The sequence below is a fragment of the Hoplias malabaricus genome, chromosome Y, assembly GCF_029633855.1.
Source record: "Hoplias malabaricus isolate fHopMal1 chromosome Y, fHopMal1.hap1, whole genome shotgun sequence".
Lineage (NCBI taxonomy): Eukaryota > Metazoa > Chordata > Actinopteri > Characiformes > Erythrinidae > Hoplias > Hoplias malabaricus.
This window is the reverse complement of record NC_089820.1, coordinates 72,069,017-72,332,631: the sequence shown is the minus strand read 5'-3', so window position 1 is coordinate 72,332,631 and position 263,615 is coordinate 72,069,017. Positions and strand designations below refer to the sequence as shown.

General features: G+C 41.7%; 5 protein-coding genes across 9 annotated transcripts; 1 reads left to right on the top strand and 4 right to left on the bottom strand.

Annotated features, from left to right (window-relative positions):
* Positions 1-65,870: 65,870 nt before the first annotated feature.
* LOC136677592 (uncharacterized) lies at positions 65,871-70,753 on the bottom strand. The gene is made up of 2 exons (XM_066655154.1): positions 70,261-70,753; positions 65,871-70,176 (listed from the first exon to the last, which is right to left on the bottom strand). Exons 1-2 carry the CDS (start codon positions 70,601-70,603, stop codon positions 69,764-69,766), a joined length of 756 nt encoding a protein of 251 aa, XP_066511251.1. The 5' UTR covers positions 70,604-70,753; the 3' UTR covers positions 65,871-69,763.
* Positions 70,754-92,768: 22,015 nt separating this feature from the next.
* On the top strand, positions 92,769-111,117 carry LOC136679499 (very-long-chain enoyl-CoA reductase-like). The gene is made up of 12 exons (XM_066658060.1): positions 92,769-92,936; positions 102,795-102,846; positions 103,009-103,053; positions 104,393-104,496; positions 105,351-105,466; positions 105,661-105,766; positions 107,245-107,317; positions 107,809-107,852; positions 108,525-108,582; positions 109,160-109,248; positions 110,848-110,893; positions 110,990-111,117. Exons 1-12 carry the CDS (start codon positions 92,769-92,771, stop codon positions 111,115-111,117), a joined length of 1,029 nt encoding a protein of 342 aa, XP_066514157.1.
* A 461-nt stretch (positions 111,118-111,578) lies between these two features.
* Positions 111,579-187,923, bottom strand: LOC136678521 (retinal-specific phospholipid-transporting ATPase ABCA4-like). The gene is made up of 34 exons (XM_066656568.1): positions 187,890-187,923; positions 161,144-161,236; positions 158,773-158,994; positions 158,096-158,273; positions 157,882-158,013; positions 157,407-157,546; positions 155,095-155,232; positions 154,005-154,186; positions 153,056-153,155; positions 152,755-152,960; positions 151,293-151,347; positions 134,616-134,788; positions 133,330-133,454; positions 133,150-133,248; positions 130,598-130,787; positions 130,228-130,322; positions 130,111-130,143; positions 129,876-129,981; positions 129,443-129,517; positions 128,203-128,372; positions 127,770-127,947; positions 126,932-127,047; positions 120,726-120,873; positions 120,113-120,236; positions 119,377-119,506; positions 119,163-119,280; positions 118,433-118,495; positions 116,249-116,355; positions 115,964-116,105; positions 114,918-115,052; positions 114,709-114,812; positions 114,240-114,332; positions 113,635-113,884; positions 111,579-112,993 (listed from the first exon to the last, which is right to left on the bottom strand). The coding sequence occupies exons 1-34, from the start codon at positions 187,921-187,923 to the stop codon at positions 112,865-112,867; spliced, it is 4,383 nt and encodes a 1,460-aa protein (XP_066512665.1). The 3' UTR covers positions 111,579-112,864.
* Positions 187,924-190,581: 2,658 nt separating this feature from the next.
* Positions 190,582-210,221, bottom strand: LOC136678520 (retinal-specific phospholipid-transporting ATPase ABCA4-like). Its single transcript, XM_066656567.1, has 16 exons — positions 210,156-210,221; positions 209,288-209,381; positions 209,067-209,208; positions 208,623-208,762; positions 208,202-208,329; positions 207,886-208,083; positions 203,914-204,003; positions 198,614-198,854; positions 198,213-198,352; positions 197,345-197,461; positions 194,673-194,870; positions 193,293-193,498; positions 192,023-192,199; positions 191,578-191,800; positions 191,155-191,376; positions 190,582-190,806 (listed from the first exon to the last, which is right to left on the bottom strand). Exons 1-16 carry the CDS (start codon positions 210,219-210,221, stop codon positions 190,582-190,584), a joined length of 2,607 nt encoding a protein of 868 aa, XP_066512664.1.
* A 2,550-nt stretch (positions 210,222-212,771) lies between these two features.
* On the bottom strand, positions 212,772-263,155 carry LOC136677768 (rho GTPase-activating protein 29-like). 5 transcript variants are annotated; one of them, XM_066655388.1, is made up of 24 exons: positions 263,035-263,155; positions 262,471-262,522; positions 261,746-261,996; positions 252,727-252,861; positions 245,685-245,781; positions 244,801-244,867; positions 244,228-244,288; positions 243,565-243,702; positions 243,207-243,271; positions 242,435-242,545; positions 241,710-241,790; positions 241,282-241,449; positions 231,779-231,916; positions 230,626-230,816; positions 229,434-229,591; positions 227,833-227,973; positions 225,308-225,406; positions 224,691-224,854; positions 224,290-224,478; positions 221,823-221,960; positions 220,764-220,996; positions 218,086-218,380; positions 217,818-217,929; positions 212,772-217,500 (listed from the first exon to the last, which is right to left on the bottom strand). In XM_066655388.1, exons 3-24 carry the CDS (start codon positions 261,945-261,947, stop codon positions 216,383-216,385), a joined length of 4,101 nt encoding a protein of 1,366 aa, XP_066511485.1. In that variant the 5' UTR covers positions 261,948-261,996; positions 262,471-262,522; positions 263,035-263,155; the 3' UTR covers positions 212,772-216,382. The 5 variants fall into 5 exon arrangements, with proteins under 5 accessions (XP_066511485.1, XP_066511483.1, XP_066511484.1 ...); XM_066655386.1 differs by having other exon boundaries at positions 212,773-217,500; positions 217,818-217,932; XM_066655387.1 differs by lacking the exon at positions 262,471-262,522 and having other exon boundaries at positions 212,773-217,500; positions 217,818-217,932.
* Between the last annotated feature and the right edge of the window lie 460 nt (positions 263,156-263,615).

Genomic DNA, 263,615 nt, shown 5'->3' with positions numbered 1-263,615 from the left:
CTAAATTTACAGCCGCCATTGTTTTGCTGTTTTCAAAGACAGTGATTCCTGTTATGGCACTCTTCCACTGCACGGATCCTTACCACTGGCCAAATCTGCTACCTAGTCCCTGGAACCAGGTATGTTTTCAGTCCCAGCTAGCTTGGGGTTCCAACCGAGTAGGTACTAAATGGTGATATATAAACTGTGCAGAGCACTGATTGGCCAGAGCCATGTCAATCACCACAAAATGCATAGCCCATTCAAATCCAGGACAAACCGCCGCTTGTAAAAGCTCTTAAGTTACTGCAGCTTTCACATTTATTATATTGGACTCACAACGGCAGCTCGTAATATTATCTCAAGGTGTTTTGTACATGCTCCTTGGATGGTGGATGAAGGTTTCCAATGAAAGCCAAAGTGGCAACAAGTAATACCGATCTGTGAGAACTGGGGCATGGAGCCATGATCAGTCCAAAAACAAAAACAACATGTGAATACATGAAGAGTAAACAGCACCTAACTTTAACACAGCTGCTGTTTTGGTTTTCAAAGACAGCAATTGCTGTAAGAGGTGGATTTTTCGCAGTCACCTTCTTGATTCCATGGAACAGCACTGTCAGTGGAAAAGCGACAAGCTTTCAGCATGCCGAGTCGAGGCGTATAGAGCTGAACAGATGCGGAGGAAAAGCACCATTAGAGACAGGGTTTTGCGATGTCACTGGTTCCATTTTGCGGGTCTCAAAATACTTGATAAATGCATAAATGTTAATCCACAAATTAAAAACAAATCACAAATATGTTTCACTATTCACAAATAAATACATCGCAATCTGTGTCTCACAGTCTGCAATATGTACAAATACAGTTAAATTCATAAATATATGTGTTTGGGTTTATATATCAATATATCATGAAATATCATAATTTTATGCGAAAATAAAAACATTTGTTTTAATTTACATTGTATATATTTGTAAAGTCATAGTCTCAAATTTTTCGAAACTCGAATTTCGAGTCTCGAATGTTTGTTCATTTCTTCTTGGGGGTTTTTGGATTTTGAGACTTTCCTCTCGCGTTTCGTTCGATCCACACACAGCCTCATCCACAAATCTATGGAATTTTATCGTAAAATAACGTACAACTTATAACTTGCAAACAAAATATCCAGCTCTGACCTTTGTGCTCCATGACTTTTGTACGTGAGCTCTGAGTTCTGCATGCTCTCTGAGTAAAAGTGATGACTAATGAGAAATGCATTTTCTGTTCAGGAGCCGTAGGGTATCTGCCACTCCCTGAGGCTGAGGGAGAGTAGCATATGTTTTTCGGAAAAAATAATCACCAGTTTTTTTAACAATCCAATCTCAAAAATATGATGTCTGTGACATCATTTTGAAGTTGGCCATTTTGGATCCAACTTTTGTTTTTTCAATGGGAAGAGGGTCATGTGACACATCAAACGTATTGAGAATTTCACAAGAAAAACAATGGTTTTAACGTAATTTTATTCTTTCATGAGTTATTTACAAATTTATCTTTGTTTACAGCCATTGACATGTCGCAGAGGTTAACACGTGAGGAGCGGAGAGAAATTGTGTTGATGTCTGGTGAACACAGTAACCGGGTCATTGCAGCAGATTACAATGCAAGACACCCGATGAGACCACCCGTCTCCCATGCTACAGTTAGCAAACTGCTTGCCAAGTTTCATGAACCTGTCACTAAGGAAGAAACATCAATGGTTGTCCTAGCTTCATTCAGCAAGAGCCCACAGCGTAGCACTCGCCGCATGTCACTGGGGAGTGGCATCAGTCAAACATCCCTTAAAATGGTAGGTTGGCAGTGTTAAGAAGAGCAGAGAACTTGAGGAAAAATAAGGAACATGCAAGGGCAGCATTCTTTAGGAATCCATTTAATTAATTTAATTAAAGTTTTGGTCCATAAGTCTTCTGAATGTGGAGGTAACATTTTCTTTAGTGTAGTAGCATGGAGACTTGCTGCTTATTTGAAAGCAAACTAATTTATTGATACATCAGTACAAAAGGCAGGGGTTTCTGGTTTTGTAGGATGTTTGGAATATAGCAGCATTATCTGGCATCAGATTCAGACAGCTAAGGAAGAGGGTAGGAATTTACATGTTATTTTCCTAGATTTAGCAAATGCATTTGGCTTAGTGCCACATAAATTTATGTGGAAAGCTTTTGAATTCTTCCAGGTGCCAGATAATGTTACTAGGCTTGTTAAAGCATACTTTGAGGATATTCAGTTTTGCTTTATTACAGGGGAATTTGTTACATCATTGCAGCAATTAGAAATAGGTATAATGGCTGGATGTATGAGTTCACCATTAGCATTTACAATGTCAATGGAGGTAGTAATTAGGGCCTCTAAGTGTGTTGTAGGCAGGGAAAGGTTGCATGACAGTACTCATCTCCACCCAATTAGCGCGTCATATAATCCATTACATGGATGACATGACGAGACTAACGACTACTGTGCCTTGCACATGGCAGTTGCTAGAGAAGTTAAATCTAAAAATCTAAGTCTGGCTAGGCTGAACGGTAAACCAATCAAGTCTAGAAGTATGTCAATTGTGAAAGGAAATGTTGTGCAAGAAAATGTTCTGATAGAAGGAGAAATTATCCCTACAGTACTGGAGAGACCAGTGAAGAGTTTAGGTAGATGGTATAGTGCAGCACTGAACAATACACAACAAGTGGTGGGACTAAAAGCTGAACTGGCAAAAGCTATCAATAGCATTGATAGATCATGTTTGCCAGGGAAGTTGAAATTGTGGTGTCTGCAATTTGGCTTACTGCCTCATATTAGGTGGCCATTGACGGTTTATGATGTTTCAATCACAGAAGTAGAGAGGATGGAAAGGGTTTTTAACAAGGCCATAAGGAAGTGGCTAGGGGTTGGCTGAAGCATATTCTATCAGCTTGTAAAGTTAGTTTGTCACAGGGTCAGTATACATGGAGGCATAATCAGATGCTAAGGGTTTTAGCATGTTTCTTGGCCAGCAAATGGTTAGAGCTTAATGCATTATTGAGTAGCTGTAGTAATAAAATTGTTAGCTTTGTCTCTGAGGGGGAATGTTTTTGAGGAAGTGTGCAGGCTACAAATATTGGTAGATGGGGTGAGGCACGAGATTGGAAATTGTTGGTGGATGCAAGAAAAAAGCTGCAGGTCCCAGAGTGCATTGTGTTAGCTACACTGAGGCCAGACATGGTGCTAGACTCTGAAAGTAAACGGATAGTTTATTTCATATAATTCCATAGGAAGATGCAGGAGATAAAGCATTAGAAAGGAAAAAGCTGAAGTATGTAGACTTGGTGGCTGAGGTGAGAGAACGTAGGTGGCAGGCACATGTATGACCGGTGGAGATCAGTATTAGAGGATTTGTAGTCAAATCAGCCAAATCCCTGCTTGTGCTGATGGATGCCAAAATTGGAATGGAAAAGCAAATTATCTTTATTTTATAGGATACCATTGTTGAAGATGTACTCTGAGGGAAAAAGCAGACGTTTACGGTTACAAGCTATTAAACAGGCAGACCGGACTGATGAAATCAGCCAAAATTCTCACCTCTGCAGTGCACATTTCATATCAGGCAATGTTTTTCGTCACTATTTATCACACACAAATGCAAAATCAATGATGTACTTAATAACAAAAAAATTGTGAAAGCAGCAACCACAAAGCTGGCATAATTCTCAGCTATTTCATAATGGTAAATACCATAGGCAGTATTTCGGTCTGTAAAGAGCAAAAAGCATCCGTCAAATATTGGTATTCAATATCCTGGACATACCATCGAGAGATTTTATGCCTATTTCTTTTGTATACACACTGGGTTTTTCCACAATCTATATGAAGATATCCGGCCTCTCTAATTTTGGCCATTTAGTTGGTTCCTTGACCCACTTACCCGACAGTGAGTATGGGTCAAGAAACCTCACACCATTACATTACACCAGTGTAGGACAGCCTCTCTTTTACTCATAAGCTAATAAAATAACCAGAGAAAGCATCCAGATTAGTCATATTCCCATTGGCCTACACTTGACACCACTATGCTCACTGTGACTTTCTGCCACTAATTAAGCTCCACCCACAAACCACATCATTTCCATTTACATACAAAAAAAAGGTCTATTGTAAAGTTGGACAATTTCATGCAGAACTCCTAAGTAGTACATTAAGGATCACTGGGAAATAACACTAAGTACTGACACCTCAACATGTGTTCATTAATCATTAAAATGAATAATGTGTTAATACCAGTACTTCTATATTAATTAAGAGTATTTGTGCCCCCTATTGTAAAGTTGTGATATTTCATGCAGAGTAAATATGTAATTCATCAAGGATCATTTGGAAAAAAATATAATTACTTAGGCCTCAGTATATGCTCTGAATAGTTACTGTTGCAGTTTTGATAAACATTACATGCTCTTCCATCACAGAAAATGTTAGCAGACTTTCTGATTAATGCAATTAAAAAATAAACAATCATATTGAAGACCAATAAAAATACACATATCATATCTATTCTCTAAAGAAAATTACTGTAACATTTACAGTAAATTACTGGCAATTTTAGTTGTTTTTGGTTTTGTTTCTTGGTCGCGGCTTGGTTACTTTCTCCCACCATTAGTGGGAGTGTACACATATTATAGAAAATGTTATCACCCTCAATTGTTCCATAAACAACCCCACCCCCCACCCCCCTCCCCGCCAAACATCAAGGTTAAACCGATGATACACAATACAGAGTTCACAGTAACCTAAAACATATTCTAAGAGAATCAGAGTAAATTGTAGAATTTATATGAAATTAATCACTTTCTAACAAATGTAAATTATTTTACTGTAATTTAACAGAATAAAAAAAATAAAAAATGCTACAGGTGTGAAAATTAAAATTATATTAAAATAATATACTGAAAATATACTGGCCAGCCCTGTTTGCAAATAGCACAAACATTTCCTAAAAAGAAAGCCACTCAGATTCCAACAGTTTCCTGAGCAGAGTGCAGACATATAGTTTAATTCTTGATTGGTTATTTTTCCCATGTTTATGTACCAACATTTGTTCCTCTTCCTGAGTTTATTCTTCTAGAGAAGAAAACTAATTTTTAGCATCTCTGAAAAAGTATACAATACAATGGGTGTGGTGAGAGAAATAATTTCAGTTTACTGTTTATTCTCATACTAAATTTAACCCTGCTATTTCATTATAGAGTCTTTTATTCAGAGATTATTCAATCTAATTTTGACTCATCCAATATTTCTGCATAGTTTACTAGATAATTACTATTATATGTGCATACACAGTAGAAAAACAAACCAAAAACAAACAATAGAAAAAGGGAATATGTGACTGAAATTCTGGCGGGAATACAAATCTTGAACATAGGCCTAGCCTCCCCATGTTAGGCCTGAACTGATTTTATACTTTAATTCAACTGGAAATATGGTATACTGAGCAATTGTGCACAAAAAAAAAATGTATATGAGACTGACATTCTGGGGGGAATTTGAGGTCCTTAATCACTTTGGGCCAGCACAAATACATATCCTAATGCTGGGAGTATAGTTTTATGGCAGTGGTTCTCAAACTTGTCTATCATTCCCATCTCAGACAAAGGGGAATTTCCATGCCCTCTATGTGTGTCACCTATCTATGTGAATTCATCTATGTGTACCCTGGATTATTTTTCATGGAAAAAATTACTACACAACCAATAGATTTAATGCTGGATGTAATGTTTTATGAGGTGATTTATTCCATCAAATGTCATTAGACCTGATTTAGGGGGTCTAATCCACTAAATGAATCCATATTAACAAAATAATTAAATTTGGTCGCACTAGGACCTAGGGGACCTGCTGCTGTTTGATGCTGTTGGCTCTCAATCTGTATTGCTTTCTGTTAGTGTTGCCCACCATCCATAAAAAAATATGGAATCTTCCCGTATTTGGACTCTTAAAGATGCGTTCCATTTGGAATCGATGGAAACACACAGCTCTATCTATTCTCCCTCAACTCATCACAGATGAATTACACAAAAATCACACTAGATAATTGATTTTCATATAGATTAACAATAACATTAACACGCATTGGGTGTAAGACAAATATGAGTCTTAAGCAATTAATTCTATGACCTTTTGACTGGACATTCGATAATGTAACGAGGACGAGACTGTCTTTTAGATTCATAGACCAATATGAATCTTTCACTTCAGATATTATTGTAATTAAGGAACAAATTAAAATAATACAGTGTTGGCAAAATACATGGACAGATTCTGCTTTGCCATTGTTCAAAAAAGCTACTGACAGACACTGACAGTCCTGATGGCAATTGGCTTCATAACTGTCTGAAAACAAAATGTTTTATCTGATTGACTACAGTTGAGAAGGATTAACAAGTGTTAAACAACACAATAAAATACATTAATTGAATGTTTGCTACAATCTTAATTAACCAAATTGAAAAGCCACTGATGCACTAGCTGAAATAGCATTATGCAAGCTAAAGAGAAAAGCTGATTATTGATGAAGGTAAAGTAAGCCTGCTGAAAAAGCCAGTTAAAATGTTCATGCATTAAACACTGCAGTGTTTAGGGCAGACTGAATTGATATTTAATTGATCTTTAATGACGTTATGACTGTATATTTTACAGATCTTTGTACATAATGAGTTCATAGTTATTACAACTCAGTTTTGTTTTTCTACCAATTAGGTACATTAGGTAGGTAAAGGTTTTTTTTTTTTTTTTTTTGTAAATACAGCAGCTCCTTGCTTTGCTTACTTTATACCTCGTCAAAAAAAAAAAATGTCGCTATGAAGCAAATATCCTAGACCAGACCCCTCTGGTTAAAGCTTAGCCCCCCAATCATCCATTTCATCTCAAATTCTCTGCTTTAGTCTTGTTTTGTGGTAACTATTGTATCGTATTTAAAAATCACAGTTCTCCTTTTATTCAACAAAAAAAATTACCTAAAAATGAAGTAGTGTGAAAATAGTGATTGAAAAATGTATTGGCCTCTGCATTTGCTACAAGCGTCATCAGGGAATGCATGCATGTGATGGATTTGTTCCATTCTTGGGGATAATATTTTATGCAAAACTACTGTGGTGGAAAATCATGACAGAAAATAAGACAGCTCTTGAGTCGGCATCAACTGAGGCAGCAATTTATTAACATGAGAGAGTAACATGCGCGCAACGCTGTTTAAACCTCTCTGCTGACCATTTTTGATCAGCGTCTTTTTATACCTGGAAAACCCTTTGAAGTTCACCATCTGTTCGCTCTTTTACATTTCAATCATCTTTCACTGTATCCTTTTCCCAAAACTCTGAGTTTCCCACCATTTGTTTTCCACTATCTCCTGTATTTCTAACACCTTTCCAGACATGGCCTGTGCCTCCCCCTCTACCTGCGTGGCCATTGCTGATTAAAAATATCTCTATTGATTATGAATCATTTCTATAAACAAATTTTCATCACACTACATGTGACTTTTGTTTTGACTATTTAAAGATGAGATAACGATGTTAGTGATCATGAATATAGCACATTAAGACTTCCTTTTTAAGCTCATTTTTTTAATCAAAGGAAAATTGTGAATTTTAATACGACACAAAAGTTACAATAAAATGACAAAAGAGCAGATAAGGTTTGGATTTGCAATTATACATTACACAAAAACATGAAAACATATTTGTACACTTAATAAAAATTTTAATAAAAAGAAACGTTTTAAATAAAAATGATTTCAATAAAAAAAAAAAAAAAAAAAAAAAAAAAAAAAGCTTTAAAGCTTTTGGTTCCTTCCTGAACCAGCAGGATCCGTGTCCCTTTACCCTAGTTTACACAACGTCTCTTGAACCCAGAAACTGCTCTGTCATCCCTGAATTAATCAGTTTGTGCTCCATAGAGTAGGTCCTCCCACACAGGAGTAGAATCTAATACATACAGACCACTAGGTGTCAATGATATATCTTCACATCATAAACCAGCTCTTACATTGACGCCTATTGGCCTGGATTTGTCAGATTCTGTACAATCCCTGTTTTAAACATGATTGCCCAATATCAGGGGCCTGTTTTATGGAGCATAAATTGGTTCTTTCAAAGATGATTGATTCTTCATCTTATGAATGTTAAACATTATAGAAAAGAAAGTAATTTTTTAAAGAAGGAGTGGATTTATTACACAATGCTTAGATCTTCCATTTACACACTTTCCACAGTCCACACACACCTCCCACTGTCCTCCACACTGACTGTATTCTCGTTGTCCCCTATCTCAGCTTTATTGTCCCTTCACTGTCCACTCTCTCAGCTCCACTTTCCACTCTCTCAGCTCCAATATCCACTCGAGTCACGCTGTATTTCTACAGTTACACATTGTAGTCATGTCATCAAAGGTCAGGACCCCCACAGAGCAGGTATGATTTGGGTGGTGGATCTTAAACAAACTACAACCCCACATTAAAATACCCACATCTCACTCCACAGCAGTACAGCAAGACTAAAGTTTTAACACCTACAACTATTACTACTACTACTACTACTATTATTATTATTCATTCATTCATTATCTGTAACCGCTTATCCAAATCAGGGTCCCGGTGGGTCCATGGAGTGCTCCCTGGAGGGGGCGCCAGTCCTTCTATTATTATTATTATTATTATTATTATTATTATTATTATTATTATTATTACTTAAAATAATGTATATTTTCAGTAAGTTTGGTGTTTGTATAAAATTATAAATAATTGCAATAAACACAAAAACATAAATACAGTAAAAGTATTTTGTTTTAAAAAGTAGTAGCTGTGTTGTGAGCAATTGTGAAGAACAATGTGTGTTTCCAGATGTTCTCCTTGATTGTATGGATTTTTAAATAAATGGCACACTTGATTTAATATAATGAAGTATTTATTAAAGGCTAAGCACCACTTAATGGACCTCCATGAATATTTCACATTATTTTAGGTACTGACATATATAAGTATGAATTAAAATGAAAATAGCTGCTTAATTTGCTTTAAAACTGACAAATTTATTAAATTGACGGAAAAACCAGAGCTTGCTACGGAAATTCTTGAACGCAACCGTGACGTCACAAGTGGACAACAGTTGAACGGCGCGGTAAAACACCGTTATGACTGACTGTTATGACAGTATCTAGCTAGCTAAATAATCAACATTATTCATGACAATAGCCTAGCAATAAGTTAAACTCAAATTTAGAGGTACCGTTATTCTTGTAAATGTGATTCGTGACTCGAATTCATTCGACAATATAAACCTCTAATGCAACTACATAGCCTAGTATAATCTGAGCCACCAAGTTTAGCAAGTCAAGCTAACATTAACTAACACTAACTAAACGGGCAAAGTAAGTGTACTTACTCTGTTTACCTCCATGTTACAGAGGCTCTTGAACACCTTTCGTTGGTTTCCTTACATGCCCATATTGTTGGAAAAGCACCAGTCAAATGAGCTACAGATAACGGAGTGAGCGGAGGGTCCTTTCCAAAGTGCCAGTTTAAAGTTGACAAATTTAGTCCATTTTCTGGATATTTTGGGATCTTTGGGCCATTTGTGCGCAGATGTCCCACTGTACATTGATTTATTTCACCCAAAAACAACACACCTTTTCGTCATTTTGCATTAAATTAAGTGCAACTTCTAGAGTTGTTGTACATCATCTACGTCACATGCAAGATGCCTATTAGAGTTTCCGAACACAGTTTGGGTGGGGGGGAGACCAACGGTCTTTTAAACCTTATTCCTTGAATTAGTAAGAAATAACATTTTTCTGACTATCAATAAGCATAAGTTAGGAACTCAGATTCCACTGTATTTATTTGTTTGACACTTTCATATAGCTGGTGCTTATCCTTTTAACCACTAAAACTAGGATTTTATGATATCCTCAAATAATACTGGACTATCAGGAGGAGAGATGTGGATATACACACACACACACATTCCTCTGTAGAAGGCTGAAAGCTGCTGGACGGTTAGATGTGATTGGTTGTGAGTTTGAACAAACTGTGGTCATCTCTGAAAGATGATGATCATGGGTCAGTTTAAAGATGATGTAAATGTATAAACAAGCCTCGGGTTCTGATCCAGATCCACCACATCCACCATCTGCTACAGTGACTCCAAACACACTCAGACAGTCAAGTGGATGGAGCTGAATGTTAATGAGGAGCTGCAGCAGTGGGAGAGAGAATACTTATCTCAAATTCTCAGCTGTAGCGGAGTCAGTAATAATGAATTATTATTTAATTATTAATTAATTAATTCATTCATTATCTGTAACCGCTTATCCAATTCAGGGTCGCGGTGGGTCCAGAGCCTACCTGGAATCATTGGGCGCAAGACGGGAATACACCCTGGTGGGGGCGCCAGTCCTTCACAGGGCAACAGACACACACATCCACTCACACACTCACATCTACGGACACATTTGAGTCACCAATCCACCTGCAATGTGTGTTTTTGGACTGTGGGAGGAAACTGGAGCACCCGGAGGAAACCCACGCGGACACGGGGAGAACACACCAACTCCTCACAGACAGTCACCCGGAGCGGGAATCGAACCCACAGCCTCCAAGCTCCGTGTTTGTAAGTAATATGTAATTACTTTACCGGTCCAATATTAGCTTGGACAAGTAGGTCATCATGCTGGATGACTTTACATATGATATAGCAGGATTAAATATTATTAATGAATTATTATGCTCATTGAACCGCTGTAGGTTCTTGGCTCCAAAATTGAATCTGAACTAAAAGTAATAATTCCGTACAAGAAAAGTGCACACACAAACAAATAACCAATGATTGGTTTTATCACACAACTGGTTTATTAAATGTAATATCAAATAATGTGTATTGATTATACATTCATATAATGAAATATATTACAACGACACATGAGGGAACAGGGAGATTAATATGAGGGAATTTCTCTATGATAATTACCCTAAATTCTAGAAAAGCTATAGTTTATCCCAGAAAAGCATTCAGCACCAATCTCCTGAACATTGAAAGAAATGAAACCATGTGACCTTACGTATCCATGGAACATCATAGACACAGGCCTTGGAGCATTGCAGCAGCGGTCGTTAGAGAGATAATATGAGGCTCTATTATGAGACCTTCATTTTGACAGGTCATTTGGACCAATGAGAGTGTGCCCCGCCCCTTTTGGGTATGGCCCCGCCCTCTCGACCAATTAGAAGCATCCATTTGACCGGAATTCCCACCCTCCCCTTAACCAATCATAAACGTGAATTTTAGTCGGAAGTCCCACCCCTTCCCCTTAACCAATAATAAACTTTCATTGATCACACGCACGCACACATCCATATATAGATAACAAACGTCTGTCACGTAATCAGAAACACACCCACAAACAGATAACAACAGTTCATACAATTACTTGCAAACACACACACACGCACACCCACAAACAGACACATGCAGATAACATTAACACCCCCCAACCACCACCCCCTTGCTACACGCACACCCACAAACACAAGTATATGTATTCAATAGATACCATACCTATTAAAAGATTTGTATAATTTTGTTTTAAATCTTATATTTTAATTTACTGTATATTTTTCATTGATATGAAGTAAGAATCTAAAGGGTTTACGATCTGTGAATGTGTTCAGGGGAGGTTAGATTTCAAGACTCTGGTTAAAACAGATATCACAAGCTGTTCTAAACATTAATTTTGAATGATTTACCCAAATACATTATTTTATATATAATTATCTGACTCCAACTTAAAATGATTGATGAAAAATTGTTTTGAAATAAAAGCATTCATTTTTTTCCCCCTTCAAAAAACGTTTATACACAAGCTAGCATATGACCCCTGCCCAGGTTTACAACCGGTCCCCTCTCCCAACCACCCCCTTGCTACACCCACAAACAGACACAAACAGATAACATTAACACCCCTAAGCACTACTGTCACGACCTTTTTTTGAGGGGTGGGGTGGGGGGGTACGAATGTGTTAGGGAGGTTAAAACAGATATCACAAGCTGTTCTAAACATGAAAATTGAATGATTTACCCAAATACATTATTTTATATATTTAATTATCTGACTCCAACTTCAATTAGTGTTTTAGTGATAAAAAACTTTTTTGAAAATAAAAGCATTCATTGGTTTTTTTATATCTTCAAAAAACTTTTATACACAGTGAGCATAGGACCCCTCCCAACCACCCCTTGTTACACACATCTGTTTTTTTATGATAAATGACTCAGAATTTTTAGATGGGTAAAGCGCTTAGCGCTGAGGTGTCAGAATATATTAGTTGCTCGTGATCAGAAGATTTGTTTTAATAGAGAAGAACAGACACGATGGCTAATTATTTTACATACTCCAAGAAAGTTACCTGCAACGTCTTTTAACCGAACATATTCACTGCTCTGAGTCAGACAAGGTTAAAGTGTGCCGATTAAAAAATGGGCTCTATTTTGGATATGAGTTTGATGAAGAGAAAGACAGCGTATCATTTTTCAAAAGCTCAACAGAGTTCCAAAGATGCCACAGAAAAATTTAGCCTTCATCACAATGATTGGAATGGGGTCCAGAATCATTGCGATGAGATGAATGCCAAAATTATGTACGGTAATTTGTATACTTTTCAACAATTCAAGATCCTCATAAAACCTTGGAATTCAACAAGGGATGTGACATTGCACACATTTGCTCTCCAAACGGTGAGAAATGTTAAAGGTAAGTTCATTGTGTGCTTGTATATGTTATACAGTCGTAAAAGAAATGCTCCTAATACAGGATTTTCAGGCAGAGATTCATGCGTGAAATACAATGGGATGACTGGAAATAATTATATAAAGAATGTTTTGAAAACATTGAACAATTGTTTAAGAAATCGGAACAGAATAAAAGTTTGGACTGACCAAGTAAAATAAGTTTTTAATAAAAAATTGATGAATTTGTTTCATTAACCACAACAGGTTTCATTTTGATAGCACTGTGGTGATTATGATTGTATGCATGGACCATATCCTGTACCACATCCATGTATTTTCTCATGTTAACAGCTGTGAAATATTTCCATATTTTATTCCTAAGTGTCTTGTTAAAACGTTCACAGACGGAAGCTTTCTGTCCTGTCACCGTTATACCTGTTCATTAATAAGTTTTTATTAAAAAATATCTTTTCCTTGGTCAGTTTGCAGTGTTTTAGGAACTCTCCCATCCGGAGAATAAGGATAGACTCAAAAGCATTCCTTACCTCAGCTCCTGATTTGTTTCGTAATACACGTACCCAAGCATATGTTGATAAAATTATCTATACAAGTTAATATAAATTTCATATTCTTTCATAAAGTTCAGGTCCAAATGACCTGTCAAAATGAAGTTACATATAGTGCCTCATATTATCTCTCTCTGTAGTTCCTCTTCCCCCATTTGGCCAGAGACATCTTAGATATGGCGACCACTCCGTCGGAGTTGGTGGCGTTCTGAAGGTCTTTGTGGGGATTCTCCGTCATCGCTGATCTGCCTCCTGGTGAGAGACACGTCCATGCAGGTCTCTCCTGGGCCTTTACTCAGAAGATCATTCTGAGGGAGCATGTGGCCTTCTTCGTCGCTCATCCAGAAGTTCTTGTCACCACTTTGAGGGTCAGAGGTCTGAGGTCTCTTTCATGCTATGGGGTGCTCATGTGAGTCAAATATTATCATGTGCTTATAATACTTTAATTCCTGTTGGGTAAAAGTATATAAGCACATTAATATTGTTAGATTTGGCAACAATAACAGAAAGGAGGGATGTTAGTGGATGCTGAAACCTGCTTAAAAAGATACATTTTTAATTGATTTTTAAATGTTTGTAGTGAGTCTGAAGCACGGATGTGTGAAGGGAGAGGATTCCAGAGAGTGGGAGCAGCTATGGCAAATGCCCTGTCCCCCGAGGTACGGTGCTTACCTTTGGTGATGGGAGTGAGGAGATTGGAGTCCGATGATCAAAGGCGACGAGATGGACAGTGATGCTGCAGGAGGTCAAAAATATATAGGGGGGGGACAGGTCGTTGACAGGTTTTATATGTTATCAGAAGGATGTTATAGTGGATTCGTTGTTGTATGGGAAGCCAGTGGAGCTTTTGAAGGACCGCGGTGATGTGTTTTTTGTAGGTGGGTGAAGGGAAGACCATAGAGGAGGCTATTGCATTAATCAAGTCTGGAAGAGATGAAGGCATGGATTAGGGTTTCTGCAGCAGAGGTAGATACGATGGGGCAAAGGTGGGCAATATTGCTGAGATGGAAGAAGGCTGTTTTGGTGAGTTGTCTAATGTGAGGTTGGAATGAAAGGGTGGGGTTAAAAATAAAACCGAGGTATCTGATCTGAGGGGAGGGGGTGACACTGTGTACATTAATGGAGAGTGAGAAGTGCTGGGTAGAGGGAAGGAGGGATTTGGGACCAGTTATGATTGTTTCAGATTTATTACAGTTGAGTTTGAGGAAGTTATTGGTAATCCATTATTTTATTGCAATGAGAGAGTTGTTGAGGATAAAGACTGTGGCGGGGTGATGGTTTTATTGGATAAATAAAGTTGTATGTCATCGGCGTATCTGTTAAACTGAAGTCCATGATGGCGAATGATATGTCCAAGGGGTAACATGTGCAGTATGAAAAGGAGGGGAACAAGCACTGAGCCTTGAGGGACTCCATAGGTTACTCCATTGGTGTGAGATGTACAGTTGTTTATGGAGTTGTATTGAAATCTATTGGAGAGGTAGGATGTGAACCACGAAAGAGCTGAACCAATGTGCATCTGTAAATCGTGGAGGAGCATGGAATGATCTATTGTGTCAAAGGCTGAGCTGAGATCCAGGAGGAGGAGGATGGAAAGGTTACCAAAGTCTGTGGCTAGCAGGTCATTTGTTACTTTCATGAGGGCTGTTTCTGTACTGTGGTTGCTGAGAAATCCAGATTAAAAGGTCTCATAAAGCTGGTTAGAGTGGAGATGTTGTTTCAATTGTAGAGATACTGACCATTCCAGGATTTTAAAAATGAACGGAAGGTTGAAGATGGGGCAAATATTGCCGGGGTTGTTATGGTCTAGTCCAGGTTTTTTGAGTATTGGTGTGATTGTGGCTAGTTTGAAGGCAGGGGGGACAGTACCAGACGTAAATGATGAGTTTATGATGTCCAAAGTAAGTGGAGTGAGGCAGGAGAGACATGATTTAACTAATGACGATGGGATAGGATCCAAGGGGCAGGTGGAGAGTTTGATTTTGGAAAAATGTTTATTGAGGTCAGCGGCTGAGATGTGTGATAGGGAGGCAAGAGAATTAAGAGGGAAACCAGTAGAAAAAGATGGTTGATCAGCGTTGGCAGTAGGTATAGAGGAAAGCTATAGATGAATATTGTCTATTTTAAGTTTTAAAAGTTCATGAAGTTATTGCATTTGTCTGTAGTGAATGATTGTGTTACCATATCTAGGTTGAGTAGTTTTTTAACAGTAGAGAAGAGGGTGTGAGGGTTAGAGGAGCCAGAATGAATAATGCCAGAGTAAAAAGATGTGCGGGCTGAGGTAAGTGCAGAAAGGGTGGTGGGACAGAGAGACTTAAGTTTGCGATAAGTTATGGTACGGATTTGATTATGGTGGGGGCTAGGGATGTTAATATGAAAGGTGGCCTGGTGGTCTGAGATAGCAAGGTCCATGTGTGAGAGGGTGTCAATGTGGATGCCAGTGGAGCAGACTATGTCCAAGATGTGTCCTCGAGAATGAGTAGGAAAGTTGACTTACTGGGTGAAATTGAAACTAGTTAAAATGTCCAAGAGTCAGCACAATATTTATCAATAATAGAGTCCATGTGGATATTGAAATCGCCAGTGAGTAATATGAATATCGACGTAAGACACGAGGGGGGGGGGGGGGTCCTCTCTGCATTGATGTGGGGCTGAGCTGGAGATCAACGGTCAATTATAGTTCAGTCTTGATTAAAAAACCTCTGTTTCCAGATGAGATTAATAAATGATTACTCCTTCTGACACTACACAGCTTAAACATACAGCTACACACCCCAGCACCCTACAATAAAATAGATGTGTGTGTGTGTGCGTGTGTGCGCGTGTGCATATGAGAGACTATTTCTGGTCAGATGGCGTACTCTCCCCTGCTCTTATGAAAAAAAGAAGGGTGTGTATGTTAAAGTAAAGCTTCCTGTCTCTCTGATTTAACATTCTGCTGTGCTGTGTCCCAGTCCATAGAGGTTCTGAACCTCAGAACTCAAGAGTGTAGTGTATGTTGGGTATACACCGTGATATATATAAATATATATAATATATATATTTATATATTGTGTTTATAGCATTGATCTTATTCAAACTCTTATGATTACTGATATTTGACTAACGATAGTGATTAAAGTTTATAATTGGCTTAAGCAATTAAAACGTTAATAATTAGTTTGAGAATGAATGATAGTCAAGCTAAGTGAGATCTTCAGGATTTTCAGACCTTTAATGAACAGACTCTACACACTGTGATTTCAAATAATGAAGGTATTTATTAACAAAAGGAAGAAGGATATTTACTTAACATAGCATAATCTTGAAATCTCACGGCATCAACGCAGGGGAAGCCGATTCGACTTTAAAGATAAGCTAGGCACTAAGGCTTGTGACTAATGTGTTGCTAACTGAGGTTTAATTAACATATAAAATTTATCAAGAGACTTAATTAGGCATCAGCTTCTGGAGAATGAATGAATCTTAGCTTGCTTACTCGTTTGCCGTTTTACAGAGCCGTTGAGTCCCGCTGTTTAACCTCCGTGCTCTAGGGGTTGTTTCTCGTCCTTCCCGAGTTGTGGAATGTAGGCCCGCTTGTGAAGGAGATTCCCTCCAGGTTGAGTAAGGCACTCTCGGCCTTAGGCGGGGCGATGTCGCTCGGGAGTACCCTTTTTCGGAGAATTGCAGGCTTGGCTGGTCTCTCCCCGGAGTGGGGTGGCTTCTTCAGAGTGTTTAGCTCGTCAGTCGATTCTCCAGAGACTGTGCCCTCAGAAGTCGGTTTATAAAGCTAATATATCCGCTTTCAACTAATCTAAAGAGGTGATATCTTATTCTGGCCACGAATAAGTTTCACCTGCTTTGATCACTCGTGAGATTAAACTTAGATTGAGCAATAAAACATAAACACGATTAAAAGAAAAGAAGGTATTCAAATCACTCGACATATTCGTAGATTTCTTTCACACTAGCTAACTCAAGACATCTCCTAGGAGCTTAGTGAGGTTCTTCAAGAGTCTTTGTTTGTCGGCGTGAGGAGGAGAAAACGTCTCACTTGGAGAGGTTGGAGCTTAAAGAAATAAAACAAAGAGAACGCGTAAAAGCGTTCAGAAGTAAGAGAGCAAGAGAGCAAGAGAAGAGTAAAATTGAAGAGTAAAAAAATGAAGAGAGAGAAAATGAGTCGGCACCCTCTTTTCAAAGGTAGCGCGGTCACGCCTTATTGGGAGGTGTCCTTCCTTTGATTGGATCCGGGGTCCGAGGCTCACGTGACTGGCTTCATGAGACAGGAAAGGGGGAAGGCAGGATCAGAGATTCAAAAAGTTATAAGATAGAAAATTTGCGTGTACCGAAATTTCCTATATATGTTAGTGACATATCACAATGAGTGTCCTGGATTATTAATATCAAACACCTACATAAAGTTTTATTTGGGGTGCGCCGTGCTTACGTCCAATTTACAATATTATGTTAGAAGATATTAATTCGTTTTCTTAGTTAGAGACAGAAGTTTTCTTTCATGATTGAAAACAGTAATACACATCACTTCATTGATTGGTACACGTTTGTCTGAGGACACAAAGAGTGACATTCATACATATCGCGTACACATATTTATCAGAATTTGATTAATTTTCGTTATTGTTTAGGCGACCTCGGGCGAGGCGTAGTTTCGCCAATGTCCACTTGGGGGAATCCATGTGGACTGTTGATCCATGTTGTTCATCCTTTGCGGATGAGTTTCCAGGAGTTCAGTGCAAGGTCAATTTTTTGGGGCCACCTGTTAGTTGGTCAGGAGATAACGTTCCGACATTTAGGCGCCACGGCCATAAACTGGGATTATAACTCCCCACTTTGTTTGTTCTTCTTTTTCTTAAAAGCATCATAAAAATGGGCTTGTTATCTGGCCGTAACCAGGCGTCCTTTGATGTAGACTTTAGGTGAGTTTGTGTGTGTGTTTTAAAACGGATCTGCGCACACACATACAATCCTGTGGAATGTTGGATTCTGTTGCAAACGAAAATCCTTGTTAGAGTGGAGAGTTCCTCACTCAGAATTTTTCATTTCTCGATCCATACTCCACTACAAGAGGGACTTCCAGTACGTGATGAAGACATAGAGTCAGATTAAAGCGATGAGATCAAAGCTCAGACAGTCCAGCCGGAGGATGACGCTGTCCAATAACATTCGGGTGCCTTTCCATTACAATCCATTAACCACTCCGAGGAGCGTCTGTCAAATCAAACCAAAATTTATTTGTATAGCATTTTTACAACGGATGCTGTCACAAAGAAGCTTCTCTGAATTCCAGTAATGACAGATGTTTTAACATAAAATGTAAAACCCCAGGGTGAGCAAGCCAGGGGCGACAGTGACAAGGGAAGAAACCTTGGGAGGAACCAAGGCTCATAAAGGTGGACCTATCCTCCTCTGGTCAATATACCTACATATTATTAACAAAATTCAAAGGACACTACACATTACATGGTCTGCTGTTACGCTTATTTGTACTGATACAATCCTAGTATATATATTGTAAGCAATGATGATGACCATATTATTAGATCTATTATTAATAATAGTAGTGGAATAATATTTAGGAGTCCATGAAAACTTCAATGTAGGGTGTAAGGATCTTAGATATAAATTAAGTTATGTAATAACATAATTTTTGGAGTAGGACCACGCCCGAACCCCTCCTCCTCTCAGCCCTATATATACCCTGCAAATTCACGTCATTTCTGCGTCAGACAAACTCGCCTCATTTAGTCCAGGAGTCCATTTAGTCAACTGTTCTATGCTCTGATGTCTTACCCGCTCCGGATCTGTGCTCTGTTCTCCTGCTTCTCCTCCCGCTGCATTCGGCCTCCCGAGTGACCCCCCGCATCTGCCTCCGATGCTGGCGCAAGGCTTCGAGCCTCCCCTTATCTTCATCTCCGGCTACGCTACTACGGGACTGCCTTGTGTCTTGGGGAATGCGAATCTACCGTCGTCACGACTGCTGCTCCACAGCTACGAGCTCTACAGCGCCTTGAGACTCCCATTTCCTCTTCTCCGGCAGAACAGCCTCGGCGTTCCAGCAATGTGCTCCGAAACAATGGCGTCCACTTCACTCACTCAGACAAAAAGAGAGAAACCCGTCTGCCGGTCTAAGGATCCCCTGTGCAGCAATGCGATGACATCACAACCTTCTATCTCCGACTCAACGCCCCCTGCTGGAGTATTCTTCGTCTTCCCGTTACCCTTTCTGGTTGTTTCTAAGCTGGAGACATTAGCCTCAATGTCTTATAGTCTTTGCTGTCTCACAGGTCGGTGCCTTAGAGGGCTGTTTTGATAATAATATAATTATCTGAGCTGAATTGGATAATGGCTTAGAATCTGCAATATTTATGCACATCTCCAGGGCAGTAGTTTACCTACACTGCTTGCCAAGTTGGTCCTATCTGAAATGTTGGAAGAAAAAAAAAAAAAGCAGGCAGCATGTTTAAGCCTCCATTCCAAATCGGCTCCTCTTTCCATCTGAACACTGCCTTGATTGACAGCATTGCATCCATTTAGACACAGCCCTCCAAGTTCGTTTTGTTCTCTCTTGTCCTCTCTATGCATCATCCCACCCCTCCCTTTATCATCCCACCCCTCCATTTCTCTTCCTCTACATCTGTCTCTACGCATCATCCCACCCCTCCCTTTATCATCCCACCCCTCCATTTCTCTTCCTCTACATCTGTCTCTACGCATCATCCCACCCCTCCCTTTCTCTTCCTCTACATCTATCTCTATGCATCATCCCACCCCTCCCCCTTTTTCTTCCTCTACATCTGTCTCTACGCATCATCCCACCCCTCCCTTTATCATCCCAACCCTCCCCTTTTTCTTCCTCTACATCTGTCTCTACGCATCATCCCTCATTGCTGATTCATTTTCTTTCCACTCTCTACCCATGCTGCTGCTCTATGCCCCATACTTTCCAGCTTGCACCACCTCTACAGGTTGCTGTTGCGGGCCTGCCTCCTGCCTGGAGCTCTGGGCATTCTATGCAGTTTCCTTGCTGCACAGCTTCCTCACCCTAGATTCGCTCCCATCCGATCGTCTCATTCTCCCAGCCTCTACATCAGCAGCTTGCATATGTCATGGACGCTCCTCCCAACCTCTTCAATTTGTGGCCGCGCCATACCCTGCCTCTAACATTACAATTCTCCTTTTTCTATTTAGGTGCTGCTGCAGACCCTCATCCTGACTCCTCTGCTGATGTGCTTCTCCCACCCCACAGCTTCCAGTTTATACTCTCTTTTCAGATGCTGCTGTGGACTATCGTACCGGACCCTCCTCTGTGCTGCCTTGCTGCTCACACTCTACAGCTTCTAACTCCTGCTCTGTTTTCAGGTGCTTCGGTGGACCTTCATCTCCCACTTCTTGCTGCTACACTACTCCGAGTCTCTGACATTCCAGCTCATCATCTTCCCGGGTGCCGTTACAGGCCATGTCCTAATCCTCTCCTTTGCGGCTGTCCCACACCCCACCTCTTCCTTTACAGCATACCCTCTCTCCTTATGTGGACCTTCATCCTAATCCCCTTCCCCTCGTAGTTTTGCTGCATCCTGCCTTTCTTTACAGCCCTCCTCTCTCATGCCACAGACCTTCGTCCCAACCCCATAGCTTTGTGGACGCACCGCCCACCTCCAACTTCTACGATTGCACTCTCTCCTCAGAAACTGCTGTGGATGCTCATCCCTATGCCTTCCCCTCACAAACAAACTGCGCCCTGCGTCCACTGTACGGCTTGTACCCTTTCCTGCTGGATCTTACCTTCTGCTTCTGCTGGCAGTTAAGCTTCTCCTAGCGACTGCACCCCACACTGCCTCTTATGGTACTGTTCGTACTAATTCTTCCAGCAGCTGCGGACTTTCAACCTGACCTCTCCTCTTCGCGATCATGGCGCTCTGAGCCCCTAAGTTCCAGCTTATGCTCCCTTCTCAGGCGTGGCCTATGCAGCACTCAGGCCCTTGACGCCACCTCAAATTCAATTCACCCTCTCACATGCAGCCTTGTCGCTCTCAGCTTCTAACTTTCCAGCTGGTGCCAGCGAGGACCTTGCTCTTTCATCTCTCGCTAGCAACAGCACCTCACCCTGCCTCCTATGGTACTGTTCACACTGATTCCTCCAGGTGCTGTCGACCTGTCCTCCTATCTTCACAACCACGCTGCTATCTAGCCCCTAAGTTCCAGCTTATGCTCTCTCCCCAGGTTACGTTGGACCAGCACTCAGGCACTTGACGCCACCTCTGGCACGTGTTTTTTCAACACCCCCTAGGCATCTTCATTATCTTGTAGTTGACTTTCTACCTTGTCACCTTGCTTGAGCTCTTCAGAAGACTTTTGGATTTTTCTTTTTCAGAGGTTTCTCCCGTGTGACAAAATGCCTTCTCTCTATCTCGCCTTTCCTGCGGTGCTGACCTTTTTGGGCTTCTTAACTGGCCTCATCTGTCATCCCTCTAGATCACCATTCCATTCTCAATTCCCTCTATGCCATTGGAAAGGCACCACCAGGGCACACCTGCCAACGAGGAATATCTCGCTTTATTAACGCTGCCCCTCTGTAGTACTTGACTTCAAGGCTGCTACTAATCCACTTTCCACCTATTGTTGCCAGCTTCAGACCCCTCACTATTACCCAATCACCATCAATTACACTGAAGTGGAAATTGGACTTAGCAACACTCTGTCCAGTGCATCCAGCCTGATGCACTATCATGGTGGCCCCAGATAAATGTCACTATTATTGTTACACCGTAGCTTAATGACATTTAGCTGGTGATACGTTAAAATTCTATTATTAGTTGATCAATTTGATTTCTGCCAATGCAATGATCTTGTCCATCTTAAGACCAACTCTGACTCTATATCACTTTTCGCAATCATCACGCCTTTACCGCTGCGGCATCTGAATACTCGAATTACCAGTCACGCTAGAATTTCCGTTATCATAATCAATAAAGGACATTCAACTTACTCATGCTATTTCTCTACTGTCTCACATGACACTCAGTCATGCACCAGTTTATTAAAGGTAGTTCATTCAAAGACTCACTAACCCCTTCATTCACCTAAACACAATCAGGACACCAATCAAACCCTTGACCGGAGTACCTGAACCTATCCATTCTGTAGCACTTAAGACCAGCATTCCTGTAAATTTTTGGGGGTCTGGCTTCATACGCATTATTAAGCCGCCCTGAACTCTTCCCCAAAAGACTTCTGAGTTCGCCTCCCCTTTTCAGCCTCTACGGGCATGGTCCGTATTAGCAAAATGGTAGGTTTGAAATAGGCCTGTAATTAGATAATACTCTAGCATCAAGATTTGGTTTCTTGATCAGAGTTTTAATAACTGCTAGTTTAAAAGCTTTGGGTACATAATTTTTTGTCTAATATTTTTGACATTATTATTTAAAAAGTCCATAAAAAGACTTGCTGGAATTTGTGTTTCAGTACCTGCATGATTTTTTGCAATTCTGGACATCATACTCGTTGTATTGTTTTTTTCCTTTGGATCTGAATTGTACCATTTCTCCTATAACATTTTGGACTGTTTTAGAGATCACACATTCCCTGTCTTAAACACCTCTGATAAGAACAGCTGTTAACTTTACGACAGTGCACCAGGAACTCAGATGATGTTTACGATAGTTCCTGGCACTTCCAGATCCTGTTTAGGTAAAGGATCAATCCTTGTGTGAAGTTGTAAAATGGGTATAAAGATGTGTGCCTCTTACAAACCATTAGATCAGTCTGAGATTCAGCCTGTGACCAGATCATTCTGAGATCAGTCAGATCAACCAGAATGCTCCATAAACAGCATTATATCCAGACTGGTCTCCTCTCTTCACTTTGAAACCACCAGAAGTTTATAACACACTAAACTGTACTCTAGGATTATATTCATTATTCTCAATCAGCGGGGCCAGATATGCTGATTTACTACGTTTCAACACAGAAGCTTTCCTTCACACTTTGTGTCAGTGCACAGACACTTGGCCAGTGTTAATCGCTGCAGTCTCTCTGTCCCTCACTTGGTGTTAGGACATGTCTGCATGCCCTTAGCCCACAGCTGATCATAGCCTCCTGTTTCTGTTTCTGCAGTGTGTGGGAAGTTGATGAATAACTCAGGTCCTGACATTTTAAAGACATCCAGGACCAGGTTTGCAGCATGGACAACGGACCTTCAGGCCTCAGCTCAGAACAATAAGGTACCACTGTCACAGTTAGGTTTTGGAATGAGAAGAAATCAGCTCAGTTATTGAAGATTTAAAATGACAGATGCTCCTTTAATCATGTTTTGTTTCGGGTTTGGAACATGGACAGTTACTCCAACAACAGGGTCTTATGCAAGTTCCACTCTAAACACTCTAAACCGAAATTTCACGCAGGTTTCCACAGTTCCACACACCAGAGGAAATTCATCACCCCTGAGAATACACTTCCTTTGTTCCAGTAGCTTTCATTTCAGAAGAAATCTTGTCTGAGCCAGCGTCCAGAAATGTCTGGTGAGTTGAGTTTAGAGTCTAGTCCTTCTGTGGCTAGGAGAGTGTGTTTAGTTGAATTTATGAGAGTGTGTTTAGTTGAGTTTGAGTGTGGTGTTGTTGGTCTGGATTTGATTAGCTGAGTTTAGGAGATTGTGTTTTGTTATTCTGAGTTGTTTAGTTGAGTTTAGGAGAGTGTGTTTAGTTGAGTTTAGGAGAGTGTGTTTTGTTAGTCTGAGTATATTTAGATGAGTTTAGGAGAGGTGGGTGATATAATATCGTGCACAATAATACTGGTGTTGTACAATGATTTTTAACATGATAAGACTTTTGTCATATTGCGATATTGTGACGTAACTGCAAGTTTCTGACGCAGACGCTTTTAAAATGACCATATACCTTATACTGAGTGTAAAGGTATGAAAGAGAGAAGAAGCAGACGACAACTACTAAGTAGGTGGTGCCTGTTTTGCACATACACTGAAGCTTGTGCCTGGACTTTGTAGCTGTTTGGCTGTGGAGCTGTTCCCATCACCATGGCCAGCCTGTCGTAGCCACATGGAGTTTGCATTCTCACTGTTTGGCCTTTTTGGAGTGTTTGCAGTGTTTGCTGACTTATCATAATGTACTTTTCTTGTCCTTCTGGCCTTCACCAAGGCAGCAGGTACTTGACTTTCCACCTTTGGACATAACATGCTCTTGACAACAGGGATCATGGTGCGCATGCGCCTGGAAAGGAGCCGCTGTGCTGGTGATGGTAAACCATCTCTTGGCAAGTTGGGTGTATTGAGCAAGGCAACATATATCTCAGTCCCACCACGAGCACATATCTCCAGCAGATGCTTTGCCAAACGGACAGAGGCCATTTAACTGTGGGTACAAAGGGCTGCTTGTGATATGTTTGAAATCCCATTCATTTGCAAAGTCAGACCCCATGGGCAGAAAAGTGTCGTTTAAGCTTTGCAGTTACCATAGTGCTAGTAAGGTTTGGTAAGTGATCAATTTCAAACCATCCCAAGAATGAGTCCACTAAAACCAGGTGTTCCTTTCCCCACCACTCAAAGATATCAGCTGTTGTGACATTCCAGTGGAGATCCGGAGTCTCATGGAGATGCAGGCATTCCCTCATCTGGTGTGGCTTAAAAATATCTGGACTGCTGTAAATATAGTCATGAAATTTGTGGCATGCAAACACAAGAGCCAGGAGCTCTTTTTAAATCTATACATAACATGATTCAGTGTCAGTTATTGCCCTGGATGCAAATGCTACGGGCCTGCCATTTTGCAGGCAGACAGCACCCAAGCCATTTTGTGATGCATCTGTTGATAACACAACTGCTTGCTGGACATTGAAGTACTAAAGAAGGGGTGGATTTGTCAAAAGTTCTTTGAGCTTATCAAATGCAACTGTGTGACAATCATGCCATGCCCACTCAGAGTCTTTATGGAGCAGCTGTCACAGCAGACCTGTCACAGTACTGTAGTTTGGAATAAATTTGGAAAGATAGTTTGTCATGCCCAGGAAATGCTGGAGGTCCTGGACATCCTGCGGTGGTGGCATAAGGCGCACAGCCTCTGTTTTCGCTGGGTCAGGTTTGATGCCTTTGTCTGTAAGAAAGTGGCCTATGAGACCTCAGAAACCCTGAAATGACATTTGTCAGGGTTAAGCTTAAGACCAACAGCCCTTATCTTGTCCAGTACTTGGTGGAGGCGCTGGTCATGTTCATATAGGGTGCGGCCCCAGATGAGGAGGCCATCAACCACTATTTCACATGGAAAGCCAGCAAGTAGTTGTTCCATGCATCTGTGGAATACTTCACTGCCTGTAGAAATCCCATAAGACATGGGTAGACATGCATAGCTTCCAATAGGAGACATGAATGTAGTGAGTTTTGGCGATTCTCTGTCTAGAGGAATTTGCCAAAATCCACATTTGGCATCCAAGATGGTAAAGATTTTGGAATCAGGCATGTAAGAGATTACTTGTTCCACTGTTCTCATCGGGTAACGAGGTCGAAGGAGAGATTTATTGAGATGAACTGGGTCGATGCACAACCGTATTGATCCACCTTTTTTTCTGACAGCCACCATGGCAGAAACCTATTCAGTAGCCTCCTCCACAGGGGCAATGACACCCAGCTGTGTCATGTGCTCCAATTCTTTGATAACTTTGTCTTTCATAGCAACCGGAATTCATCTTGGAGAACAGATGTTTGGGTGGATCGACTCATCCAAACGCATGTGGTGAACAACAGGAAGTTTGCCTAAGGTGCTGCAGTCAAATACATCCTTGTACTCCGAGAGCTCCGGAACTTGCTGCTATATGGCATGGACATCAGGCCCAAGGTGGATAAAACCAAGCTTGAGACTGTCAGTGAGTCCCAGAAGTGTTTGCTCCACCACATGAAACTGAAGCTTCCCACATGTAAAGACTATATTCACACTCCCAACTGTTTTGATGACCTGACCTCCATAAGCCATGAGGTTGACTTTGCTAGAGTAGTCAGTTTGGGCTGTTGGGTCAATGTGGTGCAGGAGTGTGAGTGGTAACACATTACACTTTGCTCCAGGATTTATTTTTACTCTGACAAGATGTGGATGGCAGTTAGATTTGTGAAGATTTCTCCACGTTCTGCAGTTATGTCAACACATTCACAATAGAGCACATCAGTGGGTTTCTGGGATTCCTCCAATTCAAGTTCATTTATCCTGTATGTGTAACCCCTCTGTGTGAGGGTGCAAACAGTGCTGCCCTGGTCTGACCATGTTGTTTAGTTGACTTGCAGCATCTGGAAAAAAAATATTTCCACAAGAATTGCAGTGCTTGTTGAAAGCCGGGCATTCGTATCTGTCCAGTGAATGATGTCCACTACAGTTGAAGCATTGTGAGTACTGTAGTGAAAATACCTCAACTTCTCTGCACAGTGTTTTATTGTGCTTCTTAGACTGCTCATGCAACTTACTGAGACTAACAGCTGATTCTAATGTAAGTTGTTGTTTGCGGAGCAACCGAGCACGGAGGGTATCATCATTAATTCCACATACCAGCCGATCTCTGATGAGCTCATTTGTCAGAGCTCCAAAGTCACAGCACCCTGCAAGCAGTCTTAAAGTGGACAGATATGTTTGAATCAATTCACCTGGCTTCTGGTTGCACGTATCGATTGTGTGCCTGTCCATAATGATATTCCTGGCTGGTAGATATACCTCATCAAATTTGTTTATCAACACGTCCGGGTCCTCCTTGTCCTCATCCAACAGCGTATAGGCTCGAACTTTCTTCGAGCAAGCCGACAAGCCCACTTTGCAATACACAATCCATTCGCATTTGAACCGCAGCCAGTTTTCAGCAACGTGTTCATCAAAGACCAATGGGTCAATGCACCTCAACCCAAGTGCCATGATCCTCAAGCTTCTGACACCATGTAGAGGTATGAAAGAGGAAGAAACAGACGACAACTAGTGACAGGCAATGTTTTCTTTACTTGGCTCGATGCACATTGTACTACAGCCTTGGGTGTGTGTTTTTCCTGCAAAACCTCCCGACCTCCTACAAAAGCTCGCAAACAGCAACCCAGACTGCTATTGACATATCCTATATTGAGTATGCCGAGGATGCGCAGGTTTTCATCTGAGTACATTTTAAAAAAGTGCACAAATGTCCTCTTCAGCTCTGTTTTTCTCTCTCGCTCGCACACCCACCTACGCACGTGTGTGCATGCACACTTGCACACACAAACACCACACTGTCCTGCCATTGGTCGTGTATGCAACTGGAGCAGTTCTCAGCAAAGGACAAAAATGAAACTGGTGGTAAAGCTTTAATTCCAAAAAAGAGCGCTGTTAAAACCATGCCTTGTTTGAGACATGCTGCTCCTCAGTCAGTTGAGAGGCAGATAGTCCACGGCTCCCAAACAGATAATGCACTTTTCATTTGTCATCACTTTTATTTGGCTAATAAGCAGCCAGCTATCCATCATTTAGTGCTGCAGCCAATGGAGTCACAGTCCCACCTACAGGGGTTTGTTGGTTTTGTGGCTATGCTGAGAGAAACAAGTCAGTGCTTAAAAAAAATTAAATAAATAAAAAGTGTCTCAAAGAAACTACATTTAATTTTCCCTCAACACATCTGTTTGATACGGAGCCCCTAAAGGGACTTGGAAAAAAAAAAGGCTATTGATTTTGCGTTCCCTCGCAAACACAATTGCGTTCCCTCGCAAATACTTTGTGGGCTCCGTATGGTAAAGTAGTGTGCTTGCTGTTGATTGTGTGCTTGCTGTGTTTGTCAGGTGAACTATGGAGCAGCTCGCTGAATTTTACTTTGACCTTGGACTGAAATAAAAAGACATTGCATCTCTTCTCAGCGGTAAAGATGGATATGTTATTGGGGAGCGCCAACTGAAACGTTTGTTACGGTCTATGGGATTTCCTAGAAGGAAGGATCACTCTAATATACATAGAGTTATTACCTCCATGACAACTCCATGGGTACCATGCTCTGCAAGCACAGCCAACCAGAGAATACAAAGCTGGTGGGGCTTCTTAACCCTCTGAGGTCGGCTATGCCGCCGGCGGGATAAAATTGAAATTCCACATAAACACGTATATAACTCTGCGAGATTTTATCCTAGAAAAAAAATACAACATACCTCGGAAACCTTGAAGGGTCTACTTTCCAACTATACATAGGATGAAACGATATATATATTTATATTCTTGTGAGAGAAGCGTAAACAACAACCGGCACATTTTTGAGGCACAAGCTTTTTTGTTCCGCCCATAGACGCGTTCTGCCATTCATATGTTAAGGTAATAATGCATGCAGTTTTGGATAGCTCTCTTTGCTGACCTCAAGGAAAGGGGGCGCTTTGATGGAGAATTTATGGACAAAAGCCTTCTTCAGTTCTCCTGCATGGGCCTCATACAGGTGAGTTGATGAATTAGCTATTTGATGGGTGTTGATTTGATAAGTGCTAAGATGGTGTTTGATTAAAGAGGCTGAACAGTTTATACAGACTAAACCATATCCTAATCTGTTAAACATAGTATAAATTCATTCATTCATTCCTTCATTCATTATCTGTAACCACTTATCCAGTTCGGTTCCAGTGGGTCCGGAGCCTACCCAGAATCACTGGGCGCAAGGCAGGAATACACCCTGGAGGGGGCGCCAGTCCTTTACAGGGGTTGTTAAGCTGGTTATTTTTTATTATTATTATTTATTTTAGCGAGGCTATAAATAAACAACAAAATATGTCTAATTGTTTGTGGACACTCCTTTTAATGAATACATTCAGCTACTTTAACTTGCACCAATTGCTGACAAAGATGTGCAAATGTACACAACTTGTCTAGTCCCTGTACAGAAGTACTGGCAATAGAATAAGACTCTCAGGAGCAGATAAATACAAACCTGTTGTCACCATAAATAATGCCATATGGGAACTAGAAGTGTATAAAGCCCCCAGCATTAAGTTCTGGAAATGTGTTTTCTGGAATGATGGTGTTCCACCCAATACTTTTGGGATGAGTTGGGGAGTTGTGGATGAGGCAGGGTGAGATCCTTATCTCACTGCATTGCTTCATATCATTGTTCCAGTAGACAACCTTCTCTCCTTCTCTGTTCAGTAGACAGTTTCTTCAACAAAAGCAGGGAGGCAGAGTCTTTCAGAAGTAAAAATGGGGACAATATATATATATATATATATATATATATATATATATATATATATATATATATATATATATATATATATATATATATATATTATAAAGCTGAATAATAAATATACAGGATATGGAGTGACTGGAAGGACAGTCCACATTCTATATTAACCCAGACCTGTTACCCACTGAAAACAATTATAACAGACACCCAAACTGTTAAGCACCTGAAACCCTAGAGAAGAATGGGAAAATTTTTATTTCACAACTACAGAACTTGGTCTTCTCATTTCCCAAGCATACAGCGTTTTGGGATAAAAAAACAAAATGATGCAGCACAGTGGTAAATATACCAAATTTTCTGTAACCCTAAGCTGGCATCAAATTCAAATTTGATTTGCAAAGCATCCCCACATTTCTGGAAATGGTGTTTGTCATTACCGTATATTTAAGTTATATTTAAATTTAATAAATGTGCAAGGATGGCGCCACGTCGTGGAGGTTGTGTGTTTGAGTCCCGCTCCGGGTGACAGTCTGAGTGTGGTGTGTTCTCTCTGTGTCTGCGTGGGTTTCCTCCGGGTGCTCCGGTTTCCTCTCACGCTCCAGAAACACACAATGTTAGGTGGATTGGTGACTCAAAAGTGTCCATAAGTGTGAGAGTGTGTGTGTGTGTCACCCTGTGAAAGACTGGCACCACTTCCAGGGTGTGTTCCTTCCTTGCACACAGTGATTTCGGGTGAAAACCCTGAAGTGGATAAGGAGTTACAGACAATGAATGCATGAATGAATAGGCAAAGTTGGCACTGAAGATGTTTGTACGTTATGTTTATTGGTAAAAGAATATGTGTCTAATAATTGTAGGGATTGTAATACTGAAATTAATTTTGGTGTTTTCTGGTACATCTTTTAAAACCTTTTTTCTAGGATGAGCTGGATGACACTGCAGACGTGTGGGATTCACACACCATCAGACCATCAAAGAATGACAGTGTTCTTAGTGGCCGGCCAAACACAATGTATGGACTGCCAGAACTGTATGGAACCAGAGACTTTCTTCATTCAGCTGAAGACGAGGACATTCATACATGCAAAACTGAATGTACATTTCGCCAGTCAGTGCCATGTGACCCAGATGTATATGACCTTTGTAGCGGCTTGACCTTATTCGAACTCGTTATGATTAATAGTGATTTGACTAATGATAATTATTATTATTATTGTTATGATTGACTTAAATGACAAAAACATTAACATGTAATTGGAGAATGAATACTGTCATTGCTACGTGAGTTCTGCAGGATTTTCAGACTCTTAATGAACAAACTCCACACACTGTTATTTCAAATAAGGGAAATATTTTATTAAGAGGAAAGATAATATTTAATAAACATAGCACAATCATAAAAATCTCACGGGATCAACGCAGGTGAAACCATCTCTATTTTAATAATTGGCTAGGCTGTATGACTTGTGACTAATGTGTTGCTAAATGAGATTTAATTAATGTATAAATTTATCAAGAGACTTAATTAGGCATCAGCTTCTGAAAATGAGTAATTTACGCTTGCTTACTCTTGTCAGTGTTATAACCAAGCCGATGGGTCCAGCAGATTCAATCTCCGTTCTCCGGGTCTTGGCTTCCTGTCCTCCCCGTGTCACTGAAGGTAGGCTTGTTAGGGAGGGGATTCCTTCCAGGAGGAGTCAGCCACTCTTGGCCTTAAACGGTGTGACGTCAGTAGGGGGATTCCCTTCACAGAGAACGGCTGGATTGTCCCCGGAGTGAGGGGGGACGTCGAAGAGTAGCTCGCTGTTTCCTCAAATCCTCAGAAGCGACGCCCTCAGAAGTCAGAGTATAACGCTAACATATCAGCTATCAGCTAATCTCAGAGGTGGTATCTTATTCTGGCCAAAATAAGTTTCACCTGCTTTGATCAGTCGTAAAATTAAAACTTGATTGGGCGACAAACATGAACACAAATAAACAAAGAAAAGATTACTGAAAATTTCTCGACGTTACTCTGTAGTTGCTGTATCGCACTGCTAACTGGCACAAGGCGTCCCTTGGAAATTGCGTGAGGTCCTTTATAAAGTTCGTTGAAGAGTCTTGTCGGCATAAAGAATAAGAAGAGCGTCGCACGAAGAGAAGATTGAAGAGAGAGCGACGTGAAGAGCGTAAGAGAATGTGAAGCGAAAAAGAGCGAAGTGAAAAGAGAGTGAGCTTAGAGCTGGGCAACCCCTTTTCAGATGTGGCTCGGTTACGCCCATTTGGGAGGTCTCCTTTCTTTGATTGGATCCTGGGTCTGAGGCTCACGTGACTTGTTTCACATTTCAGAGAGAGAAGAGAGTCACGTATACTGGACAACATAGAAAACTGAATAAAGTAAAAAATACTTATACATACTTGTGGTATAGCACAATGAGTGTCCTGGATTATTTTTATCAAATATCCATGTATGTATATATCTTGAGTACATTACGATTACATCCCATTACAATATTATGCTAGATGTTAGAAACTAATTCGTTTTCCTAATCAGAGACAGAAATTTTCCTTCATGATTGAAACAGTAATACACATCACCTCGTGAGTTTGTAGACATTCACCTGAGAATAACAGAGAGTAACATTCATACATATTGCATAAACATGTTTATAAACACCCGATGTTTCCGTTATGGATTTAGAGAGCGGCACGTGATTTCGCAAATGTCCACTTGGGGGCACTGTTAGTCCATGCTATTTGTCTGGTTTGAACCAGGGTTGGGAGAGTTCACTATAGGTCAGTCCTGGGCCCATCTGTTGATTTTTTGCAGGAGATAACCAGTGCAGATGGTGCCGAGGGCCATAAAACAGGGGTTCTTTTTAATCCGGGTCTCTAACACCTTGTTTGATCTCATTCGGCTTAAAAGTGTCATAAACTGGTTCTGGTTTTCTCTACATTCCTGGAGAAGACGGGGGTCACTGGAAAGTGCCCTGCTTAGCCTTTGTTGATGTGCGTGAGTTTGTGTGTGTGGGGGGGGTCTTTCAGCACACACACATTCTGTGGAATGTGGGGTTCTGTTCCAAAAAAATCCTTATTCAGAGTGGAGTCTTTTCATTCAGAACTTTTCATTTCTTTATTTGATCCACACTCCACTACACCTTTGTAATATAATTATGGCTGAATCCCAGTTGACACTCCCAAGAGATCCATATCAAGCTATTGATTTGTACATATTTTTGAGAGATGTTATAAAATCATCTCTGTAGTCTTTTTGTAGTGGTGACACATGATCATAATAGCAACATTTTATTCTGTTCATTTCTTTAAAGTAAGATTAGTGTGTTAAATACAAAAGCATGTCTGATAGTCCTCAGTGAAATAATATGATAGAAAATGTTTCTCTTTTTGTTTGTTGTTAAATGACATTCGAAATTGTTATACAGTCTGTACGCACATTCTTTTCACATACTTACATTCGAATGGGACATGTTGCCTTTTTGGCCCAAACTGCAGGATCAAAAAAAGAAAAATCCTCAGAATAAAAATATGTGCCTTATTTTTTTTTACTAATGTTGATGTCCTGTAAATTCTGTAAGAGACACACTCTAAGGACAAAATATTGGGAACTCTTAGTAAATTCAGTTGTTTCATTCAGTCCTATGCTACAGGTGTATAAAATCAAAAACCTAGTCATGCAGCCCACATTTACAAACATTTGTAAAACAAGTTATTCTCACTGAAATTGAGCATTGTACTGATGTAATAGGATGCCACCATAGCAACAAGTCATTGGTGTAAGTGGAAGCATTTAGAAACCACAGCAATTCAGATCACTAGATTAAAATCACTGTTCATTTATCAGCTCCACTGACCACACAGGAGCACTTTATAGTTCTACAGTTACAGTCTGTAGTCCACTTTGCATAATTTGTTTGCTCCTTTCAACACTGTTCAATTGTCAGGACCTACATAGAACCGGTATTATATGGGAGGTGGATCATTCTCAATACAACGTGCTCCTCTATTGTCAGTGGAGCTGAGAAAATAGATAGAGAGTGTAGAAACAAGGAGATGGTCAAGATGTTGTGGCTGGTTAGTGTATGCACTCATTTGTAGTAAACAAACAGAAAAATATTTGAGTTATAATTCCATTTATTTAAATGGGAACATGGCTTTAAAAGATTCCATCCAACAACAAATATCAAAACTTGAATATTTTGTAGCTTAAATATATATATTATGTCCATTTATTATGTCCATTTATATATATATATAGGTACTTTAAAAATGGACATAATGTACATTGTAAATTGTTACAGGCTTTATTATAATTAAAGCCAGTTTATTTTTAGGTTAATTAATACACAACCTGACACAAATCTGTATATTTGCACTTTTAACAATGCACTGAAAAAACAAAACAAAACACTTTCTTAGTAAGTAAAACCATAAATTATAAAATAATAAATCTAATAACAAAACACCTTTCTCATTTTGCGATTGCTGTAGGCTTATTTAGCTTGTTTTAAGTTTGCATGTTTATTATTTTTATGATAACTTAAAACAATTTAAAAATGAATAATATTAGGTATTTGTTGTAGATTTAAAATGGTTTCACATACCAAGATATTACTTTTGAGGCAAAGTAAACATACATACATACATCTTCTTTTCCGCTTTTCCATTTCAGGGTCGCGGTGGCAACAGGACGAGCAAAGAAGCCCAGACGTCTCTGTCCCTTGCAACATCCACCAATTCCTCCTGGGGGATCCCAAGGCATTCCCAGGCCAGCTGGGAGATATAATCCCTCCAGCGTGTCCTGGGTCTACTCCGGGGCCTCTTTCCAGTTGGACGTGCCTGGTATACCTCCAGTGGGAGGCGTCCAGGAGGCATCCTGATCAGATGCCCAAACCACCTCAACTGACTTCTCTCAATGCGAAGGAGCAGCGACTCTACTCGGAGCTCCTCCCTAGTCACTGAGCTCCTCACCCAATCACGGAGAGTACGCCCAGCGACCCGTCGGAGAAAGCTCATTTCGGCCGCTTGTATCCGCGATCTTGTTTTTTCGGTCATTACCCAGAGCTCATGACCATAGGTGAGAGTGGGGACGTACACTGACCGGTAAATTGAGAGCTTTGCTTTATGGCTCAGCTCTCTTCACCACAACGGTGCGGTACAGTGATCGTATTACTGCAGACGCTGCACTTATCCTACGGTCAATCTCGCAAGGTAAACAAATCTTGTAAATATGCAACATTAGGAACAATTATAATTATAATAACATTTATAAGTCTGCATGTGCAAGTTTACGCCAGATGTCCAGCAGATGGCTTTTATATGTCTTGTGGACAGTGTTAATTCCAGCAATGGATCTTAACTGAATAAAACTATTCAGTTCATTTAAATGATTGGTACCACTTTAAAATAAGAATACATGTATTCAATATGTATACAGGTAAACTTATTAATGACTTTTAATGCATTAACAACATTTAATAATCATTAATAAACAGATTTTAAATGATGGATAAACCTTTATAAGTGTATTATTATTCTAAAGTGGCACCAACCTATTAATCATTTTATAGTATGTCCATGGAAAAAAAATCACCAGACAAGATGTTATCAAATTCTGTGCGAAATTCTGGATAGGAGCTATATGTTGAAGGAACTTCGAGTACAGCTCCACAAGTATGAGCTACAGGCCTTCGGCTCAAACCAGATACAGCATTGAAACTTACATCTATCTTCTCTGTGCAAATTACAGACGAACCAGTGCAAAAGCGTAAGAACATCTCTAGTTTACGCTGATCAACATTTCTAATGTAGCGCTGCAAGTAACTGAATGTTGTTTGCTCCTTTTGAGATAGAAACACAGAGGATATTTGTAACATTTCACAAACTTTTTTGCTTGGCCTTTTGCATGCATACAGATGCATCACACTCTCTTTGTCTGACAGATTCAGCTGTGCACTGGTAAGACTATGAGAGAAACAGTCCTTTATAAATTTTGGCTCTTGAAGAATGGCTTTATGTGCCATTGTTTCAATGGCAATGCGTGTGTTTTCTTTGCAAGGAAGGCTGTGTGACCCCATCCTTGAGAAAAGGTCAAGCAAGTCTTCCTTGTCATCATCTCCAATTCTGCCTTTAAGTGCCTTTTCAACAACTGATAGCTCACTAGCAGACAAATAGTTGAAGAAAGAAGGCATAAGGACATCTTCATCCACTGCATCAATTCCAAGTATGCAAGCTAAAATGAAAGCCTTTGATAGTCTCACTGGAATTATACCATGATCAATGTAACCCTTTGCCCAGATTCTTCCAAGTGCTTGCCACTGTGCTTCAGAGAAATCAAGCCTCAACCTTGGCATTCGCTCTTCTTCACCCTCACACTGTTCCAGGAATTCTGTCCAGAAAGCAGTGTAAACCTCCCTTGAAACTCCATTGTCATCCAGGGCCAGATCATTTTTGAACTCCATCTTTAGACCAACTTTCATTATTTTGCTGTCCATGAATATGTCTAAAAGGTCATCCACAACTTTAACCCGACGTATTACAGCATACCGTTTCTCAACCACTGATTCTGCAGGTGCAAAAGACTCCTCTTGTGTGCAAGAAATTTCTATGGTTTGCTCTATAGAAAGATAAGGAAAATCATAAATACAACTGTAGTGAGACAGCATTACTAATGCCCAAATTATGTATGTAATTATTCCTACACATACAAGGCACTAATTCTCACCCTGATTCTTCTGGCCAATGCTTTCAACTTTTATTATTATAAATAAATAAATGCATAACTATATAAATTAATGCACAAATAATATCTTGAATCTATTTCTAGATATCTATTTCTTGAATCTGTTTTTGGCTGTTTCTGTACCCGTTTGGAAGCTGTTTTGATCGCTCTGGTTTTCCTGTTTACTTATTTCTATATTTATATCTGTTTTTATAACCTACTAACCTTCCATAGATCTATCTTTTAGATTGTCTCCGCAGGAATATTCATTACAGAGGCACTAAAACTGCCACCGGACCCTCAAGTAACGTTCTTGGTGTAAGTTACTAAAATCCACTAAAAGCAGTAAGTACCTGCAATTCCATGGCTACTACTGGCTGTTTTGCCTGCTCAGAGTGTGGCATGTTTAGTTTAACCCCCTTTTCCACCTCTAGCGATAAAGATAGTGGTTGTATTTGCACTAAGTGTCAGCTAGTTAGCTCTCTGGTGGATAAAGTGGACCAGTTAGAAGTGCGCATCCGGAGCTTATTATTGTTGAGGGATAAACAGCGAGATTTAGTGTTAGCAACTCCGGGTGCCTTAGGGAGAGTTAGCACCCCCACGACTCCGGCGTTAGAGCCCTCACAGCGGGGTGAATGGGTGACGTCTCGGCGTCATAGCCGCAAAGCTAAGGCTGATGCTAACGTTGAGGCCAAAGCTAGCCCACCGGGACACCACGCTCCTCCGATTCGCGTGTCAAACAGGTTTGCCCTGCTCAGCGAAGCACCCGCTGAGGAGCTTGTTAAGAGTGCTCTGGTTATAGGAGACTCTATTGTTCGACACGTGAAATTAGCTACTCCTTTAGGGGCGCCGGCAGTAACAGTTAGCTGTTTATCGGGAGCCAGAGCGCCGGATATTAGTGGCAACCTTAGACTGTTAGCTAATAGGAGATATTCGAGGGTAGTCATTCATGTAGGGGCCAATGATATTCGTCTGCGGCAGTCTGAGGTAACTAAGGGTAATATTACAGAGGTGATTAAACTGGCCCAGACGATGTCCGATGCCGTAATCTGCTCTGGCCCCATACCAATGCGGCGTGGCGACGAAGCTTACAGCAGACTTTGGGCGTTAAACTGCTGGATGTCCAAGTGGTGTTCCGAAAATCAAGTGGGCTTTATAGACAATTGGTTACGTTTTGAGGGCAAGCCTGGTCTTATAGGTAGGGATGGTATCCACCCCACGCGGGAGGGTGCTGCCTTACTTTCTTGCAGCATAGCACATAGTCTCTTAGTTAGTCAGCAGAGTAGTGTAGATAGCTGCTGACAATCCAGAGCCGGGACCAGGCCGCAGACAGACAGGCTAAACTGACTGTCTGCGAACTGTCTTGAGGCGTCACCCAGGTTCAACTGTATTGAGACTGTGTCTTTCCCCCGAACTAAATGTAAAAGTAGAAAAACAAAATCAGCCTGTTTCAGCAACCTAATCAATATTAAATCATACACAACACCTAGCAGCAACACCTCAGAACTAAAATTTGGGTTACTCAACATAAGATCACTAAACTCAAAAGCACTCATCGTAAATGATATTATAAGTGATCATAAATTCAATGTTTTTTGTCTCACGGAAACGTGGGTTAGACCAAATGAATATTTAGCACTAAATGAAGCCACCCCCCTAGGCTATAATTATGCACATAGCCCAAGAATATCAGGCAAAGGAGGTGGAGTATGTGTAATTTACCAAAATACCCTAGAAATTAGTCTTAAACAATGTGACACCTTCTCTTCTTTTGAGGTTCTCTCCACTATTATTACAAATCCAATGCAACAAAATGCAACAAAATGCAACATTTACAGACCACCAGGGCCTTACTTAGAATTTCTGAAAGAATTCAGCGATTTTGCTACAAACCTAGCGGTGTGCAATCATAAAGTTATAATTGTAGGAGATTTCAATATCCATTTTGAGAAGGAAAGTGACCCACTAAAAAAGGCATTTACCTCAATCTTAGACTCTATTGGTATTACTCAAAATCTAACAAGGCCTACACACTACTGCAGCCACACTTTAGACTTAGTTCTGACACTAGGTCTTAACATTGACAAAATTAATATCCTACCGCAATCCTCAGCAATCTCCGATCATTACTTAATTTCATATGAGCTACGTTTTAGCCATAATATATGTAAGAACCCTCGCTATTCTACAAGGCGTATAATAAAACCATCTACCGCCCTACAATTTATAGAAAACCTACCAGAACTATCGACCCCAGTTCCAACTCCATCAGATCCAATGGACCTAGATGTACTAACTGATTACCTAGAAAATACCTGTCGATCTACTTTAGAAAAAGTAGCACCACTTAAACATAAAAGTATAAGACAGAAAAAGCTCGCACCATGGTATAATGATAAGACCCATACTTTAAAACAAACATTACGAAAACTAGAGCGGAAATGGCGATCAACCAAGCTTGAAGTGTTCTATTCTGCCTGGAAGGACAGCCTTATAGAGTATAGAAATGCCCTCACTAAAGCTCGCTCAGCATATCTGGCCTCGCTGATCTCCCATAATAAAAATAATCCGAGAGCACTGTTTAGTGTGTTTTCTAGAATTACAAAAAATCAAGCAGGTTCTGAACAACTAATTCCAGCAACTCTCACCAGTAAAGATTTTATGGACTTTTTTAATAATAAAATTGAGAATATTAGACAACAAACTCCACAGAAAAAGCCACAGGATCAAGTCCATCCTGGCTGCCACCCAATGTGAATGATATAAAACATAATATAACTGTAAAAGAAAGACTTGAAACCTTTTACCCACTCCCACAATTAGAACTATAGAAGATTATCACCTCCGCAAACTGTACAACTTGCACACTTGATGCAATTCCCACAAAATTGCTCAAAGAAGTACTACCAGCTATTATTGATCCTCTTTTAACTATAGTAAACTCATCGCTTAGTCTGGGCCATGTACCCAAAGCTTTTAAACTAGCAGTTATTAAACCTATGATCAAGAAACCAAATCTTGATGCTAGTACACTGTCTAATTACAGGCCTATTTCTAATTTGCCATTTCTGCCCAAGATCTTAGAAAGAGCTGTGGCCCAACAACTTAGTTCATATCTACATAAGAATCATATATATGAAAAATTCCAATCTGGATTCAGGCAACATCATAGTACAGAGACAGCTCTAGTCAAGATAACAAATGATCTTCTTCTTGCCTCTGATCAAGGCCACGTATCCCTGTTGGTGCTTCTTGACCTAAGCGCAGCCTTCGATACAATAGACCACAATATTCTCATAGAAAGGTTAGAAAACATGGTTGGAATCACAGGGACAGCCCTATTATGGTTCAAATCTTACTTAACGGAATGTTATCAATTCGTAAAAGTAAACAATCTAAATTCAAATTATTCTAAAGTAAGATTTGGAATTCCACAAGGCTCTATTTTAGGACCATTATTATTTACATTATACATGTTACCGCTAGGCACAGTTATAAGAAACCATGACATTAACTTTCACTGTTACGCAGACGAAACACAATTGTATATTTCAGCCAAGCCCGATGACAAACACAGATTAAAGAAAATAGAGGACTGTGTAAAAGACGTGAAAGGCTGGATGTTGCGTAACTTCCTCCTTCTAAACAGCAACAAAACAGAGGTCCTGCTTTTGGGTCCAAAAGTGGCAAGAAATAAATTATCAGATTTAATTTTAAATCTAGCTGACTTTGTAGTTTAACCTGGTTCAGCAGCAAAAAATCTTGGTGTCATAATTGACCCGGATTTATCATTTGATCAACACATAGGTAGTATCACTAGGACAGCTTTTTTACATCTTCGCAATATTGCTAAGATTAGAAATGCCTTATCCCTCCAGGACGCAGAAACATTAGTACATGCCTTTATTACTTCAAGGCTTGACTACTGTAACACACTACTGTTAGAGCCTTTTCTTATAAAGCCCCCAGACTCTGGAATGATCTTCCAGAAAATGTTCGGGACTCAGACACAGTCGCAATCTTCAAATCTAGGCTAAAAACACATTTGTTTAGTTTATCTTTTGGTAGCTAATGCTCCCCCATAGATAAAGGCGGCAGATCTGGGGGGTCCATGGACACAGGGAATTATAGTAAACTGAGACGCTGGTGCTGTCGTCCCGCCGCTTCTCGCGATCACTCAGGTTTGTTGACGGTGGAGCGGAGGGATGCCAGTGTTTCAGGATGCTCCCGTGTCTGTGTGTCCTCCTGGTTCTCTCCTTTTAGTTAAAGCTGTCATAGTCAGATCTGCTGGAGTCATTAGCCACACTCTGGAAATTTTCATATTTTCTACTTTACAAACACAAAACAGTTCAAAACTAATTCCATCCCTTTACATCTTTCCGAGTAAACGACTGCCCACCTGTCTGTCTGGACACTGATGGATGACTGTCGAGACCCTCCTCCACGCTTCAGACCAGCTGCCCACACTCCAGCAACCACCAAATGCTGTCCCTACACTGAAGTTCTCATGGACTACTAACTATCATCACCAGTAGATTGACCAGAGGAGGATGGGTCACCCCTTGTGAGCCTTGGTTCCTCCCAAGGTTTCTTCCTCAGCTGGGGGAGTTTTTCCTTGCCACTGTCGCCCCTGGCTTGCTCACTTGAGGGTTTACATTTGTTTTTACATTTCATGTCAAATCTTTGTCTTACTGGAATTCTGTGAAGCTGCTTTGTGACAACATCAGTTGTGAAAAGCGCTATATAAATAAATTTGATTTGATTTCTATATTTACATAAATTAACTTCAATTTGAGCTATATCTGTATTCATATTTATTTATTCATACATTTATTTCTGTATTTCCACATTCAGCATTTGTTTATTTAATTCACTTTTTCTGCATATGTGTCTTCATGTATTTCTGTCTGTATGAGGGCGGTCCTAAACTTACTCTAAAGCAGAATTGGTCAGCTTGGCATACTAGTACATGGCTCAGTGGCTCTTCTGTCCTGACAGTATTACTGACAGATTGGGAACACAACAGAGACATGCTGGTCATACAGTGACTGTATAAAACGGGGTAAAAGCTCTCTCCATGCTTTTATCTATACATTCTATCCATGCTTGGCAGAGGCATTGCTAGATTTATGAATGGGGACTAAACTTGCAGGAACACAGACAGCTGAGGGACAGCAGTAATTCTGTCTGTCTCAAACAAATCATCTTAACTATCTGTCTTTATAGTCTTAACTTCAAAAAACAAAACAAAAAAAAAACACACACATCTAAAGTGTGAATAGAGTTGTTTTGGCCTGTTTAACACAGTCACTGTGCTGCCTGGCAAAGCAGTACACATCTGTACATAGCTTTCATGTCTCTGTTGTGTCCCCAGTCTGTGATATGCGATAATACTGTCCGGACAAAAGAGCCACTGAGCCGTGTACTGCTTTGCCAGGCTGACCAATCCTGCTTTAGAATATTAAACATAGACATAGAAATACAAGAATAAATAAATGTAGAAATAAAGAAAGATTTAAATAAATGTAGACATATAGAAATAGCTCAGATTTTACATCATTGTGTACATAAAGAAATAGATTCAAGATATTTATTAAAGTATGTGATTTTTCTTATTATTGATTTACTTACTTACATACTTATTTATCATGTAATTTTGGTCCACAATACTATGGGCAGGTTATTAAGTATGCCCATTTTGGACACACAAGCAGTTTAACATTTTATGGTACACCAAGCATATAGACTTCTAAGCAAAATATTGTGTTCTCCTAGACCAACAGCGTTTTCATTTTCTAAGTGAAAATAACAAAGTCTACAATTAATTTCTTAATTATGACATTCTCTTAATATTTAATTGTGTAGTTCTATTTGTCACGATTAGCGGGTGGCAGACTGACTGAGGCGGACGCAAACGCTAAAACACAGTGATTTTATTACGGAAAGAACAAAACAAACACAGTCACGGGTGCAGAAGCGGCCGGAGCCACAGTCACGGATGCAGAAGCGGCCGCAGCCACAGTGGGGCCGTGGAAGCCGCCTTCGCTGGAGCTGGTGCGGCCGAGGAAGCCGCCTTCTCGGAAGCAGGTGCGGCCGTGGAAGCCGCCTTCTCGGAAGCAGGTGCGGCCGTGGAAGCCGCCTTTTCGGGGACAGGAGCGGCTGGAGGCACCGCTTTCACAGGGACAGGAGCGGCTGGAGGCACCGCTTTCACAGGGACAGGAGCGGCTGAGTGGTGTTGCCCTAGAAAGACATCCAGAAGGGCATAGAGGCTTGCAAGCTTCTCGTGGAGGTTAGGAGGGACTGCAGCGACGTCCTTGGGTACAGGGGGCCCTGCGGTGATGTCCACGGAGGCAGGGGGACCTGCGACGACGTCCACGGAGGAAGAGGCTTGTGCTGAGGGCGTGACAATTTATTTCCTGAAATTAACTAAGCAGAATTATATATATTTAAAATTTGCCTTTTGCACATATTTCTAATATGTTTCTGTGAAAATGAAAAAACCTTTGCATTAAACTACGTTAGATACATTTGCTCATTGCAATAGTAAATTATACTAAATTCAAATAATCAACTTATTTTGCCACTTACTACATGGAACAATCACTGGATTAGGAAAACCTTCTTTGTATTTACACTTGTAATCCATTTTACCAGATCAAGTGACAACACAGGAGCACATTATATTTACAATTACATACTGTAGTACACCTGTTTCTTAGAATATTTTCTTGTCCCCCTCTCCCCCTGTTCCTCAGCGCTCAGGACCCCCACAGAGCAGGTGTGATGTGGTGGTGGATCATTCTCAGCGTTGCAGTGACACTGACGTGGTGGTGGTGTGTTAGTGTGTGTTGTGCTGGTGCGAGTGGATCAGACACAGCAGTGATGCTGAAGGTTTTTGAACCACTCTGTGTCACTGCTGGACTGACAAACTGCAGCAATAAATGAGCTACAGTCTCTGACTTTACATCTATAGAACTACAAAGTGCTCCTGCATGGTCAGTGGAGCTAATAAAATGGACAGCGAATGTAGATACAATGTATGTGTTTCTTATGCAGTGATCATTCAGTGTATAAGTTGATGACTACAGTAATATGTGAAAAATAATTTTACAAAATAAAGCCATTAAGTCCATGCTAAGAAGGTTAATGAAGAATTTCAGCTAAAACTTTAAACCAGAATGACCCTTAATCTAAATAAAAAAGTAACATTGATATTGTATGAGTCACCTGTACATGTTGCAAATCTTCTGCATTAACAGGACCCACTGATGATGGTGGAGGGTCATTTTCTGTAGATACCACATCTTGGACTTCATTCCTCTCATCATTCTGTATAACAAACTTAATTAAACATGTGAATATGATATAAAAACTACTGGACCAACCAACCAAAAACAGTGACAGACATATCTTCATTGTTATTACCTTTGTTATATCCTTGTGGTTATACTCAAAATTCCACTCAATTGTTGATGCAAGCTCATCAACCGTTTCATAATATGGGTGTCCAACTTCTATTTCTGAATCTTCTGGTATCAAAATCAATTGTTGCATTTCATCTTGTGCTTGATTGTTGAATTCAGGCACCTCATATTCTCTAGGTGCTTCAAATACCTCTTCAGTGAGAGATCTGTGAGGTAAACGCTTTAAAGAAGACCATTCTGTGTTGTCATCACTGTCTGAAGATGTTTCATGGATCATGACTGGAGAAACTTTGTCATTTTCAGTTTACATTCTTCATAGAGCTGGAAGAGTGTGCTTTCCATAGAGACTTGATTTCTTTTAAAATCACAATCTGTAAATGTGGGGTGGCACGATGGCGCAGCAGGTAGTGTCGCAGTCACACAGCTCCAGAGGCATGGAGGTTGTGGGTTCGATTCCCGCTCCGGGTGACTGTCTTGTGAGGAGTTGGTGTGTTCTCCACGTGGGTTTCCTCCGGGTGCTCTGGTTTCCTCCCACTGTCCAAAAACACATGTTGGATTGGCAACTCAAAAGTGTCCGTAGGTATGAGTGAATGTGTGTCTGTGTTACCCTGTGAAGGACTGGCGCCCCCTCCAGGGTGTATTCCTGCCTTGCGCCCAATGATTCCAGGTAGGCTCTGGACCCACCGCTACCCTGAACTGGATAAGCGGTTACAGATAATGAATGAATGAATTGTAAATGTAAAGTCCTCTTCTGCTCCTTTAGGTGAGTGCCCATTTTGGAAAAAAAGATGTCCCGTTTTCCTGTGTGGTTGCTATATCTGGCTCGTGTTGTTCTGACCCAGTTCTTCTTGCAAAGATTTTCTGTTTCAGTCTTTCTAAAAGAGTTCCTTTGTCAGCACAAATCCGATCACCGTATGACCTAATATACTTTGCCCTTTCTTCATCTGTCATAATGAGGACAGACCTGTCAATCTACAAATACAAACATTACAGATTTGCTTTATATCAGTAGAAATGCAAGTAACACACCTGAATAGACAATCTGGATTAAAGATATACAACAGAGAACATTTATATTTTACAAAACAAAGACACTTCATTACTACAGTAAAACATTTACAGATAATCTGAATATCTCTAAAGTTCCACTTTGACTGTAAAATTCAAATATCAGACCCCAGGGTTTGGTTTAATGCCAAAATCTTTCAGATCTAACATTACCAAAAATATCAGCGATAAAAATAATTTAAATGAATAATCAATACACAGTGTTGTAAACTTGCTTCTGTCTGTTATTTAACACATGTGGGCTTATGCTGGCACCATACCTTGTGGAGTGTAATTATATTTGATTGAACAGTGACGATATATGTCTGGTTTCATTTGATGAAATCTAACACAGAATTTCTTAGGAATGTGATGACCGTACCTTGTCCCTTTTCATTTTATCCAGGTCCTCCTCTGACACTCCTCTTGACCTCAGGAAACTTTCAATGTCCTCCTCCATTTGTAGGTCATAAGATTAAAATCAAAATCATCAGCTTCAGGTTTATTCCATTCCAGTGATTGCTTTTAAGCTCTCAATCAAAGCCTATACAATTCAGACCTTTAGCTACATGCAGATGTGGCGAGGTGGTAGTGGTCAGGAGTAATATACAATAAAGTGATGTAGCACGACTACGCCACCTAAGGGACTTTCACCCCTAGGAAATAAAAAGGGGGCGTTAAGGCCCAGAGGAAAGAAAAAAAAAAGAAATAAGAAAGACACTCAGGTTCGTTCACGCCAAGAGGCCAGAGACGTATTTCCAACACTTCCAAATTTATTAACAAAAAACTTTAAAACAGTTTCATGTAACCAACAGGACTGGGAGGACTATCAGCAGTAACATAATTACTAGACAAGACCAAGTAGTAGAACAGGGCTGGGCTTACCACGGCAGAGACTGAGCTCAGAGGGAGTCCCCTATACCACCACCATATGTAATCACACCACACAGGTTACACACCCAGTGCTCTACACTGCAGGACGAATGACCGGGACTCCACAAACCAACCCTATAACCTCCTGCCGTGACCCACAGCTCCTGTCTAAACAGGAGAGAGAGAGACAGAAGAAGAGCAGAGAACACAAATGTAGAAAATAATAAAAGAAAAATCAAAATTCACTCCAAAAAACACCACTCTTCACATCAAACACACACACACACCGAGCGCTTGCTGGTAACGATGATATCAAATTCAAATAAAAAAAATACAAAAGAAATCACAGAAAACAAAAACTAAAACGAAACAATGTAGTCTTTAAAACAGAACAAACTAAAACAAAACAAAACCAAGGCAAAACAATGTAGTCTTTGAAACAAAACAAAACCCAAGACAAAGCAGCAGCACCGCAGGAACTGGACAAAAGCCAGGACCACCCAGGCTCAGGAACCTAAAAAAAACACAAACACTAAACAATACATTCGAGTAAAAAAAAAAAAAAATTTAAAAGTAAGATAACCTACCAGGAGACAGTAGCACAGCGTTCCCCACTGCGGTCAAAATCAGAGAGTACAGCAGCAGTAACGACCCAACCATGCAGCACGGTTGCTACTATCACCCACCAGATTAAAAGAAATATTAGTATCTCCCAATCTGATCATTAATAAAACAGGTCAACATACCCTCGCTATGATGCAAACACCAGAATCCAACCAGCTGACACCGGCAATCCAAGCACAAGCCAACGGTTTCCGATTGTCACGGAGCAAGCCACAAACTTCAGCAACGTTAAACACTGCCAATACAGGGATCAGACGCCGGAAGAGAAACAGGAAATGCCTTGGCAAGCAACCCACCACTGCCGATACATATAGCGCAAGGAAGGCCTGCCCCCCTCATTAATTTGAAAGTCCCACCCCAAAATCCTCAGACTGGGAAGTATAGGAGGTAAAACCAATGGCAGAACTCCATCCTGCTACACAAAAGCAAATCAAAAAGTAAATGATTGAATCATTTATATACACTGCCCCTGTGCTGATTAATAGACTAGAACATCTATGTTATAGCCCAAGTACAAGATTACATTTACAGATTCCTTACTAGACCCTACAATTAGACAATACAAGTACAGCTGTGAAATACAGTATTATCAGTATAATCTGGCAGCATTATATATAGTGCAGCAGCTTAAATGATACTGAAAAGCTAGCAGCTAACCAGTGTAGTACGAAATGTGGACAGAGTCATAATAAGTAACAGCGTTGGATGGATTTATTAATTGCTATGAAATGAGGATGAGCATTTAAAGTGCAAGCGCATGGACAAAGGTTACGTGAACAGTACAGAGATACAGACAATAAACAGTTTCTAAACAATGGGAATGAATGGAGAGTGAACACCTAAATAAATATTTAGCTATTGGTAGTGTATTGGAGTAATGTGTGTATGTGTGTAAAGGTCTGTTCTGGCAGACAATTGTATCCCGTTTTTACAATTCCCAGACTATATTCCGTTTTTACATTTCCCCAAAAAAAAAACGCATGGTGTAGGGACCGGCTCGGTAGCTCCACAACCGTGTCTGGAGTCAGCGCGCTGAGCCACGTCTCTGTAAAAATCAGTCCACACAGAGATCTCTGTGTGTTGAGCCACTGCCTTACACCCTTCATCTTGTTATTGAATGACCGTATTTTTGAGAGACTTTGCTTGGTAAAGGCTTTTCATTAAGATTCATAGCTTGAACCCTACCCCAGTGCGCTGTGAAGAATTAAATGTTCTTTTTGGACCGTTCCCAAAGTAATTAAAATTTAGAAGATCTCCAAAAGATCCAAAATACACCCTCTCTCCTGAGGGAGGCGTGCTCGTTCCGGAAGCGTTACAAAGACCAGTCGAGTGAAGTTCAAAGCAAACCAAAGTATTTATTTTAATACTGGATCCAGGAGAACTAATACATAAGAAACGCAACCTAGTGCCCTTCCACGCAGAGTTCTGACCTTCCCATCTGACTCCAAAGTTTTTATACCCCAAATGACGAATACCCTGCTGGCAAGGCGTTTCTGACTGATTAACATATATTAATATGCATGATTAGACATGTCAGTACTCAGGTTCCTCGCGTGCAGGTCTCCCATGCACCTATGACCCCAAAACACTCATCATGCCCTTCTGACTCTGTAGGTTTTATTACCCACATTCCTTTTCTGTTACCAAGATACAGAGGGGTCACTAATGGACTTAAGGTCACTGATGGACTTAAGGTCACTGAGATGCCCTAAAGTTCAACTGTCCTAACTAACACTTGGAATTTATACTACAAGCCTAAGTGCAGATCTGTTAAAGATCTAAGAAATTAGAAAGGTGTAAACACTGAGTCAGCATGTCAGTTAGTGTGCAGATTCTAAACTGTTTAAATGCAGGGTTAAAATACTGGTTAATCATCCATATGAATACAAGATTTCACACAATTATAATTGCTTAATTTTAACTAATCATTTAAGGATATTTATCCACTAACACAAAGTAATAAAATTATTTTTCACAACAATTCCCCCTTTTGACCTGTCCAACTGACAGGTCAATACATTTAGATAAATGGTAAGCAATTAATGTTAAATTGGTCTGCCTAGGTCACCCCCGGCTTGGCGAGTTACTTAGGTAGAGCGTGATGGCAGATTGTGGTGGTAGCGGGCAATTACACCACTCCTGTTAGGAGTGGACACCTCTGTCCTACCACTCACTCTCTGGACTAAGAGATTACAATGAGCCCTATATGTGTATGTGTTAAAGTGTATTCTTCATCCGTTGGTAGGGATCTGCGCTGGGGGCAAGGATAGACTTTCCTTGTCGTGCCCCTGCCTCAGGGGATTATTCTGCCCCTATGTTGGTTGAGGCTGCTTGATCAGCCTCTTCTGAGGTGTTGTTTTCCTTCAGTGAATGTTTGATGTTAGGTGTCGGTGCGGCTCTGCACTGTGTGAGGTGGTACCACTATAAGCCTTTACCCTCCAGCCGGACTGCACAACTGGTTCTCTCTGTCACCTGGTAGGGTCCTGTCCAGCGAGGTTCATACCACTTCCGCTTGATGACCTTCAGGAGGACCCAGGGTGAGACTGTCACTTCTGGATCCTTCTCCTCCGTTTCTTCTCCTTCTCTCCTTTCCTGCACCTGTATAAAGAAATCTTTACAAACAGCTTTTAGTTCTTCATATAGCTGTCAGTACTCTGCTTGAAGTACTTTCTGGGGGAACGCAAGCGCGGTGGAGGGGCCTGGAAAAGGGATGCCCCTCCCTAATTCAAAAGGAGTGAACCCTGTATTTCTGTTCACTTAACTACGGACACTAATTAAAACAATTGGAAGGGCATCAAGCCAATTCATGCCCGTGGCCAGTTTGATTTTTGCTAATTTGATTTTCAAATTTTGATTCATCCTCTCCACCTGACCTTGTGAGGCAGGATGATACACACAACCATAGCTATGGCGCAGCCCCAACGACTGCTCCACCCACTGCAGTGTTTTACTCGTAAAATGACTCCCACTATCTGAAAAAATATAAAAAATAAAAAAAAATTCCTAGGAAGCCCATGGTTCGTAATCCAACAATTAATCAGAAACTTACAGACTCATTTTACATCTTCCCTCAGAGTGGGGAGTGCCTCTACCCACCCCGAGAATCTATCTACAACGACCAGGAGATATCTATATCTCCTAATGGGGTCAATCATATCTGTGTAATCCATTTTAATCTCATGTCCATGAAAATCTGGCAATGGAAACCTTCCTGGAGCTAGTTTAAATGCTTTTGTTACATTCTGAGTGTTACAAATCTGACATTTAGTGATGTAATCAACCACTAATGCTGACATGTATGGGTGCCACCATTGTTTTTTAATTTTCCAGTGTTTTGTTGTTTTCCTATATGTGCCACTTCTAATGCTGAAATTACTGCTAGCAGTTCTGCCTTCTGCGCCGATGGGTTTTGTTTCACTTCGTCTGCAAAAACTGTCTGAAACTCATGTGTTTCCCCCTTCGCTTCCTGAACTACTGCGTATCCTGCTCTGACTTCACCTGTATCTGCCCTGTACCCACACCCATCCGTCCATAAATTCCATGACCCTGGAATGGGTGTGGCTTGTAAGTCTGGTCTTACTTTTCCTTGCCTTTCCACCTGTTCCTCGCATTCATGTGGTGGACCTTCCAACATCCCATCTGCCATATTAACTCCTTCGTGTGTGTAGGTGATGTTGGGTGCAGTCAATGCTTTGTGAATGCGTCTCTGTCTCAATGGAGTGAGTGTGAACATCTGTAAGTTTATGTACGCTACTACTCCATGTGTGGTTAGAATGCGCAATGGATATCCTGCTACCAAATGTGCTGTTTTCTGAACTAATTTAGTCAGTCCTGCTACATGTCTTGTGCACTTTGATTGTCTCCTATAATAATCTCCGATAATCACAGTCCTCACAACCATGGTGTCTAGGCAGCAATTGATGGTGCAATGTGACTAAAATTGGTGAGTTATCAGTGATGTGATATGTCTGTGTGGACTGCAAAAACATGACACCAAGCAGCTGTGTCCGGACCCAATCCGTGGCCTCATTTGCTCTTTTTACCATAGGGCCCAACTGCTTGGCCTCGTGTCTCTGATCGAGAGCTAGTGAAATTTGTGGTGCCGCCGTGTCAGACAGTTTATACCAACAATGTTATTGTGGTGTTAGTGAAACAGGAGATGCCACCCCTTCAGGACCCACACAAATCCCTGTGGTGTCAACCGACCACTGTGTACCCTCTAATTCTGTTTGAAAATATTCATAATAAGTTAAATCTCCCCCTACATCATAAAACAGAGTGACATGGAATGGGTCGGGCGGAGGAACGTAGGGTGCCATGGCTGTAATCCAAGTCGACCAGTGGTGGAACAAGGCAATGAGTCGTGGTGACGGGTCTGTCTGTCCAGTCACTAAAGCCCAGGAAATGTCTATCGACTCATCCTGTTGAGGTCTCATCAGGTACATACCGTCAGTGTACCCCACCACTGCCACAGTTTTGTGTCCGTCCAACCACATAAGTGTGATCCCATCTGGTTGGCATAAAATAGCGCTCATCAGATGTGCAGGTAATACTTTATTGATGGCTGACCATGTGGCTCCCTTGTCTACCAGAAAAAAAGATTTCGGAGGCCCCCACAGTTAATGACAGCATGGGTTCTGCCCTGGCCCTGCTGTCCTGGTGCTCCTCATGGCCCCGTCAATGTCCTCCCCACGGCTCCATGCTGTATTGGCCAGCAGGAAGATGTGATGGCTCCGGTTTTGGTGCCGCCTGTGGTTGTGGTGCCTGTTGTGGATAGCTGGTGTCAGTAGACAGTGGTGCCCTACATTGTGCTGCCCAGTGGTCCAAAGCTCCACATCTTAGACATGCCGCTGTCCGACGGCGGGCCCTGCCCCTCCTCCCACCATTACCACGCCCCCTGCCCCATGAGTAGGGCCGATATGAGAAATATGGACTTGGTCCATAATTATACGGTGGGTTTTGTGGTGGCCCTGATTGAGTAGCATATATGTGTTTTTGTTCATAAATGTTAGTGGTGATTGCATATGTGGCAGTGCAGTCATAGGCATCCTTTTTCTCTATTTCAGCTGCTTCCATGGAAGTAGTTGATCATTTAATAATATTTCTAAAATCCCCAAGTGCTACAGTCATGCCACCTATCAGACTGTCCAGCTTTCTAATCCAGGCAGCCGCTCCACTACATAAAGGCAGAAGCTGATCGACCAAAGTCTGTGCATCAGTCAGTGATAATGGTACATATTTATATGTTCCTGTACTAGTTGCCACTAATGGAAACATAGTGTCAACGTTAGTGTCAGACATATATCTGTCAGGCGGGTGTCGAGGTCCGATGCTACGTCTCAAAATGTCCGTTTTGTCTGAAGTGTGCGTGTCGCATTCTAAAGTCTGTTTTGTTAAGTCCAACTGTCTCTGTTCTTCTATTATTAGTTTTTCCATGGCACGTAATGTTTTGTTCAAATCAGAAATCCGTCTACCACCACGACGTTCATTCGCACTGTCCTCATCATCTGCTATAAGTCCCTCATCTTGGTCAGAGTCATCCATTGTGACATGGCCCTCTAAATCAGCTTTTATCCTGATTTTTTGTTTATTTTTACGTGGCATCGAGTTCTTAAATGATGTTGTTAGTGTTTGTTTATCGACAAGACGCGGATTATCCTGTTCTACATGCTTTCCCATGTCATCTATAATGTCATAACAGTCGGTGTTAATATGCATGTATGTATTTAAAATTGACTCATGTGGCTTTCGCGATTGGAATGGGTCGTCAGTATGTGCGTTTGTGTGTTTGTCACTTTGAGCTGGCTGCTCACAAGCAAAATCCCGACCTCTTGTGTCTGTCTGTACACTCACTTTGCCGGAATCAACACTGAAAACAGGGAGGATATTATCAACTGGTGGGACATTATAAACTGGTGTGACGTGACCTATGTTATATGGGGGAGGCGGAGCTGTAGGAGCTGTAGGCTCCTCCCCCTTGTGGTTCGTATAGGCGATTTCCACTTCCGGCATCTCGGCAGTGAGTGATAGAGCGTCCGAAGGTGACTGACCTGGTGTCTTCAATAGCACGAGCTGCGGAATGAGACTGAGGAACGCCATTTTAAAATTTTGAAGCTCCGCAATGTCCGTTTTGGCTATATTTAAACTTGCGTTTGCCATAGGTCTCTGAAAAAAGGCTAGCCTTACTAACCTCTGCTTCAGCCTGACATAATATTTCCTCCAACTCTCTTTTTAACTGATTAATAGCGGTGATTAAAGAAGTTTTCTCCCCCGTGTGTAATTTGGCCCATATTTCAAATCTCTGTAGCACACTTTTGTGCACAATAACCCGCTTTTCCAAATATATTTCTCCCAGTTTTAATCCCTCAGTAATAATTTCAATTTGTTGCACAAACTGTTTCCATTCCCAATTCCCCACGCCGTAAATGGTGTTTAATTCATTATGCAAGTCTCTAGTAGTAGCCATAATGTCTGTAAGAAGCTGATTAAAAAATTTGACCTTACCTGAATTGGTCTTCGTTCTAGTTCACCCTTTAATTGCAAATCAATTATCACCGCTAGGTTTCATTGCAATTCAGAGTGAACTAAAACAGTTTCCCAGCACCCACGCAAATCGCCCACGCAGCCGCCGCTGCTCTCAGCACAGTCTGCCTTAGTTTATATAAAAGAAAAAATCCAAAGTTTTACAGTCAAGTTTACAAACTCAGCCAATAAAAGCAGAACCTCCTCAACCCTGTGAAGAATTTCACAGGTTGATATAAAACATAAGTTCGTCTTCAAACACAGTATTGAATTTAAAAGCAAGTCAAGCCTAATTTACATGAAGTATGAAACCGACCCACGGACCGAAAAAGCTTGTTAGGCAGAAGCAAATACCACACCAATATACGAAATACAATTTATAGTAAATAGAAAAAGCAAGAAAAGCAGGACTAGTATCTCACAACACAGAATTAAACCAACAACTATATTTTAAAAACGAAAACAAGGTTCCAGCCACACTCAACAGGCCACAGGCCACAGTGAAATCACAAGATATATTATAGCAAGTGAAAGCAAAATTTAATGAACTAGAGAAATAGCAAGCAGGTTACAAAATATGTTATGATTAACGAAAAATTCAAACCGTGGCAGAAAATAAAATTTTTTTTTAGACTAATTACCATAGTTAAAAAATACTAACTAAACCGGAAAAATAAGATTCTTAGGACAATAAGCAGTAAACAAAATATATTTTATCCACCACCAGCCTAAATTAACAATATCAAAGAAACCATATTCAAAATTAGAGCAAGTGTTCAATTAACAACTTTCCCTTTAATTCCCATGTTTAAACCTTACAGTTTCCCCAATTTATCATATTAATTACTCAGCTTTACACCTTGCTCTCCTTTCACCTATTCTAGGTGAACCTCTAAAAACGTCTTTCTGGAGCTCATTGTCTATATTTTCTTAATGTATAGTCTCCAAGAAAGCTCATTTAATTTACTTTATATGTTTTACTTTAAAACGTCTTCCGTTCAGGCTCATTGTCATAGATAAACAAACCCCTCATTTTATTGAGGTTCATATTCTTTAAATAACTGTCCTTGAACGAAGCTCATAATTTATACCATTACAAATTTCTTTCCCTATTAATTTCTAAATCTCTCTTTATGACATTTTCCGTTCTCATTAAACACACTCTCTCACTGACACTCTTAAAACAGAGATGTCCTTTCCCCCCTTTTCTCTAAACACACTCACATAAAATTTATGGCTCTGTACAGCACATGGAGGGTTCTTCACACACACACTCAAAAGCAAGAAAAGGGGGTTGATCAGTCCCCCACTTTCTCCATTTTCTCCCCAAAAAAAAAAAATTCTTTCAGCTGACACACACACACACATACACATACACAGCAAGACACTCCTCTATCGCCCTCTAGCGAGCAAAAACATACACGACAGTCACATAACAGCCCCAAAAAATAACACAGCCTCTTAGAACATAGAACACACAAATACACAATCAGGTTGCATTAAAATACACTACAAACTGTGGCGGGAACAACTTCCGCTGTTATTATACTTTTAGGGGAAACCAATCCCACGGGCGGGCTTCCCGACCGGGCAATTAACTGGACACCTCGTCAGGTTCCAGTGGAGGACGCCACTACTCAGTTTCAAGATGGGAACCAATCATCCATCTATACCATTTTAAATTCCATTATAAAAAACCATGATGGGAACAACATCCATCGAAACCATAATAAATTCCATGATGGGCACAACTTCCATCTAAACCATTATAAATACCATAACCAAGCAACCCCAAATGTATAAACCAATAAAAAATTATAAAAACATATTTAAAATAAATTGATTTGCTCATTACCTCACTCCAGACCGCCTTCAGACCTCCGCACCACTCTGATTTAGAAATTCCAATATGCAGAATTTGAATAAAACAGGGTCTGCTCACCCACCTCAATAAATTGCGGCCGCGAGTGGAAAGGAGTCCGAAGTCGGTCTTGTTCTCACACTTCCGCACGTCCGGGGTCACCAATTGAAGAATTAAATGTTCTTTTTGGACCGTTCCCAAAGTAATTAAAATTTAGAAGATCTCCAAAAGATCCAAAATACACCCTCTCTCCTGAGGGAGGCGTGCTCGTTCCGGAAGCGTTACAAAGACCAGTCGAGTGAAGTTCAAAGCAAACCAAAGTATTTATTTTAATACTGGATCCAGGAGAACTAATACATAAGAAACGCAACCTAGTGCCCTTCCACGCAGAGTTCTGACCTTCCCATCTGACTCCAAAGTTTTTATACCCCAAATGACGAATACCCTGCTGGCAAGGCGTTTCTGACTGATTAACATATATTAATAACATGATTAGACATGTCAGTACTCAGGTTCCTCGCGTGCAGGTCTCCCATGCACCTATGACCCCAAAACACTCATCATGCCCTTCTGACTCTGTAGGTTTTATTACCCACATTCCTTTTCTGTTACCAAGATACAGAGGGGTCACTAATGGACTTAAGGTCACTGATGGACTTAAGGTCACTGAGATGCCCTAAAGTTCAACTGTCCTAACTAACACTTGGAATTTATACTACAAGCCTAAGTGCAGATCTGTTAAAGATCTAAGAAATTAGAAAGGTGTAAACACTGAGTCAGCATGTCAGTTAGTGTGCAGATTCTAAACTGTTTAAATGCAGGGTTAAAATACTGGTTAATCATTCATATGAATACAAGATTTCACACAATTATAATTGCTTAATTTTAACTAATCATTTAAGGATATTTATCCACTAACACAAAGTAATAAAATTATTTTTCACAACAGCTGTCCACACTTTTTCTTTCTTTCACGAAAAGAAAGAAGGTGTATGTCTCATACACCTGTTACTATGGTGATACGTGGAGCTACGGCGTTCTGACTAGCACTTTCAGGATGAATGTATATAAACTTGTTGTTCACAACTTCCTCTGATGTTAGGCAGTTCTCTACCCAGTAAACAAGGAACGTCCCTGGACGTTCAAAATAGGTCTAAAAGTAGTCTGTCCGTCAATGGATGCAGAAAATAATGCCCCTTTTTATTAATCAAAACAAGAAAGCCAAAGCTTAGTAAAAGAATAAATCAATTTACTAAATTAATAATATCAAATAAACTAAATTTTAATAAAAAACAATAGAATTCTAACAGAAATTGCATAAATGTCTTGAGTCCCTTGTTGGTTAATAACCTTAAATTAGTCCCCCTTCCTTAAAGGGCCCTTGAGATAGTAGTAACCAAAAACAAACTTTGCAGGCCTGAGCGTTGCCGGGGTGCTTTGTGGTCAACAAACTAAAAAAATACACTGACCGCTTCACTCATAGAGCAAACAAAAGAAACTCATAGGCAGTACCTGAAATAGATGATCAGAACCAGAGGTACTCCCTCCCTGCAAGTTAAGTCAGCCACTTATCTCGGAGGCCTCACTCTAGTTAGAACAAACAAGATTGGGCCAGGACGTGACAGTAGATTAATGTCCAAGACCTGTTTGACTTTGACAGTATATATGTCTTTATATAAAGACGTTTTTGTTTAAGTTGGTGCCAATACTGCTAAGATTATTGGCATCCCCGAACTTCGGCCACCTCCCCTGCTTGTGACAGTCAAACGAGACCGTACTCTACATGTAAGGATTACAGTGGCTGTAGATTTTCCCCTCAGAGAAAAGGAAGCTAACCGTAAGCTAACTTTTACACTGAGGGAAATATCTGTTGCGAAATGCGATTGGCAAAAAGAGAGAGCGGAATTGCACCATATACGGCAGTGGCCGGAATTAGGGGACGGTCTCGACAGAAACATTAGTCTTGTAGTGTAATTACCCCAACTTCCGGCCACTTTAATTACAATATTGGAAATCTTAGCTAACTGTAAATAAATAGAAGTTCTTTACTCACTCAAAACAATATTTTTCAGGAGTCAAATATGTGTAGATGTCAGGGAGACGCGAAGGGCGGACTGACGGAGATGGACGCACACGCTACAACACAGATACTTTATTAACGATAGAACAAAACAAACACAAACGAACTTCAGGGTAAACACGAAACGAGGAACAGATGATAGACAACATGATTAGAGATGGGAACGACACGAAATGAGAACAAGACTTGGACATAGCAAACAATACTAAACCATACAATACAAAACAATCCAATACAAAGCAAATGACCGATCACAGGAAGTGACACAACGGAACTTAAATACATGAACAAACGAGACACCCCTGACACAGATAATGAGTGTAAAGGAGGTGGAACAAAGGCAGAGACATGGACAATAACAGACAGAGAGAGCCATGTGCTGAGCACATGGCGAGGGAAAACAAACAAGATTGGGCCAGGACGTGACAGTAGATTAATGTCCAAGACCTGTTTGACTTTGACAGTATATATGTCTTTATATAAAGACGTTTTTGTTTAAGTTGGTGCCAATACTGCTAAGATTATTGGCATCCCCGAACTTCGGCCACCTCCCCTGCTTGTGACAGTCAAACGAGACCGTTGCTACCACATTCAGTGGTTTTGAGAGGTTCACAATGAGATTACGTTTGTCCTGTGTTGGTAGTCGTACTCTACATGTAAGGATTACAGTGGCTGTAGATTTTCCCCTCAGAGAAAAGGAAGCTAACCGTAAGCTAACTTTTACACTGAGGGAAATATCTGTTGCGAAATGCGATTGGCAAAAAGAGAGAGCGGAATTGCACCATATACGGCAGTGGCCGGAATTAGGGGACGGTCGGAAATAGGAGGAATACTGATAGTCCTCTGCTGCACTTCCATTCGAAGCACCAAAGTCCTCGCCACACTCATAACCAGCAGCACAGTCATTTAAGTGTCCTGCTCATAAATACGACGGTTTCCCCAGCACAGTTCAACCGTTCAGCTGTGCTGAATATATCTTAGGTAGAGCATACAGTGCCAATACCCAATTATATCTAGCCTAGCCAGCTAGCAGCCTCGGGGCAAACCTTTTGAGCAACGGGGGGAAAAAAACCCCGAAAACCCGCCTAGCGAGCGGGTAAAACGCTCCGTAATACTCGAATCTGATAATGGATATCTAGTCGACTTCCCAACAGACGGTTTTAAACACCTACTAAAAGCTCTTGAGCTAAAACCTTCACAGCAGGAGCTCTAAACCTCGTGCCACCATCCTCTCCTTCCCTCCTCCCCCCATATGGCCCAGAGGACTCCTCATCACAACTGAAATACGTAGGATGGCTTAATGACTATCAACTTTTTTTTTCTTTTTCACACAAACACTCAAATAAGTAGCTGATTCTATTACATTGTGAACCAGCACATAACTATATTACTGCTCAGGTATTTATTCTTTTATTCTTCTTCTTACAATTATTTATATAGATAGATATATTTATTTGTTTCTCTCGGGCTACAAAAAGAATGAGCAGCAGCTTAGCTGGAGGCAGTTTTATTTTTAATGGGAGTTTACTTGAAGTGTGCACTGTGTAACAGTACTATTTAGGAAAATCTAAGTATCAGATCAGAACTCAGTATTGGCAGATACTCAATATTTAAAGGCTCATTTTTCTTAGACATACAGTTTGATAATTAGATAATACAGCATGTTATTTTTGGTGATAAAAATAAACACTGGGTGCGCTAGCGAGTCAAGATGGAGTAAAGACGCATATCTCAGAGCTCCTGCAGGCTTACTAATAATTAAAAAAAAAAAAAAAAAAAAAAACACCGATTCATACAAAATACGGAGTGCACTGTCTGAAGACCTCGATGCTATTAAGGCTGATGTGGGCCAACATTTCTAGCAGTGCTACTGCAATACGAGCTGAAATCACCTCTATGAAAACTGACATTGAAGAGGTGATAGGTGGATTATCAACGTGGTCTGATGAAGTATCTACACTGCAGACTACAGTAATCGAACTCCAGAGTGAGCTAGTAAAATTATGGAACAAGTGTGAGAAGTCGATCGCTCACACTGTGCACTTGCACTCAAGAAACTGAGAGATGGCCCCCATGTTATTATTGCCAAGCTATATTATGACAGAGACTAATCCCTTTATGTAAGGTTTAAGCTAGACATGTTTTGTATGAATATTTCTTGTACAATTCATATTTTTTTAAAACATGTACATTTATGTATATCTGCAGGAACTTTAACTCCTACACTTCATTTCTTTATATTTTCTCCTTTTCACTGGTATTGTACACAGCCAATCTGTCTGGCTTGTGTTTGTTGCCACTTAAACCTAGTGGCTTGGGACCCACATCTTGTGCCATGTAAGTAACATGCAATGTTACCAAACATTGTGTTTTTTGCATTCTGATCCTTCTGTTTCCCGAGGATCTAACTACACTTAAATGAACAACAGGGCATTTGCACCTGTGACAGAAGTAAAAAAAAAAAAGTGAGTCTCTGAGTCAAGATCAAAAGTGAGTAACAAATTTATTTATTTGAGTGATAGAATGCCACTCATAGACCCTTCTATTCTCCTATGGAACAGTCTCTCAAAAAGCCTTTATACCCCTAGCCCCTCCCTAATTATATAACTATCATTCCATTGTCTCATATAGCCATGAACAAGGTTACATTATGCAGGTGCTCACTCTTTTTCTAACTATCTGTGATGCTCTGACACATTCCGCTCCCATAGCCCCCTTCCAGACCTTTTTAACTAATTTCAGTTACCTCAACTCAGTTCGGGGAGGGAGGGAACTGAAGGTCAAGATGTGCCAGCACACCGTTATCTGACACACATACACACATAAGCCTGCTGCCTTCACAGAGAGTTCAAAAAGGGAAAACAACTTCAGTCGCACAAGCATATATGGCTTTACTGATATTGACTGAAATAAACAATCACTTTAATTGAAGTTATACTATAACAGAATTTTGGGAGTTGGGCCACGCCCACGCTCCTCCCCCCAGGCCTATTTATACCCTTGAACCTCACGTAATCTCCGTGACAATCAAGTCGCTAGTCTTGCACTTCCTGCTTGCGTCACTGAGTTGCCAGCTGCTACCATGGATCTTGACCTGCTCGCTTCTGACCACGAGCTTTTCTCTCCTTCCCCTACTCGATCGCCCAACGCCACCCCTGTCATCAGCACTAAGAGACTGCGTTCGGCAGTCGTCATGCCTGCCTCACCTGCCACTTCAGCTGCTCCAAGCTCCTCCGCACGCTCTCGTCATTCCCTCTCCACACTCGCGGGTTCTGCGCGCGGACGCCGCTCCTCTCCGATTTCTCTTCCTCCTCAGCGACCTCATCGCTGCGATCATCACGTTCGGCAGCCCTCCTTCACCGTCGGACAAGTACGGCCCGATCCGGCTTCTCCCGCTTCTCCGTCCATCTCCGACTGGACCGTAGCGGGCCTCCAGAGAGTGCTCCGAGACCGCGGTATCCCCTTCGCTCCTTCAGCCAACAAGAGGACCCTTTTTTCCCTGTTTTCACCACTGCTCCAGCTCCTCCTCCTCCCAATGCTCGTGTCTTCAATCCACCCCTGGTGCAGCCTACCCTTCGTTAGCGGATTCTCCAAGGTGCGGACGTTGACCTGTCCTCTCTATTGCTTCCCTCAGCTTCCTGTACAACACCCCGCTCCATTGACGTGGGGGATGTGACCCTCTCATTGAAGACTTCAGAGCACAGAGCTTCCAAGCTCCTCACAACTTTCGAATTCGCACTCGCATTTCCCCTCTATCCCGCATTCGTATGTTATCTCCTGGATGGTCTATTGTTTGTTTTCTCCCCAGGTTTGGTGGTTCTGCCCGTCTCCTCGTTCCATGCCTCCAACCTTCTCTCTGCTGAATCAGAGCCTGATGTGGTTACGCTTTCCATCACCTGGGCATTCCCTTGTCTTCCGAGAAATCTATTGGCCCCGCTACCTCACTTGAGTTCTTAGGCATCTTTCTGGATTCAGTTTCTTTTTGTGCTTCACTCCCACACGACAAGCTGGCCCGCATTACTGAATTCCTCCCTGAATTTCTTACTCTTCAACGTGTCACCAAACGACAACTCCTCTCCCTTTTGGGGCATCTTATTTTCGCCATTAGTGTTGTCCCACAAGGTCGTTCCTTCATCTCTCATTTGCTGCACCTAGCCTCTTCTCTCTCTCAGTTAATCTCCCTGGACCAAGCCTGCGCTTCAGAGCTACAATTCTGGTTGCTCCTCCTCCGCAGATGGAATGGCATCTCTTTCTTTTACAATGATGCACTAGCTAACCCAGAGGACGTTGATTTGTTCATCGACGCAGCCCCGTCCGTGGGGTGTGGAGGTTTTTACAAGGGACACTGGTTCGCATCTTCCTGGCCTGATCAATTCACCCGTCTAACGCTAGACTGCGGTGACTCCATTGCGCTCTGTGAACTCTTTCCTGCTGCCATTGCTGCAGTTCTTTGGGGACATGAATGGACTGGCCGAGTCATTCTTCTCCATTCAGATAATGAATCAGTCGTTCATATTATTAATAAAGGATGCTCCAGTTCACTCAGTCTCATGCCATTCGTCCGCCGCCTCACTTGGCACTCAGTCGTCCATCAATTTCTATTAAAAGCAGTTTACATTCCTGGTCACATTAACCCTATTGCTGACTCTCTGTCTCGTTTCCAATTTCAGAAGTTCAAGCTATTGGCTCCACAGTCCGACCTGCATCCTACTCCGGTTCCACCATTTTCGGACCTCATCTTCCATCTTCCCACACACTCAGCAATCTGACTCTAAAATCCCAGGATTTAATCCTGAAATCTCTGGCACCAAACACCTTGTCTACCTACTGGACGGGATGGCAGTGCTTTCGACGCTTCCATCACATATACTCTATACCGTTCCCATCTTCTGATCTACACTCTTTCACAGCATTCCTCTCATTCACTAGCTCTCAATATTCTATCCGTTCATCCACATTAAAAAGCTATGCAGCCGCTATTAATTTCTTTTTCAAACTGATTTACGGCTCTCCCCATCCGTTTACTAATCATCACCAAGTCACCCTGCTCCTTAAAGGAATAAGAAGAACTGAACCTCATCATCTACCTCAATGCATGCCTATCTCTTCTCACATTCTTTACAGCTGCCTAACTACTCTGCGATCCGGTTACGTATCACCAACTACCGATGCCACCCTCGAAGCCATGTTCATTTTAGCATTTTTTGGCTTCCTCCGTTGCTCTGAATTCACAACCCCGTCTTCCGTTCACCATAATTCTCTCCACCCTTGTTTATCTGACCTACTCATACTTGATCTAAACACACTTATCTTTACTATTAAACACAGTAAAACAGACCAATTTCACAATTCTTCTCAAATATTTCCCTTTAAAGTCCCTTCCCCTATAAGCCCCTATGAACCTCTTACACGCTACCTCCAGCTTAGATTATCTCAAGGTGCCTCCCACTCCGATCCATTGTTTACAACTGAATCAGGTTCGGTCGCCACTCGCCACTGGTTTCAGTCCCACTTACGACGAATCCTTTCACGTAGTAATTTTAACCCATCACATTTTTCCACTCACTCTTTCAGGATCGGTGCTGTATCTACAGCTTACCATCAAGGCCTTTCAGATCATACTATTCAGACACTCGGCCGATGGACCTCCCAAGCACATCATTTATACATTCGCCCCCATATCTGTGATCTTTTCGAAGCTCACCAATGTATCGCTTCCCTGTAACTTTTGGTGGCCTGGTTCTACACACGCTCAAAACAGCTCTGAACTCCATCCCAAATTGCTCTGAGTTCACCCCCCTGTTCCAAACTATAGGGCATGGACCATACTAGCAAATTGAAGTTATATTATAACAGAATTTTGGGAGTTGGGCCACGCCCACGCTCCTCCCCCCAGGCCTATTTATACCCTTCAACCTCACGTAATCTCCGTGACAATTAAGTCGCTCCCACCTCCTCCCCATCTCCTCCCTCTTCAAAATTTAATCTTCTAACAGGGGGGGTCTGGTTCTACACACGCTCAAAACCGCTCTGAACTCCATCGCAAATTCCTCTGAGTTTGCCCCCCTGTTCCAAACTATAGGGCGTGGCCCATACTAGCAAGTTGATTAAGAATCATTTTAATAAACAAATTCCATCACACAAGTTAGCCTTGGAAGTATTGTTCAGCAAAGTCATGGCACTTGCATCTTATGTCTCCATTTTGGGTTTCAACACTCAAATGACCTGTCCTGTGTGTCAGATGGCCGTCTTTGCCTCCAACATGATTTCTTAATATTAAAAATTCTATAAAATAGCCATGAGTACATTATCTGTAATAAGTTATAATGTGAAAGTCCAATAAAATGTAAGAAAATATTACTGCAACTCAAGTGTCAAGTAGTGCTTCTACAGGAAACACATCTATCAGATGATGAACTTAAGAAATTGAAAAAGTCTTGGGCTGATAAAGTTACTCTTCACATTTGTTCTGGTAGGAAAATGGGCGTGGCCATATTAATACATAACTTTACAGAAACATTTGTACATAAGGACAAGGAGGGCATATTTATGTTGGTAAATGGGATAATCAATGGAATAGCAGTGTCATTTATAAATGTGTATGCTCCTAATGAAGACCTGCCGGGGTTTGTTAAGTCAGTTCTTAACATGATTACAGAATAAAGTTCTGGATGTCTGACTATGGGGTGAGATTTTAATTGCATAAGGTCAAACTTTAATAGACAACCCCTTTTTCAATCACCCATATCCAGAATGGGTAAAAATGCTCAAAAACGTATCTGCAGAAATCAGAATAGTGGATATATGGCAGTCCAAATTTCCAAAGGAGAGAAATTTCCCTTTAATCTCACTTGTGCCTGGCTACATAATTTAAGCAGTGGAGGCTTAATGCCTCCCTTCTTAGGATAAGTACTTAATTGCTCTCTTTACAACAGAGTGTAAAAATTATTTAGACACAAATAAAACACTTGAAACATCTCCTATCATGTTTTGGAACTGTGCAAAGGCCTATTTAAGAGGCCGTATTATTTCTTATAAAACAGCAAAAAAAAAAAAAAAGAGCCAAAAAGCAAGAATTAGAGGAAAGAGAGCTAGAATATAATCATAAACAGGGTAGATCACCTAACATTTTTAACACATCTAAATACAACCCGCAGATAACTCCAAGACTTACTGTCAGAAAAGATTGAGGGAAACCTACATTTTGCCAAACAACGGTATTATGAAAATGGGAATAGAGCAAGTATACTTTTAGCCTTCAGACTTAAGAAACAGCAGTCCTCAAATGTAGTTCAAAAGCTAAAACTATGATAAAGCTATTGTAAAACCAAGAGAAATAGGCAACATTTTTGCAGTGTTTAATAAAGTCTTATAACAAGATACTAATACCTGCCCTGATGAGGTTTGTCTAGCAAATTACAAAATATAAACATTCCTGAATTATCTGATACAGTAGCTAAAGAATTGGATGAGCCCATTAAGAAAGAGGAAATAAAAAGTTATTTTATCCCTTATGAATAACAAGTGTCCTGGCCCAGATGGTTTCATAAATGGATTCTATAAATATTTTGGAGATATTGTCACTCCATTTTTATTAGATGCATATCACTATGCTCTAGAGACCAAAACAATGGCGCCGTCGTGGTCTGATGCAACAATAGTGGTATTGCATAAAGAAGGTAAGAACCCTACTGATTGTGGTTCTTATAGACCATTGTCAATGCTTAATGGAGATGTACTTATTCTAACAGCTATACTTGAGAGAAAATTAAATTACATAATAACCCAAATCATACATCCAGAGGCACTATGGAAATAACTTATGCCGCTTATTGAATATTATATCCTCCAACTTTGCCCTCAATGGGCCAACAGTTGTCCGCCGTCTCCTTGCTATCAGGGTGACATTGTCAGTGTTCCGTAGGCCTGCTGCCTGGTCCACAGGCCATCTATTGTTCCAGGTCATTGTGACATCGTCAGTGTTCCGTTGGCCTGCTGCCTGGCCCACAAGCCAGCTATTGCTCCGGGTCATTGTGATGTTGTCAGTGTTTTTTCGGCCTGCTGCCTGTCCCATAGGCCAGCTATTGCTCCAGGTCATTGTGACATCGTCAGTGTTCCGTCGGCCTGCTGCCTGGCCCACAGGCCAGCTATTTCTCTGGGTCATTGTGATGTTGTCAGTGTTCCTTCAGCCTGCTGCCTGGCCCACAGGCCAGCTATTGCTCCAGGTCATTGTGATGTTGTCAGTGTTCCGTTGGCCAGCTATTGCTCCCGGTCATTGTGACATCGTCAGTGTTCGGTTGGACTGCTGCCTGGTCCACAGGCCAACTATTGTGTAGTGGAGTATCGACCCAGATCAAGAAATGAAAAATTAAGACTCTGACTCTCCACTAAGATATGGACAGGACCTGCATTCCACAGAGTGTGTGTGTGTGCTGAAAGGCTATGCACCCCCACCCACACACACACAAACTCACGCACACACCTATGTCTGACAGCAAAGGCTAAGCAGAACACTTTTCAGTGACCCCCAGGATGACAGGGAGGGGTCATCTTCAAACTTACGACACCAGATGACTACTCCCCCTTCTTCTTCTGGACAGTAAAAGTGGAACCCAAGTTTATGACCCCTTTAAGCCAAAAAGATCAATCAGAGCCTTAGAGACCAGGATTAAAGAACCCCAGCTTTCCCAGTAAACATTTAGCCGTTGATTAAACGTTGAAATAATGTACTTGACTGTCGTCTAATCAGCGTTTTTTTAAGGTTGAAAATGAAAGTTGAAAAGACGTCCAAACACAGACGTTGAAAAGACGACTAAAAAAAGTCACATTAAAGACGTCCTTTTAAAGCCGTTATTTCAACGTTGAAATCACGTACCTAAATGTCGTTCAATCAGCGTTTTATTAAGGTTGAAAACGAAAGTTGAAAAGACGTCCAAACACAGACGTTGAAAAGACGACTAAAAAAAGTCACATTAAAGACGTCCTTTTAAAGCTGTTATTTCAACGTTGAAATCACGTACCTAAATGTCGTTCAATCAGCGTTTTTTTATGGTTTAAAATGAAAGTTGAAAAGACAACTAACAAAGTCACATTAAAGATGTCCTTTTAAAGCCATTATTTCAACATTGAAATCACGTACTAAATGTCATTCAATAAACACTGAATTAAAGTTGAAAAGACATCCAAACATAAACTTTGAAAAGACGAGTAATCAATCAATCAATCAATCAAATTTTATTTATATAGCGCTTTTCACAACAAAAAGTCGTCACAAAGCAGCTTTACAGAGATCCGGGTCCAAGCCTCCTATGAGCAAGCCAGGGGCAACAGTGGCAAGGAAAAACTCCCTCAGCACACGAGGAAGAAACCTTGGAAGGAACCAAGACTCATACGGGGAACCCATCCTCCTCGGGTCGACACCGGAGACACAACAGAGAACAGAAGTAAAAGTGAAATGACCGATGAAGGGGTTATAGTAATATAAATGTAGTATATTAGTGATGATGGAGAAGCAGAAATGAAAATGGTGAGGATGATGATATTAGTGATGTATGAGTCTGATGAAGGAGGAGGTGATCAGGGATTCAGTGTGAGTTAAAATTAGGTGCAGAGTTAATCTGAAATAAAACAGCATGGCCAAGCATGATAGTGTAGATGAGACAAGGACAGGATATTGTACAGGACACAGGGGCTGGATCAGGGCAACACCTGGAGAGCAGCAGGACATCTCAAAGCATGAGAGAGAGACAGGAGAAAGAAAGCCAGACAAAGGGAACAAATATAAATACAGAGGTTAGTAGGTTCATGGTAAAGAACGGGGAAATTTGTCCTGCGAAAAAAGCTTCCACTGGTCAGGCAAGAGAACCCAGCGACAGACAGCGTGTTGGCGGTTACTACACAGCTAACTAAGAATGCTGTAGCTATGGTGATATGACAGGGTTAACACAGAACAGTGATAATATGAAAACCAGCCCGAACACCAATATAGAAGGAGTAACCTGAAGGTGAGTGATTAACCAAAAGCTTGTTTAAAAAGGTAGGTTTTTAATCTAGATTTAAAGATTGAGAGTGTGTCTGAGCCCCGAACAGTAACCGGAAGGCTATTCCAGAGTTGAGGAGCTTTGTGAGAAAAGGCTCTTCCTCCTGCTGTGTTTTTCTTAATGCGAGGAACAAAGAGTAGATGGGCATCCTGTGAACGAAGTGTACGTGACGGGCGATAAGGTATGAGAAGTTCAGTAAGATACTGCGGGCCTAAACCATTTAGAGATTTATAAGCTAAGAGGAGTATTTTATAGTCAATGCGAAATTTTACAGGTAGCCAGTGTAGGGACGAGAGAACTGGGGTGATATGTTCGAATTTTCTAGCTCTAGTGAGCACCCTGGCTGCTGCATTTTGAACTAACTGAAGCTTGTGTAACGCTTTGCACGAGCTCCCTGCCAGGAGCGCATTGCAGTAGTCTAGACGTGAAGTTATAAAAGCATGCACTAGTTTCTCTGCATCTTTTAATGATAAAATATGCCGAATTTTGGCAATATTGCGTAGGTGGAAGAAGGCGGTTTTGACTGTATTGGATATGTGGGTATCAAATGTGAGAGTCGAATCAAAGGCTACCCCTAAGTTTTTAATGATGGCATTGTGTTTTACTGTTGAATTATCAATAGCAGCATTTCTGAGTGAATGTATCTGAGTATCTTTACCTAGTAACAAGACCTCAGTTTTATCAGAATTTAACATGAGAAAGTTTTGCATCATCCAGTCTTTAATTTCAGTTAGACATTCTGTTATTTTACGTAGACAAGCAACATCATTGGGTTTGGCTGATATATACAGTTGTGTGTCATCAGCATAACAGTGGAATTGAATCCCATGCTTACGGATTAGTCGACCCAGTGGCAGCATGTAGAGTGTGAACAATACAGGGCCGAGCACTGATCCTTGTGGAACACCATATTTAACTAAAGTATGATTAGAGGATTTATTATTCAGATAAACAAATTGGTAACGATCGGATAAATAAGATCTGAACCAAGAGAGGGCAGATCCTTTTATTCCTACCAGATTTTCCAGCCTATCAAGAAGCATCACATGATCTATGGTATCAAATGCTGCACTAAGGTCAAGCAGCACCAGAATAGATATATAGCCCTTATCATGTGAAAGGAGTAAGTCATTAGTTACTCTTGTTAGAGCCGTTTCTGTGCTGTGATTTGGTCTAAATCCAGACTGAAAAATGTCATGAATGTCATTGTTTTGTAGATAAGAGCACAACTGCTGTGACACGACTTTTTCTAGAATCTTAGCAATAAAAGGGAGGTTTGAAATTGGCCTGTAGTTTGCGAGTACGAGAGGGTCAAGATTGGGTTTTTTAATAATTGGTTTGATTACCGCTAGTTTCAGAGGTTTTGGTACATATCCAATGTTGAGGGATGAGTTTATTATTGTGAGCAATGGTCTAATGACTTTAGGTAAAATTTGTTTAAATAATTGTGTTGGTACAGGATCCAGTAAGCATGTAGTTGATTTAGATGAGCTAATTAAACTAAGCAAGTCATTTTCATCGACAGAATTCAAGTAGTCTAAGTGCACCTCAGAGCTGGCGGGGGGTTCATCTACGGGAGCCGATGTGACTTTAGACTGATTTTGGATTTTGAGGTGAATGCAATCAATTTTATCATTAAAAAACATCATAAAGTCATTGCTACAGAAATCAGAGGGAACAATGGGGTTGATTTCCTTTTTGTTTCCAATTAGATTTGATACAGTGCTAAAAAGGAATCTAGGGTTGTCTTTGTTGTTTTCTATAAGGGAAGAGATGTACTGTGATTTGGCTTTAGATAAGGCATGTTTGTAGTCGGTGAGGCTGTGCTGCCATGCAATTCGGAAACATTCTAGTTTTGTGTGTCTCCATTTACGTTCATGGTTACGGGCAGCCAGTTTTAATGCACGCGTGCTGTCACTGTACCATGGAGCAAGCCTTTTCTCTCTAAATTGTTTGGTCTTGACTGGTGCAACACTATCTAGGTTTGTACACAATAAGTGTTGTAGGTTGTTTGTAATGAGCTCAAGGTCATTTGGGTGAGTTGGAGAAGAAATGGTGGTAAGGTCTGGAAGGTTGTTGATAAAATCACTAACTGTTGAGGATGTTATAGTGCGCTTTCTAATATAGCGTGGTTGTGGACAAATATCAAAGTTTAACGCTATTTCATATGTGATTAGATGGTGATCAGAGATGGTCTCATGTAGCGAGAGATTGGATAGATTCTTTATCTCAATGCCCCGTGTTAACACTAGGTCCAATGTGTGTTTGCATTGATGAGTGGGCCCAGTAACATTCTGAGTGAACCCTAGCGCATCCAAAATTGATTCAAATGCAATTTTAAGTGGATCATGGTCCTTCTCAAAGTGAATATTGAAATCACCAACAATTAAGGCCTTTTCTGATACGATAGCTACACTTGAGAGAAAATCAGCAAATTCACAAAGAAATTCTGTATAAGGGCCAGGAGGACGATAGATTGTGATGAGCATAAATGAGTGCTGCCTTTTTGATGCAGTGACTTTAAGAGTAAGTACTTCAAAGGATTTAGTATCATAACTAGATTTTTGTGTTGTGTCAATGGTAGGGTCATAGATTGTGGCTACACCACCACCACGACCAGATGTTCGTGGGCAACTGTAATAGCTGAAGCCAGGGGGAGTGGACTCATTTAGGGCAATGTATTCATTGGCTTTAGCCCATGTTTCGCAGAGACATAATGCATTGAGTTTGTTATCAGTAATAATATCACAGACAGTGAGTGCTTTGGATGTTAGAGATCGTATATTTAAAAGCCCTAATTTAATGCTGGAAGTGCTGAAATATTGCGTTCGCTGCAGTGCCTTGGTGTTAATTCTAATTAGGTTGTTAAAACTGATTTTTGGGCGTTTGTGATAACAAGCTTTGCGGGGAACAGACACAGTCTCAATGCTGAAAAATTTATTAGCGTTAATCAGAGTGGGTGATATGGACATGCTACTCATCATACTAGCAGTAGAGAGATGGTCAGGAAGAACATTAGGAATTTTAATATTACTTACCTGCTCGCTATCCATTCCACCTACCTGACTGATGTGACTGGGAATGACCAGTCAGTTCCGGCGCAGAACCACCTCAATGTTCTCAGAGAGAACTGCGGATCCTAGACGGCTCGGATGAAGCCCATCCCGACGATACAGGGCCGGACGCTCACGAAAGCACTCCCAGTTGTCGACGTAGTCCACGCCGACAGTGCCGCACCAATCCAGGAGCCAGGAGTGGAGCCCGAAGAGCCTGCTAAACGCCTCGCATCCTCGACGGTAGGTGGGCAGGGGGCCAGAGACGATGATCCTAGCATCCGTCTTCTTCCGAGCGGTATCCAGAAGCGAACGGTAGTGCTCCTTCAGGACCTCGCTGCGGCGGGCGGAGATGTCGTTTGTTCCCACGTGGAGAACGACGGTGCCGAAGTCCTCGCGCTGCCGAAGCGCCGACGGAAGCCGCCTGGCGACGTCCAGGACACGTGCGCCTGGGAGACAAGACACGGTTGCATTACTCTTTATCCCCGGCACTTTTAAATGTCTAACTATTGAGTCACCAATAATAAGAACACCGTCCTGTTTAGTCTTCGGCGCTGGAGCAGGTGAAGGCCAGGAGCTGAGCACCTCAAACCGGTTGGCAGAAGTGAAGACTGGCTGCGGTGGAGGGGGGGACGGCCTCGGCTTCCCACGCCCACGCTGGCGCTCCCATCCCGGTGCAGGCGTGTAGATGGGTACCCCCGCAAACCGCCGCGGCAGAGGAGCCGGAGAGGCGACGGCCACGTAGGAGGCGTCGCGGGCTGCCTCGAGTCTCGTCTTCTCCCGCTGGAGCTCCGTCTGCTTCTCCAAGAGACGGCGACCGAGCTGCTCGAGCTCCGCGCCGAGCTCAGAAAGGGCTCGTTCCTCGGCAGGTGCCATGAAGAGAAAAAAATAAACAATGAGAAATAATATGTACGAAAAAAAATGAAGTTAAGAAGCACGGTGGGTTAGGAATGATGAAGACAGCACACTAGGATAAGCAATGCCAAAGAATATGCAATAGAGATTGTAAATAAACGTCTAGAGGACTAAAACAACGACAAACGGCAAACAATTTCAAATCAAGCACGCGAGTAGTCAGCCGGAAGTGACGTACCTGTGACGTTCCCCGAACCGTAACAGAGTCACATTACAAATGTACTTTCAAAGTACAGTAGGTTCCATTAAGAATTTAATGGTTCAGACTGGTGTCTACATCTAATAGTTTTCATCATGTAACCCATTAGCACTTAATAAAGCTCCTAATAGTTTATCCATTATTTCTTTTAATAGTTTCTATTATGTAACACTTCTATTAGTATTTAATTGTACCTTTCAGTTCACAATCCCGGTTGGAAAAAACATTACACCCATAGGTAAAAGCAAAAAAATTTTGTAATTAGCCCAAAATATGTGACTCAAACATGGCATACATGTATAAATGTATAAAAAAAAAAAAAAAATATATATATATATATATATATATATATATATATATAATGAAAATATAAAAAAAATTCAATTACACATGTAAATGAAACAAAAATTTGCATACTAAGAAAATGAAGTACAGATTTGAACAAAGTACAAAGTATAGAGTGTACAAAAGCTTGTCACTGGGGCTGTACCTCTTTTAGGTACAATACAGTACCTTTCAGTGTTCTTTTATGTAATCATGTTTTTGTACTAGTTAATTTACTTGGAACCATAAGGGGCTAAAATGTATGATTACCATTAGCTTTATATATACCACCCCACTGACAAACCATTTTGTACCCTGTGGTGACTAAAGTGTACCAGAATTATTAACACAAATATTCATAATGGGTGGCACGGTGGCGCAGCAGTTAGTGTCGCAGTCACACAGCTCCAAGGACCTGGAAGTTGTGGGTTCGATTCCTGCTCCAATTTTGAAGTCGTGATACATACAGGTGTTTGTGAAGAAGGCCTCATCTACTGCACTATGACAGCAAACCTCAACTCAGCTTTCACCACACTCTGGCTTCCTCTGGAAACACCAGTTTCCCAGTCCTGATCTTTCAGCTGAATTATCAGATATAATGTTGTAGGTTCACCCTACAGAAAAACAGAAATAGACTTGGCATGACACACTAAGACATAATACTGACTTTCTGTTGACTGTGACTATTTTAGTTGGTGTGGCAACAGTTTACTTTATCATACTTAATGAGGGGGTCAGAGTTGTAAGTCAAGAAAAAACAAGTCAACAAGTCAATGCCTATACATCATGAAGAAAAATGCTTAAATAATGATCCCATACCTATTAACTATTAATTTATATTGGTGCCCCCCTCTGGAGTTTGGTGTTTTCTTACTGTGTCTGCATGGGTTTCCTCTGTGTGCTCCTGGTTTCCTCCCATGATCCAAACACACATTGGCAGGTGGATTGGCTACTCAAAAGTGTCCATTGTGTGAGTGCGTGAGTGAATGTGTGGGTGTGTGGTGCCCTGTGAAGGACTAGTGCCCTGTCTAGGGTGTGTTCCCACCTTGCGCAGTGTGATTCCAGGTAGTATGTAAATATTTTGTACCCACCACAACCTTGAACTGGACAAGCAGACAATGAATGAATACATGAATGAATGAAAGCACACAAGCCACATTGATGCAATAATTGTTAAATTATTATTTAGGTCAAATGTTTAAATCAAACCTGTAAGCTTTGAAGTCCTATCTCATCTCAACGTCAGTGTGGCGATGTGTATTTTAGGGAGTACAGCTGTAAATCCATTGCTGAACTGGTGAATTTTGTTCACTGTTAGAGTATGGATTCCATCAACCTCATCAGACAACTGTAAAAACAAAGCAGAACACAATAGATGAAAGCTTTATTATAATAATCCAATAAATTATATCAATAAAGACAATAGTGTAGCGCAAATAAGATAGAATAAGGAAACGATATTAGACAAATATTAATATAGTAGAATATTAATAATGGTCTTACAGTAAAATAACAAATATAAATCTAGTATTATATTATAGTACTATATTATAAATATTATAATAATATTATAGGGCGGCATGGTGGCGCAGCAGGTAGTGTCGCAGTCACACAGCTCCAGGGGCCTGGAGGTTGTGGGTTCGATGTGAGGAGTTGGTGTGTTCTCCCCGTGTCTGCGTGGATTTCCTCCGGGTGACTGTCTGTGAGGTGTGTTCTCCCCGTGTCTGTGTGGGTTTCCTCCGGGTGCTCCGGTTTCCTCCCACAGTCCAAAAACACACGTTGGCAGGTGGATTGGCGACTCAAAATTGTCCGTAGGTGTGAGTGTGTGCGTGAATGTGTGTATGTGTCTGTGTTGCCCTGTGAAGGACTGGCGCCCCCTCCAGGGTGTATTCCCGCCTTGCGCCCATTGATTCCAGGTAGGCTCTGGACCCACCGCGACCCTGAATTGGATTTGTGGTTATAGATAATGAATGAATGAATGAATGAATAATATTATACATATTATATATAATATTTTCAGAATTATAAAAGATACAATAATACTTATATGATGTTGGTTCACTTGCTACCAGCACTGGGCATTTGGTGACAATGCTGTTGATGCATCTGTTGACTTCCTTGCCTGATAAAATTACTGAAACCTTCAGATCTCTGCAACATTGAAAAGTGGCACATTTTCTAGCTTTTGCTTGAGTGAAATATGCAAGGTGTGCTGGAGGATGGACAGTATTGACTCAAAACATGTATGCTTTCATTAATAATCAGATCACAGCTTATACGTTTTAAAATATTATTACTAATTCTACAATATAATAAAATACATACTTGCATTAGTGTTCCCCACAACATTTATATTTCACAGTTAAACCTTTGGGAACATGAACATACTCCAAGTTATTTGGATACCTGAGTGGGAAAAAAATTGTCAGTCTAACAAAATATTGTATCATATGCAAATGTTTTGGTGCACCTAATAAAATTATATGCATTGATTTACTAAGTAAAAGTAATAACAGAGTACAATACATCAATATTTTACACACAACTTCAGATAAAAGTACCGTTCATCTGATGATTTTCACATATTTGGAAAAGCACAAATGTGGCCTGCGCAAATGTTATTGTATGATTTTACTTTCCAGCCCAACACTTTTGATATTTGGTTAACATTGGACGTCCATTGACGTTATCAATTGGTCCCAAAATAACTAACCTGTTTTCAACGCATTTCGGACGTCCATTGACGTTATCAATTGGTCCCGAAATAACTAACCTGTTTTCAACGCATTTCGGACGTCCATTGAAGTTGTCAATCAGTCCCAAAATAACGGACCTGTATTCAACGCATTTCGGACGTCCATTGACGTTGTCAATTGGTCCCGAAATAACAGACTCGTTTTCAATGCATTTCGGACGTCCATTGACGTTATCAATTGGTCCCGAAATAACTGACCTGTTTTCAACGCATTTCGGACGTCCATTGACGTTGTCAATTAGTCCCGAAATAACGGACTAGTTTTCAACGCATTTCGGACGTCCATTGACGTTATCAATTGGTTCCAAAATAACTGACTTGTTTTGAACGCATTTCGGACGTCCATTGACGTTATCAATTGGTCCCGAAATGACGGACTTGTTTTCAGCACATTTCGGACGTCCATTGACGTTGTCGATTGGTCCTGAAATAACAGACTTGTTTTCAATTAATTTTGGACGTCCACTGACGTTTAAAATATGTCCTTGACGGACCGACTACTTTTAGACCTTTTTTGAACGTCCAGGGACGTTCCTTGTTTACTGGGTTATTACCATCAGCTTCGACGAGTACCCTTATCTTATCCAGAATAATAAATGGTCCAGGACTGCCAATGGCATGGACCAACAGTGCCCCCGAGTGGACATTTGCGAAATCACTTTTCGCCCTCTCTCACTCTAAACATCATATCGGACGCATCCCAGCTAGCAAAATTGTATCGGCCCACACTCGAGCCGAATCACGCACGCCGGAACAAAAACACTCGGCCCGATGCCGGCACGTGGAGTCGGCATTGTCTCGGCCGTGACGTACGGCCGTAGAGTGGGCCGATAATTCTGGCCCAAGTCTGGGAAACTCTCGGCGCAGAATCGGCCGAGTGTTGTGGCTGAGGCGCGGCTCAAATGACTCGGCCCTAGTCCGGCAAGCCATAACTAAATCGCGATAACTGGACCACGGCCGAGTTTGAGCCAGAAGCACGCCATTAGTGCCAGACTCGGCCCAGATCTGGCTCATTATCGGTTGTAATAGTTCACACACACACACCCCTCCCTTCCCTCAGAAAACGGTACAATCAGGTTCATGGTGAAATAACTGCTTTATTAAATAACTTTTACACTCAGGAAAAAAGGTACATTATTGGTCACTAAAGGTACAAGTGTTTAAAAGTCCAGTTTTGTTCCTTAAAGGTACATTGCGTTCTCTTCTCCGGAGGGAGACATACATGTTTGTAGTATTTCATTATGGAAATGTCATATAACAAAAAATAACAAATAATAAAACAAATAATAAAAGTCCTGGAGATGAAACGGTGTATGAAATCAACACATTTTAAAATCTACAATTATAATATAATCATGTTTCCTAATTAAATGTACAAATATGTACAATTGAGGGTACCACCACAATGACAACATATCAGACAATGTAATATTAGTAAGTGTGCTTTTCATACAACCTTGAAACAGTGTAAACATACAGCAATTTCAATGTATACAAACAGTACATAAAATCAATAAATAGAAAATACATTTGTAATTGGCATTGAAATTTGAAATTGGCAGTGTCATGATTTCCTAAATCCAATTAACATTCAAAAACTGTTTTTCAAAAGAACAATTGGTTTTACACCCTAAGAACTGCCATTTAAATTCAGACTTTTCTTTTAAAATATACTATGCTAAGGCCATATAACAAATCGCTTAAAGTTCTCCAGTAGGTTTGGAAAAGTAAAAAAAAAAAAAAAAAAAAAAAAAAAAAGGCAGAAAGGTACTTTAAAACAGTTTGAGTTTCCTCAAATGTGTGGAAGTATACATTTGACACTTATTCATGGCACACATCAGTTTGATCAACAGTTTGCAAGCCTCTGCTGTGTTGTCACACTTTGTCAATACCTCACTGCCCTCAGGAATGATGGAAATATCAGCTGTATCCTCATCTCTGGCAGCCTGGAAAAGGGATCTTCAGGACGTGCAGTGAAGTGAAAGAACGCTCAAATGTAATCACCTCAGTTGTACTCCTTGTTGAATTCCAGCTCTATAATTAAACATATAGAGATTATGTACATGTTCTGTTCTTTTCAATATATTTTCTATAAAAATATTTAATGAAAAACTGTGAACTGCTTATGCATGCAGATTCATTAACTACAGAACTTCAAATGTAAAAGATTATCAGGTTATAGTACAAACGATTATACAAACGATTATGCTACAACCAATACTAAAGATCTCATCTAAACTTGAATTAACCTCCTATCTGCTTTTCTCCCTGCCACCTGCATTTTTCACTGCCCCACTAGTTTTCTTACTGCAGTCCATCTTTACATAATTACATTAAGAAAATTAATTAGTTCATGTTCATAGTTAATTTTGAAAAAATTAACTAACTTCACAGCTCCAAAAATAAACTACTTCACATGTAGTTTATACTACTACACGTATAGCAGTTTATAGAATAACGTACGTAACATTAACGATGTTAACTACATTTGGGCGATACCAAAATACATATGTATCCGAAAATATAAGGTTAAATTGAAATACTTACGGGATGAAGCTGCTCGCGCGCCGCGGTCACAGAAAAGAGCGCGAAACTTCATCGTCTTCTTCTTCTGTGTTTTTACAGCGGTTCGCTTCTGCCACCTTCCGTTTTCTCATTCAGAGTTCATTCATTTTAAAGCTGCCATCTTCAAAAACTTAAATAACAATTTCCTCCCTTCAGCACCGCACTGTCTCCTTATTAACCATATTTATCATAATCATTTCTGTCATTCATGTCCCAATCATTACATCAATATTCTAAAATAGTACAGAACAGAGCTTACCTATAACTGTATGGCATTTAACAAGTTAAAATAATATTTCTATTTATTTAACACTTATTACATCATTTTCCAGATAGTTACCAGTATTTTCTTTCATTTTTAAATGTGGGCCACATACAATTAATACGCAGTATTTAATAAAATGACCTGATCGGTGTAGTGTGCTAACTGCAATGGCAATCGCCTCGCAAGCCGACAGTGCCAACGTGCAACCGGACTTGGGCCATATACAGGGTGCCGCATTCATGCCGAGACGGCAGCCAGCCGACAGTGCCAACGGGCAGCCGGAACTGGGCCACATGCAGGGTGCCACATTCACGCCGAGCCTCATCTAGCCGATAGTGCCAACGTGCAGCCAGAATTGGGCCAGATGCGGTGTGCCGCATTCACGCCGAGACGGCAGCCAGCCGACAGTGCCGAGCCTGAGCCGGAATCGGCCCAGATCTACCTTGCTAGCTGGGATATGTGCCAAACATGTTTTATTTCTAAACATGTTTTATGCAATGTGTTATTAATGTTATCCTCTGTTATTCTCAGGTGATTGTCTACTAACTAACCGAGTGATGTGAATTACTGTTTCAATCACGAAGAAAAATCCCTGTCTCAATTTAGAAAGATGAATTAATTTCTGACATCTGGAATAGTTGGTAATGTACGATATATATATATATATATATATATATATATATATATATATATATATATATATATATATATATATTTGATAAAAATAATCCAGTACACTCATTATGCTATATTCAAGTATGTATGAAGTATATTTTATTCATTATTCGTATTCGCCAGAAAAAAATTGTGATCTCTCTCTCTCCTCTCTGAAACGTGAAGAAAGTCACGTGAACCTCAGACCCAGGAACCAATCAGAGAACGAGACCTCCCAAATGGGCGTGACCGCGCCACCTATGAAAAAGGGAGTCGTGTTCCTGCTTTTTTTTTCTTCTTGAACTCTCTTGTAATTCCTTGCACGCTTCACATTTTCGCTCTTCACGTTTTCTCTTGTACTTTTCTTCTCGTCTACGCTGACAAGCCGACTCTTTAAAGACTCTTAAAAGAAAAGGACCTTCATGCAACTTACAGGGGATGCCTTGTGTCAGTTAGCATTGCAATACAGAAACTAAAAGAGTAAACGTCGATTAATTTTCAGTAATCTTTTCTTTTTTTGTGTGTTCGTGTTTGCAGCCCAATCCAAGTTTAATTTTACGACTGATCAAAGCAGGTGAAACTTATTTTGGCCAGAATAAGGACCACCGTTGAAATCATAAAAAAGTATTAGCTAATTAATTCGTAAAACTTTCCCTAACTTTCCCCAACTAACCAGCCTAACTTGAGCTGTAACAAGTCAAACACTGGAAGAACAGAGCGAAAATCTGCTGGACCCATCGGCTAGGTGATCATAACGGAAAAAGAGAAAAAAGTAAGCTAAATTCCTCATCTTCAGAGCTGATATCGGACTAAATCTCTTGATAAAAGTATACCCTAATTAAATAATTTAGCAACACATCCTTCACAAGTCATATAGCCTAGCCAAGTATTAAATTCGAACTGGTTTCACCTGCGTTGATTCCATGAGATTTTAATGATTGTGCTATGTTTATCAACCTATTATCTTTCCTTTTAATAAAGTGTTTCCATTATTTGAAATAATACAGTGTGTGGAGTTTGTTCCTTAAGAGTCTGAAAATCCTGAGAACTCATTCCCTAGCGTTGACAGTATTTCAATCTTTAATAAATGATTATTTTTGCCATTTAATTCACTACTAATAATAATAATTATTATTATAAGTGATAATTACCATTAAACATAACCAACTCAAATACTGTTACTCCGCTACAATTGTTTCCGGTCATTATGACATCATCAGTGTTCCGTCGGTCTGCTGCCTGGCCCACAGGCCAGCTATTGCTCCCGGTCATTGTGACATCATAAGTGTTGCGTAGGCCTGCTGCCTTGCCCACAGGCCAGGTATTGCTCCGGGTCATTGTGACATCGTCAGTGTTACATCGACCTGCTGCCTGGCCCACAGGCCAGCTATTGCTCCGGGACATTGTGACATCGTCAGTGTTCCGTCGGTCTGCTGCCTGGCTCACAGGCCAGCTATTGCTCCCGGTCATTGTGACATCATAAGTGTTCCGTAGGCCTACTGCCTTGCCCACAGACCAGCCATTGCTCCGGGTCATTGTGACATCGTCAGTGTTACATCGGCCTGCTGCTTGGCCCACAAGCCAGCTATTGCTCCACTAAACAAATTGTGAATAAAAACTGAATACAATGATGTGGAGGTGCCAACATCTAATATTATATTCAGAATAGAACACAAATCAGAGATCAAAAGTTTAAACTGAGAGAATGTATAATTTTAAGGAAAAAATGTGTTGTTTCAAAATTTCATGGCATCAACAAATCCCCAAAAAGTTGGGACAAGGCCATTTTTTACCACTGTGTGGCATCCCCCTTCTTCTTATAACACTCAACAGAGATCTGGGGACAGAGGAGACCAGTTTCTCAAGTTTAGAAATAGGAATGCTCTCCCATTCATGTCTAATACAGGCCTCTAATTGTTCAATCGCCTTGGGTCTTCTTTGTCGCACCTTCCTCTTTATGATGCGCCAAATGTTCTCTATAGGTGAAAGATCTGGACTGCAGGCTGGCCATTTCTGTACCCAGATCCTTCCCCTACGTAGCCATGATGTTGTGATTGCTGCAGAATGTGGTCTGGCATTATCTTGTTGAAAAATGCAGGGTCTTCCCTAAAAGAGGAAGACGTCTAGATGGGAGCATATGTTGTTCTAGAACCTGAACATAGTTCTCTGCATTACTGGTGCCTTTCCAGACATGCAAGCTGCCCATGCCACAAGCACTCATGCAACCCCATACCATCAGTGATGCAGGCTTCTGAACGGAGCGTTGATAACAACTTGGGTTATCCTTGTCCTCTCTGGTCCGGATGACATGGCGTCCCAGTGTTCCATAAAGAACTTCAAATCATGACTCATCTGACCACAGAACAGTCTTCCATTTTGCCACACTCCATTTTAAAAGACCCCTGGCCCAGTGCAAACGTCTGAGCTTGTGGAGCTTGTTTAGAAATGGCTTCCTCTTTGCACTGTAGAGTTTCAGCTGGCAACGGCGGATGGCACGGTGGATTGTGTTCACTGACAATGCTTTCTGGAAATATTCCTGAGCCCATTCTGTTATTTCCTTGACAGTGGCTTTCCTGTTTGAGGTGCAGTGACGTTTAAGGGCCTGGAGAACACGAGCATCCAGTAGAGTTTTACGGCCTTGACCCTTACGCACAGCAATTGTTCCAGATTCTCTGAATCTTTTGATGATGTTATGCACGGTTGATGGTGATAACTTAAAAGTCTTTGGTATTTTACGCTGGGTAACACCATTCTGGTATTGCTGCACTATCTTTCTGCGCAACAATGGTGGAATTGGTGATCCTCTTACCATCTTGGCTTCAGAGAGACACTGACACTCTGAAAAGCTCTTTTTATACCCAATCATGTTGTCAATTGACCTAATTGGTGTTAATTGGTCTTCCAGCTGTTCGTTATATGCTCAATTTCCTTTTTCCAGCCACTTATTGCTATTTGTCCCAACTTTTTTGGAATTTGCTGACACTGTGAATTTTTGAATCAACATATTTTTCCTTTAAAATGTTACATTTACTCAGATTAAACTTTTGATCTGTGATCTATGTTCTATTACGAATAAAATATTGACATTTGCCATCTCCACATCATTGCATTCAGTGTGTGGGTGTCCTCTGTGTGCTCCGGTTTCCTCCCACAGTCCAGAAACACATGTTGATAGGTGGATTGGTGACCCACGTGTCCATAGGTGTGAGTGTGTGAGTGAATGTGTGATTGTGTGTTGCCATGTGAAGGACTGGCACCTCCTCCAGGGTGTATTCCCGCCTTGTGCCCAATGATTCCAGGTAGACTCTGGACCCACTGCGACCCTGAACTGGATAAGCAGTTACAGATAATGAATGAATTAATGAATGTTCAATAAACTGACGTTTTTTATCATAATAGTGTGTGTACATTGTACATTGTACAGTGTTTATGTTATCATTAAGCATAAAGGCCTATTAAAATACTGGGGGTGTATAAAAAAACAGACAATTAAATCGTTAATCACAATTACTTGTATGACAAATAATCGTCAGTTAAAATTTAATGATCGTGACAGCCCTAGTCCAGACACAGACACTGTCCTATAAGGACCTGGGCCAGTAACTGATAAACTAAGAGCTTTTTAATTGTTAACAGAGTGTTTTTGTTTTAATTACTCTTCTAGTCAATTCATAGACTAATCACATGTGTTTCTGCATATCACACATTAGGCTACTCAGCCAATCAGATCTGCTCATTATGATGAGCGCTATGACTCAATTGAGTGACACACAGACACCGCTGTCCTGGAGCCAGTGAAAATAGCCCAGTGAAAAAGCTTTTTTGGGACACTTTCAGGATGACAGTGTTGTGTGAGGTAAATCCAGCCAGAAATCTTTAAAATAAGGGTACGATTACGGGTTGAAATTCTCATGACGCTGAACATGGATTCCCGTCCATCAGCATTAAAAGCCAGTCAGCTTGCTGTTAACGGATAAAGTCCTGCCCTCCAGCAATAAGAATTAATCCGATTGCTGGTTATGTAAAGCAGTAAGTCAACAGCAAATACTAAAGTCAAAAGGGACTTTATTTACATATGCATTTTTTTTCAAAATCATTGTTTTATTTGTGCGGCACGGTGGCGCAGCAGGTAGTGTCGCAGCCACACAGCTCCAGGGGCCTGGAAGTTGTGGGTTCGATTCCTGCTCCGGGTGACTGTCTGTGAGGAATTGGTGTGTTCTCCCCGTGTGGGTTTCCTCCGGATGCTCCAGTTTCCTCCCACAGTCCAAAAACACACGTTGCAGGTGGATTGGCGACTCAAAAGTGAGTGTGTGAGTGAATGTGTGTCTGTGTTGCCCTGTGAAGGACTGGCGCCCCCTCCAGAGTGTATTCCCGCCTTGCGCCCAATGATTCCAGGTAGGCTCTGGACCCACTGCGACCCTGAATTGGATAAGCGGTTACAGATAATGAATGTTTTATTTGTAAATGTTATTTGAGGTGACAAAAGGACGTTTTATTTAAAGTATTTGTTATTTATAATATTTTAAAATCTTGCTGAAATATATTGAAATGTAACTGAAAGTGTAATTCTGTTTGAAGTTGTTAACTGCATAAAATGTTGCCATAACTACAAGGATACATCAATATGCAGGATATGGAACTTATCATCATGCACCTGTGTTTATCCCTAAATTCTGTGCTCCTCATGTCCTCATAAATATGTTCTCCTAAATGCTGCAGTTCATCCTAGAATTGTTAAACCTGTGGGAGGTTTGGATATGGATGGGTTTTTATGTCAGTCTCAGTTCAGTGATGATTAAAACTGCACATAAGCTTTACTCAACATGATAAAGTCAGCAGAAGCTTCTTGCTCCATTTAACTCCAGCTCACATTTTCACAGGGTGAGGATGTTTCTGAAGCATTTAACACATCACTTTAATTTACCAGCTGAAAGTTAAAGGAGTGCACAACATAAGCCACAACCCAGTCTGTATGGAGCAGAGACAAAGGTCTACACTGTCCCCTGGTGGAGTATAGAGTTCAGACAAGTCACAGAGTTTTAATGTGGGTCATTCTCAGCGCTGTAGTGACATTGACATGGTGGTGTGTTAATGTGTGTTGTGTTGGTACGAGTGGATCAGACACAGTAGCATTGCTGGAGTTTTTAAAATCCTCACTGTCACTGCTGGACTGAGAATAATCCACCAACCAAAAAGAGAACAGCTTCCTGTGGGCCGTGTCCTCTGTCTAGTGATGAAGGACTAGTGGATGAACAACACAAACTTTGCAGAGACAGCTACTGTTACTCACTTTACATCTATAAGGTGGACCAACGAGGTAGGAGTGTCTAACAGAGTGGACAGTGAATGGACACAGGGTTTAAAATAATATTATCCTTAATTTAAGCTTATGATTTAAATTTTTTCATGTATGTGTTGTGTTTGTGTGTGTATTCCTACAAAATAATAAACAACATTCTTACAGTGATGTGTCCAGGTTGCTCAGGCATTTCTACTGAACTCTTCCCTGCCCTTGGCCAGATGTTTGATGTTTGATTGATGTTTCCCTGACAGCTCCAGAGCACAGAATAGGTATTAAAGTTTTTAAAGTAACTGAAACTTGTTATGCTGTAAATTTTCTAAAGTAACTGAAACTTGTTGTGTTGTAAAGTTTCTAAAGTAACTGAAACTTGTGCTGTAAAGTTTCTAAAGTAACTGAAACTTGTTGTGCTGTAAAGTTTCTAAAGTAACTGAAACTTGTGCTGTAAAGTTTCTAAAGTAACTGAAACTTGTTGTGTTGTAAAGTTTCTAAAGTAATTGAAACTTGTTGTGCTGTAAAGTTTCTAAAGTAACTGAAACTTGTTGTGTTGTAAAGTTTCTAAAGTAACTGAAACTTGTTGTGCTGTAAAGTTTCTAAAGTAACTGAAACTTGTGCTGTAAAGTTTCTAAAGTAACTGAAACTTGTTGTGCTGTAAAGTTTCTAAAGTAACTGAAACTTGTGCTGTAAAGTTTCTAAAGTAACTGAAACTTGTTGTGTTATAAAGTTTCTAAAGTAATTGAAACTTGTGCTGTAAAGTTTCTAAAGTAACTGAAACTTGTTGTGTTGTAAAGTTTCTAAAGTAACTGAAACTTGTTGTGCTGTAAAGTTTCTAAAGTAACTGAAACTTGTGCTGTAAAGTTTCTAAAGTAACTGAAACTTGTTGTGTTGTAAAGTTTCTAAAGTAACTGAAACTTGTGCTGTGAAGTTTCTAAAGTAACTGAAACTTGTTGTGCTGTAAAGTTTCTAAAGTAACTGAAACTTGTTGTGCTGTAAAGTTTCTAAAGTAACTGAAACTTGTGCTGTAAAGTTTCTAAAGTAACTGAAACTTGTTGTGTTGTACGTTTCAAAAGTAACTGAAACTTGTTTTATTGTACGTATCAAAAGTAACTGAAACGGGGGTAGGTTTCTGTGTGGTGAATACATACAATTGTTTGACCGTGAAGCAGCCTGATTGGTGGAAGCACTGAGATAGTTTTTTATTTTATTTTATTTCTTCCTTTCTATTACACTGAATAAAAGTCTTAGAATGGAGGAATTAGTCATACATTTCTAAACATGGTTCAAAGGAACTGTTTAATGGGATTGAGAATATTGTGGACGAACCCTATAAGTGGGCAATTTCCCAATTCAAAAACGATCCTAAAATGCCCAAGAATAAGAAAAAGAAAATTGCAAATGCTCTTTATGCCATCTTTGCCTCATATAAACTAACCAGGAAAAGGTTAAAGGAAGCAGAGACACAGAGAGATGCACTTGAGATGGAAAATACAGTGATACACTCAAATTAGTGAAAACATAATGTCTATGAAAAATTACCAAGCAGGGGAGACAATTCTGAAGGAGGAAATAGTCAGACTAAAACAAGAAATCTCTAATTATAAGATGGACAATAACAGACTTGTATAATCTGTGGAAAGGTTATCAAGCGATCTACAGCAGACTAGATCAGCATGTCAGTTTATGTTAAAAAATATGTCTGCCCAATTAGCTGAAGGACTAGATAGTGAGGGAACAATAGATTCCAAAACACCATTGGATCAAATCAGAAATCAAACACATTTTCAGAACATGTATGAAACAAACCCAAATTGGAAGGAAGCTTCTCTTCCACAAAACAGCCATGATCACTACTCTAATCGTACTACAAGGTTTCCTATGTCACCACTGCTTTCTTCCACCACGGTTCCCCCCCTCGGAGAGGAAGAAAGTAGTGCTGTCACAACTACTACTGTCCGTGCTCTGAATCCCACTGTACTGGAATCATTAATCAAAAATGTGGGAAAATTTGATCCAGTAAAACACGATCCCCTAAATTTCTTAGACAAATTGGAACAGCACGCTGACATTCATAGGTTAACAGATGCAGATGCTTGTGTTGTCTTGATTATGTGTCTTCCCTCTACTCTAGGCCGAGCTCTTTCAGATAAAGTTAAAAATAAAAAGGCTAACCAGGCAGAAAGAAAACAGGCATTGTTTTAGAAGCAAGAGTCATTAACTGGGAAAAAATCACAGAGGTTACCATGCAAAAAGGGGAGCATCCTGTCGCATTCTCAGAGAGACTCATGGATGCATTCTTAACCTACAGCGATATTGTGGACATTACTACACAAGACCAGAGATTTAAATCTGCTCTGATTGCACAAAGTGATGGTTTCACCCGTGCCGCCATTGCAATGCATGTGACCTATATGTCTACCTATGATGAGATCATTACTAAAATGACTCAGTTTTACAATAGTAGTAGCGGTAATAAAAAATCCATCCCCATAGCAGCCATCAATGGTAAACTTTCCCATCAGAATACAGCTCAAAGAAATGTTTCCTGGAAGAATGAAGGTCAGATAGCTAGAACGGCTGATGAGAGACCACCACCTTATAATCCTAATGCAATCTTAGTGTGTTATTCTTGTGATAAAGAGGGACATATTGCTAGAGAATGCAAATCTACTTTGAGGCATGGATCTCCAAAGATGTTCCCAAACTCCAAGGTGCATAAATAGCTCAGGGAATTGCAAAAAGCAATGAAGACACTGAGCACAGAGAACAGTGAATTACGGGCTGCTCTAGGTGAATTGCAAGCAGCAATAGAGAAACTGAGCATAGACAACTGTGAATTACAGGCTGCTCTAGGAAGAGCAGACTGTAAATCTCTGCATGGTTCTGCATAGGAATCACAGGACTCTGTGATACCTGTAGTACTTATGCCATGAAACAGTATTGTAAGCCAATTTTAAATGTTATTGGAGGTCAGTGCAATGATTGGCTATTGAAGATATTAAACACATAAAATAAAAATGATGCATTTGTGAAATCCGTAATAACCATTCATTAGTGGTTTTGTGTTCACCATCTTTTCCGATGCAAGATGAAACAGGTCGGCCCATTTGACATTGTTGTGTATTCACACCACAATATGAATATTGGTGTTTGTTTGTGCTGCCATTTGGCACAAACCCCCCACTGACAGGTCTGACACTCAGCAGCTAAAGCTGTGTGATAAGGAGGGGAGGGACAAGGTGTGCAGGCAGCTTTCATACAAAAATATAAACATTTGTGCTTCACATCATTATTTAGTGCTACAACTAATATTAGGGAAAACATGAGTGACTCTAAAGAAGGGCTTTGAGCAGAACCACAATATTTAGAATGTGGGGATCAAACTCAAAGTGAAGACTCCCTATTCCCCCACAAAGCGGTTAGCGCTTCCTCACTTCTCTTAGAGTCTAGAACTCTCATGGTTAGGTAGGGACAGTAGTAGCACTATTTAATATGTGAAAGTCCACAGTTATTTTAATAACAGATGCCATCAAAACAGGATAGTGCTGTTGCTTTGTTTATGCATTTCAAGCTATGGAAGCTATGGTGGATAAAGAGATGCCAGCAGATACTCTACTCAGCAACCTGAAACCAACTGAAATACAGATGACGACGGAAGATGCAACACTTAAAGCATTCATCTCTCCTACTGTCTTAAATGAAATTAACTCAAATGAAAACAAAAAGTGCTATCAAAAAGGGAGAGATATTAGGATGTATATATTTTTTTTATTTCTTTTATATACTTTCCTTTCACATTCCAAATTTACAACCTTTCATTAACTGATCAAGCTGACAAAGCTGAGGTTGGTGTTTAATGTGTAATGTTGTGGTGTGTGTGTGTGTGGTTAGTTTTCACATTCCAACTTCCTCAAACACTTCATTTTGGCAGTTCCACTGAATGTGATGTTTGTTGAATGAGACTCCAAGAAATCTTGTTAATGTTTGTTTTTTTACTTGTTATTTTCTCATTCTCTTCTTCCTTGTAGAGGAACTGTTATGATAGTTTACTATTAGAGCAAGTATGTACCAGTGTGTTTTGAGGCACTTCTCCAATGATGGGTAAGACTTCTCAAGCCAGTGAGGGGCAACCTAAGGCAGGAGGGTGTCGACCACTGGGTATCACTCAGAAAATTTATGTATAGTAAGTAGTTGATGTGATGCTTCAAAAGCATCAAAGGGGGGAACTGTAAGAAATTACAGCATGGACCCAAATGTGACTGGCTTGACTTGCTGCAATCAACAATATTAATATCATAATAAATGTTCCAAACCAGTGTGTCTTCCTAGAGATAGGTTGACCATTTGGCATATTTAGTATATAAACAGGCAAAGCAGGAAGAGCCACAACAGCTCTCACTGTGGGACCAGAAGACCTAATCAATATCAAGGGAGGTTTATTACTGAGTAATCAACAACCACCACAGACAAAGTGAACTAGTCTAAACATGAAGGTGATAGAACTCAATACACATTAAGTGCCTCACAGATGACAGGGTTCCATGTGTATTGTGGTCCTTAGGAGTAGCTGAGATGGAAGGCGGTATTGTCAAACTATATAAGCTGTGTTTTTCTATTACTCAATGTTCAGTCTAGCTCCGCTGAATCCATGGTACATCTTTGTATCTTGCAACTGCTTGCTGTAATAAAGGTTTTCCATTTTTCATCAATTTTTGAGAGACGTCCCATTTTTTCCTACAGAACCAAATGTCAAACATCAGCTGACGTCTTAGGATGTAGGAGAGGGATTGGTGGACATGGTCAGAGAGGAAATTTCAGTTAAAGGGACAATCTTTCTAGCATTTATATAATCTCTCTGAGGTTACATATGTAGTTTTATACAAGAGCAATCGGCACGGGCGGTTTGTTCCTTAGGGCAATGGTGCAACGCAGCACCAAAAGGGAAAGGAAAGATTTTTTTTTTCTTTCATTCTACTTCATTAAAAACCCATGGCTCTGTATTAACCAAGCTCTGACAGACAGTTTGTCTTGTCTCATTAAGTTTTGTTTTGTACAGTCCCTCTTCTTTTTTTGAGCAGTTTTAAGATGGTGGAAGATTGCCCCACACACGTCTCATAGACTCTCATGATAAGGCTCTAAGCTGCAGAGCCTTCAGTACATTCTCAGTGGGTTCAGAGAAGGCTCGCCCCAATATACCTTCATAATTACACAAGGTGAGGTGTGTTCCCTACATTGCTCACTATGTAGTGAATTATATAGGGAATAGGGCACTGATTAATTTTGAGCACAAACCTGTACAGATGCCCGGAGACACCAGAGCCATGTACAGAGAACAGCTAATGATCTGGACAGTACGACTTCCATGAACTTCACAATACTCTTTATTCTGGAACTTCTGCACCTAAAATAAAATATCTGAAGACTGAAGAGAAAAAATATATAGAATTCTATAGTAGTGAAAATGCTGGTCTTCAAAATATCTGTGAGGGCAACTCAATTGCAATTTATTTGTTTATGACCACAGTTGATTGTTGATTAGCTATAGAGGCAAAGTAACTTTATTTAGAAGACCTTTATAATGAACTCCTGGATAAAGCTCTCCACAAATACAGTACAGTATGTAGATAAAGAGAAAGCTTTATGAATCTAGTGGTTACTGATACTATTTTTATATGAGGTGACCACAGAAATAAAACTCACAGCGAGCCATCAACAGAGTTGCCTACTTCGAGGTAAGTTTCCCCTACTCTGTCATTCTTTACTTTCCTTTGTTTTTCCACACCTCTGCTCACTCACTCAGACCTGAGGGTGAATATAGATCAGTGAGAACCCCAGCATGATTCTAGGGCGTGAATCCCGTTTCACCCCTTGCCCATACCACTTACATGTTTTCTAGAGGTGGGGGCCTCAGTTCTTGTTGGGATAGAGGGGTGGGGTGAAGTGTGAGCACTTCAAACTGAGATTCAGATTGTTCTAGGAAGCAGGACTGTTCCAAAAACCAGGACACTTTTAACAGGCTACAGTGGAAAAAACTTGTGAAATGCCTCATCATTTTTTCCCACACATGTGCTATCAGAATTGTTATGGACTTCTTCAGAGAACGAAAAAAAAGAAAGGGATTTTCAGAGCCTGCTATAAGAGTTTAAGGACTGGCATTTCAGCGCTGTGCGAGGAGTAACAGTGAGTGGGAGTATTGGCAGCAGACAGCGGAGACACACAGAACCAGACCAGAGGATCGTGTGGATGGCAACACTGACATGAGTACAGTTAGAGACGGACAATGGTTGCAGATTGAAGCTAGACCCAAATGCCGTGCTTTGTATAGTTTTGTAGGCTCATCTTCAACTCCTGGTACCACAGCCGATCCAGCAAATTCAGTTGCTAAACCTAACACTGCTGCGCAGAGACCACAGCCCAGAACCAGACTAGAATATCGATCTTACTAACATCAGCTGAAAAATGAATTTGAACCACTGCATGACCTTTGCGAGAATAACAAACACAGTGAACACAACACAGAAAGTGCCAGAAGTGTCAGCCGGACACAACACCCTAACAAACTTACAGCAGACGCCCTGATCAGATAGCTCTTTTAAAAATCAGATCTCTCACAAACAAATCACACTTAGTTAATGATTTTATTACAGCACATGGACTGGATTTTATACTTTTAACAGAGACTTGGCTAAATGAATCTTAATGGAGTTGGCTCCTCCAAACTTGCTGTCTTTTATTTTAACTGACTTTGTACTGAGATGCTGTCTTATATTTCTACTGACATTGACCATTTTGTTATTGCTGGTGACTTTAACATACATACTGACAATCTTAAGAACTGTTTTGCCAAGGAACTACATGACATATTGGACTCTTTTGGTCTTTCACAACATGTTACAGGGAGTACACATTGTCACGGTCACACACTGGATGTCATAATCTCAAAGAGTCTCAACATAAAGGTCACTGTGGAGGATGTCACATTGTCAGATCACTAAAGTCATCACTGATGTAACTACACAATGTAAACAATCTGACTCTGTTGATGATATGCTGAATAGCTTTAATTAAAAAATCGTCAGTGTTATGGATGAGACTGTGCCAGTTATAGTGAAGGCTATGTCATGCCAACAGAAAGCACCATGGAGAAACACTTCTGTTGTTCAAATCCAAAAGAGGGAACATCGCAAGGCAGAATGCAGATGACGTAAAATGAGTCTTCATATTCACAAAGAAATCTACAAAGATAGGCTACGTGAATACAACATGACAATATGCAAAACACAAAAATCGTATTTCTCTAGCATCATCAACAACATTTACAACAGCAAAATCAAGCGCTTAGTACATCCATAATCCAACAATGTGTCTGCACCCTCTCCATCACTTCATAAAGACACCTTAGTTAAAAGCCATCCATTTGTAGTCTTGACACACGACCAACCAAATTTGTGTGTCTCACACTATAGCACCAGGATAACTCCACATTGTAAACACCTCTTATGTCGGGGGTCTTTCTGAGCTCTCTAAAAACTGCAGTTGTAAAGCCTCTTCTAAAAAAGAAAAATTTAGATCTTCTGTCTTTAGGAATGAGTCAGTTAGTCTTGCCTCAGGTGAAAACTAAATATGAAGAAGCAGTGTTTAGCTACTATGCCGCTCTTAAATGGAACTAGCTGACTGAAAATATAAGAAGAGCCTGACTTTAGGCACTTTTAAATCAAGACTTAAAACATTCTTGTTTGAGCAGGCTTACAGCTCAGTTTAAAATACTCTGCACTTTTTATTCTGTAATGGCTCTTTACTTCTTTTCTTTTATTGTATTTTAAGTTGTCTGAAGCATTTTTATCATGTTTTCTTTTACTCCTTTTATTGCACTATTTTAATTGTTTTAATGGACTTTTATGATTTGTATTCTTGCTTTTAATTTAACTGTTTTCTTTTCTGTAAAGCACTTTGAATTGCTCTTGTATGAAAGGTGCTCTATAAATAAACTTGAACTTGCCTTGGCATGCCTTGCCTTTAATTCAGAACAAGCAGAAGCAGCACTAGTAGTAGCAGATGTTTCTGCAGTTAGCTGTAAATTTCCAGTTCCATCTTAAATATTGAAGCAATTACATATTAGAGCCTGAAGATACTGCAACATTTAAGGTGGATCTAAAAGGTTTGAACAAAAAATCTGCAGAATAAGAATCTGAGTTCAGCTCATGCATGGCATTTCTCATGCTGAGGAATGATTAACTTTGCTGTAGAGAAATTATTCCTACTCTGCGCTCCTACAGCTGTCTTGAATTAGCTGTATCAGAACCCCCAACCCCCCACCCCCCCTTAAGCGCTGCTCTTTTTCTGTTCTGATTACGTATCATGATCTTGAAGGGTCTTTCCGTTTTGTAGGGGAGAGTTTAACCACTACACCCTGTAAATCAGCTACAAGGGGCAAGAGGACCCTCCAAAACAAGGGGGAGGGGCGAAATTAACCCTAGGTTGGTTGAAGACATGAGAGTGGTTCTAAATCAGTGTCCTGTGTGGTTCTGGGTGGTGTTATCTGTGGTCATTAGCTGTAGTCTGCTGGTGAATGGATGAGTTTGCTCTGAGTTCAAATTTCCAGCATCAGGTCAAAACATAATGATAAATTACACTCAGATAAAATTAGAACCATATCACAGCTCTGTGTACAGGAACACATTCCTCCGCTGACTGTAGCGCTCCGAGCTATGGACACAACCCTCGCAGAACATGTCTGTTCTTCCACACAGCTTAGAACGAGGAGATATGACACCAGAAAAGCACACCAGGTGCACTGCTACCACTGATGTCCATCAGTGACACAAAACCATTGTCGTGAACACTCCATCTACAAGTGCAAGTTAAAATTCTACCATGCACATTTAAAGCCATATAGCAACAACACCCAGAAATGCAGTTGGTTTCTCTGGGCCTGAGCTCATCTGAGATGGACTGACTCAAAGTGGAAAAAGTGTCCTGTGGTCTGACGAGTCCACATTTCAAATTGTTTTTGGAAATCATGGAGTTCGTATCCTCTGGGCCAAAGAGAAAAAGGTCTGTCCGGATTGTTATCAGCGGAAAGTTCAAAAGTCAGCATCTCTAATGGTATGGGGGTGTGTTAGTGCCCATGAAGCACTAAATACGACAACAGAGAGCCCGGATTGTTGAGCAACTGAAGTTGTACATCAAGCAAGAATGGGAAATAATTGCACCTACAAATCTTCAACAATTAGTGTCCTTGGTTCCCAAACGCTTATTGGGTTGTAATTATACATTATAATATAATATGTGGTAACACTATATTTTATAGCCTATGTTTTAGTGTGTATTCTCCCTTATTTAACTTCTCTATAGGAATCAGTTACTGAGCAGTTCCTACTTGCAATTAGGACTACATTGTAAGTACAGGGAAAGTACACTTCTCTCATCTCGTCTTATGGGTCTGGAGACAACACGCCAGTCACTCAGACCCCCTTCGGAAGGGGGCTTGTGTCCTTCGGAAGGGGTCTTGTGTCAGGCCATGTCCCATCTGTTGTGGACAGCTGAGCCAACCACGCAATGGACATGACTGTAGCAGTCCAGAGAGGAACAGGAGCCAGGATCCGTGGGAAGCGTAACGAGATCATTAGAGAAATACAGCTTATACCTGGAAGTCCTTATATGGCCACAAGTCCCACCGCAGGGCTCTGAGATCAGACACATGAGTGTGGACACACAACAAGTTTCTACTTTAATAGTCTGTATTTACACTTAGTTTATGCAACGGTACGTGACTGGGTGTGTGGGGTGGGTGTGGGGTCAGGCAGGTTGAATATGTAGGCCTACATATGGCCTACATATTCAACCTGCCTGACCCCACACCCACCCCACACAGTTGGATGCAGAAATGTAAAGTGACCCATGACTGAACTGTATTCAGAGGAAACCTGAAGATGATTTAAAAACCCTCTCAGCTGGTCACTTCATCTGAGATTTAGAAGACGATAGGTGTGTGAGGTCATCATCAACATGCCATTCCCATACACACACACACACACACACACACACAGACATCCCAGCAGCAGCAGTATGGAGTGTGTGGAGCTAAGGAATTTCTTCACTATCGCTCAGTTTATTAAATCCAGATGTGCCCAGGGGTTGAAGGCCGGAGCACCCGCTAACTTTAAGAATTATGTTTTTTTTGAGGTGGAAATCCTTGACCCCAAGAGCAAGGCCCAGCTCTGCTTCCTGGACAAGGTGCGTCTTCTAACTTTTTATTTCCAAGGGGTGACTGGGTTTGGTTTGTAGGACAGTGTTTAGAATCTTCTAATCGTTTATCTATCGGCTATATTCAGATGCTCCTCATATCACTCCACAGGCATATTCTGAGTGAAATTATGTTTTCTGCAAGTTTTAGAGCAACTTCTATTAACTGTGAATGGCTTTAATGTTGTGCTGGGAAAGAAAGAAATTCTAAAATAAGTTGCAAGGTTTTATGCAGGTCAGGTTTAATCTCAACTCTGCAGAAATGTGAGCTAATAAACAATCAGTGTTTGTTAAGTTGTTCAGGAACTGTGGATATTTCACTCAGAAAATCAAACACAGCTTTTCATTTTACTAATGTGTTTGTAAATTATTTTATGAAATGTAGAAATGGTGCAGATCTGAATAGAGTGTTCAGTTATAGAGTGTGTGTGCTGTTTGTGGTTTGTGTGTGATATCAGATTCTCCTGAGAGTTTATAAACCACAGAACTGAAATCTTATCAATAATCAAATGAAGCTTAGAGAAACTGAGGGGAGTGTCTCGGGCAGAGTTACGAACAAACCCTGAACATTTCACACCTCCCTCCTCTTTACTCCTTTACTCCCATACTCTCCTGTTTCTCATGTTCCTGCCCTCTTTCTCTCTGTGCAGGGCCATCCCTAATTATTGATGAATAGGGTGACTAAGCTTTAACCAGTGATTGATGAATAGGGTGACTAAGCTTTAACCAGTTAGGTCTAGGGGTAATTGCCTCATAGCAGCAAGGTTCTTTGATGAGGTACAGATTAAGCAAAGCCACAAGGAGCTGCTTGTGTTTGGTAGATTATTTTATCTGTGAGCATGGGCCCTGCTACAGTAGGTGTCTGGTCCAAGAATCGGCATGCCACGCTTGCATGACCTGGATAGGGCCAATGAAATAGGGCAACTTCAAGCTGCTGTTCAGCAAAACCAAGTTGTGGCATTATTTGGAGTGAGCCTTAGTACCATCCCCAAATTGAAGGCCAAGATTCATATAACGGGGGATGTCAGAGACAGGCGTCCCAATAAGACGACACCCCAGAAGATCGTTTCCTCACCCTGTCCACACTTGGCAGCAATCTGGAACAGACTGCATGCAGCCAATCTCCGGTCTCATCGGGCTGCCATGACTGCCCTTCACCATCAGGCCAGTTTGCGCTGGTGTCAGCAACATGTACACTGGGACCTGAACATGTGGAGGAATATTATGTTCAGTGATGAGTTCAGATTCTGCCTACGGCAGTTGGGTCGTTTGGTGTGGAGAAGACACGGAGAACGCTATGCTGATTGCTGCATAGATAGAGTAATATCTTTTGGTGGAGACAGTGTGATGGCATGTGGTGGCTTCTCCCTCACTGGAAAAATGAGGCTTTTCATCATTGGAGGCAATCTCAATTCAGATAAATATTAAGATGAATTTCTGTAACCAGTGACAATACTATATCTCCACAGTCTGGGACCAAACTCTGTCCTCCAAGATGGCAAGGCTCGCGACTACAGAGTGGGTTCATGCCAAAGTGACCAATGCAACCACATTGGCTGACGTGAAAAATGCTGGTTGAAGAATGGGATGCAGCAGTGTGTGACCAGGCTGGTGACCAGCATGAGGACATGCCAGGCTGTTGTGGCTGTTTATGGTTGTAGTGGAAATAGTGTGCACATGTTGCAGTGGCATTAGCACTATATAGCAGAGTCAATGATAATTAATTATTATTTTATTAATAATAAATTAATTATTTAATTCATGCTGCAAAGCTACATGTTTGGGAGCCATTAACTAATATGTAGTGTCCTTACCTGTCTTAATTTTAGCTTAGACAAGTAGGTCATCTTCACATATTATACAGCAGAATTAGCTAGAATTAACTATTATTAATGAATTATGCTCATTGACCCGCCGTGGGTTCTTGACTCTGAAATGGAATCTGAACTAGAAGTTATAATTCCATACAAGAAAGGTGCACACACAAACAAATAACCAAGGATTGGTTTTATTATATTTAATATTATTGGTATATTATTGGTTTTAATTATTAACCAACTAAATACATAGTATGTGGCTACCTTGGTTCTACATAAATTTGTATAAAACAAAAATGACTTTAAACACATGTAAATTAGTTCCACCTATTTTGATTGTCAAAACGGGATTAATTTCAAACAGTTGTGCACATATGTAACTTCAAATTGTTTTAAACCAATGGGAATTAAGGTTTGTGATTGTTTTATTTAACAATCTTTCAAAATGTGTGAGAGAACAGTTTTAATCAAGTTTGAGTCTGTGTCTCTCTGCATTTTGCAGAGATTCTCCTCTTGACCCTGGGACCTTGGGTCATAAACGTCCTGGAGTGAGGTTTTTTTATGAGCCTGCTCTGGATGTTAATCTCACATTTCGATCCTGGTTAGAGATGTTTCTGAAAACTAGCAAAAGCTTGGGTATTTAAATCACATCTTCAGAAAGTCAACATTTCTTATTAGAAATTAATACACATTAATCATATCCACTACATGGTTCATCCACACACTACTGAGGTTCCTGCTGGTTAAATTAATAAATTGTTAAATTGTCAATATGTTTTATTTCTCCAATCATCCAGTCCACCAAACGAGTCAATGGTAGAATAAGTTGGTTGGCACTGGCAGAAAGGATTTGACAAATTTTTTATGGGTGCAAGCCACTCAGCTCTACTGCTCATCCCACAAATGCACTTTCCTTACAAATGTGGCACCATTTAAAATGGAAATCAACAGGTTTTCCAACGGTATAAGATTAAGATCAAGAAGCATTTTTACAGCAAAAAAATAATCTACCACGTTCCATTTGTGTAATTGGGTTAGGAGTCTTCATAAGACAGTCCTACCGAGGACACCTCAACCACAAACTAGGCTTTGGAACACATCCAGATAGCAAAGGACCTGCCAAGGTTCTGGCCGAGATCACACACAATTTCTGGCCTGGATCCATTAAACAGATCTGGCCCGGAGTCCTATGGCAGAATGGGCCAAAACAGATCTAGTTAATGGATCTGGGCCAACAATGGCCCACTGCAGGGCCAGTTCTCAGTAAAGTCATCACTTCTACGGCCCAAATGCATGTAGCTTCATTTTTTTCATCTGGATCAGCTCTGGCCCAGATCCACACACTGGCATTTAAGATCCATTTGTTCTCTGCCCCAGATCCGCTTGCCAGCATTTCAGATTTGTTTGTCCTCCAACCCATAATCTGCATTTTCTCCAGCAGTTTTACCTTTAAAAATGAATTTAACTTCATCTACTGAAGATAATTTCATTATAAATGAAAATAATGAGATATACACTGTTTATTTCACTGACAAATTAAAGAAAGCTCCTTTTTATTACACTTTAAAAGATTAAACAACTATTAACTGTTTTTCTGTATTTCAGTTCACCACAAATTCTCAGTCCCTTGTTCTTTATATTTGAGTATTTTCATCATTTTACTTTAACTTCAATTGTTAATTAGAAGGTTTGCACCAGGCATCAAGTATGTCAGAGAAAACATCACAATATGCATAGGAGATTGCCCGAAACCATATAAGTACTAAAATATTTCACAAATATATATTACAGCGACTGGAGCATCATTACAAAATTTTGTAAAACACAACACTATACACAATAATGAATGTATTATGATTAACTTCAGTGGGAATGCCATTCAGCACAGGAAAAGTTGATTTAATCAAACACTTTATTTCATTACAGCATTAAAGGTGTACAATAAAAATCTAGATAATTTGTTGGGTGGTCTTCACATAGAGTCACAATTGCAACATTGTCACCTACGTTTACATGTGCAAACATCTTCTTGGACTTTTTTTTTTTTTTTCAAATCAAATGAAAAATGTTTGCATTATAATTTTAGATCTCCCTGCAAATGCAGATATTCATGTAGTCTCACCTTTAATGATTCTCTAGGGAGAGTCTAGTACCTTTCACTACTAAACATGGCCAAGAACCTCCAACTACTGCAGGAAAAGAAATTTGACTGACATGCGAAGGGACCAATCACAAGTCTGCTCTTTTGGCATGATAGTCTGACCAGAAGAGGATATATAGGTACCCCCTCATGAAGTTTGGTTCCTTGCAAGATTTTTTTTCTTGCCACTTGCCAACTGTGTTTCTTGCCAAGGGTGTTTCTATGATGCAAACACGCCCACTGGGAAAGCCCCTTGCATGACATCAGTTGTGAGTGGGCTTGGGTGTTAAAGGGACAGTAACATTGCTGAATAAATGAAGAAAGGTCAGAGGTTTTCAGCACTTTCGTTACAGATATTGATGCCTGTAATATTATGAGGGTTAATTTAAGAAACATTACAACTTTACAAACTTGAAATAATTGATTACTGTGCAACATATGTCTTCTGCATTAAACTCAGCTGTGGTAGTGGGCACAAGTGAATGCACTAGTGGCAGTGAGCAGTGCTTAATTTGTAAATCTTGAGGTAAGGGCACATCTTGTTCCAGCAGGATCCGTCTCAAATTAAGCACTGGTGGTGAGCACACACACACAAACACATACACACACCTGTAATTATAACCATATACAGCATTTACAATCAACGTGAAATGATCATTAGGTAACATTAAATATAGAAACATTGCTAGTTTAGAATTAGTAATGTCTGCCATTTGTAAGTACTGGTGTGACGCAGTTTCAACTTTAAGTTGCCTCCGCCAATGAGAAGCCATTTTCTGACATATCTGCCAATGAAACATAAGTGGGCATTCCTTATATGGGCATTCTTGATTTACAGAAACGCATTTCCCTGCACTTGGACTCTATTGTGTGTGTGTGTGTGTGTGGAGGAAGTTTGTAGTGGGAGTGGGCTGGTTTGGTCGCCTCAGGGTTTTATTTTTCATTTTAAAACGTTTGTCTTTACCTGATTTCTGTGAAGTTGCTTGTGACAAATCAAATCAAATCAAATCAAATTTATTTATATAGCGCTTCACGACTGATGTTGTCACAAAGCGGATTCACAGAATTCCAGTAAGCCAAAGATTTGACATGAAATGTAAAAACAAATGTAAAACCAACTCAAGCTCAAGAGCAAGCCAGGGGCGACAGTGGCAAGGAAAAACTCCCCCAGCTGAGGAAGAAACCTTGGGAGGAACCAAGGCTCACAAGGGGTGACCCATCCTCCTCTGGTCAATCTACTGGTGATGATAGTTAGTAGTCCATGAGAACTTCAGTGTAGGGACAGCTTCAAGGCACTTGGTGGTTGCTGGAGCGTGGGCAGCTGGTCTAAAGCGTGGAGGAGGGTTTCGACAGTCATCCATCAGTGTCCAGACAGACAGGTGGGCAGTTGTTTACTCGGAAAGATGTAAAGGGATGGAATTAGTTTTGAACTGTTTTGTGTTTGTAAAGTAGAAAATATGAAAATTTCCAGAGTGTGGCTAATGACTCCAGCAGATCTGACTATGACAGCTTTAACTAAAAGGAGAGAACCAGGAGGACACACAGACACGGGAGCATCCTGAAACACTGGCATCCCTCCGCTCCACCGTCAACAAACCTGAGTGATTGCGAGAAGCAGCGGGACGACAGTGTTGTGATGTGTTTTTAGCCTAGATTTGAAGATTGCGACTGTGTCTGAGTCCCGAACATTTTCTGGAACATTTCTGGATCATTCCAGAGTCTGGGGGCTTTATAAGAAAAGGCTCTTCCCCCAGCTGAGGCCTTCTGAATTCTGGGAACAATTAAAAATCCAGTATTCTGTGATCTGAGTGAACGTGGAGGCTCATAATAGGAAATTGTATCTTGAAGATATTCAGGAGCAAGCCCATGTAGAGCTTTATATGTTAATAACAAAATTTTGTAGTCAATGCGGAATTTAACAGGCAGCCAATGAAGTGATGATAAAACTGGGCTGATATGTTCAAATTTTCTAGTTTTAGTGAGGACCCTAGCTGCAGCATTTTGAACTAGTTGAAGTTTTCTTAAATTGCTGCTGGTGCATCCTGACAGTAGTGTGTTACAGTAGTCAAGCCTTGAAGTAATAAAGGCATGTACTAGTGTTTCTGCGTCCTGAAGGGATAAGGCATTTCTAATCTTAGCAATATTGTGAAGATGTAAAAAAGCTGTCCTAGTGATACTACCTATGTGTTGATCAAATGATAAATCCGGGTCAATTATGACACCAAGATTTTTTGCTGCTGAAACAGGTTTAACTGGAAAGCTAGATTTAAAATTAAATCTGATAATTTATTTCTTGCCACTTTTGGACCCAAAAGCAGGACCTCTGTTTTGTTGCTGTTTAGAAGGAGGAAGTTACGCAACATCCAGCCTTTCACGTCTTTTACACAGTCCTCTATTTTCTTTAATCTGTGTTTGTCATCGGGCTTGGCTGAAATATACAATTGTGTGTCGTCTGCGTAACAGTGAAAGTTAATGTCATGGTTTCTTATAACTGTGCCTAGCGGTAACATGTATAATGTAAATAATAATGGTCCTAAAATAGAGCCTTGTGGAATTCCAAATCTTACTTTAGAATAATTTGAATTTAGATTGTTTACTTTTACGAATTGATAACGTTCCGTTAAGTAAGATTTTAACCATAATAGGGCTGTCCCTGTGATTCCAACCATGTTTTCTAACCTTTCTATGAGAATATTGTGGTCTATTGTATTGAAGGCTACGCTTAGGTCAAGAAGCACCTACAGGGATACGTGGCCTTGATCAGAGGCAAGAAGAAGATCATTTGTTATCTTGACTAGAGCTGTCTCTGTACTATGATGTTGCCTGAATCCAGATTGGAATTTTTCATATATATGATTCTTATGTAGATATGAACTAAGTTGTTGGGCCATAGCTCTTTCTAAGATCTTGGACAGAAATGGCAAATTAGAAATAGGCCTGTAATTAGACAGTGTACTAGCATCAAGATTTGGTTTCTTGATCATAGGTTTAATAACTGCTAGTTTAAAAGCTTTGGGTACATGGCCCAGACTAAGGGATGAGTTTACTATAGTTAAAAGAGGATCAATAATAGCTGGTAGTACTTCTTTGAGCAACTTTGTGGGGATTGCATCAAGTGTGCAAGTTGTACAGTTTGCGGAGGTGATAATCTTCTCTAGTTCTAATTGTGGGAGTGGGTAAAAGGTTTCAAGTCTTTCTTTTACAGTTATATCATGTTTTATATCATTCACATCGGGTGGCAGCCAGGATGGATTTGATCCTGTGGCTTGAGTTTGTTGTCTAATATTCTCAATTTTATTATTAAAAAAGTCCATAAAATCTTTACTGGTGAGAATTGCTGGAATTGGTTGTTCAGAACCTGCTTGATTTTTTGTAATTCTAGAAAACACACTAAACAGTGCTCTCGGATTATTTTTATTATGGGAGATCAGCGAGGCCAGATATGCTGAGCGAGCTTTAGTGAGGGCATTTCTATACTCTCTAAGGCTGTCCTTCCAGGCAGAATGGAACACTTCAAGCTTGGTTGATCGCCATTTCCGCTCTAGTTTTCGTAATGTTTGTTTTAAAGTACGGGTCTTATCATTATACCATGGTGCGAGCTTTTTCTGTCTTATACTTTTATGTTTAAGTGGTGCTACCTTTTCTAAAGTAGATCGACAGGTATTTTCTAGGTAATCAGTTAGTTCATCTAGGTCCATTGGGTCTGATGAAGTTGGAACTGGGGTCGATAGTTCTGGTAGGTTTTCTATAAATTGTAGGGCGGTAGATGGTTTTATTATACGCCTTGTAGAATAGCGAGGGTTCTTACATATATTATGGCTAAAACGTAGCTCATATGAAATTAAGTAATGATCGGAGATTGCTGAGGATTGCGGTAAGATATTATTAGATATTGTCAATGTTAAGACCTAGTGTCAGAACTAAGTCTAAAGTGTGGCTGCAGTAGTGTGTAGGCCCTGTTACATTTTGAGTAATACCAATAGAGTCTAAGATTGAGGTAAATGCCTTTTTTCGTGGGTCACTTTCCTTCTCAAAATGGATATTGAAATCTCCTACAATTATAACTTTATGATTGCACACCGCTAGGTTTGTAGCAAAATCGCTGAATTCTTTCAGAAATTCTAAGTAAGGCCCTGGTGGTCTGTAAATGTTGCATAATAAAAATGCGTTCTTTTTTTTTTTTGACCGGATTTGTAATAATAGTGGAGAGAACCTCAAAAGAAGAGAAGGTGTCACATTGTTTAAGACTAATTTCTAGGGTATTTTGGTAAATTACACATACTCCACCTCCTTTGCCTGATATTCTTGGGCTATGTGCATAATTATAGCCTAGGGGGGTGGCTTCATTTAGTGCTAAATATTCATTTGGTCTAACCCACGTTTCCGTGAGACAGAAAACATTGAATTTATGATCACTTATAATATCATTTACGATGAGTGCTTTTAAGTTTAGTGATCTTATGTTGAGTAACCCAAATTTTAATTCTGAGGTGTTGCTGCTAGGTGTTGTGTATGATTTAATAATGATTAGGTTGCTGAAACAGGCTGATTTTGTTTTTCTACTTTTACATTTAGTTCGGGGGAAAGACACAGTCTCAATACAGTTGAACCTGGGTGACGCCTCAAGACAGTTCGCAGACGGTCAGTTTAGCCTGTCTGTCTGCGGCCTGGTCCCGGCTCTGGATTGTCAGCAGCTATCTACACTACTCTGCTGACTAACTAAAAGACTATGTGCTATGCTGCAAGAAAGTAAAGCAGCACCCTCCCGCATGGGGTGGATACCATCCCTACCTATAAGACCAGGCTTGCCCTCAAAACGTAACCAATTGTCTATAAAGCCCACTTGATTTTCGGAACACCACTTGGACATCCAGCAGTTTAACGCCCAAAGTCTGCTGTAAGCTTTGTCGCCACGCCGCATTGGTATGGGGCCAGAGCAGATTACGGCATCAGACATCATCTGGGCCAGTTTAATCACCTCTGTAATATTACCCTTAGTTACCTCAGACTGCCGCAGATGAATATCATTGGCCCCTACATGAATGACTACCCTCGAATATCTCCTATTAGCTAACAGTCTAAGGTTGCCACTAATATCCGGCGCTCTGGCTCCCGATAAACAGCTAACTGTTACTGCCGGCGCCCCTAAAGGAGTAGCTAATTTCACGTGTTGAACAATAGAGTCTCCTATAACCAGAGCACTCTTAACAGGCTCCTCAGCGGGTGCTTCGCTGAGCAGGGCAAACCTGTTTGACACGCGAATCGGAGGAGCGTGGTGTCCCAGTGGGCTAGCTTTGGCCTCAGCGTTAGCATCAGCCTTAGCTTTCCGGCTATGACGCCGAGACGTCACCCATTCACCCCGCTGTGAGGGCTCTAACGCCGGAGTCATGGGAGTGCTAACTCTCCCTAAGGCACCCGGAGTTGCTAAAACTGAATCTTGCTGTTTATCCCTTAACAATAATAAGCTCCGGATGCGCACTTCTAACTGGTCCACTTTATCCACCAGAGAGCTAACTAGCTGACACTTAGTACAAACACAACCACTATCTTTATCGCTAGAGGTGGAAAAGGGGGTTAAACTAAAACAGTTGTAAAAACAGTTGTAAAAACAGTTGTAAAACAGACAACAGTTGTACAAAGTGCTATACAAATACATTTGATTTAATAACCTAACGGTTCACATATATTTTCCACTCACAGATGTAATATTATTGACGATTTTCCTCAATAAATAAACTCCCAATTTATGTGATTTTAATAAATTTGCCCAGAATGCTGGTCATTTACCATTTAGTTACTGAGAGTTAGTAGACTTAATATGATCTGTTCTAATGTTATGGTTGTGTGAAAAAAATTTAAGGATTGATATGATGTTTGATGTTTGTCGAGCAGGTGGAGCCCAACGCTACAATCGGAGAAATCAAGAGACAGCTGCACAAACTGTGTGAGTGAACTCTTCACCCTAGCTTCAATGGAGTAAACAAATAAACAAGGAAGTAAACAATAACTGTGATTATGTTTTCGTTCTGCTGTGTATAACAATATTAAAAAATATATTGACAATGAAGAAGATAAAGATGGTGATAATGGTGTTAAATGTTTCCAGATCCTAAGTGGTACCCATCAAGACAGGCTCTAAAATTGCACCCAGGTAAGAATACATAGGTGATGGTAACAAAATTAGCATATCATGAAACAGTTGATTTAATTTTAGTAGTTCCATTCAAAAAGTGACACTTGTATAGTATACTCATTCATTACACACAGACTGATATATTTCATATTATAATATAATGTTATAATATTTCATATTATATTATTATAACTGACAACTAATGAAAACCCCAAATTCAATATCTCAGAAAATTACAATATTACTTAAGACCAATGAAAAAAATTATATTTAGAAATGCTGGCCAACTGAAAAGTATGAGCACGTACAGCACTCAATACTTAGACTCCTTTTGCCTGAATTACTGCAGCAATGCAGCGTGGCATGGAGTCAATCAGTCTGTGGCACTGCTCAGGTGTTATGAGAGCCCAGATTGCTCTGATAATGGCCTTGAGCTCTTCTGCATTGTTCTTCTTCCACTTCACAATACCCCATAGATTTTCTATGGGATTAAGGTCAGGCAAGTTACCAGGTACTAGCAGTTTTGGCACTGTGTGCAGGTGCCAAGTCCTTTTGGAAGATGAAATCTGTATCTCAATAAAGTTGGTCAGCAGCAGGAAGCATTAAGTGCTCTAAAACTTCCTGGTAGATGGCTGTGTTGACCTTGAACCTCAGAAAACACAGTAGACCAAACCATCACTGACTGTGGACCTTGATTTCCAAAGGACTTGCAAAAAATTTACTTTCATCAGAGAACATAACTTTGGACCACTCAGAAGCAGTCCAGTCCTTTTTGTTTTTAGTCCAGGCGAGACGCTTCTGACACTGTCTCTTGTTCAAGAGTGGCATGCGGACATAAGGAATGCGACAGCTGAAACCCATGTCTTGCATACGTCTGTGTGTGGTGGTTATTGAAGCACTGACTCCAGCTGCAGTCCAGTCTTTGTGAATCTTCCCCACATTTTTGAATGGGTTTTGTTTTACAATCCTCTCCAGGGTGCGGTTATCCCTTTTGCTTTTACACTTTTTTCTACCATGTTTTCCTTCCCTTCGCCTCTCTATTAATGCGCTTGGACACAGAGCTCTCACACAGCCAGCCTCTTTAGCAATGACCTTTTGTGTCTTGCCCTACTTGTGTAAGGTGTCAATGGTCGTCTTTTGGACAACTGTCAAGTCAGCAGTCTCGCCCATGATTGTGTAGCCTACAAAACTAGACTGAGAAACTATATATATATATATATATATATATATATATATATATTCTCATATATAATTGCAGTCCAAATAAATATGCCTTTAAAAAATAGTAATTTTAGGAAATTTCTATTTGGAAGCCCTTGTGTTTACTGAACGTGTGGTGAATATTCCCGGGTTTCAGAAGGAAAGGCTCTGAACGATGAAGACATTCTGGAGGATTTACCGGTCGGAACCACAGCCACCATCTTCCTGCAGGACCTTGGCCCCCAGCTCAGCTGGACCATGGTGGGGACTTTATCTTCTTCATTTCCATTCAATACAGATCTTTATTTTTCAGTGTCAGGACCCCCACAGGACCCACTCAGGGCAGGTATGATTTGCGTGGTTGATCATCAGCAGTCCTGCTGGAGTTTTTAAACCCTGTATCCACTCACTGTCCACTCTTTTAGACACTCCTACCTTGTGGGTCCACCTTGTAGAAAGTCAGAGACAGCGGCTAATCTGTCTGTTTGTGTTGGTCGTTCTCTATTCCTTCATCAGTGGACAGAGGACTTGGTTGGTGGACTATTCTCAGTCCAGCAATGACACTGATGGGTTTAAAAACTCCAGTCTTCAGTATGATACACTCGTGCCAGCACAACACACACTAACACACCCCGCCACATCAGTGTCACTGCAGCATTAAAAATTATCCACTACCCAAATCATACCTGCTCTGTGGGGGTCCTAACCATTAACGAACAGGGGGAAAAGTGGGATAAGATGAAGAGGTGACATTGGGTAGGATCTGGGTGTTTGGGTTAAAAGTGCTATGTGTGGGGGTTAAAGGTACTGTGTGTGGGGGTTAAAGGTGTTGTGTGTGGGGGCTAAAGGTGTTGTGTGTGGGGGTTAAAGGTGTTGTGTTTGGAGGTCTTCAAGGTGCTATGTGTGGGGGTTAAAGGCTCTGTGTGTGGGGGGGGGGGGGTTAAAGGCTCTGTGTGTGGGGGGGTTAATGGTGCTTTGTGAGTGTGTTAAATGTTGTGTGTGTGGGGTTTAAGGTGCTGTGTGGGGTGTAAAAGTTGTGCTGTGTGTGGAAGTTAAAGGTGCTGTTCTGTGTGTGGGGGTTAAAGGTGCTGTGTTTGGTCCCATTCTCTCTGCAGGTGTTCTTAGTGGAGAGTATCGGTCCTCTCTTTATTTACTTGCTGTTCTTTTACCGAGTGCCGTACATTTACAGCCCAGAGTTCAGCTACAGCAGGAGCCCCCATGCCATCGTCAGGTGGGGGCACTACAGGCACCGCAGCTGTTCAAACGCAGTAAACAGTAAAAAATGAAAACAGAGTAAACACACATTATAAAGTAAAAAGTGAACATACAAAAAATCATAAACACATAGTAATTAAAGAGTAAACACACAATTAACAGTTAATTGTGCATATTTGTGTATGTTTGTGTGTGTGTGTGTGTTTGTAGATTGGCCTGTGTTTGTCACTCTCTTCATTATATAAAGCGGTTGATGGAGACGATCTTTGTCCATCGTTTCTCTCGGGGAACTCTGGCTCTGCAAAACATCGCCCTGGTCCACATGCACGCTCTCATCAATTTCAACACCCTCACCATCCTCATACTCCCCACCACCACCTCACTCTCTCCACCCTGATCACTGCCCTCACCACTCTCACCATCACCTTCACCCCACTTCACCATCACTATCATCCTCATGGCCCTCACCATTACCCATACACTCCCCACCACCACACTTACCATCACCCTCACCCCTCTCACTATCATTCTCACCAACCTCTCAATCACTCCCACCACTACAATCAAGATCACCCTCAAGACACTCACCATCACTATCACCCTCATTGCCCCATCACCGTCACTGTCTCCTTATCATGTCACCACCATCACCGTCATCTTCACTGCCCTCACATCACCTTCACTTAGTGTTGTTACAATACCAAAATTATGACTTTCGATACAATACCTACCTAAATATCTTGATACAGATACTGAAAAGATACCATCGCAAACACCTAAAATATCAGGAAAAGTAAAGTACATTCTCTACAAACTGACGGCGTATGTTTGTTAAGTGGAGGAAACCGGAGCACCCGGGGAAAACACCGAACTCCTCACAGACACCCGGATCGGGACTTAAACCCACAGCCCCAGGATCCTGGAGCTGTATGACTGCAACACTACCTGCTGCGCCACCATGGCGCCAATCAGGAGTTTAGAAAAATTAATAAATTCACCTTAAAAGGAAGCAAACGTGTCTTTTGCAGCACTTTTTGCATAATCATTCTGATCTGTGCGAACTGCAGTGCAGACTGATTGTGCTGCTCCATCTCTGGTGCAGACGAGCCGCGTCGAGGGAGCTGTGCAGAAAAGCCAGGGAGAGAGAGCCGTCTCTCCCTCTCACGGTCAGTCCCGGTGTTCTAACAAGTTGTGCTACCGACGATTCTCTTCTATATAAAGTAGCTAAGGTTTGTGCAGAAATTTGGGTGCTAGTTGGGTATTTTTATTTTTAAAAAAACTCGCTAGAGGGTCTGAAAAGTCACTAAAACTAGCAGCAAAATCATTAAGGGAGGGTGGCAAAGCGCTGCGGGTGCACACTGCCCAACTGTGGCACTCATTGGAATTACCACTCTTATTTTAAAACACTCCTTTTTAAAATACTGGTACTCATTATATGGGGTATTGTACCATTTTTTAAGTATTGAGATTTTCTAGTATCTGTATATCGTGCACTACCTTCACTACCCTTACCATGAACCTCACCACCATCACCCTCACTGCCGACACAAACCTCACTGCCCTCACAATCACCCTCACTGCCCCTTACCATCACCCTAACCAAATTAACCATCACCCTCACTATCCTCACTGCCCCCATCCTTCACATGCCCTATCACACTTAGTAATAAGGCAAAATATTCCAATATATTAAATTAAAATGTATTGTTTATTTGTAATTTGTTGAAGCACTGACAATTACCTCTTTCACTTTTCCTCAGGTTTATATTATAATACACTCCTGTTTCCTTTCAGAATTGTGTGTATTACTGGGGCTTTGCTGCGTGGTTAGCATACTACATCAACCATCCCCTCTATACCACCCCCAGTGAGTAATGACTCCACCCCTCACTAACTCTACACCAACTCCAGTGAGCAGTGAGTACTGACAAAAATCCCTCACTACGTCTACACCACCCCAAGTGAGTACTGACTGCACCCCTCACTAACTATACAGCACCCCCTGGGGTTATTGACTCCACCCCTCACTAACTCTACACCACCACCACTGAGGAAGGAACACGCCCTGGATAGAGCACCACACACTGACCCAGTCACTCCACACTCCAGTATCCAGTTTCCTCCCACAATCCACAGACATGACAGTGTCATACACTCACTCCACCTACCAGTGAGTGTATGTTTGGACTGTGGGAGGAAAGTTGAGCACCCAGAGGAAACCAGTTGTAAAAAGTGCTATACAGATACATTTGATTTTATTTATGAGTTTCAGGATTAAGAAATCCAGAGACTTTAACTCCGGATTTACAGAACTGGGTTAGTTGCTTTCATCCTGAATCCTGTTGTTGTGTTTTTCAGCTTATGGGAAACTCCAGATCTACTTTGCGCTGCTCTTATTTCTGGTTAGTTTCACACACTCTATCCTGAACCAACACATACCCCTCTAATTTAATTTATTTAATGACTCAAAAATACACAACACTGCACAGCAGCCATTACACACTTTAAATAATTGAGGATAAAAAAAACAATAAAGCCCTAAGACCTATCTCCACTATGATCCTCTTCACTAAGAACAAACTAACAGAATGGACACTAATGGATCTCACTAACCGGACACTAAGATATACACCAAGAAGACAGACAACAAGGTGGTTTTCCAGAGGATATCTTTCGTATAATACTCTCAACGTATAAGAAAATCCAGTGTTCCACTTGCTTACATATCACTGGTTATCCTTTTTAAATCAGTTTAAAAGCTCTTTCAGAGCTGCAGAATAAAGAAATGTCTTCATTCCTGATTGTGTTTTAAAACAAAATGGAATGAAATTTGTGGAGCTTCCTGGTGTATAATGAGCAAGAGTGTCTCTAAACTTATCAAAGTAAATTGTTAAATTCCCTGGGACCCTATTTTTAATGGTAATGTCAGTAAGCAGCACCTGTATTGTCTACTCTTCCAATCTAAAACATGTTGACTCTAAATGTAGACAAAAATTAAATTTTAAGACAATCCTAAGGAATTTATTTTGAGCTTGGTTTAGGGCTGATATCAGTGTGTGTGGGTGTGTTTACAGATCTGTGAGTGTGGAAACCTCTCCATTAACCTCACTCTGAACCACCTCCGCTGTAACGGTGAGACTGACTGGGTTGCCCCAACCAAAACATGAACATTTTACTGAGGACAGTCACTGTGTCCAAAAGTGTGTGGTTGCCCCTCCTTTTAACTGCTCCCTTTGTTGGCACAGTAAGTAATGGGATGCTCTGGAGCAGCTGCACATGAGCTTAATCCCAAGCAGAGGGGAGAGGATTTTAAAGCCCCCAGCACTGGGCTGTGGATAGATGGAGCTCCATCCAATTCCTCTGGGATGACTTGTGATCCAGAGGTTATATGATGCTTAATGCCATCAGACAGCAATGGTCCAGTAAAGCCTTCTAAGGAGAGTAGAGACTGCTCCTGCAGTGAAGAGAGATAAATGCCCCTGATTAATGCCTCTTAGGTCAGGACAAATATTTGAGGAGGTGTCCACACACTTTTGGCCATATATCTGTAGATGTATTATTTGAAGAGGTTAAACCTGTATCTGTTTTTCTCTGGATCATACGCTTCTTTGACTTTCTGGTGGGAGGGATATTGAGTAAATCTGGGTATTTTTGCTGGACATGGCAATCCAATTGATCATATGTTCTCTGTTTACTATGGTTTGGTCAGGGTCCAGGCCGAGGCAGATCCCGTACCCGAATAAAAACCCCTTCACCTGGCTCTTCTTCTTTGTCTCCTGCCCAAACTACACCTACGAGGTTTGTCATCTTTAAAACTCCAGTGAAAAAATCCTGGGCCAAAACCCCAACACAGAACATGCTCTGAAACATCCCATCAGCACCATATTACATAAAACACACTAAACTAACCCATGCTGGACCCAGTGCACCCAAACTTCTGCAAATCCTCAGACCTGGGACTTCAGCAAGGCCTTGGTCTCACCCACAGATTTCTCAGCTCTGCCTGGGTGTCCTTCTGACTGAGGGGGGAGTGAATTCTGTCTTTTCCCCTCAAGCGTTGCCTGGAGCTGCAGCCTGCCAGTGCCAGGAAACAGACCAGCTGCTTTAAACTTCAACATCTGTACAACCGGATGGAGCTGACCTGGGGATAAAGTGTCCACATACGCATTACACAACAAAACACAACGACAGACAATCATCACACAACGACACAAAATAATCACAAAACGACACAAAAACATACAACACCCAATCATCACACAAAGACACAAAAACACACAGACATTACACAACAATGACACACAGTCACACAAGAACCAAAAAATAAATAAATAAATTTTAATCACATGAAAGCCACATCAAGCTTGCAAGCTGCATGAGTCTGAAACTGAAACACACTGACGCTGAAGGATTTTGATCTCTTTCTTCTCAGGTCCACATCGGTTGGTCGATATATATATATACAGCACTACAACAAAGTCACCAAACATTAAGAACAAGCTCTATGCTACAGAAACAACACAGATGCTCCAACAAATACTTAAATCAAGCCTTTTGATATAAAGTGTGTTTTGATATAAATGCCCTGCTCAGATCTTCGCTAAGATGCATATGAGTCCTAAGCAATTCATTCTATGACATTTTGACTGGACATTCGATAATGTAACGAGGACGAGACTGTCTTTTAGATTGTTAGACCAATATGAATCTTTCACTTCAGATTTTATTGTAATTAAGGAACAAATTAAAATAATACATTACTGGCAAAATACATGGACAGATTCTGCTTTGCCATTGTTCAAAAAGGTTACTGACAGTCCGGATGGCATTTGGCTTAATAAATGTCTGACAACAAAAACAGATTAGCTTTGTTTTTGCATTGTAGGAAATGTCCAAGACTTATCTGAGACTGAAAAGATACTGCGAGTATTTTAATTTTCATTTCAGTTTCCTTCAGTTGGGCGGCACGGTGGCGCAGCAGGTAATGTCGCAGTCACACAGCTCCAGGGGCCTGGAGGTTGTGGGTTCGATTCCCGCTCCGGGTGACTGTCTGTGAGGAGTTGGTGTGTTCTCCCCGTGTCCGCGTGGGTTTCCTCCGGGTGCTCCGGTTTCCTCCCACAGTCCAAAAACACACGTTGGTAGGTGGATTGGCGACTCAAAAGTGTCCATAGGTGTGAATGTGTCTGTGTTGCCCTGTGAAGGACTGGCGTCCCCTCCAGGGTGTATTCCTGCCTTGCGCCCGATGATTCCAGGTAGGCTCTAGACCCCCCGCAACCCTAAATTGGATAAGCGGTTACAGATAATGGATGGATGTTTCCTTCAGTTTCTTTAGGACAGATTTTGCCATCGTACATCTGCAGCAAACCCCGGTGTGTGTAAAGCTGTGTTCTGTTTCAGGTGGGCGCCTGGCTGAGCTTCACGGTGATGACGCAGTGTGTTCCAGGTTTCGTTTTCACTCTTTACATCTGTATTACATCTGTAATGAAGGATACCTAATTCTGTGTCTAAACCCCTCTTCTCTTCTCTGGTTCCTCCACAGTGGCGCTGTTCACCTTCATAGGCTTCGTGCAGATGAGCATCTGGGCCCATGGGAAACACAAATCCTACCTGAAGGAGTTTAAGGATTATCCTGAACTCAGAAGTGCCATCGTTCCCCTGTTGCTCTAAAAGCAGAGGTTTGATCCAGATTAAGATTAAGAACATGTTTACAGTCAGGGATTAAAGGCAGTAAATCCTGAGAAATTAAACCTGACACTAGTCTTCACTGCACTGTAAACGGGATGTTGTTAACTGTGTTTGGAAATTAGATTAAAAATGTTCCAGGTGGGTAAACACTATCTGTGTTTGTTCTCTGCTCCTAGTGTACTAGTGTGCGTGTTTGTGTGTGTGAAAGATTGTATGTTGTACAGTGAATAATAAAAGCAGTTATCATTTCCAGACAGAAGCTGTTAGTAGTTCTGGTGCTGTTCATTTTTAATGATATAACACAGTATCAGTAATCAGAATCAAAACCATTCCACACTGTACCCCAAACCATTTCCAATAAAATAGGCAAAGATTGTGCTTGTGCTTGAATGATTTTAATGCTGCTGTTAGCAGTGTAGACATTATTCTCTGAGAGCTGCAGTCCAGAAGAGTAGCATCTGAAATTTCAGAGTCTGTAGAAAGGTTCAGAAAATGTGCAGCGAATGTGAAGTGGTAGAAATAGTAGAGAAACAGGCACGGCTTCAGCGGCATTCAGATCTAATCCTGAAGACTATCTCCAGAAGCACAGAGAAATCTGACCCGCTCTTTAACCCAGGATTAATAAAGTTCAGAAGCTGAGGTTCACAAAATCTCAGGACAAAACATCACAGGGTTAGACCACAATAACACCAGGGGAAGACCCTGAACATGTTGGGATATCTAGAACACAAATTCAGAATGTAATCAGCTGAGGAACCTTAGGATCCCAAATAGCAGCATCACAGGAGAAGAGCATCCCACAGTTCAGTTGAGGTTTATTAAAGGGTTAAAAGTTAATTTGGAGCACTTTTGTTGTAAAATTTTTAAACAATATAAGACAAAAAGAAAATAACCAGAGTGCAGAGACGCTCGAAACCTTGGACAAATGTGGGTCAGTCCAGGCTAAGATGCAGCGCTTCCGACCCATTGTCAGTTCTGCAGACTATATGAACCACAAGTGACCCCCGTATTAAGCACACTCACTCAGCCACAAAACACATCTGACACAGTCCTGGCTGACCGGGGCAAACTGGACTTGAGACAAAAGTGGCCCAAACTGACCTCTGGCAATATGGTCGTGATCAGTTGTGGACATGGCCCTCATGTGGTGAGCAGGAGCAGTGCATTCAGGTGCTATCAGTCCATGTGTCCAGTTTTGCATTAACAGCGGGGATATGGGCTGGACCTAGGCCAGAGCTACTGTGCTCTCGGGGAAGGACTGGACCTCAAACCACTCCTAAAAAGCTCTATATGACTGAAATGAAGATATTTATTGATAAAGCTGAAAGATCACCAGGGCATCATCCGCAGCACAATTCAGGTGCAAAACCGCAGCTCTGTGAGTGTATATGGAGGGTGGAGGCGATTAAGAGAGGAGAGTGGATGATGGAGGAGGTAGATGTCTGTGTAAAGAGCTCAGTGACTGGAATTATGTGATTATGAGCTCCACCCTGTTGTCTGCTCTGGGGTCTGATCCAGGGTCTGCTCTGTTGTCTGATCTAGGGCCTGCTTGATTGTCTGATCTAGGGTGTGCTCTGTTGTCTTATCTGAGATATTTTTTGGCATCTGCTCTGCTCTGTTGTTTGCTTCAGGATTTCTTCTGAGCCTGCTCTGGTACTGCTTCTATCTAGGGAGTCTAATATAGGGTCTGCCCTGTGACTGATCTGGGATGGCTGCTGTTGTCCTGTTGTTATCTGGTGTTTCTGGAGGTTGTGGTGAGGGGAGAAATCTTCTTCTCTCTCCGAGCTCCTGCTGCTCTAGGAAGAATCATTACATCCTCATCCTCACCTGACTGCTGCTTCGCAAAGTTCACAAACACCTGCAAAGGAAGAAGAACGAGCGTCAGTGAACACCCACACACACACATACACATACACATATAACTGGAACATAGCTGTGAGGATCTGATGGAGTTCAGCCTCATAAACATCTGTGAGGAGCTGTTGTTGGGGATTAGTTCTGGATAACACACACCATTCCTCATCCCAGAAAAACTCCATCACTCCAGAGAATACAGTTCCACACACCACTCTAACACACTTTGACCATAGGCATTTATGTGTAAACAATTATTTAAAAATACACATTTAAATGATGGTTCTTTAGTAAAGGAAATGGTTCTAATAAGAAACCTAAACACTTGAAACTTTTTCATGATTAAAGGGTTCTTTGCATTGTGAATGGTTTCTTCAGATTGATGGAGAATGCCTTTAATCATGCAAAAGTTTTCAGGGTTCTATATAGAACCATTTCTTTCAATAAAGAATCCTTGTAGAACCATCATTTTTAAGTGTGTACATCATAATGGAGTTCATAAAACTGTATGTAAAGTAAAAATGTATAGGTCTGGGTTAGAGCTCTTTACAGATTTCAGAGCTGTAGGGGAGTGTTGCTGCACTGTGGGTGAATATCTCACAGAAGTCTCATGTCTGCATAGTTATTTCCCTGTGTCTTCATTACCTGGTCCAGTGTGGTCTGAGAGACAGAGTAATCCTCAATGTTGAGTTTGTCCTTGTTGGTGGCCACCAACTGAAAGATTCGCGCAAGAGACGAGGCCGAGATCTCGTACTGAAGAGTGTTGTAGTGTTTCTCTCGCTGGACGCAGCCAGGAAAACTGCCGTCCATAAATGTCTCCGCTGGAACCAGGTCCGGAGACAAACCAGGCCGGACCGCTCGGATCTTCATCGTCACCACATAACCGTCACCAAATCTGGATAACACACACACAAACCAACTATTTTGAACTACTTTCCCATAGTGCAGTCCTTCTCTATTTCCAGACACAGCCAGAACTCCAAACTAAGCAGCATTTCAGTGCTCAAACACCAGACAAATCTCTGTCTCTTTCTGCCCCTCGTCCCCTCTTCAGTCCTTCATCGGGTGGGAGCTCATTACCTGACCAGAGAGTCAAGGCATGACTGTAACAAGCCCCCACTGCCCAGCCTCCAGGGTCTCAGCCACAGGTCTAAAAAAATTACTCACAAATATAACCTTTGTCCTTAATGGCTTCAAACATCTGGACTAAAGAGGTGAAATATAACTCCTGTGTCCTGAGACAGACTCACTTGTATTTGAGGTGCTGGATGGTGCCGAGACACTTGAAGGTTCCGTTGACCATGATGGCCAAACGCGTGCAGAGCGCCTCGCACTCCTCCATACTGCAACAACACCCGATATTATTATCACCCCTGTGACCACACGCCCACCCATGCAAAGATTTCACTGATATTATAACTGTTGCACTTACCATGCCCCCATGCTAACATATCACAAATCACAGATATTATAAACCTCCCTGCAGTGACCATGCCCCAACCCACACACCCCACCCACACAGTTTTCCCACACACCACTCACTCCCAGATATCACAAATATTATAAGCACCCCTGCAGCAATGACAGCAATGACTCTTTAAAACAGGTTTAGAGCAGAATCTCTGACACATTCAGACCACTAGGTGTCAGTGTAGCGACTGATTATTCATATATGTCCACTATAACAGTATCCTGAAGCACTTCTGTATAATCTCTGACCTGTGTGATGTCAGAACCACAGCTCGTCCATCCCTAATAATGCTCATAATAGCGTTCCAGAGGAACCGTCGGGAATGAGGGTCCATCCCTGTGGTGGGCTCATCCTGGAATGGTTAGTGCAAGTATTAGATACTAATTCTTAGCTCTACTGTATTTCAGAGGAGAGAGAAAGTGGGTACGGAGAGGATTAATGTAGTTTAGTGTCTCACCAGCAGGACAAGGGGGGGACAGCCGATCATGGCAATGGCGGTGGACAGTTTCCTCTTGTTTCCACCACTGTACGTCCCAGCACATTGTCCAGCATACTCCGATAAACCCAGCTTCTCAATACCCCACTCTGCCACCTATAAGACAGAGGAGGCATTGCAGTATCAGAGAGACCAGCTCTCACATGGCGGTGCAAAGTCCTGCTGCTTACAGAACACAGCCCTGCAGAGATACCTCTGTGAACCAGGTTCTTTTTTAGTCCGTGCTCTCTTACAATTCAGCTCGAGTAGATACTAAATCGTGATGTGTAAACACTGCAGAGCGTTGACTGGCCAATCAGCATGAAAGGCAGAGCACCAGCACAAACTTGCTACTTGTAAAATCTTTGAAGTTACGGTAGCTTTCACATTTGTTTTTATTCGACTTCCCACAGCAGTTTGTATATTACCCAGAGGGGTTTTGAAGAGGTTCAAATGGCCCTTCGGTCAGAGGCAGATAAAAATCCTCAGTGCAAAGTGCAAGAAGGAAAACTATGAGAACTGGGCATGGAGCCATCCAAAAACAACAACAATAACACGTGAATACACAATGAGTAAACAGTGCCTAAATATACCGCCAGCATTTTTGTGGTAGTCAAAGCCTGCGATTTCCATTAGAGATGGGTCATGTGACATCCCTGGCTCCATTTCACATGGAGCTCTGCTAGTGGAAATGCAACCATGTAAAAGCGAGTCAAGCCGATCTCATGCGGTGGAAAAGCACCATTAATGTTAGAGTGATATGAAGCATATACTAAATATAGTTCATTATCTGACGTATAGTGCACTACTTTAATGCAGAATCTGTGCTCTAGTGTGGAGGGAATTATATGAGTTGCAGCTCAAGCTGTGAGTAACAAAAATGTCATGTGTTAATATTTTGTGTGCTAGCTGCCAAACTCACACAGGTTAGTATGTAGTATATACTCTTTAGTATTAGTGTGTGGTACATAATTGGGATGCAGCACTAGTCTGTGGTTGAGTGTGGGGGCTGAAGATGTTGTGCTCACTCTGCAGATCTCTCTCTCTGGAACTCCTCGGAGGCGAGCGTAAAGGTACAGATGCTCTCGGCCGGTCAACAGCTCATCGATGGCGTCAAATTGAGGACAGTAGCCCATGTTCTGGTGCACGTCCAGGATGTTGGTCAGAATACTGACAAACAACAGCACACAGTCACTCAGATGTGTTAAAAATTTAAACACTCAGAGAGTAATTTTCATATGTTCACATATATCAGGATTAGTTTTAGAGCATGCATTATTATTATTATATTTTATGTTTTCCAGGCAAAGCACCTGTATCCTGCCACCGAAGCCTCGCCAGATGTCACGTCTGTGTCTCCCGTCAACATTTTAAATGTGGTTGTTTTTCCAGCACCGTTTACGCCCAGGAGCCCAAAGCACTATGGGACAATCAGACCAGACATTCAGGGCTTGAATTTAATTTTTTCATTATCATTCATAAATCACATCATTTCACAAGCACACAGGGACTGCTAAAGCAATTTCTGCTTTTTGCTTCTTACACACATACACTGGAACACTGCTGTGGAGTTCAGCCTCATAATCATCAGTAAGGGCCAGGGGCTGGTGTCAATGATTAGTTCTCGATCACACAAACCACTCCAGAGATCACAGTTCCACAATTCAGCACACAAGATGAACTTATGTCATGGGATTGTGTGACCAGTTTGAGCACTTGACCAGCGGGAAAAATGAGGGATTCCACTGATGGGTTAAATGGGTTAAAAGTATAAATTTCCCTGTACTGCTGTGCTCTCAAAATAGAAACACATATCACACACTCTGGAGCAATCTGTAAGATATTTACTGTACTTAGTCATAAAATGTGTGATCATAAATTAAGGAAACAGTCAAAGCTAAAACACTTTTTCTTTGAGAAGTGCAAAGTCCAGGTCGGAGCTCCTATGATCCCACCCTCCGGGGTCTTGCCTGTGATCCCGCCCTCCAAGGTCTTGCCTGTGATCCCACCCTCTGTCCAATCATTTTCAGTCCAAGCCCACCGCTGCTTTGTCTACATACATAGTGCAGCCATGAAAAGACCAAGACAGAATTTGTCTTAATTTTACTGAACAGAGAGGAAATATTGGCCTTGTGTTAAAAGCAAATTGTTCCTGAAAAAATATAGAAGTACAGACACCTATGTATAGATTAAAAGGAGTAAACACTGAACAACTGAAAGGTGTAAATACCATTGTTTGCATATTTTAAAGAAATTGAGGTAGATACATTTGTGTTTCTCTGTGGTGTGTGTGTGTTTTAAACAAATTAAAGAATAAAATTTGTGTTTGAAAGATCTCACATATTTGCCTTTGTAAGGTAGAATGGAGAAAGCACAGCAAATATAAGCTTTCACTATGGGTAGATGTTTTAGTGACATGATGTACACTTCGTTGTGTGTTTTAAATGGACAAAATAAGAAATAAGAATTTTTTTTCAAAACCAGTTTTGTTAATGAGAGTTATTAATTCTAGCACTAGCTTTAGCTTCACACAGCTGTTTAAGGTGGAAATGAGTATTCAATAAGAAGCTGGAGATTAGACTCTTAAACTGACCAATTTAAGGTGGACCTAAATGCTTGAATGTGAATGTTGTGAATAAGAAGTAAGGATCTGGAAGCAAAAACACCAGCCTTGTCTAGTCTAAAATGTTAATGTGGTTTAGACAGTAAATTCTTGTAAATGCAGGAAAAACAGCGGTGGCTCTTTTCATTTTTTGCCTTTCACTTAAGTAGATTAAAGTTTAGTGACATCACATTCAATTTGTTTGTGTGTTTTAAATGGATGAACTGGAATAACCGTTGCTTCAAAAATTATCAAATGGTATGGCTCTAGCTTTGGCTCTTAAGGTGGAACAGAGCTTAGTAATGCCAGTAAGACTCTTAAGTAAGGTGGAATTAAATGTTTGACTATCAAAATTGTGAATACAAAGCAAAGTTCTGCCTCCTTTACGACATTTATGGTAGTAGGGAAAATCGATAAGTAACACCAGCCTTTTTAGTCTAAATATTTAAGGTGGGTTTGGACAGTACAGACTTATAAATGCAGGGAAAGCAGCCTCTCATTCAATTATTTCCTTTTCTTGAGTAGGTAGATGTTTTAGTGAAATGATGAACACTTTTCACTGTAAATATTCTGATTATGGCACATTCTTCTTAGCTATTATGGCCCAAAATTCCTAAACTTGTGTCTTGATTATTTGTTCGGTTTTCCTCAAACTGGCAAAACTGAATGACCTTCATGTTTGGGGAGGAGGCAGACACTCGTCACTGTTCTGAAACTTTTTTATAAACTGTATTATCGTTCTGATTTTAAACTCTTGTTGTCAGTATTACAGATTGCTCCTTTAATGTATCTGAAATCACAAATTATAAGGAATTTGTACAATATTTTGATGCATAAGTACATTAAAAACTCCAGAACTTTAAAACTCTGTCTAACTATATATATAACTATATACCTCCCCAGCAGGAACCCCCACACAGATCTTGTCCACTGCCGGCCTCTTCCTGTCCACATATGTCTGTAAACACAGAGAGAGACTGCCATTCTGAGAACACACAGGGTAAAGACAGGGGCTTTGTGGAGATCAGGGAGAGAAAAGAGCAAACTGTTTCAGTTCAAAAATCAGGAAAGACATATTTACTCCACAGTTCCACCAACTATACATTACTGTGATTTCTGGGAGAGTTGTAACCCAGAGTTGCACTGTTGTCCACTCAATATGGTTACCACTGGAAACCAAGGCAGAACTGCGACTGTTTGCAGGCAGTTTTTCTAGTCTTCTTCAGTCATGAAAGGGTTAATATCACACACATCACAACAATCAGTAGAGTCTATCAAATGTATCATTATCAGTCTATTTAAGAAAGTCTTTATCAGACAACAGAACAACCAAGCTCAATTTCTAGCTCTAAATCCTTAAAATTAATTACAAATATTTTATATCATGAGCTCTGTGTGTGTGTGAGACCCTTTCCAAAATCCAGACATCTAAGTGTACATGTATGATGAGTGATGATTTTTCTGCACAGCCTCGTCCCACCTCTAGCAGCTGTTACTTTCTCAGATGCTTTGTAATATTTATTTATACTTATTAATACTCAGAATACTCCTTTCTATAGAGAAAACAAACAGAAATGACTCAAGGGTGCATCCTTAACTGGTTCCTCTGGGTGACTGAACTGTACCTTTGACAGGTCTCTGATGTACAGAATGTCATTTTTGCTGCTGCTGTAAATCCTCTGTCTCTCCTGAGCCACGTCATCATCTTCATCCTGTACAGGAGCCTGGCTGTAATCAGACAACCTGCAGAGACCAGGACACACCTTCATCATACACAAGTGCAAAGACATGGAGGGGTTCTCTTCAGAGACAAAGTCTATAGTCCAAATTTATCCTCACCAGTGATGGAAGAAGAACCTGTACTGAATAAGAATGTTGAAGATGAAGTAGAGCAGACCCTCCACTGCCATACAGACCAGGTATTTCCCCACAAAATCCCACCGGAATGGGTCCATGCTGTACTCCTCACCTTCAAACAGGAGCAAATGCAGGCAGAGATATGAAAATCATCACATCACAGGACTGACCAGCCACTAACTGACCGACATCTTACACAAACACTTTTAATCACTCTCTCTTATTTCTCACAATTTATTGTCTTTTCTTCTGGTAAAGCTATGCCTTCTCTCATAAACCAAGGCTCTTGTTTTAATAAAAGACATTTCCATTTCCACTGTTCCATTTGCCATCAAATGTGACAGAGCACTAGCACCAAACAGAGAAACCCTAACCTCGAGCAAAATGAAGTACACAGGCTTTACACTGACCTCTGATGGAGGACAGACCTTAGACAGGTCATGGTTCTTCAGTATGAACATGTATAATGTTAGCAAGAATATAAACTGCCTATTAAACATTCAAATTCACTAGAACTCACATAGTCAGGCAATCAAAATATTCAAACGACTCATTCTGAGATGCTAAAATCAAATGAAATATTGAGCTCAGGCCAATATCTGTAAATCCACCTCTAATTATTATCTTATAATTTCAGATGACTGTCTGAAATTTTTTGTCTTAGTTTAATTATAGTTTTAAATTTTTGCACTGAAGTTTTTGAAGATGATAAACTGACCAAATCTGGCATAGACATCGGTCACTGCCTGATTCATGGCCAGGTCAATGAGGCCTCGTCCCAAACAGAAATGAGGAAAAATCAGCAGAGCTTTCTTCAGACCCTCGTTAAACACCAGCAGAGACTACACCCAGGGAACAAACAAACAAACAAACAAAACAGTTTTTTTTATACATTTAGAAAATGTACCTTTGTAAAATATTTACAGCAGAATATTTTTTGCTTTGATCGGATTGTGTGTTTATCTTTATGGTTTAAGGAATGCTGTTTGATTTAATTCAGTTTAGGTACACTGTGGATAATACACTGTGGAAAATTCAGATAAAGACACTGTATGCCGCAATTCAGTTAATCGGATTCAGATTCAGACACAGATTTAGTCCATTAAATTCAGATTCAGATTCAGATTCAGACTCTAACACCACATGTGGGGACTTTACAAAAACAAGACGAACACAGATTCTATTGTTGCTGTTATAGCCAAATGCCTGGTAACAGGAGTTTGCGCTTATCTGTGTCCTCTTTCCCCGGGGGTGGTGTTTCAGTTGGAATCTGAAATGATAATATAAATGTTTACAATCTCAGAATAAGTATCAGGGAACAGTGTCTGTACCCTGTTGTTCTCGAAGAGTTCCAGGATGAAGGTGATGGCGCTGCTGTTGATGCCAATGAACAGGTTGATGCAGGACAGAGAGACGTACGCTGTGCTGGGGACACTAAATATGTAGGACATGGGGTACATCATGGGAGTTACTGACCACCTGCCACACACACACACACACACACACGTTAATACACATATCCTAGCCATGTTCTAGGATACCAGGGCACCTGGTAGAACAAGAGAATTTTTGTACAGGAGGGTGTTTTTTTGACCACAACTATGTCGTCCACTGACTAAATATCAGGTGCATCTCAACTTGGGCACATTCACCTACAACAGTGCCTTTGAAGACTCTGAGAATTTACCCAGGAAAGGAGTCCCATTCTATTGGTGTTAAAAGAAGGCATGACACCATGAAGGAATCCCTGGAAAGGCTTCTCCCTTGGAATATAGCTGAAAGGAATCAAGAGGGGAATATATCCAAGTTCCAAGAAGATATTAAGAAAAAACTTTGTGGCTTTCAAAGGATAAGTCGAGAGGAAGGGATGAAGGAGGATTAATTCTTTTTTCTTTATTTTCCCTCTACGTTTTGGGTTATAGCTCAAGCCTTACCCAGAAGTGGACTGTTAAGGTCTAACTGTAAGTGATGCTACAGAGATACAGTCTACATGGTGAACTATTAACCTTTTTCTTGTTTGAAAAAAATTAAATATGTTTTATAGTTATTAATGGCCAGTACCAATATGTAACTTCCACCACTATTTTTAGTAAGGATGGTTAACACACTATTATTTTATTTTATTTTTTATGTTTTGCTTATTTTCTCGAACTTGCTAATGAGGGGTCCCACTATGTGGCTCATTCCCCTCAGATCTGGAGGAGTAGGTGAATCCTTCTGTTTGGAAGCCCAGTATATATATATATATATATATATATATATGTTTTTTTTTTTTTTTTTTTTTTTTTTTTTTTTTAATTGTATAATAGTTGTAAGGGCGGCATATTGGCACAGCAGGTAGTGTCGCACTCACACAGCTCCAGGGGCCTGGAGGTTTTGGGTTCGATTCCCACTCCGGGTGACTATCTGTGAGGAGTTGGTGTGTGCTCCCCGTGTCTGCGTGGGTTTCCTCCGGGTGCTCCAGTTTCCTCCCACAGTCCAAAAAAATACATTGTTAGGTGGATTGGCTCAAAAGTGTCCATAGGTGTGAATGTGTGAGTGTGTGTCTGTTTTGCCCTGTGAAGGACTGGCGCCCCCTCCAGGGTGTATTCCCGCCTTGCGCCCAATGATTCCAGGTAGGCTCTTGACCCACCGTGACCCTGAATTGGATAAGCGGTTACAGATAATGAATGAATGAATAAATAATAGTTGTAGAAGTGTATCCATTTTTATTTGTCAGTGTTGCATGAGGTCTGTTGATCGACAAGTGCAGGTACAGGATTTTTTTGTTTGTTTTTTGAAGAAGAAAGATGTCTTTACAATATTATAATATTATATATTTTGCTAGTATGCGCCACGCCCTATAGTTTGGAAAGGGGAAGGCAAACTCAGAGGAATTTGGGATGGAGTTCGGAACAGTTTTGAGCGTGTGTAGAACCAGGCCCCAAAATGTATCGAGAAGCGATACATTGGTGAGCTTCGAAAAGATCACGGATATGGGTGCGTATGTATAAATTATATGCTTGAGAGGTCCATCGGCTGAGTGTCTGGATGGTATGATCTGAAAGTAATCTTGATGGTAAGCGATAGAGGCAGCACTGATCCTGAAAAAGTAAGCGGAAAAATGTGATGGATTAAAATTACTAAGTGAAAGGATTCAATGTAAATGGGATTGAAACCAGTGGCGAGTGGTAACCAAACCTGATTCAGTTGCGAATAATGGATCGAATTGGGAGGCACCTTGAGATAATCTAGGTGCTTCATATGGGCTCATAGGGGACGGGAGTTTAAAAAGAAATATTTGAGAATAATTGTGAAATTGATCTGTTTTACTGTGTTTACTTTGTGTTTAGATTGAGGATGAGTAGGTCAGATAAACAAGGGTGGAGAGAGCTATAGTGGACAGAAGACAGGGTTATGAATTCAGAGCAACGGAGAAGACCAAAAAAGCTAAAAGGAACATGGCTTTGAGAGTGGCATCGGTAGTTGGTGATATGTAACCGGATTGCAGAGTAGCTAGGGAGCTGTAAAGTATGTGAGAAGGCATGTGTTGATGTAGATGATGAGGTTTAGTCCTTCTTATTCCTTCAGGAAGCAAAGCGACTTGGTGGTGATTAGTAAACGGATGGGGAGAGCCATAAATCAGTTTAAAAAAGAGGTTGCAGCTCCTAGACTTTTAATATTGATGAACGGATAGAATATTGAGAGTTAGTGAAGGAGAGGAATGCTGTGAAAAAGTGGATATCAGAAGAAGGGAACAATATGTGTGTGTGATGGAAGCACCGAAAGCATTGCCATCCCATCCAGTAGGTAGACAAGATGTTTGGTGCCAGAGATTATATGATTAAATCCTGAGATCTTAGAGTCAGTTTGCTGCATCTGTGGGAAGATGGAAGATGAGGTCTGAAAATAGTTGAACCGGAGTAGGATGTAGGTCGGACGGTGGAGCCAATAGTTTGAACTTCTGAAACTGGAAATGAGACATAGAGTCAGCAATAGGATTAATGTGACCGGAAATGTGAACTGGTTTTAACAGAAATTGATATACAACTGAGTGCCAAGTAAAGCTGCGAATGAATGGCATGAGACTGAGTGAACTGGAATGGGAATGTGAATGACTGATTCGTTATCTGAATGGAGAAGAATGACTCAGCCAGTCCAGTCATGTCTCCAAAGAACTGCAGCAATGACAGCAAGGAAGAGTTTGCGGAGTGGAATGGAGTCACCGGAATGACTAGAAATGTGAAATGACTAGAACAAGCGAGAACTCACTCTAACTCACACTCTCGCACTCTCAGAACAGAACAGGAGAAGAACAGAAAGAAAATGTAGGAAGGGTAGTCAATTAAGGGAGAGACCCAGCTCTCTCTAGAGGTATCCAGCTCTCTGCGGGCGTCTCTCAGGCATCAGACTCTCTTATGGCTATCTCTGAAACAGTGTGGGGCCCCTCAAGCAGGGTCCAGATAGAACAAATCCAGAACTTCCAACCAGAAGTTTTGTTTTAATTTTACTTCTAGTAGAAAGACTATAATTAAAAGAATTATAGCCTATTCCAGCAAAAGCTCAATGCCATGCCCAGAGCATTGAAGGAGGCCACACGCAACCTCAGAATGACCTTCTGAGCAAAGGCTCAGGAGAGACCTGCATAGATGTGTCTCTCACCAGGAAGCAGATCAGCGATGACGGAGAATTCCCACAGAGACCTTCAGAACGCCACCACCTCCAACAGAGTAGTCGCCGTGTCTCTGGCGAGCTGCAGTGCTACGAGGCCTGTGTCTGCAGTGCTCCAGGAAGCCCGCGCTGGAAAGCACCATGCATCAGTGACATACTCCCAGCTATCTCCAGTTCATCTCCACGGATACGTGAGGTCACATGGTTTCATTTCTTTCATGACAGGAGATTGGTGCTGAACGCTTTGCTGGGATAAACTATAGCTTTTTAGAAGTTAGGGTAAATATCATAGAGAAATTCCATCATATATTAATCTCCCTGCTCCCTCATGTATCGCTGTAATCCATTTCATTTTATGAATGTATAATCAATATTCATTATTTGATATTACATTTATGATTTTGATATTACAAACCTTGGTTATTTGTTTGTGTGCACATCTTTCTTGTACGAAATTGTTATTTTAGTTCAAATTCAATTTCGGAGCCAAGAACCTACAGCAGGTTAATTATAATTCATTAATAATAATTAATTCTAGCTAATTCTGCTATATAATATGTCATGTCCAAGCTAAAATTGGACAGGTAAAGACACTACATATTTTTTAATGGCTCCCAAACACGGAGCTTAATAAAATGAATTAAATAATTAATTATTAATCAAATAATAATTATCATTGACTCCACTATGTAGTGTTTTTGCCACCGCAATGTGGGGCATAATTATTTCACTACATATATTTAATGGCGCCCAACAAGAGGCATAATTATTTCACTACATATATATAATGGCCCCCAACTAAGGGGCTCTGGACATAATCATGATCAGAAGTTATGATTCCTGTGCAGGAAAATCGCACACCAATAAGTTAAGCATAAGCCTTGTGCTTCAGTGATAAGAGTGTGTAAGCAACACTGGCCTCACAACTGCTTTATACCTTCCTCCCCTCTAATTAATTCTTAACTAGGACCTGCTCCTAAGTTAAGCCTTGAATGTGAGCGATTTCACTGTTGTTTTGATTTAATGAGTAGTGTGAACACGCTTTTCATTTGTGAAATTATTAGGCTGCTGGCATGCACCTAATTTTGAAGTAATACTGTGGGTTTATCAGCTGTGCTGTGCCACTGTTTAATCGTATGTATTAAAGTAAAGGTTAAAGTAATCACTGCACGCGAATCTCTGTGTATGTGTATGTTCTGAATTTTGATTTTGATCAGCAAATGTTGTACCTCTGAGATACGGCTTGTCAGAATATGTTCATAAATACAGGAATTGTTTGTGAGCAACACTGATTCAACCCCTGAGTAGTGAGACCGTGAATCCCAGCTCATAATTGCACACAAAATCTTGTGCCTTGAATCTGTAAAACAACGTAAATAGTGAACTCGCTCTAAAGCGGCCCAAAAAAAGAACGTCCCTGTTCTTTAAAACTGGCAATGGTGTGTGTTGCTCCTTCAGTGTCTGAACTTTAAGTGGTTCCATTTAAGCCAAACCAGTCAGACTACCTTGGGAGGAGGGGTTAAGTTAAGTAAATAAAGTGTCACCACTGACCCAGCCCTGGAAACAAATAAAACTGACTTGCACTACTGCATTTAAAGTTTCTCTGGTGCATCCTTGTGTATGACTTGTGTAAGTGCAAGTTGATTAAAAGCAGTTGTTTTTCATATGGCACACTAAATTGGCATGTAAATTGTAAGTTATTTTTGATGTACTGCTTCTGTCCTTTACTCAGTCTTCCATAAGTGGAAGTAGCCAATTACTGATTATAAAATCCATATTGGTTGAGGTGAAATAAAATAAAACTGCCTATCTAATTAAACATTAATTAGTATCTAATCTGGCGCACAACCCAGTCACAAAACATCAGTGGTAAGACTGATGTGTATTTGTAATTAGCAAACTCAACAGAAGCCACAGTATCAGAATATATAGCCATGATCCACGGCGCTGAGCCCTCTCACATGGCAAATTTGATGTCGCAGTTAATGGCCCTACATTTAATGGATGAACCTACAGGCGAGGCCTTAAGAAAGTTACCCAGCCAAATGGCTACACTAGCATTAGAAAAACTTAAACACAGTCTCCGGGACATAGAATTAGATGGAATGTAAACACAAATTATGAGCCCCAAAATGGAGAACATGAGAAATGCTCGCAAAGAGCCTAATCAGTTAATGACACTGCAAGCAAAAACAACAGCAGAACTTTTTGCTGTCAAAGATGAACTCAAATTGTCTCAGCACCTGCAGTCAGAGACAGAAAGCAAGCTAGACTTTGCTAAAGCAGAGTTAGAGGAGGTACACTCACAGCTATTTAGCAACCAACAGAGAACTACTGACATTAATAGGGAGCTGCAGAATCCAATGTCCAAAGGTATTCCTGAGTCACCTTTCCCAGCACCAACAGCACCTAAACCAGCTCCACCACTTGAGGTTAACAAAGTCCTCCCAAACTTTTCCATCTCTGTTTTTAAATAAAATAACATACTTAATCTCCTCACATGCATGTGACTCTGTGTAATTAATTCTCAACAACTTCAACAAACACCTCAATCCAACATAGTATAAAGATTAGTAAACACTCAACAACAAAGAACAAAGGTAATTAGAAAATCCACCTGCTTTGATTCCTTTGGTTTATGTGGGAAATATAACAAAGAACATGAAACTTAAGGCTGGCTATCACAAAAAAAATGGTAAACCAAAGAAGTAAATTCTCAACTAAAGGGGCATCCAAAAGAGTAAAACAGGAAGAAGGTAAGTACATTTCCTTGGATCAGAACTTATATATATATATATATATATATATATTTTTTTTTTTTTTTTAAGTTATATATATATCATCATCATCATCATCATCATAATCATCTAAAAGAGTGATTACTGACCCATATAAAGACAGCAGAGCCACCAGAGCTGGGAGATTCATGGGGGATGTGTAGCACTTTTTGTCGAAGCCAATGAAGATCCCCACCACCAGGGTTGTGCTGATGGAATAATTCAGCTGCAGAGAGGGGACAGGAGGAGCAAAAAGTAAAAAAGCAAACAATTTGAAAAAACAGTCAACACTGATACCAACACAATGCAACACCCAGCAACTCAGATGCCACAACATGTCCAGGACACAGGACATGGGACATGGGACACGGGATGTGCTGCCCCATTTAAGGTGGAACAGACAGTTCTGTTGGGAAGCTTAGGAGACCGTATATATTTGCTATAATTTTTTTTTTTATTGTTAGCTTTTTTTTCATTGTTGTTGTTATTTCAGCCAAATTTCATTTCATTAAAGAATTCAAATTTTTTGCCTCACCATTATTTCCCACTAAAGCAGACCACTGCAGTGGTCCTCAGCTGTGGGCTCCAGTCTGAGTCCCGACCTAAGAGCAACTGATTACAGATTAAAAATCAAAATATCATAACATGCCTAAATATTCCATTTATTTTTGCGCTTGTCCAATACAGCGCTCATACAACAGTTTCCATGACCACATTAACATCACTCAGCAGGTCAAAACCTGCTCAGTAAACCCACACAGCTTAACATCAAGTTAAGAGAAGTGGACAGTGGTGACCATTCTTTCTAGGACTTGAGGACTTGACCGCCTGGACCTTCAGCTCTGTGGAGATCTCCCCAGGTCACCCCAGACATCAGAGGAAAACACTGAGAATTCAGGGGACTGGAGCAAAATCTTTACTGCAATGATGATAGTGCAGGTCGCTAACCATGTCCCAGAAGAAGTTGGTGAGCCAGTAGACCAGGGGACTGACACCGCTGACAAACTGTAGGTGTTTAGCCTTGTTTACACGCTCCTGAATGAGGTAAAGGACAAAGCTTGCAGGGATGAATGACATGGCGAAGATGACACAGATCGCCACCACTGCGTCCACAGATGTGGTCAAACTGCAAAGACACGGGAGGTCAGGGGTTAAAACGGTAAATGCTACTTCAGTCTAAATGAAATTTCTACAAACTAGATTAAAAAATATTGTTTAGTTTTTAAAGCAAGGCTCCTCACTGTCTCTCACGTTTAGCAGCATGAAGGTTCTTTAACAGAGGGTGACGGGACCAGGAAATAATTCATAATTTTCTCTCTCTCTCTCTCTCATTTTCTCTCTCTCTCTCTCTCTCTCTCATCATGTTGGGGATGTAACTTACACAGTGACCTCGGACAACTGCTCCTTGGTGAGGTTAAGTGGGTGGTTGATGGTGGTAATGCCGTACTCTGCTGGATTCACATAATGAGGGAGATTTGCTCGGAGGATGGCATTATTCGCTATATTCATGAATGCCACCATCGCGTGCCAGCCTTTGTTATTATACCATACCTGAAATAAAAAAAATACAGAATAAAACCCATATTATTATTACTATTATTACACCACACCTAAAAAAGACATAAACAAATACAAAATACAAGCTTTTAATTTTACACCATACCTGAAATTTTAAATATTAATTTTATTAACAATAAATACAGTATAAAAAAATAAGCCAGCTGGAAAAGATGGGTTTTAAGGCTAGCCTTAAACATGGCTTTGGACGAACAAGCACGTAACTTGAAAGGGAGACTGTTCCACAGCTTTGGGCCAGGCCCTATCAACAACAGAACGCAGCTTTGAGAGCAGAATTTTAAATGAATGTGAATCAAGTGTGGAGAGTGCATACTGGAGAGTGTAACTGAGGGAGATCACCTAGGTAAGAGGGAGCAAGGCCATGCAAAGATTTGAACACCAGCACAATTAGCATGTACTGTACACAATACTGTACTATGAGCCAATGAAGATGTTTCAGAGTTGGACTAATATGCGCCCAGGATCTGGTATGGGTCAGAAACCTTGCAGTATTGCACTTACTGGAGTCTGTTCAACAATCGAGCTGAGAGTCCATACAATACAGCATTGCAGTAGCCAATTCTAGATGTTACAAATGCATGAACAATGGTTCAAGAAGTTCACCTTCATCCATGTCCTCACATCAGCTAAAAAATTTATCAGAACCGAGGGTGGTAGACTGAGTGATGGTTTAGTGTATATATAAATTTGCACATCATCAGCAAAACAGTGAAACTGCAATCCATGCTGCCTAATAATGTCAACAAGAGGAAACATGTACAGTATAAAAAGCAGTGGACCAAGGACTGAAACCTGAGGGACACCATATGACAGAGGGCATGAGTCAGATCTAAAACCTCCAATAGAAACAAGCTTCTGCTTGTCTGCAAGGTAAGACTGGAAGCAAGCAAGAGCAGTTTCAGTTATGCCAATCAATTTACAAAGTCGAGGTAGTAATGGACTATGGCATACTGTGTCAAAAGCTGCTGTAAGGTTTAATAAGACAAGTAAATTTCACAACCCCTTATCAGCTGATATTAAAAGATAATTCAATTTTAAAATACCTTGATATTGTACTCGCTCTCCATGTAGCGAAGGAATGGTCCGAGCTCTTTGGCAGCGAGTCGGCATCGAGGTCCCTGCAATGGGAAATAAAAACTAACTGCTCTGTCATCCCTGAAGGAATCTGTTCATGCTCCAGAGGGTGGGTCCCCAACACCAGGGCATTCAGAACTGTAATTGTCATGTCTGATTCCAATTGGAGATGGTTTTACTTGTTTTTAACTTTGCTGCTTTATAGCAAGTCAAAATATCTGCTGGGGGAATTAGACATTTTCTCTAAAGAACAAATAAATTCAACACGTCAACTTCAATACTTTCAACAAGTAAACACATCCAGAAACAGGTGATGGATGTTATAAGACTCTCACAGCAACCTCAGAGTGAGAGACATTACAGAAATATAAGAAAACATATAGAGTAAACATATAAATGTACCGCAGTGATATTCATCATCTGTCCAAGCTGAGAGAACACTCTCTGGATTTCTTTAGGGTCCACATCCAGGACAGGGAGCTGTCCCCCCACAGAGAGACCACCATACCTGAGAATCAGATATCTATAATTTTATATCTATAACATTTAAACCCCATAAAACACCATTAAACATCTTCAGAATTGAATTCTCTTCTCCATAAACCCGCGCTCTGTGAGGTTGAAGGAAGGTCCATACCTTTGTTCATTGACCCAGTACTTGCTCTTCAGGCTGGAAACAAACAAAGGGCAAGTTTGTCTCTGAGAAAGTGAACAAGTTTAAAAACAAAATCAGTGAAAGTTGGTGAGGTCAGACCTGGTCCTGATGAGACTGGGGTAAGTTTTCACCAAATAATCTGAGATGTTTCTGTGCGTGAGATCCAACAACGTGTCACCCGTCGCCTCCTTCCTCTGAGAGACACGGAAACACAACATCAGGGTTTTTAAACTACACCACCCCTACACACTGACTCTGAGTCTGTATCTGACACTGTGTCTGACTCTGATTCGGATTTTTTATTCTGAATGTCTCTGTCTCCGTTTCTGACTCTGATTCTGAAGGCCTCAAACTGGTTACTGTGCTCACTGTAAACAAAATGAATTACAAGTCAGAGCAGCCAGCAGTGAAAATGGTCACGTTTTCAAACATCTTGAAAAGTGTCCTGATAATTATGGCCAGTTCTGACCTGGCGGGGGGGCAGCCCTCCGGCTCCGATTGGACACACAGGGAGCATGATGAGTTTTTTCTCAGTGCTGCACAAACAGGAAGGGGAGGGGTTTGTCTCCGTCCACTCTGGGCTCTGTAAGATGTTCTTGACCACAGGAGAAACCTCAGGATCCTCCCAGTCTGATGTCTGGTTGCTACATGGAAAATCCCTGTACACACATGTAAATGCAAGAGTTAAACCAGGAGGAGAATACTTAGAACCTTCTCAATCACACATCCTCACCGAGTCAGGTTCTTGATATTTCCTAAATGCTCTATGAAACAGTGGAACATTGTGGTGGTTAAGGAGCCCACCCCGAACCAGACAACACATGCTGTGCTCCTGTATTTATCAATGTAGTCTTTCAAACCGGCCCCTGTGAGGTGCCAAAATACGCCACATGTGGCAGTCTAGCTGCGTCTATACAGAAACAGTACAGAATTCAGTTCTGCTGAATGTACAAACACAGCCAGTAAGCGTGTCAACAAATAGCTGTATTTTAAAATGTAGCAGCTGCATTGAGGGCAAACCCTGACCCTATACATATAAAAAGGCCTAAAACCTGATGTTGCAACAAGTCAGGTTTTTACTGTTGGAACCTGTTGGAAAGCTATACTTAAAATTATTCTACATCATGTTTATTTAAGCAATATACAAATAATACAGGCTTCTGTTGTAGTACGATGAATTGGGTTTAATTTTTCTTACAAAATCTTTTACTTTTGGGACTTTGATCTTCAGTTATTTCAAAAAGACCTTCCAGTGTACACAAGACTCTGTTTCAATCCCCGAGATGCCTAAAGGTCTGAATATGGGGTAATACAAACTTCACTCCAGGATCTATTTTTTCTACAGGGAGCAAGACAAATCAGAGACACAACCTTTATGTCCTCTGAGACTGCGTACTCAAAGACCCTTAAGACTAAATAATCAAAACTTCCTTAATTCCCATTGATATAAAAGCATTAACAAAGCAGGTTTCACATATTCACAAGATATACAATGTTGTAAAAACAATTCCAGAATTGAGAGACACAAACAGAATAATTGGACTTCCAATTTGGCAGTTCAGCACTGCAGAAATAAAGTAAGAAAAAACTACTTCAAATAAGTTTAAAGCCAGTGCCTCAATGTAATAGAAATTCCAGCCAAAGTTTTATTTCTATGTTTACATTAGCAAATTAGGAAGCTGTTAGCTTGTAACAGCCATTACCAACACTCGACACCACGCCCTGGCATTAAAGAACCCTCTGACCTCTGAGCGCTGGAAGTTGTGGAACAAGAGCTTAAGGCCCCAGCCTGCTGCCTAGGACATATATGGCCATGGTTTGCCAAAGTATGCAGATCCAGCGATGGAGAAAGCCACAGGATCCTGCAGAATGGTCACTCGAATATGGCTGTGCCTCTGACCAGTGCCAGAGGAAGAAGAGGCCATAGGCTGATTACCACTGCAACAAAAATGGCTTCTGAAAGCTCTGTGCATCTAGTAACTCCTCTACTTACCATCTCATTGCTACCCCAGGGAAAGCGTAATGCCATGTTGGTCATGTCATAACTCAGAGGTTGGTGAGTGAGAAACTCTCACTTATTAATTAGATTCATAATAAAATAATTAATAAAAATTAATTACAACTAATCCCACAATACTGTAGATGGTGAAATCACAGGAAAATTTAGAGAAAACAGAAAAACAAAGTAATGACAAATAACAAGCATAGTGAAATTGTTCCAAAGACACTTCTGGCAAGGAATCATGATTAAACGTAGAAGCGTGGATCAGCAGTCAAATGACCACATCATCTTTACACAAGGAAACTGTAACTGACATATGAAGATCACTAGATGGCGGTCTTTCATGTATCATTGAGTTCCTCTTAGATACTTGGGGATCATTTCAGACCTTCCCTTCCTTTATTCAGCATAATATTCTGAATTATGACAGATTGACTGATTCCTGATTTGGATATTTTAATTGTTGTGACACATCAAGTTATGGAGTAAAAGCTGTACATAGACTTGATTCATATTAAATATAACAACAAAAATAGATTTCAATATTATAAAATAAATAAAAAGTGTTTACTGTAGCCTATTCTAAATATTGGGCTTTAAAGACAGTTTTTTCATATTAAAAGTTATTAATATTTAATATATAATAAAAATATTCAGTCAGATAACTATAATCCTGGGTAACAGTTTACATTAAGGGTACCTTAATTAACGCTTCTTAATTATCAATAATTAATGATTAATTGTGGCTTTCCCTAACCATGTAATAAGGTTTATTACTGTCTTAGGTATCATGAAATATGTACCCTTATTGTAAATAATTTATATAAGCGTGTTTTATTGATTACAAACACGTTGGTAGGTCTATTTGCTATTTAAATGGTTTAAAGGTGCCCCACCTGCTGCAGACACACAGTAAAACACAGAGTGTCAGCAGGAGTCACAAAATCATGGCATTAGACCATGAACATTCCTAAAAAACAGATGTTTAGACTGAATGATGACAACATGAATATATTTACAGTAAGACTGAGTCCTTCATGCAGCGCGTCCCCATCCCAGGCTCCCTCAGCAGTGTCTGGACAAAGTGCTGCATCTTCGGATGCCTCGGCTGCTCGTTACTGCAAAACACACATGGCTCAGAGACAGACATCTCTCAGTGTGAGGAACTTTCCAGGCTCTGTCAGTGATGTTGTGTTTACCTAATGAAGGTGAACTGTGGTCCATACATCCAAGGGCTGAGGGGGAGACTGGGGTACTCTCCAAATGGAGGAACGATCAGTGTGAAGACCAGAGCTATCAGCACAAAACTCGCCGGCAGCACAATCTACAAACACACAGAGGGCATTAATCATGAGTGTGTCCTTCTTTGTGATTAAACACAGATACATTCATTGCTTTTCTCTGCTCACACTAGACTCAAGTCATTGCCTCTGAAAATGACACTAAGCACCAGAGATTAGCAGCAGAGATAAAGCATGTACAACTCTGCTCCTACTGTTAATCACCAGACTCAGATAGGTTTTCCCTCTTGATTTTAAAGACTTCCTCATGCGCCAAGCTCATAATTGTATTGGATGGATAATTACACACAAGAAATGGTGTTTTATACCCTCTAGTACTGACATTAATGGGCTATATCCACCCACTTTTTGTAGTCAGTGTTTATGCTTCCTCATTGTCGCCAGACTCTACTGCTGGTCACTTATTCACGCTAACACTAGAGAGCGACAGAGGGACTGGGCACCGGTGAGAGCAAGTGATTTGGCAACAGGTGATGAAAGAAAGGACAACAAATAGAGTTATTATCACACCTACAAGTAACAAACAGGGACACAATGTGTGATATGTTGCCGTTAAAGTAAACATAAGGTCAGAGATACTTTCACCTTGGGTTGTCACTCAAACACACACAGTCATACAGGGACAGACTTAGGTGGACTCAAAGGGACACGGGCGGACTAAGGGGGACTTGGGCAAACTCGGGCAGATTCAGGTGGACTTAGATTTAAATGGACTTGGTGGGACACATACAGACTCAGATGAACACAGTGGGATGCAGTGGGACTTGGAGAGACTCACTGGAACTCAGGCAGACTTGGACAGACTCAGAATGGAATAGGTGGGACTAGAGCCTCTCTTGCGGACTCAGACAAACTCAGGGACAAGAGCGGACTCAGGCAGTCTCAGTTGGACTCAGGCAGACTTAAGTGGACTCAATGGGACTCAGGCAAACTCAAATGAACTCAGTGAGACTCAGACAGACTTGGGTGGACTCAGTGGGACCCAGACAGATTCAGTGGGACTCAGACAAACTCAGGCGGACACGGGCGGACTTAATGGGACTCAGACAAACTCAGGTGGACTAGGTGGAACTCAGATGGACTCAGACAGACTTGTGTGGATTTAATGGGACTTAGGCAAACTCAGGTGGACTCACTGGGACTCGGGTGGACTTAGTGGGACTCAGACGGTCTGAGGGTCTCACCTGGGCAAGGAAGTCTTTGTGGCTACGCGTGGCATGGTGAAACCTCTTCACCATCAAAGCATGGAACTGTTTCAGCACCAAACTGAAACCCTTCACCTGCCTGGACGCTTTCCCTGCGCTGCTGTCCGACTCTTCAGGCTTCCCCAATCCATTCTCCTGCAGACCGTTCCCCTCTGTGGAAACCAAATAAGAAACTTTTCATCACATTCCCACTGTTCCGACAGAGTTCAGACTCTAGTCTCAGCTGTTGCAGCCTCTTTATGGGAGGTTAATCCTGTCAAAATTGAAAGTGAAATGAAACCAATAAAATGAAAATACAAATACCGTTTCTTTTTCCAAATGCGTAAATATCATGACAAAATTAAAAATAAAATTAAATAAGTTGAAATGAAACATATGCAATTTCATTTTTTCACTCAGTCATGTGTCAGAATGACAAAATTAAAATTAAAAAAGCTTTTTGTCGTTTCATTTTCAAAATTATGCTGGTAAGAAAAATTTGAATTTTAATTTTGACAGGATTAACCTCCCATAGCCTTTGAGCTTAGTGCACAGCCCAGAGTTTATTTTACACTGGCCACATTTACAGGCAGCCTGATTAACCAATAATATTTATAAATAAATATAACAATTGCTTAACTGGAATAGTAGTAGTCCATGTACACATCTCAATTGGAATGGTGTAGTCTGAACAAGGCCAATTCTGATTAAATTTTCTATCCAATCGAACGAGGCGGGTAGTCCTTTAAATAATCCATTATTTATTATTTATTATTATTATCCATTATGTAATTTGAGCCCAGATGCTGGAGTATTGTCTTTCTCTTTATGTAATACTTAGCTAAGTGGGGCAATTAATTGATTGGAATATCCAAAGATTCGTGATTTTGGTGACTTTTAACAACCCACACTAAAGAAGGAACAAGTCAAAAGCCTCTACAGCCAACTCACCTTCTGCCATGTCATACAAGACTGCCATGTCATACAGAAATTCTGCAGGTCTGAGTGCGTGTCCCTGTGTGATTAGTCATGACGTCTTCCTCTCAATTACAGTAAAATCCAGTAACGTGTAGACTAAGTGGTACTCTGCGCCTGCAAATCTTACTTGTAGTATGCACATAAACTGCCATTTTTATCAGATTGGTGAGTGTAGTGTACATGAAAACACATCAGTCTGTACCTATAATCTGAATGAATTCAGTCTGCAATCTTTGCATGTAAACAATGCCACTAAGGGTCAGAATCGCTTACTGAGGGAATCCTCTTAAAACAGTCAGTGTCTCTGATTGTCCTCACTTTTAGAGAGCAGGAAGCATTAGTATCCTTTTCTGGATCTGTTTCACATAACATCTACAAAAACTTAACTTGTTTCAAGCATCATTTCCTGAAAAAGCTAAAAGACCTGCATAACCTCTGGACACAGTTCAAATTAAGGAAAAATAATAAACCCCAAAACACACAGACACAGACAAAGTATCATTGCAGTGCTCTCAGAATGTTAGGAGCTGACCTGACTTAACGTGTTTGCTCTGATCAGGGATCTATGTTCTGCAGGGTATAGAGCCTGTCGTGTGTGTGGTCTTTAACCACATTGGGCCTCGTCCATGTAATGAGACCAGAATGACTTTGCTCGTAATTGACTTTTTTTCGTAAATATCCCGATTCATTAAAATGTTCGTGGTCTCAAAATATTTGTAGGTACGAATGAAATTTACACCTGCTCCTGAAAACATGTAAAGTGTGCATAATATCCAAAAGACTTTGAAAGTATCATCTGACCTGACAGAACTTTAAATAAACGTTATTAAAAATGAATGAAAATGCACAAACTACATAAATATATAATAAATGAATAAATAATCAAAAGAAATTTCACAAAACAGTCCTCTTCCTAATACAGCCTGGTATTCAGAGCAACTTCCAGTAACTAAAGGCAAGTTTGCTAAATAATTTTGTTACTCAGTCAGACAGTTTCTTAATATGGATCATTGCAATATAAAAGAGTTTAAAGTCTGTAACCTGTGTTAATAGCTGATATTGCACTGCACAATTTAACAGACAGCTTGACACAGAGAACTGTATCGTCTTTAGAGATGATACAGTGTTTAGGTTTATTAGCTAAGTGATCTCTCGATGTGGTCAGTTTACTCTCGAGATTCATTCTTTTGTATTTGTGGACCATTTTAGAACACTGTAATGTTCCTGAACCTGTGCAGGAACTGTTCATGTTTGGCTGCTTGGACACCGGAGCGTTTAAAACATGAATTCTTTAGCCCACATTCATCCAACCATCATCCCAGGAATTTTAAGCTGTTATACTTGATGCAATGTCACTGGCGCAAGGGTGTGCACGCTAGTGATGTTAGGATCGATACTGAAATATAGATACTGAAATAGCAAAACCTCAGTTACCAGATGTTTATGCTCTAAAATCTATTCTCAAATCAAAATATCGATACTTTTGATACTTCAGTCATTTGGGGTAATGTGTATCATTAAGAGGAACACAGTGGAAAGTAACTAAACTATTGAGATCTTGTCTAAATATGCGGTTGGTGGTAGCTACTTTTTCTTCCGCCTGGGTAAGTGTGTAATGCATAAGCGGAGTGACAGTCAGTCACTCAGTCTGAAGACAGACACAAAAAGCAGAGCATAAGCAGAGTCATTTTTGTGCAGAATTTCAGGTCTGTCTCTCTTCAGTCTCTGATGGAGACCTTCTGTGCTGCAGGCAGGCACTATCCAGATACAGAGGTAGAAAATATGGAGCTTTCAGCGGCGCTAAGCCCTGTTACTGTTGAAGTTGTTCAAACTAATACATTGGGTTATGAAATAAGTAACAAAGTAAATACATGTTTCAATATCTGCATGAGATCAGCTTAGAGTACTAATATGTATATCACTGAGATAATCTCATAAATAAATATATTTGTTTTAAATTTAATGTAGTTTGTGTCCATTTTGAGGAAACAAATGACACACATCGCATGTATCCAGGCAGTCACCAACTACAGGACAACTCCACCATCCTGTGACACTGATGCCTTCCCTCCCTGATGCCCTGAATGACTTCTATGCACAGTTTGGGGCACATAACAACACAATTGTGAGGAAGACCATGCCCAAGCCAGATGAACAGGTGATGTGTCTGTCTTTGGTGGATGTGAGGAAAATTCTGGCCAGACTCAACCCATAGAAAGCTGCAGGACCAGACAACATCCCAAGCAGAGTGCTCAGTAAATGTGTAGACCAGTTGACGGATGTTCTCACGGATCTACAATATCTCCCTGAGCATCTCCACTGTCCCAAGACCACCACCATCATCCCCCTGTCCACAGTGTCCTGCCTCAATGACTACCAACCGGTTGCACTCATTTCCATCATCATGAGCTACTTCGAGAGGCTAGTCTTGAGGAACATCAAAACTCAGCTGCCCCATTCATTGGACCACCTGCAATTTTTCTATCATCCTAACCACTCCACGGGTGATGCCAACACCACTACACTTCATCTCTCTCTCACTCACCTGGAGAAGAAGGATACATACATTAGAATGCTGTTCTTAGAAAGCTAAGCCTGCTGGGCCTCAACACCTTCATCTGTAACTGGATCTTGGACTTTCTGACTGCGAGACCCCAGTCAGTCCGGATTGGGAAAACCATATCCAGCACCATCACACTGAACACTGAGGTCCCCTAGGGCAGTGTTCTGTGTCCTCTGTTGTTAACTCTGCTGACTCATGACTGTCTGGCAAAACACAGTGCAAATCACATTATAAAGTTTGCAGATAATACAACCATGCTGAGCCTCATTAGCAGAGGCAACGAGTCAGCATATAGAGAGGAGGTGCAGGGACTGACAGACTGGCGTAAAGTCAACAACTTTCACCTGAATGTGAGCAAGACCAAGAAAATGGTTGCTAACTTCAGGAGAGCACAAAATAGCTACTCTCCACTCAACATGGACGGGTCATCTGTGGAGATTGTTAAGAGTACGAAGTTCCATGGTGTCCACACAGCAGAGAACCTCACCTAGACACTAAACACCAGCTCTACAGGCAAGAAAACCCAGCAGCATCTCTACTTCCACCACAAGCTGAAGGAAGCCTGTCTCCCTCCACCCATCTTCACCATCTTCTACAGAGGCACCATAGAGAGCATCCTGAGCAGCTGCATCACAGCCTGGTTTGGGAACTGCACTGTCTCTGACTGCAAAACCCTCCAGCGCAGAATGAGTACAGCTGAGAGGATAATCGGAGTCTCACTCCCCTCCATCACAGACATTTACACCACCCTCTCCCTCCACAAAGCAACCAACACTGTGGACGACCCCACCCTCCCCTCAAACTAACTGTCGTCTCTCCTGCTGTCTGGAAGGAGGTACCACAGCATGCGGTCCAACACAGCCTGACTTTGCCTCTTCCCACAAGCCATCAGACTCCTCAACTCCAAAGTCTGAACTGACAAGACTGCTCCACACACACACATTCATAAACACCAACCACTTATCCCAGTTAACATGATAAGCATTCTTGCACTTTACTACTTCCTCACACTGTGACTGTGACCCTGGACTCTTGTCACATACATATCTTGCATGTGTTGCACACTACCTCTTGTACGTTTTTTTTTTAATATTGCACATTACCTCTTGTACACTTAAAAATTGCACATTACCCCTGTACATTGTATAACTTGTATAATTTGCACTTTACTTCCTGTACTCTTACTGTTCTGTGGCTGCTACCAGGAAGACTGCTGTACAGATCTTCCACAGAACAAAATTTACACTTTTTTTCTGTATTGTGTTGCACTGTCTGTCTGTCTACACTAGTACTTGTGTTGCAATTGTGTTTTTGTCTGCACTCATGTTTTGTGTTGCACCATGGTCCCGGAGGAATGTTTTTTCTGTTCACTGTGTACTCTGCATATATAAAGACATTTGAACTTTAAATAAATTAATCTGATGTTTTTTATTCTTTATGAAGCTATGATTTGAAATACACTAATATATATATATATATATATATATTTAGATTTACCAGACACCCCTAATAGCAAGGAGGTGACAGACCACGGCTGGTCCACTGTGGGCAAAGTTGGAGGTCTGCTCATGTTTTGCACAGCATTTTCTGGGTGGGCTACCCATGAATAAACAGAATTTCAGACAAAATGCCACATATTACCACATTTGCATTCACACTTGCATTCGCAATTTTTCATTCATTAGGTTCTTTTGCTATTCTTTATAAATTAGATATAAATAATTGTAAATTATAATAATGTAAATAATTTTAATCAAGCATTATCTCTCATAGTTGTTGGTAGGGGTGTCACAATACTTTGATGACGCCAGAGAAGTGTTTAGAGCTACTGCGGAAAGTACGCTGTGCTATGGTTTTGTTAGCCTGTTGGATGATTAGCTGGATGAAGATTGGGCTGGAACTAGTGCTGCCAACCCTCTCATAAAATATGTAATCCTCCAGTATTTGGACACTAAAAGATGCAATCCGTTATGAACCAATATGGGATGCGTTTTGTTCCATATTTTTGAGGTCACAATGTTGTCAATGTAACTGCACTGCCACAAGGAGAGATGTTAAAGGTTAAACCAATACATTAAAATGCAGAATATCACTATTAATGTTATTTGATTTTATTTTTTATTTGAGCACATTATCTCTTACTGTTCAGATAATAGCTTAAATCTTATTTTCTCAGGTGCCTAAAACTTTTGCACAGAACTTCCCTCATTAGAATTTCCCATAAGTGAGTAAACTTACACATAGAACGAAACTAAAATGTGCAAATCTGAATGCACTTCAATAAAACTGATTTCCGCTCAGATAATTTCTTTTTGCTTTTCTGTGGAGATTTTTAGGGCTTTTTATTTGGAGTGAGATCACTGTTTTTTATGCGAGAGCGCAAAAATGACATTAAATTGAGCGAGTCAGACTCAACGCACAGAATCAAGAAAACCGAGTGAAAACATCAACAGAGAGAGCAGAAAAACAAGCATTGTTCTCGCTTCCTGTAGCTCCGCGCTAGCTTCACTGTTTTCAGTGCACATACACTTACACAGGACACCTACACTAACTCTGTCCTGAAACACATCAACAACTGTGTGGACAGACATCACAAAAGACAATAATAACATTCCCTAATCAGAAGCCCTGGATGAACAGAGAGGTTCGCACTCTGCTCAAAGCCAGAGATGCTGCCTTCAGATCAGGAGAGCGGGAAGCATACAGCTTGGCCAGAGCTAACCTGAGGAGAGGAATAGCTATAGCCAAGCACTGCTACAAACGCCGGATTGAGGAGCACTTTACCTCCTCTGACCCTTGGCGTATGTGGCAGGGAATTCACACCCTGACTGACTATAAACCAGCCAACTCTGTTCCATCTACCAACAGTGCTTCACTCCCTGATGAGCTGAACAACTTCTACGCTCGGTTCGACCAGGGCAACGAGATATCTTCAATAAACGATCCTCCACCAGACGACAACCCACTTGTACTTTCCACTTCGGACGTCAGTCGCATGCTGAGCAGAGTGAATGCATGAAAAGCAGCTGGCCCTGATGGCGTACCTGGCCGTGTGCTAAGAGCTTGTGCTGTGGAACTTGCGGGTGTCTTCCCTCACATTTTTAATGTTTCGCTTGCCCAGGCAGCTGTACCATCCATCTTTAAGTCTGCCACCATTGTGCCTGTGCCTAAGCACTCTACTGCTTCAGAGTTAAATGACTTTCGACCTGTTGCACTCACCCCAATAATTTCCAAGTGCTTTGAAAGACTAGTTCTTTCCCACTTGAAATCCTGCCTGCCTGCTACGCTGGACCCACACCAGTTTGCCTATCGTAGCAACAGACCCACCGAGGACGCTATCTCAACAGCACTACACACTGCACTAACCCACCTGGACTGTCAGAACTCATATGTGAGAATGCTGTTCATCGATTTTAGTTCTGCATTCAACACAGTGATTCCGTCTATGCTGATATCCAAACTCAACCAACTGGATATCAGCACATCACTCTGCCACTGGATTTTAGACTTCCTGTCTAACAGACCCCAATCTGTTAGATTAGGCAGCCTTCATTCATCAACCATCACCTTGAACACTGGCGTTCCACAAGGTTGTGTTCTGAGCCCGATTCTGTACTCTCTTCACCCATGACTGTGTACCTGCCTATGGTTCAAACACCATAGTCAAATTCGCAGATGACACCACGGTGATAGGCTTGATTACAGATAATAATGAAACAGCCTACCGGGATGAAGTACAGCATCTGTCCTTGTGGTGCCACAACAATAACCTGGTACTAAACACGCTCAAAACAATGGAGATCATCATGGACTTCAGATGGACTAGGAACCAAGCTCACGCCCACATTTACATCAATAGAACTGCAGTGGATCAGGTGCCCCGTTTCAAGTTCCTTGGTCTCCACATTTCCAATGATCTCACCTGGTCCTTGAACTCCTCCGTCCTCATCAAAAAGGCGCAGCAGCGCCTCTATTTTCTTCGGAGTCTGAAGAAAGCTCACTTGTGTCCCAGGATACTAGTGAACTTTTACCGCTGTACCATCGAGAGCATACTTACCAACTGCATCTCTGTATGGTACGGCAGTTGCTGTGCTGCAGACCGCAAAGCTCTCCAGCGGGTGGTAAAAACAGCACAGCACATCATAGGCACCGAATTACCTACCATCGAGGGCATCTACCATAAACACTGCCTGGGCATGGCAAGAAACATCGTCAAGGACGTCACCCACCCAAATCATGGACTTTTCAGCCTTTTACCATCTGGCAGATGTTACAGGAGCCTCCGTTCCCGCAGTAACAGGCTTCATAACAGTTTTTTTTTTTCCTGAGGCTGAACACTATGAACACTATTCAGGCACTTTAAACAAACATTGCACAATCATTACATTGCACCTTCTGTAAAGTTGTATTTAATTTATCCTTCAGTACTTAATGCATCACCTACAAAATGTTACTTTGTTTACATGTTTTATATTTCAATATGTATATATGGTTACATTAACAACCATAATCACAATGTCATATCACAACTGCACTTTAATCACAATCCATAATCATAATGTCATTTCACAAAAGCAACTTTATGTAATAATCACAACTGCACTTTATGTAAATTATGTAAATAATGTTATATATTGCACTTATGGTTAGATGCTAACTACATTTCATTGGCCCTTGTACTCTGCACAATGACAATAAAGTTGAATCTAATCTTGAATCTAATCTAAACATCATTTCTCTGTCTCCAGATAGCCGTTGGCAATCGGTCTGTATTGCTTTGACAGAATACATACACGTATACAACCATCCCGTAAAATAGGTTATCGTATCATATTTGGACGCTAAAAGGTGTTCTGTTTTGAACTAATATGGGACTCGTTTTGTTCCGTAGTATTGGAGGTCACACGCAGATTCTCCACGGGTCCTAAACAGAGAATGAGCTTTCCATTGGTCGTGACCATTATTTAGCCAATCAGCAGCCAATGGAGTCACAAACCCTCCAGAGGGTTTGTTTTGCAGCCGCGCTGAGAGCAGCGGGTCAGTGCTCAAAAACTGGGAACTACAGGTCTACTTTTAAATAGAAATAATGTTAGTACTCTGTCCTGGAGAAATTACATTTCATTCTCCCTCAATACATCACAGAAAATTCTTTGAATTAAAGTAATTCTTTATACATTAAAAGCAAATTCAGTATTTTCATACAGATTAACATTAATTAGAGTGTAAGACAAATAGTCCTAAATAAGCAATTCATTATGTGATATTTTGATTGGACATCTGATAATGATGTTAAATGAATCTTTTAGACTCTTAGACGAATACGATTCTTTCACTTGAGACCTTATTGTAATTAATGAACAATTTTATATAATAGTTATTTTAAACTTTTAATACAGTATTTGCAAAATTCATGGACAGATTCTGCTTTGCCATTGTTCAAAAAGGCTTTATGTATGTTTTATCTGATTTACTACAGTCAGAAACTGTTACTATTTAAATTCCTTATTTTGATTTCAAAAAGTTGTCAACCCTTCGCCCATGAGAAGGTGTAGTGAATTTCACTGATGCACTAGTTGAAATAGCATTATGCTAGCAGAGGAAACCTGATTATTGATGAATGTAAAGTAAGCCTGCTGAAAAAGCCAGTTAAAATATTCATGCATTAAACACTGTAGTATTTAGGGCAGACTTAACTGTTGTTTATGTTCTTTAATGACGCTATGACTGTATATTTTACAGATATCTGTGTATAATCAGTTAATAGTTGTTCACAACTTAGTTTGGTTTTTCTACCTGTAGATGGATATTTACAATTGTGTTATATTGTAAAGGCAGCAGCTACTTGTGGCTTTGCTTAATCTGTACATCATCAAAGATGCTTGCTACTATGAGGCAATTACTCCAGACCTATGGAGTCAAAAAAGGGTCAAAAAGATTCTGAGTTTTTTAAAATAATACTCACAAATGTAACGGAATTTGTAACTGAGTTTGAGCAACTACATACACGTAAAATTAAAATCCCCAAATGTCTTCTGTCACGCCTTCGTCCTGTCAGTCTGTTGTCCCCGCCATGTGCTTTATTTGCACATGGCTCTGTTTTGTTTATGTTCTAGTCTCCGCCTTTGTCCCGCCTCCTCGTCTGTCATCTGTTAACCCGTCCTTCTCGTTATCTGTCTCAGGTGCGTCTCGTCAGTGTCTTGTATTTAAGTCCCCTTCCTACACTTCCTGTTTGTTGGTCATTGTTCTATTGTTCCCTGTATCATGTCAAGTCTGTCGTGTTCTCTTGTTCTCTCATTCTTTGTCATGTCAGTCGTGGTATCCAGTCTGTCTCTGTAAGTTCCCACGTTGTCGTTTCATTTCCTGTCGTCTCGTTCTTTAGTCTGTCTGTCCCGTTTTGCCCTGATTTGCTCCTCGTGTCCCGTTTAACCTGTTTGGCTCCCTGTTTGTTTTCATTATGTTTAAGTATCGTTGTTTTGTTTATATTAAATATACTGTGCTTTAGCGAGTGCGTCCGCTTCCCTCAATCCGCCCCTCGACCCTGACAGAATGACCAACCACCAGGACGCAGCTAGCACAGAAAATATGTTCGACAGGGCTGCGATGTGGAGTAGCCGGCTCCGGCAGATACACGCCAGCGTTAATCAACGCCTACAGGAGGAGGCAGCTCGTGAATCGAGTGATTACGCCAGCGCGAGTCGTAAGAGTCGGCGGAAAACGTGCTGGAGTCCCCCCCTCGCTGGGGGATTACCCCCTCAGTTCCGGGGAAATTTTTGGGGGGGCGTTAAGGGTAGGGGCTGTTAGCCTCACCTCCGTAGCTCTGAGGTCTGAGGCTAACAGGGGCGCACCTCGAGGGGATCTAATGGGTGTGCCTGTGAAACCCCCTAAACCCTTTACAGCTCCAGCGCGAGCCCGGCGAGCAGCACGAACTCCTGTCCTTGTAAAAGCGGCTCCAACGGCCGCGCCTGTCTTCATTAACGCGGCGCCTCCAGCCGCCCGTCCTCGAGAGCGTGGCGCGCGCCTCTCCTGTCTTCGTGAGCGCGACGCGTGCCTCTCCTGTCTCCGTGGACGACGGCGCAGATTCCTCTGCCTCCGTGGACGTCGTCGCACGTTTCCCAGTCTCCGTGGACGACGGCGCAGATTCCTCTGCCTCCGTGGACGTCGTCGCACGTTTCCCAGTCTCCGTGGACGACGGCGCAGATTCCTCTGCCTCCGTGGACGTCGTCGCACATTCTCCAGTGTCCGTGGACGACGGCGCAGATTCCTCTGCCTCCGTGGACGTCGTCGCACGTGTAGTGTAGTAAGGTACACCACAAATACATACATATAATTTTATAATTTGTTTTATAGCCTTGACTTTATTCAAACTCCTTCAACCTCTGATATTTGACTTAATGAAATTAATTAAGATTTATAATTGGTTTAAGCAATTAGAACATTAATAATTAGTTTGAGAATGAATAATAATCATGCTAAATGAGTTCTTCCGGATTTTCAGAAATTCTAATGAACAAATTGCAAACACTGTGATTTCAAATAATGAGAGTTTTATTAATAAAGAGAAGTATTTAATTAACATAGCACAACCTTGTAATCTCACTGTGTCCGGCAGGGGGAACTGATTCAAGCTTAAAGGTGAGCTAGGCACTACTGTCTTGTGATTAAATTGTTGCTAACTAAGGTTAATAAATGGTAAATTATAAAGAGGGTTTATTTAGACATCAGCTCCTGAAAAGGTGTTAAATACGCTAGCTTACTCGTTCGCCGTTTCACCGAGCCGTCGCGTCCTGCTGTTTAATCTCCGTGTCCCGGGGTGTTCTCGTCGTTCCCACGTGGTGAGAAGCAGGCCCGCTTATGGAGGATCTCTTTACAGTCGATTTGAAGACTCTCGATTCCGAGCTGAGCTGCGTCGATCGAGATTTCCCTTCTTCGGTTTTTCACAGGCGTGGCTGGTTTTCCACCGTAGTGGAGAGGCTTTTTCAGAGTATTAGCTAGTCTCGTTGTTCAGCTTTCCAGGATTGATGTCTTCAGGAATCAGCTTATAACGTTAATATATCTGTTATCGATTACTCAAACGGTTGATACCTTACTTTGGCCACAAATAAGTTTCACCCGCTTTGATCACTCGTGAGATCACACTTCGATAGGTAATAAACATAAACAAGATTAAAAGAAAAGAAAGATATTCAAATTACTCGACGTATTAGTAAAACTTCATACTCTTAGCTAATTTCGAGACGTCTCTCGTAAGCTTTTTCTGAAGTCTGAGAGGTTTTTCTTTGTTTGTTGTCGGCGTGGAGACGAGAGCGTTTCTTTGTTGTTTCAAAGTTTCTCGGATCTCCTCGTGGTTGTTCTCTCTTTCCACTTTCTTTCGTGGTCCGTTACTTCTGTAGAGTCCTCGCGACTCTTCAAAACTTCGAACTGGATGTGAGCAGTCGAGCTGCTATTTTCAAGGCTGGCGCGGTCACGCCCTAATGGGAGGCGTCCTCTTTCTGATTGGACGCGAGTTCAGTCTCACGTGACTCTCGCTAGGGGGAGAGAGTCGAAGGGAGTTTGAATCATTGATTCTCACATAAAGAATATGAATTTCTCATATCAAAATTCTTATACCCGCTATCAACATATAACAATGAGTACATTGGACTATTAACATCAGACAGTTACATAAGGTTTCATCTTTACGTCCCATTTATGATGCTATGCTGGGAAAGTATATTAGTTCGTTTAATCCTATTCAGAGGTAGGATTTCTCTTCATGATAGAAAACAGTCCACAATATACACATTTCATTAGGAGGTAGGCATTCATCTGAGGGTACAGAAAGTGACATCAATACATAGGTTTAATACACAAATAATCAGAGTTTGATTATTTTCCGCTATTGTTTTCCAGCGACTCCGAGCGAGGCGTAGTTTCGCCAGTGTCCATTTGGTGTCGCTGTTGATTCGTGCTTCAGCTGTTGATTCACGGGAGTTCACTCGAGGTCACTTTGGTTTGAACATCTGTTGATCTCCGTGAAAGATAAGGATTAGACATTTAGGTGCCATTGTCATAAAAACGGGCCGTAAAAGCTCTCTCCTTTGTTTGAGGTTCCTGTCTCTTTAAGTTAGTTATCTCGACAGTTCCTGTTAGTTAAAAGAGAGACGGGGTTGTTGGGGCCATGTGTTGCTTTAAAGGGTTCTTTGATGCTCTTAGCTTATGAGTGTGCGTGTGTGTGGGCTTTGACCCCCGCGGGCACAGACAGTCCTCTGGAATGTGACTTGGTCGCAGAGGAAAGGTCCTATTCAGACTGGAAAAGTTTTAATCCAAAACTTTTCATTTCTTCATTTCGATCTGGTATTCATATTTGGTCCATACTCCACTACACACGTTCTCCAGTCTCCGTGGACGACGGCGCAGATTCCTCTGCCTCCGTGGACGTCGTCGCACGTTCCCCAGTCTCCGTGGACGACGGCGCAGATTCCTCTGCCTCCGTGGACGTAGTCGCACGTTCTCCAGTCTCCGTGGACGACGGCGCAGATTCCTCTGCCTCCGTGGACGTCGTCGCACATGCTCCTGTCTCGGTGATGGCGGCACCCGCCGCTCCTGTCTCGGTGATGGCGGCACCCGCCGCTCCTGTCTCGGTGATGGCGGCACCCGCCGCTCCTGTCTCGGTGATGGCGGCACCCGCCGCTCCTGTCTCGGTGATGGCGGCACCCGCCGCTCCTGTCCCCGTGACTATGGCGGCACCCGCCGCTCCTGTCCCCGTGACTGTGGCTACGGCCTCTCCTGTCCCCGTGACTGTGGCTACGGCCTCTCCTGTCCCCGTGACTGTGGCTACGGCCTCTCCTGTCCATGTCCGTAGGTCGGCCCGAAGGACTTCAGGGCCGATCCCCAGAACTGTGCCCAGGCTGGTTCCTCAGACTGCCCCACAGACATTAGCCAGTCCTGGGCACCCCCCTGTTATATTGGTTCCCCTGTCTGTCCCTGTCTTGGTTCCTGTCTCTGTCCTTGTCCCAGTACCCATGTCAGCTTTTGTCTCTGTCCCAGTCCCTGTCACTGTGTTCGTGTCTGTCCCCCTGAATGTCTTCGTCCCTGTTCCCCTACCAAGTCCAGTCCAGTCTCCTGTGAGTCCTGTCCAGTCCCCTATCAGCCCTGTCCAGTCTATGTTTCAACCCCCGGTTCAGTCCCCTGTTAGTCATGTCCAGTCTTCGTATCCGTCCAATGTCCAGTCACCCGTCTTGTCTCCGGTCCAGTCTCTGTTTCAACCCTCTGTCTTGTCCCCTGTCAGTCCTGTCCAGTCCCTGTTTCAACCCTCTGTCTTGTCTCACGTCCAGTTCCCGTAACCGTCCAATGTCCAGTCACCTGTCTTGTCTCCGGTCCAGTTTCCCTTTCAATCCCCTGTCCAGTCTCCAGTCCCGTCTCCGTTTCAGTCTAGTGTCATGTCACCTGTCCTGTCTTCTGTCCAGTCACGTACCCCTGTCCAGTCTAACGTTCCTATTCTGTCCAGTGTCTTGTCACCAGTCTCTGCTCCCGTCCAGACCCAGCACCAAGTCCTGTCACCTGTCCCGTCTTCTGTCCAGTCCCTGTTTCCATCCTGTGTCATGTCCAATGTCAGTCACCTGTCATGTCCCATGTCCCGTCTCGTATATTCGGTGCTGTTGTGTCCCCAGCTCCAGTGTCTGTTCCCGTATTGTCCTGAGTCCTGTCACCCGTTGGTTTGTTGTCCTGTCTTGTTTTCCGTGCCCTCTCCTGTGCCAGCTCCTGGGGGGTTTAGGAGTACGCGCCCGGGAGTTGCGCGTTCTTGGGGGGGGGCATCTGTCACGCCTTCGTCCTGTCAGTCTGTTGTCCCCGCCATGTGCTTTATTTGCACATGGCTCTGTTTTGTTTATGTTCTAGTCTCCGCCTTTGTCCCGCCTCCTCGTCTGTCATCTGTTAACCCGTCCTTCTCGTTATCTGTCTCAGGTGCGTCTCGTCAGTGTCTTGTATTTAAGTCCCCTTCCTACACTTCCTGTTTGTTGGTCATTGTTCTATTGTTCCCTGTATCATGTCAAGTCTGTCGTGTTCTCTTGTTCTCTCATTCTTTGTCATGTCAGTCGTGGTATCCAGTCTGTCTCTGTAAGTTCCCACGTTGTCGTTTCATTTCCTGTCGTCTCGTTCTTTAGTCTGTTTGTCCCGTTTTGCCCTGATTTGCTCCTCGTGTCCCGTTTAACCTGTTTGGCTCCCTGTTTGTTTTCATTATGTTTAAGTATCGTTGTTTTGTTTATATTAAATATACTGTGCTTTAGCGAGTGCGTCCGCTTCCCTCAATCCGCCCCTCGACCCTGACATCTTCGAATGCACTACAACAACAATAATAACAATTTAATAATTTAAAATCGCAAATGTGGAAAAAAATATATGTAATGTATAGAAATAATTTTTAAATGTGTAAAAAAGATTTGCATTTGTAAATCAAATGTAGTGAATGTGTGAAACAGTACCTCTCAAACGGCTTAAAATGTGCCAGAGCAAACACTTTTGAGGTTCCAAATGTGACAGTGGGTGTTTTGGATGAGGTGGAAACCAATTGGAACACTGATTTGTTTCTGTCAACCATAGCGCTTTTCCACGAAAAGAACTCTGGTTCTTGAACTGGTTCCGTTCCCGATTTGGAACCTTGGTTCTTTCCAGTGAACCGCTGCGTTTTGACATGTTTAGAGGGGAGTCCAAAGCCATCCTGCTAAGCTTGTGAACAAGTGTCCAGAGGTGTGTGTGTGTGTGTGTGTGTGTGTGTGTATTGCCCTGTGAAGGACTGGCGCCCCCTCCAGGGTGTGTCCCTGCCTTGCACCCAATGATTCCGTGTAGGCTTCAGACCCTGAACGGGATAAGCGGTTACATATAAGGAATGAATGAATGAATGAATTTTACTTCCCCATCCGAGAACACCCCCACTTTTGAAAAGCTTGATACACCCCTGATTATGGTAATGGTATGTTAATTGCAAAGAAACATATTTGGTATTCACTAACATACACACTTTCTACTAAAAAATATACCGTGTCTGAAATGGCTCCCTATTCACATATTATTATTCACTATATATATATATATATATATATATATATATATATATATATATATATATATATATATATATATATATTTATTATTATATATATTATTCACTATATAGTTCAATATTATAGGGAACTGAATTCAGGAGGTTAGTGAATGATTTAGGACACTACCTCATGTGAGTCTTTGGCAAACAACCCTGTGGATTATGGGTAATCTGTTAGTGTACATGGGTTGTAACTACACTGTATTGTGGGATTGTTTGAATGCTCTGAAAATTGTCCACTATGTTTTCAGACACTTCTACAAAATGGTGGAACACCAATATAGGGCACTATATAGTAAATAGGGCATAGTTTCATATACAGCTCTGGTATTTACGCAGTTTTCCTGAATCTGGCGGAAAAGTTTTTGGGAATGTCTATTTCCACGTAAATTAAACACAGTTTGCTTCTGTTTTCTTACAAAGGTTTTATGAATGATGCTCATTATATTTTAGAGTGCAGAAGAGCTCTGTCCCTCCTCGGTGAGCTGTGTAGCCTGGTCTAGACTAGTCTCAATGCTCTACAGTAAAGCACAGCCGCTCAGACACTGCCCTGGCTGACTGTCTGCATTAAGCTGCTGGGGAACGCTAAGCGAAAACAGTTTTTATCTGTTGTTCATTTGTTTCTGTTCACCTTCAGGACCCACAGTGTTTACATGTCACCCCTGCAGCAGCATCCACTGCTCTGAGGAACCAATCAGATGTGATACATTATCAATAATGATATAATAACACTCGTCAGAGGGTCCAATTACAGCCACTGTTTGTTTATTTACAAAAATATTTGCATTAGGAGCAAACAACCAGGGTTGAATTGGGGCTTCGGTGTATTGTTCAGAGGCTATTCAGCTGTGGATGTTGAGGAACGAAAAAGTGATGTTCCTTCACTCCTCCCACACCATTTTTCCGGCTGGTTTACTAACCTTTTGGCCTTGTATGTGTTCTTGTGACCTCAGAACAAGGAGTGTTAGTGATATCCTCCAGATTTAATATGATTTATCTTTAAGGAGCCATATTGAGGGTGATGCTGAAAGTGAAGGACAAGTATAAGAATATTTACCTAGGTTCATGGCTCCATTCGCTGCTTCTCCATCCGCAGTGACTTTCAGGAAAATCTGAGAGAGGAGAAACCTATATGAACAGCTGTATTTCTGCAGCATGTAACAGGAGATATGAGAGAACAACACATGATACCCTGCTGCTCTGAAACCAGCTTTAACCTTGGATTCTTAACTTTAAAATACAATCATCTTTACTACAGCCAATGGAATATATACCGTTTGGTCTGGCTCCGCCTCTAGCTCCACCCATCAAACACTGCTTGTTTATAATTTTGTCACCAGTGAAAGTAATCTAGGTTTGTTTGGTGCAGCTCTGCATATCATCTTTCTGGTTATTGGAACAAAAGTTTCCACCAGGAGGTGGAAAACACAGCAGAGCCAGACAACACCAACACCAGTTCCAGAAGAGCTGGACAAAACCGAGACCGGTTCATCATCAAACTACAACACCAAGTTCATGACACCTCCCTCAGAACAGAGAATTCCCAGAAACCTCAGGAACAATATCTGGACACAGCAGCCAATGATAATGTTTTCTAGTTCTCCAATTCACACAATTAATACACCTGTTCACCATTATAGATCATTATAGTCTGTATTAAAGCCCAGGCTTTAGTGGTAACTTTGCTGAGTTTGGCCTTTCCCTGAACATAAAGTTTTCTCTTTTTTGCTGTGTATTTTTTTTCCTGATTTTGACCTTATGCTTGTATTTTAACTTCTTTTTTTTATTCACACTTTTTTGGATATGGGGGATATTCCATAAAGCAGGATTTCTCAGTTTAGCCAGCTTATTTAAGCCCAAGTTTAAACTTGTCCAATAGCAACAGAGCTGAGGGACATTACTATTTCTTACTATATCTATGATTTGGTCTTTGGGCAAATCCTACTTTGTGCAATATCCCCCTGGTCGCCTTGTTTATTCAGATTTTGTGATTGACTTTCTGGCTTTTGCATTTGTTTATCCCTTACTTCCTTAATAAATATGGATTTCTCTTTTATCTGCAAACAACATCACCTTCTTTAAACATGACATTCATATCCTAAAGACCTTGATAATCTCTCACATAAATCACATGAACACATGAAGGATTTCCTCCTCAAGCTGAACCTCTACCCAATGTCCCTGGATGGCAGCACTGGACATGTGGTGACTCAGTAGTGTAGGGGTTGGTCAAGTGATTCTCGAACCTTTAGCTGTAACACTGGGTCTGAACTGCAGGCAGCACGAGAGAGCGATAACATAACACACAGAACACTCATGTTATAATCAACACAGTGGCACTACTTCCATAAAGCAGGAGCCAGAACACTGCTATTCCTCCTGATGAGCTGTTGCTCTCTTGTCTCTCCTGCAAATAAAACACCGTGTCCCAGCTGTCACAGCCTTGACAGAGCAGAGTGGTCCCCAGCATGTACCCAGGGTCCCCAAAATCTTTTACCATTGTGATGTTAGAGCCGTACCTCCTCCAGGGATGTGTCAGAGATGCCAAAACTGCTGAGACCCATGTCCCCCAGTGTCTCCTCCAGCTCTCTGAACAGACTGGCATAGGACCTGTGTTTAAACCCCTTGTTGGGCAGGAGGTAGGTCATCTCCTGACCAACCATCTCAATCAGCTGGGCCTCGGGGACATGGTGATGGATCAGACTGGTGATGCTGTCCACGTCACCTGGGGACAGGGAACAGGAGGGGGAAATCATTGCTCAGGGAGATGGTGTGAGATTACGAGGTATATGTAGGGAGATTAATTCCAGTGTGACTTACCTTCTAGAGCTCTCTCCAGGTAAAGTCCCTGAGTCTCCTCCTTGTACCTTGTGCAGGTGGAGCAGGTGCAGGAGCACTCAGACGCACAGTCACACTCGTTCTGCCAACACACAACACACACATTAAATATATGGAAAACATAAAGACACATACAAATCACATATAACACACACACAGTCACCTACAGAGATTATATAGTCAGCCCCACTGCAGGGTCCCAATTTTGTTCATTTAAATCCACTCCCTTCATATAAAAGCTCACATTTTAACCCTAAAACTGGAACTACATGCACAACTCTTCATTTCAACTCTTCAAATATTATGAGTAACATAATTTATTTATTTGAGTTTATGTCAAATTAGGTCAGAAATAAAATTTGGGTGTTTAAGGTTGAAGTATGTTTTAATATATGCTTTGATGCATATACAACCTTTCCGTGATGTCACAACGCAGCCTCCTAGAACTGTTCCATTTAGTGTGACCTATGTTACTAAAAGGGAGCTTTCATAAGACAGTCCTACCAAGGACACGTCCTACCTCAGCCGAAGCCTATGCTTTTTTCTCCCCCATTATTTGAAAGCTGTTTAAAGCAGCATGTCATCATTTTCTCCACAACTGCTTCTTCTCATTCTGAAAGTGGTGTTAAACTGCCCCATGGATCTGCATGAGATACTGTACTACACCTGATGTTAACATGACTGCTACCGTGTGTAGGAGATCCTCTCTAAGGAAAATAAACCAGTTTAATTCTGTAAAGGAAACAGTGTAAAATAAGGAATAAAATTAAAAAGTACTTTAATTAATAACAACATAAATAATTTTTTTATAGGGAGCACTCCATTAAGGTCAGTACCAGAGGAGAACCAGAGGAGAATGGCAGGACCGTACTCTTGGGCCGGGCCCTTTACTGTGTGAATGAATAGTGCTCTAAAGTCTGGAGGAACTGACCTCTCTTTTCCGTGGGTCCTTGATGCGTCGGACCAAAGTGAGGTAGAACCCCACCCCAAAACAGTTCTTCAGGAACAGAGGGGAACCACAGCAGTGCAGCTGGCCTTTAGAGATGATGGCCACTCTGTCACTCAGCAGATCCGCCTCGTCCATATGGTGAGTGGACAGGACCACCGTCCGGCCTGAGACAGGTTAATGTATTACATACAATAAACAACCAGTTTTACTGCTAAAGCCTGCACCTCTCCAGCACCACACACTTAAATTCTACTGTAGATGGAGTAATCACTTTTGTCATTTTATGGTAACTGTTGTATTATTTTAAAATCACAATTATCATTTTATTCAACAAAAATAATCTAAAAATTAAGCAATAATATGCTATTCACAATCTCTAACCTCAAAATCCCCATCTTCTAAAGAAGAAATGTAATATTGGATACAATATTATACCCAAGAACAAAACAAATCCATCACTTGCTTTTGCAGTGCTTATTCCTGATGGAGCTCATAAGAAATTCAGTCACTAATATTTTTTTCACATGGAATTTTCACACTGCTTCATTTTTGGTTATTTTTTTGCTAAATAAAATTATAATTATGATATTTAATTCTACACAACGGTGACCATAAAATGACAAAAGAGAGGAGAATGTTTGAGTTTTTAATTACATATTTATAATACACAATAAAAACTTTAAAACTTATTTGTACTCCTAATATTTAAACTCCTTAAGTAATTCCTAGAAAATCACAAGTAATCTTCACTGTCTGAAAATGAGAAATATTAAATTAAAGACTAGATTTCAGAAGGTGGAATCCCCAGGTATGTTTCTTATGTCTCAGGGTCATACCTCCAACCACAAGCACAGTAAAAAAAAAAGAAAAACATGGAGGTTAGGTGAATTGGCTTCTATAATAACTGTCCTGGTGTATAAATGATTGAGTATGTATGTGAATGAATGTGTGTATGTTTGTGAGTGAATGTGTGTGTGCCCAGATATGGATTGGCCCTCTTTTAAAGCGTCTTTGGGTTTTTATAAAGACGCTATATAAGTGTAATTTTAAATAATTTAAATTAAATTAGTACCTGAACGGTATTTGAGGAGCAGGTCCCAGATGGAGCGTCTGGAGTAAGGATCCACCCCTGAGGTCGGCTCGTCCAAAATCACCACCTTCGACCCCCCTACAAATGCCATTGCAACAGATAACTTCCTCTGCATCCCACCTTAAACATAGAGAGAGAAATGGGATGCCTTAAAAATATGATGCTTTCGCACAGCTGCTGCTGAAGGGAAATGCTGCATGAGACTGTGTTAGTGAGCGTAAATGGAGGCACACTAAACTTCACATTCACTTGGAAATTTATAAAGAGAAACTCCAAAAATACAATTTGGAAGTTACAAAGACCAGACAAACCTACTTCTCTGAGATCATTAGTAAAATCTCTAACAACACCCGCTCATTATTAAAAATATTTGATAAGCTGAGAAACCCACCACCACAGGTAAACCCAGAACTACTCTCTGTGGAAAAATGTAATGAATTTGCAGCTTTCTTTAGCAATAAAATTCTAAACATCCGGCAAGTGATCTTCAATACGTCTCTTGACAGCAGAGCTGTTCTGATACAGCCTCAAAATCTGAAATGTACCCTGTCTGAATTCATTGCTATTGATCTGATAAAACTGAAAACAGATAAAACTGTCCAGCATCTAAAACCATCCACATGCATATTAGACGTGTTGCCTGCACACTTTATGAAGGAAGTATTCTGTTGTCTATCTGAGGACATACTGCAAATAGTAAATGGGTCTCTACTTTCAGGGATCTTCCCTCAAGCATTAAAAACTGCAGTAATCAAACCTCTCTTAAAAAAGAGCAATTTAGACTGTTTTTTTTAGTTGTTTTATTTAGCTCAGCAAATTTTTACATGAACATTTTTATTATGATGAATTCCAGTCAGGCTTCTGTCCACATCATAGCACAGAAACTGCCCTCATAAAGATCCTAAATTACATCTGTCTGAACACAGACAGCAGTAAAATATTTGTGCTAGTGCTTCTCGAACTTAATGCTACATTTGAGACAGTCGATCACAGCATCCTTTTAGAGAGACTAGAGAACTGGGCAGGGCTTTCAGAAACAGTTCACAGCTGGTTAAAATCATATCTAGCGGATAGAGACTACTTTATTGCTAGTGGTAATTATAAATCAAAACGAACATCATTGACCTGCGGTGTTCCACAAGGATCAATTCTTGACAGGACAGTTTCCTTTAGCTAAACAAACATAAGACAGAGGTGATTGTGTTTGGCAGCAAGAAGCAAAGACTTGAGGTCACTACTCAGCTTAACAGCAGAGCTCTAAAGCCTAAGGCCAAGTCAGAAATCTTGGTGTAATCCTGGACTCAGGATCTCAACTTTAATGGCCAAATAAAGGCAATAACAAATGTCCATTTTATCACCTTAAGAACACATCAGAACTCAAAGGGTATATGTCACAACCAGACTTAGAAAAACTCATTCATGCATTCATCTCTAGCAGGCTGGACTACTGCAATGATCTCCTTACTGGACTTCCCAAGTCCACAGTTAGGCAGCTGAAGTTTATCCAAAATGCAGCAGCTAGAACTCTTACCAGAACCAAGAGAACCAAGCACATTACTTCTGTCCTCAGGTCACTGCACTGGGTGCCATTTAAACACAGAATTGATTTTAAAGTGTTATTAATTGTTTATAAATCAATAAACTGCCTCGGACCAAAATATATTTCAGATCTGCTAGAAGTGTATGAACCCAGTGGCCCCTCAGATCACTTGGGACTGGTCAGCTAGTGGTGCCCCGGGTCAGAACCACACAGGGGAAGGCAGCTTTCAGTCACTATGCTGCCTGCACCTGGAATACACTCCCAGAAGACATCAGATTTGCCCCAAATATTACAATCTTCAAATCTAGACTAAAGACCTTCCTGTTCTCCTGTGCATTTAAGTAGCACTACACTTAGATTGAATTAAAAATGTAGATTTAATTTATTTATTTATAGCACCATTTTAATAACTGTCCCCTTTTTACTCTGTTTTTATAATTTAAAATTTTATTGAATAGCTTTTTATCATGTTTGTTGTTTATTATATATTCTGTTTTAATTCAATTTCATACTTTCTAATTGTTTTTTTTTTTCTTTCTAAATTCTACTGCAATATTTCTGTATCGCTCTGTAAAGCACTTTGAATTGCGACTGTGTACAAAAGGTGCTCTTTAAATAAACTTGTCTTGCCTTAGTGAGCTGTTTAAATTGGTATGGTCCAGAGGGGTGTCACAGTGTCCTCACTCACCTGACTGTGTTAGTGAGCTGTTTAATGTGGTCTGGTCCAGAGGAGTGTCCCAGTGTCCTCACTCACCTGACAGGTTGTGAGCCTGGTCGTCTCTTTTGTTGGGTAAACCCAGGTCCCCCAGCATGTCCTCAACCTCCTGCTCTGCTTCTTTCTTGTCACGCCCCTTCAGCAGAGAGTAGAACAGGATGTGTTCCTCCACCGTCAGACTGAGATTAGACAAAATCAGATAGGATCAGAGAGACAGACAAACTAAGATCAGATCACATCGCACAAAATCAGAGAGGCAAGTTCATAAATGGAATGCCATTAGACAAGATCAGATCAGAGAGATAGGAGACAATGTCAAACTGAGATCAGACCAAATCAGGTCAGAGAGACAGGAGACAATGTCAGACTATATCAGATCAGAGAGACAGGAGACAATATCAGACTGAGATCAGACCTATTGAGCTACGGCAGGAATTACAAACTTAGGAATTTCCCCAGACTTTGGCCTGAATTGTGAATGCTCAGAGCTCCCAGTGTTGGGCCGTGAACTCACTGGGGAAAGAGGATGTTGTACTGAGGACACATGCCCAGAGACTGTCTGACAGCATCTATGTCTGTCCGAATGTCTCTGCCATTGATATACGCAGTTCCTGATGTTGGTGGAAATAATCCGGTGAGGATCGACCTGAGGGAGCAGGAGAAGGTTTTAGAAAAGCATTATATCAATATATTATTTTTATTAATATTATCATTATTAAGATTTGTACAGAGTGGTGGTCTTTCCCGCGCCGTTGTGTCCGAGGAAGGAAGTGATCTGTCCTTCGTAAAAGGTAATGTTGAGGCAGTTCACCGCTGGCTTGGAGCTTCCAGAGTAAACTTTAACCAGGTCCTTCACCAAGACCCCCACCATCAGACCATCGGGCTCAGCCTCGAAGAAGGGACCCCCTGAAGAGAACAGGGTTCAGTAACTATAACATTCACATAACCACTGTAAATATGTCCCATCCCCGTCTCTGCCTTTTCCTTTATTTCCCTGTCCCATATTTTTCTTTCCAGTCGTGACCCCCTAATCTCAAGCCCCTTCCCAAGTCTTGCTGATTCATCTCAGCCACAGTTCCACATTAAATGGGTCAGGACGTGTGTTACAATCGATATTTTGCCCAAGTCTGTCCCACCCACACAACATTCGCCATAACCCAAGTCAAGCCCGGCTCATGATATTTGGACCACATCTGGAGCACCAAACATGAGCCACAGCCATAATTGTATGAGCCAAAAGTGAGATTTGGCCTGAATGTGGCTGCTGTCTGGGTCAATAACACACACTCCACTCCTCCTCTGCTGAATGTATGTGATGAAAAACTCATTTCCCTCCATCTGAATTAAGAAGATTATAATCCTTTGTGGGGTCAGTGATTTCTCGGTCCAGACCTGCCTCTCTGACCTGTGCTGCCTGTGGGTCTCTCATCCCGAGAATGGTCTTCCTCTCTCTTCATCTGTTCTTCTCTCTCCCTCTCCAGTCTCTGTCGTCTCTCCTGGTGTTTACACTGCCTCCTGGAGCCATTACAGTCTGGCTCTGAGCGCTCGGCCCCGGGACTCTCCTTTTGTCCCACCGTCTCTCCATACTCCGGGGTCTCCACCATCTGAACTGGAGGAGTCTCAGGACCTGCAGGAGGGAGACAGAGAGAGAATTAAGAAAGAGAGAGAGAAAAGAGAGTGAGAATGAAAGAGTGAGAAAAAGAAAGATATGTAGCAGCCTGTCACTACCTGAGAGAAACCAGTGGGCCCACTCACTAATATTTACTGACATTGTTGTTATTACATTGTTATATTAATTTTGTTTGTTTGTTTGTTTGTTTTCTTTGACCTTCTATGTTGATCATCATTAATCTTGTAAATAATTTGTGATTTCTCTTTTTTTGTGATTAATTGTGACCCAACCTCACAATTAAGAAGTTGGGGGAACACCCTCCCCCAATTTCTATGCAATGATCATTTTTTTGTTCTAGTTTATTGATTTGACAACAGTGTATCTCACTACATTCATGCCAATAAAGCATCACTGAACTTAAAAAAAAAAAACAGAGAGACATAGATAGAGTGACAGACAGACAGACAGACAGAGGCAGTGAAAGAGAGAGAGAGAAAGAAAGAGAGACAGAAAGTGAGAAACAGATAAATAGACAGATCGAGAAAGAGAGAGCAAGAGAGAGAGAAAATGAGAGAATCAGAGAGAGTGTTCTGAACTGAGAACACTCAGTTTTAAAGATGAAATATGTTTAAAGAAACTAAAATGTGAATAACAGCTCAGTAATAAACATATTAATGGTAGTAAAGTCTTTAATTTACAAACCGGATTCCAAAAAATTTGGGACACTAAACAAATTGTGAATAAAAACTGAATGCAATAATGTGGAGATTTATTCGTAATAGAACATATATGACAGATCAAAAGTTTAATCTGAGTAAATGTAACATTTTAAAGGAAAAATATGCTGATTCAAAATTTCACAGTGTCAACAAATCCCAAAAAAGTTGGGACAAGTAGCAATAAGTGGCTGGAAAAAGGAAACTGAGCATATAACGAACAGCTGGAAGACCAATTAACACTAATTAGGTCAATTGACAACATGATTGGGTATAAAAAGAGCTTCTCAGAGTGTCAGTGTCTCTCTGAAGCCAAGATGGTAAGAGGATCACCAATTCCACCATTGTTGCATTGTTGTGCAGAAAGATAGTGCAGCAATACCAGAATGGTGTTACCCAGCGTAAAATAGCAAAGATTTTAAGTTATAATCATCAACTGTGCATAACATCATCAAAAGATCCAGTGAATCTGGAACAATTGCTGTGTGTAAGGGTCAAGGTCGTAAAACTCTACTGGATGCTCGTGATCTCCGGGCCCTTAAACGTCACTGCACCTCAAACAGGAATGCCACTGTCAAGGAAATAAGAGAATGGGCTCAGTAATACTTCCAGAAAGCATTGTCAGTGAACACAATCCACTGTGCCATTCGCCGTTGCTAGCTGAAACTCTACAGTGCAAAGAGGAAGCCATTTCTTAGCAAACTCCACAAGCTCAGACGTTTGCACTGGGCCAGGGGTCTTTTAAAATGGAGTGTGGCAAAATGGAAGCCTGTTCTGTGGTCAGATGAGTCACGATTTGAAGTTCTTTATGGAATACTGGGACGCCATGTCATCCGGACCAGAGAGGACAAGGATAACCCAAGTTGTTATCAATGCTCCGTTCAGAAACCTGCATCACTGATGGTATGGGATTGCATGACTGCTTGTGGCATGGGCAGCTTGCATGTCTGGAAAGGCACCATTAATGCAGAGAACTATGTTCAGGTTCTAGAACAACATATGTTGTAAGAAGAAGGGGGGATGCCACACAGTGGTAAAAAATGGCCTTTTTTGATGCCATGAAATTTTGAAACTACATATTTTTCCCTTAAAATGATACATTCTCTCAGTTTAAACTTTTGATCTGTGACTTGTGTTCTATTCTGAATAAAATATTAGATGTTGGCACCTCCACATCATTGCATTCCGTTTTTATTCACAATTTGTTTAGTATCCCAACTATTTTGGAATCCGGTTTGTAATAATTTTGCTAAAGAACATGAGAGCGTTGTGCGGTTCTGAGGAAGACACTAAATCCAAGCTAAGGTGTGAGGGCTGTGGTGCTCTCAGCAGTACATCGGCAGTTCAGACCCTGGCAACAGAAAATTCAGGAATTTAAATTTGGTAGTGAAAAAAAAAAGAATGCAAAGAATAAAAAGATGATGTACGGGGGAATTAACACACAGTACCTGAATCTGCCTGATCAGTGTGAGGGCGCTGTGGGCTCTGCCAGTAGGACGGTTGCAGAGGGAAATGTAATGGACGTCCAATCCCATACTGACCTGCAGAACATTCAGAAATGCAAATTTTCAGGAGAACACACCACACCATGTGTCTTCTGTTCCTCTGCACTGCAGGGACAGGATTTGCACCACACATAGGAACATAGCTGTGAGGATCTGATGTTCAGCCTCATCATCATCAGTGAGGGTCAGTGCTGGTGTTGGTGATTAGTTCTTTATGTCCCTCTTTTTTTATCATCACACCTACTCCTCCTCTTCAACCTCTATATTTAATCGCCACCCTTAACCATCCTCTAACTACTCACTTTCCTCCTACTCCATCCCCCAATTATCAATGTATATAAATGTAGTGGAGTACGGACCAAATATGAATATTGGACAATGAAGGAATAATGAAATGAAAGGTTTTGAATTAAACCTTTCTCACTCTGACCAGGACTTTCGTCTGGTCCCGAAGTCAACATTCCACAGGACTGTTTGAACAACGGGGTGCAAAGCCCCCACACACGCACACTCATAAGCTAAGAGCATCAAAGAACCCTTTAACGTAACATATGGCATCTGGATCCCCTAACCTCTTCAGGAACTCGAGATAACTTTTATGATGCTTTTAGAGAGACAGGAACTTCAAACAAAGAAGAGAGCTTTTACGGCCGCCTATGACAAAGTGGCGCCTCAATATCCCTTATCTTTCACGGGGATCAACAGATGTTCAAACCAAAGTGACCTCGAGTGAACTCCCGTGAATCACCAACCAAAAGCACGGATCAACAGCGACACCGAATGGACACTGGCGAAACTACGCCTCGCTCAGAGTCGCCGGAAAACAATAGCGAAAATAATCGAACTCTGAATTATTTGTATATAAACGAATGTATTAATGTCACTTTCTGTACCCTCAGATGAATGCCTACCTCCTAATGAAATGATGTATAGTGCCGATTGTTTCTATTACAAAGATCAGTTTTGTCTCTGAATGAGAGAAAATGGATTAATGTTTTATTTTTCAGCGTATCATCACGAATTGGACGTGAACAATGTACTCAAGATGGGACCTTATGTAAATGTCTGATATTAATAGTCCAATGTACTCATTGTTATAGGTTGATAACAGGTATAAGAATTTTGATACGAGAAACTCATATTCCTTATGTATGAATCACAGATTCAAACCCCCTCCTCCTACTCTCTCTCTCTCTCTCCCTCACGAGAGTCACGTGAGTCTGGACTCGCGTCCAATCAGAAAGAGGACGCCTCCCATTAGGGCGTGACCGCGCCAGCCTTGAAAAGGCCAAACAGCAAGACACATCGAGTTCGAAGTTTGAAGAGTCGCGAGGACTCTACAAAAGTAACGGACCACTGAAAAAGAGAGGACGCCGAAGACAACAACCACGAGGAGATCCGAGAAACCTTGAACAACAAAAAAACGCTGTCTCTTCCACGCCGACAACGAAACAAAGGAACCCTCTCAGAGACTTCAGAAAAGCTTACGAGAGACGTCTCGAAATTAGCTAAGAGTATGAAGTTTAACTAATAAGTCGAGTAATTTGAATATCTTTCTTTTCTTTTAATCTTGTTTATGTTTATTACCTACCTAAGTTTAATCTCACGACTAATCGAAGCAGGTGAACTTATTCGTGGCCAGAGTAAGGAAACACTGCCGAGGTACCATAGAGTCTTAGAATAAGTGAGTTTATTGAAGCGGTTTTTCAGTTCTGGAGCTGCAGCAACCAGCGAACTTTCGTCTAAAACGTCCATATTTTGGACTCTCCCACTCCGGACCGAAGGCCGAAGAGAGGATCCTGCCGCCTGCGTCATCACACTCCGGGTACGCCCGAGACAACTCAATCAACCAAGAAAGAACTCCAAGCTAACTCAGCCTGGACGCTTCTGCGGTAAGAACCGCGAGACTAAGTGAGACGCCTCCATTCCCAGGATTTCAAAGAGCCTCTGCATCCAAACGAGTGGTGAAAAACCGACGAAAAGTAAGCTAAACTTACGCACTTCCAGAGCTGAACACCGAATTAAGTTCTTGATAAATTCTGTATTAATTAAACCTTAGTTAGTAACCTTAGTCACAAGTTAGAAGTGCCTAGCTCACCTTAAGGTCAAAATCAGTTCCCCCTGCCGGACACCGTGAGATTACAAGGTTGTGCTATGTTAACTAAATATCTTCTTTTTATTAATAAAACTCTCATTATTTGAAGTCACAGTGTTTGCAATTTATTCATTAGAATTTCTGAAAATCCTGAAGAACTCATTTAGCATGATTATTATTCATTCTCAAACTAATTATTAATGTTTTAATTGCTTAAACCAATTATAAATCTTAATTAATATCATTAAGTCAAATATCAGAGGTTGGAGGAGTTTGAATAAGGTCAAGGCTATAAAACAAATTATAAAATTATATGTATATGTATCGGGGTGTATGACCAACATCCACTACATATAAAATATATATATTTTATTGGCGCCCAACGTGGGGCCAGGAAAAAGGCTTTTTAATGAACAAAACTGTAAAACACTACACTGAATAACGATTGAGATTCAAAGCTTGATGTGGGTAATTTCGTGTTGTGTTTGTTACTGCTGAAAAACTGTTCTGTGATATATACCGGTTAGAAAATAAGCTTGGTTGTTTTTGAAAGAGCGCGGCTCTGCGCCATTTTGCATGCATTAAATTGAGGCCTGGGCACGTCTGAACTGCGCGAAATTCCGCTGTGAGACTTTGCCGTCGGATTCGACCTCCCGCCGCGAAATCCCGGCGAAGAGAGACCACCGAACCGAATACCCCCGTTCGTTTTAAACTGGGTCGCTACCAGCGTTAATAACGAGATCGCGCGCTAGGCGATTGGGAGGTTATTAAACAGCCGAAAATACGGCTTGTATGAAGAGCAGTCTGCTCTCGTCAGCTGTTCCTGTTAAACTGAACTCGTATTCAGAAAGAAGCGAACCCCTTTGAAGGGGCGGAGCTGAAACTAAGGAGGGAAATTCAAAACGCCCCCAAAACAGAGGAAGACAAATTCCCTCTTGTGGTATAAGTGCGTAATTGCAGGGAAAAATACTTCAAAACTAGCGTCTATTGAAGCGTGTCCTCCCGTGCTCCTCCTTGTGGTCAAGTGGTGCTACCCTTGACGTTTGATTCCCGTACACCCTCTAGTGGTTGGGAGGTTGTCCGCCGAGACAACATAAGTGTTTAGCAGCCCTCTGGTGTTTAAAAGTTGTCATTACAGATGAAATTCTTTTAAAATACCTTAGTGTAAAATCTCTGTTCCCCTTTTAAATTGTTATTTTTATTTTTGATAGAGTATCTGAGCGTTTAAAATCTTTATCCCATTTTAGATTTTAATCTGATAACGCCCTCTAGTGTTGAAACTTCCCGCTACAGTGGAAATTCCCACTTGTGTTATATTGTGTCTGCCCGTACTGTGTCGATTGGGATTCCCACCAGCGCCGACTGGTGTCCATTGCTGCTATTGCATTGTAACTTGCTTGTCGCCCTCTGGTGTCCTAGTCTGGTATTAAAATTTAAGTTCAACTTAAATACTGAAGCTCGCTGTTGCCATTCAGACTTACCTTCAGTACCCTCTGGTGGAGAAAACTTGCTATCGCAATTGAAATTGTCGACCAGTTCACACTGATAAGACCTGGTATCACAGCTCTAGTGGCTGTCTCTAAACTCTGCACATCTGAATAATTACAAGTAAAGGCTTGGAAGCATAATAAGTTGGTACAACTACAGCAGACAGTGTGCAGTAATTAGAGATTGACACTTTAACTTGATACCAGATCACAAACGCAGTTAAAAGAGAGAGTCTTTTAATCTTGCTGTTCTTAATAATTCTTTAATTTGGAAAATTCTTTTACTTTCATAATTCCTTAATTGGAAATTATATCTAATAATAAACCTCACTTAATATTAAAATTCCTTCATCCAAATTTTTCGACAATCCTTTAATTCAAAATTTTTAATAATTTTAATTATTGAAAATTTTTTTTTTCTCTTTCTTCTTTTATTCACTCGCGCATAGCAACTTTCACTCCACCCTCTCCTACTAACAGACTTCCCTTAGAGATTCACAAGTGAACTCTAACACCATACATACTAGCAGTTACTCTTAGAGCACTCGATACAGGTGAATTTAGTTCAGATTTAGTTAAGAAAAGGGATTAGCGGAATTAATCCTAACTAAATAGAAGTAAGTTACACCTCGCGGTTAAAACACAGCTAACATGGCAGAAGGGACTTTTTCCTCGGAAGTATATATAGAAGGTTTGTGGGATGAGGCATTCTCTGTTCTGACCAGCATCACCAGTGATGTGATGCCGGGACTCGCAGAAACTGTGCAGAAAACCTCACAGGCCCATCGTGACCACATGGTGGCTAAGTGGGTAGAGAACCACTTAACCGACATCCTCAAGGGCAAGCCCCTAACTGAGGCATTAGGTCAGATAGCCCTCCTCGCTGTAGTACAGCTAAGAGCCAGCGAACGTGAGCTTGAGGTATCAAGGCGACAGCAGGCAAAGGTAGAGGCAGAGCTAAGTCGACTTCAAAGCGAAATAGCTGAAGGGAACACGCTGCCCCAGGTCACACCCGATGTGCCACCTAGTGCCGCTACAGAAAGACAAGGCCAGCAGGAAGATAGTGAGGATCAGGAACCAGACTCAGGGACCGTAACCTTTAGAGCTGCTGCAGCACCTCCTCTGGTATCAACGGGTATTTCCCCTTCCCTTGTGTCTCCTGTCAGTCGTCCCTTACAACGCCCTGCTAGACCCAGAGCACTGCAACCCAGTGTCTGGTCCCCTCAACCTTTACCCTCTCACGGTCCCTCATACAAGGACCTAGATAAAATCGCGCATAATATAACCCGCTTTGATCCCAAACCTGACGGTTCTAATGATATCTTTTCCTACCTAAAAGATATTGACTTTTACCTCCAAAGGTTCCCCGGGATCACCATAGATGACAGACTATATGTGATCAAACTGACCTCCAACCGAGACGTCAGTAACTTCATTGAACGTCAGCCAGACTATGTAAAAGCGCGATATGATGTGCTGTGCCAAGCATTGGAGGAAGAATTCTCCAATCACCTGTCACAGACCGGACTGGCCGCTGCTTTGAACATAAAACAGCAACGCCAGGAATCCCCTCAGCAATATTATAACCGACTCAGACAGGCGTACTTCGGACCTAGAAATGACTCCGGAATGGAGGAAGAGTTAAATTTCAAATCACTATTTATCCAAAACCTCCATCCCCACACCAGTCATCAGTTGGGAGTCTCAGCTTGCCCTCGCACCCTGTCTAGCAGACAGCTGCGCGATTTAGCACTCAGAGGTTTCCTAAAATCCCAACAAATTCCCAACAGGCGGTCCGAAACACCCCAAGTCTTTAATGTCGACTCCCACTCCTCACATTTAGAGTTAGAAGGTGCCACCCAGGCCGATCCACAAAGATCCACCCTGGACCCTTCCTCCACTCCGTGGACCGGTGAGGGCCCGAAACCTCATCCGCCCTCACACCAATACAAGCGCTACCCTCCTCGCAGGCCAGACAGAAATCACGACAAAGATTTCTGGAACCCTCGGGACAGGGCTGGGTATGGTCGTGACTATTACCCTGTAGAAAACCGCGGTGCGGGCCGTGGAAAACCATCACATCCCCATAAGGGATATGAGCGAACAGCTCCGAACCAGCTTTCTAATTCCTATAGAGAAAAGAAAGAAAAATACTGGTATCAAAATAAAGAAAATCACGCTAAAGACAAGCTTAAAGACAAGGAACTCAGCTCTAAGGAGTTAGAGGACATCCGCCGAATGCTTGTAATGATTTGCAAAGAGAAAAAGAAAAAACCTGACGTTCTTTCTATCACCTCTTCGCGGTCTAACCCAAAGCCATCCTCTAACACCCCAGAAATGTTAGAAAGTTATGTAGGAGAAGTGACAAGCGAAGCTCCGTCTTCTAGCGCACCGTGCAATCTCCTCGTGACCCAAACAAACACTGAAAACCCGATGATACAGGGGGGTGACTCGCAACCACCCTCCAGTGCTGTTTTAGTTGTTCAGTTAGACGGTAAAGAAGGTTTAACGCCAAATGACCCTTCAGTCATTGAAGGCGACACACCTGTCCGACAATTCATGGGACACCTAACGGAGAAAGGGGTTGCACGCAAATTCTACTTGTCCACCATTGTGGAGAGAAGGCTAGTACATGAGGCCCTGTTGGACACTGCATCAGATGTCACGCTCATGTCTTCCGCCTTGTTCCACCAGGTTCGAGCCATTGCGCGGCGTGAAAATCGCGAGATACAGCTCCAAAACTGTTCTCTTAAAATTCAGCCGTATTCACATGCAGGCCTCACTATCCAGTCTATGGCACTAATACACTTAGCCATTGGACCAATGACCTTAGTGCATCCAGTCCATGTGTCTCCTCTCGAAACAATTCCCTTCCTCATCGGCAAAGATCTCCTAAATCGCTTCGAACCACTGATTGACTTCAAAAGGTCAAAGATCTGGGCACAAGTGCGTGAGCCTTTACCCATCTGCACCCCACACCACCGGGAAGCTCAGTGTTGCCGCCTCGAAATCCAGCCTGAATCAATAGGAGATCCACCAAGTCAGATCCCTCACTTCGAGGAAGAGGAAACTGAGCCCATGGCGGCCACACCAGAGACAGCAGTCTCTCCCTGGCCCCCTAGTGCCATGTTAGAACAACGGAACACATTCCTATGCACTTTCACACAGCCGTCCACAACAGACGCTCCAGGCCTTCCCATCGTGAATGGTCTCACAATGCAGGACTATCATGTAGACAATGCAGTTCTGGCTCTATGGACCGACCAGTCCGCCATAAGCCAAACCCTCTTTAACACTCTGCGCCTCACTCAACCAAATATTCCTTTGGTGAGCAGTCTTTGTCGCTTTCCTCTTAACCTGACATCAAAAGCAATGTCACCCACTGATGGAATTTGTGCTTTAACCGTCCAGTGGAACAAAAGGGTAATCACCCATTATTTCTTAGTCGTCCCTAACTTGCCGCACGACGTTTACATTGGAAGTGACTTCTTGGTGCGCCTCGACGTCCACGTAGACACCCTCAATAGTGTACTGTGGTCTTTGACTGATGTTTCAACGGAAACCTGGTCCTCCGATCTCAGCAACCTAGGCTCAGGACAAACTATTCCCGAGGTATGTCAGGTCACTAACCAAGGTTCACTTGTGGTACCTGCGAACGCAGCAAATGTACCCATCCGCTTAGTCATGCGACCTGGCCAACACTTAAGCCACGCGCATGCACTTTTCCAACCGTCACCTCAGTTCTTCGAACTAGGCCTCACCCTCGAAGCCACACCTTTGGTGGAGACGCGAGCAAGATCCACCTATCTATTCGTACGGAACGAAACCACTCAACCCTTAACAATCCCTCACTCATCTCCTCTGGGTTGGTTAGTCAGTACGAAATTCCATGACTTTGAGTTGCGAATTCCGATCATAGGACCAATGCCTGAATCCCTGCTTCTTGACCATGCAGAATCAAAGGTGTTCTACACTCATCCGACGCGAGCTGTTGCTCTCTTCTCAGCTCTGGACATGAGTAACGACGCCATTTGCAGGATAGATCTCGCTGACGACAATCAAATGACGATCACGGTTCTTTCCATAGATTCATCCCCGGAATCCTCCCGGGAACCATCTCTTCTTCCCGAAGCGGGAGAAAACACTTCAAATCCACGTACTTCGAAAGAACTATCTGACTCTGAATTTCGTATCCAAGTCGAACAAGTTCTAAAGGAGGCCGACGCCCTCCAAAGCAAAGAAGAACGTGAGAAACTCTGTGAAGTGCTCCTTAAATATCAAAAATCTTTTTCCAAAGATTCAACGGACTGTGGTCTCACTGACATTCATTCAGTACGTATTCCCACTCGTCCAGGAGCACCACCCACGTTTGTCCGCCAATACAAAATTCCGTTGGCATCCTATGAACCGGTACAAGAAATCATTGATGACTTGCTGGAAAAGGGCATAATTCGACCCTGTAACAGCACGTACTCGGCACCATTATGGCCCGTCATAAAACCAAATGGTAAATGGCGCTTAACCATCGACTATCGGAAACTAAATCAACAAGTTCCCTTGTCTCGATGGCCGATGACACAATTGGAGCAAGAACTTCCCTCGGTCCGAAACGCTAAATACTTTTCCACCATCGATGTAGCCTCTGGCTTCTGGACCATCCCGGTGCAAGCAGAAGACCAACACAAGCTCGCTTTCACTTTCGCAAACCGACAGTACACATTCACTCGGTGCCCTTTTGGATATGCCAACTCACCCGCGGAGTTTAATATTTTCTTAAACAAAGCATGCCCTGATGCCCGCGAGCGAGGCACCCTCATATATGTGGACGACATACTCATGCGTAACCACTCCCTACAGGCACACATTGACGAGATTGATCATGTTCTTGACCAGCTTACAACAGCAGGTGCGAAAATATCACTCTCCAAATGTCAGTGGTGCAGAACAAAAGTGAATTACGTCGGTCTGCTCGTAAGCACTGATGGTGTTGAACCACAAGTGAGTCGAGTGCAAGGGGTAACAAACCTCGCAGCACCCACCAATCTTAAGGAACTCCGCAGTTTCTTAGGAGTATGCAACTACTCACGACAATTCATAGAGAACTACGCGGACCTAGCTCGTCCACTTTATGACCTCCTGAAAAAGGACACTCCGTTCACCTGGGGCGAAGCCCAGGAACACGCCATGCAGGCACTAAAATCGAAACTGTGCACGGCTCCATGCCTTGCCTATCCTGACAGTAGCAAAGAATTCTACCTAGAAGTAGGGTTCTCGAACCACTGTCTCAGCTCCGGTCTGTATCAATTACACGACAGAGACAAACGTGTCATAGCCTATGCTAGTAAAACTATGCTGGCTGCCGAAAACAAATACAGTGACTGCGAAAAAGCACTACTAGCAACAGTGTGGGCAGTCAAACATTTCTCCAACTACCTAGGTGGTCAGAAGGTGATTGTTGAAACTCATCATCAACCAGTCACTTTCCTAAACAGCCAACGAATTCGAGAGGGTGTAGTAACTAACGCTCGAGTAGCATCATGGCTAATGGCTCTCCAAAGCTTTGACTTAGAGGTGCGTTACGCGCAAAACTACAAGAGCCCCCTAGGCACAGGCCTTGCTTCCTGCAGGCGATGCGAAGGAGACATGCCTTCCCAAGTGCCACAAACTCTAGAAACCCTCTTACCTACCGTGGCTAACCACCACTATTTTGATCCTAACACATGCAAAGACCTTGTCACTGCATATGTAGATGGTTGTTCGTTCCGCCGAGAACACACCCTGATGGCAGGGGTGGGTATTATCGGAATAAACGGATGGCCTCACGAACCCCTAAGTTTCAAATTGGGTGCTCAGTCCTCCCAATATGCTGAAATAGCAGGAATTCTCATCACAATCCAGTCTGCGGTCCAGAAAAGCGTAAAAACGTTGGTGATCTGCACAGACTCCAACTACGCACGCCTAAGCTTCACATGCCACTTGAGACTGTGGAAAACCAACAACTACACCACGTCAAACAAAAAGCCAGTTAAACACAAAGAGCTTTTCGCGGCATGCGAACACTTGGTAGACACGCATAACCTGCAGATCTACTGGAAGAAAGTGAAAGGTCACTCCCGAGTCCCGGGAAATGACAAAGAATTCAATGATCAAGCAGATAGCTTAGCCAAGCAAGGGGCCCGCGAAGGCACATTGTGGACATTCGATCCCTCCCTTTTTCCAAACCCACCCGACATCGAAGTCCTAGCTGTCACACGGTCTCAAACTGTAACAAAGGCGTCGCCTGACAATGCCAAAACTACCATTGTCTCTATTAACCCTGCTTTTTCGGACGCTGACTTAGTTACTCTCCAAGCTCGAGACCCATCCATTTCGAAAATGCTTAGCCATGTCTCTGACCCATCTACTAATCCCATTGCAGCACAAGATCTTGACACCATACCAGGCCTTAAAGACCTATACGGCGCCAGAGCGTCCCTCCAAGTCGTCAAAGGCTTGCTAGTTCATGCCACTGACTCGCACACTTCACCTACGTTCGTGGTTCCTCAGTGCCACAGGGGGGTGATGCTGATGCACGCCCATGACTCCCCATCTGCGGGACACAAAGGGGTCAAAGCAACACACCATGCGCTCAGGCAGGTGGCATATTGGCCCCACATGGTAAAAGATGTGGCTGACTACATTAAAGGCTGTCTGGTATGTTGCCAATTTCAACCCTCGAATCCTCTTCATAGAGCCCCCTTGCAAAAGAAAGGAGTATCCTTCCCTTGGTCAAACCTCCAGATAGACTGGGTTGGACCACTCACTCGAACAGTAAGAGGTAACAAGTACTTCCTCACAGTCACGTGTGCATTCACTAAATGGGTAGAATGCCTCCCCGCACCGAATGACACAGCGCTAACCACTGCATACTTACTGATGAACCATGTCTTCTCACGGTTTGGCCTACCCAGCCGTGTCGACTCTGACAGAGGGACACATTTCACAGCTGAGGTCATGCAGCAGCTCTGGCAACTCTTAGGAGTAAAAGCCAGCCTTCACATTAGCTACCATCCTCAAAGCTCAGGTCAGGTAGAACGAGCCAACCGAACTGTTGTTAGCATACTGAAAAAGTACGTAGCAGCAAACCAACGAGACTGGGATGTCAAACTCCCCCTCGTACTGATGGCCATACGGGCGACCCCACACGACGCGGTCAGGGTCTCACCCTTTGAGTTGATGACAGGGAGACAAATGACTCTGCCTCTACATCTGTTATATCAGCCAGGTGAAGCTAGCATAGCCGTAGCCTACACCACTCATCAGTATATGGAGGATCTGCAGAAACACCTCAAAGCCACCTTTGCCTTTGCCCAGCAGAAACTGGAAAAAAGTGCAGAAGGTCGCAAAGCGTACTACGATCACAAAGCATCCCACGATGAACTCCAAATAGGGGACAAAGTATGGTACTACATCTTTGTCCAACCTGTTGGAAGGTCGCGAAAAACAGGGGGGAATTTGGCCCGCAAATTCCTACCCCGATGGTCCGGTCCCTATAAGATAACAGACAAACTGTCCCCCGTTGTTTACAGGATCAAAATAAACAAAGCTCGGGGCAGTACCGAATTCAAATGGGTCCACCGCAACCAAATCCGACCACACACAACCCCCATGGGACTTGTAGGGGATACTAACGCTTGTGTTAGATCATAAACGACAGAACCAAAGGCAGGAAGGGTGTTAGTTAACAAACAACTATAACCTTCTACTCACACCTTAGTTCTCCTATCCCTTTTCCCTTTTTCTCTCACTCTTTAGCAGGCAACGAGCTTCTAACCAGACTGAGGACACTCAGGGTGCAAGACCCTAGTCCCTCATCGTCAATTATTGTAGAGTGCTTACCCTAGGAAATTTTTATCAAAAAGGGGGGTATCGTGAAAATTTTTTTATAATTTATCTAAACGACTCGCCGTAAATACCCTAAATCTAACCATGAGCATCTCTCCCGGTAGGATGGCCCCGCTGCTCATTCTCCTGATCGTCGGCTCCCTAGGAACCGCCGTGCTCCCTGAAGTGATTGAACCAGGTCCTGACTCAGGAATAATACTGAAAGACCAGCCGGGACTGCTAATCACTAATTGCCGCCTCCATACCCAGAGAGTATTTGTACGGTTGAATCCCGCCGAAGCGTGTAGCAAAAACCTACCGAAAACCACGCTGCAGACTGGCCGGAATGGAGTTAGATGGACTGAGGAAGCTATCAGCCATGCTGAAGCCGACGTAACTCACATGCTCCGCCAGCTACAAAAGTTTACCGTAACGCAATCAGAACTAAATGGTTTTAATAAACGACCTAAACGCTTCATAGGCGGATTACTAATGGCAGCTGCAACTGTGGGATCACTACTGAGTCTCGGAACGTCGCCGTCAATGCCGTCAATGTAGCCACTGTTAAACGTCAAGTAGGGGAATTGCAAGTGGAAATTCCGAACATTAAAACCCAATTAGACAAACAGCAGCAGCACCTGCAAACCATTGGGCAAACCCTACGTGGCACCGTCGTAGTGCTCAACGCTCACAGTGTCGCTTTGAACAAAACGCTCCAGACGGTTAACTCCATGCTTTCAGTAGTACAACTTGACCTTGCCCACATCCAGCTTGTGAATATGTTATTGTCTGATATGCTACAAGAAATCAGCTCCTCTGTAGATAGCCTAGCCATGGGGAGAATCCCTCCCTACCTGGTGCCCCTATCCTTAGTACAGGAGATTTTATCCACAGCAACTCGAGAAGTAGTTACTGATCTCCAGGCCCACCTAGCCTATACCTTAGGTAGCGCCATCCCAATTTATGTTAATCCTCAAGACCGAGAATTAGCATTCATTATTAACCTTCCCATAATGGCGCCTGAAAACATATACCGTTTGAAAGATGTTGTCAACGTTGGTTTCTGGCAAGATTCTGCCTACGTTCGTGTGAAAACAACATCTCTTGTAACATACCAAGACGATAACCCTGACCTATATCTGGTACCCAATTTGCTTATGTGCACACTCACTAAAGACATTCACTACTTGTGCCCTAGCAAACCTTTCATTCGTGACAGCGCAAATGGGATCTGTGGCCTTAAGCCTATGATGAGTAATACTCAATGCCCGGTAGTCGTCACGCCCCGACGTTTGGTAACCAGTACTCAAGCTGAAATTGTTGGAAATCGTTGGTTGGTTAACACCCCCTTTAGAGAGGCCCTACTAACCTATGATCAACATGACACCTCAGAAAGGGTACTCCTTCCTAGCCAAACCTTCTGGGTAGACGTCCCCGTAAACGCAATCTTACATGTAGGAGACCTGGCCCTGTATCACCTAAACCCTGACCAATATGAGAGCGACGTAGAAATCTCAGAGTTCTTCTCCAAACACACCATCGAGCTAGATACTAAAACCCTAACTCGCCTAGAATATGAGGGAACCCAAGTCATTGACCTAACCCCCATAGATAACACTCTTAGAGAACTATCGTCTCAACCCCTATGGCCAGTTCAGGCTGTCACCTATGCATGGTCCACCCCGGACACCTTACTAGTTACCCTGGTAGGATTAGGATATCTTTTGACCTTTGGTATAGCTTGGTTCTATTTCAAACGCACTCGAGCCCTCCAGAGCAGGTTAGAAACTTGGTCTAATAAAATGGTCAAATTCGTTAGACATAAGAGAGCCCAGAGAGGTGAACCCCCAAGTTTTAGATATGAAGCCGAAGGCCATGTCGAAGAATCAGCTCTCGAGGTTGCGTTTGAACAAGACCTGCCCCTAAATAATTAGGATCCCTTCAGCCTGCAAACATACACATTCCATATGCACCCATACACTAATAGGAATACATCAGCTCTGGAAATGTGTTTGAATATGCTTGCTGATCTCACCTTCCTCCACAGCAAAGTTTCTTCTCAGCTCCATGCTCCCTGCAGAACCATAAAGCTGAAAAGAAAGGGGGAATGTAGTGGAGTACGGACCAAATATGAATATTGGACAATGAAGGAATAATGAAATGAAAGGTTTTGAATTAAACCTTTCTCACTCTGACCAGGACTTTCGTCTGGTCCCGAAGTCAACATTCCACAGGACTGTTTGAACAACGGGGTGCAAAGCCCCCACACACGCACACTCATAAGCTAAGAGCATCAAAGAACCCTTTAACGTAACATATGGCATCTGGATCCCCTAACCTCTTCAGGAACTCGAGATAACTTTTATGATGCTTTTAGAGAGACAGGAACTTCAAACAAAGAAGAGAGCTTTTACGGCCGCCTATGACAAAGTGGCGCCTCAATATCCCTTATCTTTCACGGGGATCAACAGATGTTCAAACCAAAGTGACCTCGAGTGAACTCCCGTGAATCACCAACCAAAAGCACGGATCAACAGCGACACCGAATGGACACTGGCGAAACTACGCCTCGCTCAGAGTCGCCGGAAAACAATAGCGAAAATAATCGAACTCTGAATTATTTGTATATAAACGAATGTATTAATGTCACTTTCTGTACCCTCAGATGAATGCCTACCTCCTAATGAAATGATGTATAGTGCCGATTGTTTCTATTACAAAGATCAGTTTTGTCTCTGAATGAGAGAAAATGGATTAATGTTTTATTTTTCAGCGTATCATCACGAATTGGACGTGAACAATGTACTCAAGATGGGACCTTATGTAAATGTCTGATATTAATAGTCCAATGTACTCATTGTTATAGGTTGATAACAGGTATAAGAATTTTGATACGAGAAACTCATATTCCTTATGTATGAATCACAGATTCAAACCCCCTCCTCCTACTCTCTCTCTCTCTCTCCCTCACGAGAGTCACGTGAGTCTGGACTCGCGTCCAATCAGAAAGAGGACGCCTCCCATTAGGGCGTGACCGCGCCAGCCTTGAAAAGGCCAAACAGCAAGACACATTGAGTTCGAAGTTTGAAGAGTCGCGAGGACTCTACAAAAGTAACGGACCACTGAAAAAGAGAGGACGCCGAAGACAACAACCACGAGGAGATCCGAGAAACCTTGAACAACAAAAAAACGCTGTCTCTTCCACGCCGACAACGAAACAAAGGAACCCTCTCAGAGACTTCAGAAAAGCTTACGAGAGACGTCTCGAAATTAGCTAAGAGTATGAAGTTTAACTAATAAGTCGAGTAATTTGAATATCTTTCTTTTCTTTTAATCTTGTTTATGTTTATTACCTACCTAAGTTTAATCTCACGACTAATCGAAGCAGGTGAACTTATTCGTGGCCAGAGTAAGGAAACACTGCCGAGGTACCATAGAGTCTTAGAATAAGTGAGTTTATTGAAGCGGTTTTTCAGTTCTGGAGCTGCAGCAACCAGCGAACTTTCGTCTAAAACGTCCATATTTTGGACTCTCCCACTCCGGACCGAAGGCCGAAGAGAGGATCCTGCCGCCTGCGTCATCACACTCCGGGTACGCCCGAGACAACTCAATCAACCAAGAAAGAACTCCAAGCTAACTCAGCCTGGACGCTTCTGCGGTAAGAACCGCGAGACTAAGTGAGACGCCTCCATTCCCAGGATTTCAAAGAGCCTCTGCATCCAAACGAGTGGTGAAAAACCGACGAAAAGTAAGCTAAACTTACGCACTTCCAGAGCTGAACACCGAATTAAGTTCTTGATAAATTCTGTATTAATTAAACCTTAGTTAGTAACCTTAGTCACAAGTTAGAAGTGCCTAGCTCACCTTAAGGTCAAAATCAGTTCCCCCTGCCGGACACCGTGAGATTACAAGGTTGTGCTATGTTAACTAAATATCTTCTTTTTATTAATAAAACTCTCATTATTTGAAGTCACAGTGTTTGCAATTTATTCATTAGAATTTCTGAAAATCCTGAAGAACTCATTTAGCATGATTATTATTCATTCTCAAACTAATTATTAATGTTTTAATTGCTTAAACCAATTATAAATCTTAATTAATATCATTAAGTCAAATATCAGAGGTTGGAGGAGTTTGAATAAGGTCAAGGCTATAAAACAAATTATAAAATTATATGTATATGTATCGGGGTGTATGACCAACATCCACTACATATAAAATATATATATTTTATTGGCGCCCAACGTGGGGCCAGGAAAAAGGCTTTTTAATGAACAAAACTGTAAAACACTACACTGAATAACGATTGAGATTCAAAGCTTGATGTGGGTAATTTCGTGTTGTGTTTGTTACTGCTGAAAAACTGTTCTGTGATATATACCGGTTAGAAAATAAGCTTGGTTGTTTTTGAAAGAGCGCGGCTCTGCGCCATTTTGCATGCATTAAATTGAGGCCTGGGCACGTCTGAACTGCGCGAAATTCCGCTGTGAGACTTTGCCGTCGGATTCGACCTCCCGCCGCGAAATCCCGGCGAAGAGAGACCACCGAACCGAATACCCCCGTTCGTTTTAAACTGGGTCGCTACCAGCGTTAATAACGAGATCGCGCGCTAGGCGATTGGGAGGTTATTAAACAGCCGAAAATACGGCTTGTATGAAGAGCAGTCTGCTCTCGTCAGCTGTTCCTGTTAAACTGAAATCATATTCAGAAAGGAACGAACCCCTTTGAAGGGGCGGAGCTGAAACTAAGGAGGGAAATTCAAAACGCCCCCAAAACAGAGGAAGACAAATTCCCTCTTGTGGTATAAGTGCGTAATTGCAGGGAAAAATACTTCATAACTAGCGTCTATTGAAGCGTGTCCTCCCTTGCTCCTCCTTGTGGTCAAGTGGTGCTACCCTTGACGTTTGATTCCCGTACACCCTCTAGTGGTTGGGAGGTTGTCCGCCGAGACAACATAAGTGTTTAGCAGCCCTCTGGTGTTTAAAAGTTGTCATTACAGATGAAATTCTTTTAAAATACCTTAGTGTAAAATCTCTGTTCCCCTTTTAAAATTTTAATTTTAATTTTTTTGATAGAGTATCTGAGCGTTTAAAATCTTTATTCCATTTTAGATTTTAATCTGATAACACCCTCTAGTGTTGAAACTTCCCGCTACAGTGGAAATTCCCATTTGTGTTATTGTATCTGCTGGTACCGTGCCTATTGGGATTCTCACCAGCGCCGACTGGTGTCCATTGCTGCTATTGCATTGTAACTTGCTTGTCGCCCTCTGGTGTCCTAGTCTGGTATTACAATTTAAGTTCAACTTAAATACTGAAGCTCGCTGTTGCCATTCAGACTTACCTTCAGTACCCTCTGGTGGAGAAAACTTGCTATCGCAATTGAAATTGTCGACCAGTTCACACTGATAAGACCTGGTATCACAGCTCTAGTGGCTGTCTCTAAACTCTGCACATCTGAATAAGTACAAGTAAAGGCTTGGAAGCATAATAAGTTGGTACAACTACAGCAGACAGTGTGCAGTAATTAGAGATTGACACTTTAAATTGATACCAGATCACAAACACAGTTAAAAGAGAGAGTCTTTTAATCTTGCTATTCTTAATAATTCTTTAATTCGGAAAATTCTTTTACTTTCATAATTCCTTAATTGGAAATTATATCTAATAATAAAACTCACTTAATATTAAAATTCCTTCATCCAAATTTTTCGACAATTCTTTAATTCAAAATTTTTAATAATTTTAATTATTGAAAAAATTTTTTTCTCTTTCTCTCTTCTTTTATTCACTCGCGCATAGCAACTTTCACTCCACCCTCTCCTACTAACAGACTTCCCTTAGAGATTCACAAGTGAACTCTAACACCATACATACTAACCTTTACTCTTAGAGCACTCGGTACAGGTGAATTTAGTTCAGATTTAGTTAGAAAAGGGATTAACGGAATTAATCCTAACTAAATAGAAGTAAGTTTCACCTCGCAGTTAAAAACACAGCTAACATGGCAGAAGGGACTTTTTCTTCGGAAATATATGTAGAAGGTTTGTGGGATGAGGCATTCTCTGTTCTGACCAGCATCACCAGTGATGTGATGCCTGGACTCGCAGAAACTGTGCAGAAAACCTCACAGGCCCATCGTGACCACATGGTGGCTAAGTGGGTAGAGAACCACTTAACCGACATCCTCAAGGGCAAGCCCCTAACTGAGGCATTAGGTCAGATAGCCCTCCTCGCTGTAGTACAGCTCAGAGCCAGCGAACGTGAGCTTGAGGTATCAAGGCGACAGCAGGCAAAGGTAGAGGCAGAGTTAAGTCAACTTCAAAGCGAAATAGCTGAAGGGAACACGCTGCCCCAGGTCACACCTGATGTGCCACCTAGTGCCGCTACAGAAAGACAAGGCCAGCAGGAAGATAGTGAGGATCAGGAACCAGACTCAGGGACCGTAACCTTTAGAGCTGCTGCAGCACCTCCTCTGGTATCAACGGGTATTTCCCCTTCCCCTGTGTCTCCTGTCAGTCGTCCCTTACAACGCCCTGCTAGACCCAGAGCACTGCAACCCAGTGTCTGGTCCCCTCAACCTTTACCCTCTCATGGTCCCCCATACAAGGACCTAGATAAAATCGCGCGTAATATAACCCGCTTTGATCCCAAACCTGACGGTTCTAATGATATCTTTTCCTACCTAAAAGATATTGACTTCTACCTCCAAAGGTTCCCCGGGATCACCATAGATGACAGACTATATGTGATTAAACTGACCTCCAACCGAGACGTCAGCAATTTCATTGAACGTCAGCCAGACTATGTAAAAGCCCGATATGATGTGCTGTGCCAAGCCTTGGAGGAAGAATTCTCCAATCACCTGTCACAGACCGGACTGGCCGCTGCTTTGAATATAAAACAGCAACGCCAGGAATCCCCTCAGCAATATTATAACCGACTCAGACAGGCGTACTTCGGACCTAGAAATGACTCCGGAATGGAGGAAGAGTTAAATTTCAAATCACTATTTATCCAAAACCTCCATCCCCACACCAGTCATCAGTTGGGAGTCTCAGCTTGCCCTCGCACCCTGTCTAGCAGGCAGCTGCGTGATTTAGCACTCAGAGGTTTCCTAAAATCCCAACAAATCCCCAACAGGCGGTCCGAAACACACCAAGTCTTCAACGTCGACTCCAACTCCCCACATTTAGAGTTAGAAGGTGCCACCCAGGCCGATCCACAAAGATCCGCCCTGGACCCTTCCTCCACTCTGTGGACCAGTGAGGGCCCGAAACCTCATCCGCCCTCACACCAATACAAGCGCTACCCTCCTCGCAGGCCAGACAGAAATCACGACAAAGATTTCTGGAACCCTCGGGACAGGGCTGGGTATGGTCGTGACTATTACCCTGTAGAAAACCGCGGGTCGGGCCGTGGAAAACCATCACATCCCCATAAGGGATATGAGCGAACAGCTCCGAACCAGCTTTCTGATTCCTATAGAGAAAAGAAAGAGAAATACTGGTATCAAAATAAAGGAAATCACGCTAGAGACAAGCTTAAAGGCACGGAACTCAGCTCTAAGGAGTTAGAGGACATCCGCCGAATGCTTGCAATGATTTGCAAAGAGAAAAAGAAAAAACCTGACGTTCTTTCTATCACCTCTTCGCGGTCTAACCCAAAGCCATCCTCTAACACCCCAGAAATGTTAGAAAGTTATGTAGGAGAAGTGACAAGCGAAGCTCCGTCTTGCAGCGCACCGTGCAATCTCCTCGTGACCCAAACAAACACTGAAAACCCGATGATACAGGGGGGTGACTCGCAACCACCCTCCAGTGCTGTTTTAGTTGTTCAGTTAGACGGTAAAGAAGGTTTAACGCCAAATGACCCTTCAGTCATTGAAGGCGACACACCCGTCCGACAATTCATGGGACACTTAACTGAGAAAGGGGTTGCACGCAAATTCTACTTGTCCACCATTGTGGAAAGAAGGCTAGTACATGAGGCCCTATTGGACACTGCATCAGATGTCACGCTCATGTCTTCCGCCTTATTCCACCAGGTTCGAGCCATTGCGCGGCGTGAAAATCGCGAGATACAGCTCCAAAACTGTTCTCTTAAAATTCAGCCGTATTCACATGCAGGCCTCACTATCCAGTCTATGGCACTAATACACTTAGCCATTGGACCAATGACCTTAGTGCATCCAGTCCATGTGTCTCCTCTCGAAACAATTCCCTTCCTCATCGGCAAAGATCTCCTTAATCGCTTCGAACCACTGATTGACTTCAAAAGGTCAAAGATCTGGGCATAAGTGCGTGAGCCTTTACCCATCTGCACCCCACACCACCGGGAAGCTCAGTGTTGCCGCCTCGAAATCCGGCCTGAATCAATAGGAGATCCACCAAGTCAGATCCCTCACTTCGAGGAAGAGGAAACTGAGCCCATGGCGGCCACACCAGAGACAGCAGTCTCTCCCTGGCCCCCTAGTGCCATGTTAGAACAACGGAACACCTTCCTATGCACTTTCACACAGCCGTCCACAACAGACGCTCCAGGCCTTCCCATCGTGAATGGTCTCACAATCCAGGACTATCATGTAGACAATGCAGTTCTGGCTCTATGGACCGACCAGTCCGCCATAAGCCAAACCCTCTTTAACACTCTGCGCCTCACTCAACCAAATATTCCTTTGGTGAGCAGTCCTTGTCGCTTTCCTCTTAACCTGACATCAAAAGCAATGTCACCCACTGATGGAATTTGCGCTTTAACCGTCCAGTGGAACAAAAGGGTAATCACCCATTATTTCTTAGTCGTCCCTAACTTGCCGCACGACGTTTACATTGGTAGTGACTTCTTGGTGCGCCTCGACGTCCACGTAGACACCCTCAAGAGTGTACTGTGGTCTTTGACTGATGTTTCAACGGAAACCTGGTCCTCCGATCTCAGCAACCTAGGCTCAGGACAAACTATTCCCGAGGTATGTCAGGTCACTAACCAAGGTTCACTTGTGGTACCTGCGAACGCAGCAAATGTACCCATCCGCTTAGTCATGCGACCTGGCCAACACTTAAGCCACGCGCATGCACTTTTCCAACCGTCACCTCAGTTCTTCGAACTAGGCCTCACCCTCGAAGCCACACCTTTGGTGGAGACGCGAGCAAGATCCACCTATCTATTCGTACGGAACGAAACCACTCAACCCTTGACGATCCCTCACTCATCTCCTCTGGGTTGGTTAGTCAGTACGAAATTCCATGACTTCGAGTTGCGAATTCCGATCATAGGACCAATGCCTGAATCCCTGCTTCTTGACCAGGCAGAATCAAAGGTGTTCTACACTCATCCGACACGAGCTGTTGCTCTCTTCTCAGCTCTGGACATGAGTAACGACGCCATTTGCAGGATAGATCTCGCTGACGACAGTCAAATGACGATCACGGTCCTTTCCATAGATTCATCCCCGGAATCCTCCCGGGAACCATCTCTTCTTCCCGAAGCAGGAGAAAACACTTCAAATCCGCGTACTTCGAAAGAACTATCTGACTCCGAATTTCGTATCCAAGTCGAACAAGTTCTAAAGGAGGCCGACGCCCTCCAAAGCAAAGAAGAACGTGAGAAACTCTGTGAAGTGCTCCTTAAATATCAAAAATCTTTTTCCAAAGATTCAACGGACTGTGGTCTCACTGACATTCATTCAGTACGCATTCCCACTCGTCCAGGAGCACCACCCACGTTTGTCCGCCAATACAAAATTCCGTTGGCATCCTATGAACCGGTACAAGAAATCATTGATGACTTGCTGGAAAAGGGCATAATTCGACCCTGTAACAGCACGTATTCGGCACCATTATGGCCCGTCATAAAACCAAATGGTAAATGGCGCTTAACCATCGACTATCGGAAACTAAATCAACAGGTTCCCTTGTCTCGATGGCCGATGACACAATTGGAGCAAGAGCTTCCCTCGGTCCGAAACGCTAAATACTTTTCCACCATCGATGTAGCCTCTGGCTTCTGGACCATCCCGGTGCAAGCAGAAGACCAACACAAGCTCGCTTTCACTTTCGCAAACCGACAGTACACATTCACTAGGTGCCCTTTTGGATATGCCAACTCACCCGCGGAGTTTAATATTTTCTTAAACAAAGCATGCCCTGATGCCCGCGAGCGAGGCACCCTCATATATGTGGACGACATACTCATGCGTAACCACTCCCTACAGGCACACATTGACGAGATTGATCATGTTCTTGACCAGCTTACAACAGCAGGTGCGAAAATATCACTCTCCAAATGTCAGTGGTGCAGAACAAAAGTGAATTACGTCGGTCTGCTCGTAAGCACTGATGGTGTTGAACCACAAGTGAGTCGAGTGCAAGGGGTAACAAACCTCGCAGCACCCACCAATCTTAAGGAACTCCGCAGTTTCTTAGGAGTATGCAACTACTCACGACAATTCATAGAGAACTATGCGGACCTAGCTCGTCCACTTTATGACCTCCTGAAAAAGGACACTCCGTTCACCTGGGGCGAAGCCCAGGAACACGCCATGCAGGCACTAAAATCGAAACTGTGCACGGCCCCATGCCTTGCCTATCCTGACAGTAGCAAAGAATTCTACCTAGAAGTAGGGTTCTCGAACCACTGTCTCAGCTCCGGTCTGTATCAATTACACGATAGAGACAAACGTGTCATAGCCTATGCTAGTAAAACTATGCTGGCTGCCGAAAACAAATACAGTGACTGCGAAAAAGCACTACTAGCAACAGTGTGGGCAGTCAAACATTTCTCCAACTACCTAGGTGGTCAGAAGGTGATTGTTGAAACTCATCATCAACCAGTCACTTTCCTAAACAGCCAACGAATTCGAGAGGGTGTAGTAACTAACGCTCGAGTAGCATCATGGCTAATGGCTCTCCAAAGCTTTGACTTAGAGGTGCGTTACGCGCAAAACTACAAGAGCCCCCTAGGCACAGGCCTTGCTTCCTGCAGGCGATGCGAAGGAGACATGCCTTCCCAAGTGCCACAAACTCTAGAAACCCTCTTACCTACCATGGCTAACCACCACTATTTTGATCCTAACACATGCAAAGACCTTGTCACTGCATATGTAGATGGTTGTTCGTTCCGCCGAGAACACACCCTGATGGCAGGGGTGGGTATTATCGGAATAAACGGATGGCCTCACGAACCCCTAAGTTTCAAATTGGGTGCTCAGTCCTCCCAATATGCTGAAATAGCAGGAATTCTCATCACAATCCAGTCTGCGGTCCAGAAAAGCGTAAAAACGTTGGTGATCTGCACAGACTCCAACTACGCACGCCTAAGCTTCACATGCCACTTGAGACTGTGGAAAACCAACAACTACACCACGTCAAACAAAAAGCCAGTTAAACACAAAGAGCTTTTCGCGGCATGCGAACACTTGGTAGACACGCATGACCTGCAGATCTACTGGAAGAAAGTGAAAGGTCACTCCCGAGTCCCGGGAAATGACAAAGAATTCAATGGTCAAGCAGATAGCTTAGCCAAGCAAGGGGCCCGCGAAGGCACATTGTGGACATTCGATCCCTCCCTTTTTCCAAACCCACCCGACATCGAAGTCCTAGCTGTCACACGGTCTCGAACTGTAACAAAGGCGTCGCCTGACAATGCCAAAACTACCATTGTCTCTATTAACCCTGCTTTTTCGGACGCTGACTTAGTTACTCTCCAAGCTCGAGACCCATCCATTTCGAAAATGCTTAGCCATGTCTCTGACCCATCTACTAATCCCATTGCAGCACAAGATCTTGACACCATACCAGGCCTTAAAGACCTATACGGCGCCAAAGCGTCCCTCCAAGTCGTCAAAGGCTTGCTAGTTCATGCCACTGACTCGCACACTTCACCTACGTTCGTGGTTCCTCAGTGCCACAGGGGGGTGATGCTGATGCACGCCCATGACTCCCCATCTGCGGGACACAAAGGGGTCAAAGCAACACACCATGCGCTCAGGCAGGTGGCATATTGGCCCCACATGGTAAAAGATGTGGCTGACTACATTAAAGGCTGTCTGGTATGTTGCCAATTTCAACCCTCGAATCCTCTTCATAGAGCTCCTCTGCAAAAGAAAGGAGTATCCTTCCCTTGGTCAAACCTCCAGATAGACTGGGTTGGACCACTCACTCGAACAGTAAGAGGTAACAAGTACTTCCTCACAGTCACGTGTGCATTCACTAAATGGGTAGAATGCCTCCCCGCACCGAATGACACAGCACTAACCACTGCATACTTACTGATGAACCATGTCTTCTCACGGTTTGGCCTACCCAGCCGTGTCGACAGAGGGACACATTTCACAGCTGAGGTCATGCAGCAGCTCTGGCAACTCTTAGGAGTAAAAGCCAGCCTTCACATTAGCTACCATCCTCAAAGCTCAGGTCAGGTAGAACGAGCCAACCGAACCGTTGTTAGCATACTGAAAAAGTACGTAGCAGCAAACCAACGAGACTGGGATGTCAAACTCCCCCTCGTACTGATGGCCATACGGGCGACCCCACACGACGCGGTCGGGGTCTCACCCTTTGAGTTGATGACAGGGAGACAAATGACTCTGCCTCTACATCTGTTATATCAGCCAGGTGAAGCTAGCATAGCCGTAGCCTACACCACTCATCAGTATATGGAGGATCTGCAGAAACACCTCAAAGCCACCTTTGCCTTTGCCCAGCAGAAACTGGAAAAAAGTGCAGAAGGTCGCAAAGCGTACTACGATCACAAAGCATCCCACGATGAACTCCAAATAGGGGACAAAGTATGGTACTACATCTTTGTCCAACCTGTTGGAAGGTCGCGAAAAACAGGGGGGAATTTGGCCCGCAAATTCCTACCCCGATGGTCCGGTCCCTATAAGATAACAGACAAACTGTCCCCCGTTGTTTACAGGATCAAAATAAACAAAGCTCGGGGCAGTACCGAATTCAAATGGGTCCACCGCAACCAAATCCGACCACACACAACCCCCATGGGACTTGTAGGGGATACTAACGCTTGTGTTAGATCATAAACGACAGAACCAAAGGCAGGAAGGGTGTTAGTTAACAAACAACTATAACCTTCTACTCACACCTTAGTTCTCCTATCCCTTTTCCCTTTTTCTCTCACTCTTTAGCAGGCAACGAGCTTCTAACCAGACTGAGGACACTCAGGGTGCAAGACCCTAGTCCCTCATCGTCAATTATTGTAGAGTGCTTACCCTAGGAAATTTTTATCAAAAAGGGGGGTATCGTGAAAATTTCTTATAATTTATCTAAACGACTCGCCGTAAATACCCTAAATCTAACCATGAGCATCTCTTCCGGTAGGATGGCCCCGCTGCTCATTCTCCTGATCGTCGGCTCCCTAGGAACCGCCGTGCTCCCTGAAGTGATTGAACCAGGTCCTGACTCAGGAATAATACTGAAAGACCAGCCGGGACTGCTAATCACTAATTGCCGCCTCCATACCCAGAGAGTATTTGTACGGTTGAATCCCGCCGAAGCGTGTAGCAAAAACCTACCGATATTCACGCTGCAGACTGGCCGGAATGGAGTTAGATGGACTGAGGAAGCTATCAGCCATGCTGAAGCCGACGTAACTCACATGCTCCGCCAGCTACAAAAGTTTACCGTAACGCAATCAGAACTAAATGGTTTTAATAAACGACCTAAACGCTTCATAGGCGGATTACTAATGGCAGCTGCAACTGTGGGATCACTACTGAGTCTCGGAACGTCCGCCGTCAATGCCGTCAATGTAGCCACTGTTAAACGTCAAGTAGGGGAATTGCAAGCGGAAATTCCGAACATTAAAACCCAATTAGACAAACAGCAGCAGCACCTGCAAACCATTGGGCAAACCCTACGTGGCACCGTCGTAGTGCTCAACGCTCACAGTGTCGCTTTGAACAAAACGCTCCAGACGGTTAACTCCATGCTTTCAGTAGTACAACTTGACCTTGCCCACATCCAGCTTGTGAATATGTTATTGTCTGATATGCTACAAGAAATCAGCTCCTCTGTAGATAGCCTAGCCATGGGGAGAATCCCTCCCTACCTGGTGCCCCTATCCTTAGTACAGGAGATTTTATCCACAGCAACTCGAGAAGTAGTTACTGATCTCCAGGCCCACCTAGCCTATACCTTAGGTAGCGCCATCCCAATTTATGTTAATCCTCAAGACCGAGAATTAGCATTCATTATTAACCTTCCCATAATGGCGCCTGAAAACATATACCGTTTGAAAGATGTTGTCAACGTTGGTTTCTGGCAAGATTCTGCCTACGTTCGTGTGAAAACAACATCTCTTGTAACATACCAAGACGATAACCCTGACCTATATCTGGTACCCAATTTGCTTATGTGCACACTCACTAAAGACATTCACTACTTGTGCCCTAGCAAACCTTTCATTCGTGACAGCGCAAATGGGATCTGTGGCCTTAAGCCTATGATGAGTAATACTCAATGCCCGGTAGTCGTCACGCCCCGACGTTTGGTAACCAGTACTCAAGCTGAAATTGTTGGAAATCGTTGGTTGGTTAACACCCCCTTTAGAGAGGCCCTACTAACCTATGATCAACATGACACCTCAGAAAGGGTACTCCTTCCTAGCCAAACCTTCTGGGTAGACGTCCCCGTAAACGCAATCTTACATGTAGGAGACCTGGCCCTGTATCACCTAAACCCTGACCAATATGAGAGCGACGTAGAAATCTCAGAGTTCTTCTCCAAACACACCATCGAGCTAGATACTAAAACCCTAACTCGCCTAGAATATGAGGGAACCCAAGTCATTGACCTAACCCCCATAGATAACACTCTTAGAGAACTATCGTCTCAACCCCTATGGCCAGTTCAGGCTGTCACCTATGCATGGTCCACCCCGGACACCTTACTAGTTACCCTGGTAGGATTAGGATATCTTTTGACCTTTGGTATAGCTTGGTTCTATTTCAAACGCACTCGAGCCCTCCAGAGCAGGTTAGAAACTTGGTCTAATAAAATGGTCAAATTCGTTAGACATAAGAGAGCCCAGAGAGGTGAACCCCCAAGTTTTAGATATGAAGCCGAAGGCCATGTCGAAGAATCAGCTCTCGAGGTTGCGTTTGAACAAGACCTGCCCCTAAATAATTAGGATCCCTTCAGCCTGCAAACATACACATTCCATATGCACCCATACACTAATAGGAATACATCAGCTCTGGAAATGTGTTTGAATATGCTTGCTGATCTCACCTTCCTCCACAGCAAAGTTTCTTCTCAGCTCCATGCTCCCTGCAGAACCATAAAGCTGAAAAGAAAGGGGGAATGTAGTGGAGTACGGACCAAATATGAATATTGGACAATGAAGGAATAATGAAATGAAAGGTTTTGAATTAAACCTTTCTCACTCTGACCAGGACTTTCGTCTGGTCCCGAAGTCAACATTCCACAGGACTGTTTGAACAACGGGGTGCAAAGCCCCCACACACGCACACTCATAAGCTAAGAGCATCAAAGAACCCTTTAACGTAACATATGGCATCTGGATCCCCTAACCTCTTCAGGAACTCGAGATAACTTTTATGATGCTTTTAGAGAGACAGGAACTTCAAACAAAGAAGAGAGCTTCTACGGCCGCCTATGACAAAGTGGCGCCTCAATATCCCTTATCTTTCACGGGGATCAACAGATGTTCAAACCAAAGTGACCTCGAGTGAACTCCCGTGAATCACCAACCAAAAGCACGGATCAACAGCGACACCGAATGGACACTGGCGAAACTACGCCTCGCTCAGAGTCGCCGGAAAACAATAGCGAAAATAATCGAACTCTGAATTATTTGTATATAAACGAATGTATTAATGTCACTTTCTGTACCCTCAGATGAATGCCTACCTCCTAATGAAATGATGTATAGTGCCGATTGTTTCTATTACAAAGATCAGTTTTGTCTCTGAATGAGAGAAAATGGATTAATGTTTTATTTTTCAGCGTATCATCACGAATTGGACGTGAACAATGTACTCAAGATGGGACCTTATGTAAATGTCTGATATTAATAGTCCAATGTACTCATTGTTATAGGTTGATAACAGGTATAAGAATTTTGATACGAGAAACTCATATTCCTTATGTATGAATCACAGATTCAAACCCCCTCCTCCTACTCTCTCTCTCTCTCTCCCTCACGAGAGTCACGTGAGTCTGGACTCGCGTCCAATCAGAAAGAGGACGCCTCCCATTAGGGCGTGACCGCGCCAGCCTTGAAAAGGCCAAACAGCAAGACACATCGAGTTCGAAGTTTGAAGAGTCGCGAGGACTCTACAAAAGTAACGGACCACTGAAAAAGAGAGGACGCCGAAGACAACAACCACGAGGAGATCCGAGAAACCTTGAACAACAAAAAAACGCTGTCTCTTCCACGCCGACAACGAAACAAAGGAACCCTCTCAGAGACTTCAGAAAAGCTTACGAGAGACGTCTCGAAATTAGCTAAGAGTATGAAGTTTAACTAATAAGTCGAGTAATTTGAATATCTTTCTTTTCTTTTAATCTTGTTTATGTTTATTACCTACCTAAGTTTAATCTCACGACTAATCGAAGCAGGTGAACTTATTCGTGGCCAGAGTAAGGAAACACTGCCGAGGTACCATAGAGTCTTAGAATAAGTGAGTTTATTGAAGCGGTTTTTCAGTTCTGGAGCTGCAGCAACCAGCGAACTTTCGTCTAAAACGTCCATATTTTGGACTCTCCCACTCCGGACCGAAGGCCGAAGAGAGGATCCTGCCGCCTGCGTCATCACACTCCGGGTACGCCCGAGACAACTCAATCAACCAAGAAAGAACTCCAAGCTAACTCAGCCTGGACGCTTCTGCGGTAAGAACCGCGAGACTAAGTGAGACGCCTCCATTCCCAGGATTTCAAAGAGCCTCTGCATCCAAACGAGTGGTGAAAAACCGACGAAAAGTAAGCTAAACTTACGCACTTCCAGAGCTGAACACCGAATTAAGTTCTTGATAAATTCTGTATTAATTAAACCTTAGTTAGTAACCTTAGTCACAAGTTAGAAGTGCCTAGCTCACCTTAAGGTCAAAATCAGTTCCCCCTGCCGGACACCGTGAGATTACAAGGTTGTGCTATGTTAACTAAATATCTTCTTTTTATTAATAAAACTCTCATTATTTGAAGTCACAGTGTTTGCAATTTATTCATTAGAATTTCTGAAAATCCTGAAGAACTCATTTAGCATGATTATTATTCATTCTCAAACTAATTATTAATGTTTTAATTGCTTAAACCAATTATAAATCTTAATTAATATCATTAAGTCAAATATCAGAGGTTGGAGGAGTTTGAATAAGGTCAAGGCTATAAAACAAATTATAAAATTATATGTATATGTATCGGGGTGTATGACCAACATCCACTACATAAAGCCCCCCTAAAATATTTGGTTTTAGACTGGACTGGGAACAGACTGGATTGGTAACAGCCACAAACTGGACTTGCAACAGGCTGAACTAGCCACAGACCTGAATGGGTACAGTGTGAACTGGTTATCGACTGAACTGGTAACAAACTGATGACCAAGCTATGCCCATGGTTTTCTGTATGTACGTGAAGAAACCTCAGAATCTGAACATCCTGTCTTCAAACTTCAGACCATCTTGTGATCGAGATCAACCCAGATGTACATAACTCTGTGTATGTGAAAATAAACTCCAGTCTCTTCCTGCTGAATTTCTAACTCCATCACTCCAGAGAACACAGTTCTAGTGTTCCACAGACCGGAGGAACTCCATTACTCCAGGAAACACGTTCCTGGCGTTTTAAGTGTTCTACAATAAACCTAGTGGGCGAGTTCTAGAGTGTAACCCAAGTGAGCAGGTTCTTAATGTGTAACTGTAGTGGACAGGGTCCAAGGTGTAACCCGAGTTGGTGGGTTCTAAAGTTCTAGATACTGACCTGGGAAGACGTTGTCGAGGTACCAAGCGAGCAGACTGTACAGCAGCGTGTCCAGGAGCATCATCTGGATGGAGTTGAGGAAGGAGAATTGGTCGCCCTCTAGTGGACTGGAGCCGATGTTGTCCCATTGCAGCCCCAGGCCCTGCTCCTCATATCGGGACAGGTACTCCGTGCCAAACCCAAAAGCCACTGAGGACAGCAGGCTCTTTAATACGAATACACATGTGCACACACACACACACATAGTGCCAGCTCATTAGACACCTACTTCACTAAGTCTTTGTATTACGTGCTTTTATTGTTCTGTAATATTGCTTATTGTTGTCTATAGTAGTGTGATGTGACTCACTGAGAGTTTGATGTTTTTGTGATATCATTGTTCTGTAATTGTGTTTATTGTTGTGCAAGTGTTATTTACAGTAGTTTAAAAGTGATCTGACCACTGAGAGTTTGATGTTTTGGGTGATGTTATTGGTCTGTAACTGTGTATATTTTTTGTAACTGTGTTTATTGTTCTATATAGTTGTTTATGGTAAAGTAAAGGTTATCTGACCACTGAGAGTTTGATGTTTTGAGTGATGCGGTCCTGCCAGGCGAAGCAGAGGATGTGTGGAAGGTAGAGTGTGAAGTAGATGATACCGCTGCAGGCTGCTGCCAGGTTTGCTTTATTGAAGAACACACTCATCAGAAAGCACTGCATTATCGTAGCAGTGGAGAACGACAGCAGAAAGAGGAAAAGGATGAAGGGATTACTGTAGTTCAACACCTTTCCGACCTGGACACAGAGGAGAAGAAGATTTAGAAGAAGATGTGAAAAACTGAATGAATCCCCTTAAAATGTTTCAGGCATGGTTCCTGCTGCAGGAGGAGCTGAAGAAAAGGTGCTGGGGTCAGTTTCTCTGCTGTGAATTTACTGCGAAGGTCCACCAGGAAAAAGCTGAAAGTTACAGGGCTTTGTTTTCTAATTGTTTCTCACCGTGACGATGACGGTGAGAAGACTGGTACTGATGGTCATCATGACGAAGCTGTCGATGAACCAAGTGGTCCATAGCACTCCGTTACTGACCCCCATGGCCTTCAGCATCTCCTTCAATCTCATTTCTTTCTCCAGAACGATGCTCTTCACCATCATGGAGACGGAGTAGATCCAAGCCAGGACCATGAAGATTGGGAAACACCGGTTCAGGGTCAGCATGAACCTGGGGCCAGGGGTAAGTAGGTTCTGTTTTATTTCACACAATATTCAGAGTTTTCAAAATACTCTCTTTCAGAATAAGAGAACAACAAGAAAACTGGGTATACAAGGTTTTGTTTTAACTACAACGGTATGTCAGCTGTTACTCTGAGGGCTGAGATAAAGCAGTTAGAGCTTGAATTACATTAAATTAACTTGGATTACAGTAAAAGTGTGTTCCACCTACATATCGTCCACATAGCAAGGGTAGGGCATCTGTTGGACATACACCCCCATGGTCCAGTCCAGGCCCGTGTGCAGCCTCAGTAGTCCATGTTCAATCATATCCTGTAGGTATGCAAACCCTCCCCAGATATAACGCAGATCCTCCATGGGGTCAGCCCTCGGACCAGGGTCCCAGTACCTTACACACACACACACACACACACACACACACACACACACACACACATATCAGAGGGGATCAGTTCTTCAAACAAAGAGGTATTAAATCAAACTGACTGATTATATTGACATATTCAAATCTGATTTAGATATAATTTACATTTACAAATGGATTAAGGGCTCATTCAGGCAGTGGAGTCAGATATTCTCCTTCTAAGCTGAAAATGGAGATTTCCCTCCCTCCGTTTTTGAAAATGTCCCCATCCAGACGAATATGACAACGATTGCATTATCATATCAGTCCTGTATGGGGCTATAGTACGTCTTTAAGAGAGACATCAAAACACAGTTAATCATGAGAGAAACAGAGGTTAAATCCCAAATTACTACATACTCACTATGTAGTACCCTGTGCCAGTCATGAAATTACTGAATCTAGGTCTTAACAATGCATTATTTATTGCTAATACAGCATTATTTATATTTATTCATGTGGCAATCTAAAATCTAGTGCTGTCTGTGTATGTACAATGTAGTTTTATGATTGATGTAATTCACTATAGAGGAGCTGTTTGAGTTTCATTCAATTTACTTGTCCAAACAAGAACAGTCACAACAACGTTTTCCAAAATATCCACCTCAGAGAGTGTTCTTGAAAACCTCAGTGACACAGTTTTCAGTGACCTACAACTTCCATGTGGACGGGAGGAACAACACAGACAAAAACCTCAATTTAAAAAAATTAACTAATATATGTGGCCTAAAACACGCAGGTGTGTATCCAGATGGAACTAATATCACCAGAGTCAAGTGAAGTGGACTGATGTGTGTTCGCAGATTGTTGGAGTTTATTGGAGATGTGTGGAGTTTATTGGAGATGTGTGGAGTTTGTTGGAGAATGTTGGAATTTATTGGAGACTGTTGGAGTTAATTGGAGAATGCTGGTAACTGGTGTAAATGCTAATGTTTAGATGAAAAAGGGCTGTTTTAAACAGTATAAACAGAAAGTAAATAATTTATGACAAAACTTCCTCTGAACATTAGCAATTTCCCTGAGAACCCCTGGTTCTCCTCTGAGCTTGGAGAGTGGAGAACAGAGAGGAGTGCCTCACCTGTCTTTGATTTTATTGGTGCGCTCCACAGCATCGATGTCCATGCGGATTTTGTATTTGACGTGTTTGGGGAGTGACGTGGTCCAGGGGTAAATGTCCAGAAATACCAATCCGGCCCAGAACTTGTTCTCCTCCAGCAGGTACAGAGCCTGGTGACTAAGCTGCTCCTCATCTCTGTGACCCACAAATTTATCCAGGTTTATACACTGCAAAAAAAAAAACAACACATCTGAGTGAAGTCCACTTAACTCCAGTCTGCAGCTCTGTCTCTCACTAAGAGCTTATTTCTATAGATGCCTGGTTCCATTCATCACCACAGGAAAGAAATCAGTCTCACCACTCTACCACTGAACACCACATCACACTGCAACCTTTGTTTAGAGCTCAATTTTATAAAAGCTGTTTAATGCATATTTCTTACAGATTTAGTGCATGTTCCTCTCACAACAGAAGCCTGTTTTTCCCAGAGGAGCTGAGTTCACTGTGTGTTATGTGTGATCCTCTGAAACCCTGATATAAAAGATCTTCTCCATTACAGAGGCTTCACACTGTACAACAGCCCCACACTCAAAACTCACCACCCAGAACTCCTCTTTACACACATACTGACAGACAAGATTTGCTAAAGATGCCAGGTTCAGATCTGGCTGATCAAGATCTAGGGGAAACTGAGGGAAAAGGACTTTTCCCTTTTCCTTTCCTTAACAGGCTGTGACAGTTAATGAAATGGGGAACATACAACGAACATACAAAGCGAGCACACAAAGGAGCTGTGACATTCCGTACAAAAGCATTCCCAAACTGTCCAGTCAGTCTGGGAGAGAGACACTCCAACACAGGGCAGGGGTAAAAACTCTTTTTTTTACTCATCCTTTATTCTTAATAAATCAGACCCCGTTCTACAAATCCTCCACAGCAGCCTGTTAACCAGAGCAGTGGAACTGTGTTCCCTTTCACCCAGCTGGCCCCAGCACACAGAGCTAATTGGCTTTACTCCTCAGTTTAATCTACAGCTGCACAGAGACCTGGTCCAGCCCTGAACACACAGCACAGGGAACCAGGAAGAGCTGCTCTGTGATGTACACTCACAGGAACCAGAGAACGCATCGCCATCGTCTGGATCTGCGACAGCAACACAGTGGATATGGATGTGGTTCTAAATGTTTCCCACAGGACACATCAGCAGAGATTTATTTCACAGAGAAATCTAGCAACACCCACAACTCCTTAAATGGACATCCAGTCACACACATATGGACATTCAGACACAAACACACTCCTTATAATGACATCCAGACACACCCACACTCCTTATATGGACGTGAAAGGATGCACGTTTTGAGCTGGTGTCCCAGTGCTGTGGTTCCAGTGAAGCTGTACCTCGCTGTACTGGAGGAACAGGCGGAAAACCTGGTCCGTGAGGTTGAAGATGTTTCTCCAGTCGAACCTGGGCATGTTCTCATAGCGCTCTCTGTCATAGCCATTATGGAGGAAGTTCAGAATGTGCTTGGTATTAAACGAGCTTTCCTCCAGATGCCGATCCAGAAAATCCATCACCGTAGGGTTCCTCAGAGTGTCCTTCACACACATACAAACACACACACACATAGAGAGAAAGAGAGAGAGAGAGAGAAAATTATAAAAGTATAAAAAAATATATAAAAATACCTCATTGACACTCAAACCCTTATCTCGTTAATTTAATCAGAAACCTGCCGAAGGATAGAAAGACAATAAAAAGCACAAAGGAACAGTGACACAAACCTTTGTTAATGACTTTAAAATGTCTTCCACAGCCTGGTCTCTTTTAATGTGGAGCACACTTTAAAACCAGAACCAACAGAACAATCTCGTCATCACAAACACCTGGGGGTCTGTTTGTCTGATGTGTTAGGGAAGTTTTTTTTATTTTTTTTATTTATGGCACTTACCATCCACAAAGGGGCCCCATATTAGAAAAGTTTGAGAACCGCTGCTCTAGAACAGTGGTCGTCAACTATGTGATCGTGATCAACAGGATCTCCAAGACCATTTTCAATCATGGCTGCTTCAGTTATGGCATTTAAGTTACTAAGCTGCGTCATTCTATAGACCCATTTGGAATGGACGTTATCATTATATCACTGGCAGCTGCGCACATTGTTGTGGCAGTAAAACAGCATAAACAAATGGAGTGAAACGGGCAAGATACACAAAATAGGGACAAAAAATGTCATGTTGTGCCAGAATCGGAGTGGAAACACAAATCATCTTCATTTTTATAAAATACCATCGTCAAAGACGCCATTTGGTAAAATGCAGACATTTATGTTTACAAGGTATTAAGACTGGACTGATGAAAGCTTCCTTTCTCGCTTCTGCAGTGCACATTTCATATCAGGCAAGGTTTTTCACCATCACCATCATTTGTCACACAGAAATGCAAAATCAATGATGTACTTAATAACAACAAATTAGTGAAAGCAGCAATCACAAAGCTGGCATTCGTGGCAGTACGTTGGTCTGTAAAACACAAAAAGCATACGCCAAATCTTGGTATTCAAGGCACTGAGAGGTTTTATTCCTTGAGTGTTTCTTTTGTATACATGCTGGGTTGTTCCATAAGAAGATATCCGCACTGTTACTTTAGCCATTTAGTTGGTTCCTTGACTCACTTACCTGACAGTGAGAATGGGTCAAGAAACCTCACACCATTACTAAGAGTCAGCTTATTATTGTAGGAGAACCACTCTTTTACTTGTAACCTAATAAAATAACTGGAGAAAGCATCCGGATTAGCCATATTCACATTTTCCTACACTTGACACCTCTATGCTCACTGTGACTTCCTTCTACCAATTAAGCTCTGCCCACAAACGATGTCATTTCTGTTTACAAACAATAAAAAGGTCTATACTATAGTTGGTTTGCAAGCTAGTTAAGCAGGGACATATAAAGCTGCAGCCACATGGGGTTTGGGTCTGTGAATACTGACATGCAAATATGCGTCTCTGACCAATAGTGCTGCTGCTGTGTCTCTGCCCTGTATGAGCCAATGCGACGGCAGCGCTGACGGTTTTGGTTTTAAACCAGGAGATATTACACAAATATTTCATTCAGATTATAAACAATACAACTAGAGTCAAATTATACCCCTGGTGTTATGTCATGTCATGTTCTCTCATGTCGGTAATCTGTCATGTCATGTCGGTGTTCTGTCATGTCATTTCCTTGTGGAAAAATGCCGACATAATGTACTTTTGTAAGTACAGACACCTAAATGAAAGGTAGGATATTTGGATAGGTTTAATGAACTTCAGAAAATGCTACCAACTGAAGTTGGTAAGCAAGAGATATGCACAGAGATATGTCTAAAGTCCTCTATGAGTGTAAAGATAAGGTAATTAAGGTAAATACAGTGATAATACATTGTATATAAATTTATATTTTTTTAACACTTGATTCAGCATGTATAGTTTTGGAACGCTGAAGCAAATAACAGTAAGCTAAGATTGTATAATGCACTGGAGAAAAAGATATTTCCCATAAAATCATTAAAAATTGTGGGTCTGAGCATGTGCAGGGCTGCTGTAGGAAAGGTATCGATGGGTAGCACAGCTTCAGGTACTGATTACCACTACAGCCAATACTGAGCTGTATATTAATGACGTAATTAACCGTTTCATTTGTTTCATATGTTATTGGAGGCAATGTGGATGTACACAGCTTTGTTTTTCTATGTAGCCTAAGCCTGGCATTGATGCTGGTAGATCTTTCAATTGTTCCGAATTCAATAGGTGATCTTGTACATAAAGTGGTTGGGGACTACTGCTCTAGAGTCTGGTATGGAGTATTTCAGAAATGTGTGTCTGCTTTATTAACATAGATTATCTGTAAAGTCAAGGTCCCTCCTCCCCTTAAGGTAGGCTAGAGTGAGTGAGCCACTGTGTCCTTAACCACCTTCACCTTCTCTGTTCTAACTTAAGAAACCCATGGGTTGGGAAATGTTTGGTCTAAAGGCAGAGGGCCGTGTGTGTGGTCCGGTGTGAAGTGAACAAGCGGCGAGTTCGTACCCGGATCATGTTCATCTGGATACTGTCGTGGAAGAACTGCCAGACCTGAGGACCCACTTCCTCCCACAGCTTCAGCAGCGTCAGCAGCCGGTCCAGCTCCTCGAACGTGGCATTGGCCTGAAACACATGGCGTCATCATCAACAGCACACACACCTGAGCAGTGTAACCCTCACTGAGCTCAGCACCGTGTTCCAGTCTGGTTCAGTCCATCAGGACATAAACTAGAGCCAGAGATTTAAACATCGCTGTACTTACTGGATCTTTAAGTCTGATTGATTTAAATTAGCTCTGAACTGATTGGCTGTGGCTTTTTAAAAGAAAAGTCTGACATAAAATTAGGGACACTGATGTAGGGTGAATGGGAGGGGCTAGACTGATGTAGGTTGAATGGGCAGGTAGACTGATATAGGATGAAAGGGTGGGGCTAGACTGATGTATGCTAAATGGGCGAGGCTAAACATCTGTAGGAAGAATGGGTGGGGCTAGACTGATGTGGGCTGAATGGGGTGGGGTAAGACTGATGTAGGCTGCATGGGAGGGGCTAGACTGATATGGTCTGAAAGAGTCAGCCTAGACTGATGTAGGCTGAATGGGAGGGGCTAGAGTGACGTAGGATGAATGGTGCAGGGTTTGATTTCTGTAGGCTGAATGGGCAAGCCAAACTGATGTAGTCAGAATGGGCAGGGCTAGACTGATAAAGGCTGAAAGGGCGGGGCTCAACTGATGTAGGAAATATGGACATATGTAAATATATTTGTTCCTGTGACATCACAAAAATTGTGAATAGTTTCTGAGAATTAATAGTAAAGTGCGTAAAGGTGATGGATCACAAGTGTGTGTGTATGTGTGTATTCGAGTGTGTCTTACACTCTTTATTATTCTGTGTACAGCTGGAGAGTCAGGGGTGTAGAGGATCTTCCCCATTAGCAGTGGTTTCACCGAACTCCAGAGGATCTTAGTGACAGGATTAGACTCAAGGTTCTGCATCAGACTGTTACAGAACGGAGCTGAGAGAAAGACAGAGACACAGAGAGAGAGAGAGAGAGAGAGAGAGAGAGAGAGAGAGAGAGAGAGAAAGGCAGTGCAATAATATCACTGTTGTTTATCTGCAGCTGAACAAATATCAGAGCTCCACCGTTTCTCACTAGTGTTCAGAACCAACTCAGTTCTGATGCTGGAAACAACCATCTCACACTGTCTCTCCACTGAGTCTCCTGAGCCGGTCTACAACGGTGAGAAATTTGGACAGTAAGTGAGAGCTGACTCACTGGTGGTGTGGTCGTAGATGTAGCTGTCTTGGCTACGGGACGTGTTGATCCCAAGGAAGGCTTTGTAGTTGTTGTCCTCATACCAGTTAAAGGACAGAACCCTGGACCCTCCGCCGTCCGGAAACCCACAAAACAGACCAGACACAATTGAACTCAGCTGAGAAAAAGAGGACGGACCTCCCTCCTGGAACACTGGCAACAGAACCTCCAACAGAGCCCTGCTGCTTGGTCGGCTCGCGAGCTGAGACACAAAGAGGCACAGGGAGACACAGCAGAGTTATAATTCCTCCATTCATAAAACAAGATCACATCCCCTATGCTCTGTGGGGGTCCTGAACATTGAAGAAAAGGAAGAAATGGGTGGGTTGTTAAAAAGTATGCAGAAGAATACGTTGACTACAGTCTATAAGTGTACAACTACACTTATAGACATCTAGTGACCGAAGGATACAGTGTAGCTGAGAGAGGGGACAGTGAAAGTAAGAGAAGGGACAGTGAGGGGACAGGAGCTGAGAAAGGGAACAGTGTGGGGACAGTGGAGCTCAGAGAGGGGACAGTGAAGCTGAGAAAGGGAGCAGTGTCTGGACAATGGTGCTGAAAATGGGGACAGTGTGGGCACAGTGGAGCTGAGAGAGGGAACAGTGAGGAGACAGTGGAGCTGAGAAAGGGGAAGCATGGGGACAGTGGAGCTAAGAGAAGGGACAGTGGAGCTTAGAGAGGAGACCGTGTATGGACAGTGGAGCTGAGAATGGGGAGATTGAAGCTGAGAAAGGGTACAGTGTGAGGACAGTCCTGGCCAGACTGGGTCCATGTTCACAGAGTTATACAGCACTCAAGAGCAAGATAAGGAAGTAGGATGTGTGTGCGTGTGTATTCTGTCCTGATGTTATCTCTGTCTTTATGCCAGACAGCTGAAGTGAAGGGGGGTGGGGTGAACATCTCTTTTTCGTGCACACACACACACACAAACAATTAATTTTTTAACTCTGTACACACACACACACACACACACCAGGCCCAAACATAGTTGCACAAAATTTCTCCTAAACTGAAGGGGTTAATCAAGCAAAAAAAATATTCTTTTGAAACACTGCCCAGAACACACACACACACACACAAACAAACACAGTTTACTCCAGCAGTTTTTTCTGAGATTACAAGAACTAAACACTGTAACTGAATGAGAGAGTGATTAAGTAAATGAGTAAATGAGTGAGAGAATGAATGACTGATGGACTAAGACACGGGTCGGCAACCTTTGCCACTCAAAAAAACCATTTGGACCCGTTTCACACAGTAAAGAAAACACTGGGAGCCACAAAACCCTTTTGAAATTCTAAATGAAATAACACGGCACATAACAGGGTTTTTTTTTTTTTTTTTTTGCCTTTGTGCTATGTATAAACAAACTATATTGTGTTACATTTATGAAATCAATGAACGACTGCAGGGAAAATGAAATAACTCTTCTGCATGCAACAAAACATTTTTAACTCCGAAAAAAAGACGTTGTGTTGACGGTAAAATACTCAATGTCTATTTGAGTCGTTGTAGTAATCGAAAAAAAAAACGCCGAACTTAAATTATCCACTGGCAGCAAACAACAATGCTGTCCTGTCTCCGCGTGCCGTCATTATTTTACTGGCGCAGTGCAGTCAGCGGTCAAAAAGTTCAAGAAACCGCACACTGACGGGTGTCGCACAGTGGAAGTTTTGACGTGTATTAAGAGCGACAAAAATATTTTAAATATTAAAATATTTTAGATGTTACAAGATCGCCATAATCTTCATAGAATTACATTTTGAAAATGAACGCACTAAAATAAAATACATTTTAATTAAATAATCATTAATTATTTTCAAAAGCTGAGCCGCATCAGAGGGATCTAAGAGCCGCGGGTTGCCGTCCCCTGGACTAAGAGAATGCTAGAGTGATGGAGCAATGGAATGAAAGAGTGATGGAGCAATGGAATGAAAGAGTGATGGAGTAAGAGAGTGAATGAGTTATGGAGTGAGAGAATGAATGAGTGATGAAGTAAGAGAATGATGGAGTGATGGAGAGAAGAAAGGAGTGATGGAGGGAGAGAATGAGGGAGTTGGAGAAAGATGGAGTGAAAGAATGAAGGAGTGATTGAGTTAGAGAATAAGGGAGTGATATAGTGAGAGAATGAGGGAATGATGTAGTAAATGACTGAACTGTTTGAATGTTACTCACACTGGGCCTGGCTGAATCTTACCGTGCCTGAGCACAATGTTCCCCCAGAGAAAGGCTGCATCCAAAATGGCATATTCCCATACTAGTCAGTATGGAAATTTTGTATGCAATACGATTTAGTGTGTCTGAATACCTAGTATGTAACAGGCAGTATGCAAACAATTCTCAGATATCATCAGAGGTCGGGAGAGGTTTGCTAGCATGCCCCAGCACACTATTCAAGCCCGACATATCCCATAATTCACCTGGAGCAGCGAAGCAGAGAAAAGAGGAGTAACAGTGGATACGGTCGGACGGTTTACAAGCGTGAGTAAAATGAACAGTCTGTACTAATATTTATTAGCAGATTTATTTAATCTGCAAACTGTAATGTATAAAACACAATAAATAACTTTGTGATGAGTGGAAAGCCAATTTTACATGTTACTTTTACATTTTTTTTAAGAGAAACTCCGAAGTATTCGGTCTGTAGATTTCCCAGAGTGGTCGTTCACACATGCAGCTCAGTGTGGGAGATTTTCTGCGTGGTGCACAGAATATGTACAGCGCGTGCAGGGAATTGGGAAGATTTCCCGAGCCGTTTTCACATGCGCTGACTCGGACTTGGACATTTACTAGGTCTTGAGGAGGATAAAATCTGGGTAAGGTCCGGGACGAATATTGCAGGTGGTCGCGTTCACACATGCAAAACCTCCGGGTAGACTCCGGAACATGTCTGGATTACTAAGCATGTGTGAAAGGGGCAAAAGAGTTGGAGCAAGTTTATGGTGTAGGAGCTGAGGTAACATTTATTTACAAATGAAGGTTATCACAATGATTAATAAAAAGTGTACCACAAAGTAGGGACTGGACAAACCGAAACTGTACATCACATTAAAATTGGTTAACACTGACGAATCATAAATGTTCCTGGGTGAAGTGAGCTTTAGCTTCAGCTTCAACGAGAGAGTCTACGCTTAAGGTAAGCTGACCTCAGTTTAATGTGCTAAAACTATAATCTAGGAACATCTTTTTTTAAAATTACTACTGAGTTACTAGAAGTGCTCTCTGTTGCTGAAAGAATTAACCTTTGACTCGAAGGGCAGTAATACATTTTAAGCTCATTTCATATGTGTTTAAATGAGAAGAAAAATGCTTAAGTCACAGGATCGTAATTTCAGTAGTAGAGCACTTAGATCAGTCGTAACTGAGGGAAATTCAGTGTTCCTAAGTCGTTGTTTTAATACTTAAAGCCAGGTTAAGTGTTTTAGACTGTCCTCCATCAATGCATGCAGGATGGGCACATTTCTGTTCAGGAGGTAGTTTGAGCTCAGTTTCCCATGCTGTAAAATATATATTTATAAATATTTTACTATTGGACTGTTGGCAAGTATTGGTTTATCACGTAATAAACGTTTTATTTTTATCTTGTTCCACTCCCCTTTGGATTGGCCAGGTAACAGAGAGATCAAAGTTGGCCCAAGGATATTGTTTTAAATAAACAATTAAAATTTGTAATTAAGTAATAAATAGTTTCATATCTGTCTTCTCTCGAAAATAGCTAAATGTTTTTAATAAATCATTTTGTGTATTTAACGAAAACAACTTTTAATGAACGTTTTCACATGTCTCTTTAAAATTATGTGAAATATTGCTATTTTTAAATAAATAATTTGTTTAATCAAGATTTTGTCTGCTCTCTAAATGTGTTTTTTATAAAATCTGATTGTATAATTAAAATATAATATATAATAAAATAATATATATATATATATATATATATATATATATATATATATATATATATATATATATATATATATATATATAATTACATGTAGTATCATAATTTTGCTTATTAATGTTTTTTTTTATATAAATAGTGTTCCAGGGTGTGTTCCTGCATTGGGCATGTAATGGAAAAATGCAGGTTAACACTAATGAGTAATGATTAATAATAACAAATGACATAATCTATATGGGGTTTGATTAATCTTGGTTGATTCTTACTAAATTATGTAGGCCTTAGTGCTTGAAGGTAAAGGGACTTATTGCATTGTATGGTTACGGTGATCTGTGGGAGGAATGCGCTGAGCAGATTAGAAGGACATTCTCACCATTTCTCCCTGGCAACTATAAAGTTGGAGATAATGAGGCACCAATAAGGGAACGTTTGGGTTAAAGGAATGAGACATGCTGATGGTGTACGTGACTGAGGTCCTATATATATATATATATATATATATATATATATATATATATATATATATATATGACTGATTTTGTTCAATAAAGAGGGAGATTAGAGAGAATCTTTGACTCTGTGTCTTTGTTTCTCTGATTTCTCCTTGGGCCTGAGAATCGGTCTTCCTTCCTGGTTGCACTTAGACAATTGCCATAACAGGGCACAATGATTCCAGGTAGGTTTCAGACCTATTGCGACCCTGAACTTTATAAGTGGCTACAGACAATGAATGAAAGAATGTACCACAGGAAGATGGATTAAATTTATTAATACATGAGACATGGCTCTCAAAGGTGGTGTTCAGCTGGTGTGATCTTGGGTCAAATGTTGTTGGTAAGATGGCAGATCAAGTGCGTCCAAGGCAGTGTGCATACTACACGGTCGCATACAAGTATTCAAGTATTCACGGTTGTATTCAAGTAGGAAATTTTGTATGCAGCCAAAGAGGGCAGAAGCTGGGGGTGTGGTACCATGTTTGAGGGATTTGTTGGAGCCAGTCATTGAATATGTCTCTTCACCATGTTGTAAATCCTCTGCATAAAGTTGAGAAAATCTCAACTTATTTGTGGTTTGTGAATCTCAGTGGGAACGACTGGGCACCTGTCGCTCTGTCACCGGCCATGTAAACACAAACATACAGCTTCATCAGCTGTGCACCACAGATATTTTCTGTTAAAAACTTCACGGTAAAAACTTTTTTTCAAAGGAAAATAGTCATAAATTTTACCATGTTCAAGTTCTGTAGCCGGGTCCATAACTGGATCATACGTTTGAGAAAGAGTGACCCAAGTACAGAGTGAGGGAGGGATGGACTGATAGAGTGATAGAATAATGGAGTGATAGGGTAAGTGAGCTGTTTTACCTCCTGCAATTTTTCAGACACAGCCGTCAGCACTTGTCCCCAGAAAGAAAGATCAATACCAGAGGAGTATCTATCCAACACCATCGGCAACTGAGAGAGGGAGAGAGAGATTGAAACAGATTATATCTTAAGTTCACTTAAACACATGCAATCACATTTTAACACTGCTCACTCTCTCTCTTTCTCTCTCGCTCTCTGAGTCATTGTGGGTCAGAACACTGTAAACAGCGCATTCAGGAACCTGATCCCAGACCAGCAGAACCAGCACATCCCATCAGGATCATCTGCACCATAATCTAATTACATAACTAGGACAACTACACCTACCAGAGAGAGAGACAGAGTGACCACGCCCATCCAAAGCACAGTACTATCCAGTGCAGACATCTGTTAGTTTGCACAACAGATCGGGGCAGTTAGCATTTTCCCACAATTCTAAAAATAAAGAAGCTACAAAAGTTTCTCTGAGCGATGCCATACAAGTACCACTGTTGGGTCCATATAGAACCATTTTTACTCATACGTTTAAACGGGTAAAGAACCTTAAGATCATGTGATGGGATTTTAACCCTTTAAAAGGTTATTCTCAATTGCTAAAACACTGAATCCCATTGGCTGAACAGAGTTTCCAAGTTGCCTAAATTCATTTGGCTAATTGTTCAGTCTGTTGTCAATACGTTAAACATTTCACATGGTAAAACATTATTTGCAGGTCTCACTTATGTTTTTCAGCAAAATGCTAAAATATTCCCAGGAAAAATGTGGAGGAATGCTGTCGTCAATGCTGTCGACAGATTATGAAAACTGTAAAACATTATGTAATTTACACATAAAAACTTTAGATATTCAGTTATGAATAAATACTTTAATTTAATAGTACATTTTTTGAGGTCATTTGGCGTACCACCTCTTGCTGCACCACAGTTTGAGAACCACTCATATAGCGTACTGCCACATATTATGTGAATAACATTACACTTTGTTACACACAATGTATTTGAATCAGAAGTGCATACAGTAAGCCTAATTATACTCTACAGTATAGCACTGCCTTTGTATGACTTACAAAATTCTGCAAACAATATATTGTATTTCTACACAGACAATATTAGACTTGGAATCCTTGGACAGACCCCATGAGTTCATCTTTGCCGATGAAGCAGGCTTCATCGTAACAAAGGAGAAGGAGAGGCTGAAACATGATTGGACAGCGGGCCATTGTTGAAGTCCCTGGTCAACGAGGTGGCAATGTCACAATCTGTGCTGCTTTCAACAACCATGGTGTTCTACATCACCATGTTACACTGGGGCCATATAACACCCAGCACTTTCTAAGATTCCTTGCCACTCTAAGATATATTTTATTTGAGCAGCAGGGTCAAGAACAGCAGAGTCAAAAGCTAAATGAGAATCCCATTCCCACTTATGTCAGTTGCCACTGCAAAAGTTGCAGTTTATGTACTTTAGAAAGTTTAGGAATTATTCTCCTCTTGTAGATGGAAATTATGATATACAAAATACAAAAATTTGGGACACTAAACAAATTGTGAATCAAAACTGAATGCAATAATGTGGAGATGGCGAATGTCAATATTTTATTCGTAATAGAACATAGATGACAGATCAAAAGTTTAATCTGAGTAAATGTAACATTTTAAAGGAAAAATATGTTGATTCAAAATTTCACAGTGTCAACAAATCCCTAAAAAGTTGTTACAAGTTGCCATATTTGGCTGGAAAAAGGAAACTGAGCATATAACGAACAGCTGGAAGACCAATTAACATTAATTAGGTCAATTGACAACATGATTGGGTATAAAAAGAGCTTCTCAGAGTGTCAGTGTCTCTCTAAAGCCAAGATGGTAAGAGGATCACCAATTCCACCATTGTTGCGCAGAAAGACAGTGCAGCAATACCAGACTTTTAAGTTATCATCATCAACCATGCATAACATCATCAAAGGATTCAGAGAATCTGGAACAATTGCTGTGTGTAAGGGTCAAGGCCGTAAAACTCTACTGGATGCTCGTGATCTCCGGGCCCTTAAACGTCACTGCACTTCAAACAGGAATGCCACTGTCAAGGAAATAAGAGAATGGGCTCAGGAATACTTCCAGAAAGCATTGTCAGAACACAATCCACCGTGCCATCCGCCGTTGCCAGCTGAAACTCTACAGTGTAAAGAGGAAGCCATTTCTTAGCAAGCACCACAAGCTCAGACGTTTGCACTGGGCCAGGGGTCTTTTAAAATGGAGTGTGGCAAAATGGAAGCCTGCTCTGTGGTCAGATGAGTCACGATTTGAAGTTCTTTATGGAACACTGGGACACCATGTCATCCGGACCAGAGAGGACAAGGATAACCCAAGTTGTTATCAATGCTCCGTTCAGAAGCCTGCATCACTGATGGTATGGGATTGCATGACTGCTTGTGGCATGGGCAGCTTGCATGTCTGGAAAGGCACCATTAATGCAGAGAACTGTGTTCAGGTTCTAGAACAACATATGCTCCCATCTAGACGTCATCTCTTTCAGGGAAGACCCTGCATTTTTCAACAAGATAATGCCAGACCACATTCTGCAGCAATCACAACATCATGGCTATGTAGGAGAAGGATCCGGGTACTGAAATGGCCAGCCTGCAGTCCAGATCTTTCACCTATAGAGAACATTAGGCGCATCATAAAGAGGAAGGTGCGACAAAGAAGGCCCAAGACGATTGAACAGTTAGAGGCCTGTATTAGACATGAATGGGAGAGCATTCCTATCTCTAAACTTGAGAAACTGGTCTCCTCTGTCCCCAGACTGTTGAGTGTTGTAAGAAGAAGGGGGGGGGTGCCACACAGTGGTAAAAAATGGCCTTGTCCCAACTTTTTTGGGATTTGTTGACACTGAAATTTTGAATCAACATATATTTTCCTTTAAAATGTTACATTTACTAAGATTAAACTTTTGATCTGTCATCTATCTATTACGAATAAAATATTGACATTTGTGAGTGTATGAGTGAATGTGTGTGTGTCTGGCGCCCCTTCCAGGGTGTATTCCTGCCTTGCGCCCAATGATTCCAGGTAGGCTCTGGACACACTGCGACCCTGAACTGGATAAGCGCTTACAGATAATGAATGAATATTGACATTTGCCATCTCCACATCATTGCATTCAGTTTTTATTCACAATTTGTTTAGTGTCCCATTTTGGAATCCAGTTTGTATGTGGTAATCATGTCAGGGCTGGATATGGCACAAAAGAGGCTTCTTCTCCATTGCCTCAGGATGGAAAATATTGTTTGTGATGTCAACAAAGTGCTCTGGCCCGAGCCAGCCCAAAGAAAAGAGGAAGCACGTTGATCACTTGTTTGGTCCTTTTTGTCCCTTTATATATACGTATTATATACTGTAGTATTGCATTGTAGGCTGTGTACTGTACAATGAACAAATTGTATGACCCTGAACATTGTACTTTCCATTTGTTTACAGTACTCCTCACTAGATTTTGCCTTATTGCAGGTTCATATCAACAAAGAACAAGAATTGTAGTTGAGCTACTATGATATAACATGTTTTCGTTCATCAAAAGCCAATGACAGAAAAATATGAAATTTGTTTTGAGATTAAAAATGTTCTTCTCCCTGAGAACGGTATGTTTTGAACAATGCGTTTTCTATTTTTTGGTATATTGTTTACAGACTGCTTGATAGTATATATCATTTTGATGGCTTTGTTAATGATTTGTCAGAGGTTTTGTAAATGCTGCTTGAAGATGAGGTTTTGTGTTTAATGTTCTAAGAAAATGGAGCAAGGTTTCAGAAATTGTGTTTGAGATATTGAGAAAAACTGTAAACACACAGGGTACTTTAAGGAACCAAATGTCTTCTATGGCATACCTCAAAGAACCGTTTATAGCACCTTTATTTTTAAGAGTGTAGCAAAAATGCTGTCAGATGGTGGCCGGAATTGGGCAGGTGGGACTGACCAGTTTGAAAAGTTTGAAGAAGTCCACATTGGCGTACAGCTTGTCCTCAATGTCCTGCAGCTTCTGTGGACTCAGAGCACACATAGCACTCCGGACGTTATACTGCCCCCTATGGCTCGGGAAGATTATAAACCTCTCCAACAGAACCTGACTGCAGGAGATCTCCTTAAGAGAGAGGTCAGGAACCCCGAATGCAAACTAGAACAGAGAGAGAGAGAGAGAGAGAGAGAGAGAGAGAGAGAGGAAAAGAGAGAACAGAGAGGACAGGTAAAGGACAAGTAAAATGTAGGTAAATTCTAGGTAAAATGAGTAATACCTGTTCCACTCGGACTAGTGCTTTAGTGAGTTGATGGACCACGAATTCAGAGAGTCCAACATCACGCAGCAAAAATGAGGTCAGAGTCTCATCATCTTTCAGTATATCCTCCACCTTCAGACCACGCCCTGAGAGAGAGAATTAAACTGAACTGAATTAATATGAACAGAACTTAACTGGACCTAGATCATTTTTATTTCTCCAGAAGCTCCTACGCCTGGCCTCAGGACTCGAGAACACAAAAGGAAGATAATGTAATTCTTTGCTGTAAGAACCGTGAGTGTTCCAGTGTGGACAGCACTGTCAGGAAACAGAGTTCTTGTGTTCTGCAGCGGCACCACCATGTGCACAGGCTTCTGCAGCAGGTCAGGCTCCTCAAGATGTGAACAAACTGGACCAGAAACTGATGTGGATGACATACCTGAAACTCGACCCGGGTCTTTCCTCAGAGTATCCATAAAGCTGCTAAGACTGGATGCCTCCTGCCACAACCGACTCAGCTGCTGGAACTCTGGGTCCTTTAACAGGAGCTCCTGAGAGTCTGCATAGAACCGGGCCAGACTGGGGAACCAGGACAGGAACACAAACTCAGCAAAAGAAGACATCTCAGACTGGCCTTTATACTAGATTTTGGAACAAAACTGTGAGGATCAACTGTCGGTGGCTGGTGTTGGTGATTAGTTCTGGACCACACTCACCACTACAGTTCATTCCAGAAGAACTCCCTCACTCCAGAGAACACAGTTCCAGAGATTTACAGTGCTCTGGTGGACTCCTGGCATTGGGTATGGTGACCTTAGGCTGCAGTCTCATAGTGAGGGATGTGAGGTGCTTTGGTTCTGGCACTGTGTGGAATGTTACTCACATGGAGTTGTTGTAGTTGGAGATGATTCCCGGAGCCTCGGCCGGAGTGGTATAACGGAAGCATGGGTTGTTGGCGTTGCAGAAAATTCCCTGAATCCACGGCAGAATTCCTGCAGAGGGCAAGGCCTTGTTTGGAAAATGACCTGAAGGTAAAAATGGGTCTCAGTTTAATTTCAGAGCTGAGTTGATGCAGATGGTGGTGAGTAAAGCAGAAAGTCTCACATTCGTGTTGTCGGTAGAGAGGGTTCGCTCTTCTCAGCCAAACCAGACCAGTGAACAGCAACACGGGCCACAACACCTCCACCACTAGCCGCACCTGCCAATGGGCCGGGACATAGAACAAAAGCATCTGTAAAGCAGAGGACTTCAAATATGGACTTGGGTCCAGGTTCCAGGCCAGGATTTTACAATGTTCAGCCGGTATGGCTACACTTGGTCAGTCAGGTGCATTAACATCTGTAGCTATTGTGTCATACACGCCGACCATTTTAAAATTTCTGCATGAAACCTGAATCCAAGGCCCTGATTTAAACAGACCTAAAGAAAGGTCCTGACCAAGGCCAGGAAGACTGTGACTGTCAGGGAAGGGAAGTGTTTTCATTCTCTGAAGGCAAACACAAGCCATTCAGGCATAAACTCGACAATAAATCTAGAGCCCCATTCACACCCGCACAGCAGGGTAGATGAATGTGTGAATACACAGACGCAATATTTATTCCAGACTTTATCCCACTAGCACATAGTAAAAGCTCGAGTTAAAAACAAGACGCAACACGTGAGAACGGAGCCGATAATGTCCCAGAGTTTTGCCTGTACTTGCTGCACAGGCTCCAGGTGCGAGAACATGTCTCACACAGAAAATCTCCCACTGTGCGATGCCTGTGAAAGGATAACTCCGGGACAGATCTGATACGCCAGAGATTCACTGAAGTGTCTCCGGAGTTCATTTGTTCATATGTAACCATAACAGATCAAAGAAAAGGTTTCCAATGGTGTCTCTGAATAATTCTGTATTTTGTAAATATAAACACATTAAATCAAAACGAGAGTTTAATAATCTTTGTGTACAAAAAAAAAAACTGGACAGTACCTTCTGTCTCTTGCGGATTGACCAGTTTTTCCAGAGCAGGAGACGGACCTGTTCGGCTGAATTCATCTCCCAGATTTAACCCCCTCAGGAGTCAACAAGGAGTAAACAACCTAAAATAAACATAGCACACAAAAGTTTAACCCCATAATGGGGCATTTAATAAAGCAGGATTTCTCATTTAGCCTGATAAGTTAAGCCACTCACAAATGTCCCTCAAGTCTGTTGTTATTGGGATTATTTTATCTGGTTAAATTGGTTAAATCTGGCTTTGTGGAACAGCACCTGGGGCTCAGGTGTGTTTAAATTAAAACAAACAAACAGGGTGGCACGATGGCGCAGTGGGTAGTGTCACAGTCACACAGCTCCAGGGGCCTGGAGGTTGTGGGTTCAAGTCCCCCTCCGGTTGACTGTGAGGAGTTTGGGGTGTTCTCCCCATGTCCGGTTTCATCTGGGCACTCCGTTTCTTCCCACAGTCCAAAAACATATATTGGTAGGTGGATTGACAACTCAAAAGTGTCCATAGGTGTGAGTGTATGTGTGAGTTTGTGTCACCCTGTGAAGGACTGTTGCCCCCTCCAGGATGTGTTCCCGCCTTGCACCCTATGATTCCAGGTAGGTTCCGAACCCACCGTGACCCTGAACTGGATAAGTGGTTTCAGACAATGATTAAATGAATGAAATAAACAAACACACAATTTAACCCTTTAACCCCAGTAATAGGCTAGAGGTAAACAACCTAAAATAGACAAATAAACCCATGACAATTTAACCCCTTACGTTAAGTTGGTAAACAACTTAAACAAATGAACACACAAACCTGAATCATGCACCAACCATGCCAGTCTAAAATAAATTCAACACGCACTGCCCCCAACATTAAGCACCACACAAACACACACACTGCAGACACATAAGCACAGCTCCAGGATCTGTTTCACCTGCTTCTCCAACAGTATTCACCTTCCTCTCATCATTCACCACTTCACACCAAAAAAAAAATGCAGCCACTCATGAAAATCTTTTTTACCATTATGGTTATTATTTTATTTTTTGACTTAATAACAATATTAAATTAGTGATTTTTAAAGGAGCTCCTGTTACTCTGCATTATTTCAGCATAGCATAAAAACAGCATTTACTCTGATCCCCTGAAGAATTGTACAATAAATCTATGAAGAATAATGGTAAATAAAGCAGTTTAGTGGAATTAGGTCAGCAGTTGTTCAGCAGTTCACAGAAGGAGGGTTAAATGTTCTTTATTAGAGCTGAAAATGTGATTATTACAGCATTATAAACAGAACTCTGTTATGCTCTAACAAAGCTCCTAATCAACAAACAAATAAACCGGAAATAGATAATAATTACAGTTTAACTGAATAAACAACATGTCCCTCATGCACCCTTCCTTTATACACTCATACTGAATGAAACTCTGATTAACTCTCCTACTAAAGGCACTGTGAGAGAGACAGGAGACAAGTGAGAGAGACAGATAAGACAGGTGAGTTCGTACCTCAGTTTAGAGACAGACTCTGGTATGTTCACAGGTGGAAAAGCTGCGGGTGCGAGTCCATGTCCCTGGGGAAAAAGCTGGAGCGCTGCACTGAGCCATGTGAGAGATAATCTAAGCTAATCCAAGCTTCAATCTGCTCTCCCTGCCTCACACACACACGCACACAGGAACCACACACTTATATCCCAGTAGACACACAGAATGATTCTAGAACAACAAAGAGACATTCAGGTTCTACTCTCTCTGTCTCTCCTTATACCTGAGCTGAAGGAAGCTGAGTCAGGGCAGATTTGTGATGTCACAGCTGATTAAAGCTGATGAATCTTACCCCCCCCCCCCCCCCCCCCCCCACACACACACACACAAACACTAGCTGGGCCCTGTGTATAAACTCATTAAAGAGCCCATTGTTTTATTTATTTTCTCTTTAGGAAACAAATCCGTAGCTCATTTTCTCTCCTCTCATACTCACAACCAACACTGCACCTTTAAGATTCAGATATGTAAATGAGCTCTGCTCTGATTGGCTTAAAAGTTAGAAGCTGAAGCCTAGAAGAATTGGATGGGGTTAAACTGCTGTGAGAAGGTATGTTAAGAAAATATGCACACAAATTGCAAACAGTCCGCTTAGAAATATAACTAGCTTCTTTTTAAATTTTTAGGTGGTGAGGTATATTTATCAGAAGGCCTCGTAAGGCAGTATTAAGAAATGTTCACTGTGTTTTTCATGTTCAGCCATATGTTCTGTGTCTGTGCTCCACAGAAGAGGAATGTTTAGGATAAGCTGGCAGTGAGGGCAGGAGGCCATAAATTTTACCCCTCCCTTAACATGCATTGTAAATTATCTTTTATGTTTACTTTATTTGGAAAGGAGAGAAACATATAGAGCGAGGTCCTAGCCAGGAGGAGAGAGAGATTTTAGAGATGGGAGAGAGACTCTGACTCCTCTCACGGGATCCTTAAGAACCCGTAAGACACTGTTTTGGTAAATAAAGATGTATTTACACTTTTAACCGTGTCTGCGGAGATTCTTTTCCATCACCATCACGTCTTCACAACACAGCAAAAGTTAACAACAGTGGAATTTTGAGAAGGAATCTACATACACAGACCTAACAAACAAACCAAACAATTTGAATGAAAAGAATCCAGATCATTTTGAGAACAGGTTATACACTTTTAATTTGGAAATCCTCTGTATTTTCAGGTGCAATTCAGGCACAAATGAGTTTAAATGAAAATGTAAAATCAGTGTTTCTCAGCACCTGTGTTCTGCAGAAGGAGGTTCTGCAGACGTCCCAGTGAGGCCACTGTACATGATGGGAGACTCAGATGGTTCTTGTTGAGAGTGAGGAACCGATGCATACTAATTATTTGAAGGGGATAGGGAACAACATCTGGGAGTACTGACTGTTCCGGGTCTGTTTTTTGGAACACTGAAGCACATCTTGGGCGGATGACAAAGATGTCCAGCGAGAACAGGAGGATGTGAGGACACACAGAAACACCGAGGATCTGTCCAAGACAGCAACAAGGATGTTGGGAAAACAGAGTGACTGCAGTGTGCCATGGGGGTCACACACACATCAAGAATACACTTTGCACACCAATTCGAGAGGAATAAATACAATGATTACACTCTGTACACACACAAACACAGACACACACCCAACATTTACCCCACATGACCAGCTGTAATCAATACACAACATCAAAAACACAAACACTCATTGTCTTGGGGGTCCGGTGGTGTTCCTGGGTCATCCTCAGAGACAACCCCCTTGGACCCTGAGGAACTCCTGGAACCTGAAAGGTGGGAACAGCTGATGAAGGAATTCTCCAAGGAACACGAGGTATGATTTGTGTTTGTTGCTCCTGGGATTCACCCTGGTGTGATTAATGGTTACAGCACTTTATTGAAATTAAAGGGGAAAGGGGTGGTATACTACCCTCTGCCAAATGTTAGAGTGCATATATTAGATGTTAGAGTATATATATGTTAACATAATTGTACGAACTGCATACCTTGGAGTGCTTTCTACCGCTGCTACTCTCACAAGTACTCTGGTGTACTGCCGAAGGTGTGTAGCTTTAATCCCCGCTGCTAATTTGTTATACACGCCAGCCAAATGCGGCTATCTACGCAGATACGCCGCTAAACACGCTGTCGGAGTGTTGCTGTTATCTCTGTTGTACTCAGACCTGATCCATTCATTCTGTATTGTTTTGTGATCTGTTTGCTCTGTTTATGTGTTTCATTCCCTCCCCATAGGTCGTGAATAGCTCGTTTACTACTGGCTCCTAAACGTTAGCTCACCACTGTCTTCGACCCAGAGAGGAGGCGTGGCTATGGCAGCCTTGTGACTGGTCAGGGTAACAGTGATATAAGCATTACCCACTTTTAGGACTGCTCATTCCACATCAAGAGGAGAGCAGTACTGGTCATTTTTGAGTAGAGGTTTATCATATTTCTGGTTTGTGTTTTTTTTTATTTAAACTTTACTGAACTTTTCACATAACACCCAACTTTTAGAATTATACACAAAAACACAAAATTTCAAAATGGGTTCCCAGGGGCTTTAAGGGCAAGACCTTCAGGTTGGAGTTTCCCCTCGGCTGGTGTTCCCTGTCTTTCAAGCTTCAGAGTTTCAAAAGTTCCTCAAGGTCTGAGGGTGGTAGAGCAGAAAGACCAGCAAATCCTGTGAAACACACTTTTAAGAGTCATCAATATCAAATGTTTTTGGACGTATACCTGGTCTCTGACTGTAGCTTTAGGGTCTGTTCAACTGACCAACTGACCATCAAAGATCAGCTTCTGGAAAACTGACTGTATCTGACCTTTAAAAGAGCGCTGCTTCACCTAGTCAGGAGTTTTGAACAATGACGCTAGACACCACATCATTTCCAACATTAACCTTTAGTCTGTGGTAAACTTAAAGTATAAACTCATCTGAGACATAAAGGAATAAAAATACCTGGCTTATAAATCCTTAAAAATGATTAAAAAAACATCCAATCACGATGATGTAAGGTGAAATTGCCTAATAAATTTATGAAACTCAGTCAGTAAAGCAGGAAAAACTGTTAATTAAACATTAGACCATTTTCTTCAAATAAGGCTTAAAGATTAGAATCAATGACTGATAAATTAATGCACAGAAATTATAAACAATTCTCCTCTAAACCATGTTGTTGGTGTTATTTGAGAGGAGTATTAAACTCTAGTTTGTTCAGTCAACAGCACTACAGAGTTTGTCTCATTAAAGAACAAATCCACCAAATTCCACAGAATACCCTGCATGAGGTCTTGTTTCCCGAATGTTTTTTTTTTTTTTTTTTGTAGAACACTGTTTCAACACTAACACAAGCTTTTAATGTCGCTTTAATCAGACAAATATCTATTTATTATTTCACATGTTCTGTGACTGTTCCTGGTTCGGTCCGGTACCAGTGCATTTACTGAAGAACCAATAACAGATGCTACCAGACTCTCCAAAGAAAGAGACCAAGCACTAACTTCCCCTAAATAATGTATATTTTAAATACAAAATCAGTTTGGTAAATCTGCATTTACATCATAACTTCTCAATGATTTCTAAAAAGAACAAGTCTTACAGAATCCTCTGGGTGAGCTTTAGACACAGAGAGGTTCAGTGTGTCCGTGAGGGTCAGCAGTGCAGATGAATGGATTACAGCATGAACCTCGAGTGTATGACTGTAAGGTAGATTATTTCCATTCTGTCAGGTGCCCCTTGCTGTCCTATAAGTACTGGTTTCACTGTTGGTTATGTGCGTATGTGGTGGAGTAATACTAGAAGAGCATTTGTCAAGAGTGACATTACCGTGCAATATTCGCACTCTTACAATGTCCCTCAGCTAATTACAATGCAGAGGCAGGAGTTAATGGGTAAATATGTAACAAAAACATTCAATTTTTTAATACAGGCTATTGTTAATTTTTTTCTTGACTTTCCATCAATCCAGCAGAAATCTAATTTGAGGGTCATACAATTTAATCTGAGTCATTAATTTCTCATTTTTGCTTGACCTGATGTCATTGACCACACTGATCTGTATAGATCATCAAAGACCAACAAACAAAAACAACAATAACCACAACAAACGTGTACAGTTTGTGCAAAAACAGCATGTAAAGTTCAGCTACAAGTAAAAAGTAGCTAATTGGACGGCAGGTCATTTATGCATAATATATTAGCTGTTCCTGTTTAAATACTTTATCACTGACACATTTTGTGTGGTCATGTTTAAGGCTGTGTAAGGTTATATTTGTGTTGAGATTTTGATCCTCCAGGAATGGGGCCTGGTCTGAGAGGAAAACCTGTGTGCAGCAAAACCTCATATCTCCAAAATTCTAAAGCGGACAGGAGATGAAAGACCTCTGAGTTAGTGGACTGAGACTTTTTCTTTAAAATGTGAACAGAATGGAAAGAGCAGGTGGTTCTTTTGTTTACAACATCACCAAAAAAAATCCACATAGAAGCTTTGTCCCAGCAGCGACTTAATGCAATTATTCATTCATTCATTCATTCATTGTCTGTAACCACTTATCCAGTTCAGTGTCACGCTGGATCTGGAGCCGACCCAGAATCACTGGACAGAGCACCAGTCCCTCACAGGACATCACACAATCACACGTTCACTTATACAATCACAGCTGTGGGCATTTTTACATAGCCAATACACATCTGTACTTCTATACGAAGTGCGCCTCCCTGTGTTTGTTGGGGATAATGTGGCGGCTGCTGCTGCGTTTTTGATGTACTGGCCTGGCATCGGGGGAGCTGAGATCATCCGGAATGGAGGACGGAGAGAGCGGAGGAGAGAGAGACGAGACACTGACCAAGTCTGAGCCGCTTTCCGACTGAGAGTCCTCTGCTTTATGCAGCGATGATGATGACGTAACTGTTGTATAAGTGGGTGTAGCTATAGTTGAAGCTGTCAACGTGGAAACCGTCAACGTGGCCACGGGGGCTCCCATCGTCATGGAAACCATTGTGACAACCTTAGGCGTGGTTAGAGACGAGGTCACACTGGCAGTTCGCAGTTCAGGTTTAGAAAGGGCCGTTGTTATATTAACAGATGCCAAAGATGGAGAAGATGCTGTGACGGACCTCAGTTCTGCATCCGATGACCTTGTGACCACAGTCGTCGTGGTAACAGATGCTGAGAAAGAGTATGGAGGGCTCTTCTCTGCTCGTGAGGTGGAGGGAGGTTTATAAAAAGTTCCAGGAGGTGGCTGAAGGGTTCTCGGTGCTCGGAAAGAGATTGGCCCTTCTCCTGTTTGACTGTTGTCCTTCCATGAAGCTCGGAAAGGTCGAATAGTGGTCGAGCTGAACACTGAAGCAGGTTCGCTTCCGGCGGACACTTTGCCTTTATCTGTCGCTGCAGCTGGGGGCAGGTTGGCCATGATCATTGCTGTGCGAGGTGTGACATCATAGTGTCTGTACTGTTTGTCCCAAGTGCGCCGTAGAGTATGTGTGTGTATGAATGGACTCTTATAACGGCCATCTGATTTCTCCGATTTCTCTGTTTTCTCAGACTTCTCTTTCTCTGTATTATCTGATTTCTCCAACTTTTCAGTTTTCTCCATTCTCTCAGGTTCTGTTTGCTCCTGGATGGCAGCTGGATTGTTTTCCTGCTCTATTGAGTTGTGTCTGTTCCTCTCGCTGAGCAGTCGATCGACAGGCATGCTGATTGGCCGAGAGACAAGACGAGAGCGGTGTGGGCGGAGCTGAACGTTCGGGCGTCCAAAAACCAGGGTTGATCTCTGAGTCTCCGCTACATAGTTCACTCCTTCCGTACATTCTCCTGCTACAGAGAGAGAGAGAGAGAGAGAGAGAGAGGGAGAGAGAGAGATGTGAAGGAGTAAAATGATTCACTCAGACATTGTCTGAGAGTGTAGTAAAAACAAAGGATGAAATCTGGAGAAATCCTAAATTGGCAATGACAGCAACTTCCGTGGTCACTGCTCTTCAATATTCCACAGATTGTAGTAGAGTACAGGAAGGGTAGGTGGTGATATGGCTTTCTTTTTCAGTGTGCTGCATATTCTTCATATAGTCCAATTTAAATATTAAGCATTTTAACGTGTACATATACTTTATGTTTCTGGCTGGACTGATACTGACCAGTGCTGCTGGTTCCCTCCTGCTGCTCGTCTCTTGCCTTTACCTCTTTCGCTTCATCCAGCAAATGTGTAGAAGGGAAGATGGAGGAATATCGCTTGTAAGATTTAGAGCTCTGCTGGAGGAAATCAAAACCACACACAACCTCACTACACAACACTAATCATGAATATTAATTATAATAATCATTAATATTTATGTAAAACAGCTGTTTTCAGTGTTGTTCTTCTGCTCCTCTGCAGCTCTGGGCTCAGTGTGTGCTCAGACTGACCTCTTTAATGTCCAGCAGGGATGTGGAGTGCCGTCCGAGTCGGTCCGTATTCCGAGCCTGTGTGACCAGTGAGTCGTGAGGAGGGGGTACATGCGAGATGGAGCTTGGGGGGAGGTCAAAGATCATTGTGTGGTGATTGATGAAGAGCTCCACCATCAGGGCCTGGTAAGGATAGTCCACCAGAGAAGAGAGAGACACCTCCGCCTCTGACTGACGCGGTTTGATAAGTGTCGGCCCGAAGATGATGCCCAGGTTACTCGCTGTCATCTTATTCTCCTCCGCACACTCCATCACCCTGGGAACAGAGAGTGGATTTAACATGTAATTAAACAGCACAACATGATCTGATAAAATTAAATCATATAGCATAAGGTAATGTAAGATCAAATCAGATGAGATCAGATAATATTAGACAATCAAACAAAATAAGATAAGCTAAGAAGAGCTAAGATAAGCTGCTCATATGTTCACATGATTCACATAATCGTTTTGACAGAGTGTAATACACTACAGGAACCACAGGGGGCAATGTGGCTTCTGCTGTTTGATGGATATTTTGGATGGAGTTCCATCACCACAGAGAACACAGTTCCACTGCTCCCCAGCCCTGTGCTGGCACTGGACATTGTTATCGCAGGCTCATGTATAGCTGGTCCAGAGCGTCTTTTTTCACAGAGTGTGCAGCTTAAAGCAGCTGCACACCCTTGCTTTAAGGAGGTGCAAGTGTGTACATGTACAGATGATTACCTGTGCAGGTGTGTACCTGTGGAGAAGTGTACGTATGTAGGTTGTGGTGTTGTAAGGATGAAATATGCCAATTATCTGCAGGATTTAAACTCACATGGGTGAAAGAGGATCTGAAACTCTCTCTAACCTCACTCTGAGATTCCAAAGTTACCAGCTTTGGAGAATGGGTAGTTATAAACAAGGGTCTGGAGATCTCCTCTGGCCTTGGACCTTGGTTTATGACTACCATAAAACACCCCCACAAATTTGTGGTCAACCACTCTGGCATTCTATAAACCAGTGGTTCCCAAAGTGGAGGGAGTTATTGCAGGGAGGGTGCAGCAAGGCAAACGTACAACTTTATTTTTGTTTTTTTTTATAAGTAGTTGCAGTTCTGTATGAATGTATAAATCAATTTCAGTGGATATGTCAATAAGTGTGTGTGTGTGTGTGTGTGTGTGTGTGTTTTCGGGGGGGGGGGGGGGGGGGGGGGGACCACTGCTTTAAATATTGACTCTAGAAAATGGCCCAGGATAATACCATAATGCATCCAAAGGAGTTGTCCTTCACCCTAAAGGTCAGGCCCAATCTGTGGAAGACAAGCAAATGGCCCTTATTTCTTGCCCTGCCAAACTGACATCTTTTTCACCCGTTCAAGCCTAAAGAGGCTTTTAGAGAATTTCAATATTAAAAATCTTCTTTCCTGCTGGCAGCATCAAACAAACACATTGACCAAACAACAGAACTTTGTGTAACAAACATACTGAGATCATACTTGTTGGTAAGGATCCTCAGACAAATAATGCTCCTAAGTGGACACACCAAAGGATGATGCCACACTACCTTAAAGAAGTTTATATTGTTTTTATTTCTTTTACGTTTATATATGTACAGTACTTTTTTTTAATAAAAAAGTTTGATTTTCTATAAAGTAGGTATTTGAAGAAGATGTTTGAAGAACAATATTTTGTTCAGATTCTCCTTGATTGCATGAATTTGTTAAATCAACAATACACATTGTTTAAAATCATTCTTTATTAAGCAGTACAACTAGATATTGGATAATAACCTATATAATAATACGAACTGTCACGAGGAGAGATTTGGAAAATGTTAAACCCACACATTCTCACTCAGAATATCACACTTACTGGAATAATGTTATTTGGTTTTGTTCTAATGTTGGGTGTTATTTGTTGTTTGTTTTTTAGTTTATTTACTAGTTTTTTAGCAAATAAACACTTACTGCTCAGATACATAGCTTTTTAAATCTGTTCTAGTGCCTGTAACCTGGAAGGGATTCTTTTCTCAACTTTATTGTGCATTATTCCTCATATATTTGATCTTTACTAATCGATATATGTATACTAACACACCTTACACATACTTTTAACACATTTTATCTAGTTGTGCCAATAATTATGGTGGGCGCTGTAGTTAAACTAGCTTAGAGTAAGATCGCATTTAGTCAAACATTCTCTATATCATTTCCATATTATTATTATTAAAAATCCATAAAAGGAGTTTCACATGCGTTAACCTAGCTATGAAGCTTTAATAATGGTACTATGGTGATAAATGATTATTGTTTATCCAAAAAAATATTCCTTTTTTTATTTGAATGTGATGTGTATGTGTGGAATTTACTCCTAAAAGATCTGAAAAGTCCGTGAAGATCCCACATTCTAGAATTTGAATCAAGTCTCACAACAGCGTATTATTATCATGATCCACTAAAGGGTATAAAAAAAAAAAAAAAAAAAATAATAATAATAATAAATAATAATCCTACGTAATTATAAATAAATATAATCTAGTTCCCATACTACAAGGTGTGTACCTGTGCAGGTGTATACTTGTGCAGTAGTGAACCTGTGAGGTAGTGTACCTGTGCAAGTGTGTACCTGTGCAGTAGTGTACCTGTACAGGTGTATACCTCTGCAGTAGTGTACCTGTGTAGGTGAGTTATGAGGAAGTGTAGCGTTTTGTAGTTGTCTTGCGGTAGCTGTCGTAGGAGGTCTCTTATTTTAAAGATGATCCTGTTCAGCTCAATATTTAGGTTAGGCTCCTCCCCCAAAGGGAGTGTCCGAGCTGACTCTGCCTCATCCACCAGGATGCTCTGCGCCTCTTTCGCCAAACCGATAAAGTCGTTATAGTAACGGTACAATATCAAAGGCTCTGGAAGCTGAGAAAACAAAAACAACAACATTCACATCAGAGGAGTAAGTAATTAAATCTGAGTTTTCAATCTGCAAAGTAATAACATATTTACTAATAAATGTAAATTGATATCTACAGCTGACACTGATCTGACTCCAGTGTCAGTTTCTGGCTGATATTGGGAAATGCTGGGTGCAATAAACTCAGGAAAAAGAAAAATGACCTTTTATTAAAAGATAAAGAAAAATAATTTTTGATGCACATACCCATGAAAATAAAATTTATAAAACATTCACCAATGTTAATAACAAGTCGTAAAGTCATATCTGTATCAGCCGATACTCACTCTTCCACATCGCAACAAATCAGTATCAGAAATGAAATGATTTATAGTGCTGCCTCTATTAATAACTACCAATTTGATATACAATATATACTGGACAATTACAAGACACACATTTTGCATTATTCTTCGTAATCCTCACTTAAATCACATTTGGGCTTTACACCAAACACTAGCACGCTTCAGTTTTAATTTTCAACCTCTAATCTATTCATTCATTCATTATCTGTAACCACTTATCCAGTTCAGGGTCGCGGTGGGTCCTGAGCCTACCTGGAATCATTGGGTGCAAGGCGGGAATACACCCTAGAGGGCAACACACACATTCACTCACACACTCACACTTATGGACACTTCTGAGTGGCCAACCCACCTACCAACGTGTGTTTTTGGACTGTGGGAGGAAACCAGAGCACCCGGAGGAAAACTCTAATTTAGCTGATGTTATTTTGCAGAGACCTTGGCTTGAATATGTGGGGCTTAACTGGTCTGAGTAGGCAGGGCTCACCTGTCTCAGGTAGAGTTTGAGGACGTTGCTGATGTCATGAGGGTAAAGGTCAGAGAGCTCCACCAGGTCTTTCCCGTTCTCAAACGCCTGACACAGCTTTTCCACCCGAGACTTTGCTCCATTCACTCTGTAAATCCCCTACACACACACACACACACACACAAACACGCACACACACATCAAGTCACACACCGAGCACAGAGTTCCCAGCACCTTCACAGAAACCAAGGGCATGGGTCCAGAGTGTGTTCCTCACTTCACTGCAAGAACAGACTCTACTCTCTGGGAAGTATGCTGGTGTTGGTGACTTGTTCTGTCCTGTCATGTGTAGTGATGTCCTGTCCTGTCTTGTCTTGTCCTGTGCTATCCTATTCTGTTCTGTATGGAGCTAAATCAATGACATCAGTATCTGAACCTGAATTATGAATATTTGAATGTACTTGTCTGAATATATTATACCTGAATTATTTTTGAATGCCATTTGATAAACTTGAAATTTTGAGGTGGTGAAATATTCAGATTTGAAAACACATTACAAATTTCATATTACAATAATTGAGAGTAAAAAAAATCAGATTTAAAAAATACAGACCCATAAATTCAAGCTGAAAAAAATCAGATGGCAAAAATACAAATCTAGGCCAGAGGTCAACCAGCAGGCTTCCCAGGAAAAAGTAAACTTCCACAGAGAGATCGATCGCAGTGTTTAACTGGATAAATACTGACTGAACCTCTGACAAATTTACACAGTGTCTCTGTTTAACTTTAAACCAAAACAGGGCAAATCTCCGGATGATAAAGCCACAAGTGCATAAGTGTTTTTTTTTTTGTTTTTTTTTTTGGTATTACATTTTAGACATGGCGACTGGACTTCCATTACACACAGCATGGTTTTATAATCAGATGTTTATGAAAATGTAAGTATTTCTACAAATGACAGGTTCCCTGCTATGCCCTGTGCCATATTCTGGTAAATAAATGATTAAAGGTATTTGCGTTTAGTAACATTAAATATATCACCGTTTAAAATAAACTAATGATCCGTTTTCTCATGTAAACGAGTGGCATTTCTGTACAGTGTATTTCTTAAAAACATGCTAAAGTTTGGGGAAACACTCTGTTTAATTTGCCATGGTGATATAATATTAACGTCAAGCAGTTCATGCAGTTTAGGGACCAAACTGAAGACACTGCCTAATTTACACAAATAAACTCAAGATCATGGAAGGAGCTTAAAAGATACAATTTTAATGGTGATGTGTCATTAAACACAAGGACCTTTACATTTAATTAACCAGAATAGTATATACTAGATGAATTAACTGGCCGTTTATTTAGAAATGTTTAAATATCTATAAGGGTCTGATTGATCAAACAGTGTTTGTAATGGAGATTCAGTCTCGCTCAAATAGTGATCAAAGCACTCACTCTCAGATGTTGTGATTCTGTTGATCTCTGTTGTTTTTCTGTAAAGTTAAATAGAAAAGCTGCGGGTGAACCTGTCAGAAAATCAGCAAGTCTGTGGGTTTTGGACAGAGGGTGCTTTCCATCAGAAAATAACACACGTGTGTCACAGAAACTCTCCGCACATGAATAAGAGATTATGATAAAATCTCAACAACTTTCAACACGTTTCTGTCTGAACATCCAGTAAAACACTGTAATGTTGAGCCGAGCTCGGCTAACTACAGTGTGGAAGGCGTTAGAGCCGTAGTTATGGACGAAGCAACGAGGCTAAGTGTCCAATTTCTACTCTCAGACCCCTTCATCACTTAAACACTGCACCCCTTTTGCTTATGCTTACACTGTCATTAAAGTGCTCACTTCAAAGTAGTACTTTGGTTTCAGAGCAGGATTTGGGATGGTGTGAGACTGCTCTGTGATTTGTGTTCTTGAGAAGAGGGCGCTGTGATTGTTTTCTTGCTACTACTGAATTTTGTTTTATTCTGATTTTTTTTTATCTGAAATTTTTTTCAAATTTTTCAAATCTGAATATTTCACCACCTCAAAATTTCAAGTTTATCAAATGCCATACAAAAATAATTCAGATATAATATATTCAGAAAAATATAATTCAAATAATTATGTCATTGATTTAGATCCATAGTTCTGTTCTGTCCTATCCTGTTCAATTTTGCCCTTTCCTTTTTAGTGATGTCATGTCCTATTCTGTTCTGGCCTGTCTTATACATTTAAGGCATTTGTCAGACACTCTTATCCAGAGCGACTTACAAGGTTACTGGTATTACAGGTAGGCCAATGCAGTGTTAGGAGTCCTGCACAAGGACTTTTATTGGTGTAGCACAGAATGGTTGCCCAGACCTGGAATCGAACCCAGTTTGATCTGTTTGATCTCTCACATGTGAGCCAATGGTGTTACCACTGCACCAACCACTGTTCTGTTCTGTCCTGTCCTTTTCTGTTCTGCCCTACCCTGTTCTGTTCTGTACTGTCCTGAGCTGTTTACCTTGATGCTGAGTGCTCGGTTCTCGATCTCTGAGGTGCACTTCCTGATGATGAAAGGAATTCCGTCTCCGCTGTTCCTCGCTGCCTGAGAGAAGTCTATCCCAAACAGATGCAGTCGTCCCTGCAGCTTCTTATGGCCGCACTGGATCGCCAGCGTCTCCAAACACTTTTTATGGCATGCCAACGAGCACTACACAACACAACACACAAATAAACACCATTATTAGAGATTGCAGTGGAAAGGCTGCATGTGCGAAGTGGCATGTAGAGCAGGGTCCCACGGTCGGAGCTGCTGCCTCCCATGTGTCTGTATTTATTATTGTGATTATTGTAAAGACACTTGTGAGGATGATGATGAGGAAGATGATGATAATGATGAGGAAGATGATGATGATTGCCTACCTCCTCACACTCAGCCCCGTGGAACACCACCAGACTGTCACACTCTCTGCACTTGGATGGAGCTCTGAGTTTCCTCAGCTTGTGAGTCTGAGCTGCTTTGGACATCAAAGCATTTCTAAACGGTCCAGGAGAATTGGCCACCTCCAGAACTATCTCCCCCACACCTGCAGGACCACAGCGGTCACACATGGGTCACACATCTGCACTACACAGCCAGACATTTATAGATATCTCTCTACACTAAGTGAGTTCAGCTGTTTTAAGCTGCGCCAATTTGTGGACGTTGTGTTTAAACTCTTTAGAATCACATAAAACACAAAGGGCTCCTCTGGAGCAGCTGCACATGAGCCTAAAATCAGCAAGCTCAATGCCAAATGTGGGCTAGAGGGGTATAACACCCCCAGTATAATTCTGTGGAGGGGAGAAATAAAGCTCCGTTGAATACCCTTGATACAAACTGGGATGCAAAACACATCGTCCAACACAAGCACATGACCTCACAATATATGTGGAATGCCATCAAGTCCTCACAACAGTTTTCTGACAATTTAATAGTTATCCCGGTAGAGTAGAGGATGTAATGTGGGGACAGAGGAATCTCAACCTCAGTGACCCACCATTGTCTGAAGGAGAAGGAGGTTCTCTCTCATCCAGATCATCAGCGGACGACATGGTGCCGGTGGAGGGGGTTCTGGGAAGCCTCCGCTTAAAATCACCTGCAAATCCACAGAGATATGACATAGTATAAACGTTAAAAAACATTTTATTTATGTTCCCACGGACACAAGACGCTGAAAACACAGACACAGGTTCACAGAAGACACTCACAGGTTCACCACTGGCTTTCAGCCACTCACTTTCTGTTTCTTTAATGTATCTCTGTCTCTGTCCTCGGCTCTCAGCTATTATCTTTATTATTATTATTATTATTATTATTATTATAATCACACACAAGATGTACAATATCCTATCCAATCCTTTAGTGCTTCACATAGGGCCCACTCCACAGCCTTCCTAACTGCAGTCACAATATTTCTATTGTTCAAATGAAATTTAGAAATGAAGATTGCTGTGGCCATTTACGATCCAATCAGCAACCCTTTACAACTATGGTTACTCACTGAGCCCATCTCTTGCATACCCAACCACCCACTGCATCACTAGCTGCATTCTAGCTGCATGGTTATCAGGTAGGCACCCCCTCTTATCAATATTTCACTGAATTAAGCCCACGACACCTCCGGAAGTCTCGCATCCCAGACCCACCCCTCTCCAAGCTAGTTTTGCAGTCCTACCTTACTCTTAACCATCAACCATAAATTCACACAGGCCTACCTGGTGAGTAAGGCTCCATCCTTCGACTCTGACAAAATCACTTGGCGACTCACCTATGCACATTTAAATTTATCAACTAAACTTGTGAGTGGTAGCTCCAGTGCCCCTCTCCCATACCATGCCACATTACTTTAACACTGCAGCACCCTCAGAACCATATATATATATATATATATATATATATATAGCAATTTATCATCATCATCATCATCCACTTTGGCAACAGGGCGAGTAAAGAAGCTCAGGCCTTATCGTCTTGTTCATAACCCTTTCCACCTTTCCATCCTCTCTAATATAAAGTTATTTTACAGTTCTTTTGACTAACAGTTCTTTTGACAGTATGAGAAAGCATGTCTCTGTAAAACGTTCTGTAGGTTCTATATAGGTGATTCAGGTTGAATTATGTACGTCAGACGTGTGTGTTATCCATTCATTCATTGTCTGTAACCGCTTATCCAGTTCAGATATACGGTGGGTCCAGAGCCTACCCAGAATCACTGAGTGCAAGGCCGTGTATAGGTGAGTCTTTAGATCGTTGTATGCAAGATAGGAAGGAAGGCTGAAATTTTGGGATCCTGAGGACACTATACCTCCTTCTTGCAGCCTATTACTGGAATATTAGCTACACTTTCTAATGTAAATCTGACATATATATATATATATATATATATATACTTGCCAATCTGAGCATTGATGTCCCAGCAAAACTATAGAGTCAGTGAATGGAATCCTCTCTAGAACCCCAAACACTACCTCCAAGAAATCTGAATACTCTTGTTGAATTGAGCTGTTGTTCGGTGTTTATGCACACACAACAGTCAATGTTTTCCTATCTGTGAGCCGAAGCTGCATTGAAGCGACAAACTCCAACTGTACAGCTGCCACCTGGGGACTTGTGAGTATCCCCACACCTGCCAGACGACTCTAAACTGTGCAACTCCTGAGTAGGAGAGAGCTCAACCTCTATCGGGGAGTTTAGTTCCAGAGCTCACACTGTGTGCAGAGGTGAGCCCAACTGTATCTAGCTGGTATCTCTCAACATCCCACACCAGCTCTGGCTCTTTCCCCCCAGTTAGGTTCCATTCCACGTAACAAGAACCAGTTTCCACTGCCAAGTTCCACAATGCCAGGGGCATTTGCACCATATTATTATCAGAGCATATCTCTTTTCATTCACGCCCACACATTTACCCATTTTCTTCCTGCTATAAAAAAAAATAAAATCTGGACAAGCAACAAGACTAAAAAAATAATAATAAATATTGTAAAAACAATCATCTAACGAATAACAAAATTTTAGCTTTTGACGAGTCCTGGAAACATAGTGTTTAGAGTATTTAGCTTAGCTTGAAGACGCAGTGAATCAATTAATAAAAAATGAATATGGAGAAAATGTCTCAGGCATAATGTATATATTGCAAAAAAAGAATTACAAAATGTGACAAGTTCATCCGAAGCACAGACTGCAGCCTGTTGCTTTCCACCCCATGCCCTGTTTAGCGCTCCTACTTAGCAAAACAATAGGCACTAACTGCTTCACAGCAGGGGTGTGCAGGATCTTTGCCTTACGAATAAAAGTTTGCTTTTTGCACTTCTAGTGTTAAAGACAGGTGTACAAACTAGGCTAGCTGCAGGTGAGTCTACAGAAGTGTGTGCTATAAACAGGTGTATGTTGTAGACAGTATGTTACAGACAGATGTGTGTTGTAGGCAGATATGTATAATGGGGCTGACTATAGATGAGTTTAAAGACAGGTTTATGTTATAGGTAGGTGTGTCTGTGTGTGTGTGTGTGTGTGTGTGTGTACCTGGGCTGGCTGTAGGTGAGTCTACAGAGCGAGTCTCACTGCTGCCACCAGCACTCTCAGAGTCACTGACAGCTGGCCCTTCCCCTCTTCCGATAGAAACACTGCTGCTCCATGCCTGTGGGGGGCACTGTGACTTCACTCCTACACACACACACACACACAACATTTTATTCCGTCTCCAACTCCACCAGTTCTTCCACTGTCTACACAATTTCTATGGAGAGATGATGATGGTGATGGAGGACAGTGCCCTACACAGTGTCCTGCATGTCCCTCTACACCAGGACTGGGTTTAAAAACCAAAATACAGTCAGACATCAGTGGTGTGTCCTCCACCATTTACTGTCCTCACAGCTATGGGAGAAAGTAGAAAAATGGATCAAATCCACCAATACTGGTGCATCAGACATCACTTTAGCTTCTTCTTCACTCTCTAATGAATCAAATATGATTTTGGTTTAGTGTCTGAGTTCTGAGGCTCCTCAAGTTTTCAGTTTTCAAAGCAACACCACAAAAAACACATCTTCCCTCAAAGAGGAACTCTGTTGTGGACAAATAAATAAACTTGAAACACTGATCTAACAAGATCTAACAAAACTGAATTATTTAATTGAGCTTGGTTGTGACAGGTTGCTCCATTTAAACAGAAGTGAGCTGAAACACTGAAACACAAACTCAGAATAGAGTGAGAATAGGTAATGTTAAATATCTACAGACTCACAATTTTCATGACCTTTACAGTTTTAAAAGTTTTCAACCACAACACCATGAAAGAGCTGCTTCTGTTTCTGTTTTAAGGAAGTTATTTCAGGGGATTTCAGAGGAACTCATTCCTCATGTGTCAGCCTTTGCTTCAACACGTCATGGACGGGAAAGGCCAGGAAAACCTCACACATGTGGAGTGAGTTTAAGAGTCAATTTGTGGAAGACGCTGCTGACTGACGTGGAGGGGAACTGTGGATGGTTCTGTAGCGACCACAAAATATACACAACACAAAACAAACACAAACTCACAAAGCTCCGGGCTTATCACCATCTTCAGGTTACTTCCTCCTTTCACTCTGCTATAAACACATTTAATTCCCTCTAACTTCCCCTCTCCAACCTTCCCAACTCCCAACTCACTGTGTGCTGATAATCTCAAACATACAACGAAACTACAACTGTTTACAGACTGTGAAATCGGGATTCTTCTTCCCAGAGCAGTGAGGGTAAATGTAACTGGAAAAGCAGAATCAGGCTTTTCCCAAGAAACACGGCTTACTAACTCATATATCAGTAAAACAGAATCAGCGATTATGATTTTCATGTTGCATTTCATTTTTCCAATTTAGTTTGATGCATCTTTAGGTTTTGCTTTGGTTTTATGTTTTACTCAAATTCTGCATAATGAAAGGAAATTCCTATTATTATTATTATTGTTATTGCACAAGTGTGGTGGATTCTGATTTTTACCTGTGTATTTATTTAAGGAGCACAGGTTCTGAGAGCCCATTCTAGACACATATATAAATGTGTGTGTGTGTGTGTGTATGTGTGTGTGTGTGTAAATATAATGTGTGTATCTGTAACCTATCTGTAATATACTGATGGGTATTTACCCTGAATATCCGCAGTGCTGTTGGAGCGTTTCTCGCCGATCTTGCCAACCCGCCTGTGGGGGAAGCTTATCTCCTCAGAACCAAGTCTGTCTCCATGAGAAATAGATCCAGATGCGTGAGAGTGAGTACTGCTCAGAGAACGCTTGTGGAACGATATCCTAAAGGAGATACACATACACATACACACACACACACACACACACACACACACACACACACACACACACACACACTTCAGTTATACCCTGCGCTCATATCATTTAGTCTGTGATGCAAATTTACTCTAACTCATTTACACTGAATTCAGTCCCTGGATTTAAGAGTCCAGGAATGCTGTGCATGATCCTCACTGTACTGGTTCAGATTATATTGTATCAGGAGTTAAACTTCTTGGCATTAGTTTCCTGAACTTGGTTTGAGCTGAATTAAACAAATATGGAGTGAACACGTGCAGATTTGGGACATAACCGTTAGATTGTGACTGACACAGATCAAACCCCCATCGCTGAACATCCTGAGTGTCCTGAGGTTAAATTAATGCCTTTACCTCATCTTAAGACTGAGAGCAGAGGACTAAAGGGCCTGGGTTTATCAGAGGACAGGGAGAACAATACACTCTGGAGTAAACAGCACAATTTGAATGAAGCACTTCACTTCCTCAGGAAGGACACGCACAATATCTCTAACCACTTCAGCATTAATTCATACAGCACACACAGGAAACCAGGCTGAAACGCTGCTTGCTCACACTCTCAGCTCCAGCGCAGCAGGGTCTGAACTCCTCACACTTAAAGGGCATAGCATTACATTCTGGTGCCAGTCCACATTAAATTATTAAATAGTGCAGAAGTTAAAACATTTTTTTATTTCACCTAAGTGGTGACTGTTTTGTTGGAGGACTGTGTTCTCCTCCTGTATTCTCCTGAGTTTTTAAGTGGGTGATTAGTTTAGCTGATGACATCTCTGTTCTCCACAAGGCAGACTCAGGTTCGACTCCCAGCTTATGTAGGACCACCACACTACATCAATAAAACTCCCTAGGGCAAGACTCCAAGACTAAAGAGGGAAGCTGTCTTTGGAATTGTTCCCTGTTACAGGAACGGTGAAGTACAGCGTGTTAAAAATTCCCAAAAGAGCTTCTGAGTCTATCCCAAATGTCATAAATATAAAATAAAGATGTGCAGGTCCTCACCCGGTCCTGGAGGGTCCGGTGTTGTCCTGAGACAAAGCTTCGAGCCACACTTTCTCTTTCGGCAAACTGTGCACAAACTCTGAATAACACTGACCCGGTTCATACAGCTTCACCTCGTCACACAGAACCTGCAGCTTTCCTGGCATCAGCACACATTGAGCCTGCAGCATCTGGAACCAGTTCACGGTCACCTGTGCAGGCACACACCCACACACACGCACACACACACACATGCACACACGCAGTGTTCATCAAACAGCGTCTAACCCTATTTACAACTGACATAAATCACCATTCAATATTTTATACTTATCACATCTAATCCAAGCTTTTCTGTGTGTAATGTCAGTTATTTCTATCTTTATCTGCTCTTAATTATACATTACCCAATATTTATTATTCGCAGAGTCAACTAAAGCGGTTGGTCACACTGGGTTTTTGTACTTCGCTTCACCATGTGAAGTGCATGTGGTTGCGAGCACAGATGGAAATCAGAGATGTAAACTGTCCTTCATTTTGGTTCAGCAGTTTTACATCTGAAGAGCTGGCATTAGAGCATGAGGAGTTCTCATAGAAGAGTTGTGTTAGTTCTGCTTTCACGGTGACTCTCGTGTTGTAGTTTGTAATCCACACAAAAGAGTTGTGTAATGTCTCCAGTTCTGGAGAAGCAGCAGTCTCTGTGTGGCTCAGACAGAGCACAGACAGTACGGAAAGCATCAGAGGACACACAGAGCAGCAGTGCTATTGGTCAGAAACACAAATTCACACACCAAATTTCACCAAAGTGGAACTCAATGCAAAAGTTCACAGGCAAAATGTATTCGGCCAGAAGTCATTAAAATAAATGCAAATGACTTTTGCATGCAAATATTTGTGGACACAAACCCAGTGTGACCACTGCTTAAGACGAGCTCATTGTTAAAATTAAATCAAGTATCGATTAATCTGATCATTTCTATAACACCAAGAGGTGCATGGAATTATCCTGTAGTGAAGAACTTAAACCCAGTCTGGGATCTAGATTTGGACTAAACTGCAGCGTCAATGCTGAATCACAGCAGGGGCCATTTTAAAGTCCAGGATTAAGCTTAATTTGAGTCTTACATTGATAGAATAAATTAATAAATGAAGAAATATAGAAAGAAATACTGACAGCTTTGAGGGTGAGGTCGCATTGGAAGATGAGTTCCCGGATGTGAGTAAGAATCTCACTCTTAACGTTCTCCAGATCCGTCCTCTTCACTTCGGCATCAGCCACACAGGCTTTATAATACTCCTGAGATTCCTCTGCCTACAGGGGAACGGAGGAAGTCTACATCATCAATCAGCCAATCATACAACAGCCACACAGGCTTTAGAATACTCCTGAGATTCCTCCACCTATAGAAGAACAGGTGGAGGAGCTACATCATCAATCAGCCAATCACACAACAGCAAAACAGACAGCTCCATCTGCCTACAGGAGAACAGGGGGAGGAGCTAAATCAGCAAATCATACATCAGCCACATCGATCAATCAACCATTATTTTCACTTGGAAGTACATTGAGGGAAACCCTCATTTACCCTCATGTGGCTGAGCATTATATAACTTACCATAAAGGGATTGAGAAAAGAAAGGAAAACTTAAATTAAATTTAATATGGGAACTTAAAATATAAAGAAATAATGTAACCAAAATGAAAATAAATTAAAGCAAATTGTAAAAGAGAACAAATCACACTTAAATAACCTAAAACCAAGTGTAAGACAAAATAAAGAATAAATAAATAATATAAATATAAAACTTAACTCAAAATTAGAAACTAAGAATAAATCTCATGAATTAATAAATAAGAAAGGAACATAAAAACTTAAGGCAAACAGCAGTAAAAAAAAGGAATGTAATAACTAAAAATAATAAGAAAAATAATAACAGTAATAAAAATAATAAGATGAAAGAAAAAAATAATAAATAAAATAAATAACAATATAATAATAAAAATAACACAGCAGTAAAAAATAATATAGCAGTAAAAACAGAAAGTAATAAAACAAAATAGTAAAAGAAATAATAACAGTACCCCTCCCTGGATCACCATCATAATGTGGTGGAGGCAGACAAAGAGTGATATGTAAGATCCTGATGAAAAATACAACAGGGACACAGCTTCCCTTGCTCGGAGTAGGGTTACCGGGGACCTGGAGCCAGGCCTGGGGGAGGGGCTCCTCAGCGAGCGACTGGTGGTGGGACTTTTACTCATGGGGTCCAGGCCAGGCTCAGCCAGAAGGAGCAACATGGGTCCACTCTCCCATGGGCCCACCATCTGTGAGAGAGGTAGTAATTCAGGTCTGATGTAATGTGGATCGGGTGGCAGCCGAGGGTGGGGACTCTGACGTTACTGAAACTGGCTCTTGGAACATGGAATGTAACCTCTCTGGTGGGCTCATCTCGACACACAGTATGGACTCTGGAACCATTCTCCTTGAGAGGGGCTGGATGCTCTTTCACTCTGGAGTTGCCCAGAGTGAGAGGCATAAGGCAGGAATGGGCTTACTCATAGACCCCTTAGTGCCTGTATGTTGGGATTTACACCAGTGGACGAGAGGGTAATTTTCCTGCGCCTTTGGGTTGAAGAAAGGGCCCTGACAGTTGTTTGTGCTTGTGCACCAAACAGAAGTTCAGAGTACATCTGTCTTGAGGACCCTAGAGGGGGTGCTGGAGAGTACTCATTCTAGGGGCTCCATTGTTCTGCTGGGGGACTTCAACGCTCACATGGGCAATGACAGTGAGGCCTGGAGGGGCGTGATTGGGAGGAACGGTCCCGCTGATCTGAACTCAAGTGGTGTTCAGTTATTGGATTTCTATGCCCGTCACAGTTTTTCCATAACAAACACCATGTTCGAGCATAAGGGTGTCCATAAGTACACCTGGCATCAGGATACCCTTGGCAGCATTTCGATGATCGACTTTATAGTCATATCATCTGACCTGCAGCCATATGTTCTGGACACTTGGGTGAAGAGAGGTGCTGAGCTATTAACTGATCACCACCTAGCAGTGAGCTGGATCAGGTGGCGGGGAATGTTGCCGGTCAGACCTGGCAGGCCCAAACGTGTGTTGAGTGTTTGCTGGGAACGTTTGGCAGAGGAACGTGTTAGAAAGATCTTCAACTCCCACATCCGGCAGAGCTTCAAATGCATCCTGGGGGAGACTGGTGACATTGACTCCGAATGGGCCATGTTCCAGACCTCCATCGTCGATGCGGCTAGCCGGAGCTGTGGCTGCAAGGTTGTTGGTGCCTGTTGTGGTGGCAATCCGCACACTCGGTGGTGGACACCCAGGGTGAGGGAGGCTGTCAAGCTGAAGAAAGAGTCCTATCGGGCCTGGTTGGCTGACGGGTACCGAAGAGCCAAGCGAGATTGTGGTTTTGGCTGTAGCAAAGGCTAAAACTTGGGTGTGGGAGGAGTTCGGTGAGGACATGTAAAACAACTTTCGGTCGGCTCAAAGAAGATTCTGGCAAACTGTCAGGCAACTCAGGAGAGGAAAGCAGTTTTCCACCAACACTATATATAGTGGGGGTGGGGAGTTGTTGACCTCGACTGGGGACGTCATTAGGAGGTTGAAGGAATACTTCAAGGATAATAATAATAATAATAATGGGCGGCACAGTGTCGCAGCAGGTAGTGTCGCAGCCACACAGCTCCAGGGGCTTGGAGGTTGTGGGTTCCATTCCCGCTCCGGGTGACTGTCTGTGAGGAGTTGGTGTGTTCTCCCCGTGTCTGTGTGGGTTTCTCTTTGCTATGAGCTATTTAGTCCCTACATAAACAGAGCAGGAGCCTGTTTTTTATGGATGGCAGTAAGTCCGTGGTTTCCAGTTGGAGCCGGTCTCCATCAGGGCTGCCTGTTGTCACCGGGTCTTTTCATAATTTTTATGGACTGAATTTCTCAGCGTAGCCAAGTGGCGGAGGGTGTCCGGTTCAGTGGTCTCAGGGTCTTTTGTCTGCTTTTTGTGGATGATGTGGTCTTGTTGGCTTCCGAGCCGGGACCTCCAACTCTTGCTGGACCAGTTTGCAGCCGAAGTGAAGCGATAGGAAGCGAGAATCATCACCTCTAAATCTGAGTCCATGGCACTCAGTCGGAAAAAGGTGGAATGCACTCTCCAGGTTGGAAGTGAGCTCCTGCCTCAAGTGGAGGAGTTCAAATACCCTGGGGTCTTGTTCATGAGTAAGGGAAAAATGGAGCAGGAGATTGACAGGTAGATTGGTGCAACGAATGCAGAAATGCAGACCCTGTACCGGTCTGTTGTGGTAAAGAGAGAGCTGAGCAGAAAAGCAAAGCTCTTGATTTACCGTTCAATCTACGTCCCGACCCCCACCTATATTCATGAGCTTTGGGTAGTGACCAAAAGAAGATCACAAGTACAAGCGACTGAAATTAGTTTTCTCCACAGGGTGTCTGGACTCTCCGTCTGGACCGTGGGAAGAAGCCGGAGCACCTGGAGAGGGAGAACACACCTAACTCCTCACAGACAGTCACCTGGAGCAGGACTTGAACCCACAACACCCAGGTCACTGGATCTGTGTGACTGCAACACTACCCGCTGCTGTGCCCCCCTAAATTATAAAAATATTTAAATTAAAAGAATAAATTTAAATTATTTTAAAATATAAATTCAAGTAATATAGCAGCAAGCTGCAATTTACTGGGTCCAAGCTTGGTATTTGTTGGAAGATACCCATTGTGACAGCACCTGACCATTCCTGAGACAGAATCCACACTTTAGTGTAGTTTTTGTAGTGTTTTTAAAGGTAGTCCTTGGCATTCTATTGTCTCTATCGAGATAGAGTGTGAGAGGGATGGGTAGCTGTGGGCCCCTGTCTGACAGTGTGTGTGTGTGCGTGTGTGTTTGAAGGAGTGGGAAAGGGAGGGCTGATGGGCTGATGAGAGCATAACAGAATGGTGCTTTGAATGCACTGGTGAGATTTAACCCACATATAATGGCAAGCAAACTCATCCCTGGATAATAACCCAGTATTAGCATATGTATCAGGATATATATGCTATGGTATATATATATATGGTATCAGGAGAATCTTAACAACCTGAAATTTAATAATGATTAAAAATATGTTGAACTTTCATTACTGACTTCCAGATTCTGCTTAAAAACCGTTGTGCAGCCTGCCGTCCAAGCATCACATAAATACAGGATTATCACAAAAATGCTTTTGCCATATGTTATGAAAATGCACAAGGTCCTTCCCCAAGCGTAACAGTTTTTTTGTTGTTATAGCACCCTCTATGTTTGCAGTTGCATCATGATGCAATCATATATTCCAACTCTTATAGGGATCAAGGATGTGTAGTATCGTAACATTCGGCGAAAACATTTGTGAGTTATAGCTGTATTTGTCTGAATTTTTATTCAGACAATATTAGTTATTAGGAGGAGTCTGTAAGTCAAGCAGTGATGAAATTCCTTTTGGACAATTAATTAAGTTCAGGTTCTTAGGTTGTGCTGACAACACATATGTCCATATTGGATTCATATTCAGCAACTAGTTAGCTTTCTAAACATTTTATGCAAATTAGCTAAAAATGTAAGTGGGTGGTGCTTATAGGTTCTTTGGGCGGTTTTTGTAGGGACTGACCTGAGGAAACAGGGAAAAATAATTTAGTCCCTACGACACACAGGGTAGGAGTTATGGACCTTGATGTGTTCTGCTTGGCTATAGCACCAGGTGGTTATAAATTAAAAGTTTAAAATGACTGATTGACACCAGCGAGCTTTAATGTTTCCTGTAGTGAATTTCAGCTCACTGGTGCACTGTAACTAAAAGCAGATTTTCCCAGTTCAGTAAAAACTCTAGGTAGGTCTGATCTATTCCGTTATTTTCAAACCCTAATTTAAATCTACCCCTAAAATCAGCATTAGACGATATATTAGAAACATCTCCTAAATCCAATGTTTTAATCTCAAGAATAAATGACATCATTACCTCACTTAAAATATATCCTTAGCAACAATTAAGGCAGATTGGGAGAGGGAACTAGGACTGATTATAGAGGAGGATTCTTGGAACTATGCTTTACTCAGAGTTAATAATAGTATTTCCTGTGCGAAATTATAATACAACTTAAAATTTTACATTGTACAAATCTAGGTAAGGTTAGCCATGTCTTCCGATATTGATTCTCATTGTAATTGATGTCATAACACTGAGATAATTTGACATGTTCTGGTCTTGCCCTGCTCTAGCCACTTACTGGCTTACAATTTTTCACATCTTATCAGAATCTCTTGATATTGATCTTCGGCCAAACGCATTAGCTGCTATTTGGACAGCAAAACTTTAAAGAGTCATAAAAATATCATCGCCTTTACAACCCTACTTGCTCTGAGAAGAATTCTACCACATTGGAAATCAAAACATCCTCCTAAAGCTTCTATGTGGCTTGGTGATCTGTTACAACTCATACAACTGGAGAAAATAAAATATTCATTCAGGGGCTCTGTGAACAAATCTTTCTCGGTCTGGAGGCCAGTGCTCATGTATTTGGACAAACAAAAACTTTTACCTGATGCTATTTAATTTATTTAAAACTATGGTCTTTTTGTACATTTGCATATTACAGGAATCCAGTTTTTGTTTCTCATGTTATGTTTGAATATATTTGTATTTTTGTACATGTACATATGAGCACATTTATGAAGTTGCACTTGAATTGGGTGTTTATGACCTATCCTAATAAATCCTTTTTTATTTTTTGGGGAAATGGGCTGAGGGAGGGAAGGGTTGGGAGTTGGGACTGCGATAAATGATTACTTCAAACAAATGTGTGTAGTGTGATATGATGAATGTGTATTAATTTCTAAAATGAAATTTGACTTTCTGAGATTTGATTTTAATACCCAGACTTTAGTTGGTTTTCAGAGACATCTCCAAGCCTAGATATGAATTTGAGATAACCCTTCCAGCAAGCATTGGCCCCAAATTGGTGCCTGAAGGACCGTCTAAGGACTGTCAGAGGGTCATAAAAATGACACTACAGGCCCTCACCAAGACACAGCGTAAAGAGAAGTATCTTTTGGGAGACACTCTCAAGGCTCAGTTTATGCTCTGTGTAAAACTGCTTAATTAAGAACTTCTTTTGGACCGGTAAAGACACTACATATTATTTAATGGCTCCCAAACACGACTCCGTTCTGGGCGGCACGGTGGCGCAGCAGGTAGTGTCGCAGTCACACAGCTCCAGGGACCTGGAGGTTGTGGGTTCAATTCCCGCTCCGGGTGACTGTCTGTGAGGAGTTGGTGTGTAGGTTTCCTCCGGGTGCTCCAGTTTCCTCCCACAGTCCAAAAAACACACGTTGGTAGGTGGATTGGCGACTCAAAAGTGTCCATAGGTGTGTGTGCGTGTCTGTGTTGCCCTGTGAAGGACTGGCGCCCCCTCCAGGGTGTATTCCCACCTTGCGCCCAATGATTCCAGGTTGGCTCTGGACCCACCGCGACCCTGAATTGGATAAGCGGATAGAGATAATGAATGAACGAATGAATGACTCTGTTATGTAGTGTTTATGTCACTGCAACATCTGCATAATCATTTCCACTACATGTGTATACATTAAAAATTAGAAATTGTAAAAATGTGACTTATACTATTTTACATATCCAAAAATTATTTATCCAAAAAAAAAAGAACTCTTGGGACCTGAAGGGTGATCCAATCTCTGGAGCGGGTCTGGTAATTTGTGTTACAAATCTTAAGGTCGAATGATATATAGCGTCCAATCGATTCAATATAGCTGCAGATGCATGTTTGTAAATCATGTCACCATAATCCAGCACAGACAGCAGTGTTGCTTCAACAATCTTTTTTCTTGTGAGTGTGTGTGTGAAAACATGATTTATTTCAATACAGGAAGACAAGTTTTTGCCTTAGCCTACCTGTAAGCTTGTTTATATGCTTTTTAAAAGTACATTTATCATCCAGCCATATGCCAAGCTACTTATATTGTGATTTTAAAAGTTTTAAAATCTATAATAGCTGATCTGTAGAACAGTTTTCTCAGCATTTAAAACCCGTTTGTGTTTTAAAAAGACTGACTCTAAGGCATTAAAAAAGTACAGTGGATAAACTACTTAATGTGATAAGCTGCAAATAGATGTATTTTGCAATCGAGAGTGGAGGTGCCAATATCATTTATATAAAGATTAAAAGGTGTTTGTCCAAGAATTGTTCCTTGGGGACACCCTTAGTGATTTGTAGCAGTTCTGATTTTCTTTGTCCCAAGACCACATGTTGCTGTCTATGGAATAAGTAAATGCTGAACCAGTCAACCTTATTATGGTCAAAAGCAATGTTTTGTAAATTTTTTAAAAGCAAAGAAAAATCATCTGTGTCACAAGCTTTAGAGAGATCAATAAAAATGGCTACACAGTGTTATTTTCTATCAATGGAAGTTAGAAGATCGTCTACAATGAGTGTGGTAGCCGAGATTGTGTTGTGCTTCTCTCTATATTCAGACTGATATTCAGACAGAACTGAGTTTGCACAAAAGGATGTCTTCAGTTGATCATTCACTAACGATTCTAAAATAATGAGCTAAAATTATTATAAAAGGTCACCTCCTGTGTGGTGTGGAGATACTTGTGCTATTTTTCAGATACTGGGAGAGATTAAAATGTATGTAATGTGTTCTAAAATGCCTGGAGAGGCAAGCTTCAGTAAAGGGGTCAAGTTTATTTCTCCTGAGCCTTTTTTTATGTTAATAGTGCTTAGGGCTTTAGCAACCATATGAGCATATGAGGAGAAACTATGTGCAATTTAAAGAGACCACAGCTTACAATAGGTGGAGTATGTATTTCTTCTGGGGAGGCCTCTGCATTAGTACTCTCAAATAAATGTCCAGAAGCTACAAAATGGTTATTAAATGCTTGACCGAGCTCTCTCTGACCAAAAATTTAGTCCTTATTTACAAAGATTTGGGTTGGAGTGAGCTCTGATCTGTTTTTGAGTATGAACTGTCTTCCAGAATTTGACAGGGTTTGAAGCTGAGTTGGAAAATTGATGCAGATAATATTCGGCTTTTGCTTTTCTAATGTGGGAAGTACATTTATTAATTAATTGTCTGAAAGTAAGCGATTGGTCTCTACCCCCACTTCTTCTGGCAAGGGCCCATGCTTTATTCCTTGCATTTAGTAAAAGGATATTTGATTTGTCATCCAAGGATTAGACCTATTTCGCACTCTGAAGTTTGTTTATCATGGCCAGAAATTATTTGCTAAAATGTTCTAGTGCCAAGTCAACATCAGGGATTACAGAGATCATTTAGAAATGCCTGATCAATAAAATGTTTAAAATACCTTCTAACCACCACCCAATTTTTAAGCCGCTACTCCTAATTCATTCGATAGGACAGTGGTCACTAATACCAGGCTCAAAAACACCTACAGCAGTAATTTTATCATGTCTGTTTAATCAAATTAAACCTATTACAGTTGACTTAGTGGGGCCATGCATGTTTGGTCTTGTTGATTCTGTAATTAGTTGATTGAGAGAGAGGTTACCATGCACTTACTTCATGTGATCAGATGCATTAGTTAGCAAGTTGAGAGGGTACTGAAGGAGGTCTGTAAACCCTGACAACCACAAAGCTATTATTGCACCCTAAGCAGATTTGCAAAGATAGTAATTCAAATTTTTTTCTTTGGATCGTGTATTTAGTATTTTTTACTTGAATACTGAACACCTCTACCCCTTGAATTTCTGTCTACTCTGTAGGATATATTATGGTTTAAAATCTATGAACTGAGTCTGCTGGGATGGATCCTGTCATGTTTGCCACACGTTGGATACCAGCGATAGACCTTTGTATTTGCCGCACGTTGGTTTCCTGTGGCAGGGGTTGGTGTGTTTGTTGCGTGTTTGGGTCCAGCATCAGAGCCCTGGGTAAGTGTGGCCTTGAAGGGGCTTGTGGTGGATGGGACTATCTGGTAAGCACATGGTATAGGAGGTGAGGAGGTGGTTGGTGATCTACAGGAATGTTCAGAGTCTGGGGGTGGAGTGCAGAGCGTCTGCCACCATGCTGGCTCCTGCAGACCATGTGGTAAGTAGTTGAGCAACTCACCATCTTAGGCACCACACCCAGTCTGGGTCACTGGTCCTCCAACTGCAACAAAGGTGCATCAACTCCCATCCCTGAGTTCAAAGCCTGGGCTGTTGCCAGTATTGAATCTAGCAGGTCCTCATCCTCTATGATCTGGTGCAGCTGCGTGGCCCTCTAATTCCGCTATCTTTTGCGACAGACAGTAACAACTTTTGCATGTGGTGAGGTAGGCGAGGGCATGGTGGGGAGCCACGAAGATTAAATAATTAAATAAATAACAAATAAAATAGGAAACTAAAAAACAAAATATAATTGAAACAGTAAAATGAAAATGCGCTCTCTGTCACTTGCTTTGACACACTCACGTTTTGTTTTATGTATCATGTGTTATGTTACCCCTGAGCTTCCCCTGCCTATAGGCGAGCAAAGTAAAATAGGATCCAAATCCAATCAGAGAGCCGCATTCACAAAACATTATACAGGCTTTATAATTCTCCTGAGATTCCTCTACCAACAGGAGAAAAAGGGGAGGGCTACATCATCAATCAGCCAACCACACTGTGCACCTTCTGCAGGGCCTCCTCCTCCAGCCTCCTCTTCTTCTCCATTGCTCTTCCTCCTGCATTCTGTTGCTCCTCTCCGCTACGATGGGTGGAGTTACGAGCTTTTTCATATTCCTCCCGGCGCTGACTGTGGAGCAGGCGAGCTTTACGGACCGCACTTTCAGCTTCACTCTAAAACACACAAACACAAATCAGTCTGGTTCCTCAACAGCTTTTTAGGTAAATATACCAGGGACCACACCCCAACACCCCACCATGCTTACATTTCCATATATTAACAGTTATAACAGACATCTATAAAAACAAACAAAACTACCCAGGTTTGCCCTGCACTCCTCTGAGGTGCTGAATCGTATTTGTGTGATGGATTTTATTTGTGTGGTAACATCAGGAAGATAAAGAGTGAGTGTTGTGCAGTAATGTGGACACACCATTTTCTTCTGCTCCCTCTGCCACTGCTCCTTAAGCTCCTTCCTCTTCTTGTCCAACTCTGTCTTCCGGGACATGAGCGGCTAGAGTCAACAGGGAAGAGTTACTAGATTCATACTGCTTAAAATATACACACCACTCCAGGGAAGTGCAGTGGGTCATCCCCAACCCACAGCCAACAGTGTGCTTTATACATGACTCTGTGTGTTTTGATGGTTTTCCTGTGTGTTTGATGGTTTACTTGTATAAATCTTGGAGCTTTATAGTTTACCTGTGTGTCTGATGGTTTACCTGTGTGTTTGATGGTTTACTTGTATTAATCTTGGGGCTTTACAGTTTACCTGTGTGTCTGATGGTTTACCTGTATGAATTCGTTGGGTTTGATTATTTTCCTGTGTGTTTGATGGTTTACATGTATGAATCTGTTGTGTTTGATGGTTTTCCTGTGTGTTTAATTGTTTATCTGTATGAATCTCTTGGGTGTGATGGTGTACCTGTATGTCTGATGGTTTACCTGTGTGTTTGGTGGTTTACATGTATGAATCTGTTGTGTTTGATGGTTTACCTGTGTGTTTGATGGTTCACCTGTATTAATCTACTGGGTTTGATGGTTTTCCTGTGTGTTTGATTGTTTATCTGTATGAATCTCTTGGGTGTGATGGTTTACCTGTGTGGTTGATGGTTTACTGGTGTGTTTGATGGATTAACGCCGTGTTTGATGGTTTACCTGTATGAATCTGTTGGTCTGGAGGGCAACTGCTGTCTGCAGGAGGACCTGACTGTACTCAATCTCGTTCTTGAATGCAGAGACGTAAACATCCCGAAATGGCATGTAGTCCTATAAATTAAAATAAATAACAATAAACATCAACAAAATATAACAGTAGTCATATAAATATTTCTTAGGATTTCTTACAAAAAAGAGCAGGTGCAATGTAACCATAGAAGATGATGTGGCAGAGCTATGGAGACAGGTGGGACATAAACTGTAGCCATGTCACGCCCTGGCCCTGTTCTGTCTGTTTTCCCCACCATGTGCTCATGTAGCACATGGCTCTGCTTGTTGTTGTTCCTGTCTCTGCCCTAGTCCCGCCTTAGTCCTGCCTCTGTCCAATTGTCTCCACGTGTTCCTTGTTTGTCTTGTCCTTATATACCCCTGTGGTTTGAGTGCTCCTTTGTCTGGTGTTGTGTGCGTAGAGGTGTGTTTTCTCAGTCTTTCTGTTTACATGTGTCTAAACCGGTTCATGGCTCTTCCCTATCTGTCTTTGTTTAGTTCATAGTTTAGTCTTGTCTAGTTTCCCTGTATCTACCCGTGATTATTTTGATTCTGTCTTTTGTTAAATAAATTCCTTGCATCTCCTTGTCCTCCCTGCTCAGCCGCTACACCATGAAAACCTGTGTAATATGAACAGGTAGAACGCAACCATGGAAATGGGTGTAAAGTGTAACCATGGGAATGGGTGTAAAGTGCAACCATGGATAAAGATGTAAAATGATACCTGTTGACTTGCGACAGCTTTAGCAGACTCTGCCATTTTAGTGAAGCTCTTGGCACACTCCATATCTAACACAAAGAGATGACCAGAGTTAGAACAAGATACCTGGGAGATCTGGAGGAGTCTGAAGGTGCTATATAAATAAATTTTGATTTCATTTGAGAGAGAGAGAGAGAGAGAGTTGTGTGTGTGCAAGTGAGGGAGTATGTATGTGTATCATGGCTGTTGTAGCACACTGCACAAGGAAACATCACACACATCATAATTGCTATCAAATACACAGTAAAAGGGTCTTCATGGCAGTTTTAAGATAATTTTTCACAGTGTGTGTGTATGTGTCTGTGAGTGTGTTTAGACTAACCCACACTGAGGCGCTTCTCCACCCAGGTCAGAACGTCTTTAGTGTATTTAGACCAGGCTTTAGCGTAAAGGAGAGCAGACTCCACTCCACTGTCGTTCTTCAGCAGGGCCTGGTCAACCTTTTGTATAGAGGAGAGTTCTGTACACACGCACACACGCACACACACATTTTTAAAACAAATTAAACTACTGCTGTGCTTACAGAAATGTTCTGACCTTAGAGCTGGCTGAGACAGCCTGCAGTGTGTACAATCTCTACAGTTAAGATAAATTGTAGCTCTGGAGCAGCTGCACAGAGAACTGTGTTCTCTGGAGTGATGGAGTTCCTCTGGAATGAGTTGGAGTGGTGTTTGTGATCCATACCTAATCACCAACACCAGCCCCTGACACTCACTGATGATTACGAGGCTGAATTCTACAGCTATGTTCCACTACATCTAGTGTAAAGTCCCAAGAGAGCTGAGGCTGTTCCTGCAGTCCTGATTTAACAGATTGAGATCTGTGTCCACAAACTGCTGAATATTCAGCACTTTACTGACAAAAGAGGACTGGATCACAGCAATGATTTTCTGACTTATTAGTTATTTAATTTCTTTATTTACTTATTTATTTATTTGTTTATTTGAGGAACTCAAAGGACAATAATTAATAAATAAATCCACACCTGGCCGAGCATCTTTCTCCTCCCTGTATCCTCCCGACTCAACAGAGAGGTTCTCAAAGAGCTGAGGGAAACAACAAACAAACAAAACATTAATTCCATGAGCTTATTTTCATTCATCTATTTATTTGTACACACTTTCAACTCATTCCTGCACACTTTAACACACTCGCAGTCTGTTCAGGGAGATTACCACAAACAGAAATAAAACACACACATACTATTTGTGTGTGTGTGTGTGTGTGGCAATAATCACATGATTAAAAGAGGCAATCAGTAATTTTCTGCACTGATTCTTGTTCACATTATGAAAAAGCCATTACACTGACACTTAGTGCCCAGGATGTATCAGGGATTCTGTACTAAACCCTGTTTTAAACATGACCACCCCCTGGTGGAGGTCCCGTTCTAACAAGTAATTACTGGTTCATTCAGGGAGGACAAATTTGAAGTCTTTGAAAACAATTTAAATATAAAAAATAATCACTTTCTCGAGTACTATTTGCTCTTTTTGGTGTTGAAAATCACTGACTGCACCTTGACATCCTGTGTGTAAGGTGTCAGGGCTGTGTTTACCCGGCTGCCTCTGTGCGGCCCCTCGCTGGAGCCACCCTCCACATCTTCCATAAGGAAATCAGACACTCTACACACAAAGAGCACACAACACCACAGAAAACACAGTTACTGACCAACAAAAACAGACATGGATATTTACAAACAGGAAAACACACATTTCTTCATTCTTCTTTCCAGAAAAGCACAGTCAGGACAGAAACACAGAGTTAAAATGATTTACATTGTACACAATGCTCTTTACCAAGACACAAAAATCTATATCAAACTGAGGCTTGTGGAAAAATTACAAAATTACAAAAAACAACAAATTCAAATGTAAAGCCCTTTCAGGTCCCAAATTAATCCCTAAGGATTGAGATATACTTGTTGTTTAGCCATGCATTCGCACTGACAAATGTCTGTGTTGTGAACGTAACTGTTCACAAACTTGCTTACTTGCTATGCTTGTAATTGGAGGCTTCCACTAGAGGGCAGACCAGGGAACGACACAGGTAATTGTGGACTTGGAAAGCTTTCTTCAAAAATTTCCAGCATTGTGATGCAGTTTTGACCTGCACTACTCCCTACAGTCTCACGTGTACTGAACCTTGCCTACGCATAGGACGTGCACAACCAACACTTAAAATGGGCACAGGATACACAAGGTAGCCATGATACAACAAGTACATCTCTACCCCTCCCTCCTCTCTGATAAAAGTCCTAAAGCCTGGTCTAGATTTCACAAAATTGTGGTCAAGAGGGGGTTTCCACTGGTTTCGGGGTTTCAGGAGATCCCCAGAGTCCAGGGCTGGGTCTGTGGAGCTATAAACTGAGCCATGTTACCACACCCCAGTGACAGCTTCAGGCAGTAACAACACACATCCACAACAACTCTCTGTACTCACACATTGCCAAAGGTGAATGCCAAGGTGTCGATGGATGAGTTTATCTCCCGAACAACGGCGCTCCGGTTTTCTCTGTTCACCTCCTTAAAGTTCACACCTGAGGAAAGTGAAATAAAATAAAATAAAGAAATGTTAATTCTGATATACTTTTTATGATATAGTGATATACTGTTTATGATATACTGTTTCAAAAATTCTAGCCAAACACTCTCAGGCTGAGCACCAGCCAACCTGCTGTGGTCCCAATTTACAGAGAACAGTGAGATACACGGTATGATAAACAACCGAGCAAACAGCAAAGACACAAACACCTGCACAGTCACCAACAAACAAACAACAACAGCGTAAGTACAAAATGTTGTTCCATCAGTGACGAGACACTATGTTGTAGATAGCTCACGTATAAGGAATAAGTGATCAGTCATCACTTACATTCTCCAGAACAGTTTAAGGATTAAACACTACACTTACCCATAGTCTTTCAGTTCCGCCATCCGGAGGAGAGCTTAATTTTGAACTCATTTCCAGTCACCTTTAAGTAATTTTAATTTAATATTTTGTTTAAGAAACGTACAACTAATAAACAATTTCTAGCTAGGAAATCAGTTTTGGAGCGATTTTAAAATCTAATAATTCTGTAAAAGCAGCAAGATTTCCTGTCTCAGAGCCTTCAACACCTCCCCCATTCTCACACACACACACACACACACACACAGGAAATACAGACACTCAAACTCTCAAACACAATCTAATTTCAACTCAAATTTACACACCTGAGATCAGCTCAGACTCTCCATCTGCAAAATTCAGTCTCTCAGACAAGAGAAACGCATCGACTTGAGACACACTTCCACTTCTTCCTCTCTTCACACACACACGCACACACAAACACACACACACACACACTTCAGAACGTCCACTTCAGTTTTGCCACTTTCTAGTTCCGCACAAAGTGAAGCTCCTCAGATGGCACACCAGCTCCATGTCGCCATTTTCTAATTTCTTCCACGTGAAACCAAAGGCAGAACCATGTTCCTTAGCTCTGTGCTCTGTGTGTGTGTGTGTGTTTGTGTGTGTGTATACTCTCAGTTCTTTTGCTCTTGCTCTCTGTTAAAGTTCTTCCTCAGGACATCCTGCAGCTCCCCAACAATGGCCCAAACTCCAACCCAAATAAGGGAACGGCCACATCACGCATAGGAACAGCGTTCTCTCAGAACGGAACTCCAGCCAGACCCCTCAGGACTCTTACTGCTCCTAACGTCAGACCTATTAAACAAGTCGTGTGAGGAAGCCGTGACAGGTCTGAGACCAGTGGTTCTAGTCTTTAAGTTCCACAGTTTAATGCTTCATTGCACACCAGCAACCTGTGGGAGGCGCTGGATTCACATCCCAGCTACACTACCACTACTACAAACGAGGGGATGGAGTTAGTACATAGTCTACACCTTCACAGACACTTTGCTGGCATTCACCTGGACACACTAAGTGCCCCTTTGGTTACACTATATCTATTTCCATGGTAACTTTACGGTTAGTATTGCTGTGATTACTCCACAACCATTTCCATGGTTGCACTGCATCTCTTTCTATGATTATATCATGGTTGTTGCCATGGTTACACCACACCCATTTCCATGGTTACACTACACCAATTTTCTATTTTTTACACTACATTGTTTTCCATGGTTACATCAGAATTATTGCCATGGTTAAGATACACCCATTTCCATGTTTATACTACATATGATTTCTTAGTTACACTATAACTCCACACTATACACTATAACACTAAACACAATCTCCATTGGTACAATACACGTTTTATCAGTGTCTGTTGCTGATTCACACTTATGTCTGTGGTTGTGAATTTCGTAGATAAACTCCACCCACAGTGAGTCACATCCTCATGAGAAACCAACCAACAGAAATGCTCCAAAGTCCATTTGAATAAACCCTGCAGGAACCATTCTGACATTAGGAGCTCTGTTCCTTCTGTCCCAAGTGGCATTTTACACTGCATCCGTTTAAGGCATGGTCCATGGTCACTGTGACTAACAGCTGGAGGTCATAATAACATCCCTGAGCCAGCTGTGTTCTCTCCTGAGAAGCGTGAGGGTGTGCTCAGGAATTTAGGAATATTTGACACTTCCCTGCTCCTCTGAGAATATCCAGAAGGCACGATGTGATCCAGAAAAAAAAAACAGAAACGTTCCTCCAGAGCCTTTGCGACTCCTTCAGACTTACCCTGTTTCATTGCGGACAGAACACCGGAGTGGGAGGAATTTCATAGGAAATCTGGAGTAACCGAAGCTCTGAGAAATTCTTTGGGCAAACACACTCCTGACATTGTTCAGACCCAGTTTTCCTGCTGGAGGAAATAAATTACAGTGACGACTACCTCCCCTTCACATACAGTAAAATGTGACAGAGGATGAACAAGTTGAGGAAGAACAGAGCAGAGATTTACTGGCAGTAAATATCTGGAATGCTGGAAAATAAATGGAGACAGTTTCATGGATGTTTCTCTGAAACTCTAGATCATATTAAAGTTCACCAGGTGTGACCTACACCCCGAGCTCTGTCCCCTCTCTCAGCTCCACTGTCATCCCACTACATGTGAAATACTGAAGTGTGTGAAATACTGAAGAGTGGAAACCTGAAGCATTTGGAGCAAGGGCGTAGAATTATCATGGACGGAAGTGACATGTCACCACCAATATACAGCGATTATTGAAATGTCCCCACCAATAATTTGATCCCCTCAAAAAAAATGTCTGTCAACGTCTCATTAACCTAGAGTTGCGGAAATGGTTAAATCATCTTTCCCTTCTCAAGTCCTACCTCCCTGTATTTCAAATGTGATGTACTGTGCCTTTCCCTGCTGTCACACGAGACTCTGTAGCTATGTTGGGTTGTTAGCAGCGCCAAAACTGGAAGGGAAATTTTCCAGTCATATGCGAGACTTACTGTGCAAGACTGTGGGTAACACGTTGGTAGGAGTGAGGATGGTAGCAAAAAATAAGAAGGCGGACATAAGCGGCTATTTTTCAAAGATACGTGAAATGGTTGGTGATATTAACTTCCTGTTTGTGGCACATTAGTATATGAGAGGGGGGAAAACTTTTCAAGATGGGTGGTGACCATAGCGGCCATTTTGACATCGGCCATTTTGGATCCAACTTTTGTTTTTTCAATGGGAAGAGGGTCAATGTGACACATCAAACTTATTGGGAATTTCACAAGAAAAACAAAGGTTTTAACGTAACTTTATTAGTTTGTGAGTTATTTACAGGTATTTAAAGATTGTTTACAGTCAACTAATGTTTTTTCTGGACGAGCAAAGGATTCTTGAGGTTTTTCAATCAGGATTTAAAACTTTGCATGGCACTGAATCAGCACTCGTAAAAGTTTTTAAGGATATCTTTTTATCTATTGACTCTGGGAATTGTGTTGTGTTCTTACTTCTTGATTTGACTGCTGCTTTTGATACAGTGGACCATGAAATCCTGTCTTCCCGCTTGGAACAGTGGGTGGGTATTGGGAGCATAGCCCTGAAATGGTTCAGGTCATACTTGACTGATAGAACATTTCAGATCAGAATAGCTGACTCTGAGTCATCCTCTGCTCCGTTTCTGTGTGGGGTACCACAGGGCTAAATTTTGGGACCATTGCTATTTTCCCTGTACCTACTCCCTTTTGGCTCCATACTTGGCACTGCTTTTCACTGCTATGCAGATAATAGTCAAATATATGTGCCACTTGTAGTAGAGTATGGACCAGATCAAGAAATGAAAAGTTTAAGACTCTCCACTCTGATAAGGATTTTTGGAACAGAACCCCACATTCCACAAAATGTGTGTGTGTTGAAAGACTCTGCACCCCCCCCCCCCCCCCCCCCCCCCACACACACACACAAACTCACGCACACACATATGTCTTCAACCCAAGGACTAAGCAGAACACACTCCAGTGACCCCAGGATGAATGAATCACCACCTTCAACCCAGATGACTACTCCCCGTCTTCTTCAGGAATGTAAAGAAAAGGAGAACCCAGTTTATGACGCTTTTAAGCCGAGGAGATCAAACAAAGTTTTGGAGACCAGGATTAAAGAACCCCAGTTATAGCCATGGGCACCTAGATTGGCGCCTAGATAGCGCAATGATTATCTTCTGCAAATCAACAGATGGCCCCCAGAACTGACCTTGTAGTGAACTCTCGCAACCCTGGTTCAAACCAGACAAACAGCATGGACCAACAGTGCCCCCAAGTGGACATTTGCAAAATCACGTTTTGCCCTGCCGCCCTCTAAATACATAACGGACGCGTCGGGGAGCCGCTGTTTATAAACATGTTTTATGCAATATGTATTAATGTTACCCTCTCTTATTCTCTGTTGTGACTCTCAAAGAACTCTAAGAAAAGGACCTCACGCAACTCCCAAGGGACACCTTGTGCCAGTTAGCAGTGCGATACAGAAACTACAGAGTAACGTTGACTAATTGTCAGTAATCTTTTCTTTGTTTATTTGTGTTCGTGTTTGTAGCCCAATCCAAGTTTTAATTTTACGACTGATCAAAGCAGGTGAAACTTATTCGTGGCCAGAATAAAAGACACCGCTAAGACAGAGGAAAATCGTAAATTAAGTACAAGCTAAATAATTCGATATTGGTTCTGGAGATCGGAGGAAAAACAGCAGACTTTCATCTTGAAGCCCTTCTATCGGGAAGGATAAAATCCAGCCAAGCCAGCAGCTCTCTGTGAAGGGAATCCCCGGCTGACGTCACACCGTCCGAAGGACGTCGAAAAGTGGTTGACTTTTCCGGGAGGGAATCTCCCCACTGATCAGCCTAACTTCAGCCGTGACAAGTCAAGCCCCAGAGAAACAACAGAGTGAAGATCTGCGGGACATCAGCGGTGGCAGGTAACTTTTTTAAGCTAAATGAAAATAAGACAGAAGCGATGGTCTTTGGTGGCACCATTAGGACCCTACCAGTAGATCTGGGTTCTTTGGTTCAGTACACCAAGCTCGTTATCACAAATCTGGCAGTTAAAATGGACCCAGAATTCAAGCTGGATAGCCAAATACAAGCAGTAGTCAAATCAAGCTTCTTTCATCTGAGGCAACTGGCCAAAGTAAAGCCAGTTGTCTCAAGACAACAATTTGAGATTGTAATCCATGCCTTTGTTATCACTCGGAGGGAATACTATAACTCCCTCTACATGGGGGTCAGTGGGTCCTCTCTTGCCCAGTTACAGTCTGTACAAATTGCTGCAGGACAGCTCTTAACAGGCACACGGACGCATGAGCATATATCCCCCATCTTAGCTTCACTTCACTGGCTGCCCAAATACTTTAGAGTCCATTTTAAAATATTATTACTTACTTTTAAATACCTAAATGGTCTGGAGCAGCTCCTGCTCCTAAAGGTGCCCAAAACCAACATTAAGATTAGAGGGGACTCTGCTTTTGCTGTAGCGGCACCTAAGTTATGGAACAGTTAGGTTATTGCCCCTGTACATTAGACAGGCACCCACAATGTCTGTTTTTAAATCACTTCTTAGCTTTTCGTCACCTAGTCTGTTGATTGCATTTGTTTTTGTTTCATTCATTCATTCATTATCTGTAACCGCTTATCCAGATCAGGGTCACGGTGGGTCCAAAGCCTACCTGGAATCATTGGGCGCAAAGCAGGAATACACCCTGGAGGGGGCGCCGTTCCTTCACAGGGCAACACATACACTCTCATACATTCACTCACACACACACACACACACACACACACCTACAGACACTTTTGAGTCACCAAACCACCTACCAACGTGTGTTTTTGGACTGTGGGAGGAAACCGGAGCACCCGGAGGAAACCCACGCGGACACGGGGAGAACACTATTTTTGTTTTTACTCTGTAATGTATTGCTATATTGTTTTGTATTTTACTTTTGTACAGCACTTTGGTCTTTTGTGAAAGTGTTAAAGTGCTTTATAAGTAAAGTTGGATTGGATTGGTTGGAATACTGAAGTGTGTGAAATACTGAATTGTAAGGAAAACTGAGGTGTGTGGAAAACTGAAGCGTGAAGAACACTGAAGTGTGTGGAATACAGAAACGTAGAGAATACTGAAGTGTGTGGAATACAGTGCTGAGAGGCTGCTGCCCTGAAGCACAGAAGCTCTCAGGGTAGCAGGGTGTTCTCTGACAAAGCTGAACCTGTGGAACTGGTTAAACACTCCAGGGAAACGCTCCGTTGCACAGAGCTGATGGAGTGCAGAGTGTGACACCTCCAATACTGGGTGGAGCTGAGGGAAGTTCCTCAGAGGTGACATGGACCCTGAGCCTCAGGAAGAGCAGCTCAGGAGCAGATCTGACCTGCAACTTAACTCACCATCGCTGACCAAGCTTCTACTGGACAGGGTCAGTTTCCTGTCTGGGATTTTATTGTCACACTGTCTGTGCACTGTTGTTTCTGGTTTATTTCTTGTTTATTTTGAGTGATTAAATTAAAGTAAAAACAAAACCAAACTAAGCCTGAACTGCTCTGCGTCTGTGTCCAAAAGATGTATTAGTTTCATTTCTAAATCTAAAAGAGGTAATGGTCTCAACCGTGACACACATTCCCCACCAACTCGTTATAAATAAACCAGAATTAACCTACATATTCCAGAGGAAGTGGATCTAAATAGATTCCGCCACATAATTCCCTGTGTGAGCAGTGGAGAGTGTTCTGGTGGACAAGGAACACAGTGCTGGACAGTGTCCTGTGGGAGAGTGGAGGACAGTAGAGACTTAGATTTCTCTCCAATATTGGTGAATAGAACCAGGCATCTACACATACCATAATCTCCAAACTATGGTCAGACTTCAGCCGTTTGTCCCCCACTGTTTACTGTTCTCATTTTATGTTATGGGCTTTTAGAGGAATGGTTCCATTCACACAACACTGTCCAACACCGTCTTCTGTCCTGACCCTCACTGAGACACTGTCCAGCGCTGTGTTTACAGGTTCTGGAGGATGGGATTGTGTTTGTGAGTGAAGCTGACCTTTGACCTTGGTGACGAGGGTTCCTGCGGTGCTGAGGATCTCCACCGAGTTCAGAGGCTGGTGTTTACTGATCACAGCCTTCAGCACTCGCAGCAGCTCCGCCAGCCTGTCCTCCACCAGTGTCTCCACCCAGTCTGTAACACACACACACACAAACACACATATACATACACACCAACACACACACACACACACATACACACACACACACACACACACACACACACACACTGTAAACTACCTTCACAAGCTCCTCCCTCCTCTCCACCCAGTCTGCAACCCCAGGATAATCATGGGGTGTATGAAGAAGTGGAGGTTGTTAAATACCGTCTGAGCTGGGTGTGAGGGTCAGAATCTCTGAGTGTGATAGGGCAGGTGACCCAATAATACGGCAGGTTGTATAGTGTATAAAGGGACATTCCAACTTTGAACCCCCCCCCAACAGTACGAGGACACGAATTATATGAGAGTGGGACACAACACTGACTATAGGAGCTAGTGGTGGGAATTTCAGCTCTTTTTGGGGAGCCGGCTCTTTTGGCTCGGCTCTTTCGGCTCCAGTAAGACAAAGATTTGACATGAAATGTAAAAACAAATGTAAAACCCTCAAGTGAGCAAGCCAGGGGCGACAGTGGCAAGGAAAAACTCCCCCAGCTGAGGAAGAAACCTTGGGAGGAACCAAGGCTCACAAGGGGTGACCCATCCTCCTCTGGTCAATCTACTGGTGATAATAGTTAGTATTCCGTGAGAACTTCCGTGTAGGGTTTTACCACTTTTTCCACTGGTACAGAATAATATTACCTAAATTTTACATGACTATATGGACAAAATATTATTGTTCAATATTAAAAATAATAAATAGTGTTGAAATGGCCAATTGTTTTTATGGCTGTCTTGTAACAACTCACTGATTGCACTCACACATTCAATTGTATAAATAACTGGATTTTTATTTAAACACCTTAATAAAAAATCACTTGTAAACTCTGAAATACAGCCAATGGAACCCAAAAAGTAGGTATTACAAAATAGCTTATTAAATTAAATAATCATCCATTTCTGGGTAATAAAATAAACAAATACTCTGCAAAGTGCAAAACAGCAGCATTCAACAGCAGTGATTAAAACAACCACAACTGTCAACAAACATTTAACTGATTTAACACTTTCTTCAACTATTTTTTGGAAGGCAGATTGGCATTCAGGAAAACCAAGTGTCTCAGCTTGGAGGGTTGGAGGGTTGGAGCTCGCTTGTTGTTCTCTGATTGGTTGAATGACAAGCCTTAGAAAAAAATGGCTCGGTCTTAGACGGGAACCAGCTCTCATCGTTCACTTACAAGAGCCGGCTCTTTGAACCGGTTCGTTCGCGACCGACACATCACTAATAGGAGCAGCACACACTCTCGGTGTACCTTATTCAGAAAGGAGTTCAGCCTGACACTCTATTTAGGCTGAATGGGCGGAGCTAAAATATTTATGAACTAAGCATAAACACCAACCCGTGAGCTAAACACATATTTATCTCAATAGTAGCCATCAAATCCTCACACTCATTCTAAAATTTTAGATCCATATGATTTTTTAATTTCTTTGACGTGTAGTAAATTCAAAGTTTCATTCTTTCAGTGTAATTAACCCTTTCAGTTCAGGAGAAATGCTGGAGGAGTGGGGGTCCACAGACTTCCAGAGACACAAACAAGACAAAAAAAAAAAGAAAAACAGACACACAGAGAAAGACAAGAAAAAGAGATAGAGATACAGAGACAGAGCGAGAGAGACTGACATAGAGATACAGAGAGTGACAAACAGAGACAGAGGTAGAGTGACAGAGAGAGCCAGAATTAGAGAGAGAGAGAGAGAGAGAGAGAGAGAGAGAGATTCCTCTGTTATTTCCGCTGTGTTGTTTCTACAGAACACTATGGAGGGACAAGTCTGAACCTGCAGCAGCTCTGAGTACATTTTTGCTTTGGTTTCAGCTCAGAAAAAACACTTTAATCTCAGAGACAGAGAGACAGACAGACAGATAGAAGAAAATAGAAAAAGATAGATAGATAGATAGATAGATAGATAGATAGCAGTGGCAGATGCTGGTCTTTCAAGGAGGGGAAGCTCAATTTCGGCCTACATCATAAAATGTGTTAGTTTATTTATACGTAAATTCTACCCTCCGTTCCTTTTCAAGACAATGATCTGTGACCCTGTCGTACCAACAAGGCGTCTTTTCCAGGGACTTGACTAGTGTCCTCTCAATGGCCAGCAGAGCTAGGCTGCTTAAACGGCCTTGGCCCATGTGAAGTGTGTCCGTCTGTGAGTGCTTTTTGACGGTGGAGGGGCTCAGCATCACCCGCTGGACAGAAACTGCGATAGAAGTCAGAAAGAGTGATAGAAGTCAGTCTCCAATAACAAGCAGCTACAAAAAATAGAAGCTCGATTTGTCGCTAGTCGTTTTTAACAAAGAAATGCCACTAAGTGGATTAAGAACGTCTCCGGTTCAACTCAGAACAGAATGAAAATGTAATGCTCCCACGGAGCTCTACACCAAAGGATCGCTGATTCGCTCATTTCGCTGTCAATCAAAAAGGGATTCAGCCTCAGACAGATCATCCAATCATCATGCAGAAGCTGAGCGTCCGGGCGAGGCCAGCCCACTGCCCCATAGACCCCCAGAGACGCTGAGCGTCCGATGGACAGGACAAAGCCCAGCATTTATCTAATGACTCGTCTCGTTTCGCTGCACTTCGCTGCTTCGCTATTGAACTCTGTGGAGGCTCAGCGTCCACACTGTTTAAATCACTGTGAGGCTGCGGGAATGATTGAGAGGAAAGCTGCGTCTTTACCAGTAATAAGAAGCTGATTCGTGTTGTAGTGCATATTTATTCAATGACATGTACACACAACAGTATATATTTGATCACTTATTTTTTGACATTTTAGGGGAAGCTGAGCTTCCCTTGCCATCTTACAGCAATCACCTCTGATAGATAGATAGATAGATAGATAGATAGATAGATAGATAGATAGATAGATAGATAGATAGATAGCAAAACAAAGGTAGAGAGACAAAGAGACAGAAAGAGTGACAGACAGGCAAATAGCGAGATAGACAGACAGAGAGAAGTAGCTGTGGACCTGAGCTTTGCTCAGGGTGTGTTCCTTCCTGATTTAAGCATGGGCTCCAGACCAGATCCAAATTAATTTTACAGAAGATGAATGAGTGAATTCAGTAACTGCTGTAGACTGTAAATAGTGCAATTCTGAGAGTGTGGAGCGAGGGTCCCTGCAAAGGTCCTTTGGGACACGGGATAAAGAAGCTTCAATTAAAATGTCCCTCCCAAGACCCAGAGCCCTGAGCAGTGAGGATCAGAATGCTGTCCTTTTAAAGGCTCATTTATGCTCAACGTTAAACACAGATACAGATGAAGACAGAGCCTTCTGTCGGTACTCTGTGTTCATTTTGTACATAATTTGCAAGTTTTCTAAAAACTTACGGATGTGGATGGGACAGAGGAATACCACTGGAAACCGTGAGGGCAGTGCAAGATGCGAATGGGGATGCTAATCGCCCTGTCTCACTCAGAGGTGCACTGTGCAGGTTCTCATGCCTGACGTGTGAGTCTACTTGGCAAAGCAAGTTTTTGAATGTCCTGGTGGCAATCTGAAAGTACTGGAAATGATATTCGTCATCAATTTCCCTCATTGGTAAGACGAGTGAATAAAATTCTCCGTCCAAATATAACGCAGTATTTAATAGCCCCAGAGACCACCGCCATCTAGAATGCTGCCTTTTCATTGTTTTTTAATTAAACACAATTACTAAGTTCCTCCGCCATCGCCATGTTTGATTTTTACTCTGAACTGCCCTCTACTGGATGTGTTGCTCAACAAACATGTCAATGGAGCTGATGCAAGGAAGCTTGTTGGCAGTGACAGTTATATCGCTTGAAGTGCACAAATACAGGGGTTAGACAATGAAACTGAAACACCTGTCATTGTAGTGTCGGAGGTTTCATGGCTAAATTGGAGCAGCCTGGTGGCCAATCTTCATTAATTGCACATTGCACCAGTGAGGCTATGTGCATCCAATGGTTCAAACATTGTATCCTGAAGGTGGTGCCATGTATCAGGACGACAATGCATCAATACACACAGCAAGACTGGTGAAAGATTGGTTTGATGAACATGAAAGTGAAGTTGAACATCTCCCATGGCCTGCACAGTCACCAGATCTAAATATTATTGAGGCACTTTGGGGTGTTTTGGAGGAGTGAGTCAGGAAACGTTTTCCTCCACCAGCATCACGTAGTGACCTGGCCACTATCCTGCAAGAAGAATGGCTTAAAATCCCTCTGACCACTGTGCAGGACTTGTATATGTTATTCCCAAGATGAATTGACGCTGTATTGGCCGCAAAAGGAGGCCCTACACCATACTAATAAATTATTGTGGTCTAAAACCAGGTGTTTCATTCATTGTCCAACCCCTGTACATTTCCATACCAAGAGGGAGTATAAATGAGCCTTAAGACCGCTGTCCCATTAAAAGCGCTGTCCCTTTAAGAGCAAGGCAAGTGAACACTGAAGGTAGAGTTTACTGTAAACTCAGAGTTGTCTCACTCCAACACTCACACTGTTACACTGCACTCACAAACTGTCTCTCTGATGTCCTCCCAACCCATACACACACACACACACAAACATACACACACATATGCACACCCACCTACAGAACTCAGTGAATACCTACTGCTTTCACCCTCTACACTGTGTCCAAAAGTTTGGAGATCAATGAATTAACATTTTCTATAATTCTACAGTTTAATATAAATAAACTATTTGTATATTAAAACTACCTCATCTACACTATACCATTTCCTTGGTTACGCTCTCATGTCAGGTATTTTTGAGTAATTTAGAATCAAATCAAACAAATTAATTGTAATAATCTGTTATGAACATGGGCGGCATGGCGGCGCAGCAGGTAGTGTCGCAGTCACACAGCTCCTGGGACCTGGAGGATGTGGGTTCGATTCCCGCTCCGGATGACTGTCTGTGAGGAGTTTGGTGTGTTGTCTGCGTGAGTTTCCTCCGGGTGCCCCAGTTTCCTCCCACAGTCCAAAAACACATGTTGATACTCAAAAGTGTCCGTAGGTGTGAATGTGTGTGTGTTGCCCTGTGAAGGACTGGCGCCCACTCCAGGGTGTATTCCCACCTTGCGCCCAATGATTCCAGGTTGGCTCTGGACCCACCGCGACCCTGAACTTGATAAGCGGTTACAGATAATGAATGAATGAATGTTATGAACATTATGAAGACAATTTATAGAGTCTGAAGATATGACTAAGATGCTCACACTGTTACATAAAGGTGAAATGTGAGTTACTTTCATTGAAGATTTTTAGCAGTTAAGGAAAACGCTTGGGTGCACAGTTTTTGTTTTGTTTTTTTCACAAATTCCTTCCACAGTAGCAGCAGCATTCTCCATTATCTGGTTTGATTTAAAAAAAAAAACAGAACAGAATTTTATAAGTCGGTACCAATTCCACTCAATACCAATTTCGATACCATGACAAAAAATAAACCAATGAAACGAATGCATGTCAACATAATACTTTATTTAAAATGTTTTCCAGAAAAAAATGGACAATTTAGTTCATATTTTCATATTCCTTTGCTTTGTTTTCTGTTGTTTCAGAAAAACTGGGACATTTTTTCTAAAGTTGCTGAGAGCTCTTTCTTCTCTCATTTTTTGAGCACTGTTCATATTTGGTGTGTGACTGTGCTTTGGTCACTGAAATGTTTTTTTCTCAGTGTTTACATTAGACTTCTTTTTGTTAAGTGTTGTCTAAATTAAAGTCAAAACAACATCACAGATGCTGTTTTTTCTTTGGTACAAGTTGCTCAAGAAGGCAGAGAGAATTTTGCACATTTTTCACGGGCGCAACCCACAAACTCAGCTCTACTGCTACTATACATCCCACAAATGCATGTTCCTTACAACTGTGGCACCATTTAAAAGGGAAATTAACAGGCTTTCCAACGGCATAAGATTTGTTGCCAAGAAGCATTGCTACAACAAAGAAATAATGTATAATCTACCAAATAAGTGTAGTATCTACCAAACACAAATGCCCTAACTTTTTGTGCTAAATGTATGTGTAAGCAATGTGTATGATGTAATATCTACTAACCCAAATTAATCTTTGTATACCCGTATTAATGCACTAAAGTTATTCATCCAGAAAAGGAAATTGATATGAAAATATGAAATCTTCACTATTATCATCATAGAAAATTTAATTCAGGTTGAGCTTTGAACCCAAATCACATGATAATCACTTATTACTTTAAAAGCTCTTTTGTTGTATTATACAACAATATTTACAATATTTGTTTAATATGTAACAATATTTGTTTAATACTTAGTAAACACAATTAAGTAATTAGTTTAATACTAAGTAAACATCATATAAAATTCACTAATTCAATGCTACCTGGTGTCTACTGCATTCCAGATTGTTCTAGATTTTGCCATACTCAGGAATTGTTCTGATTTGTTGACAAATTTGTGGCATTTCATCAAAGTTTGTTGTATGCTGTGTTCATACTCAAGCTTTGTTAAATAAAAAAGGAGCTTATATCATGCTATTTGTATTAATTGATGAAAACAAAACCATGTGAAGTAATATAGAAAACGTATGTGCCGCATGGTGATGCATCATGATATTGAATCGAAAACATGATAATCGTAAACTAATCAAATCATGAAACCAGTGAAGATTCAGAGACACAGGTGAAGACACTGACGAGAGGGCGGAGCCAAGGGACAAAACAAAAATAGAGCCATGTGCTCAGGAAACAGAAAGAGCTTGGAACAAGAAACAGGGCAAAATGTGTGACAATTGTAGACATCAAATACTGACAAACGCAGATTTCTTTTAGTGGATTCCAATGAGCCTCGTCCAACTCCGTGTAACCACAACCTGCAGCGTATTTTCCTAAAACACTGCCACTACGAATTGATGTTTTAGCAAAAGCAGAGTCTATCATTACAACACTTGATCAAAATCAGCATATTTAATCCTTAGCCACGCTAGTCTAATATGTCAAGTGAGTAAACCTGCTATCAGTTCTTAATGGACACTCAAACTGTACTGGCAGAATGGCGAGGGGGCCATAAAGGTCTAGCAGCCAATGGAGATACTTTTTAAAGAAAGTGATTTTTCAGGTTTCATTGGTCATTTTGATATCAGCTGCTATGAACAGAGATTAATGCCCACATTAAACAATGCATCACCATTCAGAGAAGGGATCTATATGGCAACAATGGTTCTGTTGTTAAAATGTCAATCTTGTTACAACAGAAGAACCATTTTGAGGTCGTGTCTGATATTGCCCACTACCCTCCTGAGTTCAGTTCCCTGTAAGAGTGCACTATTTAGTGTATAATGTAGTGAAAAGTGTGCTGGGAGCCATCTCCAACACAACTGTATTTACACTTCTCTCCATCCTACATCCCTTCTAACTGTGTGTTCCCACAATGTGGCGACCCACAAGGTGAGTGATCAGTCATTTCCTTGGGGAGTGCATGATTAATAGCTGTAATTTATCAACAAGTGACACTGCGCCAGAGCGATAAGTGACAGATTGTTCTCGGATTTTGTCAGTGTCAAACAAATGAATGATGGCAGAGCTAAGCAACGTTTTACACCACTGGACATACTGGCCCAAGATCCTCAGCTTCTGTTCTCTGAATATTCTGTTCCCACTGGCATTGTGTTCCTGTTCTCAGCATTGTAGAGATAACATGGATGTTTCTTATTTGCCCGTTTTGTATGACGCCTCTTTGTAAAAACACAAGGACAATTCTCAAGAAGAATTGAGTTTGGAAGAAAGCAGCAATACATATCTTTGTATCTCCCAAAATAGTAACTTTACAGAAGAAAAATACTTTGTTGAATATCAATGGAAGTAAATGTAAGTACATTTTATTAGAAGTAATTTTAAAGCATTTCAATTGGTCCACAGGAATACCACAGGATTCTGCTCCTTTTACCATTTATGGAGAAGAATGCCACCATTCCCATCAAACAGACCAAAAATCCACAGTGTCTCTGATGGAGGCTAATAATAGCTGGGAAAGTAAATATACTGGATTCTCCAGCATTAAAACCACCCAAAGTCCACCCACGGTGGGGGTAATAAATATAAACAAAAACATCTGAGAGTGTCCAAATGTTTGTGAACACCCTTCTGTAACCAGACCCCACTCAGGATAGTGTGTACATCCCTACCTGTGAAGATCCATACCTGTGAGACAAGCTGAAGGCTAATTATGTGAAGGCTGAACACTATTAGATCCTCACAGTAATGTTCCAAAACCTAGTACAAAACCTCCCAGGAGAGTACAGACTGTTCCTCCAGTGAAGAAAGGAACACACACCTGAGGAACGACCCTCAGTTCAAAAGGGATGGGGGTCCACAGACACGCAGAGACAGAGAAGGAGGTGAGACGGAGATTAGACATAGAAGGCGGAGCCATCCTCTAGGAGGAGGAGATGTGGACATGTGATTTACGCTCCCAAAGCTTTCAGCTGTGTATGGAAGTGAACGCTGGTCTGATTTTCTGGGAGGTAAAGGTTAATGAGCCGAGGTTCAGAAAGACTGGTGTCATGGAAAGTGAACAGGTGAGCGGACAAGTGTGGTTCTGTTTCCTACAGAGGGATAAAATCTTCAATGAATCTACATCCCCCTGACATGCTACATCATTCCCAGGAACTCCAGGTATAGGCCAGATTTCTCTATGACTGCAATGAGCTACAGAATTCCTCTGATGGCCAGGATGCAGACTGGGAGAGAGTAAAGGGACAGTAACATCTCCTCCCTCAACATTTACAGCTGAGGAGGCTCTGAGAAAGTCACATAACTTCCAACACATAAACCCACCACTCTATTTCTCTCTCTGTGTGTGTGTTTGTTTGTGTGTGTGTGCTCACTGGCACGGAGACTAATTGAGACTCACCCTGTCGGTGGAAGGCCTGTTTGAGGCTCAACAGGATGTTGGCAAAGTTCCGGACGTCACTGACCAGCTGCAGAATGTAATCAGGACGATCGGCGCAGAGGGTCGTGTCATCAACCGTACCGCCTGGGCCCCTGCCACTATCCCACAGCACAGAACCACTCCCTACACCACCACTCACACTGACCCCGCTCTGACCAAACATCCCAGCGGTTACCACAGCAAATGGGCACTTAAACCCTCATTCACTGTACCTACGAGGGGTAGAGAGAGAGAGTAAGTTCATCTCAAGTCAATCATATAATGATTTCAATTAAGAAGTGGGCAGGTAAAGGGATAGAGGGCTATATGGACAGATCAGCAGAAATATAAATATGATCTGTATTACTGTTATTACTATGCCAACAATAATATTGTTATTACTACATATATCTCTAATATTATCTAACATTAATATCACAATTTTTGCTACAATTATATTAGTATATTTTAAAATTGGAATCACAGAATCACATGATAATAACTAATTGCCACCCACCGCCATCCCGTCTCAGAGTATAATAAATACATCAGTGAATAATATTAACACCAATATACAATATATAACAATGCCTATATACTTTCTTGATCTCATCACACATCCCTCACTCAAACTGTGCCTTAAAAACATTTCAGAGTAAAATCCCATTTAAACCATGACTTCTCTTTTCTTTCAGCATTTTACACACCTCGTTTCCCTGTAAAAGCCAAGGCTAAAACAGCTGAAATCTTCTGGACTTCCTGGAATGTAAGAGATCTTTATCATTAATTCAGGACTGAAAAACCTCATTTCTAAATACTTCTCATACCTAAGATCTCTGGCTTGAGTTAAACCAAGTCAAAGCCTACAGAAAATGTAACTTGTTTAAGTCGTATTTAATTTAGACAAGGGTTTAAAGGGTCTCATTTTTAAAACAATGACAGCATAGCTGGATTTCGAGGTTTAGGGGGAGATTTAAGACGGCTAACAAACACCTGAAAAATACACAAATACGAAGAGTAACAAATTAATTTGTAATTCCATCTTGAGTGGTTCTACCTTAAAATGAACCCGTAGCCGTGTTAATAAATAGTTTGGTTGTTTTAGGTGAAGCTAGTGCTATAAAATGCAAAAAAATTACACTGTGCTGGAAGAATTTTCCGTTCCACCTTAAATGATGCAGTAACTCCTTCGCCATTTAAGGTGGAACGGAAAATTCGTAAAAGACAAAATTCAACAAGATAACATCGAATAAATGTAAAATTGTACTTACTAAGCAACATCATACGGCTGGAGTTTTAGTTTACATAAAATTATAGTCCATAAAATCCGGTTTTAAGCGATTTCTGAGTTAAAATCTGTAAGTCTCCAACTGCACTCTCTCTGAGGTAAACCGTAAATGTACTGCAAAAACTTCACATTGGCTGGCGCTGTTTCCCATTTCGCTCCTCAATTGAGGTTGTGTTCATTAGTTTGTATTTTTTTTATTTCCCACACGTTTTCCGACAAATCTTTGTGGAGGGCACATTAAAGACAAATCCATGTATATTATAAAAAGTCACACTTTGTGTTTTATAACATGATGAAATGTTTCTGTCTTTGCACGACTGAAATGCCCAGACCATATTTGCTGTTTGATATTTTGGTTAGATAATTTGTTTTTATATACAAATGATAAAATTATAAGGAATTATAAGGTTATAATTATAAATTGTAGGGACAAAAACCAGGGATGTGTTAAAATATTTACTACATAATATTTTTATTTAAGGGCGGCATGGTGGTGCAGCAGTATAGTGTCACAGTCATACAGCTTCCCACTCCTGATGACCGTCTGTGAGGAGTTTGGTGTGT

What these genes read in the sequence shown, in the direction of transcription:
- LOC136678520 (XM_066656567.1), bottom strand. Translation starts at nt 210,221, where the DNA reads ATGAATTCAGCCGAACAGGTCCGTCTCCTGCTCTGGAAAAACTGGTCA. An exon ending in TCCAACTACAACAACTCCAT is followed by an intron (nt 208,763 to 209,066) that starts GTGAGTAACATT and finishes CTGGTTCCCCAG; the next exon opens with TCTGGCCCGGTTCTATGCAG. An exon ending in AAAACATCAAACTCTCAGTG is followed by an intron (nt 190,807 to 191,154) that starts GTCAGATAACCT and finishes TTCGTATTAAAG; the next exon opens with AGCCTGCTGTCCTCAGTGGC.
- LOC136677768 (XM_066655386.1), bottom strand. Translation starts at nt 261,947, where the DNA reads ATGTTTGGTCAGAGCGGGGTCAGTGTGAGTGGTGGTGTAGGGAGTGGT. An exon ending in AGGAGGAGGCCCTGCAGAAG is followed by an intron (nt 231,917 to 241,281) that starts GTGCACAGTGTG and finishes GTTCCCCTGTAG; the next exon opens with GCAGAGGAATCTCAGGAGTA. An exon ending in GGAGGGAACCAGCAGCACTG is followed by an intron (nt 217,501 to 217,817) that starts GTCAGTATCAGT and finishes CTCTCTCTGTAG; the next exon opens with CAGGAGAATGTACGGAAGGA.
- LOC136678521 (XM_066656568.1), bottom strand. Translation starts at nt 187,923, where the DNA reads ATGGAGCTGAGAAGAAACTTTGCTGTGGAGGAAG. An exon ending in AGATGATGAATATCACTGCG is followed by an intron (nt 129,518 to 129,875) that starts GTACATTTATAT and finishes TTCCCATTGCAG; the next exon opens with GGACCTCGATGCCGACTCGC. An exon ending in AGAGCGAGTACAATATCAAG is followed by an intron (nt 128,373 to 129,442) that starts GTATTTTAAAAT and finishes TTTTTATTTCAG; the next exon opens with GTATGGTATAATAACAAAGG.
- LOC136679499 (XM_066658060.1), top strand. Translation starts at nt 92,769, where the DNA reads ATGGAGTGTGTGGAGCTAAGGAATTTCTTCACTATCGCTCAGTTTATT. An exon ending in TCCCCTCTATACCACCCCCA is followed by an intron (nt 107,318 to 107,808) that starts GTGAGTAATGAC and finishes TGTGTTTTTCAG; the next exon opens with CTTATGGGAAACTCCAGATC. An exon ending in GCCCAAACTACACCTACGAG is followed by an intron (nt 109,249 to 110,847) that starts GTTTGTCATCTT and finishes GTTCTGTTTCAG; the next exon opens with GTGGGCGCCTGGCTGAGCTT.
- LOC136677592 (XM_066655154.1), bottom strand. Translation starts at nt 70,603, where the DNA reads ATGGCACCTGCCGAGGAACGAGCCCTTTCTGAGCTCGGCGCGGAGCTC. An exon ending in GCCGAAGACTAAACAGGACG is followed by an intron (nt 70,177 to 70,260) that starts GTGTTCTTATTA and finishes CTTGTCTCCCAG; the next exon opens with GCGCACGTGTCCTGGACGTC.